Source organism: Heterodontus francisci, chromosome 32 (assembly GCF_036365525.1).
Source record: "Heterodontus francisci isolate sHetFra1 chromosome 32, sHetFra1.hap1, whole genome shotgun sequence".
NCBI classification, from domain to species: Eukaryota; Metazoa; Chordata; class Chondrichthyes; order Heterodontiformes; family Heterodontidae; genus Heterodontus; species Heterodontus francisci.
The window spans coordinates 49,207,564-49,451,691 of NC_090402.1; the positions used below are offsets into that span (position 1 = coordinate 49,207,564).

The 244,128-nt window shown below is 45.8% G+C and overlaps 2 protein-coding genes and 1 long non-coding RNA gene across 5 annotated transcripts; 1 reads left to right on the forward strand and 2 right to left on the reverse strand.

The window, feature by feature from the left end:
- Nucleotides 1–10,837: 10,837 nt before the first annotated feature.
- On the reverse strand, nt 10,838–23,618 carry LOC137347797 (tubulin beta chain-like). Its single transcript, XM_068012777.1, has 4 exons — nt 23,473–23,618; nt 14,702–14,810; nt 14,507–14,617; nt 10,838–12,984 (listed from the first exon to the last, which is right to left on the reverse strand). Exons 1-4 carry the CDS (start codon nt 23,527–23,529, stop codon nt 11,930–11,932), a joined length of 1,332 nt encoding a protein of 443 aa, XP_067868878.1. The 5' UTR covers nt 23,530–23,618; the 3' UTR covers nt 10,838–11,929.
- Nucleotides 23,619–82,414: 58,796 nt separating this feature from the next.
- On the forward strand, nt 82,415–181,621 carry LOC137347800 (uncharacterized). Its single transcript, XR_010969022.1, has 3 exons — nt 82,415–82,455; nt 136,496–136,662; nt 181,345–181,621. It is a non-coding gene; the product is annotated as an uncharacterized lncRNA (long non-coding RNA).
- glipr2 (GLI pathogenesis-related 2) lies at nt 148,487–243,123 on the reverse strand. Of its 3 annotated transcripts, XM_068012779.1 has the most exons (15): nt 243,078–243,123; nt 242,468–242,692; nt 208,334–208,411; nt 206,354–206,572; nt 193,626–193,703; nt 191,131–191,379; nt 183,671–183,889; nt 179,490–179,567; nt 176,886–177,125; nt 172,827–173,045; nt 165,667–165,744; nt 163,697–163,945; nt 155,604–155,822; nt 153,385–153,462; nt 148,487–150,367 (listed from the first exon to the last, which is right to left on the reverse strand). In XM_068012779.1, the coding sequence occupies exons 3-15, from the start codon at nt 208,359–208,361 to the stop codon at nt 150,204–150,206; spliced, it is 2,118 nt and encodes a 705-aa protein (XP_067868880.1). In that variant the 5' UTR covers nt 208,362–208,411; nt 242,468–242,692; nt 243,078–243,123; the 3' UTR covers nt 148,487–150,203. The 3 variants fall into 3 exon arrangements, with proteins under 3 accessions (XP_067868880.1, XP_067868881.1, XP_067868879.1); XM_068012780.1 differs by lacking the exons at nt 242,468–242,692; nt 243,078–243,123 and adding an exon at nt 219,838–219,859; XM_068012778.1 differs by lacking the exons at nt 242,468–242,692; nt 243,078–243,123 and adding an exon at nt 219,012–219,127.
- Nucleotides 243,124–244,128: the final 1,005 nt, after the last annotated feature.

Here is a 244,128-nt window from a genome sequence, read left to right on the forward strand (position 1 = left end):
TAGAGGGTCAACGTCCATGATAGAGACTTAAGACAGGAAGGAAATAATTGCTGTTAAACCACTCCTTCTTCTAAGACGCTGCTTAAAACTTACCTCTTTGACCAAGCTTTTGATCACCTGACCTAATACCTCCATATGGGCTCGGTGTTAAATTTGTTTGATTACACATCTGTGAAGTGTCTCGTGACATTTTATTCCTTAAAGGCGCTACATAAATCCAAGTTCTTCTTTATACTTTGCCATATTAATTAGGAAGCAAAGGTTATGAATGAAAGGATATTCTTGTATGAAGAAATCATTGGTGTGTTGTTCCACAGGCATATGTTTCAGAACCATGCTCTTACTATAAAAAAATTACTGAGAACACTGAAAAGTGGGTGCGTGTGGGGAAGATACAGGAATTTGTGGCTAAGACTGTGAAAGACCAGAAGAGGAGGGCATAGGCAGATGTGGGAAAAATATCCCTTTATTTTACTTTCGCTTGGACAAGACAACCAATGCGATGAGACAGGGATAACAGCCAAAGAATAGTCAATCAGAATTTATGAAAGTATAATTAACTGTATTTTCCCAAAACTGTCAGACTGTAGGTGACGTTCTCCCGTCTGTTCCTCTTCTGGTCTTCAGTAGCAACTAGAGTACCTCAGAGAAGCTTTGGGAATTTTTATACAGTTCTAATCGCATATTCTGGTAGTTCAGTCTTTGGTCTCATGCATTCCTTTTTTTGGTCTTGGGTTCATTAGTTGCTTCCTCATTTGTTGCTAATTACTAGTTTTCTTGTAATGACGAAGCCCCTTCCCCAGTCTACATTTTCAGTCAGACCCAGCAGTCTGGTTAATCACATTATTCATGATTTCTCCTACTATATTTACTAAATACCCAAGGACCCTCTGTATGGTGAGGTAGCCGGGGCCAGATAACCAGTGGGGCGCCCAGAGCTCCGCTTCAAGGATGCTTGCAAGCGTGACATGAAGGCCCTAAATGTCGACTATCGCACTTGGGAGTCACTATCTGGCAAAAGAGGGAAATGGCACCACATCCTGTTGCTACAGCAGCTTGGCAACAGGCGCCAACGTCAAAAACAACAACTCACTGCGTCACTTGGCAGCTTCATGTGCAACACTTGTGGCAGAAACTGCCTCTCAAGGATTGGCCTTCACAGCCATCAATAAAGGTGCACCAAGAGAAGACATCCCACTTAAATGGATTGTTTGCTGCGTGTCCATCATCTTTCATAGACGGAAGGAAGACAACCAACCTCCTACTACATTTGGTAAAAGTAATTAACTCTAACCATTCATGCCACAATTAATACAAGCAATAGCCCATTCACAGTTATATCAGTAGACCATTACAACATTTTTGGCCATATCCTGGACCACAATAGATGACGTCTAAAGCATGCTGATGATTTGGAGCTTAAATTGTTCTCTAGTAACACAATTACGATCAGAGTTTAACAATACAATCAATATGCAAACAGCCTAGTCATTCTGAATCTATCTTTTTTGTCCCGTGTCTGAATGCCTGAACCATACCTTCCTTCCAACTCAATCATTTTCAACTGTTCTAATTTCCATTTAATTGAAGGAAACTCTTTCCCCCTTCGTTAGATATTCCATCAACAAAACCTGTACTTCTCTGTACAGCCTTACTGACCATATCTTTATAATGCGCAGTAGTATTTTTAACCAACATACTTTTTAAAAAGTCACAATTTCTTTTAACTATACAAATCTATGTTACTAAGAGGATCTAAACATCAAACTCATTGGCATGCCCTAACATCGTGCACTTTCCAGGTTGTCCCCCAGGTTCTTCCTGCTTGCCTAATGGATAAGGTATCTGAATGCAGATCAGATGATTACAAGTCCAAGTCCTGCCACAGTCACCATTTTGTGGGAAAAGTATCCCTTTATTTTACTTTAGTTCAGACAAGACAACCAGTGTGGTGAGACAGGGTTCACAGCCAAAGTATAGTCAATCAATCAGAATATATTATGGTATACTTAACAATAGGCAAAAAGCAATGACTGTCCATGGGTACTTGCTTTCCTGAAACTGTGGGATTGTAGGCGACATTCTCCCCTCTGTTCCTCTTCTGGTCTGAAGTAGCAACTAGAGTATCTCGGACAAGCTCCAGGGATTTTTATATAGATCTAATCACTTATTCTGGTGGTTTAGTCTCTGGTCTCATGCATTCCATTTTTGGTCTTAGGTTCATTAGTTGTTTTCTCATTTGTTACTAATTACTAGTTTTCTTGTTCTCCAATCTACATTTTCAATGTAATACAATCAATAGTCCATTCACAGTTACATCAGTAGACGATTACAACATTTGTGGCCATATCCTGGACTACAATAGATGAAGTTTAAGGAATGCAGATGATTTGGAGCTTAAATTGTTCTTTGGTACACAATTACAATCAGAGTTTTAGCAATACTATCAAAAAGACACAAACAGCCTTGTCATTCATAATCGACCTTTTTCTTGTCCCCATTGTTAGTCTGTGTCTGAATGCCTGAACCATACCTTCCTTCCAACTCGATCATTTTAAATTGTTCTAATTTCCATTTAGTCATTCTGAATTGTTCTAACTTCTTTCTCTTTGTCTTTATAAATGTCTAGTTTCAGACATATTAATCCTAATTATCACGTGACATTTGTGTCTAACCTAATTAATGCAGCTTTCCACAGGTAGCTCTTTACTTACTAAAAGAACCCATACCCCATAAAGTACAGTACCTAAAATTCATAGTACAAGGAAAATTATATAAGAACCCATATTTCTTACAGTCCCCAGCTTGAGGATGAAAATGTTCTGACATTTGATTCCTCATTATAATCTGTTTCTTAACAACTGTTGCTGCAATTCTAAATTCCCAAGACTAATAGCCCTCTCTGATGTACATTGCGTAATACATTGCATAGGTAACAAATCATGGTTAATCAATTAATAGTCAAGACCACTTGAGTGGGCAATACCATCATTGATAATATTTGGTACCATGGATGCTGCTCCACATTATAAGCTGTTTCTCACCAATGAGCTTCTCCTGACTGTTGTAATACCTTCTCTCTATTTTTGTTATCTTGTTGCGTTTGTATTAAGTGGACTTGAGAAGTAGATGTTCTGGCTATGATAACATTAAGGTTTGGGGCAGAGGTGGTATAGGGTGTCTGAATTGTGTGACAGCTTAAGGGCTTAATTCTGCACAGTGAGGTCTGCTCTTAATTCTGTAACATTATGACCTTTATCACCTCACTCAATAACATTCAAACCACTGATCATGGATGGACTTAAAAGATTCTCCAGCTCTCCCTTTACTCACATCCATCTTGTTGATAATTTTTGCTAAATATTATATTCCTAGCCCTTCAACTGTTACTCTGAACTTTAATTTTACTCCCTCTGACCATTACCAATGTGTTTAATTTTATCATCATTGTTTTAAAGTCTGTTTCTCTATGGAGTATGTGTCAATGGCTTAATAATTTTAAAACGTTGTTTTACTCTACTGGCCACACAAACCATTTCCTGTTGTCAAGTAGCTGAGCATGTCTGAGAGCTGTTCTTCAGTGCAAGATCGCCATGTATTTCCACGTTAGTTACTTCACACGTTCTTGACTCTCGGGTGATGTTACCAAAAGACCAAAAGGAAGTTTGGGGGGTGGGGGGGGGGGGGGGAGGTGGTGTCTGTCTCGAAATCCTTGTTTATCTCCCCCTGCGTGGTCCTGATGTCTCAGGTAGTGGCCAGAATCTACATTTTCAGTCGGGCCCAGCAGTCTGGTTAATCACATTATTCATGATTTCTCCTACTCCATTTGATAAAAGTAATTAACTTTAACTCTCACCATTCATGCCATAATTAATACAATCAATAGCCCATTCACAGTTACATCAGTGGATCATTACAACAACCGTGACCATATCCTGGTCTACAATAGACGATGTCTAAGGCATGCTGATGATTTGGAGCTTAAATTGTTCTTTAGTAACACAATTACAATCAGAGTTTAGCAATACAATCAAAAATATGCCAACAGCCTCGTCATTCCAAATCGATCTTTTCCTGCCCCCAGTTTTAGTCTGTGTCTGAATGCCTGAACCATACCTTCCAACTCAATCATTTTAAACTGTTCTAATTTCCACTTAATCATTTTGAATTGTTCTAACTTCTTACTCTTTGTCTATATCAATGTCTAGTTTCATACAACATAATATCCCTAATCATCGCGTGACATCCTTTATTTGTGCCTAACCTAATCAATGCAGCTTTCCACATACCAGCAGTTAATGCTTTGCTTACTAAAAGAACCCACACCACATATATAAAGAAGAATACCTAAAATTCATAGTAAAAGGAAAATTATGTAAAAGCCCATATTTCTTATATAGTGTTACGACCAGGTGAGAAAGGGGTCTAGGGTTCCCTCTCAGCCTTCACCTGGTCTTACCGTAACGGGGTTTTGTTTCAAACACACCGTTTTTTTAGCTCCCTTTTAATGAATCCTTGTTCACTAACTTCCAATTATAAGGCAAAGTAACTACCCAAACGGGTTTTCTTAGGTTTAAAGAAAAAAGGTTGAACTTTATTAAACATAAACTCTAATTCGGTTAACGCCTACGGATAGGCGTAATTAATCTGCCTCATTACTGGCAGGTGGGGGCCTGCATGACACCTCCACACTCAGTGGAATGAAATGTAATTTGAGAAAAGCACATTTTATTAAAAGGGGTCGAGAGAGAAAATGTAAGATACAGAAAAAAGCATGCATCTCTCTCTCTCACAGTCATTCACATTCATTCATAAATCCTAAGACTTATTGCAGCCTGCCTTTTCTTGATAGCAGTGGTGCTTTAAACTGCCATTTTTCTGGCATCCCAATAAACATGTGGTTCTTCGGGGAGGTTTTCTTCAGTTTGCCCATTTCCATGACTGCCTAGGATGTCTTTGAGATGGTTAGGTTTAATTAGCCCCGAGTTGGAATTTTTTTTTCCAGGAGAGTCAGTAGCGGGTGGGTCTATCCTGAACTCTCTTTGCTGAGTCATGCAAAGGCTTTTGACATCAGGGGATGGGTGATTCTCTTTTTTCTCAGATGGTGGGGGAGGATTCTTTGCTACTGTCCCCTTTGTCCTCCAGGACACCCCTGCCTGCAGGTATTTGTGCAGACTCTACTGCACTCCCCTGTGGCACTTCAATTAGGTGAGGCATCACCCTCACGGTTTCTCTGCCCCCTAGGGTTTTTTCTTTGTCTCTGCAGGTTCCTGTAAATGCTGTTAGCAACTCTGGTGGGGTGTCTCTAGTGTCTGCATTTACATAGGAGGATGTGGGGTCTAACTTTTCAAATTTTTCGAGGTTTTCAAGCGGTATTCCTCCCGGACTTCCTTTAACCTGCCCTCTCGGTCACTTTTTCCCTTTCCCACCTTGTGCCAGCTTTGTGCCTGCCTGTCACCATTTGTTCTCAGCGGGGATCCCTTACAGTTCACCAACCCTTTGCTGGAGGGTCCTCCTAACACCGGTACCAGACTTAGTGGTACAGGTTTCACTGTAGGGTGGGGTTTCCCCTCAACCTGGCACATGTGGCAACTCCTGCAGTACTCCACCACACCTTTGTGGAGTTTTGGCCAGTCAAACTGCTGTCTTATGTGGGCTTTGGTCTTTCGTATACCGGCATCTACAGCCACTGTAGTCTCGTGGGCCCTTCTTAATATTTCTCTGGTACCTCTGCAGCACCACTAATTGGTGAACTACTGTCCACTCCTTGCTCTCAGCTCTGTGAGGAGAACTCCATTTCCTCATCAGTATCTCATTCTTTAAATAGTAACAATCAGGGATTCCCTCTGCTTCACTTTCAGATTGGGCAGCCTGTGTTAACTCTCGCCACACTGGTTCGGCTCGCTAGGGAAAATTTATTTAATTCACTCCCTTCTAACTTCCCAAAGAAAGTCTCAGACAGACACATCTCATGGTTATTTGCTTGCAGTGCCAATGCAGTCTCCTCTGGGAGAGCTGGTTTGATCATGGCCTGATTGATTACACATACAGGGAAACTGCAGGGGACTGTCTCCTGCCACTGCCCTGTCTCTCTGACCTCCTGCGGTCTTTCTTTCACTACTGGGGGGGGGGGGGGGGGCTACCAACATCACCCCCGCCAGATCAGTACCAAGGAGGTCAACCCCGTCCACAGGCAAACTAGGGACAATCCCTAAGGTCACCGGTCCCGAAACTAAGTCACACTCCAGGTGCACCTGGTGTATGGGTACAGGCATTCACTGCCCTCCAATACCATTCGGGTGTTCACTGCACTCTCCAGGGGAAAGGCCTTTTCCCAGTAAAAGGGATCTAGTGGCCCCTGTGTCCCTGAGAATTACTATGGGCTTGCTTGCCCCACTTGAGGGGTATGGGGTTACTTTTCCTTCAAACGCAAAACCCCGATAACCTTCAGGAATCCTATTAAATTTTCCTGCACTAGCAGTAGTAAGCTTCCTGTGTCTCACTCTTACTGCAGTTAAAGCCACAGCTTGTTTTGCTGTGCTTGCCATCAGGGTCATTTCTTCACTGAACGCGTGTGCCCTGATCAACCTGCCAGGTTTTCCCTTTAGTTTCCAGCACTCAGCTTTTAGATGACCTGCCTTATTACAATGGAGGCACACAGGTCTCTGGGTCTCACTCCACAGCACCTTGCTTTTTGGATTTTTCTCCTGCTTTTCTTTCTCTCCCAACACAGCGGCACAGTGGTTAGCACCGCAGCCTCACAGCTCCAGCAACCCAGGTTCAATTCTGGGTTCTCCCTGTGTCTGCGTGGGTTTCCTCCCACGTGCCAAAAGACTTGCAGGTTGATAGGTTAATTGGCCATTATAAAAATTGCCCCTAGTATAGGTAGGTGGTAGGGAAATATAGGGACAGGTGGGGATGTGGTAGGAATATGGAATTAGCGTAGGATTAGTATAAATGGGTGGTTGATGGTCGGCACAGACTCGGTGGGCCGAAGGGCCTGTTTCAGTGCTGTATCACTAAACTAAACTAAACACTGCTTGGGCTCCTATCACCTTCCCACCCTTTGTCCTTTATGGATTTGTAGGGGTGATTAGGAAAGGGTTTCCCCTGGGAAACCACTTCTAGATTAAAGCAAACTCATCAGCCAGAACTGCTGCTTGCCGGGCTCTCTGAACCTGCTGCTCCTCTATATGGGTCTTAATGGAGTGGGAGAGTTTTTAAATTCCCCTAACTGAATTACTTCTCCAAGATTCTCATAGCTGAGCTGTACTTTAAGAGCCCTCAGCCACTGGTCAAAAGCCAGTCGCTTCCTTCTTTCAAACTCCAGATAAGTTTGATTAGCTTGTTTCTTGAGGGTTCTAAACTTCTGGTGATCGGCTTCAGGTACTAATTCATATATCCCGAGGATAGCATTTTTGGTCAGTTCATAATTTGATGAACCCTCATCTGGCAACAGGGAATAATAAACCTCATGGGCTTTTCCAGTTAGCTTGCTTTATAATAAGCGGCCAGGTCTCAACTGGCCATTTTAGCTACCTTGCCAGTTTCTCAAAAGAGACAAAAAAATGCTTCCCCATCTTCATTTAATTTTGGGATTAGTTGAGATACTTTTAACAATTTTGTACCCAGCCCTGAATTATGCTCCTCCATATTGGCTATGCTTTCACTGGGGTTACTCTGTCACCCCCTAGTTAACTCAAGCCGCTTTAGTTCTCTCTCTTCATTTTCCTTCTGGAAGGCTCTTTCTTTCCTCTGTTCCAATTGTACCTTTGCTAGCAATACCCTGTCAGAGTCTGCTTCTAACCCTGTTTCTGCTTCTTCAGATTCAAGGGAAAAATGGTTGGCCACTAGCCTTATGAGGTCAGACTTCCTAGTCTTGCCAAGTAGTGATCCCACACCGCTCAGCCATTTTCCTCAACTCCTCCATAGATAGTGCTTTTAGCTTATCCCAAATTACTTCAACCTGGCTTGGGAGCTACTAGCTTCAGTTGGAGATATGTTAGTATTCAATCTCTCAACCACAAGAAAACCTATGTTGAAATCTTTTTGATTGGGAACAATTTGGCTCCCCACTTCCAATTTCTCTCGTTTGTCTGTGGGTAAAATCCAGGACACTAGCACCCAAATTTCTGTTACGACCAGGTGAGAAAGGGGTCTAGGGCTCCCTCTCAGCCTTCGCCTAGTCTTACTGTGTGTTTTGTTTTAAACTTTTTTTTTAAGCTCCCCTTAGTGAATCCTTGTTCACTAACTTCCAATTATAACGCAAAGAAACTAGCCAAACCAGTTTTCTTAGGTTTAAAGAAAAAAGGTTGAACTTTATTAAAATTAAACTCTAATTTGGTTAACACCTACGCGACACTCACGCTAGCACGCATACGGAGATACACATATGCAGATAGAGACAGAAATAAAGTGGAAATGTTTGAGGCAATATCTAAAGATAGTTTTTGTTACTGTTCTTCAAACTCGAAGTAAGGTCCTTGATTATAGGTAGGTCTTGCTTTTAATTGGGGCCCAGCATTATTCTTAAACCTTGTTCAATGTAGGAGACTTTTCTCTCTTGAAGTTCATGTATCCTCAGTGGATCTAGAGGCTGGTGAGAAAGAGATGGGAGCAGACAGGGGAGGTCATCTCAGTCCAGGAGCAAACAGTCTTTGAATTCAAAAACTCCTGGACCAATTAGTCATGTGACCAGCTGGTTTAACCAGTGTTGGCTTTTGTGGACTGTATCATCTTAACAGTCTCTGGAATGCTGTTCCTTACACCTTCAATGTCTGGTGATCAAAATCCATTGTGGGTTGAATGTCAGGGAATGGTCCTTTTGTCTCCACAAGCACTGACTTGGTATATAAATATTTTTCAGCTAAGTGTCAGGCAGTCCTTGTAACAGGCTTTCTCTTCCTCCCCACAAGTTTAAAATCAATGTTCATTTGACAAAATTAACATGCTTCATTCTTGCAATGGCTATCAGGATGGCTATATCAGTTCAGTTTAGATAGTGTAAAGTTAGAGGAATGAGAAAATGCAGTACATGTTAATTGGTAAGATTTTGAAAAGTTAAGAACTTCTGACAAGCTGAGAAAATTACAAGGGATACAACAGAGGTCAAATTATGACACCTTCTGATGAAAATGAACAGTGCCAGATTGTTTTGGCTGGTTAGATAAATGATAGTGAAGGAACAAATTCCAAAATAAGTTATTGTTCCATTTGTGATGTCCCTATGCAAGCTACAATTTCCTTTGAACAGTTTAATCTCCTTCATTTATCCAGCACCATAATTATCTCTTAAAACAAATTGGATTTATAAAGCACCTTTAACATAGTAAGATATCCCAAGGTGCTTCACAGGAGTGTAATATTTCACAGCCACATATGGAGATATTAGGAGAAATGACCAAAAGCTTGGTCAGTGTTAACTTTTCAGTGGTGTCTTCGAACCGATTGAGGGGTTTAGGGAGAGAATTCCAGAGCTTAGTGCTGCTGAAAACAATGGTGGAATGATTAAAAATCAGGGTTATGCAAGACCAGAATTGGAGTGCAGAGATCCTAGAGTTGTAGGACTGGAGATTAAAGAGATTGGGAAGGGGACAAGGTCATGTAGGGATTTGAAAATTTTGAAGTCAAGTCAGCCAGTATAGGGGTCATGGGAGGCAGTCAGGAGAGCAAGCACTGCAATAGTCAAGTTGAAAGATAGTCTTGGATTAGGGTTTCAGCAATAGGTGAGGTGGGGCAGAAACAGGTGATGCTACAGAGGTAAGTCTTGACAATGGAAGGCACAGATTGGAAGCTCAGCAAATAGCATGTATTGGTTGCTAACTGTTTGGCTCAGCCTCAAGACAGTGGCTAGGGAAACAGAGGAGTCAGTGGCTCAAGAACACTACGGCAGGGGTTGAGGACAATAGCTTTGTTCTTCCCAATGCCTAGTTGGAAGAAATGTCCACTCTAATGCTGGATATTGGACAAGCATGACAAATCAGAGTCAAGGGGCAAGTGAGGTGGAGCTAGGTCATTAATGTATATGAAAACCTGAACATCTCCAAGCAATTCATATTTAACAAATTAAAGAGCATTCAGTACAAGTTGGGCAAAAGTGGTAGCCATTTTGTATAGCCTGATCCCACAAATAGTGGCAGGACTAACTATCCAATTTTGGTATTGTTTGAACTTGGGACTTCACGTTTCCAACTATGGAAAGTATATTTAGTTGGCCTGCTAGGAAAAGTAAATGGGACCAATTTAATATCACATCTAAAGTACTATGGCATCTTGAACAATGGTTCCTTCAGTACTGAAACTATGGCAGCAAACCAGCAGGGTTTACTTTGACAGGATTGTCACCAGTTGACTTCATTACTATTCAATGACCTGGTGCTGCATTGTGAACACAAAACATTCATGTCTCCCATTTAGGTAGTGCTGCTTTATGTAATGCATATCCCAACCAGCACTTAGATACTTGAACAATTAACTAGTGTCAACAGCTTACACCTTACTCTTAACAGATGAGGGGTATTTTGGACCAGATGAATGACCTCAGTCCAGAATTTGTCCACACTTCCTGTTCAAGTTCTGGAATGTTTCATGGTGAACAGTTATCTTTGTGATTGAAACCTAGAACTGCAATAAAATACTGTGAATGGACAATGAAATGGTGGGATAAAGATGTTGCCAGACAACCAAGTGTATTTCAGAATTAGAAAAACTACCCACAGCACAAGCATCATCAGACCAGCATCTTGAAGCTTGTCTATGGAGTGACAAATTCCTCATTTGTACTTGCATGTTAAAGTTGTCTAAAGATTAGGAACAATGAAACCATGAGTAACAACCATTCCAAGATAAATTGTGCTGTGCTAATTTAATGGTCAAACATGATTTATTTTACATGAGTAATCTCTCCATACAAAGGGTTCAGAACATTAGCAGTCAAACAGCCTGAAATTTGGATAGTGACAATGTTGAAGTTGCCAAACATGATTTATGCATTCTGCCTGGAGTGCTGTCAGCCAAGTCTGAAAGCTACTGCCTACCTTTGCAGAAATGTGGAATGAATTTGCTTTACAATAGGACTGCCACTTTGGAAAATGTAGATGGGCCAGAGGCTAGGATCACAGCTGGAGTTTGATGCTTCTGTGTATTAATAGAAAATATTAAATAAATTTCACTGAAAAATATCTTCTGCCCAATTTAAAGGATGGACTTTTGATAGTCCAGTCAAATATGACTGGACAACAGTAAAGTGGCAACCTTACTGAAGAGACTAGCAACCTGTTCAGGTCAATGGAAATCTTTTCCATCAATACAGTGGCACTGATTCATAATCAAAAAGCAACATTTTACAAGTTTTCACTTCCACAATGATTAAGATCCTGGATTTCTGGCCAGATGTTAAAAATGATACCCTCCCTTAGAGAAAAGCAACGTTGTTGGTAAAAATATTTGACTGTAAAAAAAAATGTATTTATGAAAAGGCAGTCTTCTGGTGACAGGTGCATGTCTCTACTTACATGTAGCAGGATCAAGTTGGTTGGGTTGACAGCCAATCAGCATCCTAATGGCAACAGATTCCACTACAATGCTATGGAGTTCTGTATCAAACCTCAAACTGGCCAAAATTAAAAATTTGCCCAAAGACAGGTCCAATATGGCAGGCCTGACAGCAATTTCCTCACTGGGAAAGAAGTCTCATCAGGAATACTGAGAAAAATTACAATTTCTATTGCCAGGGAGATTAATAGAACTCAAGTATTAAATGTATAGTGATTCCAATTATACAAGTCAATGCCACAAATATCAGGTTACAACTGAAATTTTATACAGCTTGAGATAGAAATGCAGAACACATGGACAGTGTAAAGTATAAGAAAAGGACATTAGACAAGTCTCAGCAAAATGAAATTCTTAGCTCTGACCACAATACTGCTTAAGCAACCTCTTCATCCTCCTCAAATTCACCCTCTTCCTCAGCTGTAGCATCCTGATATTGCTGGTACTCAGATACCAGGTCATTCATGTTGCTCTCAGCCTCAGTGAACTCCATCTCATCCATGCCCTCACCAGTGTACCAATGCAAGAAGGCTTTCCTCCGGAACATAGCAGTAAACTGCTCAGAGATGCGCTTAAACAGCTCCTGAATGGCTGTGCTGTTGCCAATGAAGGTGGCAGACATCTTGAGGCCTCTAGGTGGGATGTCACAGACAGCAGTCTTGACATTATTGGGGATCCATTCAACAAAATAGCTGCTGTTTTTATTCTGTACATTCAACATCTGTTCATCCACCTCTTTCATGGACATACGGCCCCGGAAAATGGCAGCAACGGTCAGGTAGCGGCCGTGGCGAGGGTCACAGGCAGCCATCATGTTCTTGGCATCAAACATCTGTTGTGTGAGCTCAGGTACTGTGAGGGCACGGTAATGCTGGCTACCGCGGCTGGTCAGAGGAGCAAAGCCTGGGATGAAGAAGTGCAGACGGGGAAAGGGGACCATGTTCACTGCTAGTTTACGCAAGTCAGCATTAAGCTGACCAGGGAAACGCAGACAGGTTGTTACACCACTCATGGTGGCTGACACAAGGTGGTTCAGGTCACCATAAGTGGGAGTGGTGAGTTTGAGGGTTCGGAAACAGATGTCATACAGAGCCTCATTATCAATACAGAAGGTCTCATCAGTATTCTCCACAAGCTGATGGACAGATAGAGTTGCATTATAAGGCTCTACTACAGTGTCTGACACTTTTGGTGAAGGCACAACGCTGAACGTATTCATGATTCTGTCAGGGTATTCTTCACGGATTTTGCTAATAAGGAGCGTGCCCATGCCAGAGCCAGTACCACCACCCAGTGAATGAGTGAGCTGGAATCCCTGGAGGCAATCACACCCCTCAGCCTCCTTCCGCACCACATCCAAAACAGAGTCAACCAATTCAGCTCCTTCTGTGTAGTGACCTTTGGCCCAGTTGTTGCCAGCACCACTTTGCCCTAGAACAAAAATGCCAAGTTTTTACTATAACATACAATAATTAGGTTAGTTTTAAACACTAGATAGTATAGTTACTAGCATACAATGAGCTATTTGTATAATGGAGGATATACCTTTTATTCATAAGGGGATGACAACTTACAGGGAACCAAATTTTCTACAGGTCACTACACTTCAAAAATAATTTGTTGGTTGTAAAGTGCTCTGGGACAGTGAAAGGAACTGTATAACTAAAAGCCCTTCTGAAGGCCAACCAACCTAGAGTTCAGCCTTGAAGTGGTTAAGCCACTGCAATGTTGGTTTCGTTAAACTTTGAGCAAACTGTTTTGGTGAGCATCAAGAGAACAGCTGAGGTCTATAACCTGTAGCATAGCTGGCTCTTTATGCTGATGTCCAGTATGACACATCTGGGAGGCTAATGGGTTCCTGGAAAACATTCCAGAAGGTGCTCAGGCTGCAACACGAGCAAGTTGTGGCGAAAGGGAGATCATCCAGTGGAGTAGGAAGAGATTGGAGCAACACAAGGATCTGTCAAAGCACTGAACAAAAAGCACTGATGTGGTTAACCATAAGCAAAGCTATAGTACTGTGCAGCAAGTGGCAAAGGGAGAAATGAAGCACAACACTGGTAATGTGGAATTTCATAGATTCATTTGAGACTTTTTTTTTTTAAAAAAGTGCACCACACATTGATTCTCAGGTGCTAAGGGTAGGACACCCACCTTGAGGGTGCAGAGGAGATTTACAAGAACAGTTCCAAGGATGGAGTTTTAGCTACAAGGTGAAGTTGAAGCTGGGGTTAATCTCCTTGGAGGAAAGGAGGTCAAGGGAGATCTGATAGCTGTGCAAAGTTGATGGGTTTAAGACAAAAGATAAGGTGTTCCATTAGCCGGCAGTACAAGGATTAGGGAACACATTAAATTTTTGTGCAATACAGGGGAATGAAGGGAAAGAATTAGTTTATTTTTTTAAAAAAGTGAGTAATGACCTGGAACTCACTGCCTGCAAGGTAGAAGCAGCAATAATGATTTCAAAAGGAAATTGGATGGGAACTTGAGTGACATAAGCTTGCATGTCTACAGGTAGAGAGCAGGGGAATGGAACACTACAGAAAGCCAGCACACAGACTTGGGCCAAATGGCACCTCTGTCATAAAGACAGACAATAGCAGATCTAAGAGTAAAGAGAACAGCCAAGTAAAGATTTCTATTTAAATCAATGACAAAAGGAATAAAATGAAGCATGTGAACTGAGGCAAGTGGGGTAATATCCCTGGGTTCAACAGGACAATATCCATTTGTATGCAAGGGTTAAACATCAACAATTCAATACAAGTTACACTAGGTTTATGGTATGGAAGGTATAAAACTGCAAGTCAACTTCTCTAGATGAAGTGACCCACATTTGCTCATGCAACCAGAGAGCACTCAAATAAAGCATTTTAGCACACAACCTCCTAGTTGAGAGCAGTAGCTCTACAAAGCAACCAACCAGTCCCAGATATTGTCAAGTTCCACTTACCAAACACAAAGTTATCTGGCCTGAAGATCTGCCCAAAAGGTCCAGAACGAACAGAGTCCATAGTACCAGGCTCCAGGTCCACAAGGACAGCACGAGGCACATATTTGCCACCTGTTTGGAAGTTTGTAGAAGGTTAAACTACTGTGAAAAGTAACTACAATCTAAAGTGTATGTTTAAAGGCATTGGATTAATACCTGAAGCTTCATTGTAATAGACATTAATCCTCTCCAACTGCAGGTCAGTGTCTCCATGGTAGGTTCCAGTGGGATCAATGCCATGTTCATCACTGATAACTTCCCAAAACTGAAGGAGGAAGATCACAATGAAATATCAAGCTCACAGGTTTAGGACTGCGAAATACTCATTTCAGGCTGAATTAGCTACTTTCAGCATAATTCACTATGAATTACAGAACCTCTCGTTACTAGGATGTGTTTCAGCTCCATCCACTGCTAGAAAAGGGCAACTCAAGTTCACCTACCAGTAGGTAAAAGGTTGTAGCTACTTGAAGCAAAAGACAAATCACATTAAAAGTAGTCCTGTTTACTGTCAGTACCCAATACAAGCTGGTTTTGGGAGAAAAACTTCATTGAACCAATTCAGATGCATTTTTAAAATTTAGATGAAATTGACCTTCCCCCAAATAGCTTAACTAAATTATTCAAGGACTGGCTGAGCTAGAGACCAAAGAATACTCAGCCAGACAGCAAAGCAAGCAGAAATACCAAAGGGTCACTGACCCGAAACATTAACTCTGCTTCTCTTTCCACAGATGCTGCCAGACCTGCTGAGTGATTCCAGCATTTCTTGTTTTTGTTGAAGCAGAAATACAGTTCCTTATGTTCAGAAAGGTGATTGTGAATGCTAAACAAGGCCACAATTGAGTTGACCCAGCATTCTGTCCACTCCACTTCAGGGCAGCACAGTGGCGCAGTGGTTAGCACCGCAGCCTCACAGCTCCAGCAACCCGGGTTCAATTCTGGGTACTGCCTGTGTGGAGTTTGCAAGTTCTCCCTGTGTTTGCGTGGGTTTCCTCCGGGTGCTCCGGTTTCCTCCCACATGCCAAAGACTTGCAGGTTGATAGGTAAAAATTGGCCATTAGCAATTGCCCCTAGTGTAGGTAGGTGGTAGGGAAATATAGGGACAGGTGGGGATGTGGTAGGAATATGGGATTAGTGTAGCATTAGTATAAATGGGTGGTTGATGGTCGGCACAGACTCAGTGGGCCAAAGGGCCTGTTTCAGTGCTGTATAACTAAACACTATACTCCTGTGATGAAGTAGGCTGCTGACACTGTCTAATCTGTCCCAAACAAAAGAGTGGCTGGAAAAATGAAACCCTTTCTAGGTGTGGGGAAGGGACGAGAGAAAAAACTGCAAGGGGGAAAGAATCAAGGGGATACAGGTAGTTAAAACAGCCAGTCACCAAAAAAGTGGTGACATCATTTAGGGGAAGAGATGGTGGCAATGTCACTGGACTAATAATCCAGAGTCCCAGGATAATGCCCTGGGGTGATTGGGTCAAATCCCACCATGGCAGCTGGTGGAATTTAAACTCCATTAAAATTCTGGGATTAAAAGCTAGTCTCAGTAATGGTGCCACAAAATAATCAGTTGTCATAAAAACTAATCTGGTGCACTAATGTCTTTTAGTGAAGAAAATCTGCCATTCTTACCTGGTTTGCCCTACAATGCCACTCAACAGCAACATCAAGCGTCAGTCATATACAGTACAGGAGACAACCATTGAATTGACTTAACATCCTAAAGGGCCTCAGATGTCATAGGATTTTAAACATTTAGCTCAGCTGAGGGGCTACCAAAAGCAGGGGTCCATTGAATTCTGGACAGTGGGGCTTCATGAAGCAAAGAGGAGTAGGTGCATAAGGACAGTCAGGAACAGAGTTCTGTTGAGAATAAAGGGGTGATGACATGAAGTTGCCTAGCAAGCCACTCAGTTGTCAAGGCAATAAATCTTGGCCTAGCCAGTTTCAGATCAAAAGGACATGAGTATTATCTTTTGCTCACTAAAGTTATCTGGAAGTACAAAAACCTGTGTATGTGCTTTATAAACTATGAAAAGGCATTTGACATAGTCTGAAAATAATAGTGCTTAAACAAACTAGAAATTGACAAATGACAAAAGGATAATTCAGAATCTACATTGGAAGCAATCAGCAGTGATTAGACTTGGCTTGTCAGACATTTTCCTAAATCTAAACAGGTGTCAGGGCTATTTGATGTCCCCAAAACTGTTCAACTTATACACTGAAACTATCTTCAAATACATAGAACATCTACCAGATTGCAATATCAGTGGGTTGAAAATCAACTTGGAGATATGTAGATGACACTGCAATGATTGAGTCAGAAGAGGCCCTACAGGAAATTGTGAACAAACTGAATGTGAAGAGTGTGGAATATGGAAGAGATCCAAGACAATGGTGATAAGCAGGAACCTAACTCCAGGAGTGAAAACTGAAGTAACTGGACAAATTCTGGAACAAGATGAACAGGTTTACATACCTTGGGCAGGTTATCACAGATGGGGAATCTGAGATCCAAAGGAGAATGGAGATAGCCAAGACCAACTTGTTCAGAATGAAGGACTGGTTAATGAAGAATGACATGCTACATTGTCATCTATATTACATGCTTTAGACATAGGACAAAAAGAAACTATTGACAATCTGAATGCATTTGAGATGTGGACACATTGGAGGATGTTGCACATCTTAGACAAAGACTAATGAGGAAGTACTGGAAATGGCTGGAGAAAAGAGGAAGTTAGTGCTCAAAGATATAATACTTCAATCACATTAGAACAGAAGGTAGATACAGAATTCTTGGAAGATCAATGGAAAATGGAGGAAATAAGAAAATGGATGACAATGGACTGGATGCAGTTGCCCAGGACAGAAATGGAGATCCATGACAGTCAACCTTCTGGTAAGAGGACACCAAACAAACTAGTGATGTCCACATCCCATGAAAAGGATAAAAGTACAAACTTCTCCAACCTGGGGAGAAATTCCAGGCAGCAATTTCAATTTTGTTGCTTTAAAAGAGTAAACAAAGAATTCTACTTTCTGGCATACTTAACTGCTATTAATACACAAGGCAAAATCTTTGCAAGGGGATGACAGACTAATCTTTAATTACCTGAATCAGCACAAACCACAGCAAAAAACCCTCAGCACTTGGGTAATGCTCTGGTGCGCCAGCTAGCTAGAATTTGAATATCAACAACTGGAAGACATATTAGTAATTACCACCTTTCACTAGACTGAAAGTATTTCTATCTGTCCTACTCAATTTAATTTCAGTAACATGCAAAAATCAACATTTCCATTAAGACTATACAAGATCACCTCATACTTCCACTCATTTTATCTTGCCATCATCATGGACAAGGCCACCTCTGTATCCCTCAATACCCAAATCCCTCTAGCCCCCTTTCAACTTCAGTTTTCATGTCCACCCTCCAGAATTCTGTTGCTTGTATCCTATCCCACATCAAATTCTGCCAAATCATTCCTGTCCATAGACACATATTGGCTCTTGGTCCCCAACACCTCCCAATTTACATCTGTGCATGAATTTCAAGTTATCATGCCTTTACTTCCCACACCAAAATTCTGATCCTGACTGGCCTTGTGCACCCACTCCTCCCTTTGCTTCACAATTAAAGTCCCACTATCCAGAATTCAATGGACCCCCTGCTTGTGATAGAGTGATGTGTTTTATCAGCTTTATTGATTGCCAAATGTGGCAACCAATACAGAGCAACTTCAAGTGGCATCAAGGACTCATAGGTCCCTCAGTCATATTTAGCCACTGCAGCACCATGGCATATGCTGTATTGCCCTGTCATGCAATAAGTTTCATGTTCTACCCAACACTGACTCCTCCTGTCATTACTGTTGCCTTTAATTCCACAGCCCTCATTTGTCATCTGCAAATTTGGCTACTCTGTAGAGGTTTAGAATCCAAGTCATTAATGCAAGTTAAAAACTACAGTTGTCTCAGAATCCTGGAGCAGTCAACTTTGTACCTCATGGAGATAAAACCTTCATGCTTAGAGGAATGTAATGCACAATTCTATCCATCATATCTTGCCCCACTTCAAGGTCTACCTTGCATTCCTCCAGATATGTGTTTAAACATATTCACAGCAATTAACCACTAGTTAACAGTCTGCTAGTCATCATGGCACCCAAACTATTCACTCCAATTCTCTCCTCCACCCAAAAACTTGCAGGTTTATACAAAAGTGCTCTTCTTCATAAAAGATGAAGTGGAAGAATACTCAACTAGGCTAAATAGGTAGGCAATACATACAGGGCACCTGCATCACATGCTTCAGTCAACGTACACAATCTAGCATCTTCCTGAACAAAATTATCTAGGAAGTTTAGATGTAGTAATTATGCATCAAAAGATGGATAATTTCATTTCCTCATTTCTTTTGTAAGGGCGGCACAGTGGTTAGCACCGCAGCCTCACAGCTCCAGGGACCCGGGTTCGATTCCGGGTACTGCCTGTGTGGAGTTTGCAAGTTCTCCCAGTGTCTGTGGGTTTTCTCCGGGTGCTCCAGTTTCCTCCCACAAGCCAAAAGACTTGCAGGTTGATAGGTAAATTGGCCATTATATAAATTGTCACTAGTATAGTTAGGTGGTAGGGAAATATAGGGACAGGTGGGGATGTTTGGTAGGAATGTGGGATTAGTGTAGGATTAGTATAAATGGGTGGTTGATGTTCAGCACAGACTCGGTGGGCCGAAGGGCCTGTTTCAGTGCTGTATCTCTAATCTAATCGAGACATGCCCATAAGGAGATTGATATTCCATCATCCTCCATTAGTCATTTAGACAGCAATAATGAGAGACTCAAAAACCCTTTCTAGGTTGCAGACTTCCTCTTCGCATTGAGTCACTGCCAAGGAAATGTTTGAATGCATATAACTCCATCCCTTTTAAAATTCTATTTCATTGAATGCTGCCACGTGACAAATCCTATAGATGTTAAATCTTGCATTCAGAAATGACCAAAGGAGCAGTCAAATGATAATCTCACCATTACCCTAAGAGATAAAAGATCCACTACAACCTGGGAAGCTAGAGTCAAAAAGGTGTTAGGATTTCTATGCTAGGAAGAAAAGCTTCACTAATCACTAGTCATGTCGATACCTTTCTCCCTAGTTCCTTCCACCCTTGCCCCCCCCATCAAATTGGTCAGCAAGATGTAGAGGACTGCTACCCGACCACATGTCAGGGTCAGGTCCATCTTCCTGGCTCAGGTCAGGCTGGACACAGTAAGTGCTCTGCTGGCAAGTATTTTATAAACTTATTTTATAATACTTCAGCTGGGACTCCAGGACCAAACAGTCTACGCAGTGAGTGAGTGGCACCATGTGATCACACATGTGCTGTAGTTTAGTGGAGCTTCCCAGTCTGAAGCAAAGTAAAGGGATGGTCGGGTCAGGCCAAGTAGTGGCAGGGTCAGGGCAAAATCAAAAGGGACTTGGGCTGGGTGGGGCTCAGGCCCACTGTGGTTCGGTTGTTTTTTTTCCCCCCGACCTAAAGCAGGCCTCTAGTAAGATGATGCATTCTCAACTGAAGTCAAGGCCAACTCAGTCCTCATGCTATAGACAGTACTGTTTATCAGACCTGGGTGTTCTGCTCATTGGCTGTAACCAACATAGCAAGGCAGTATTCCACATCAGCAACATGCAAATCTGAACAGGAGATGCATCAGCTCATTGATATCCAAGTGATGAAACTCCTAGAAAAAGAATTTCTCAAAGCAGTTAACTGCAGTCACTATGTTCATCAGTATATGATTTAGTGAACTGAAATTTATAATGCAATTTAAAATGGAACTAGAGAATGCAAACATTAATAGGCCATTTCTTCCATCTCACCATAAGCCATCAGGAACTCTCCATCCTTCTTACAATTGATTTTTCTGACAACCCTACATGTTTGAATTATTGAACTAGTACTTGGAGAAGGGCTATGTCCTACTGCACAGCTTAGTCCAAGTTGAACCTGTCAGGTATTTTCAAGCAAGGAAGAAACTACAATTCTGTACACAAAGCACAATACCACATACCTCAAGACCTCTAACTCAAAGTTTGAGGGTGAGCCAAGTGGCAAAGGCAGATATACATCGCAGGGAATTAACATGGACATCATGGCCAGAAGAGTTGCAACTTTTTATATACCACCTGTCACAGAATTAACAGATCAAGGCACTTCACAGGAGCATTATAAAACATATGACACCAAGTCATATGGGGCAGCAGTGGTTAGCACCACAGCCTCACAGCTCCAGCGACCCACCTGTGTGGAGTTTGCAAGTTCTCCCAGTAACTGCGTGAGTTTTCGCCAGGTGCTCCAGTTTCCTCCCGCAGCCAAAGACTTGCAGGTTGATAGGTAAATTGCCCCTAGTATATGTAGGCGGTAGGGGAATATAGGGAAGGTGGGGATGCGGTAGGAATATGGGATTAGTCTAGGATTAGTATAAATGGGTGGTTGATGGTCGGCACAGACTCTGGACCGAAGGGCCTGTTTCAGTGCTGTACCTCTAAAATAAAAAATAAATAAAGTCACAAGAGGAGATATTGGGTCAGATGTCCAAAAGCTTAAATCAAAGTAGTAGGTTTTAAGGAGCATCTTTTAAAGGAGGAAAGCAAAGTGGAGAAGTGTAGGGGGCATTCAGAGCTTGGGGCAGAGACAGCTGAAGGCACAGCCACCAATGGCATAGCAATTAAAATCAGGGATGCACAACAGGCCAGAATTACAGAAGCACAAATATCTTGGAGGGTTGAAGATTACAGAGAGAGGTGAGGCCATACATCAATTTGAAAACAAGGATGAGGATTTTCAAATCAAGACATTGCTTGACCATGAGCACAGGGGTGATAGGGGAACAGAACATGGTGCAAGTTAGACACAACTTGCATAGTTTGCTGACCATATTGAGAGAGAATAGAATGAGAAACCAGCCAGGAGTGTTGGAATAGTCAAGCCTAGGGGTAATGAAGGCATAAATGAGGGTTTCAATAGTAGATGAGTTGAGACAGGGCAAAGTTATGGAGGTGGAAATGGGCAGTCTTAATTGATTACACAAACAAAGCTCATCTTGGGGTCAAATGTGATGAATTAGCAAAGAGAATGGTTTACAGCAGGAACCAAACACAATGGCATCAGTCTTCCCAATGTTCAACTCGAAGAAATTTCTGCACATCCAGTATTGCATATTAGATCAGCCTGGTAACAGTAAAGATACCCAACCCATTCCCAGATTATCTGGTCGTGATCATATTGCAGACTATGGGAGCTCGTTGTGCACAAATTGGCTGCCATATTTCCTCACACTACTACATTGACTACACTTCAAAAAGTGGCTGTTTAAAAACTTGATATCCTAAGGTAATGAAAGAAACTATAAATTAAAGTCTCTTGGCAAACCCCTAGTGAAGAGATATCAAATCTTGCACAGAATCAGAAAAAAAACATTTCATGTATTTGTTGGGTGAAGTTCATTTGTGGAGTAGCATTTAAAAATGCAGAACTAGTTGGATTTGAATAGTAATACCAATGAATGCAATTCAAAGTCAATGAAATCAGGAAGATAAATTTAAAGTTAGTCTAGTCCTTATTCAAAAGGATGACAAAATGTCTGGCTGCTGTCAGAAACAGGATTTGTTTCCAATCTCAGCCAGTTCATGGCACATAATTGGGTCATTTTAGATTGCAAACACCATGTCACTGGCAAATCTAGCTGAGACCAGCGACAAAAAAATTCACTAGCCTCAGCTAAAAATTTAGTTTGCCCTGTACAGAACCGATTAAAGCAGGTAACAATCTTGAGAGCCATCAATCATTTGGTGGGCAGGGAAGAACACATGCGCTAGCTCTTTTCAGAAAATGGAGGCACCTCCTACAAAATGGGAGCCCGACCACTAGATGAAAGAAAGCAATGTGATCTGCATCCTCCAACAACAAGCACCTTCAGCTAAGAAGGTATCTGTAAAAGGGGTGGATCTAGCATCCCGATTAAACCCCAACTCCCTACTTATAGCACTTTACAAAGAATCCTATCTTACATTACCAATTTCATTTATAAAAATGGGAACTAAAAACTCATTTTCTCAGATTAGAGCCACATCCTTTTAAACTTAACTTTTGATCAAATTCTGCCTTTATCAAGCACCCTCCTCAATTAGCTCTTCCTTATTCCCAATTTAATTAAACTTTCAAAAAAGGCAAGCCCTATCCTTGATCAACTTTATTAATAAATCCATCTTCATTGAAAAGCCTCTGTCGCAATAATAAAGGGAGGCGCCCTATCCTTTGTAATCCCCACACCATTGGTAAAACTCTATTTAAACATATTCCACGGAAAAAAAAACTTCTCATTTTATAATTACATTGGGAAAAGACCCATCTTTATTCCGCTTTAATTTAATAAAGCGCTCTACAAGGAGAGAAGCCCCAATCGCCTTGCTCGGATTTAATTACCTCCCAAAAAATCTTTTCCTTCTTAATCAAAGCGGTTGATAAACGTCAGCATCATTAAATGAGTCGCATGCGCATTAATAAACTACAGAAACGATGCTCTTTATAATCCTCAACGCAAGTGATAAAAATATTCTCATTAATAATTCCTCAAAGTGAAAATCTAACCGCTCTTTATTCAGCCCCCCCCTCCCGCCCGCCCCTAGAAAAGGCGCCACGCCGCACTCTCCCGCTCAGACTCCATTGCCGGGCCACCGGGGCTGAATCCCTGCAGAGGCCGGACCCGCCCATCCCCCCCCCGTTCATACGCAGCATAATCAGGGAGTGGCGCTGCGGACAGCCATGCTGAAAAATGCGGCGGTTCCCACACCCAGCTAGGCCGCAGCTCGCCTCAGCGGCTGAACGAGCCTCGCTCGCCAGGCTCGGCGCTAACCCTACACACCTTGGCCCCGATCTGATTGCCACACTGGCCGGCTTGAAGGTGCACGATCTCCCTCATTCTGGCTGCTCGAATTTCCAAACTCCTCCTCCACTTTCAACAACAACAACACAAAAGAACAGACGCTCAAACTGCGCTCCTGCTCGCCGCACCGTGCCTTATATATGGCCGGTGTCAGCCCGCCCTCGCCGGCCGGGTCCTGCCTCCGATTGGTCGTCTGGGCTGTCCATCAAGCTGCCGCTCCCTTTGCACACGGCCCGCGCCGCCAGTCAGCACTGCTTCATCCGCATTAGCTGCACAGGGCTGGTTGGTTTAGAAGGCAGCAGCAACCAGTCATGGCCGCATTACGCCATTTAGGGTGGATCAGCCTTTGCAGCATTTGCAAAGTGTAGCAGACAATAAACGGATTGCAGTAACCGCACAGATCTGTCTCTTTTTTAAACAAAGACTTGCATTTACATATTTGCTTTATATTCTCATCTTGTTGTTGATGGACAAATACATATTAGTCATGATTCTCTCAGATATAATCCAACGACTGCAGCAGATCCATCTTTTTTCGTGCACTATTTCCCCTGTAAATACCTTGTCAAAGAATTAACGTGGGAGTAGGCCGGTGTGAAGCGTAGACTTGGAGGGCCGAATGGCCCGTTTTCTGTGCTTAAAATTCTTTGTAATTCTGGTTTCTATAAGCAGTCTGTGCTTCTGACAAACTCAACCTGCAGCTACACACGATGGACTGAATGGCCGCTTTCTGTGCTGCATGATTCTGCAGGTTGGATTTTATCTGGCCTGAAGAGGTGGGAGTGGAGGCATGGGGGCTGAAAAATCGGGTAGGATTTTCCAAAATATACTTTATTCATAAAAATCTGTTAAAATTACATTCCCAAACAGTTTAAAACAGCAAAAAGTCAAAAAATACAAACAGTGCAAAGGTGATCAGTTTCCTTCTATACAATCATGAGTTGCCTCACAACCCTTCCATTTTATTGTCATGCCATATACATTTTTACATTTACAGCACACAGAATTTCTCCGATACAGTTCGAGGGGTTTCCCATGGATCCAGCCCCTCAGTTCAGCTTGGTGGGGGGACCTTACACTGTGGTCTTTCCCCATTGAGCCTTTGCTGCGGCTGCCCCAAGCTTTAGTGCGTCCCTCAGCACGTAGTCCTGGACCTTGGAATGTGCCAGTCTGCAACATTCGGTGGTGGACAACTCTTTGCGCTGGAAGACCAGCAGGTTTCGGGCAGACCAAAGGGCATCTTTTACCGAATTGATCGTCCTCCAGCAGCAGTTGATGTTTGTCTCGGTGTGCGTCCCTGAGAACAGCCCGTAGAGCACAGACTCCTGTGTTACAGAGCTGCTTGGGATGAACATCGACAAAAACCACTGCATCTCTTTCCACACCTGCTTTGCAAACACATTCCAGGAGGAGGTGGGCAACCGTCTCTTCCCCACCACAGCCACCGCGGGGGCATTGTGCGGAGGGGGCGAGACTTCGGGCGTGCATGAAGGATCTGACGGGGAGGGCCCTTCTCACCACCAGCCAAGCTACATCTTGGTGCTTGTTTGAAAGTTCTGGTGATGAGGCATTCTGCCAAATGACTTTGGCGGTCTGCTCGGGGAACCATCCGACAGGATCCACCATCTCCTTTTCCCGTAGGGCCTTGAGGACATTCCGTGCAGACCACTGCCTGATGGACCGGTGGTCAAAGGTGTTTTCCCGCAGAAACTGCTCCACGAAGGATAGGTGGTACGGCACGGTTCAACTGCATGGAGCGTTCCGCGGCAATGTGACCAGGCCCATCCTTCGCAACACCGGGGACAGATAGAACCTCAGCACGTACTGACACGGAGTTTAGATCCCCAGATGAAGCGGAAAATGGCTCGGGTGACCGCCACAGCGCAGGAGTGGGGTATGGGCCAGACCTGTGCCACGTACAGCAACAACGTGAGCGCCTCGCACCTGATGACCAGGTTCTTACCCACAATGGAGAGAGATCGCTGCCCCCACATGCTCAACTTTTGCTGTACCTTGGCTACTTGCTCCTCCCAGGTTTTGGTGCACGCCCCGGCCCTTCCGAACCATATCCCCAGCACCTTCAGGTAGTCTGACCTGACGGTGAAGGGGACAAAGGATCGGTCAGCCCAGTTCCCAAAGAACATGGCCTCGCTCTTGCCGTGGTTAACTTTGGCTCTCGAGGCCAGTTCGAACTGGTCGCAGATGCTCATCAGTCTGCGCACAGACAGCGAATCTGAACAGAAGACGGCGACGTCATCCATGTACAGGGAGGCTTTAACCTGAGTGCCTCCGCTGCCTGGGATTGTCACCCCTCTTATGCTCGCATCCTTCCTAATGGACTCAGCAAAGGGTTCAATACAGCAAACAAACAAGACCGGGGAGAGAGGACAGCCCTGTCTGACTCCAGATTGGATCGGGAAACATTCCGATTCCCACCCATTGATTGAGACTGCGCTACTGATGTTTGTGTAGAGCAGTTTGATCCAATTGCAGATTCCCTCCCCAAACCCCATTTTGGAAAGCACGTCCATCATGTAGGTGTGCGATATCCTGTCAAAAGCCTTTTCCTGGTCCAGGCTGATGAGGCAGGTGTCCACCCTCCTGTCCCGCACGTAGGCGATCGTATCCCTGAGTAGCGCGAGACTATCAGAGATCTTCCTGCCGGGTACAGTACAGGTCTGATCGGGGTGGATCACCAACTCCAGAGCAGGCTTGACTCGACTGGCTATGACTTTGGACAGAATCTTGCAGTCAACATTAAGCAGTGAGATGGGCCGCCAATTTCTGATTTCTGCCCTCTCCCCCTTCCGCTTGTAAATGAGGGTGATAATGCCTTTCGGGATGCTCTCTCGGAAACAACTCGTGACACGATTACGGATTTTGTCAGTGGCGGGAAAGCTCCAAGGCAGTGTTGCCACCACAATGCAGTGGGACTGGTGAACAGCTAGTTAGAATGTATTTGCGTTGAACTGAAGCTAATTTTATGGGGGTTTTCCAATTTAATCAATGGCACACAGGGATCACATGCTTTCAGAGCTTCGGCTGTTTATAGTTGGCAGCACTGAGGTGAAGCTTAATTGTCGCCGCGGGAAGGCAGCCATGGTGAACAGAGGATAGAAGAGGGGGCAAGTAGGCCATTGTCGGCCTGCGGTGCTGGGCTGTCTGCACGGGTGGGTGCAGTCCCGGCTTCTGGGCTCTCTGCAAGGGTGGGCGCTGAAGGGAACTAGCGTGTCTTCAGAGAGGAGTAGCAATGGGAAGGTTCCAACGCAAGATCATCTCTCCAAGGACAGCACATGGGAGGGGTAAAATTTAGATGGCATGGGTCTCATACATCCCATCTTTGTGGACCCCTGTGGCGCGCAGCAAAGGCTCAAAGGAAGAGAGGACCAGGATCCGGCTAGTCCAACCTGTGAAGCTCCAGTAGGAGAGTGACAGCAGCCAGCCACGCAAAAAAGGGCTTATCTGCAGCAGAGAGTGTACAGGATTTGCCTCAGCTACCTCCAAATATTCAAGCATCAGTGCTAGTGAAGACCATGGCTCTCTATGGAGGTGGTGACCGACTGATGTGCCATGCTGCAGGATGTCCCATGGATTTCAGTGGACACCAAATACCTGTGGCCTAGAAGTTCACCGTGGCACTCAACATCTATGTGTCTGGCTGTTTCCAGGGACCAATCATGAAATGGCAGAGAGGACCATCAGCTTCGGAGTCATTGTTGGATTCCCCCACGGTGCAAGATGTCATCGACTGCACGTACTGTGGCCAGCAGAGTTTGCAAGTTCTCCCTGTGACCGCGTGGGTTTTCGTCGGGTGCTCCGGTTTCCTCCCACAGCCAAAGACTTGCAGGTTGATAGGTAAATTGGCCATTATAAATTGCCCCTAGTATAGGTAGGTGGTAGAGGGATATAGGGAAGGTGGGGATGTGGTAGGAATGTGGGATTAGTGTAGGATTAGTATAAATGGGGTGGTTGATGGTTGGCACAGACTCAGTGGACCGAAGGGCCTGTTTCAGTGCTGTATCTCTAAATAAATAAATAAAATAAAATAAATAAAAGAAGGGCTTTCATTCCATCAACATACAACTGGTGTGCGACCACCGGAAGCGCATCCTGCAGGTGTGTGCCCGCTTCCCAGGAAGCAGCCACGATGCCTACAATCTTCGACAGTCCCAGGTGTCACAGCTTTTCAGGCCCCCCACCAGGGATGGATTCTCGGCGGCATGGGCTACCCATTGAAGACAGGACTATTGATACCTGTGAGGAACCCTCGCAGTGTAGCAAAGGAGAGTTACAACACCTGCCAGGGGTCCACCCTAGTGACCATCGAGCAAGCCATTGGGCTGCTGAAAATGAGATTCGGATACCTTGACCAATCCAGTGAGCCCTTTAGTATGCCCCAGTGAGGGTCTCGTGTATTATGGTGATCTGTTGTGCTCTGCACAATCTGGAGAGGCCTTGCATGAAGAGGATATGATTGATCGCCAGTCCTCATCCGATGAGGAGGCTAATGAGCAGGCAGACTGGATCTTGCTTCCCTTGCACTGGAGGCCAGGGCCATTGAGAGACGCACAAGGGAGACATGACACAATTGCATACACTCCCACTTCCTGCCACCATGATAGCCTCTCAAAGTGAACTCAATAAAGACTCATCTCACTGTATTCCACCTGTCGCCTTCTTTCTATCTCACTCCACTGCCTAGCGCCCAGCTTCACCATGTTTTTTTTAATTTCCAAAATATACTTTATTCATAAAAATCTGCAAAAATTACATTGCCAAACAGTTTCAAACAGCACCAAAAAATACAAACATTGCAAGGGAGATCAGTTTCCTTCTATACTATCATGAGTTTCTTCACAACCCTTCCATTTCACTATTGTCATGCCAATTACAGTTTTACATTTACAGCAAAAGAAAATATCAACGATACAGTTCAAGGGGTTTCCCATGGATCCAGCCCCTCAGTTCAGCTTGGTGGGGGGACCTTACACTGTGCTCTGACACATCTGAGACTTGACCAAATGTGGCCTATGCCTACACTGGCAGCCCATTAAGGGAGCAAGAGTGAAGGTTGCATTTCACAGTCAAGGTAATCAGGCAGAGTCAACATGGATTTGTGAAAGGGAAATCATGTTTAACCAATTTATTGAGTTCTTTGAGGGAGTTACATGTGCTGTGGATAAAGGGGAATTGGTGGATGTATTGTGCTTAGATTTCCAGAAGGCATTGATAAGGTGCCACATCAAAAGTTATTGCAGAAAATAAAAGCTCATGGTGTAGGGGGTAACATATTGGCATGGATAGAAGATTGGCTAGCTGACAGGTAACAGACAGTAGGCATAAATGGGTCATTTTCTGGTTGGCAAGACGTAACGAATGGTGTGCCACAAGGATCTGTGCTGGGGCCTCAACCTTTTACAATTTATGTAAATGACTTAGATGAAGGGACCGAAGGTATCATTGCTAAATTTGCTGATGACACAAAGATAGGTAAGAAAGTAACTTGTGAAGAGGACATAAGGGGATTACAAAGGGATTATAGATATGTTAAGTGAGTGGGCAAAGACCTGGCAAATGGAGTATAATGTGGGAAAGTGTGAAATTGTCCACTTTGGCAGGAAGAATAAAAAAGAAGCATATTATCTAAATGGTGAGTGATTGCAGAGCTTTGAGATGCAGAGGGATCTGGGTGTCCTAGAGCATGAATCACAAAAAGTTAGTATGCAGGTACAGCACATAATTAGGAAAACTTATAGAATGTTATCGTTTATTGCAAGCAGAATTGAATACAAAAGTAGGGAGGTTATGCTTCAGCTATACATTGGTGAGACCACATCTGGAGTACTGTGTACAGTATTGGTCTCCTTATTTAAGGAAGGATGTAAATGTGTTGGAGGCAGTACAGAGAAGGTTTATGAGACTAATACCTGGAATAGGCGGGTTGTCTTATGAGGAAAGATTGGACAGGCTAGGCTTGTATCAGCTGGAATTTAGAAGAGTGAGAGGCAACTTGACTGAAACATATAAGATCCTGAGGGGTCTTGACAGGATGAATGTGGAAAGGATGTTTCCCCTTGTGGAAGAATCTCAAACAAGGGTCACTGTTTAAAAATAAGGGGTCGCCCATTTAAGACTGAGATGAGGAGAAATTTTTTCTCTTAGAGGATTGTGAGTCTTTGGAATTCTCTTTCTCAAAAGGCGGTGGAAGCAGAGTCTTTGAATATTTTTAAGGCAGAGGTAGATAGATTCTTGATAAGCAAGGGGGTGGAAGATTATCAGGGGTAGGTGGAAATGTGGAGTAATCAGTTTGGCCATGAACTTATTGAATGGCAGAGCAGGCATGAAGGGCCGAGTGGCCTACTCCTGCTCCTAATTCGTATGTTTATGTGTAATTCAGAATAGAAAGCACGAGCCATTTAAAGCAATGAATCCAGCCTCCATTTATTATCACAATTGTAGGAACCAATATAAAGGAAACAATTAATACACCCATGAAGCTCCAAGTACATCTTGGTGCTCTTCTTTCTATGTTTTCTTGTGCTTCTACACCGTGTGACCCCCTCCGCTGGTAGATGAGGTGAAGGCAGGCTGCTGATTGGGCTGTCCGTTTTCCTGAGATGACTTTGGCAGATATCCTCTGGCTGCCTGAGGCCTGGAAGGCCCTGGATGGCTTAGGGCTTCCTGCACAGGTGCAGGAGCCTCCTCAGTCATCGCAGCTACTGGAGCTGGGCTCACTGGCAGAGGGGCTGAGGAGCCGGTGTCCACACTCAGAGCGCCCTGAGGGGAGCCCCCAGATGTGGAGGTTAGCCTCTTTTCCTCCCTTTCAAGGCTCACTTGAACTTCCCTGCTGACCATAAAAAGACGAGGACCTGAAGAAGATTCCAGGCGCCTCATCCTGCTTTCACCGTGTCATTGCTGTGGTGAGCTCATGACCAAGGTAATGGTGTGCAGGTCTGTGTGCATCTGTGGGATCTGGCTCTCCATGAAGATTGTCAGCCTCTTGATGAAGGAAGCCATGCGTTCATATGCCTGAAACATGGCAGCACTCGTGGTTTGGATGGACTCCTCCATCGTCTGCTCATGGGCGTGCACTGCCTCTGGCAGCTCCGCCAGATGTTCCCTTACCTCTCTCTGCAACTCCAGCATGTTCTGACGACACCAGAGGCTCGTTATCAGTCTGGGGCTCAGCATGGGCCAGACCACCGACAGTCCTCTGACACAGGCTCACCACTCTCTGGGTGAAGTAATTTCTCCTCATCTCAGGCCTGAAAGGTTTACCACGTATCCTTAGATTATGACCCCTGGTTCTGGACTCCCACACCATCGGAAACATCCTTCCTGCATCTACCCTGTCAAGTCCTGCTAGAATTTTATAGGTTTCTATCAGATTCCCCCCTCACTCTTCTGAACTCCTGCGAATATAATCCTAACCGACTCAATCTCTCCTCATACGTCTGTCCCGACATCCCAGGAATCAGTCTGGTAAACCTTCGCTGCACTCCCTCTATAGCAAGAACATTCTTCCTCAGAGAAGGAGACCAAAACCAGGTGTGGCCTCACCAAGGCCCTGTATAACAGCAGCAAGACATCCCTGCTCCTGTACTCGAATCCTCTCGCTATGAAGGCCAGTATATCATTTGCCTTTTTTACCGCCTGTTGCACCTGCATGCTTACCTTCAGTGACTGGTGTACGAGAACACCCAGGTCTCGTTGCATATTCCCCTCTCTCAGTTTATAGCTGTTCAGATAATAATCTGCCTTCCTGTTTTTTCTACCAAAGTGGATAACCTCACATTTATCCACATTATACTGCATCTGCCATGCATTTGCCCACTCACTTAACTTGTCCAAATCACCCTGAAGCCTCTCTGCCTCCTCTTCACAACTCACCCTCCCACCCAGTTTTGTGTCATCTGCAAATCTGGAGATATTACATATAGTTCCCTCATCTAAATCATTACTATATATTGTGAATAGCTGGGGTCCTAGCACCGATCCCTGCAGTACCCCACTAGTCACTGCCTGCCATTCGGAAAAAGACTCGTTTATTCCTACTCTTTGTTTCCTGTCTGCCAACCAATTTTCTATCCATCGCAATACACTACCTCCAATCCCATGCGCTTTAATTTTACATGCTAATCTCTTATGTGGGACTTTGTGGAAAGCCTTCTTAAACTCCAAATAAACCACATCCACTGGTTGTGCCTCATCAACTCTACTAGTTACATCCTCAAAGAATTCGAGTAGATTTGTCAGGCATGATTTCCCTTTCGTAAATCCATGCTGACTGTCCGATTCTACCACTGTTCTCCAAGTCCTCTGCTATAAAATCTTTTAATGTGGACTCTAGAATTTTCCACACGACCGATGTCAGGCTGACTGGTCGATAATTCCCTGTTTTCTCTCTACCTCCCTTTTTAAATAGTGGGGTTACATTAGCTACCCTCCAATCTATAGGAACTGTTCCAGAGTCTATAGAATCTTGGAAGATGACATCCACTATTTCGAGGGCCACTTCCTTAAGTACTGTGGGATGTAGATTTTCAGGTCCACTTCTGGTGCCACCGCTGGGACATGCTACGGGCTGACAAAATTCAGCCCTATGATCCTGTCTGTTTCTCACAGGGTTAAAATTGCCCCTCAATGCGATAGCATGGTGCATGTCTGACAATTGACACTGATGATGGTAAATGACTTATTGGGAAAGCAATTTCTCAACAAAAGAAGATGATAGATGACAAAATCCATCGCCGCCTTCAATGTGTCAGCTGTGCCTTTGGCTGACTGAGGAAGAGAGTATTCGAGGACCAGGACCTCAAACCTGGGACTAAGGTCATGGTGTACCGGGCAGCAATGACCCCGCACTCCTATGTGCTTCAGAGATTAAGACAATCTGCAACAGGCACCTCAAGGCACTGGAGAAATGCCACCAATACTGTCTCCATAAAATCCTTCACATTCGTTGGCAGGATAGGCAGTCTAATGTCAGCATCCTCTCCCAAGCCAATAATCCCAACATTGAGGTGCTAATCACCCAAAACCAGCTTTGCTAGGTAGGCCTAGCCACTCACTTGCCTGACATCAAGCTCCCGAAGCAAGTGCTCTACTCTGAGCTTCGCCGTGGCAAAAGACTCTCAGGATATCAGACAAAACACTTTAGGGACATTCTCAAAGCATCCCTGAAGAAATCCAACATACCCACCGATTCATGGGAGTCCCTGTCCCTCGACTGCTCTCACTGGAAAAGTTGCATTCAAGAAGGTACTGAGCATCTCGTGATATTTCGACAGGAGCACGTGGAAGCTAAATCCAGGCAGTGGAAGGAGAGCACAGTCTCCCAAGTGTCTTGCCTATTCAACTTGTTACAGCCACGTGGTGAGATTTGGGTGGTGCCCACTGTTCAACTCCCACCTGACCACAGCAAGTGTGTTTGGTTATTAGGTGTCATGCAGGCCCCCACCTGCCAAGCATGAGGCATATTAATTTTGCCACATGATCCTTAAATTTCAAACTGTTGTTGAAGTGAAGAAAGGTCTTGCTCTAAAAAAAATTGCCAGATCTTGGCTGGAAAGACATTTGCATATTAACAGACAGTGTTTGGAAGGACAAAGCAGCCATTCCCTGACACATTCAACCCACAATGGACTTTTGATCACCAGATGTTGAAGGTGGGGGAGCTCGTATTCCAGGTTGACTGCTAAGATGACCGAATACACAAACGGGCATGGCCAAACCAGATAGTCACATGACTAACCTGCTGGGCAACCTGAGTTTTTTGAATTTGTACAAACAGTTTTGGGCAGAAAGTCTGTTTGCTCCTGGACTGTGAAGATCTCTCCTGGCTAGCTTGCCACAGCCTCTCCTGTCTGCCTGCTCCCATCTCTTTCTCACGGAATTCCAAATCCACTGAAGACACATGAACCCCAAGAGAGAAAAGTCTCTTACAGTGAACAAGGTTTAAGAAGAATACTGGACCCAAAGAAAAGCAAGATATACCTACAATCAAGGCCTCTACAGTGAGCTCGAAGAACCATCACAAAAACTCTTCAGATATTGCCTCAAAGTTTTGCACTTTATTTTTCTTCTGCTCTTTTCTGTTTCTATTTGCATGTGTGTCTCGCATATGCATGCTAGCATGGGTGTGTCGTATATCCGTAGGCGTCAATCAAATTAGAGTTTAAGTTCAAGTTTAATAAATTTCAATTTTTCTTCTGTAAACCTAAGAAAGCCTGTTTGTACTGGTTTCTTTGCCTTATATTTGGAAAGCCATGAACAAGGATTCACCAAGGGGGAACTAAAAACAGTGTGTTTAAAATTAAACCCTGTTACGGTAAGACCAGGTGAAGGCTGAGAGGGAACCCTAGACACCTTTCTCACCTGGTCGTAACATTAGGGTTTAACCCCTTTGTTTTTTTATTTGTCAAATAACAGAAAACTACAGTTTTTTTGTAGTTTTAAAACAGAAAATCAATTAATTATTGATCACTATGCCTTATCCCAAAATTATCACAACTGCATCCACCCATTCATTCGAGCACACACACACACTCAAGAAGAGACAGATAGAGAGGAAAAGGGGTAAGTGGGTTTATAAGTGGGGGGCATGGTAAACCTGTTGAAGTCCCTTGGAAGTCAAGTTCTCATTGGTTGCAGGGCTGAGGTGTTTGTAGATTTCTCTCTTGGTTGAAAACTCAGTTGAAGACAGTGGATCACTTCTACCTCACTGTTGTATAAAGCGTAGATATAGAATTCTACAGCAGGGCGTGTCCCTACTGGTTTTCTGGAAAACAAGCTTCTTGGATGCTACTTTCTGGGTGTCTCACTTTCTTTCTGTCTCTCTAGGCTGCCTTTTAAGGTAGAGATGTGTTACATCTCACCTCCTGGTACGAGACACTTTGGTGTCTCCACCATGGTGATCGCACAATTGCCCAGGATATTTCACACCTTCTTTGCTTCAGAAGAACCCATTCAATTCATAAGGGTCCCTTGATGGGTTCAGGATGAGAGTAATCTGGTTATGATGTTTCCACTTCACACCTTCTTTGTTTCAGAAGAAACCATTCAATTCTGGAATATTTTAGGATGGATGTAGGATGGGTACAATTGACTCTACTCAGCTTTGAGATTTTCCTTTGTCACTGTCAGATAGTTTGAATATACAAATGCCAAGTCCTTTTCCTTTGGTGGCCATTTTGGAGCACATTGCTCCCTTTTTAAAAGAAAGGTCCATTTTATAAAAGACAAAGTCAGTTTTTGTAGCTTCTCAGTTTTTGTCCATAATTTTTCATTGTCGCACTTATTGTAAGTTGTAAACTCTTCAAACAACTCCTGCCCCACATATGGTAGAGTCTGTTGTTCATGCATTGGACTCGTTAGCCATGTTAGAACACACTGAACCAAAGTGGAAACAAATCATCCTCAGTTCTGAGGGACTGCCTAAGAAGAAGAAGATTGGGAGAGCAGTAATATATCAATTCAGATCTCAGGCAACAGTTACACTCTAGAGAATTTTACACAGACTAAACTTGGCTTTATTTAGAAATGATTCACAGAAGCTGAAACACAGGCAAAAATAAACCCAACAGCACAATAGGCAATTCACAATGGATAACTGCAATGATAGTCATAGAGAGATACAGCACCGAAACAGGCCCTTCAGCCCAACAGGTCCACACCAACCATCAACCGTCCTTTTATACTAATCCTACATGAATCCCATTTTTCCCTCTCACATCCCCACCTTCCCTCAATTCTCCTACCACCTACCTACACTAGGGGCAATTTTATTTTTTTACAATGGCCAATTTACCTATCAACCTGCAAGTCTTTGGCATGTGGGAGGAAACTAGAGCACCCGGAGGAAACCCACGCAGTCACAGGGAGAACTTGTAAACTCCACACAGGCAGTTCCCAGAACTGAACCTGGTTCGCTGGAGCTGTGAGGCTGTGGTGCTAACCACTGCGCCACTGTGCCGCCCAATTTAAAAAAATCTGTTCTTCCAGCTCCTATTGGCAAACTGTTAAAAAAATTATCTGCTTGTAAATACATACTTACTTTCCATATATATAACAGCAACATCAATTTATTATCTATATAAGCACCTTTAACATCATAAAATGGTCCAAGGCGATTTATAGGAGCATTATCAAACAATATTTTGCACCAAGCTACATATTAGGATCGGTGACCAAAACCTTGGTCAAAAAGGTAGGTTTTAAGGAGCGTCTTAAATGAGGAAAGAGAGGTGAAGAGGTTTAGGGAGGCAATTCAAGCACTTAGAACCTTGGCCACCATGGCTGCCAAAGGTGGAGCGAAGAAAATTGGGTATGTGCAAGAAGCCAGAATTGGAAGAATACAGAGATCTTGGAGGGTTCTTGGGCTGGACAAAGTCACAGAGGTAGGGATGGGCGAGGCCATGGAGGGTTTTGAAAGCAAAGATGAGAATTTTAAAATAGAGGCATTGCTGGACTGGGAGTCAATGTAGGTAAGAGAGCAAATGAGTTGGGACACAGACAGCAGAGTTTTGGATAACAGCAACAATGTACAGAAAGCTGCTAAACAGGAGAGGATTTTTGGATTTAGTGATATTTTTCTCTCTGAAGTTCAAACAAGTTCTTTGCCAAGGTCAAGCAATCAAAATGCTAATCATCATTCACAACTTAATATACAAACTCTTGTAATGGTTGTATTTTATTTCCTGCTATTTTCCACTTCTCCAGTAATCTGATTGGCAAGTGAGAACAACCAGAGACTACATTTCTGACTGCCAAATGTTGCTTATATTAATTCTGGTGCCCCTTTCAGGGAGAACTTTTATTCGTTTAAGAAGCAGAGAGGGGATGAGGAGAGTTTTTTTATGCAACGAGTTGTTATGATCTAGAATGCACTGCCGGAAAGGGTGGAGGAAGTAGATTCAATACTTCAATAATTTCAATAGGAAATTGGATAAATACTGAGGGGGAAATCATTGCAGGGCCATGGGGAAAGAGCAGGGAGTGTGACTAATTGAATAAAAGAGCTGGCACAGGCACAATGAGACCAATGGCATCCTTCTATGCTGTATCATTCGATGGCGGAGACATGAGGATTTACAATGGAAAATAGGGAAATGGCAGAGAAACAAAATAATGACTTCGTGTCTGTCTTCACAGAGGAAGATATAGAAAATCTCCCAGAAATACTAGGGAACCAAGGGACTTGTGGAAATGAGGAACTAAAAGAAATTAGTGTTAATAAAGAAGTAGTACTCGAAAAAGTAACTGGATTGAAGGCTGATAAATCTCCTGGACCAGATGAGCTACATCCCAAAGTGTTGAATGAGGTTGCTATACAGATAGTGGTTGTATTGATGGTTACCTTTCAAAATTCTATAGATTCTGGCAAGGTTCCTGAAGACTGGAAAGTGGCAAATGTAACCCTACTATTTAAGAAGGAATGGAGAGAGAAAATAGAGAACTACGGACCTGTTAGTTTGACGTTAGTAGTAGGGAAGATGTTAGAATCTATTATAAAGGATGCGATAAATAGACACTAAGAAAACAATGATATGATTGGGCAGAATCAACACGGATTTATGAAAAGGAAATCATATTTGACAAACCTGTTGGAGTTTTTTGAGGATGTTACTTGTAGCATAGATAAAAGAGAATCAGTGGATGTGGTATATTTGGATTTTCAGAAGGCTTTTGATAAGGTCCCACACAGGAGGTTAATAAACAAAATTAGAGCACATGGGATTGGGGGTAATATACTGGTATGGATTGAGAATTGGTTAACAGACAGAAAACAGAGAGTAGGAATAAATAACCTCATGAAGGCAGGCTGTTACTAGTGGGGTACCTCAAGGACCAGTGCTGGGGCCACAGCTGTTCACAATCTATATAAATGATTTGGATTTGGGGACCAAATGTAATATTTCCAAATCTGCTGATGACACAAAACTAGGTGGGAACGTAAGTTGTGAGGAGAATACAATGAGGCTTCAAGGGGACTTGGACAGGCTAAGTGAGTGGGCAAGAACATGGCAGATGGAATATAATGTGAATAAGTGTGAAGTGATCCACTTTGATAGAAAAAGACAGAAAGACAGTGTATTTCTTAAAGGATGAGAGGTTGAGAAGTGTTGATGTCCAAACGGTGAGAGGTTGAGAAGTGTTGATGTCCAAAGGGTGAGAGGTTGAGAAGTGTTGATGTCCAAAGGGTATGAGGTTGAGAAGTGTTGATGTCCAAAGGGTATGAGGTTGAGAAGTGTTGATGTCCAAAGGGTATGAGATTGAGAAGTGTTGATGTCCAAAGGGTGAGAGGTTGAGAAGTGTTGATGTCCAAATGGTGAGAGGTTGAGAAGTGTTGATGTCCAAAGGGTGAGAGGTTGAAAAGTGTTGATGTCCAAATGGTGAGAGGTTGAGAAGTGTTGATGTCCAAAGGGACCTGGGTGTCCTTATTCATGAGTCTTTAAAAGCTAGCATGCAGGTGCAGCAAGCAATTGAGAAGGCAAATGTTATGTTGGCCTTCATAGTAAGATGATATGAGTACAGGAATAAAAATGTCTTGCTGCAATTGTATAGAGCCTTGGTGAGACTGCAGCTGGAGCATTGTGTACAGTTTTGGTCTCCTCATCTAAGGAAGGATATACTTACCATAGAGGGAGTGCAACGGAGGTTCACCAGACTAATCCCTTGGATGGTGGTATTGTCTTATGAGGAGAGATTGCAGAATCTGGACTTGTATTCTCTAGAGTTTCGAAGAATGAGAGGTGATCTCATTGAAACTTACAAAATTCTTCCAGGGCATGACAGGGTGGATGTAGATGGGATGATTCCTGTGGCTGGTGAGACTAGAACCAGGGGACATAGTCTCAGAATAAGGGGTAGGCCATTTAAGACTGAGATGAGGAGGAATTTCTTCACTCAGAGGGTGGTGAATCTTTGGAATTTCCACCCCAGAGAGTCGTGCAAGCTCAATCATTAATCGATAGATATCTGGATACTAATGGCATCAAAGATATGGGGATAGTGGGGAAGTGACATTGAGGTAGATGATCAGCCATGATCTAATTGAATGGCGGAACAGGCTCAACATGCTGAATGACCTACTCCTGCTCCTATGTTCCAATGATTCTGTCCATTTCACGCAGTGTTAAAATCGCCCTTCGAGTATCACGTTTCATGCAGGATTGTGGATCTGTTTTTTACATGGAAAGGATCCAGAAATGACTTCTGTTCAGAGATTCTGTTTTCAAACAAAGTGAACAGGCTGCAGCCACTGAGATAGAGGGATGGTTAGTACCGAGGTTGGGGTGGGGGATGGGGGAGGTTGGGGAGATGTTGGTCAACTTGTTAACGAACCAACTATCCTGGTGTTTTCCACAGCAACCAGGGACAATGGTCTCAAATTTATTCCTGGAAGAAAGTCGGAAGATCCCAGCCATTTAAATCTTTATAAACCATTGATGAGGCGATTGATGAGGCTCCCACAAAAGGCAGGTTGGGGCCTAATTAACATTCAAACGTTGTGGTCTGATGACATCATTGGCTCTGTGACTTAGACTTGAGGGGAATTTCCACACTGTCAGCTGCAAGGCCACAGCTCCAAGGCAAGAGGCAAGTACTGAAGCTCAGCTCCTTTTAGAACTCCTTGTGAGCCAAGAGGAGTAGGAGTATTCCCCCCAGACCTCAGGAGGCAGCCTTTGGCGTCCCCAGCCCCTATTATTTGATACGTGTCCCTGCTGATCGTGCCTTCCCTCCCTACTGACTTCAGCAACCGTCCCCATGGGGAGTTAGTTTTTAACTGCAAAGTGATAGATTCTGCCCAAAACTATTCAAATGAGGCCTTGCTGTTAACATCGGCAGAACCTCCACGTTTCCAATAATATAAACAGAAAATGCTTGAAATACTCACTGGTCTGGCAGCATCTGTGGACCGAGGAAGAGAGTTAATGGGAGAAATTTTATGCTCTCCCCTGCAGCGGATTTGGAGGCGGGGAGAGCATAAAACATGGTGGGATGGTACGGGGGAGTTGGAGGTTTGCTTCCACCATCCTGCCTCCACTGTAATTTAGACCAGGGTGGGAAGGCCTGTTAACAGCCTTGCCACTCTTCCACGAATGGAGGCCCTCAACTGGTTAATTAACCCCCAATTAAGGGCCTCTTCCTGCTGCAGCCGCAATTACCTGTGTGGCGGCGGCCCCGTCACTGCATGGAATGCACGGCATGAAAAGCCGCACAGGCTGCTTCCTGGCTCCAGGGTTGGGTGGGGGGTGGGGCCCTCGTTCAAAGGTACTTAGTGTCTGAATAAGGGACCGGGCATTGGGAAGGGGGGCGCCCGTTGTCACCACCACCCCACGAGACTTCTCCCACCCTGACCTAACTGAGGCCTGGTTCCAGCAATGCTGCTTGGCCTCTAGTACGGTCACCTCCAACAGCAGCCACCACCTCTGGGGTGGCGCTGCAGCTGCCGGCCTCGATTGCTGTGGATTCCAAGCTATGACATCTTCTGCCTGCAGGATTTCCCCAGCAGTGGATATTTCGACGTGATGTTCAAGAATGTTGCGGGATGCATCAAGTTCCTGAAGGTGTTCAAGGAGAAAGGGAACCGGGCGCCACTGTCAATCCTCAAAGCGGAGCCACTCTTCACGCTTCCGTCACAACGGGACCGGGTGGTGACGATTCACCTCTACAACCCCCATGTTCTGGTGGTGGATGTACTCACCTTTCTCGCCAGGTATGCCGAGGTGGCCGGCAGCAGGACTGATGTCAAGGACCCATTTGGGATTTGGACCAGCAAGCGACAGGTCAAGGTGACCTTGAAGGTCGATGCCAATGGAGCCATCATCCACGCTCCCTCCAGCTTCGCTATCGGGGGAAGTCGAAGCTTCTTGGTCTACACTGGGCAGCCCAGAGTTTGTCACACCTGTGGCAAATCTGGTCACATGGCAGCTAACTGCAGCACGGTTGTCTGCAAGAACTGCAAGAAGGAAGACCATCAGACCAAGGACTGCAAGCAGAGTAAGTGTTGCAACTTGTGCGGTGAGACAGGCCACCTCTACGAAAGCTGCCCCAGACGCTGCCCCAGTTATGGTCAGGGGGCAAGATCCAAGAAAAGGCCGGGAGAAGGATCGACAAAGGAGTCTGGTGCTGGAAAGGAGACAAGCAACCTTCTCCGCAGCGAGGAAAGTCTACCTGAGAAGGAGAAGAAAGGGCAGGCAGCTGAAACCAGCAACCCAGCACCTACCTTGCGCCCGGAAACCCCTCCTCCACAGACAGAATCAATGGAGGAGGAGGCAGCAGATGGACAAACAGGTCAGTGGCAAGTGGTACAAAGGAAAACCACAAAGAAAAAACCTCCAAAAGCGGAACAGGCCACCACCCAAACCGGTGGCAAGAGGAGGCTACTGTCTGAGACAGACTACAGCAGCTCCTCTTTACTGGACGAGGAAGTGCCAGAACGACGCCCAATCCAAAATGGGGTTTGGGAAGGGAATCTGCAATTGGATCAAACTGCTCTACATAAACATCAGTAGCGCAGTCTCAATCAATGGGTGGGAATTAGAAAGTTTCCCGATCCAATCTGGAGTAAGACAGGGCTGTCTTCTCTCCCCTGTCTTGTTTGTTTGCTGTATTGAACCCTTTGCTGAGTCTATTAGGAAGGATGCGGGCATAAGAGGGGTGACAATTCCAGGCAGTGGAGGCACTCAGGTTAAAACCTCCCTGTACATGGATGACGTCGCCGTCTTCTGCTCGGATCCGTTGTCTGTGCGCAGACTGATGAGCATCTGCGACCAGTTCCGAACTGGCTTCGGGAGCCAAAGTTAACCACGGCAAGAGCGAGGCCATGTTCTTTGGGAACTGGGCTAACCGATCCTTTGTCCCCTTCACCGTCAGGTCAGACTACCTGAAGGTGCTGGGGATATGGTTCGGAAGGGCCGGGGCATGCACCAAAACCTGGAAGGAGTGAGTAGCCAGGGTACAACACAAGCTGAGCATGTGGGAGCAGTGATCTCTCTCCATTATGGGTAAGAACCTGGTCATCAGGTGCGAGGCGCTCACATTGTTGCTATACATGGCGCAGGTCTGGCCCATACTCCACTCCTGCACGGTGGCGGTCACCCGAGCCATTTTCCACTTCATCTGGGGATCCAGGTCCAGAGGGACATGATGTTCAAACCTCTGGATAAGGGCGGGAAAAATGTACCCAACATCGCCCTCATCCTGATGACTACCTTCGTGTGCGGCTGCATCAAGCTGTGTGTAGACCTCCAGTACGCAAACTCCAAGTGTCACTATGTGCTGAGGTTCTATCTGTCCCTGGTGTTGTGAAGGATGGGCCTGGTCACATTGCCGCGGAACGCTCCATCCAGTTGGACTGTGCCGTACCACCTATCCTTTGTGGAGCAGTTTCTGCGGAAAAACACCTTTGACCACCAATCCATTAGGCAGTGGTCTGCACGGACTGTCTTCAAGGCCCTATGGGAAAAGGAGATGGTGGATTCTGTCGGATGGTTCCCCGAGCAGACCGTCAAAGTCATTTGGCAGAATGTCTCATCACCAGAACTTTCAAACAAGCGCCAAGATGTAGCTTGGCTGGTGGTGAGAAGAGCCCTCCCGGTCAGATCCTTCCTGCACACCCGAAGTCTCACCTCCTCTCTGCACAATGCCCTCAAGGTGGCTGTGGTGGGGAAGAGACAGTTGCTCATCTCCTTCTGGAATATGTCTTTGCAAAGCAGGTGTGGAAAGAGATGCAGTGGTTTTTGTCGAGGTTCATCCCAAGCAGCTATGTAACACAGCAGTCTGTGCTCTACGGGATGTTCCCAGGGACGCACACTGAGACAAACATCAACTGCTGCTGGAGGACTATCAATTCGGTGAAAGACGCCCTTTGGCCTGCCTGAAACTTGCTGGTCTTCCAGCGCAAAGAGTTGTCCACCACCGAATGTTGCAGATTGGCACATGCCAAGGTCCAGGACTACGTGCTGAGGGATGCACTAAAGCTTGGGGCAGCCACAGCAAAGGCTCAATGGGGAAAGACCACAGTGTAAGGTCCCCCCACCAAGCTGAACTGAGGGGCTGGATCCATGGAAAACCCCTCGAACTGTATCCGGAAAATATTTGTTTGCTGTAAAATGTATATGGCATGAAAAATGAAATGGAAGGGTGGTGAGGCAACTCACTGCTGTATTGAAGGAAACTGATCTCCTTTGCACTGTTTGTATTTTTTGACTTGGTGCTGTTTGGAACTGTTTTGTAACGTATTTTTTTTACAGATTTTTATGAATAAAGTATATTTTGGAAATTAAAAAAAAGTTTCCGGCCTCTGATTGGCTGGCAGCTCTTCAAGGGTAGGACTTCTGGCGAGGGGGTCCTAAATCCTATGGAAGTCCTACCGCTGTCCACTTAAGTGCCTAATTGGTACTAAATTCCACGGGCCTTTTGGAGAAGAGGCGACGCGGGGAACTCAGAATTGGTTTCCCCTGACATCAAGACCCCCGCTGCCAGCATAAAATTCCTGCAATGTTTCAGGTCTGTGACATTTCATGAGAACTGGGAAAAGTTAAAAATGTAATATGATTTAAATAAGTGAAATGGGAGAGGGTGGGAAGAAGAACAAAAGGGAAGGTCTGTGATAGGGCGAAGAACAGCAGAGATTAAATGACAAACCGTTTCATGGTGTGAGACCAAAGGGAGTGGTAATGGGACAAGTAAAGAAACAAAAGATGTGTCTAGAGGAGATGTGAATGGCAAGATCCTGAATAGCTGCTGTCTGAATTCAAAGTAAAGGAAATAAGAGAGAAACGAAAGAGAAAACCAAACCAGCAAAGCAAAACAAAACAAAATGGTGGTAGAGGTTATGCTCTAAAATTGTTGAACTCAATGCTGACTTCAGAAGGCTGTAAAGTGCCCAGTCGAAGTATGAGGTGCTGTTCCTCGAGCTTATGTTGTGCTTCATTAGAACACTGTAGCAGGCCAAGGATGGAAAGTCAGAGAGGGAGCAAGGCAGAGAATTAAAATGACAGGCTACTGGAAGCTCAGGTTCATGCTTGCAGACTGAATGCAGGTGTTAAGCAAAGCCAAATAATCTGTTATCTTCCTTCTAACCACCAGCAGGCAATCCACCTGAGATAACATTCTCGGGTACTCAACAAAGGTTGTCTACTGAGGAATACTCTTGGGAAGGAGGTTGTCGATTTGGTTGATGGGCTGACTGGCAAACCCCTCAATGGGGAACATCTTGAAGGTAATGCCTTCCATCTTATAGAATCATAGCATGGTTACAGCTCTGTAGGTGGCCATTCGGCCCAATATGTTCATGCCAGATGCAGGGATACGGGGACAGGAAAGGGCAGACGAGACTCATTACATTGAATTTACAGCACAGAAACAGGCCACTTGGCCAACTGTACTATGCTTCTGTTTATGCTCCACATGAGCCTCTCTCTTCTTACCTCTCTTCACCTAACCTTATCAACATTTACCTTATATACATATCATTTTAAAGACCTCTATTTGGTCACCTCTCAGCCTTCTCTTTCCTAGAGAAAAGAGCCTCAGCCCGTTCGATCTTTTATGATTGTTGCACCCTCTCAGTTCTGGTATTAGCCATTGCAAATTTTAGTCTAGTTTTAAACAGGAGACTGCAAAGGGCAGAGGTCATAGTCTTGGATTTGAAACTAAAACGTAGCAGGTCAGTTTTTGCAGTTAGAAGTTGACTAGAAAGAAAGGTAATGCCCCAAACAAGTAAATCGGCCTGCAAAAAGCACCACAGAGCGCTTGGTTTATTATTTCTATTCTTGAATATTGCTAAAAATAGAGACATGTTGTCAAAGCTTTTCATCTTGCATGCATCAGGACAATCTGCGAGAATAACCAATGTAAGGGAAAACAACAACTTATACTGCATGAAGAGAGAGTGCTGATTGGTTGGCAAGTGAACTCTGATTGGTAGAGGCATTGCCATGGAGAATGCACCAGTTTATGGTGACTGACAGTTAACTGCCAAGCTTTGTATGAAATTTAAACCAGGCAGCTTGACTCTGATTGGTCAAGGCATTGTCCTGAGGAATGAACCAGCGAATGGCTGTCACTTATTTTGTTCATATTCTTTCTGCCTGCAAAGAACAGGGCCCTGTGTGTTAATATATGTAGCTTCCAGTACACACAAATGTGCCACACTGCGAGCCCTACTGACAATCTTAAATTGGTTGTCAGCGTAATTCTTAGTACACTATGGATTATTTAGCAAATGTTGCCCAGTCACGGAATCACATCTAATGTTGGACACTGTGTTTTGAGTTTTGCAAGCACAGGCTGACTGAGTGCAGCCCATACCTTGCCCGTTGCGAACAGCAGAAGGGACATGTTGTTTGATACAATCTGCCAGTCTTACGACCTCTATACCTAGCACCACACTGGCATTGAAATTCAAATATCACATTACTCGTTTGTGTGATAGGCAGGACATCTTTTTGGCTTGACAGCAGCATCCTGTTAGTGGCGAAAACCACACGTGTTGCTACTGCATAGTAGCAGCGTGAAACAGCTAGCTTTACCTGTTGCTCAAATTTTTGGGATACGTTACCCTTTCAGGGTGATTTGAGGTAGACTGGGGACCTTTCAGGGCCAATAAAGACGGCCTTAGGCACATTCATAAGTTTGCGCAATATACAGCGAGAAATGATCTGATTAGGGTAGCCATTGTCATGCAGGCTGTCTTTGATTCGCCCTATTTCAGCATCAAACTTGCATGGTGAGAAAATGGCTCGGACCCTATTTATGAGGTTGCCGATAAGGCCAATCTTATATTGCATGGAACTGTAAGAATCCCAATGCGTGTATTGACCAGTGAAGGTAGGTTTGCGGTAGACCGTAGTACCCCTTAACAGATTTCCCAACTAATACGTCAAGGAAAGGGAGCTCATTTGACTGCTCCATTTCAAAGGCGGATTTGAGTGCAGGATGGAGCCCATTAAGACGTGTAAGGAAATTATTGGACAACATTTGCTAAATAATCCACAGTGTGCTAAGAATTACGCTGACAACCAATTTCAGATTGTCAGTCGGGCTCGTAGTGTGGCGCATTTGCGCATATCTGAAGCTACATATATTAACATACAGGGCCCTGTTCTTTGCAGACAGAAAAAATATGTTCAAACATTGCGCCCGTTTCAGCTGAACAAAGTAAGTGACAGCCATTCGCTGGTTCATTCCTCAGGACAATGCCTTGACCAATCAGAGTCAAGCTGCCTGGTTTAAATTTCAAACAAAGCTTGGCAGTTAATTGTCAGTCACCATAAACTGGTGCATTCTGCATGGCAATGCCTCTGCCAATCAGAGTTCACTTGCCAACCAATTAGCACTCTCTCTTCATGCAGTATAAGTTGTTGTGTTCCCTTACATTGGTTATTCTTGTGATTGTCCTGATGAGTGCATGACGAAAAGTTTCGACAACTTGTCCCTATTTTCAGCAATACTCAAGTTTGTACTACTTTATGTGGCCTTGTCTCACCCATGTGTTCTCAGTCCACCTATTGAAAGATTTAACAGGCATATGTAGCAGACACAATATCCAGTGCAAATCACAAGTGGGTCCTTTTATTACATCCATGGGTTACACTATTATATAATTTGATTTTGGGCAGCTGGGCATACTCCTGAGCATAAGATACTCAGACCACTGTTGTATGATCGATTTAAGAGTGATGCCCCTTTAAGAACTCAGTGTGCTAATGAGCTAAGTAACAGAATGTGGTCATGTGACTAGAAGCCATAGTCATTCTGCAACTGGACACAAAACTAAGGTTTTGTATAGCGTTTGCTCTATTATATATACTAGTTTAGCTGTTAATAAATCTAGAGATCTTCGAGGTACTGGAATCCATGTACCTCATTGTGTTACTTAAGATAATATAAAGAAACTCATGACAACCACATACAAGGGCCTGTTTCAGTGCTGTATCTCTAAACTAAACTAAAGGTAAAGGAGTGATTAGTACTACTGTATCTGAGAAATATCTAAGACAGACACAAAATCTGTAACACAGAAGCAGGGAATGAGAGATGGTGACAGAAGTACAGACAATGACAAGGATAGAAAGAAAAAGATCTGGATGCTTTAGTGCATCATTCTCTAGAGCTTCATGAACAATGCATGAAGCTACAGCTAAGCAAATGCGGTTCTAGGTTGAATTTACAGAACAATTCACTTTAAATACTTGAAGGGGAAACATTTGCTGGGCTATGGGGAAAGAGCAGGGGAATATGACTAATTGAATATTTCTTTAAAAAGACCTGGCACAGACATGATGGGTCGAACGGCCTCCTTCTGTGTTCCACATTCTATGATTCTATGAAAACAAGGGTTACCATTTTGGTTACCTTGTACAAAACCTTAGTTAGGCCTCGGTTAGAATATTTTGTTCATTTTGATCCCCTCACATGGTAGGTGATATTGAGGCTTTAGAAAGGGCGCAGAGGGCCATAAGATTAATTTTTTTTAATTCCTTTCTGGGATGTGGGAGTCGCTGGCTAGGCCAGCATTTATTGCCCATCCCTAATTGCCCTTGAGAAGGTGGTGGTGACCTGCCATCTTGAACCGCTGCAGTCCTTGGGGTGTAGGCACACCAACAGTGCTGTTAGGAAGGGAGTTCCAGGATTTTGACTCAGTGACAGTGAAGGAACAGCGATATAGTTACAAGTCAGGATGGTGTGTGGCTTGGAGGGGAACTTACAGATGGTGGTGTTCCCATGCATCTGCAATTCCCAGTTCAAAACACCTTAGTTTCCCAAAGAGGCTCCAAGAACTAGGTCTACACACTTTACAGAAGTGTAGACTCAGGGCTGATCTGATCGAGACTTATAAAATAATGAAGGAAGTAGATTGTGTTTATGTGGACCATTTATTTCAGCTCAGTAAGTTAATGAGCATCAGGGGTCGCATTTACAAGTTAGATAAGAACTAGGTTGAATATGAGGAGATTTTATTTTGCTCAGAGAATAATTGACCTGTGAAAAAGGCTATTAGCTCCTGTAGTAAATGCTTCAAGAGAGAGCTGGACTTGTTTCTGGCTGGGGTGGAGATCACCTTGTATAAGAGTTAGATACCTTATAGTAAAAATCACAGTCTATGTGATCTCTTGGTCTAGTTTTGATCACATAATGGGGTCGGAGAGGAATTTTCCAGATTTTTTTCCCCCTATAATTGACCTTGTCTTTTTTATCTGTTTTTTCACCTTTCCTGGGAGATTAATTGATTTGGGCAGATGGAAAGTGCCTGTATTATCAAAACTATATGGACAAAGTAGATCCACTGTGGATCTTTTATTGCCCATTATTTTTCATACTTTGTAGAAAGCAAAGACGGAATGACTGGACAAAGATAGAGAATAGACAGAGGGACAGGCACAGAGGAATGATTTTAACTCTGTGTAAGTGGTGAGGAGTGGGTTAAAATCGTGTCTCAAGAGTGAGAGGGTGGAGGACATGCCAACCTTTGCAGATGCTGAGCCTTGGGGCTCATCCACAAAGAGGACACTTTGGAAGCAGCAATGGGATATGTGTGTGGTTGTGTCAGCATTTCCAGAGACAATGAGCACCCTTGGAGAGAGATTGGAGGAGTCAGTCTCCTACCATGAGTGCCATGATGTCTCAGGCATTTGTTCTGAGTGGCCACCTGCATGGAGAAACAGACGTGGCAGGAAACTGAGCATATGCTGGCCCAGACCAATGGCCTGCACACTCTGCCTGCCACTTTACACAGACTGGAGGAAAGCCTCGCCTTGGCCTTTCAATGCCTCACTGAAGTACAGCAAAGTGCTCTTCAGCTCTCGGCTAGCAGGGAAGTGCAACTAGGCCGTGAGGGGAAAGATGTAGAAAGAGCACATGAAAGTGGAGACTCTTCTCAAGGTGCTCCCACTTCTCATTCCTTGCATCCCCTCTCCGCCCTCAGACAGAGTCCCTCATGCTGGCTCCTGCCCCAATGACCGAGTCTGCCCATGAACAGGTAAGGTAGGGCAGTCTTTGTCATGGCCCTCATGGGCTCTAAAACCCAGAGGACGTCCACCACAGGCATCTCAGCTCTCAGAACCTAGCTCTGTTGAAGCCACAGAAGTAAAGTTTTGGAGTACTAGAAAGCAGAAGGGGACCTTTTAGTTGTACAAGGCTTGGATGTTTATAACAATGTCAATACGTTTTGTGCATGGAAATTTAAATTAACCAAGAACTTAATTTGAACTTTCCATTGTTCTGCCATTGGAGCATCTTGAATTCCTAATGGACATTAGCCTTCAGGAGAGTGGTATGATAGAGAGGAGGATGAACAAAGGACGTGAATGTGTTGGAAGGATTTATGACTGCAGGAATTTGTGTTGGGGGGTGGGGTGGCGGTGTGGGTAGAGGGTTTAACATTGAAGTGCCACGTGGCTTCACCTTAGTAGCCGAGGTATAGAATATAACAGCAGGGAGCTTTTGCTGGAACTGTTAAGCCACAACTTGAGTACTGTGTGCAGTTCTGGTAACCTCATTACAAAAAGGATGTAATTGCAATAGAGAGGGTTTTTTTTATTTGTTCATGGGTGTCACTGGCTAGGACAGCATATATTGCCCATCCATAATTTCCCTTGAGAAGGTGGTGGTGAGCCACTTTCTTGAACCACTGCATTCCATGTCGCGTAGGTGCACCCACAGTGGTGTTAGGAAGGAAGTTCCAGGATTTTGACCCAGCGACAGTGAAGGAACGGCGATATAGTTCCAAGTCAGGTTGGCATGTGGCTTGGAGGGAAACTTACAGCTGGTGGTGTTCCCATGCATCTGTTGCCCTGTCCTTCTAGGTGGTAGAGGTTGCAGGTTTGGAAGCTGCTGTCAAAGGAGTGGAGCCTTGGTGAGTTGCTGCAGTCCATCTTGTATATGATACACATGCTGCTAATGTGCGCCAGTGGTGGAGGGAGTGAATGTTTGAGGTGGTGGATGGGGTGCTGATTAGGCGGGCTGCTTTGTCCTGGATGGTGTTGAGCTTCTTGAGTGTTGTTGGAGCTGCACCCATCCAGGCAAGTGGAGAGTATTCCATCACACTCCTGACTTGTGCCTTGTAGATGGTGGACAGGCTTTGGGGAGTCAGGAGGTGACTTACTCGCCACAGGATTCCTAGCCTCTGACCTGCTCTTGTAGCTATGGTATTTATATGGCTACTCCAGTTCAGTTTCTGGTCACTGGTAACCCCCAGGTATTGATAGTGGGGGATTCAGCGATGGTAATGCCATTGAATATCAAGGGGGGATGGTTAGATTCTCTCTTGCTTGAGATAGTCTTTGCCTGACATTTGTGTTGCGCAAACGTTACTTGCCACTTTCAGCCCAAGCCTGGATAATGTCCAGGTCTTGCTGCAATTCTACACAGACTGCTTCTGTATCTGAGGAGTCGCGAATGATACTGAATATTGTGCAATCATCAGTGAACATCCATTTCTGACCTTATGATTGAAGGAAGGTCATTGATGAAGCAGCTTAGGATGGTTGGGCCTAGGACACTACCCTGAGGTACTCCTGCAGTGATGTCCTGGAGCTGAGATGATTGACTTCCAACAACCTCAATCATCTTCCTTTGTGCTAGGTATGACTCCAACCAGCGGAGAGTTTTCCCCTGATTCCCGTTGACTCCAATTTTGCTAGGGCTCCTTGATGCCATACTTGATCAAATGCTAGCTTGATGTCAAGGGCAGTCACTCTCACCTCACCTCTTGAGTTCAGCACTTTTGTCCATGTTTGAACCAAGGTTGTAATGAGGTCAGGAGCTGAGTGGCCCTGGCGGAACCCAAACTGAGTGTCACTGAGCAGGTTATTGCTAAGCAAGTGGTGCTTGATAGCACTGTCGACGACACCTTTCATCACTTTACTGATGATCGAGAGTAGACTGATGGGGCGGTAATTGGCTGGGTTGGACTTGTCCTGCTTTTTGTATGTCCAGGACATACCTGGACAATTTTTCCCTTTGCTGGGTGGATGCCAGTGTTGTAGCTGTACTGGAACAGCTTGGTCAAGGGCACGGCAAGTTCTGGAGCACAGGTCTTCAGTACTATTGCCAGAATGTTGTCAGGGCCCATAGCCTTTACAGTGCCTTCAGTCGTTTCTTGATATCAGGTGAAGTGAATCAAATTGGCTGCAGGTTGACATCTTTGATGCTGGGGACTTCAGGAGGAGGCCAAGATGGATCATCAACTCGGCACTTCCGACTGAAGATTGTTGAAAATGCTTCAGCCTTATCTTTCGCACTGATGTGCTGGGCCCCCCCATCATTGAGGATGGGGATATTTGTGGAGCCACCTCCTCCAGTTAGTTGTTCAATTGTCCACCACCATCCACGACTGGATGTGGCAGGACTGCAGAGCTTAGATCTGATCCATTAATTGTGGGATCGCTTAGCTCTGTCTATCGTGTGCTGCTTCTGCTGTTTGACATGCAAGTAGTCCTGTGTTTGTTTTGAGGTATGCCTGGTGCAGCTCCTGGCATGCCCTCCTGCGCTATTCATTGAACCAGGGCTGATCCCCTGGCTTGATGGTAATGGTAGAATGGGGGATATGGCAGGCTATGAGGTTACAGATAGTGATTGAGTACAATTCTGCTGCTGCTGATGGCGTATAGCGCCTCATGGATGCTCAGTTTTATGTTGCTAGAACTGTTTGAAATCTATCCCATTTAGAAACATAGAAAAATAAGAGCAGGAGTAGGCCATTCGGCCCTTTGAGCCTGCTCCGCCATTCAATATGATCATGGCTGATCATCCAAACTCAGTAACCTGTTCCCACTTTCTCCCCGTATCCCTTGATCCCATTAGCCCTAAGAGCTATATCTAACTCTTTCCTGAATATATTTAATGATTTGGCCTCAACTGCTTTCTGTGGTAGAGAATTCCACAGGTTCACCACTCTCTGGGTGAAGAAATCTCTCCTCATCTCAGTCCTAAATGGCTTACCCCTTATCCTTAGACTGTGACCCCTGGTCCTGGATTCCCCCGCCATCGGGAACATCCTTCCTGCATCTAGTCTGTCGAGTCCTGTTAGAATTTTGTAGGTTTCTATGAGATCCCCTCTCATTCTTCTAAACTCGAGCGAATACAAGCCTAATTGACCCAATCTCTCTTCATAGGATAGTCCTGCCATCCCAGGAATCAGTCTGGTGAACCTTCGCTGCACTCCCTCCATAGCAAGAACATCCTTCCTCAGATAAGGAGACCAAAACTGCAGATGTGGTCTCACCAAGGCCTTGTATAATTGCAGCAAGACATCCTTGCTCCTGTACTCGAATCCTCTCGCTGTGAAGGCCAACATACCATTTGCCTTCTTAACTGCCTGCTGCATCTGCATGCTCACTTTCAGCGACCGGTGCACAAGGCCACCCAGGTCTCGCTACACCTCCCCCTTTCTCAATCGATTGCCTTTCAGATAATAATCTGCCTTTCTGGTTTTGCCACCAAAGTGGATAACCTCACATTTATCCACATTATACTGCATCTGCCCACTCACTCAACCTGTCCAAATCACACAAGAGCTTCTCTGCATCCTCCTCACAGCTCACACTCCCACCCAGCTTTAGCACGGTGGTAGTGCCACACAACACGATGGAGGGTATCCTCAATGTGAAGACGGGACTTCATCTCCAAAAGGACTGTGCGGTGGTCACTTCTACCAATACTGTCATGGACAGATGCATCTGTGACAGGTAGATTGCTGATGACAAGGTCAAGTATATTTTTCCTCTTGTTGGTTCCCTCACCATCTGCCGTAGATCCAGTCTAGCAGTTATGTCCTTCAGGACTCGGCCAGCTCGATCAGTAATGGTGCTACCGCGCTACTCCCAGACATTGAAGTCCCCCACCCAGAGTACATTTTGCACCCTTGCCACCCTCAGTGCTTCCTCCAACTGGTGTTCAACATGGAGGAGTACTGATTCATCAGCTGAGGGAGGGCGGTAGGTGGTAATCAGCAGGAGGTTTCCTTGCCCATGGGGTCCAGAATCAATGTTAAGGACTCCCAGGACAACTCACTCCCAACTGTACATCATGTATGCTGCCACTCTGCTGAGTCTGTCCTGCTGGTGGGACAGGACATACCTGGGGATGCTGATGGTGGTGTCCCGGACATTGTCTGTAAGGTATGATTTCGTAAGTATGACTTTGTCAGGCTGCTGCTTGACTAGTCTGTGGGACAGCTCTCCCAACTTTGGCACCAACCCCCAGATGTTAGTAAGGAGGACTTTGCAGGGTCGATTGGGCTGGGTTTGCCGTTGTCACTTCCAGTGCCTAGGTCGATGCCGGGTGGTCTGTCCGCTTTCATTCCTTATTGACTTTGTAGCTGTTTGGTACAACAGAGCGGCATACTAGGCCATTTCAGAGGGCATTTATGAGTCAACCACATTGCTGTGGGTCTAGAGTCACATTTAGGCCAGACCAGGTCAGGACGACAGATTTCCTTCCCTAAAGGATTAGTGAACCAGATGGGTTTTTACGACAATGGTTTCATGGCCATCAGGCACAGTGGCGCAGTGGTTAGCACCGCAGCCTCACAGCTCCAGGGACCCGGGTTCGATTCCGGGTACTGCCTGTGTGGAGTTTGCAAGTTCTCCTTGTGTCTGCGTGGGTTTTCTCCGGGTGCTCCGGTTTCCTCCCACAAGCCAAAAGACTTGCAGGTTGATAGGTAAATTGACCATTATAAATTGTCACTAGTATAGGTAGGTGGTAGGGAAATATAGGGACAGGTGGGGATGTTTGGTAGGAACATGGGATTAGTGTAGGATTAGGATAAATGGGTGGTTGATGTTCGGCACAGACTCGGTGGGCCGAAGGGCCTGTTTCAGTGCTGTATCTCTAATCTAATCTAAATCTAAATTAGACTAGTTTTCAATTCCAGATTTATTAATTGAATTCAAATTCCACCTTCTGCATTGGTGGGATTCAGACCCATGTCCCCAGAGCAGTACCCTGGGCCTCTGGGTTACTAATCCAGTGATAATACCACTACACCACTGCCTCCCCTCAGATGGATACAGAAGAGATTTACGAGGATGTTGCCAGGACTGGAAAAATGCAACAGTGAGGAAAGATTGGATAGGCTGGGCTGTTCTCGTTGGAACATAGGAGGCTGAGGGGAGATTTGATTGAGATGTACAAAATTGTGACGGGCTTGGATAGAGTGGATGGGAAGGGCCTATTTACCTTAGCAGAGAGGAGAGTGACTAGGGGGCATCGATTTAAAGTGATTGGTAGAATCTCTAATCTAATCTAATCTAATTAGAGGTGACATGAGCAAATATTTTTTCACCCAGAGGGTGGTAGGGGGTCTGGAACTCACTACCTGAAAGGGTAGCAGAAGCAGAAACCCTCAACTCATTTAAAAGGTGTCTGGATATGCACCTCAAGTGCCATAACCTGCAGGGCTACGGACCAAATTCTGGAAAGTGGGATTAGGCAGGGTGGCTCATTTTTCAGCCGGCACAGACACAACAGGCCAAGTGGCCTCTTTTTTATGCTGTAAACTTTCTATGATTCTATTCTATGATTCTCAAGGTTATCTGCAGTGAGCCTGTATGAACCTGCCACAGGCTTCTTTGGCAGCCAGGTGAGTGGCTTCAGGCACCTTAGTCACCTCTGACTCCTCCTCCTCCTCTTCTTCCCCCTCCTCCTCGGAGCTGCCGAGCAGTCACCTTCCTCCTCTTGCAGCTCCATTCCTCTCTTAAGTGCCATGTTGTGCAAGGCACAGCAGATCACTACCATTCTGGAGACCTTCGCTGGTGTATATTGAAGGGCATCCCCAGATTTGTTCAGGCACCTGAATCGCAACTTCACCAACCCAATGGCTTGCTTAGTGATCGCCCTTGTGGTCATGTGGCTCTTGTTGCACCTTTTTTCTGCATCAGTGGTGGGGGTCCTCACAGGTGTCATGAACCAGGTCCTCAGAGGGTAGCCCTCGTCTTCAAGGAGCCAACGGCTCACACTGTGTGGAGATGTGACTGTCACAGAATGGAGGAATCATGGCAGATTCCAGGATATCTTGCACAGATATGCATGATAACCTTCTGGGAGTTACATACCAGCTGAACATTGATGGAGTGAAATCTCTTCTGATTGATAAATACCCCAGGATAATCTGAAGGCACCTAAATTGCCACATGTGTGCAATTAATGACTCCCTGTACCTGTGAAAATCCAGCCACTGCAGCAAATGTGGGAGCCCTCTGTATTTGACTGGTCTCATCAGGATCAAAGTTGACCTAAGTGTCGGGCTTGGCAAACAGGGCATTGGTCACCTGGAAGATACACTTGTGAGCAGCAGATTGTCCAATTTTTCTGATGTCACCAGCAGATCCCTGGAAGGAGCCAGAGGTGAAGAAATGTGGGACCTTGTCGACCACGGGCAATGTGTGCCCACCTGGCCCACTTGGAAGGAGATCTTGTTCCAGGAGGCTGCAGATTTCAGCAAATGACCTGCCATGAAGGTCTGAGCCTCCTGAGGCACTGTTGGTCCATCATGTTGAAGAATCTGATCCTCTGCCTGTATGCACTGTGCTGGTTGTATACCCTCCTTCAAGCTGGAGCTCTATGCCCATCCCCTCTGTCCTGTGGAGCAGCGTGGCTGTGGAGATGGCAGCTGCTGTTGCTGCTACTGCTGTTGCTGCTGTCGCCATTGGTATTGTTGTTGCTTCCTCTACTGCTGGTGCTGTTAGTTTGAATGCTGTTGATTCTGCTGCTGGTGTTAGTGCCGTCCTCTTATTCCACATCAGAGGTCCATGGTATAGCTGCATAAGCTCCTCCCATGCTGCAGTGAAGGCTGACAGCAGGGAAGTGAAGATCAAAATGGACAAACTCCAAAGTAGGTGAAATGACTTCCAAAAAGTTGGAAATTACCTGTAAAGCAATGAAAGCACATTCTCAAGATAAGTCTTTCACATAGGAAGGGCAGCAGCTGTTTCACTTAAAGCCTGTCAGTTTCATTGATCAATGAATCACCCCTGTGCTCTCGCCTTGTTAACCCTGGCAAGTTCCACACAGCTTGGGAAACCCGTGCACTGGCTGTTAAAGTCAGAATGTTGGGGTGGAGGGCAAATGGTTGGTCATTTAAATATTTAAATGACTGACCCAACATCTCCACTGGGGTTTCTCGCTCACCTGAGAACAGTCCTCAGTTAGAGCCAGAAGTGAGTGGGATTATGTTTCCAAAAGACTGGTATTTTGAAGGGATTTAACCCCCCTGCCCGCTCCTGAACCCGCCCCCTGCTACCCCTCCGGCAGTTAAAATTCTGCCGAGAGAGAGGGAGACAGAGACAGAGGCAGAGAATGATAGGGACAGAAAACGACAGGGACAGAGAACAAAAATTACTGCAGCAGGCATAAAAAGAAATGGAAAAAAGCTGAAAAATAGTTAAGTTGAGGCGATGCGTGTGGGGATAAGCTGAACATTTCCATATAAACAGGGAATGAAAGTGAATAAATGAGAAGCAGGGGCTTTGCCATGCGAGCAAGATGATCCTTGGCTCTGGCATTGCAGAACTAGCCGGACCCTCAAGCTGATGTATTGTATGCCTGTTGTGAGGGTGGGCTCTGCCAATTAATCCCACGGAAGGCCTAGTAATGATGGCACTACACGAGCCACTCAGAGGTCATGGGGAGTCAAATTGGACTCTGTGGTGCCTGTTTTTCTTCAGGGCCCAAAATGGCCACTCAGAGGTCATGGGGAGTCAAATTGGACTCTGTGGTGCCTGTTTTTCTTCAGGGCCCAAAATGGTGGAAAGGAAAAGTGCAGTGCTCATATGCATAAGCAAATAAGGAATCTAATACCTGCTTCAGGTCACTTCTGCAACATTGGTTTGCCCTGCTGGCATAGCTGTCTCAGGAAAAACCAACCCTAAACATTGCATGAGTCAAACAAAGGTACGTACTTACCATCACCATCCAGATCACCATCGCTCCTGGTCCCCAGCTCCTTGAGTTCTGACATCTGGCCTCAGCCCCAACCGTCTCCCTGCCCCCTGTAAACCCCTTGGCCCTTACCTCCAGGCCTTTGACCCTCGATTCTTGTTCCCCACACACTGATATCTTCTCTGAGGCTCTGATTCTCTCTCCTGAACCCCAGGGTCTCACTGACCCCCATTGCAGCCTGTGAGGCCCACCCGATTCCCCCCACCCCCGACCTCCATGATTTCACTCGACCACTTACCTGATGCGACTTCCTCCCACAACGCCATTTACATAATAATAATATCCAAGGAAACAATATCCAAGGCTCCTTGGACCTCACCATTTGTGTGCGGGGTACTCATGCTGGCTTGGGTTGGGGTGCAGGGAGGTCCTGAATTTAACTCCATTGAGTTCAGTTCCTTCCATGGCAAGTTGTAAATTCAGTTCAATAAACCAGATATTTTATGTGCTCGCAGCAGGAAATATGCTGTTTTGTTCTAAAAACTTGTTTACGAATGCCCTTCAGGGCCACCCCTACTCAGACTGGCCTACACTTGATTCTAATCCAACTTTACATGGTTGACTTTTAGGGGTAGAAATCCATCTCTGGCAGTGGTGCAGAATGAACATTATTGGATTGGCCGCCCGTTCTTCACAGCCACTGACCTTTAATCCCATTGACTGCAATGGAGCTGAATGTCAAGCATTGTGTACAACGGGCAGCTGATCCAATACTGACCGCCATTTTGTGCCACCGCCTGAGATGAATTTCCACCCCTTTGGGTAACTAGGGATGGAAAGTAAATCCTTGTCTGCAAATATTGTCCACGTCCCGAGAGCAATCATAAAACAAAACCGAGAAAACTCCAGCTGAAAACACTGGCTCTTTTAAAGCAAGATTTATTAACTTTCTTTGCTGGCATTGATAAACTGCAGAATGTAGCCACAAGTCTTACTACAAACCTGAGCTGTGATTTACCACTATTACTGTTTTAAGTAAGTATTGGAAACACACAAGTAAGGCGATAGCTAGCATGAAGAATGTGGAAAAGCTGTATCCAATATGTGTTCAAACATGGTCCAGCCTGCTGATGGTTTGTCATTCTGATTCCAGTTTGGGCTTGAATGACTAAAGGCTGATTCTGAACCTTAAGTACTCAATATCTGATTTTGATTTTAAGGGGCACCACAAAATATATTTTATCCAAAATATTACATAGAATTTACAGGTCATTCGACCCAACTGATCCATGCCAGTGTTTATGTTCCATACGAGCATCCTCCCATCCTACTTCTTCTCACCCTATCAGCATATCCTTCTATCCCTTTCTCCTCATGTACTGTATTTTTAATTTCCTTCTCTCTGGCTCTGAGTTGCCTGGTACTCTAGTTGTGTCTTATGGTTTATCAGTTTCCACTAATCCAGTTGCCTTCATCTATCCAGGCTGCCTTCTGCTTTAATGCATCTGATCTCTTCAGTGGTCTAAGGAAGCTTTATCCCTCATTTATATATTCATATATCAGATGAATATTTTAATCCTGCTTGCTCCTTTGAAAAAGAACTTTCATTTGTTCAAGGGCAAATGGGGATGGGCAACAAATGTTACCAGGGGAGATGAGGAGAATTTTCTTTTGATGCAACGCGTTGTTATGATCTGGAATGAACTGCCTGAAAGGATGTTGGAAGCAGATTCAATAGAAACTTTCAAAAGAGAATAGGATAAATATTTGAAAGGAAAAATTTTATAGGGAAAAGGAGAAAGAGCTGGGGAGTAGAACTATTTGGATAGCTCTTTCAAAGAGCTGGCACAGGCATGATGGGCCGAATGGTCTCCTTCTGCATTGTAAAATTCTATGATTTAAAATGTCATTCAGATTCAGCTTCAGGTAATCGGGATTTTGAGAATCTAATTCCAAAAGGGAATTTGAATGCTTCCACTAATTTGACTTCAAAAACTGATGGTGCCACCAGCTTCACCAACAAAGTGTGTGTGGGACATCCTGAGGTCATGAAAGGCACTAAATAAATGCAAATCTTTCATTCTTTCCTTTACTGTTGATATGCCTTGGCTTCAGCCACTTAATTTCTTTTTAAGAAAGTAAGCAGACAAATTTTAATGACAATACTAAAGAAAATTACAGTGGTATAATGTCTTTCTGCACATCAGCTAGCCATTTCAACACACAATCACAGTGAGACACATTTGAGTCTGATGTTGCATGATGAGGAAGTTCACATAAACAATTCCTTATTCTAATTTGTAGGTCTGGGAGTAATTTAATAGAGTCCCCTCTTGTCAACATCTGAAAAAGACAGCAGCTGCTATTTATATTAAGCTCATTAACCTAACAAACCAATGCAACTTACAAGGAGAAAGGCAACTCCACTCCATTGAATAGAAAAAAAGACTTCAAAAAAATTTAGTTTGAGAAATATACTTCTGGTGATTTTGTTCTACTTCAAACATAAAACAACCAAAACATTACCATTTGTGGCAGTGAATAGACCCCAGTATAAAACAGTCAGAATAACAAGAGGGTTGTGCCCAGGTCACCAATGCTGCACTCAACACAGATCAATCCATTAGGGACCTCCTTCCACACACACATGCTACCTTGTAGCTCAGATCATTGCACGCAACTGGAATGATTAGCATTCAGAGATAGAAGGACTGATTTTAACCCCGCCCACTCAGCACAGGACATCCTGCCTCGAACTGCTTCACCCCCATGCTGTTATTATTGGTCACCTAATATGTCCATCCTTGTGGAGCAACCTTTCCATAGCAGTTGTGAGCTAATAGACTCTTTGGGGGTAACCACTAAAAAGGGGTAGGCTGAGATTGGGTGGGGTGTTAAAATTTTAAAAAATCTCAAACCTGCCTCCAACATGCCCACATTCGGTTTTAATGGAGGCAGGATGGAGGGGTGGGAAACTAACCTGCTCCCAAGAGGCGGATTGGCCACTTAAATATTATAATGAGGCTTCATGTCTCATATTTAACCTATTTTAGTTTCAATCCTGGCCGTCAAATTACTCAGGCCTAGGGAAACCTGGCAGAGAAAGGGAGGTGAGGTCTGCTTCCTGGAAGAGGTGAGTGCCTTTACAGCACTGCTTGAGAGCCAAGCGGAGCAGGACTGCTTATTCCCAGCCCACTAAACGCCTGTTTCCCTGCAATTGGACCACACAACCCCACGTGATTGGACATCAGACACCCCAAGATCTGAAGGACTCTCTGGCCCATGCTCCCACTAGCCCAGCTGCAGGCTGTCGACCTCCTCCTGGGGCTGTGCACTCCTCGGGTATGTTCCCTGTCTGACAGGGAGCCAAGCCTGTCAATCAAAGAACAAAAGAACAAAGAACAGTACAGCATAGGAACAGGCCATTCGGCCCTCCAAGCCTGCGCCGATCTTGATGCCTGCCTAGACTAACACCTTCTGCACTTCCGGGGTCTGTATCCCTCTATTCCCATCCTATTCATGTATTTGTCAAGATGCCTCTTAAACGTCTCTATGGTACCTGCTTCCACCACCTCCCCCGGCAACAAGTTCCAGGCACTCATCACCCTCTGTGTAAAGAACTTGCCTCGCACATCCCCTCTAAACTTTGCCCCTCTCACCTTAAATCTATGTCCCCTAGTAACTGGGAAACCACCCTGGGAAAAAGCTTCTGACTATCCACTCTGTCCATGCCACTCATAACTTTGTAAACCTCTATCATGTCGCCCCTCCACCTCCGTCGTTCCAGTGAAAACAATCCGAGTTTATCCAACCTCTCCTCATAGTTAATGCCCTCCAGACCAGGCAACATCCTGGTAAACCTCTTCTGTACCCTCTCCAAAGCCTCCACGTCCTTCTGGTAGTGTGGCAACCAGAATTACACGCAATATTCTAAGTGTGGCCTAACTAAAGTTTTGTACAGCTGCAGCATGACTTGCCTATTTTTATACTCTTATGCCCTGACCGATGAAGGGAAGCATGCAGTTTGCCTTCTTGACTACCTTATCCACCTGCGTTGCCACTTTCAGTGACCTGTGGACCTGTACGCCCAGAACTCTCTGCCCGTCAATACTCCTAAGGGTTCTGCCATTTACTGTATACTTCCCACCTGCATTAGACCTTCCAAAATGCATTACCTCACATTTGTCCGAATTAAACTCCATCTGCCATTTCTCCGCCCAAGTCTCCAACCGATCTATATCCTGCTTTATCCTCTGACAATCCTCATCACTATCCGCAACTCCACCAACCTTTGTGTCATCTGCAAACTTTCTAATCAGACCAGCTACATTTTCCTCCAAATCATTTATATATACTACAAACAGCAAAGGTCCCAGCACTGATCCCTGCGGAACACCACTAGTCACATCCCTCCATTCAGAAAAGCACCCTTCCACTGCTACCCTCTGTCTTCTATGACCGAGCCAGTTCTATATCCATCTTGCCAGCTCCCCTCTGATCCCATGTGACTTCACCTTTTGTATCAGTCTGCCATCAGGCTGGCTTCAGGGCAGGGAACCTGTTTGAAAGAAGACTTCATAGTGAGTGGCCTAAATAAAACTCCTCCCTTACCCCACTCACAAAACCAGTCAAGATTGGGGCCGTTATTACCCAATTGGATGATTCCTAATTGTCTCTCCTTATTTCCCATTTTCAATATTTTTCTAAGTATTAAGCGAAAATGAAAAAAAATACTTGTTTGTCCCATTGTTGCAAGCAGCAGTGTCCAGGAAATGGCCCCTTAAGAGTTGGAGGGTTGGTAGCCCTAAGGAAACTGGACAGGCAGGCAATTCGAGCAGCCCATAGAATTTACCCTGCCATCTTACCATGGTTTGTGATTTTAATCTGTTCTTCTGAGCAGGTGACTGTGGGACACCTATCTGAAGGCAGCGGGGTCCTTCTTTAAATAGGCAGATCAGACTCTGATGGCAGAATCACAGGCCGACTGCCATTTTAACCCAGGGCCTGCATGGAGGAGTTGTTGTGGCTACCCTTCCAGGCAACCTGGAGCCAGGGCTGGAGGGACCCAGAAATCTAAGTGGATTTTATTACTGTTTGGTTTTCTAGTGACAGGATGTCTCAGTGTTAGCACTCCTGGCTCTGAGTCAGAGGGTTGTGGGTTGAAGTCCTACTTCAAAGACGTGAGTACAAAATCTAGCCTGAGACTCCAGTGCAGTAAAATGACGGAAATTGGTCGCCACGTAGACGAGGCCCTGGAATGCAGGTAAGTGTGCGGGGCCTCGCCGAGGATAATCGGCGAGGCAGGGGGGAGTCGCTCAAGAGAGGGAGGGGAGGTGTTTCAGTGAGGATGGCTTGTGTTAAGGGGGAAACCCTCCATTGGGCACAGGGTGCCTGATCAGTTACACCACCACCCCCCCCACCCCACCCCCCAACAGCCCCCAAGGAGGTCACCAGGTTTTACTGGGCAGCCTTCTAAGCTACTGAACCGCCCACCTGCCACTGGTAACATTGAAGCGGCGGGTGGGAGGAGGGCCTTAAGTGGCAATTACTTGGCCACTTAAGGGCCTTGATTAGCCTGGGGCTGATGGGCTGCTTGTCATCTCCGCCACCGCTTGTAAAATTGCAGTGAGGACGGGAAGGTGACGGGAACAGCAACCCCGCCCCCCCCATCCCACCTTCCACTCAATATTCCCCCCCCCCCCCCCGCTGCTGCAGGGGGTGTAAAATTCCAGCCTTTGTTTCCAATTTTCATCCTTCTCTCACCTTCACATGGTTCATCTCCAACTCTTCCCTTTGCTTCCTTGACTTCTTTGTCTCCAGTTCTGGGGATAAATTATTAACCAATATTCATTATAAGTCCATGGACTCCCACAGTACCTGGACTACACTTCCTCACACCCTGCTTCCTGCAGTTTCTCCATCTCCATCGCATCTGTTCGGATGATGCAACCTTCCATACTAGCACTTCTGATATGTTTTCCTTTTTCCTTAGCCGAGGAATCCCCACCACTGTGGTTCACAACCATCTATGACATGCACTTCTGCTCTCACCCCTTCCCCTCCCTACCAATGATAAGGTTCCCCTTGTCCTCACTTTCCACCCCACCAGCTTCCGTATTCAACGGATCACCCGCCACCATTTCTGCCACCTCCAGCATGATACCACCACCAAACACATCTTCCCTTCCCCTCCCCTTTCAGCATTCTGAAAGGACCGTTCCCTCCATGACATCCTGGTCCACTCCTCAGCCATCCCACCCCCTCCCCCAGTACCTCCCCCCTCTCCTATGGCACCTTTCCATGCAAGCATAGGAGATGCAACACCTGCCCTTTTACCTCCTCCCTTCTCACTGTCCCTGCAATTGGACCACCACCACCCTACGTGGCCCCAAACACTCCTTCCAAGTGAAACAGCGATTTACTTGTACTTCTTTCAATTTAGTATATTGTATTCACTACTCACAATGTGGTCTCTACATTGGGAGACTAAACACAGACTGGGTGATCGCTTTGTGAAACACCTCTGTTCATTCTTCAAGCGCGACCCTGAGCTTCCTGTCGCTTGTCATTTCAATTCTCCACCTTGCTCCCACTCTGACTTTTCTGTTCTTGGCCTGGTATAGTGTTCCAATGAGGCTCAACATAAGCTCAAGGACCAGCACGTCATCTTTCGACTGGGCATTTTACAGCCTTCTAGAGTCAACATTGAGTTCAATAATTTTAGATCATAACCTTTGTCCCCATTTTCTTCTTTTCTCGTGTTTTTTTTTTGCTGGTTCGTTTTTATTCCCCTCTCTTGTTTATTTCTTAATCCCTTTACTTTGTGTTCGGAAAGCTGCTATCCTGTCATTTACACCTCATCCAGGCACATCTTTTGTTTCTTTACTTGTCCCTTTACCACTCCCTTTGGCTTGGTACCATGCAAACTTTTTTCATTTAATCTCTCCTGCCCTCCACCCTATCACAGTCCTTCCCTTTTGTTCTTCCTCCTTCCCCACATTTCACTTGCTCAAAACCTATTACATTTCTAACTTTTGTTCTGATGAAAGGTCACAGACCTGAAACGTTAACTCTGTTTTTCTCTCCACAGATGCTGCCAGACCTGCTGAGTATTTCCAGCATTTTCTGTTTTTGTTTCAGATTTCCAGCATCCCCAGTATTTTTCTTTTGTGTTGTTGTAGGGCAGACAGGACTTCAGTTTAACATCTCATGCTAAAGGCAGCACTTCTGACAGTGCAGCATTCTCTCGGTACTGCACTAACTGCCAACTTAGATTATGTGTTTTTGTCTCTGGAGTGGAACTTGAACCCATGACCTTCTGACTCAGAGATAAGAGTGTTACCAACTGAGCTACCGTAGACGAACTTTGGAATTGATTATACTGAATGAGCAACAAAAATCTGCATAATTCTTGTAACCCAATGTTTGGCTTTAGTCCAGAGTGTTATCCCTCTGTGTGTTTTGATGGGTATTGAGTGTGGTGGAGTGCATACAGGGGAGACGGTGGCGTAGTGGTAATGTCACTGAACTAGTAACGCAGAGGCCCAGTCTAATGACCTGGGGACATGTGTTCAAATCCCATTCAATTAATTAATATAAATCTGGAATTGAAAGCTAGTCTCAGTAATGGTGCCATGAAACTATCATTGATTGTTGTAAAAACCCATCTGGTTCACTAATGTCCTTTCGGGAAGGAAATCTACCGTCCTTACCTGGTCTGGCCTACATGTGACTCCAGACCCAAAGCAATGTGGTTGACTCTTAACTGCCTTCTGAAATGGCCTAGCAAGCCACTCAGTTGTCAAGGGCAATTAGGGATGGGTAACAAATGCTGTCCTTGCCAGTGACGCTCACGTTCTATGAAAGAATAAAAAAAATCACTCTTAGTTAACATAAGAGTAAGTTACTCTCAGATAGTGATTTGTAATGTAGGGTACTTCTGGGTTTATGGTACCAGGTACCTCACAGAAGAAAAATTTTAGCTATAACAATCCACAGGAACAAGGTGCATAGGGTCAAGTGTCAGTTCTTCGTGTAATGTGAATCTCATGGGCAGTGCGCTGGTTCTTTCCTCGTCATTGACAGCAAGGCAGACATTACATCTTGCAGAACCTTGAGGCAGACAGTCTGGCTGTCACACTCCCTGTTACCATAGAGCCCCACTGCTCAACGGACTTTGCAGCACCAGACTGGAGCACTGCTGCTAGCTTTGTTGCATAGCAACAGTGCGATTTACTCTGCTGACTACGAGAAAGAAAGAATTTACATTTATACAGTGTCTTTCACAACCTCAGGACAGCTTAAAACACTTACAGCCAATTAATTACTTTTTTGAAACGTAGTCACTGTTGTAATGTAGGAAATGCGGCAGCCAATTTGTGCACAGCAAGATCCCACAAACAGCAACTTCATAATCATCATATAATCTGTTTTTCTAGTGGTGTTGGTTGAGGGATAAACATTTCTAGATCACTGGGGAGAACTTCTCTGTTATACTTTGAAGTAGTGTAGTGGGATCTTTTACATCCACCTGAGAGAGCAGACAAGTTCTCGGTTTAACTTCTCATCCAAAAACTGCACCTCTAATTGAGCAGTGCTCCCTCAGTTCCACACAGGGGATGCAGGTGTGGCTGGTTGGATTTAGGTCCAGTGTTAAAACCTGCTGCTGCAATGACAGTAGACGGCACTACCTGTGGTTGTTCAATACCTAGTAACTCGGGTACCTGCAGCAAACACCAACAACTGTGGGCGAGCCCCTGGAAGAGTGGAGCAGGATTCTTGATGGAGCAAATGTTGTCAAAGGTGGATAGAATAATCTTTGAATTAGCCAGTGGTGCATACGAGCAGCAAATGCGACCCTGCTGCAGCACAGAACAAGTCGATGCAAGAGCGACTGTGGACACCAGCACTCTAAAGAGGTATGGAGGACAGTCACTGGAATGCTGATGATAGACAGCCAATGGTGATGTGTCTGTGAGCTTTAGACTTTTTTTGTATTAACTGGCTCGGTAAAACACCTTTGACCACCGGTCCATCAGGCAGTGGTCTGCACGGAATGTCCTCAAGGCCCTACGGGAAAACGAGATGGGGGATCCTGTCGGATGGTTCCCCGAGCAGACCGCCAAAGTCATTTGGCGGAATGCCTCATCAACAGAACTTTCAAACAAGCACCAAGACGTAGCTTGGCTGGTGGTGAGAAGGGCCCTCCCCGTCAGATCCTTCATGCACGCCCGAAGTCTCGCCCCCTCCGCGCAATGCCCCTGCGGTGGCTGTGGTGGGGAAGAGACGGTTGCCCACCTCCTCCTGGAATGTGTCTTTGCAAAGCAGGTGTGGAAAGAGATGCAGTGGTTTTTGTCGAGGTTCATCCCAAGCAGCTCTGTAATGCAGGAGTCTGTGCTCTATGGGCTGTTCCCAGGGACGCACACCAAGACAAACATCAACTGCTGCTGGAGGACTATCAATTCGGTGAAAGACGCCCTTTGGTCTGCCCGAAACTTGCTGGTCTTCCAGCACAAAGAGTTGTCCACGATGGAATGTTGCAGACTGGCACATTCCAAGGTCCAGGACTACATGCTGAGGAACGCACTAAAGCTTGGGGCAGCCGCAGCAAAGGCTCAATGGGAAAAGACCACAGTGTAAGGTCCCCCCACCAAGCTGAACTGAGGGGAGGATCCATGGGAAACCCCTCGAACTGTATCGGAGAAATTCTGTGTGCTGTAAATGTAAAAATGTATATGGCATGACAATAAAATGGAAGAGTAGTGAGGCAACTCATGATTGTATAGAAGGAAACTGATCACCTTTGCACTGTTTGTATTTTTTGACTTGATGCTGTTTTAAACTGTTTGGGAATGTAATTTTTACAGATTTTTATGAATAAAGTATATTTTGGAAATAAAAAAAAACTGGCTCGGTAACGTCTTCGCAGTCCGACATACTAAGGATCAGCAAATCCTTTTATGCTGGGCTGGATGATGTGAAGCCCACAGACAGCAGAGCCTCCCAGTCCTTCCTGTCATCTATCACAGATGTCTTAGATGACAGCATGAGGGAAAGACTGGACAAACCGCTAACTCTGGACGAGCTGACAAAGGCCGTCAAGTTCTTCGAGACGAGTAAAACTCCCGGAAGCGACGGCTTACCGGTTGAGTTGTATTCGGCCCTGTGGGAATGGGTTGGCCCGGACCTGCTGGAAGGATACGAGAGTATGCTGCTGGCCGGTAGCATGTCAGAATCCATGAGGAAAGGCATCAACACCCTCATCTACAAGCGGAAGGGGGAAGAGGGTAGAAATCAGAAATTGGCGGCCCATCTCACTGCTTAATGCTGACTACAAGATTCTGTCAAAAGTCATAGCCAGTCGAGTCAAGTCTGCTCTGGAGTTGGTGATTCACCCTGACCAGACCTGTACTATACCCGGCAGGAAGATCTCTGATAGTCTCACGCTATTCAGGGATACGATCACCGATGTACGGGACAGGAGGGTGGACACCTACCTCATCAGCCTGGACCAGGAGAAGGCTTTTGACAGGATATCGTACACCTACATGATGGACATGCTTTCCAAAATGGGGTTTTGGGAGGGAATCTGCAATTGGATCAAACTGCTCTACACAAACATCAGTAGCGCAGTCTCAATCAATGGGTGGGAATCAGAAAGTTTCCCGATCCAATCTGGAGTCAGACAGGGCTGTCCTCTCTCCCCTGTCTTGTTTGTTTGCTGTATTGAACCCTTTGCTGAGTCTATTAGGAAGGATGCGAGCATAAGAGGGGTGACAATCCCAGGCAGTGGAGGCACTCAGGTTAAAACCTCCCTGTACATGGATGATGTCGCCGTCTTCTGCTCGGACCTGCTGTCTGTGCGCAGACTGATGAGCATCTGCGACCAGTTCGAACTGGCCTCGGGAGCCAAAGTTAACCACGGCAAGAGCGAGGCCATGTTCTTTGGGAACTGGGCTGGCCGATCCTTTGTCCCCTTCACTGTCAGGTCAGATTACCTGAAGGTGCTGGGGATATGGTTCGGAAGGGCCGGGATGTGCACCAAAACCTGGAAGAAGCGAGTAGCCAGGGTACAACACAAGCTAAGCATGTGGGAGCAGCGATCTCTCTCCATTATAGGTAAGAACCTGGTCATCAGGTGCGAGGCACTCACGTTGTTGCTGTACGTGGCGCAGGTCTGGCCCATACCCCACTCCTGCGCTGTGGCGGTCACCCGAGCCATTTTCTGCTTCATCTGGGGATCCAAAATGGACTGGGTCCGGAGGGACACAATGTTCAAACCTCTGGATAAGGGCGGGAAAAATGTACCCAACATCGCCCTCATCCTGATGATCACCTTGGTGTCCGGCTGCATCAAGCTGTGTGTAGACCTCCAGTACGCAAACTCCAAGTGTCACTACGTGCTGAGGTTCTACCTGTCCCTGGTGTTGCGAAGAATGGGCCTGGTCACATTGCCGCGGAACGCTCCACCCAGTTGGACTGTGCCGTACCACCTATCCTTCGTGGAAAAGTTCCTGTGGAAAAACACCTTTGACCACCAATCCATCAGGCAGTGGTCTGCACAGAATGTCCTCAAGGTCCTATGAGAAAAGGAGATGGTGGATTCTGTCGGATGGTTCCCCGAGCAGACTGCCAAAGTCATTTGGCGGAATGCCTCGTCACCTGAACTTTCAAACAAGCACCAATATGTAGCTTGGCTGGTGGTGAGAAGAGCCCTCCCCGTCAGATCCTTCCTGCACGCCCGAAGTCTCACCCCCTCCGCACAATGCCCTCGAGGTGGCTGTGGTGGGGAAGAGACGGTTGCCCACCTCCTCTGGAATGTGTCTTTGCAAAACAGGTGTGGAAAGAGATGCAGTGGTTTTTGTCGAGGTTGATCCCAAGTAGCTCTGTAACACAGGGATCTGTGCTCTATGGGCTGTTCCCAGGGACGCACACCGAGATAAACATCAACTGCTGCTGGAGGACTATCAATTCGGTGAAAGACGCCGTTTGGTCTGCTTGAAACTTGCTGGTCTTCCAGTGCAAAGAGTTGTCCACGATGGAATGTTGCAGACTGGCACATTCCAAGGTCCAGGACTACGTGCTGAGGGATGCACTAAAGCTTGGGGCAACCGCAGCAAAGGCTCAATGGGGAAAGACCACTGTGTAAGGTCCCCCCACCAAGCTGAACTGAGGGGCTGGATCCATGGAAAACCCCTCGAACTGTATCCGGAAAATCTTTGTTTGCTGTAAAATAAAATGGAAGGATGGTGAGGCAACTCACTCCTGTATTGAAGGAAACTGATCTCCTTTGCATTGTTTGTATTTTTTGACTTGGTGCTGTTTGGAACTGTTTTGTAATGTATTTTTTACAGATTTTTATGAATAAAATATATTTGGAAATAAAAAAAGTATTAACTGAACACAAACAAAATGGCCTGTTCTATAGGATTTTCAGAAACCCATTTTGTGATCAATGAATCTTGTGGTCTCCCTTTAATGTTTCAATGACTCAGCATTTTGTGGGATGCAGAGAAATCTCCAGCCTTTCCAGCCAAATGTAAAAACCCGTGAGATTTAGTTGTATAAACTGGATCCAAGGTGTGATGTCCTACCCAATAACATCTGCTCAATCCAGCGAACCTGTATCTTACACTGGAATTTCTCCTCGACTCCTGCTAAGTCTGCATTACTGTAGGAGCATCTCTCACTGGCACATAGGCCCATTTGGATTAGAAACTCAGTGCAGTCACACTGCCTCGGATGTGAATGATCTGCCGTGGTCTCAGGGTGACTCAGGATACAAGCTCATATGAGGCACAATTAGTTTCTCCTACCAATTAGCAACAGATTCTTCAGTTAGTAGTTGTACTACTGGAGCAAGCAAGAGGGTAGAACTGGCTGCAGCAGCATTTTACATTTAACCACAGAAAGACAGACTTCTATTTACATAGAATTTACAGCACAGAAGCAGGCCATTTGTCTCATCTGGTCTATGCCAGTGCATATGCTCCACGTGTGCATCTTCCCAGTCACTTAATTTCACCCTATCAGCATATCCTTCTATTCCTTTCTCCTTCATGTGTTTATCTAGCTTCCCCTTAAATGCAGCCAGGCTATCCTTGTGGTAGTGAGTTCTGCATTCTAAGCACTTTATGGGTAAAGAAGTTTCTCTTGAATTTCCTACAGGATTTATTAGTGACTCTCCTATATTTATGGCCATTTCACAACCTCAGGACATCCCTACATACTCTACAACCAATAAATTACTTTTGAAGTGTAGACACTGTTGCATGAAACACAGCAGCTAATTTATATGCAGCAAGGTCCTACAACAGCAATATGAGAATGACCAGGTAATTTGTTTTGGTGATGTTGGTTGAGGAATAATTATTGACCAGCAAGAATTCCCTTGTCGTTCTTCAAAATAGTGCCATAGGATCTTTTATGAGAGAGCAGATTGGCCCTCGGTTTATTCTCTCATATGAAAGATGGCACCTCAAACAGTGCAGTGCTGCCTCAACAATATCCTAAAATTATGTCACAGAATCACAGAATAATACAGTGCAGAAGAGGCCCGTCGGCCCATTGAGTCTGCACCGATGCATTAAAACACCTGACCTGTCTACCTAATCCCATTTACCAGCACTTGGCCCATAGCCTTGAATGTTATGGCGTGCCAAGTGCTCATCCAGGTACTTTTTAAAGGATGTGAGGCAACCCGCCTCTACCACCCTCCCAGGCAGGGCATTCCAGACTGTCACCACCCTCTGGGTAAAAAAGTTCTTCCTCAAATCCCCCTTAAACCTCCTGCCCCTCACCTTAAACTTGTGACCCCTCGTAACTGACCCTTCAACTAAGGGGAACAGCTGCTCCCTATCCACCCTGTCCATGCCCCTCATAATCTTGTACACCTCGATCAGGTCACCCCTCAGTCTTCTCTGCTCCAGCGAAAACAACCCAAGCCTATCCAACCTCTCTTCATAGCTTAAATGTTCCATCCCAGGCAACATCCTGGTGAATCGCCTCTGCACCACCTCCAATGCAATCACATCCTTCCTATAATGTGGCGACCAGAATTGCACACAGTACTCCAGCCTTACCAAAGTTCTGTACAACTCCAACATGACCTCCCTGCTTTTGTAATCTAGGCCTTGACTGATAAAGGCAAGTGTCAGATATGCCTTTTTCACCACCCTATTAACCTGCCCTTCTGCCTTCAGAGATCTATGGACAAACACGCCAAGGTCCCTCTGTTCCTCGGAACTTCCCAGTGTCAGGCCATTCACTGAATACTTCCGTGTCACGTTACTCCTTCCAAAGTGTATCACCTCACACTTTTCAGAGTTAAATTCCATCTGCCACTTTTCTGCCCATTTGTCCATCCCGTCTATATCTTCCTGTAACCTAAGATACTCCACCTTACTGTTAACCACTCGGCCAATCTTTGCGTCGCCCGCGAACTTACTGATCCTACCCCCCACGTAGTCATCTATGTCGTTTATATAAATGACGAACAATAGGGGACCCAGCACAGATCCCTGTGGTACACCACTGGACACTGGCTTCCAGTCACTAAAACAGCCGTCTGTCATCACTCTCTGTTTCCTACAGCTAAGCCAATTTTGAATCCACCTTATCAAGTTACCTTCTATCCCATGTGCATTTGCTTTCTTGATAAGTCTCCCATGTGGGACCTTGTCAAAGGCTTTGCTGAAATCCATGTAAACTACATCAACTGTACTACCCTCATCTACACACCTGGTCACATGTCAAAAAATTCAATCAAATTTGTTAGGCATGACCTCCCTCTGACAAAGCCATGCTGACTATTCCAAATCAAATTTTGCCTCTCCAAGTGGAGATAGATTCTCTCCTTCAGAATTCTCTCCAATAGTTTCCCTACCACTGACGTGAGACTCACTGGTCTGTAGTTCCCTGGCTTATCTCTACAACCTTTCTTAAATAGTGGGGCCACATTAGCTGTTCTCCAGTCCTCTGGCACTTCCCCCATGGCCAGAGAGGAATTAAAAATTAGGGTCAGAGCCCCTGCAATCTCCACCCTCGCCTCCCACAGCATCCTGGGACACAAATCGTCCGGACCTGGAGATTTGTCCACTTTTAAGCCTTCCAAAACCTCCAATACCTTGTCACCCCCTATGACAATTTGCTGAAGAACCTCACAGTCTCTCTCTCTAAGTTCCATATCTACATCCTCATTCTCTTGGGTGAAGACAGATGTGAAGTATTCGTTCAGCACCCTACCAATATCCTCTGGCTCCACCCACAAATTTCCCCCTTGGTCCCTAATGGGTCCTACTCTTTCCCTGGTTATCCTCTTCCCATTAATATACTTATAGAATATCTTGGGATTTTCCCTACTTTTACCAGCCAGAGCTTTCTCATATCCCCTCTTTGCTCTCCTAATTGCTTTCTTAAGCTCCATCCTACACTTTCTGTACTCCACTAATGCTTCCATTGATTTGCTCGTCTTGTATTTGCTAAAAGCCTCTCTTTTCCTTCTCATCGTACCCTGAATGTTTCTGGTCATCCATGGTTCTCTGGGCTTGTTGCTCCTACCTGTTACCCTAGAGGGAACATGTTGGGCCTGTACCCTCCCCATTTCCTTTTTGAATGCCCCCCACTGCTCTTCTGTAGATTTCCTGACAAGTAGCTCTTTCCAGTTTACCTTGGCCAGATCCTACCTTATTTTACTAAAATTCACTTTCCCCCAATCCAAAACCATTTTTTGCAACTTGTCTATTTCTTTCTCTATAACAAGCTTAAATTGTACCATATTGTGGTCGCTATCACCGAAATGCTCCCCCACCAACACATCAACCACCTGTCCGGCTTCATTCCCCAGAATTAGGTCCAGCACTGCACCCTCCCTTGTTGGATCCTCTACATATTGAGTTAAAAAGTTCTCCTGTATACATTTTAAGAACTCCACTCCATCTAAGCCCTTAACACGATGACAATCCCAATTAATGTTGGGAAAGTTGAAATCACCTAATATAATTACCCTATTATTTTTACACACCTCTGCAAATCGCGCACATATTTGCTCCTCAATTTGCCGCTGACTATCTGGGGGTCTATAATAAACACCTAGTAATGTGGCTGTCCCTTTCTTATTCCTAAATTCTACCCATAAAGCTTCATTTGATGCCCCCTCCAAGATATCATCTCTCCTTACTGCTGTAACTGACTCCTTAACTAATATTGCAATGCCCCCTCCTCTTTTAGCCTAGATTATGTGCTGAAGTCTCTGGAGTGGGACTTGAACTCAGAACGTCTTGACTCAGAGAATTACCAACTGAGCCATGACTAATACCAACTATTTGGGAACCTTGTCTGTTCTCCTCATATTTAATTTTGGAAAAGGAATATACAAATACCATTTTAACCTGGCAGCTTTGAAATTATCTGAAGTAAAAGCCCCAATTTCCCTCTGTCACAAGAAAAAAGCTCTCCCCTTATTGCATTGCTACAAAAGGATATTTCAGGCCTTAGGTTAAATATTGGCTGCAATAGCTGATCTTAACTGAAGTGGTGGCAGGAGAGTTGTGGGTAACCCTGGGTTAGGGAGCATCAAAATTGGTCAAGGTTCTTGCTCCTGATTGCTACTCGTGAGCCCTTCTGGAAAGGGCTTCTGCTCAGACATTGAGCATGATCAGGATCAAGCCTGGCGGTGATGATATCCATGATTGAATAGGCTGTCATCTCAGATCACACATAAAGAATTGGCATTTGGAAAGATACTAGAGAACTTTGAGCAGCTATGGAATGTTATCCCACATGAACCTTTTTTTGAGAAGGAATGAAGGAAGTTTGATGGGGAAGGGGAAAGGAGAACATTTCCAATCAAGCAGCCATTTATTGACTGTGTAAAGTTACCAAGGAATGTAGAATCGTAGAATTATTGACCCTGATGTTTATGCGGGGCTGTGGGCAGAGTGTTCATGGGAGGCTGAAGAATCTGGTGAGGCTGGACACCTACAGGACCTCCCAAATTTAACAGCAGGAACTCATCAATATTTTTCTTCTGTTAACTGCCAGCTGATGACCAAATTGACAGGTTGGCCGGCTGCTGGCTGGGCAAACCAGCAGCAGGAAGGCACATTGGGGGGTCCCTTGGGAACGGTTTCTGGCAACTGGGGGTGGGAATAGATCAGCGTTTGGAGAGAGGCCATCAAGGCTCAGGGTCTTGGGGGTGGGGGGGAATGCAAGGAGAGGTCGGCCGCAATTGGGAAAGCTGGGAAGAGAGAGACAAAAGACTTCCTTGAGGCTCTGGGGGGAAGAACTCCTGCTCCATTGGCCCACAAGGATTGCTGTAAAGTCACTCATCTTCTTGAGCTAGATGCTCCTACCTCCCTTTCACTGCTAGGTTTCCTGAGCCCTTGAAAACCCACACAGCAACTATTAAATTTAAATCAGTCTCCCAATTGCACTGTTGGAATGCAATTTATATATGTAATGAAGTGCCTGCCTCTCCACTATGGGACTATTGGACATGGATATCCACTGGGGTAAAAATGGCAACAAATGCATATACAGATGGTTGGGTTCAATTTTAACCCCCCACCACCCCTCTCAACAACCCTCTCCCACCTGTTTTGGGGGATTAGTATCAAGGCTGAAGAATCATGGAATCATACAGCACAGAAGGAGGCCATTCGGCCCATTGTACCTGTGCCAGTTGTCTGAAAGCTATCCAATTAGTCCCATTCCCTTGCTCTTTCCTCACAACCCTTCAAATTTTTCCTTTTCAAGCATATATCCAATTCTCTTTGAAAGTTACTATTGAATCTGTTTCCACCACCCTTTCACGCAGTACATTCCAGATCATAACAACTTTCTGCATAGAAAATACATTCTCATCTCTCCTTTGGTTCTTTTGCCAATTATCTTAAATCGATGTCCTGGGTTGTTGAGCCTCCTGCCAGTGGAAACAGTTTCTCCCTATGGACTCTCTAAAAATCTGTAATAATTTTGCATACCTCTATTATATCTCCCATTTTCCTTGTCTACTCTGAGAACAACCCGAGCAAGATTACATTTTACAACTGCGGCTCCTGCTTTGTCCAGATTCATGAATGGGCAACACCTTTCCAGCAACTGCCTTTCTTGTTATGTCATGTCAGGGAGCGTTTGCTTTTTCCATCAGGCCGGTCTGTGCACACGTGTTTAGGGCAAAATCGTGTATCCACTGAAGGTAGCAACCCAGCCGCAGCACACTGGATGTGTCAGAGTTCAGACATGTGGAATAGATCCCAGAGACTGATTTAATGCCTAACTTACAGCAATATCTCAAACCGACCACATTTGAGTCTGAAGGAGAGACTAAACTCCACAGCACTCATAGTCGGCTAGGTAAACAACGGCTGGATTTTAACCATGAATTATCTTGACAAGCGCATGCTGCAGCTGTTAGATATTTCACAATCTGAATGAATCGTTTGGTTATCCACTCGAGCAATCCAAGCAGAAATTCAGACTTGATGCAACTTGGGTTCATTTCCAACTATACATTTTAATTCCAAATGGAAATTAGCTCTGTCAGAGACATTGTTCCCATGGCAACACACCTGGAGATGCAAACAGGAGTTGCGATCAGCAGGGATTTTATTGACAAAACAACTAAAATCCCATATAGGTGATGGATACCAGCACTAGTTTAAACTCTCCCTGATCAGGCTAAACAGTCAGAGACTTTGTTGTCTGCCTCTGACTTGGCATGATGCCCATTAGACTTCCAGGATTGGATGAGCAGAACTTTCCACCAATTACACACTGGAAAGACTGAAGCTATTGTCTTCCTCCCCTCTTCCCCCCGCCATCCTCGCCACAACGGTACGTTTCCTAATCACAGATTCTATCCCTTTTCCCTGGCCACTGTGTCAGGCTGAACCAGGTCATTCACAACCTTAGCATTCTATTTGACCCCGAGATGAACTTCCAGCCCCATATCCACTGCATCACCAAGACCATCGACTTCCACCTCTGCAACATCGCCCGCCTCTGCCCTTTCTTCAGCTCATCTGCTGCTGAAACCCTCTTTCACGCATTTGTTACCTCCAGACTCAACTATTTCAATGCTTTAATACCTGCCCATTTACCACCTCTCTCCTCACTATCCAAGGCCCCAAACACTCCTTTCAGGTGAAGCAGCAATTTACTTGTACTTCTTTCAATTTAGTATACTGTATTCGCTGCTCACAATGTGGTGTCCTCTACACTGGGGAGACCAAACGCAGATTGGCTGACCGCTTTGTGGAACACCTCTGTTCAGTCTGTAAGCATGACCCCGAGCTTCCGGTTGCTGGCCATTTCAACACCACCCCACCACCCCTTCCCCCTGCTCTCATGCTCACATCTCTGTCCTGGGATTGCTACAGTGTTCCAACGAACATCAATGCAAGCTCGAGGAACAGCATCTCATTTACCGATTAGGCACACTACAGCCTGCTGGACTGAGCATTAAGTTCAATAATTTCAGAGCATGACGGGTCCCCCTTTTTATGCTTAGTTATTTTTTCTTTTCTTCTTTTTCCTTTTTTATTTGGTTATTTTATTTTATGTTTTTGAGTTTGTTTAGTTTGTTTCCACTGTGCTTACCCGCTGTTTTGGTTTTTTAATGTGTTTTTTTATGTTTGTGCTTGGAGTGCTCTGTGCTTTACAGTCATTCACACCCTCTCTGTACTAACTCTTTGTCTTTCAGCACACTATTAACATACCATTTGCCTTTGTTCCATGACCTTCTGGTCCGTTATTCTCTGTGACCCTGTCCTATCAACACCTTCAGCTTTGTTATCTCTTGCCCCAAACCCGCTTTACTTGCTTAAAATCTTTTATATTTCCAATATTTGTCAGTTATGAAGAAGGGTCTCTGACCTGAAACGTTAACTTTGCTTCTCTCTGCACAGATGCTGCCAGACCTGCTGAGTATTTCCAGCATTTCTTGTTTTTATTCCAATGCTTTCCTGGCCGGCCTCCCATTTTCCTTAAAATCTGCTGCCATATCCCAGCTCACACTAAGTCATTCACCATCATCCCTGTGCTTACTGACCTATATTGGCTCTCAGTCTGGCAGCACTTCAAATTTAAAACTCTCATCCTTGTGTTCAAATCCTTCCATGGCTTCACCGGTCTCTATGTGTGGGCTTGAGCATTAGCGATTTTATGGTACTGAAACTGAAAGGAACTCAGTGTTTTGGGGAAAACACCTGATCTTGGGGTTGTTGTAAGGTCAGATAGGCTTTGTAGCCACAGTGAGCAGCAGTAAGGTCGAACCCTACAGAAGTCTTTTTATTAAAAGCCAGTTAAATCTTTGTTAAAGCTAAATCTGTGACTTCAAGTGTGATTCTTCAGCATGAGCTGTGACACTCCGGATCTCTGTAACCTCCTCCAGTCCTTCAACTCTCAAAGAACACTGCGTTCGTCCAACCCCAATTTTCATCTCTCCACCACTGGCAACCGTACCTTCAGCCATGTAGACCCTCTGCTCTGGAATTCCTCCTTATACCTCTCTGCCTCTCTACCTCTCTCCTCATTTAAGATGCTCCTTAAAACCTACTTCTTTTACCTGTCTTAATCCCTTCCCATATAGCTCAGTGTTAAATTTTGTTTGATAAGGCTCCTGTGAAGCGTATTGGGACATTTAACTATGTTAAAGGCACTATATAAATACAAGTTGTTGATATTTATTGTTGGTTTAGCTGACTGGAGGGATTCACAACTGTCATTGCTTGGTGACTTTGTAACGTAGTGGGAACATCATCCATTGTGTAACTTTTCCATGTTATTTTTAAACAATTGGCCTCAATCCTGTACCACCTTACTTTAATTACAGATTCCTTAAACTTGTGCAGCTGATTCAGTCTGTTTCATCTCAGCAATATCATGCAGTTATTGTGAAAAATGCCTCAATTTGCTTGCTTTGAATGTTCAAAGGTTTGGGATTTGAGCTCATTATCTAATGTACACTTCAGGTACATTAAATCGAGGTCTCAACTCTATGCACAGGTAGAGATAAAGGATTGCATTGCATTATTCAAAGAGGAGCAGAGGAGTTCTTATCCTTTAGTCAATCAACATCACCAAAAACAGATTAACTGGCTATTCATTTATTTGCATTGCTGTGACCTGGTTGTGCAGTTTGCCTGCCGCTCTTGTCAACATAGCAACACTTCAAAAATAATTAATTGACTGAGGAACATACTGGGGTGTCCTGAGGAGGTGCTGGATCAACAGAAGTTCTGTTTGTCTTTCATTATCACAGAATCAAACAGTCCAGGATGAGGCTACTCAGCCCATTGTGCCTGTGCCGGCTCTTTGACAAAGCCATCTGATTAGTCTCACTCCCCCGTTCTTACCCATGAACATTTTTGTCCCTTCAAGTATTTATTTCCATTTTGAAAGTTCCTATTGATTCTGCTTCCATACAGGGAATTCCAATCATGACAACTCACTGAATGAAATAATTTTTGCTCATCTCCTCCTCTGGTTCTTTTGACAGTTACTTTAAATTTGTGCTTTCTGAGTCATAGAGTCATGCAGCACAGAAACAGGCCCTTCGGCCCATCGTGTCTGTGCTGGCCATCAAGCACCTACCTATTCTAATCCCGTTTTCCAGCACTTGGCCCGTAGCCATGTATACTATGGCGTTTCAATTGCTCATCTAAATACTTCTTAAATGTTGTGAGGGTTCCTGCCTCTACCACCTCTTCAGGCAGTGTGTTCCAGATTCCAACCACCCTCTGGGCGAAATTGTTTTTCCTCAAATCCCCTCTATACCTCCCGCCCCTTACCTTAAATCTATGCTCCCTGCTTATTGACCCCTCCGCTAAGGGAAAAAGTTTCTTCCTATCTAATCTACCAATGCCCCTCATAATTTTGTATACCTCTCTGCCTTCTCTGTTCTAAGGAAAACAACCTAGCCTTTTCAGTCTCTCTTCATAGTTGAAATGCTCCAGCCCAGGCAGCATCCTGGTGAATCTCCTCTGCACCCTCTCCAGTGCAATCACATCCTTCCTATAGTGTGGTGCCCAGAACTGTACACAGTACTCCAGCTGTGGCCTAACTAGCGTTTTATACAGCTTCATCATATTCTATGCCTCGGCTAATAAAGACAATTACCCCATATGCCTTCCTAACCACCTTATCTACCTGTGCTGCTGCCTTCAGTGATCTATGGACAAGTACACCAAGGTCCCTCTGACCTTCTGTACTTCCTAGAGTCCTACCATCCATTGTATATTCCCTTGCCTTGTTCGTCCTCCCAAAATGCATCACCTCACACTTCTCAGGATTAAATTCCATTTGCCAGTGCGACACCCGCCTTACCAGCCCATCTATATCATCCTGTAATCTAAGGCTTTCCTCCTCACTATTTACGACATCACCAATGTTCGTGTCATCTGCAAACTTACTGATCATACCTCCTATATTCACGTCTAAATCATCAATGTACACTCTTCCTTTGGCCTCCTTATCTCGAGAGACAATAGTTAAGCGACTGGAGGGGGTCAGTGGTGTGTGGAGCAGCGCCTGGAGTGGCTATAAAGGCCAATTCTAGAGTGACAGGCTCTTCCACAGGTGCTGCAGAAAAATTTGTTTGTCGGGGCTGTTACGCAGTTGGCTCTCCCCTTGCGCTTCTGTCTTTTTTCCTGCCAACAGCTAAGTCTCTTTGACTCGCCACACTTTAGCCCTGCCTTTATGGCTGCCCACCAGTTCTGGCGATCGCTGGCAACTGACTCCCACGACTTGTGATCAATGTCACAGGACTTCATGTCGCGTTTGCAGACGTCTTTAAAGCGGAGACATGGACGGCCGGTGGGTCTGTACACTACAAACAGCAAAAGTCCCAGCACAGATTCCTGCGGTACGCCACTGGTCACAGTCTTCCACACACAGAAACCACCCTCGTCCCAAGTGGCCTCCTGCCACGTAGCCAGGTTTGGATCCAATTTGCCAAATTGTCCTGGATCCCATGGGCTCTTACCTTCTTAACCAATCTCCCATGCGGGATCTTATCAAGAGCCTTATTGAAGTCCATGTAGACTACATCAACTGCTTTACCCTCATCTACACATCTAGTCACCTTCTCGAAAAATTCAATCAAGTTAGTTAGACATGATCACCCCCTGACAAAGCCATGCTGACTATCCCTAATTAATCCTGTCCCTCAGAATTTTTTCCAATAGTTTCCCAACCATTGATGTTAGACTCACCGGCCTGCAATTGCCTGGTTTATCCTTGCTACTCTCCTTGAATAATGGTACCACATTCGCTGACATCCAGTCCTCTGGTACCTCTCCTGTGGCCAGAGAGGATTTGAAAATTTGTGTCAGAGCCCCTGCTATCTCCTCCCTTGCCTCACATAACAGCCTAGGATACGTCTCATCTGGGTTTGGGGATTTATCCACTTTTAAGCCCGCTAAAACAGCCAATACTTCCTCCCTTTCAATACTAGTATGTTCAAGTATATCACAATCCCCCTCCTTGATCTCTACACCTACATCGTCCTTCTCCATAGTGAACACAGTTGAAAAGTAATCATTTAAAACCTCACCTATATCCTCCGGCTCCACACACAGATTGCCACTTTGGTCCCTAATGGGCCCTACTCTTTCCCTGGTTATCCTCTTGCCCTTAATATACTTATAAAATGCCTTAGGATTTTCCTTTATCTTGCCCGTCAGTGTTTTTTCATGTCCCCTCTTCGCTCTCATAATTACTTTTTTAAGTACCCCCCTACACTTTCTATACTCCTCTAAGGCTTCCGCTGTTTTTAGCGCTCTGAATCTGCCATAAGCCTCATTTATTTTCCTGATCCAGTCCTCTATATCCCTTGACATCCAGGGTTCCCTGGACTTGTTGGTCCTACCCTTCACCTTAAAGGGGTAAATGGTGGCACTATTTCCTCTTTGAATGACTCCCACTTGCCTGATGTAGACTTTCCTACAAGTAGCTGCTCCCAATCCACTTTGGCCAGATCCTGTTTTATCATACTGAAATCGGCCTTCCCCCTATTCAGTACCTTTATTTCTGGTCCGTCTTTGTCCTTTTCCATAACTACCTTAAATGTTACAGAATTATGGTCACTATCCCCGAAATGCACCCCCACTGACACTTCTACCACTTGTCCAACTTCATTCCCCGGGATTAAGTCCAGTACTGCCCCTTCTCTTGTAGGACTTTCTACGTACTGGCTCAAAAAAGCTCTCATCTGTGCATTTTAAGAATTCTGCTTCCTTTAAGCCTTTTCACGAGGACTATCCCAGTTAATATTAGGGAAGTTGAAATCCCCTTCAATTATTACCCTATTATTTTTATACCTCTCTGGGATTTGTGTACATATCTGCTCCTCTATCTCTCCCTGACTGTTTGGAGGCCTGTAGTTCATTCCCAGCCAAGTGATTGCCCCCTTTTTGTTTTTAATTTCTACCCATATGGCCTCATTTGAAGAACCTTCAAATATATCATCCCTCCTTACTGCAGTAATTGACTCCTTGATCAACAGTGCAATACCACCTCCTCTTTTATCCCCTCCCCTTTCACGCCTGAAGATTCTATACCCTGGAATATTGAGCTGTCAGTCCTGTCCCTCCCTCAACCATGTCTCTGTGATAGCAATAATTTCATAATCCCATGTGCTAATCAATGCCCTCAATTCATCTGCCTTACTAGTAAGACTCCTTGCATTAAAATAGATGCAATCCAACCTTGCATTTTTCAGTTGCGCCTTAACAGGTCTATATTTGCTCTGCCTTCCAGACTGACTCTGTTTCTCTTCTATATTTGACTGTGCATCACCCCCTACTGTACCTCCACTCTGTATCCCACCCCCCTGCCAAATTAGTTTCAACACCCCCCCCCCCCACAACAGCACTAGCAAACCTCCCAGCAAGGATGTTGGTCTCGTTCCGGTTCAGGTGCAACCCGTCCAACTTGTACAGGTCCCACCTTTGCCAGAAACAGTCCCAGTGATCCAGGAAACTAAAGCCTTCCCTCCTGCACCATCTCCTCAGCCACGCATTCATCTGCTCTATCCTCCTGTTCCTATGTTCACTAGCACGTGGCACCAGGAGTAATCCAGAGATTACAACCTTTGAGGTCCTGCTTTTTAATCTGCTACCTAGACCCCTAAATTCTTGTTGCAGGACCTCATCCCTCTTTCTACCTATGTCGTTGGTACCAATGTGTACCACAACCTCTGACTGTTCACCCTCCCTCTTCAGAATGTCCTGCAGTCGTTCCGTGACATCCTTGACCCTCGCACCAGGGAGGCAATATACCATTCTGGAGTCGTGTTTGCGGTCACCGAAATGCCTACCTGTACCCCTTATGATAGAATCCCCTATCACTATAGCTCTCCCACTCCTTTTCCTCCCCTCTTGTGCCACTGAGCCTCCCGTGGTGCCGCAGACTTGGCACTTGCTGAATTCCCCTGAGAAGCTATCTGCCCAACAGTATCCAAAGTGAAAAAGCTTGTTAGAAAGTGAGATGGACCCAGGGGACTCCTGCACTACCTTCCTAGTTCTTCTACTCTGCCTGGTGGTCACACATTCCCTTTCAGTCTGAGCAGTCTTTACCTGCAGTGTGACCACCTCCCTGCACGTGCTATCCACGATGTTCTCAGACTCGCGGATGCTCCATAATTTCTCCAGCCGCCGCTCCAGATCCGAAACGCGAATTTCAAGTAGCTGCAGCTGGAGACACTTCCTGCACATGTGTTTGCCCTGGACACTGGAAGTGTCCCTGATTTCCCACATTGCACAGGAGGAACACTCCACATTGTTGAGCTGCCTTGCCATGACTTATTCTTAATTTATCCCTTTGAATTACCCAACAATTAGATTATTTACACAAGGGACCTTGATTCCCTAAAAAAAACTACCTACTATATTAAAAAAAACTGCAACCTTTCCCTTTACTTTAGTTACTTTCCCAGCTATTTAGAGATATTCCCTAACAGCAGTGACTCACCAACCAATCACCTTGCAGCTTTCCTGTGAAGTCACTGTTGGCTTTTTTTTCACGACTCCGGCGTGCTTGAAGAGGTCCGACTGCTGTCTACTCCTGAAGGTAATTGAAGGCCCCGAGCCTCATGCTGAATTTATCTGCTCCCGGTTGTCGGCGTTTCCACACAGGTCTGACTGCTCTCTGCTCACTGACCCACCTGCCAGTGGAAAGATTTTCTCTTTATTTACTGTATCAAAACCCCTCATGATTTTGAACACCTCTATTAAATCTCCCCTTAACCTTCTCAGGTTCTCAGTTCCACACATTGTGGACAGGATTAATAAAGGAGGTGGGAAAATGAAATCCACCATCCCTTGTGATATCCGTTATTGCTCACTGTTGACATCCAACACAAGTATCTGTTGGCTACCATACGAAACAAAACAATGTTATAGCGTTTATTTCATTTTGTAAAATAAAGTTCAACATCTTTGACCTTGATGTTCCATTGTGCAGTATTAATGCATGAGCAGTTAACGTGTTCATGGGCCATTTCTTCATTGACAGAGACATTAACCCATTGCAAATTTTTGTAGTGGTTTGATACAACCGAATGGCTTGCTAGGGCACTTCAGAGAGCAATTAAGAATCAAGCCATGTGAGTCTAGGACTGGAGTCAGGTATAGGCTCAGAGTGGGTAAGGATGGCAGGTTTCTTTCCCTAAGGGACATAATTGATTTTTTTTCATGACAATCTGACAGCTTCATGGTAATTTTTACTCATTCACAAAAAAAAACGCTGTGGTGGAATTTGGACTTTCTACTGGGCCCTACAGGGAAAGGAATTTTATACACCATACACTGGGGTGATTCTTGACTGTTGGCCACCTGTTTCTCACCCGGATAATGCTGGCTAGCAGTTCAAAATTGGGAGTTACTTGGTCTCCTCATTGATGCCCAAGGACCACCTGATGTAGTTTTCAGGGGGACCCAAAAGTGAATGAAAAACCCACCTGCCTGAAGCAGGCTCTTTAAATAGGCAGGCTGGGGTGAATGGGGTCCTACACTGGTTGTAGGATTCTGCTTGCACCACGCACACTCTGCCTATTCATACCAGGCATTGAGTGGCCTGAGCAGCGGTCCTCAGAGTGACCGCTGGAGACTGTCTGGAAAACGGTTGAGACAATTTCACATTTCAGAGACCAGGAGAAGAAGGAGTGCTACTCAAAAAACCTATGGCCCACTGCCAACTCTTCTGAAGTTGACCCCCTTTCTTTCTCGATCTACCAGGAGCCAGCCTATTTCCTGCTCTCCCACAACTGGCGGGCTGTAGCAGGCCACTCACTTGGCAGTTAAACGAATGGTCAGAGCCTCCCAATAAAGTGGGAAATAAATGGTGTGTGCCTAATGGCTCAAAGTGTAAATGCATTATGCGGTGTGATACTGAGCCATACACTTTGGAAAGCCTCAGGTTCGGTCCCTGGTTTATGCTGAGGTGGTTTATTTCTGGTAAAGTGGTAAAGGGGTGCGAAGATTGGCTTTGACATCTCTGGGCTAGGAACAAGGAAAAAAAGTCAAGGTTCTAAAATCTGTTTGCTGATGGGAGAAGAGCCCAATCCTGGATGCACAAATTGCACTGAGAAAGACTTGCATTTATTAGTTTTTTTTTTAGAGATACAGCACTGAAACAGGCCCTTCGACCCACCGAGTCTGTGCCGACCATCAACCACCCGTTTATACTAATCCTATACTAATTCCATATTCCTACCACATCCCTACCACCTACCTATACTAGGGGCAATTTCTAATGGCCAATTTACCAATCAACCTGCAAGTCTTTGGCATGTGGGAGGAAACCGGAGCACCCGGAGGAAACCCACGCAGACACAGGGAGAACTTGCAAACTCCACACAGGCAGTACCCAGAATTGAACCTGGGTCGCTGGAGCTGTGAGGCTGCGGTGCTAACCACTGCGCCACTGTGCCGCCTAATATAGTATCTTTCACAACCTCAATACATCCCAAAGTGCTTTACAACCAATAATTTTGCATGCAGCAAGGTCTCACAAATAGCAATGTGAAAATGAACAGGTGTTGCTTGAGGAATAAATATTGGTGTGTGGCATGGACTGGGGAGTTGTACAGTCACATGGTACAGACGGGCAGCAGGGTGGATGGATGATACCGACAGATGGCACGGGTGCTCCACCAACATAGTGTCCATATTGGACGGCAGTTGACGATCAGCCTCACTCTGTCCTCTTGAGGCCCCTGAGTTTTAAAATTTCCACATGCATTCAGATCTGCTTTTTGCTTTTTAACTTTATCTTGTTCCAAGCTCATTGAGTACCTCGCAGTTGATGAAGGGGATAAAGAACAAGTCTCCAGGTCTGGGTGCTCATAACTCTGACATTATTAATGTAATGACAACTGCTCCAAATTTAGAAAACAGAGCAGCCAAATCAGAGAATGGAAAACAACTCAGAACTCTCTTCCATCTCCAGAAACTGCACTTTGGGGTCAAAGTGCGGGGAAAATGTTTCCAATTTCTATCAGAGCCCAGAAATCTCGAAGGTATGTGAACATGCAGCATGCAATGAGAAAATGCCAATCAGGTCTCTCCACTGTCATTGATTTGTCACACCTATTTCATCCCCTGAGGTCACGTTATACCTGAAACCTTCTTGATCCCCAAAGACCATTAGCTAAAGGTCTGGAATATTCATCCGCATTATTCAACCCAGTCCTTTTGCTGCCTTCTACAGTCAAGCCTGGCTTTAGTGGGGACTGCAATTCCCAACACATGATGACATCCCAGAATTTCAGACACCAATCTCCTTTCGCTCCAGTTGTGAGTAGTGCTCAAGAGTACTCTTACCTCCAATGGCTGCAAAGCACTTTGGTCATCCTGAGGTTGTGAAAGGCGCTATATAAATGTAAGTCTTCCTTATTTTCCTTTCTTCCTTCCTTCCACAGCTGTGTTGAGGATGCAATAAAACTTAGGAGAAAAACGCAGGCACAATAACACACAGTCTTTAAGATGAATTATAGTGTATTTATTTTCATACTTTAAGCACTAAACATAAAAGATATATCAATCCTCTCCAAAGAGCTCTTTGTAATTCGTATTTAGATTCACCAGAAATCAAGGGCAGGATTTTCCTTCCAGGGGTGAGAAATGGATGTCGGGACTGTTTCTGGGTCCCGATTCTAGGGGGAAGCAGTCATAGCTCCTGATTTTCTCAGGGGTGGAGGAATTGGCAAGAGGGTGGGTTGGGTGGCCAAGTAGCGGCCACAGGAACGGGAACAGGGGCAGGACTGAAAGGGAGTGGGCCCAATTTAAACACACCCAGCAGCCATAACTGTGGGTGCTGTTTCATTATATTACCTGCTGGTGGAAAGATGTCTCAGGAGAGGCAGAGGCCTGGAACCCGGGGCAGAGCAGCCCCTCGCTTCACGAATGCGAACGTAGTGCTTCTCGAGGCAGTGAAGGAGTGGAGGAAGATTCTCTTGCCGGAGGGGGCAGAAGAAGGCCACCCTCCCAAACCAAGTCTGGATGGAGGCCACCAACAGAGTGTGGTGCACAGAAACTGGGTCCAGTGTAGGAAGAAGTTCAATGACCATTATCGCTCTGGCAAGGTGAATGCAATGCTGAACCCTCTGGACAGACCTTGGGTATTCACCCTCCAGCAGACACTCCACCTGAGGAGCCTGAGGATGCCTGAGGATGCCTGAGGATGCCTGCCTCTCCTGAACATGGGTGGAGTGTATGCCCAGGGCCCTCAGAATGGTTCAGAGACACAGTGCTGTTGAGAAATTGCCAGCACTGAAACATGCAGCTCTAATGAATAGGAGTAGTTGGCATTGGCCATAGAGGCCAGCGGTGCCTTATCTCTCTCTCTCTCGCTTTTGTCCTTACAGGAGAAATGGGCACATAACGCCCAAGAGCGGGCCCAGACGGGAGGAAGAGTTCAATACCTGAAAGCTGTCACCACAATGGAGGAGGTAGCCATGGCCATAGTCGCTGACCGTAAGAAAGTCAGGCAAGACAAGATGGGCATCTGTGGTTGAAATGGTGATTCGACAGTGCAATGCATTCATTAGGTTATGCATTGCACTCCACCCAATCCGACAGTATAAAGTCATAGCGTCATAGAGTTACACAGCACAGAAACAGGCCCTTCAGCCCATCGTGTCCATGCCGGCCAACAATCACCTATCTATTCTAATCCCATTTTCCAGCACTTGGCCCATAGCTTTGGGTGCTATGGCGTTTCAAGTGCTCATCTAAATACTTCTTAGATGTTGTGAGGGTTCCTGCCTCTACCACCCCTTCAGGCAATGTGTTCCAGATTCCAATCACTGGGTGAAAAACATTTTCCTCAAATCCCCTCTAAACCTCCTGGCTCTTACCTTAAATCTATGCCCCCTGGTTATTGACACCTCCGCAAAGGGAAAAAGTTTCTTCCTATCTACCCTATCTATGCCCCTCATAATTTTGTATACCTCAATCAAGTCCCCTCTCAGCCTTCCCTGCTCTAAGGAAAACAAGCCTAGCCTATCCAGTCTCTCTTCATAGCTGAAATGCTCCAGCCTAGGCAACATCCTGGTGAATCTCCTCTGCACCCTCTCCAGTGCAATCACGTCCTTCCTATAGTGTGGCGACCAGAACTGTACACAGTACTCCAGCTGTGGCCTCACCAGTGTTTTATACAGCTCCATCATAACCATCCTGCTCTTATATTCTATGCCTTGGCTAATAAAGGCAAGTATCCCATGTGCCTTCCTAACCACCTTATCTACCTGTGCTGCTGCCTTCAGTGATCTATGGACAAGTACACCAAGGTCCCTCTGACCCTCTGTACCTCCTAGGCTCCTACCATCCATTGTATATTCCCTTGCCTTGTTAGTCCTCCCAAAATGCATCACCTCACACTTCTCAGGATTAAGTTCCATTTGCCACTGCTCTGCCCATCTTACCAGCCCATCAATATCATCCTGTAATCTAAGGCTTTCCTCCTCATATTTATGACACCAACAATTTTCGTGTCATTTGCAAACTTACTGAACATAACTCCTATATTCACGTCTAAATCATTAATGTACACTACAAACAGCAAGGGTCCCAGCACCGATCCCTGCGGTACACCACTGGTCACAGGCTTCCAATCACATATACAGCCCTCGACCATCACTCTCTACCTCCTGCCACTAAGCCAATTTTGGATCTAATTTGCCAAATTGCCCTGGATCCCATGGGCTCTTATCTTTTTGACCAATCTCCCATGCGGTATCTTATCAAGAGCCTTACTGAAGTCCATGTAGACTACATCAACTGCTTTACCCTCATCTTCACACCTAGTCACCTCCTCGAAAAAGTCAATCAAATTTGTTAGACATGATCTCCCCCTGACAAAGCCATGCTGACTATCCTTGATTAATCCCTGCCTCTCCAAGTGGAGATTAATTCTGTCCCTCAGAATTTTTTCCAATAGTTTCCCTACCACTGATGTTGGACTCACTGGCCTGCAATTACCTGATTTATCCCTACTCCCCTTCTTGAATAATGGTACCACGTTCACTGTCCTCCAGTCCTCTGACACCTCTCTTGTGGCTAGAGAGGATTGGAAAATTTGTGTCAGAGTCCCTGCAATGTCCTCCCTTGCTTCACATAGCAGCCTGGGATACATCTCATCTGGGCCTGGGGGTTATCCACTTTTAAGCCCACTAAAACCGCTAATACTTCTAATTCCAATGCTAATTTGTTCAAGTATATCACAATCCCCCTCCCTGATATCTACACCCACATCATCCTACATCGTCCTTCTCCATAGTGAACACAGATGAAAAGTAATCATCTAAAACCTCACCTACGTCCTCCGGCTCCACACACAGATTGCTACTTTGGTCCCTAATGGGCCCTACACTTTCCCTGGTTATCCTCTTGTCCTTAATATACTTATAAAACGCCTTAGAATTTTATTTTATCTTGCCTGCCAGTGTTTTTTCATGCCCCCTCTTCGCTCTTCTAATTACTTTTTTAAATTCCCCCTACACTTTCTATACTCCTCTTGGGCCTCTGCTGTTTTCAGCCCTCTGAATCTGCCATAAGCCTCTTTTTATTTCCTTATCCAGTCCTCTTTATCCCTTGACATCCAGGGTTCCCTGGACTGGTAGATCCTACCCTTCACCTTAACAGGAACATGGCCCTGAACTCTCACTATTTCCTTTTTGAATGACTCCCACTGATGTGATGTAGACTTTCCTACAAGTAGCTGCTCCCAGTCCACTTTGGCCAGATCCTATTTTATCATATTGAAATCGGCCTTCCCCCTATTCAGTACCTTCATTTCCAGTCCATCTTTGTCCTTTTCCATAACTGCCTTAAATCTTACAGAATTATGGTCACTATCCCCGAAATGCACCCCCACTGACACTTCTACCACTTGTCTGGCTTCATTCCCTAGGATTAGGTCCAGTACCGCCCCTTCTCTTGTAGGACTATCTATGTACTGGCTCAAAAAAGCTCTCCTGTATACACTTTAAGAATTCCGCCCCCTTTAAGCCTTTTCCACTAAGAATATCCCAGATAATATTGGGGAAGTTGAAATCCCCTTCTATTATTACCCTATTATTTTTACACCTCTCTGGGATTTGCCTACATATCTGCTCTTCTATCTCTCCCCGACTGTTTGGAGGCCTGTAGTACACTCCCAGTAAAGTGATTGTCCCCTTTTTGTTTTTAAGTTCTACCCATATGGCCTCATTTGAGGAACCTTCTAAGATGTTCTCTCTCCTTACTGCAGTAATTGACTCCTTGATCAATAGTGCAATGCCACCTCCTCTTTTACAACCCCCACGATCCCCCAGTCACGCCTGAAGATTCTATACCCTGGAATATTGAGCTGCCAATCCTGCCCTTCCCTCAACCATGTCTCTGTGATAACAATAATATCATATTCCCATGTGTTAAACAATGCCCTCAATTCATCTGCCTTACTTGTAAGTCTCCTTTCATTAAAATAGATGCAATCCAGTCTTGCATTATTCGCTTTTGCCTTAACGGGTCTAAATTTGCTCTGCCTTCTAGACTGACTTAGTTTCTCTTCTATATTTGGCTGTGCATCACCCTCTACTGTACCTCCAATCTGTATCTCATCCCCCTGCCAAATTAGTTTAAACCGCCCCCCCCAACAGCACTAGCAAACCTCCCTGCAAGTGTACTCTCCACTCATGACATGCTCATCACCCAGTGCCACCCTATCTAATGGTACACGAGGGCCCAGCAAGGTGACTGTATCTGCTCTGGTGGAGAGTGCATTTGTAAGATGTGACGGTGCTTGAACTGAACTCTGCTCCACCTGCGCTTGTCCACGTGATGGTGAGGGAGTCGGTCTTATTGCCTCAACGTCTGCACCTGTAGGACACACAAGAAGATAACATGAGAGCAAACCTTGGAGAGCAGAAGCCTCCGCATGTGCTGAGGCTTCCTATTGCAACTCAGTCCACGGCCTACTGCTGCCCTGGTGTTATTGTAGATGCAGCCTCTGTCACTGGGCCCTGCTGCATAGATGGTCCGTCAGTCAGAAGGGCCAAGGAGGCCAATGATGATGATGGTGCCCAGTGAGGGCTGGCATCCTCATCCTCCTTGGTGACTGCCTCAGCTGGCACTCCTGATGGATGGAAGGGACCACAAGCTGGGGGGTGCAACTGGCATCCCCTCCAGACATTCCTGCGCCATCAGTGCCACTGACCGATCAAGGCTACATAGTGTGCCTGTGAACATCAGTGCGCAGTTCCTGCATGCGCTCGGTGTGTTGTCGCATATGGCTCTCCATGAGGTTGGCCACTAACACAAAGCCCTGAGCCATTAAGGAGCATATAAGCTGGATGGACTCCTCCATTCTCAGCCCATGACCCCGCACTACCTCAGGAAACTCTGACATGTGGAAGTTCATCTGTTGCTGCTGGTCTCGGTAGAGCCTCCTTTCCAGTGACTCCAAAGGCCCTACATCTGTGCCCAGCTGAGCAGGGCTGTGTCTGTCTGTCCCTGAGCGGGACTCACCACAGCTGCCTGGTGGCACCTCCTCCTGCACACTCATGACTGAGGGACCATCTGTGCAGCAGGGCCCAGTGACGGAGATCGCACCTGCAATAACACTAGGGCGGCAACATCTGGAGCTGCCCCTATTCGGACCTCCACAACGAGGACAACCGCCAGGTGCATGTCCTCCGCAAGCTGAGACAAGTGAGCAGGCTGCCTCCACCTCCTCCAAGACCACAAGGAGAGCACTGCTTAGAAGTGGCTGAGAGTGTTGGCCAGAGCACTGAATGGGTCAATGGGGTGTCTCTCACTTTTAATTGTGCACTTTTTGTCGTTTGGAGCACCATGTAAATATTGATACCTGAGGCCAGACATGGAGCCTCCTTTTACTAATGGCAGTGCAGGAGAAGAGGGATGAAATGGTGAAGGGGAGCAAGGCTCCATGAAGGGTGACAGTGAAATCTCTGGGCAGATGTGCGTTCTTCATTGGCGATAAGAGTTGATCTCTTCCAGGCTGCGTCCTTAATGGAAATGTTCTCACAGGCAGCTCAAAGTGAGTTGCATACCATGCCATTCCTCCTGGGTTACAACTGAAAGGAGCCTGAATCAGATGATCTTTGATGTTAATGGCATCCTGACGAGACCCTCGAGCCCTGCGCCGGCCCTGGCCACCTCCCTGTGCAGCTGGGGCACCTGTGTGCTCTGCATCCTCCTCCTTCCTCCCCCTCTTCTTCCAATGAGCTGTGTTGACCTAGCGCTTCACTGTCTTCAAGGCCCACACCTCTCTAAAGGGCCATGTTAAGGACAGCGCAGCAGACCTCCACCATGCACGAGACACTTGCAGGAGTGTACTGCAGGGTGCCATCTGGTCCAGGCACCAGAACTGCATCTTCAGAAGCTCGATGGCCTGTTCAGTGGTTGTCCTAGTGAACAGATGGCTGGGGTTGTAGTGCCTCTGTGCTGCCATCGCAGGGTCATGTAAAGGGGTGAGTAGCTATCTCTTCAAGGGATATCCCTTGTCCCCTAGAATCCATCCATGTAGTATTGGGGGTGGAATGAAGAGATGCTTCAGCCAGCACCAGGAACAATGACAGGAAACCAAGATGTGGGCTGGTGCTGGTATTTTCATCCCTCCTCCCACCGCCTCCGTTCCTGCCCCTGGTAGACTTCAAACTTCAGTCCCAAGACTTTTTTTTATCATCATTCCATCATTTATTACTGTCTCTGTCTTGTATGTACCCTAGGAGTTGTTCGTACTTGAGCAAGATTTATATAGAATTACATCAAATCTACAGCACAGAAGCAGGCCATTCGGCCCAACTGATATATGCTGTTTATATTCCACTTGAGCCGCCTCTCATTCTAATGATCTCTTCCCACCCTTCCTCTCATATCCCTCTATTTCCTTGCCCCTCAAGTATGCATTAGGCTTCCTCATAAATCAGTCAATGTTAGCTACTTCAACAACTCCATGTGGCAATGGATTGCATGTCAGAAATTTAATGGGGCTGACTTCCTTCTCCCCTGCACCTGGACACATAGATCGCCAGATACAGACATTAATATTGATCAGTGTGTCCTGGGTGCAAGTCTCACCCCTTGGCAAGGCCCAACACCTGGAGCTGGAGCAAAAGAGTCAGCTTGCAGAATTGGTGATGGCTGTCAGCTGCTGGGCCTTCAAACTTATGCAGCCACTTCTTGATGGTGCTGAAAAAGGAGAAACTTGTATTGTACCTGGGTCTGGCAGTTGGTATCCAGTCCCAAGTCAGATCTTGCAATCTGAGTGGGACAGGGCACAAAGCCGAAGGCCTACTTCCTCTAGACACATCTCAAAATGTGCCCCTGCCTAGAGGTATGAAAACAAGCTGAGAGGTGACCTTTACCGCTCTCAGCTCATTTAACTGTCACATGAATGCTTGAGCCTGCTCTAGCTGAAAGAAAACATGTGACTTGCTTGTTGACTGTTCAGTACCTTTGCTGTTACGAGCTCAGAGGACACCAATCTGGTGTGTACCGAGTCTTTAATGAAACTGGCTGTAATGGCTGCCTGCAGTGAGTGCGTCATGGTAGAGGCCACATGACTATGACCAGGCAGAGTAGAAGAACTAGGCAGGTAGTGCAGGAGTCCCCTGGGTCCATCTCCCACTCTAACAGATTTTCCACTTTGGATACTGTTGAGGGAGATAGCTTCTCAGGGGAATGCAGCAAGAGCGGTCTGCGGCACCACGCGTGGCTCAGTTTCACAAGAGAGAAGGAAAAAGAGTGGGAGAGCTATAGTGATAGGGGATTCTATCGTAAGGGGTACAGATAGGCATTTCTGTGGCTGCAAATGTGACTCCAGGATGGTATGTTGCCTCCCTGGTACTCGGTTCAAGGATGTCACGGAGCGGCTGCAGGACAGTCTGAAGGGGGAGGGTGAACAGTCAGAGGTTGTGGTTCACATTGGTACCAACAACATAGGTAGAAAGAGGGATGAGGTCCTGCAACAAGAATTTAGGGATCTGGGTAGCAGATTAAAAAGCAGGACCTCATAGGTTGTAATCTCTGGATTACTCCCGGTGCCACATGCTAGTGAGTATAGGAATAGGAGGATAGAGCAGATGAATGCGTGGCTGAAGAGATGGTGCAGGAGGGAGGGCTTTAGTTTCCTGGATCACTGGGACTGTTTCTTGCGAAGGTGGGACCTGTACAAGTCAAACGGGTTGCACCTGAACTGGAAGGGGACCAATATCCTTGCAGGGAGGTTTGCTGGTGCTGTTGGGGGTGGGTGTTTAAACTAATCTCGTAGGGGAATGGGATACAGAGTGGAGGTACAGTAGGGGGTGATGCACAGCCAAATATAGAAGAGAAATTAAGTCAGTCTGGAAGGCAGAGCAAATATAGACCTGTTAAGACACAAGCAAATAATGCAAGGCTGGATTGCATCTATTTTAACACAAAGAGTCTTACAAGTCAGGCAGATGAATTGAGGGCATTGATTAACACATGGGAATATGATATTATTGCTATCACAGCGACAGTGTTGAGGGAAGGGCAGGACTGGCAGCTCAATATTCCAGGGTATAGAATCTTCAGGCGTGACGGGGGTGGGTGGGGGGTGTAAAAGCAGAGGTGGCATTGCACTATTGATCAAGGAGTCAATTGCTGTAATAAGGTGGGATGATATCTTAGAAGGTTGCTCAAATGAGGCCAGATAGGTAGAACTTAAAAATAAAAAGGGGGTCAATCACTTTACTGGGAGTGTACTACAGGCCTCCAAACAGTCAGGGAGAGATAAAGGAGCAGATATGTAGGCAAATCCCAGAGAGGTGTAAAAATAATAGGATAATAATAGAAGGGGATTTCAACTTCTCCAATATTAACTGGGATAGTCCTAGTGGAAAAGGCTTAAAGGGGGTGGAATTCTTAAAGTGCATACAGGAGAGCTTTTTGAGCCAGCATGTAGAAAGTTCTACAAGAGAAGGGGTGGTACTGGACCTAATCCTTGGGAATGAAGCCGAACAAGTGGTAGAAGTGTCAGTGGGGGAGCATTTCGAGGATAGTGACCATAACTCTGTAAGATTTAAGGTCGTTATAGAAAAGGACAAAGACGGACCGGAAATAAAGGTACTGAATTGGAGAAAGGCTGATTTCAATTTGATTAAACAGGATCTGGCCAAAGTGGACTGGGAGCAGCTACTTGTAGGAAAGTCTAAATCAGACCAGTGGGAGTCATTCAAAAAGGAAATAGTGAGAGTTCAGAGCCAACATGTTCCCATAAAGGTGAAGGGTAGGACCAACAAGTCCAAGGAACCCTGGATGTCAAGGGATATAGAGGATTGGATAAGGAAAAAAAAGGAGGCTTATGACAGATTCAGAGGGCTGAAAACAGCGGAAGCCCTAGAGGAGTATAGAAAGTGTAGGGGGGTACTTAAAAAAGTAATTAGGAGAGCGAAGAGGGGTCATGAAAAAACACGGGCGGGCAGGATAAAAGAAAATCCCAAGGCATTTTATAAGTATATTAAGGGCAAGAGGATAACCAGGGAAAGAGTAGGGCCCATTAGGGACCAAAGTGGCAATCGGTGTGTGGAGCCGGAGGACGTAGGTGAGGTTTTGATTGATTACTGTTCATCTGTGTTCACTATGGAGAAGGACGATGTAGGTGTAGTTATCAGGGAGGGGTTTGTAATATACATGAATGAATTAGCATTGAAAGGGAGGAGGTATTAGCGGTTTTAGTGGGCTTAAAAATGGATAAATCCCCAGGCCCAGGTGAAATGTATCCCAGGCTGCTGTGTGAGGCAAGGGAGGACATTGCAGGGGCTCTGACACAAATTTTCAAATCCTCTCTGGCCACAGGAGAGGTGCCAGAGCACTGGAGGACAGCAAATGTGGTATCGTTATTCAAGCAGGGTAGTAAGGATAAACCAGGTAATTACAGGCCAGTGAAACTAACATCAATGGTAGGGAAACTATTGGAAAACATTCTGAGGGACAGGATTAATCACTACTAGGAGAGGCAGGGATTAATCAAGGATAGTCAGCATGGCTGTGTCAGGGGGAGATCATGTCTAACAAATTTTTCGAGGAGGTAACTAGGTGTGTAGATGAGGATAAAGCAGTTGTTGTAGTCTACATGGACTTCAGTAAGGCTTTTGATAAGGTCCTGCATGGGCGATTGGTTAAGAAGGTAAGAGCCGATGGGTTCCAGGGCAATTTGGCAAATTGGATCCAAAATTGGCTTAGTGGCAGGAGGTAGAGAGTGATGGTCGAGGGCTGTATATGTGATTGGAAGTGTGTCCAGTGGTGTACTGCAGGGTTCGGTGCTGAGACCCTTGCTGTTTGGAGTGTACATTAATTATTTAAACGTGAATATAGGAGGTATGATCAGTAAGTTCGCAGATGACACAAAAATTGTTGGTGTCATAAATAGTGAGGAAGAAAGCCCTAGATTACAGGAAAATATAGATGGGCTGTTAAGAAAGGCAGAGCAGTGGCAGATGGCATTTAATCCTGAGAAGTGTGAGGTGATGCATTTTGGGAGGACTAACACGGCAAGGGAATATATAATGGTTGGTAGGACCCTAGGAAGTACAGAGGGTCAGAGGGACCTTGGTGTCCTAGTTCATAGATCACTGAAGGCAGCAGCACAGGTAGATAAGGTGGTTAGGAAGGCATATGAGATACTTGCCTTTATTAGCCGAGGCATAGAATATATGAGCAGGTAGGTTATGATGGAGCCATAAAAAACGCTACTTAGGTCACAGCTGGAGTACTGTGTACAGTTCTGGGCACCACACTATAGGAAGGATGTGATTGCACTGGAGAGGGTGCAGAGGAGATTCACCAGGATGTTGCCTGGGCTGGAGCATTTCAGCTATCAAGAGAGACTGAATAGGCTAGGGTTGTTTTGTTTTCCTTAGAGCAGAGAAGGCTGATGGGGGACCTGATTGAGGTATACAAAATTATGAGGGGCATAGATAGGAAGAAACTTTTCCCTTAGCGGAGGGTTAGTTTAGAGATACTGCACTGAAACAGGCCCTTCGGCCCACCACTGTGCCGACCATCCATCTATACTAATCCCACACTAATTCCATATTTCTACCACATATCCCCACCTGTCCCTATATTCCCCTACCACCTACCTATACTAGGGGCAATTGCTAACGGCCAATTTACCTATCAACCAGCAAGTCTTTGGCTTGTGGGAGGAAACCGGAGCACCCGGAGGAAACCCACGCAGACACAGGGAGAACTTGCAAACTCCACACAGGCAGTACCCGGAATTGAACCCGGGTCGCTGGAGCTGTGAGGCTGCGGTGCTAACCACTGCGCCACTGTGCCACCCCTGTCAATAACCAGGTGTCAATAACCAGGGGCATAGATTTAAGGTAAGGGGCAGGAGGTTTGGAGGGGATTTGAGGAAAAATTTTTTCACCCAGAGGGTGGTTGGAATCTGGAACACACTGCCTGAAGAAGTGGTAGAGGCAGGAACCCTCACAACATTTAAGAAGTATTTAGATGAGCTCTTGAAATGCCATAGCATACAAAGCTATGGGCCAAGTGCTGGAAAATGGGATTAGATTAGATAGGTGCTTGATGGCTGGCATGGACGTGATGGGTCGAAGGCCCTGTTTCTGTGGTATATAACTCTATGACTCTAAGCCAGGAGGCACAATGGTAGTGTTACATTTCTATCCCAAACAACCCGCTTTTCATACAAAAATACATTGACTTGCATTATCATTGACACTGTGAGTTTCCCAAGTTACCCAATATGCACACTACTGTCCTCATGCATTAGCAGTGATCATTCTTGTCAGTCTCGCATATGCTTTGCGCACATAGTCATTAAATCGTGCTTGTTTCTTAATGGTGCACATCCGCATTGTTGTTGGTTGTTCATCTGGTTGATCTTCCTTTTCTGGCGAGTGTCGTTCCCTTGTCACCTGCTGCCGCAGTAAATGTTGTTGTTCCATTTCCGTTGAAGGGTTGCTGTGGACCTCTGGGGCTGATGGTTGTTCTGTGGTCTGTGCAGTTGGTGAGTTCTTATCTTCCTGATTGGCCGCCTGCTGTGAAGGAACAGCTTCTCCAGTAGTGCATGTGTGCTTGCAGTTGTGATGGTATCTCTGGTCCTTCACTTCCACTGCATATGATCGAGGTGACAACTGCTCTTTGCAGGTCCCAAGTTGCCACTTGGGCTGACTCTTGTTGAGCGCGTTGAAGGTTTGTACCCTGACTGGCTCTCCAATGCTCAATTCTGGCAATGGTTCGACAGTTTTGTCAAAATGAAATTTGGCTTTCTGCCATTTCACCTTGATTTTGTCTGCCCGCTCTATGGAATCAGAGCACTCCTTCCCCACAGCCTCCACCTTGCGCGTCTGAGCAGACGACTGCCTGATCTTCCTCTTCCTCACCGCCTGTATGACTGGCGTCACCTTGCGACTGGCAAAGGTGTTCTCGTTCCAGCTCCGTCGCCTGCTCCTGTAGGCCATCTCCCGAGTTTTCTGTTTTACATGTTGAGGGTTAACATTCCAAGCTTTTAGACTTACTTTGGCTGAGATGAGTGGCCTTTGCTTGCCGTCTATGATTTGGAAATCCAGATCTTTGTCTTTGTCATTGCAATAAACTCTCAGAGTAACTTGTCCTCTTGGCACTAGTATGGTGCCATCATATAGCCTCAACCCTACTTTTGAGGGCTTCATTTTTGTTGAACCACTTTGCACAGGTCTGTGAAGTTCATGATGTTGCATGATGCACCAGTGTCTATCTGGCACTTTATGTTGACTTGATATTCTCTTTCTGCAGTCATCATCCCAATAGTCACAAATCATTTATCACCGAACGACCTGTCTGAAGCAACCCGTTGTATGTTATATAGTGCTTCGTCAGAATCTTTGCTGATATCTCTCCAGTGGCCATCTGTACCTGCTTATATAAAAGCAAAATACTGCGGATGCTGGAAATCTGAAACGAAAACAAGAAATGCTGGATTCACTCAGCAGGTCTGGCAGCATCTGTGGAAAGAGAAGCAGAGTTAACGAACTGAGTTCCGAAGAAGGGTCACTGACCCGAAACGTTAACTCTGCTTCTCTTTCCACAGATGCTGCCAGACCTGCTGAGTGAATCCAGCATTTCTTGTTTTTGTATCTGTACCTGCTTGTTGTGCTTCCTTCTAGCCAAGCACTTGCATGCAAAATGATTCAGCTTCTTGCAGTGAGAACACTGCTCTCCCCTCGCTGGTCATGCCTTCTTCTCCTGTGTATGTGTCCTCCGCAGTATTTGCATCCTGCCCTTTGTCTGTGCTCTTTCTGCCCTTTCAGCCTGGAATGTCTATCAGCATAATTCAAGACTGGTCTGTTCTGCCATGAATATGCTGTAGCTGCTGATTTACAACATCAGCGCTTCTGCACATGTTGATTGCTTTCCTGAGAGTCAATTTCTCCTCTCAGTAGATGCGTGCTCACTGCGGGATCTCTTATGCCTAATATGCTCCTGCCTTTAATTAGATCATCTTTTAGTTGTGCAAATTTACAGGATTCTATGAGTTGTGTTAATGCACTCACATATTGATCAATTGACTGTTTTTCACCTTGAGCCCTAATATTTAACACATACCGTTCATAAATTACATTCACTTCAGGTTCAAAGTCTGCCTTCAAGACTTTCAAAATTTCTGTTGTCCATTTTTTCTGTTCTTCAGAGAGATTTAGGGTGGAATACACTTTGTAACAGTCTCTCCCCAACAGTGAAGAAATGTAGCTACTTGCAGCTGCTCTGGTTTGTTAATTGAATCTGTCACAATTTGATAATTTTGCCATTGCGAGTGGATGTTCTGTTTCATATCACCTTTCATTTCGACCGGCGCAGGCAGAGGAAAATTTTCAGCCATTGTCTTACCCTGTGCTATCAGCTGTTTCTTTGTTCCTTTTCTGTGGTTTTTAGCAGCTTTTAGCACCTCTGACCATTCCTGTTGACTTTGTTCCGTAGCTGTGCTTCTAAACAGCTCTTCAACACACACCTCAGCTCCACTTCTGACACCGTATTATGAGCTCACAGGACACCAGTCTGGTGTGTACTGAGTCTTTAATGAAACTGACTCTAAGGGCTGCCTGCAGTGAATGCTTCATGGTAAAGGCCACTTGACTACCGTACAGTATTGCATTTCTATCCCAAACATTTATCAAGTTATCAGGGTCAAATTTGTCAGATATCTTTATCACACCTGCACCCTGTTGTTACGTGACACGGTAAAACAAGCATCCGAGGAAGGAAGTGCCTTTCAGAATGCAGGCACATGGGCTAATGCTTACTATCCCTCATAACCATTCTTAATCCTGTCTGACATGGGGCAATTGAGGAAGCGCAATCTATGGGGATGGGGGAGGAAAGTATATCTTCTCTCCCTGACAGGAAGTGGTGAGTGAGTGGGCACATGGAGGGCCCAGAACAGTTCTGAGGTGTTTCTAATAAAATATTTGTAAATAAATTAAACTGTTTCCACTGGAAGGAGGTTTAGTAACAATAGGGCACAAAATTAAGATAATTGGAAAAAGAATCAGAAGAGAGATCTGTATATTATATATTGTGCTAAACTATTATAATGACTGGTTTGGCTGCTGCTGGAATATGGTATCCAAGAAGATGTCAAGGCCTTAGAGCAGGAACAAAGGAGATTGACTAGAAGGAATGAAAGACTTCAGTTATATGGAGAGTTGGGGTTGTTCTCCTTAGAGCAGAGAAGGTAAGGGGAGATTTGATAGAGGTGTTCAAAATCATTTGTTATACTCCAGAAAGCTTGTTGTTGAAGGATTATGCTGGAGCCAATCTTTACTCTGTTTTGCATTTATTTTACAAAGTAAAAAGATTACAACTCCTCATCCAAAACCTTTATCTAGTTTCAGTAAGTGTCTCCTTATATATCCTCAAATAAAACCTTAATTAACACCCTTCACCTGAATATGATTAAACACAATTAACATCGTTAGTCATGTTGATAGAATAAATAAAGAGAAACTGTTTCTACTGGCAGGAGGTTTGGTAACCAGAGGACACAGATTTAGGGTAATTGATAAAAGAACCAGAGGGGGAGATAAGGAGAATTTTTTTTATGCAGTGAGTTGTTCTGATCTGGAATACACTCCCTGAAAATGTGGTGGAAGCAGATTCAGTAGTAACTTTCAGAACTGAATTGGATAAATATTTGAAAAGGAAATAATTGCAGGGCTATGAGGAAAGAGCAGGGGAGTGGAAATAATTGGACAACTCATTCAAAGAGCTGGCACAGGCATGATGGGCCCAATGACTTCCTTCTGTGCTATATCATTCTATGAATGACAGCGGCACAGTGGCGCAGTGGTTAGCACCGCAGCCTCACAGCTCCAGGGACCCGGGTTCGATTCCGGGTACTGCCTGTGTGGAGTTTGCAAGTTCTCCCTGTGTCTGCGTGGGTTTCCTCTGGGTGCTCCGGTTTCCTCCCACAAGCCAAAAGACTTGCAGGTTGATAGGTAAATTGGCCATTATAAATTGTCACTAGTATAGGTAGGTGGTAGGGAAATATAGGGACAGGTGGGGATGTTTGATAGGAATATGGGATTAGTGTAGGATTAGTATAAATGGGTGGTTGATGTTCGGCACAGACTCGGTGGGCCGAAGGGCCTGTTTCAGTGCTGTATCTCTAACCTAATCTAAAAGAAATGCAACTAATTTGATCCCTGTGTCAGAAGCACTATACAGTAAAGGAAAGGCTAACGCCTGAAATCTACTCTCGACTCTTTCACTCCAAAAGCCATCAGTTGTTCTTAATGTACGTTAACTATTGATGAAGAACTTCATAATGAATCTGTCACACTTACAGCGCTGCGGTAACTCCTAACCCATCGGAAACCCTGGCAGAGAGGACTGCACATGTCATCTTTTACTGTGAGGAAGTCAGTGCGCAGTCGACAACCACACAATCTTGATGGGTTGGCAATCTTTATCCATTGGCATAGCAAACCATGACAACTGGAGAGTATCAGTCCCACTGCAGCCTTCACCTGCCTTCATAGCCATTGATGCACACATGCCTAATCCATCTGTCTGTTCTGCTGTGGACTTGAAATGTGTGTTGTTACTGAGGTTCGCCCCTCTAGAACTGCCCAGATCAGCGTAGCAGGCTCATCACATGCAGGTTTTCAGTGGGACAGTCTTGGCGGAAAGACAAGCTGTGAACAGAGCCACAACCAGTCCATCTCCCTGGGATGCGTGGACCAATACCAGGGGAAAAATACTACTCAGCAAAGCCCCTGAGCCCAACAGTGACCTTGCTAGAAACAGATGCCTAAATTTTCCAATTGGGCACAGGCCTGACCTGAAATGGTGAGGACAATGATTAGGGAACCATCTACATAATGACATATCATTCCCATGGCCAACCTCAATGCTTTAGGTGGGCAGTAGAAACATCTCTGATTGGGAGCTCAGGCACTCCTTTCACAAAAGCACTTGCGTTGACCTCCCCCCACACAGCCTAACCTTCATTTGGAAGGGCCACATCCTTCTATGTATTCAGCCCACACATGGCTCACCTGGGATGTAAACTGCCTATTTTCATTGCTCCATCACTGGCGGTTGTACCTTCAGCTGTCCAGGTCCTAAACTCTAGAATTCCCTTTCTCAACCTCTCTGCCTCCCTCTCTTCTTTTTAGATGCTTCTTAAAACATAACTCTTTGACTAAGCATTTTGTCACTTGTCCTTGGGTGACGTAGTGTCAATATTTGTCTGACAATGCTCCTGTGAAGCACTTCAGAACATTACTACTACGTTAAAGCCTCTCTATAAATGCAAGTTGTTATTTTTGTATTCATTTGTCTCTGCCTAAGGGGGTCAAAGAGGAATTTTCCAGATTCCTTTTTTTTCTTATGAAGTTGACTTTGGGTTTTTTAATCTTGTTTTTTGGCTTCTCCCAGGAGATTCTATGCTGCTGGTGGGTGATGTCGGAGGGGGCTGTTGTGATTTATGGTGCTTCAGGCATCACGACTGTGTAAGGCAGGCTCAGTGGAGCAGCAAGTCTTTTCCTGTCTATCGTTTTCCTATGCCATTGCTCCCATTCAGAGCTGATTACTGAAATCTGGCAAACAAAGGGAATTCTCACTTTTTGCAATTTTTTATCCTGGAGAATACAGTCCATACTAGTTCAGAGAAGGCCTTCCATAAACTTACTAACCCCCAATGAGGGGGAGGGAGGCCACAGGAGGTGTTGGAGACAGGGAAGGAGAAGGAGAGCATGTGGCAGCTGAAGGTTCTTCATGATTGCGAGCTTGTGAGTCTTTTGCACACTGCATCAATGAGCCATATCGTGAAATGCTTGTCATTCCTGCTGAAAGTGCGATGTTGGCACACTTTAGGAATTCATTGCCGGCTGGAAGGTCAAGCTGTGTTGTCTCTCAGCTGAACAATCTGTGGGCCTGAAACACGTGTTTCAAAGAATGATGCTGACAGTACTTGGTGGCCATATCAGGAGGCTACGGATGGGAACACTGGTGGTGGGGCCCAACAGTAGCATACACAATCAACAACATAGACTGCAATGGAAAAGAAAATTGGTCGGGGTGTATAACAGGAAGTGTCTAACAGGTGAGGGGATATAATGGGTGGGGTGTATAACAGGTAGGTGTGTAACAAGCAGGTGTATATCAGGCAAGGAGTATAACAGGCAGGATGTAAAATGGGTGGGTATATAACGGGCAGCCGATCCACTTCTTCCCATGTTCCATTCCTGTTGAAAGTTAAAATCAGCTCCATAGACTCTGGTAAAGAAATACCTCTTATAGTTTGTGTTGTGGATAACTGCAATATTGAGGAAAAATGTAACAGTGTAAATGCTAATGTTACACCGATGCGATGTTAAATCAAGGTCCCATCTGCCCTGTCAGATGGATGTAAAAGATCCCATGGTACTATTTTGAAGAAGAGCAGGGTAGTTTTCTAGTTATCCTGGTGCGCTGGCCAATATTTACCCCTCTATCAAAATCACTAAATACAGAAATAAAAACAGAAAATGCTGGAAATACTCAGTGGGTCTGGCAACATCTGTGGAGAAAGAAAGAGTTAACATTTCAGGTCAATGGTGTTTTAATTTCAGATTTCCAGCATCTGCAGTATTTTGCTTTTGTATGACTAAATACAGATTACCTGGTCATTGTCACATTGCTGGTTGCAGGACCTTTCTGTACGCAAATATGGACCTCCAAAAGGCATTTGATACAGTGCCGCACAACAGACTTGTGAGCAAAATAAACGGGACAGCAGCAACATGGATACAAAATTGGCTGAGTGGCAGGGAAAAGAGAATAGTGGTTAATGGATGTTCTTTGGGCTGAAGGAGTGTTTGGTGTGGAGTTCCCTGGGGTCAGTGTTGAGACCCTTGCTCTTCCTAATATATATAATGACCTAGACCTTGGTGTACAGGGTACAATTTTGTGAACTGTGAGGAGGATAGTGTAGAACTTCAAAAGAACATAGACAAGTTGGTGGAATGGGCGGAAAAGCGGCAGATGAAGTTCAATGCAAAGAAATGTGGTCATTTATTTTGGTAGGAAGAACATAGAGAAACAATATAATAAAGGGTACAACTCTAAAGTGGGTGCAGGAGCAGAGCTCCTGGGGGTATATGTGCATAAGTCATTTGAAGGTGGCAGGACAGGTTGAGAGAGTGGTTAATAAAGCATATAGTATCCTGGGCTTTATTAGTAGGGGCATAGAGTACAAGAGCAAGGAGGTTATGTTAAATGTATACGACACTAGTTTGGCCTCAGCTAGAATAATGCGCCCAGTTCTGGGCGCTGCGCTTTAGGAAAGATGTGAAAGCATTGGAGAGAGCATAGAAAAGATTCATGAGAATGATTCCAGGGATGAGGAACTTCAGGTATGAAGACAGATTGGAGAAGTTGGACTGTTTTTCTTGAAAAAGAGAGGGCTGAGAGGAGATTTGAAAGAGGTATTCAAAATCCTGAGGGGTCTAGACAGAATGGTTAGGGAAAAACTCTTCCGACTTGTGAAAGGATCAAGAACGAGAAAGCACAGATTTAAAGTGATTGGCAAAAGAAGCAAAAGCGACTTAAGGAAAAACTTCTCCACGCAGCAAGTGGTTAGGATCTGGAATGCACTGCCTGAGAGTGTGGTGGAGGCAGGTTCAATCGACATATTCAAAAGAGAATTAGACTGTTATCTGAAAAAGAAGAATGTGCAGGGTTACAGGAAGAAGGTAGGGGATGGCATTAGGTGAATTGCTCATTCGGAGAGCTGGTGCAGATATGATGAGTCGAATGGCCTCCTCCTGCGCTGTGAAATAGGCTGCCGTGTTTCCCGCATTACAACAGTGACTACACTTCAACAGCACTTTATTCTGAGATAAACACAGAAAACGCTGGAACTATTCAGTAGATCTGGCAGCATCTGTGGAGAGAGAAACAGGGCCGAATTTTATGTTTAAGATGCTGGTCCTGCCATTAGGAGCAGAACTGGGCATGAGCCACATCAGTGGTAGGAAGGGCGGCCACACACGATTCAGTGGTAGCTGGCCAATTAAACTCAGAGCCATGACACCCGACTAATTGTGTGATTGGTGTTGGACCCAGGGGCAGGGAGTGTGGCGTCAAGTGATGCCTCGGCAGGCGTTGCTGCCATTTTTAAGGGGCTGCTAGCCCTGCATTAAACACTGCACCATGAAGACCTGGGAGAGGAGGAAGTGATTGAAGAAACAGAAGAGATGGCTGAGAGGAGAACCTCGGCAGTCCCACGCTTCTCTGATGCTTCCCTCCAGGTGCTTTTGCAGGCTGCAAGAGAGATGAGGACATTTTCTTCCTGAGGGACAGGAAGAGGAGACCTGGGAGCCAAACCAAGCAGGCCTGGTTCCAGATCGCAGAGGAGGTCAGCAACTGTGGGGTCACGCCATGGATATGGATTCGGTGCTACAAGCAGCTCAACAACCTCATCCGGGCTGTGAAAGTGAGTATCTTTTAATACCTTCATCTTCTTGGGCCTTGCATCTGGCAGACTAGGATGGTGCATCTGGAGGTGAAGGATCAACACCCCAGATGTGGGCAAAGGGTCAGGGAATGCAGGATGACTGACAGCAGCATGGTGAGATGACCCTGAAAGGAGGTCCTGTCATAGCACAATCTCGCGAGATCCCTGGGAAGGGAACACATGCAGGAGGCATTTGAGTGGCCCCATCAGTAGCAGCTGGACTGCCAGCAACCTATGTATTGGGATTGACTTCGATGGGGGGACCAACAGCTTCCTTCCCTCTGTCTGCAGGAGAAGATAGCACATAATCGAAGAGAGCGGGCCCAGACCATAAGTGGGCTGCCCATTCCCCATGTCTTGACCCTGATGGAGGAGGAGGCTATGGAGCTGGCTGGATTGCGAGATGGCTGGAGAACCACAGATGGAGAGGCAGGGGCACATTCCCATGAAAGAGAGTAAGGTCGCGATAGGGCATATGGCTGCATCTGCACAAGGAGCCAAGCTGCTCATCAGGCATCTGGTTCCCACAGGACTCTGCATCTAAGGAGTGTGTGGTATGGCGGGAGGGGAAAACCTTGGCCCTTACATGTCTCTGTTCTCTCATACAGGTCAAGTAGTGCCAAATCAGACAATGTCCGAGACTGCAGGGGAGCCTGCCACCTCTGAAGGGGAGGCAGAAGCCTCAAGGTCATCGGTGCCTCATACTCCTGCACCCTCCATCAGCACAGATACTTGCACCATATGCTTGAGTTTAGATCTGGGCACACAACCTGGTGAGCACAGCACACACACATGCCCAAGCAGCTGACAGAGGCTGTGACAGCCCAGGCCTCTAACCTTTGGAGGACTGTGGAAGGTCAACCAATGCTGAGCCCCAGGCTCATGACATACCTCTGGTGTCAGCAGCATCATGGGAAATGCTGCAGCTGCAGTGAGAGGTCTGGCAACATCTGACAGAGATGCTAGAGGCTATGCGCATCCAGGTGCAGAGGATGGAGAAGTGCATTCAGGCCTTGAGCTCGGCATTGTCTCTGACAATGCCCGAGTGGCATCCTCATTTGAGAAATTGGCAGATCTAGTGGCGAGCCACATCCTGCAGAGCACTCAGTGGGCTGAATTTTATGGGTCATAGGCGGGAGGACCAATAGAATCACAGGTGGCGGAGGGCTCATCGCCGCCTCTTCACCAAGCGATGTTCCCGGGGGCGGGATAGGCCAGTGACGGCCTTCCCTCCCAGAGGCCAATTAAGACCCTTAAGTGGCCTATTAACGGCCATTTAAGGGCCGCTTCCAACCACTGGGATCTAAGCATTGATGGCGGGGTGGGGGGTGCCTCCGCCACGCGGGGAGGGCACCTTGTAAAACGAGGTGTGCTCCCTGTGGGCTTGGAGGGAGATCCTTCCTCCGTGGACAATCTGTGGCCCATGGAGGACCCCCGCTGGCAAAATGAGCACCTCCATGTATCCCACCTGCCCTTGACCTTCACGCCCAACCCCCCCCACCCCATCCCTCGCCGGGACCTTCCGGACTGGCCCAGATGACCCCGCCTCACTTACCTGAGGTCTGGAATTCCAGCGCTGGGCTTGGGACCAAGGCCTCTGTCGTACCTGCTGCCGAAACTGCTGATCTGCCGGCTCTCTCATTGGCCAGCAGCTCTTGGAGGCGGGACCCGAGAGGATTGCGCCGAGTGTGAAAAGGCTAAGGCGGGGTTCACCCCGCCTTTTGGGCCCTACGCCAGCTGCCCGCTGCCTGCACAAGATCCCAGCCAGTGTCTGCAGGACATTTGTACAGACCTGCATACCTCATCTTGACCATGGGCTCAAGGCAGCAGTAGCAAGGCGAGAGGGGGTCAAGGGACCTGGAATCACTACCCAGGTCCTCTTCACTCTCAGGTCAGGAGGGAGGCAGAAGACTTGCTTGAGTGGTGGGTAAAGGCCAGAAGCCTGACCCAAACCATACGGGACCCAACAACATGGGTCTGGTTCGGGTTGGGTCGCACTTCTGGGTCTGGTATTTGGGCTCGGGTCGGGTCGGGCCGGCTCAGACACGTTTCATCACAACCTCAGGTAACTGGCTGCACTGTTAATTTACTTTTTGTGTTTGAAAGGTGATTTTGTTATAGTTATTTTAAGCTTGTGCAGATAAGCAACAAAGTGAAAAACGGAAGGTAGGTTAACTGATGGTCGGGTAGGGCCGGGCTTGGGGTCGGATGTGGTTCTGTCGGGCTCGGGTCAGGTTTCATTTGCAGATCCGAGCCGGCCTTTAGTGGGGAGTGACTGCTTCCTGCAGCAGGGGGCTCCTCTTAGTTCAGCCAGCTGCTCCTCTGCCCGTGTAGCCAGTACTTCCATCATCCCTGCTGACAGAGGGTGGTACTGCTTCTTTGCAGGAGGCCCTCAGCATGCTGGGCCCATCCAGGCCTAAGGCATCCAGAGGACAACCACCAAGGTCATCCCTAACCAAGGTGCAGCAAGATCACCAGCCTGCCTCCACCTCAGCTGACTGCACAGGTAGAGCACCTTGGAGGACTTCACGTAAGTGAATAAAGAAGTGCACATACAATTACGGTTGAGTGTGTCTTTCAAGGTCTATTGTAAAAGTAAATAAATCATCTCTGTTTCTCCCTCTCTTTCTTCTGTCAAGCCTTTGATCCTTCGCTGCAACCCAGCCTCTGTGAAGAGGCTGGAGGCGATATAACATACTGCGACAGGTCAACTTTGGAGCCTGGCCAGCTCTGCATTGAGCGAATGTTCAATAAGCCAGCGCATCCTTAAGAAAGGAAGGTGACAACATGGCCGCATAAAAGGTCAAGCTACAACTGGCAGTAAGGGATCAAAGGAAACAAGAATGTATAAGGGCATCGCAAGCCTCCCTTGCATGTATCTCATGGCCACTCTCCTGTTATCCCTGGGGTCCTTCACTTAGCCTGGCTTGCCATCTTCCCCCTCCATATCCTCACCATCTAAGGAGGCAGTCCACTTCTCACTTTTCTCATTGCTCATCGGCTCTCTCTTCTCTAGTGCCAGGTTGTGCAGTGCACAGCAGACCATGATGGTCTGAAGGGCTCTACCAGACCGATCTAGGCACCTGAATCTCATCTTCAGCAGACCAACGGCCTGCTCAATTGTAGCTCGTGTTGTTCTGTGGCAGGCGTTGTACCTCTCCTCTGCATCTGTATGTGAGCTCCTCATCGGCGTGAGTAGCCAAGTCCTTAGTGGGTAGCCCTTCCCTCCAAGGATCTATCCCTGAAGGTTGGAGGGAGGCCGAAAAAGCTCTTGCACCTGGGACTGCCTCAAAATGTAGGCATTGTGACAACCTCCTGGGAAGCGTGTCGAGATCTGCAGAATCCGTTTACAGTGATTGCAGGCCAGTTGTACATTGAGGGAGTGAAAGCCCTTCCTGTTCATGAAAGCCGTTGGCTGGTGTTTGGTGTACCAAAGCCTTGATGGCCACATGCAAGCAGTCGATGACACCCTGCACCTGGGGAATCCAGCGATGACACCGTGCTCAATGGCCCTCTCAGCCCGAAAGTTGGGATTCGTGCAGAAGTACACATAGTCGTCGGCCCTCCTGAAAAGGGCATTGTTGCCCTCCTTGATACACCGATTGGACGCTGACTGTGAGATGCCACACATGTCCCTAGTGGATCCCTGAAATGATCCAGAGGTGTACAAGTTCAGTGCCATGGTGACCTCCAGGGTCACTGGCATCAGATTTCCACCAAGTCCCTTAGGTCACAGCTTGTCCTGCATCATGGTACAAAGGTCTGTGAAAGCCTCCCTGGAGAGGCGGAGTCTTCGTTGGCACTGCCTCTTGGACATCTGCAGGTAGTTGAGCCTCAATCTGAAGACCCTCTCTGGAGGTTACCTCCTTCTGCGTGGGGCAGCTCCCTTTCTCTCCCCTCTGTGCCCTTCTCCACCATCTGGAGGTTGCTGCTGACCCTCCTGTGTGCTCACAGGTTGTGGCGGTGTCGTTGCAGCTGCCTGGCCCTCCCTCCCATTCTGCTGCACCTAGTCTTCAACTGTGTCCCTAAAGCCTGAATGAATGAGGCCCATGATAGTTGGCCTCTCCCTGAATGCAATAGTCCTTCCCCGCAAGCGGCAACCTCCACCCCCCAGCTTTGCCCATTGCTCTCACTTGCAATGGTCCGCACCACCCCCCCCCCACCCCCACAGATCAAACAATCTTCCTCTCACTCCTTACGCAAAGCACAATGCTGTCCCTTCTTAACCTTGCCAGGCCCTTGATGGTTGCCATCCCGATGGCCTTCCCTAGCAGGTAGCCATGCTCTCTCGCCTCCAAGAGCATCTGAAGCCCTGTGAAACCCATGTGCCATTTGAAAAATCCAATCCAGACCATTACATTGCTTTCAATTGGCCTCTAAAGTATCTTTATTAACTGCCCACTGCATCGCCATCAGACCGCCACCTCCATGCTTGCTGCCATCGACAAAATTGGGATGGGATGTCATGAGGTCGGACTTCCTGTCCAATGTGTCTCATCCCGATTTTATGTCGCACCCCCCCCCACTCCCGCTCCCCCCCATCCCCCCCATGCTCCATTCCTATCCATTTGGTTTCCTTAAAATTCAGTCCACAGTGTTAACGTTTCAGGTTGTTGGTCTTTCATCAGAGTTGGAAGATGTTTCAGATCTGTGACCTTTCATCAGACCGTTCTGATGTAAGGTCACAGACCTGAAAGTTAACTCTGTTTCTCTCTCCACAGATGCTGCCAGACCTGCTGAGTATTTCCAGCACTTTCTGTTTTTAATTTCAGATTTCCAGCATCCACAGTATTTTGCTTTTATTATAAAGGAAATGATGGTGCTAGGCAATACAGGGAAAATAATAGGACAAATAAAAAAAACAGATGATGTGTCTAGAGGAGGTGTTAATGGGAAAGTGCCGAATAATACCAACAGCTGCCACCAAAAACAAAAAAGAAATCAGAGCTTTAGGGCGTCCTGAGGTCTTTCTTTGTTTACTTATTGACTTTCGTTCTAAATGCCTCAAAGATTTTTCAGACAATTAAGTGCAGTGACTATTTTTATACATGTAAATGTGGCAGCTATTCTGCAGTAGTGTCCCACAAAGAAACCATGAGATGTATGATTAGATAACCTGTTTGAGGTGTCAGTTGCAGGAAACATGTTGCCAGGACAACAGGAATAGTGCCAGAGATCATTAACATTCTACTGAACTTGATTTGATTATGGTTAGTATGACAGGGACATACAATATACTGTGGGTTATCATCTCAGGAGAGATTTCCTCCACATGTGTACCCAAGTCATAAACTTGTTCTTTGTAAATGTTGAGTGAGGTCTGCAAGAGAGGAGATGTACTGGGATGATATCGATAGGAGAGGTGTAGCACTGGGTGAGAACTATAGGAGAGGAGGAGCACAGAGTGAGATATATTGGAGAGGTGTAGCACTGGGTGAGATCCATAGGAGAGGAAGATCACAGAATGAAATCTACAAGAACACAGGAACTGAAATGGACCATTCTGTCCCTTGAGCTTGTTCCGCCATTGTTTTAGATCATGGGTGATCTTTACCTCAACTCCATTTACCCATCTTTGATCCATATTCCTTGATACCTTTACATAATAACAATCAATTGCCTTCAGTTTTGAACTCTGCAGGAGAGGAGCTGCACTGGATGGGCCCTGCAGCAGGGGAGCCGCTGTTGTTGATAGGAATGGTAGATAGGGTAGGTCACCCACCGTCCCACTTCAGTCTGTATCTGCAACCTTGTCCTGTAAGCAAATGGATATGGCTGTAGAGGTATCTGGGAGAAGCTGAGTGCCACTAAAATGCATACTCCAAGAACTGCCTGATGTAAGCATGTGGACATGTTGTGTATGAGTGTCATGTGTTAGCAGTGTGCTTGTTGTTTGCTGCTTGCCACATGTCATGGACCAACACATTGCCATGACAGCAATGTAGAATACTATGATAAAGCACAATTTGATAAAACACATCAACAACAACTTATGTTGATATAAAGCCCCTGGAAAGGACAGCATTACCCCTGAAATAATCAAGAGTGCCAAGCCTGCTATACTCTCAGCACTACATGAACTGCTATGCCTGTGCTGGGACGAGGGAACAGTACCCCAGGACATGCGCGATGCCAATATCATCACCCTCTATAAAAACAAAGGTGACCGCGGTGACTGCAACAACTACCGTGGAATCTCCCTGCTCAGCATAGTGGGGAAAGTCTTTGCTCAAGTCGCTCTGAACAGGCTCCAGAAGCTGGCCGAGCGCGTCTACCCTGAGGCACAGTGTGGCTTTCGTGCAGAGAGATCGACTATTGACATGCTGTTCTCCCTTCGTCAGATACAGGAGAAATGCCGTGAACAACAGATGCCCCTCTACATTGCTTTCATTGATCTCACCAAAGCCTTTGACCTCGTCAGCAGACGTGGTCTCTTCAGACTACTAGAAAAGACCGGATGTCCACCAAAGCTACTAAGTATCATCACCTCATTCCATGACAATATGAAAGGCACAATTCAACATGGTGGCTCCTCATCAGAGCCCTTTCCTATCCTGAGTGGTGTGAAACAGGGCTGTGTTCTCGCACCCACACTTTTTGGGATTTTCTTCTCCCTGCTGCTTTCACATGCGTTCAAATCCTCTGAAGAAGGAATTTTCCTCCACACAAGATCAGGGGGCAGGTTGTTCAACCTTGCCCGTCTAAGAGCGAAGTCCAAAGTACGGAAAGTCCTCATCAGAGAACTCCTCTTTGCTGACGATGCTGCTTTAACATCTCACACTGAAGAATGCCTGCAGAGTCTCATCGACAGGTTTGCGTCTGCCTGCAATGAATTTGGCCTAACCATCAGCCTCAAGAAAACGAACATCATGGGGCAGGATGTCAGAAATGCTCCATCCATCAATATTGGCGACCACGCTCTGGAAGTGGTTCAAGAGTTCACCTACCTAGGCTCAACTATCACCAGTAACCTGTCTCTAGATGCAGAAATCAACAAGCGCATGGGTAAGGCTTCCACTGCTATGTTCAGACTGGCCAAGAGAGTGTGGGAAAATGGCGCACTGACACGGAACACAAAAGTCCGAGTGTATCAGGCCTGTGTCCTCAGTACCTTGCTCTACGGCAGCGAGGCCTGACAACGTATGCCAGCCAAGAGCGACGTCTCAATTCATTCCATCTTCGCTGCCTTCGGAGAATACTTGGCATCAGGTGGCAGGACTATATCTCCAACACAGAAGTCCTTGAAGCGGCCAACATCCCCAGCTTATACACACTACTGAGTCAGCGGCGCTTGAGATGGCTTGGCCATGTGAGCCGCATGGAAGATGGCAGGATCCCCAAAGACACATTGTACAGCGAGCTCGCCACTGGTATCAGACCCACCGGCCGTCCATGTCTCCGTTATAAAGACGTCTGCAAACGCGACATGAAATCGTGTGACATTGATCACAAGTCGTGGGAGTCAGTTGCCAGCATTCGCCAGAGCTGGCGGGCAGCCATAAAGACAGGGCTAAATTGTGGCGAGTCGAAGAGACTTAGTAGTTGGCAGGAAAAAAGACAGAGGCGCAAGGGGAGAGCCAACTGTGCAACAGCCCCAACAAACAAATTTCTCTGCAGCACCTGTGGAAGAGCCTGTCACTCCAGAATTGGCCTTTATAGCCACTCCAGGCGCTGCTTCACAAACCACTGACCACCTCCAGGCGCGTATCCATTGTCTCTCGAGATAAGGAGGCCCAAAGAAGAAAGTGCCTTTAATGTAATAAAACGTTCCAAGGTGCTTTATAAAACAAAGTATGACCCTGAGCCACAAAAGGAGATATTAGGTCATATGACCAAAAGCTTGGTCAAAGAGGTAGGTTTTAAGGAATATCTTAAAGGAGGAAAACAAAGTAGAAAGGCAGAGCGGTGTAGGGAGGGTATTCCAGAGCTTGGAGCCTAGGCATCTGAAGGCATGGCCACCAATAGTGGAGCGATTAAAATCAGGGATGCACAAGAGGCCACAATTAGAAGAGCGCAGATATGTTGGAGAGTTGTGGGACTGGAGGAGATTACACAGATAGGGAGGGGTGAGGCCATGGAGGGGTTTGAAAACAAGAATGAGAATTTTAAAATCAAGATGTTGCTTGACCAGGAGCCAATGTAGGTCAGTGAGCACAGGGGTGATAGGAGAACAGGACGTGGTGCCAGTTAAGACATGGGCAGCAGATGTTTGGATGACCTCAAGTTTACGGAGAGTAGAATGTGGGAGACCAGCCAGGAGTGTGTTGGAATAGTCAAGTCTTGAGATAACGAAGGCATGAATGAGGGTTTCACCAGTAGATGAGCTGAGTCAGGAGGTGGAAATAGGCAGTCTTAGTGATGGCACATATATGAGGTCGGAAGCTCAACTCGGGGTCAAATGTGACACCAAGGTTGCGAACAGACTAGCTTTATCTCAAACTGTTGCCAGGGAGAGGAATGGAGTCGATAGCTAGGGAACGGAGTTTGGAGTGGGGTCTGAAAACAATGGCTTTCAGTCTTGCCAATATTTAATTGGAAGAAATTTCTACTCATCCAGTCCTGGATGTTGGATAACCAGTCTGATAATTTAGCAACCGTAGAGGAGTCAAGAGAAGTGGTTGAGGTAGAGCTGAGTGTCGTCAGCATACATGTGAAAACTAACGTCATGCTTTTGGATTATGTCGCAGCATATAGATGAGAAATAGGAGGGGGCCAAGGATAGATCCTTGGGAGACACCAGAAGTAACGATGCGGGAGCAGGAAGAGAAGCCATTGCAGGTGAATCTCGGGCCACAATTAGATAGATAAGAATGGAGCCAGGTGAGAGCAGTCCCACCCATTGGACAGTGGAGAGGTGTTGGAGGAGATCATAAGCATGCATTGTACCTTAGAAAGTTTGTGATCAATTACCAGAGTGCTTTGCTTTTACCCTTTATGATGCTGCCCCAAACATTAACCTGCAGGATCTTAAGATGCCTTATGGGGCATATTGTAAAATTAAGCAATGAGTCAGTAAAACATACTTTGGCAACTAGGCTCAGTGCACAAGTGAAGCAGCATTGACTCTTTGCAGCACCTCCATGCAGACTCTCAGGCACTGCCTTTCACTATAGAGTGGCCACCAACTCCTAAGACAGGACATCCACTCTCCTTGAGACCCCATTCAGCAGCAACCCCCAATTCTGCCTTGTTGAATGAAGTCGCTCCAGCACTAGCATTTGCTGCAGCTATTTGTTCCCCTCTTCAGCAGCAGTCCAGCTTTAAGTTCAATCAGCAGTCCTTTAAGAGCTGCTGGCATTGACAGTCCAACCATGAGCCCAGAACTTTCAAAAGGGAATTGGATCTCTGTGTAAAACTGAAAAATTGCAGGGATATGGGGAGCGGGCTGGGTAATGGGACTAATTGGATAGCCAGTACAGGCATGCGCACCCAGTGAGAACGATTGGGGAATCCATCCACACTGTCATTGCAGCCATGACTCTGTCATGTGCGCACATGGCATCCTCCATTGAGAGAGAGTAGCAACTCTCTTGGAGAGCCACATCGAGGATACCAGCCAGTGGATGCTGGAGATGCATGCAGACCTGCATACCATCTCCTCCTCCATGAGCTCTGTGGAGCAATGGCTGGGCAAGTGGGGGGATGAGATGCCTGGAGTCATCGCCAGATTCTCAAAATCCTCAGGTGAGCAGGAGGACAATTGTGCTCTGAAAGGGAAGAGGAGCAGCTGTCAGCGGCATCTGGGGGCTCCTCTCAGGGAGCTCCACGTGTGGGCAGGGGGCCCTCTGACGGTGCCACCAAAGCACCAGGAAGCTGCGATGACCGAGGGGGCTACTGCACCCATATGTCTGGGCCCTCAAGGCCTCAGGCAACCAGAGCATGGCTGCCACGGCCATCAAAACCCATGGAGCAGAAAGGACAGCAGCCTGCCTCCACCTCAGCTGACAGCACAGGGGAAGCACCACGTAGGAGCACCCAAAAGCATGTAAAAGAACATCCACCTAGCTGCACTTAGGTTTCATGGGGTTAGATTATGTCACCTGGCTGTTTATTTGTCTGTAATTAATCATGATATGCTGCACCACAAAAAGATTTCTTCAGTTATTTAACAGATGGGTGGCTATCTCGAAGGGTGAGATGGGAAGGACCACACTGTATGAGGTCAATCCACTTCCCATGCTGTGGTCTCGTGATGACAGGTCCAGGGATATGGTAAGAGCATTCAGAAAAGGGCAATAGGGCTATAGAAGGTGGAAGATTTATTTTATTTAATGGGTTTGTAAGGAAGGCTCAAGGGAAACATGTTTGTATTAGTGAGTCGCAAGCCTCCCTTGCATGTATCTCATTGCGCCTTGCCTGTGGTCCCTTGGGGTCATCATATTGTGCCTGGTCACCGTCCTCCTCCATATGCTCAGTCTCAGAGGAGGCATTGCGCTCCAGGATGTCCTCATTGTTCAAAGCTTCTGTCCTCTGCAGCGGCAGATTGTGCAGCACACCACCACAACAATGTGCGAGACCATTGATGGGACATATCGAAGGGCTCTACCAGATTTATCAAGGCATCTGAACTGCATCTTCAGAAGCCCAATGGCCTGCTCGATGGTCGCTCACGTTGTCCCGTAGCAGATGTTGTACCTGTCCTCTGCATCTGTGCTTGAGTTTCGCACAGGTGTCAGAAGCTATTCATTCTGTTGTGTAACCCTTATCATCTAGTATCCATCCAATAAGGTGCACAGGTGGCCTGAAAAGGTAGGGCACCTGCGACTGCCTCAGCATAAAGGTGTTGTGACAGCTTCCTGTGTACCTTGCACAGACCTGAAGGATCTGTTTGCGGTGGTCACAGACCAGTTGTACATTGAGCAAGTGGAAGCCCTTCCCATTGATTAAGGCTGATGTCTGGTCTGTGGGAACCTTGATTGCCACATGTGTACAGTCAATGACACCTAGCCCCTGGGAGAATCCAACGATGGCTTCGAGCTCTTAGACCTCTCAGCCTGACTGCCCGGATTGGTGCGGAACTGCATGTATTGGCTGACTCTCTTGAAGATGGCATTGGTGATCAATAGGCAACAGGTTTAGATAGAGGATCTGGATCGGCGTAAGCTTGGAGGGCCGAAGGGCCTGTTCCTGTGCCGTAATTTTCTTTGTTCTCTTTGTTCTTTGATGCAGCGATGAGCTGCAAATTGGAAGATTCCACAGATATCTCCAGAAGATCCCTGGAATGATCCTGAGGCATAGAAATTTAGCACCACGGTGACCTTCAATGAGACAGGCAATGGGTATCCACACTTCCCATTGGGTTCAGCTGCTCCTCTAGCATGGTGCACAGCTCTGTGACCGCCTTTCTGGAGAGGCACAGTCTTTGACACCGGTGCTCCAACATTTGCAGAAAGCAGAGCCTGATGGTAGACCCTCTCTGGTAGGTGCAGTCTTCTGCACACAAGAGGCGCCCTCTCCGTCTGTGCCCCCTTCCGGACTCATTATCCTGGTGCCCCTCTGGAGGCTGCTTCCCCACTCCTGGTGCCTGCAGCTTTCTCTCTCTCCGATGCTTCTTCTCACTGGAGGCCTCCAGGTCTGACTGAATGAGACCCATTGCAAATTGATGCAATTACTTTTCAGGGCCTCCCACTACCCCTTACTCTGTACACACAAGTGCCAAGTCAGAGAGGACATTCAACCAGAGTGCCTCCAGATTGCTACTGCCGCAGTCTGCTCAGTTTCACCCTCCCTACCAAGCCACGCTAACTCTGCAATGGCTGCATAATTCAGCCAAGACTGACCTGCTGCTGAGCTTCTGCCTCCTTTTAGCTGGTGAGACTCTGAAGCTCTGTTGTTCTCCTGCATCCCTTCCAAAATGCAAAACCGCTGTTAAAATCATAATTTATTGCCAGTTTTACAGGCTTAATTAATTTCCCACCGCCTTCAAGCACAGCCTCCTCCCGCCAGCCTGGCTGCCTCTGGGAATATTCCTTGGCAGCATAAACTTGTTGGGCATTCCTCCCAATGCTTTATGCCACCATTTGCCCACCGTTCCTGCATCCCAGCCTATCTCAACGGGTTGGCAAAATCCCAGCCTATGATTCTATAATTTTATTGCACCCAAAAGTGGTGTGCGCTGTGTGCTGTGCATTTACTTACACGAGCTGACTTCACATTATGGTCTAGGAGCAAAGATTCTATAAAGGGACTGTGTTATCTTTCCTTAAAGGCCTCGGGTTCAAGTCCGAGTCCAGACACCTGAGCACACAATCCAGTCTGACACTCCAGTGAAACTTCTTTCAGCTTGCTCTTAAATATATGAGCACAGGTGAGTCCCCAATTAATACTCACCATCTGAATACAATTAACATCCAATTGCTATACAACTAACACGGTGCAGTACTGAGGGAGTGCTGTACAGTTGGAGGTACCATCTTTTAGATGTGACATTAGACTGAGGTCCTGTCTGCTATCTCGGTTAGGTGTAAAAGCTCCCAAGGGCAATACTTATCCCTCAGTCAACTGCACGAGAAACAGTTTATCTGGTCATTTATCTCAATTGATGTTTGTGGAATCTTACTGTGTGAAAAATTGCATGCGTGTTTCCTACATTACAACAGTGACTATACTTCAAAGTACTTAATTGGCTTTAAAGCACTTTGGGACAGCCTGAGGTCATGAAAGGTACCATATAAATGCAAATTTTTCTTTGTAGACTTGTTGAAGAAATGAGTGCAGTGACCAGAAATACTTTAGTTAATTTATTTTTTAACCAGATTCACAACTAAAGAAGCCATACCTAAGAATAGCTCACATAATTCAAAAAGCTTTTTAAAATAGTATTTATGAATTGTGAAGTTACAGACCACTGTCAGAGCTGCTATCTTGTGGATGAAACATTGAACCAAGGCCCTGTCAACTCTCGCAGGTAAATGTAAAAGATTCCTTGGCATGATTTCAAATAACCGCAGGAAATTTCTCCCAGTGTTTACCTTTGATGTGTAGTCACAGACCAAGAGGGTTTTTATGTTTACTGTCTTTGTTTATCAACACAGCAGAGGTGCCACAGAAAGTCAGCCTTGATTTAGAAACAGCATGTGCCCTGAATCTACTAGAGTTTTTTTGTGGTTGTAACTGAGGTAGAGTACGAGGGCATTGCAACAGATATAATTTAACTTCAGTAACGCAAGGCCCAGCTTTCAGCTCATCATAGTTATTTCAGACATAGCTGATATATTAATGAGGGTAGCTTATTATACATTACTAGGATTAGATGAAGTAGGGTGGGAGGAGGCTTGTGTGGAATTTAAACACTGGCATAGACCAGTTATGCCAAGTGGCCTTTTTCTTTGCTGTAAGTGTTGAGTAATTCTATGCAATATGTAATTTCCTGTCAGGTGTTTTGTTACAGTCGCGTAGGCAACGTTTTTAAAGCTCTCTTATTTTGATGCTGAAGAGCAATACTGAAGTAGAAACTGGTTGGGGGGGGTGGGTGCAATCTTCAACACATGCTCTGAAAATGGGTAAGAAATGGGCAGGGCCTCTGCTACACCCACCTGTAGCTGATGAAGTGTCTTGCTTCTATACTAGGGATGAGTTATCAGCTTGCAATTGCCAGATCAGTCAATAGGGTGGGAAATCCTATGGTGCTGCCATAATTTAAAGATGGGCTGCACCACTTCGCCTTCGATTAATGCTGCCTTACGGAACCGCTGCTACCTTAATGAAAATGCATTCTCACCCTGTGGGCTTCCTGGCACAGCTGGCATTAATTTCCCATTCCTAGTTGGCCTGAATATAACTGCTTGCTAGGCCCCTTCAGAGGGCAGTTAAGAGTCAACCACATTGATGTCACATATGTCTGGATAGAGTAGATAGGGAAAAGCTGTTCCCACTGGTGAAAGGATCAAGAACAAGAGGGCACAGAATTGAGGTAATTGACAAAAAAAGCAATGGTGACATGAAGAAAACTTTTTTCAGGCAGCGAGTGGTTAGGATCTGGAATGCACTGCCAGAGAGTGTGGTGGAAGCAGGTTCAATCGAAGCATTCAAAAGGGAATTAGATAGTTATCTGAAAAGGAAGAATATGTGTTATGGGGAGAAGGCGAGGAATGGCACTTAATGAATTGTTCACGTGGAGAGCCAGTGCAGACACGATGGGCTGAATGGTCTCCTTCTTTGTTGTAACAATTCTGTGATATCAGCCAGATAAGGATGGCAGGTTTCCCTCCCTATTGAACATTAGTGATCCAGTGGGTTTTATGACATGCAAACAGCTTCATAGCCGCTTTTACTGACACCACCTTTTTAAAACTAATTCTCATACTGCTCTGGTGGGATTTTAACTCATGGGGTAGAACCTTTGATTGCCTGAAGAGGCAGAACTGGAGATGTGTGGGCCCACAATTTCCTGCTACTGGCTGGCGTGCCAGTCTTCCGCCATGGTCCTGTCTCCGAGCCATTTTAATTCAGGGAACATTGTGGTGGGTGGGGGAGGGGGTGGGTTGGTGGTAACATCTAAAGTGGGTAGTCCATTAGGCCAATTAAAGGGCCTATTAAGGCCATCTGCAAATGTGGACTGGAATTTTACAGTCCATTTGTGGGCCTCCCATTGAGGTTGAAACTCAGCCAAGAGATGGGAGCTGCCTCCCAGCAGCAGACTGGGGGGGGGGGGGGGGGGGGGGGGGGGGGGGGGGGGGGGGGGGGGGGGGGGAACGGGGGAACATGTGCTCCATCTTGATAGGAGACTACCCAACCCCAGGACCTGCCATATCCATATGGTTACAGCTGCAGCCGCTGGCCCCCTCAGAGGGTGCCTCCATCTTGAGGTTCCCTCTCGCTCTTATCTACATTGGCAATCCTCCATTCACGAAGCTCACAGCTAGGAATACAAAAAGAAAGCATTAAATAACTCCAGTGTGAAGAGCTTTCATTCACTCTGATGGTGGGGCTGCCAGTCTCTCAGTGCTGGAGGGCCTCCTATTGGCCTGCTCATTAAAAATCACATTAGGGGTCAGGCACTGCATGACGCAGAATCAGGACTCGCTAAATGCACCCAATATTGGGGTCCTGACCTGGAACGAAAATTCATTCTCTGTTCTCTAACTGGATTTGTAATCTGGATTACAATTCTTGTAAACACCACTGAACCAGTAGCCTGTAAAATGACTACAGCTAGAGCTTGCAATTTCTCTGATAATCATGTGGAACCTCTGGTGGAGGAGGTGATGAGTCAGGCTCTCGGGGCTTATAGACATAAGAACATAAGTACTAGGAGCAGGAGTAGGCAATTCAGCCCCCCGAGCCTGCTCCGCCATTCAATACGATCATGGCTGATCTCATCTCCGCCTCAACTCCACTTTCTTGCCCGTTCTCCATAACCCTTCAACCCATTACTAATTAAAAATCTGTCTATCTCCTCCTGAAATTTACTCAATGTCTCAGCATCCACCGCACTCTGGGGTAGTGAATTCCACAGACTCACAACCCTTTGAGAGAAGTAATTCCTCCTCATCTCTGTTTTAAATCTGCTACCCCTTATCCTAAAACTATGACCTCTCGTTCCAGATAGCCCCACAAGAGGAAACATCCTTTCTATGTCTACTTTGTCAATCCCTTTAATAATCTTATATACGTCAATTAGATCTCCTCTCATTCTTCTAAACTCTAGAGAGTAAAGGCCTAAGCTGCTCAATCTCTCTTCATAAGACAAACCCCTCATCTCTGGAATCAATCTAGTGAACCTCCTCTGAACTGCCTCCAGTGCAACTACAACCCTCCTCAAGTAAGGGGACCAAAACTGCACACAATACTCCAGGTGCGGTCTCAATAATGCCTTGTACAGTTGCACCAACACAACACTCTATTTCTTTAGCAATAAATGCCAAAATTCCTTTTGCCTTCCTTATTACCTGCTGTACCTGCATACTAGTTTTCAGCGAATCATGCACGAGGACACCCAGATTCCTCTGCACTGAAGCACTCTGAAGTTTCTCTCCATTTAGATAATAATTTGCCTTTTGTTTCTTCCGACCAAAATGGATAACCTCACACTTATCCACGTTAAAATCCATCTGCCAAATTTTGGCCCATTCACCTAACCTATCCATATCCATTTGTAAATTTCTTATTTCTTTATTGCAACTTACCATCCCATCTATTTTAGTGTCATCTGCAAATTTGGCCATAGTACCTTCCATCCCTGCATCCAAGTCATTAATATAGATTGTAAATAGTTCGGGCCCGAGGACTGAACCCTGTGGCACCCCACTAGTTACATCTTGCCAGTCAGAAAAAGACACATTTATCCTGACACGCTGTTTTCTGTTGGTTAACCAATCCTCTATCCAAGCTAATAAATTGCCCCTAAGCCCATGTGATCTTACAAGGGTGAAAGTTAGTTTTTGAATATGTTTATATTCAACATCAATAACACTTTTTTCAATGGAATTCTTGGAGCTGAATTTTGTCAGCCTGTTGTGGGTCCCGGCAGTGGCACCGTAAGTGGGTGGCATCACTGCATGTCATGTGTGCAGCTGGCCAACCGTGATCATGTGGCAGCTGGCCAATTAACATAACCGAGATGTGGGACTTGTCCTGTTGCAGGATGGGGGCGGGCTAGGAGGCACTGATGGCAATGTCAAATGACCAGAACGTAGGTAGTAAAATGCTGCCAGTGTTGTGTGATTACCTTTAAAAGTGATATCCCCTTTAAGATCTTAGTATGCTAATGAGCTAACTGCCAGGATGTAGTCATGTGACTACAAGTCAGCCTCACTTTGTAACTGTAACACCAAGAGACAAGTTCTGTTAATAGTTAGCTCTTTAAAGTATATATTAGTTAGCTGTTTAATAAACCTGTTTGACATCTTCAACAACCTGGACCCCACCATGTCCCCCCAGTCTGCTGCTGGGAGGCAGCTCCCATCTTTTGGCTGGGTTTCGACCTCAATGGGAGGCCCTCATACTGACTGTAAAATTCCAGTCCACATTTGCAGATGGCCTGAATAGGCCCTTTAATTGGCCAAATGGGCTACCCACTTCTTGTGGGTGGATAGATGTTACCACCAACCCACCCCCTCCCTCCACCCAGCACAATGTTCCCTGAATGAAAATGGCCTGGAGGCAGTACCATGGCGGAAGACTAGCACCCCAGCCAGTAGCAGAAAATTGTGGGCCCACACACCTCCGGTTCTGCCCCTTCAGGCAATCAAATGTTCTACCCCATGAGCTCAAATCCCACCAGGGCAGTTTGAGAATTAGAATTCAGTTTTAAAAAGGTGGTGTCAGTAAAAGTGGCAATGAATCTGTTTGATTTTAGATTTAGATTTAGATTTAGAGATACAGCACTGAAACAGGCCCTTCGGCCCACCGAGTCTGTGCCGACCATTAACCACCCATTTATACTAATCCTACACTAATCCCATATTTCTACCACATCCTCACCTGTCCCTATATTCCCCTACCACCTACCTATACTAGTGGCAATTTATAATGGCCAATTCACCTATCAACCTGCAAGTCTTTTGGCTGTGGGAGGAAACCGGAGCACCCGGAGAAAACCCATGCAGACACAGGGAGAACTTGCAAACTCCACACAGGCAGGACCCAGAATTGAACCCGGGTCGCTGGAGCTGTGAGGCTGTGGTGCTAACCACTGTGCCACTGACATAAAACCCACTGGCTCACTAATGCTCCATAAGGAAGGAAAGCTGCCATCCTTATCTGGATGATATCAAGAATTGATAACAAGAACCTGGAGGGAGCGAGTAGCCAGGGTATACCATAAGCTGAGCATGTGGAAGCAGTGATCTCTCTCTATTATGGGTAAGAACCTGGTCATCAGCTGTGAGGTGCTCACGTTGTTGCTGTACATGGTGCAGGTCTGGCCCATACCCCACTCCTGTGCCGTGGCGGTCACCCAAGCCATTTTCTGCTTCATCTGGGGATCCAAAATGGATGGGTCTGGAGGGACACTATGTTCAAACCTCTGGATGAGGGCGGGAAAAATGTACCCAACGTTGCCCTCATCCTGATGATCACCTTGGTGTGCTGTTGCATCAAGCAGTGCGTAGACCTCCAGTACGCAAACGCCAAGTGTCACTACGTGCTGAGGTTCTATCTGTCCCCGGTGTTGCGAAGGATGGGCTTGGTCACATTGCTGTGGAACGCTCCATCCAGTTAGACCGTGCCCTACCACCTATCCTTCGTGGAAAAGTTTCTGCGGAAAAACACCTTTGACCACCAATCCATCAGGCAGTGGTCTGCACGGAATGTCCTCAAGGCCCTATGGGAAATGGAGATGGTGGATTCTGTCGGATGGTTCCCCGAGCAGACTGCCAAGGTCATTTGGCGGAATGCCTCATCACCAGAAATTTCAAACAAGCACCAAGATGTAGCTTGGCTGGTGGTGAGAAGAGCCCTCCCGGTCAGATCCTTCCTGCACACCCGAAGTCTCACCTCCTCTCTGCACAATGCCCTCAAGGTGGCTGTGGTGGGGAAGAGACAGTTGCCCACTTCCTTCTGGAATGTGTCTTTGCAAAGCAGGTGTGGAAAGAGATGCAGTGGTTTTTGTCGAGGTTCATCCCAAGCAGCTCTGTAACACAGGAGTCTGTGCTGTACGGGATGTTCCCAGGGACGCACACCGAGATAAACATCAACTGCTACTGGAGGACTATCAATTCGGTGAAAGACACTCTTTGGGCTGTCCGAAACTTGCTGGTCTTCCAGCGCAAAGAGTTGTCCACGACTGAGTGTTGCAGACTGGCATATTTCAACGTCCAGGACTACGTGCTGAGGGACGCACTAAAGCTTGGGACAGCCGCGGCAAAAGCTCAATGGGGAAAGACCACTGTGTAAGGTCCCCCCACCAAGGTGAACTGAGGGGCTGAATCCATGGAAAACCCCTTGGGCTGTATACACCAAATATGCTGCAAAATGGACATGGCATGTAAAATGAAATGGAAGGGTGGTGAGGCAACTTACTCCTGTATTGAAAGAAACTGATCTCCTTTGCATTCTTTGTATTGTCGACTTGGTGCTGTTTGGAACTGTTTTGTAATGTATTTTTTACAGATTTTTATGAATAAAGTATATTTTGGAAAAAAAAATCAAGAATTGTTACAACAAAGAAGGAGACCATTCAGCCCATCATTTCTGCACTGGCTCTCCACGTGAACAATTCATTAAGTGCCATTCCTCGCCTTCTCCCCAGAACACATATTCTTCCTTTTCAGATAACTATCTAATTCCCTTTTGAATGCTTCGATTGAACCTGCTTCCACCACACTCTCTGGCAGTGCATTCCAGATCCTAACCACTCGCTGCCTGAAAAAGGTTTTCTTCATGTCACCATTGCTTCTTTTGTCAATTACATCAATTCTGTGCCCTCTTGTTCTTGATCCTTTCACCAGTGGGAACAGCTTTTCCCTATCTACTCTATCCAGACATATGTGACATCAATGTGGTTGACTCTTAACTGCCCTCTGAAGGGGCCTAGCAAGCAGTTATATTCAGGCCAACTAGGAATGGGCAAAAATGGCAGTCGTGCCAGGAAGCCCACAGGGTGAGAATGCATTTTCATTAAGGTAGCAGCGGTTCCGTAAGGCAGCATTAATCGAAGGCGAAGTGGTGCAGCCCATCTTTAAATTATGGCAGCACCATAAGATTTCCCACCCTATTGACTGATCTGGCAATTGCAAGCTAATAACTCATCCCTAGTATAGAAGCAAGACACTTCACCAGCTACGGGTGGGTGTAGCAGAGGCCCTGCCCATTTCTTACCCATTTTCAGGGCACATGTTGAAGATTAATACACCACCCCCCCCCCCCCCCCCCCCACCCCAACCAGTTTCTGCTTCAATATTGCTCTTCAGCATCAGGCAACATAAAAACCTTCTCATTACATGGTGGCAGCTGTGGTGAGAAGACAGAATCCAAGATTGAAGAGCACAGGAAAATATCTTTAAAAACGACAGCTAAAAGAGAGAAAGCTAAAAGGAACACTGGTCCAAACAGTATAAAGAAGAAAAAAAAACTCACCTGCAGCTGTCGAAGACAGAGCTGAAAGACAGGCTATAAATCAATCACTGTGATCAGGTGAGTCAGTGTTCTGTGAGTACAGGAACCCCATTTAAAAAAAACCTTTGAGGTGCTTGCAAAGTTGATTTTTTTTAAAAAAAAGGCTCAGTAATAGACAAAAAAAACAGGGAAAACCCAATCCCTATCTCAGGCTGATCGATTGTTTTCAAAGGCTCCCCCTGGCTGATCAGGTTGGCGCCATTACAGGAGGCTTCCGACAGCAAAAAGTGCAGGAATCCTCCATTCACGCAGCTCGCAGCTCGGGATACAAAAAGAAACAGTTAAATCACTCCAGCGTGAAGATCTTTCCTTCACTTTGCCTGCATTTAAAAAAACCTCATAAAGCCACTCAAGTGTGCAAAATTGTCTATTGAACAGCAGCATAAACAAACTCTAGCAGAGAGAAAAATAGCACTTGAAATGTATTTTGCACAACTGTATAAACAGACAGAATAAAGGCTGGAAGCTAGATAAACAGACAAGCACTGATAAATGCCGGCTGCTGTCAATCAAAGTAGCCATTCCACCGAACAGCGAATTTTTAAAAAAAGGAAAAGCAATACAGAGTCACAGAACCAGGTCTTAAAGCAAATTTTTAAAGCAAAGGAATAGCAGGAAAATGGATACCAATCTTCTCGACATGAACTGGAAAGCCTTGGATATCCTTTCTGAGTTCGAACTGTTCCAACAGAGAATGCAATTATACTTTACAGACCAAATAATTACAGAACCAGAAAAACAAGCTGTAAAAATAATGATAGCGGTTGGAAATGAGGGATTGCACATAATCAATGCTGCTGGATTATCTGAACAGGATCAGAAAGATCCCACAAAGATATGGAAAGTGCTGGCAGATCAACTCTGATTGAGAGGGAATTTCAGAATTCATCACCTGGAATTGATGGCCTACTGGCAACAGCCACAGGAAATCAATAGGCCAGTTCATCAGTAGTTGCTGTAGAAAGGGCAATGAATGTGACTTCAAAGAAGCTGAGCTGTCAAACTGAATAATGGAGCTGCTGATTGTATCAACACTCATTGAAGCATTTCAGAAAGATCTCTTGGGGGAAAAAGAAGGATAGAAAGATTACAGCATCGATGCACTGCTGGAAGAGGGCAGGAAATATGAAACCATTGTAGCTGGACAACAGTACCTGCAAGCACAAGGTGCAACCAACAATATCGGCGCCATAATCCGGTCGAAAAGAGTAAGCAAGCTGTGTGGTAAATGTGGTTGGTCGCACTAACAGCGAAGCTGTCCTGCATATCGTGACCTGTGCAAGGCGTGCAGCGCAAAAGGACACTGGGCGCGCCTATGCAGGAATTCTGTCTCCAAAGACACAGGCAGAAGTCACGGTCGGATGCAAATGAACAGACAACAGGGCAACAGCAGCAAGGAAAGCGACAGAGAACTGCGTAAATGCAAGCTGATACATGAGGTCCACAACGAAGTGGACCTGAGACAAGACTCAGAGAAAAGTAGTTCTCAGACAGAAGATGAACAGGCATTCTACATTTTGAGCCTGACCCATCGTGTTGATAAAGTCAAACAAATGGAAGCTTTCACCACTATTAATATCATACGCCCAAAGAAAGCTGGCAAACATACTCGCAGGATCATGATTGACACTGGAGCTAGTGCAAATATCCTACCATTCCGAATCCTCAAAGATATGTACCGGAGTCGTTGGAAGTCTATGATACAACTGACCGCTGCCAAGTTATCTGCATACAACAGGTCACCCATTCCTTGCAGTGGCACATTAACAATGCAATGCAGATACGGCAAGTCCTAGTAGACACAAGCGGACCAGCAGTGGCAGGGCTACCTGTGTAAGGACCTCAACATCATAACTATCCATGAGGTCACCAAGATACCCATTACAGCAGAAGAGACTAATGGTCTAAGCATTGACTCGGTCCATGACCTACAACAAATGTACCTGGACATGTTCGACGCCATAGGAAATTTCAAAGGCGATGCCATACTGTACCTTGGACAGGATGCAATTCCGTCAGTCGACACCTCCCAGAAAGTGCAGCGTACACATTCAAGAAAAATTTAAGTGCGAGTTAGGTGACATGGAACGCAGTGGCATCATTCACTGTGTGCATCATTACATGCGTACTCAAGAAGGCTGGAGCAATCAGGGTATGTCTAGATCTGAGGTATCTAAACCTCTCCCTAAAAAGATGCCCCACAAGATTCCACATTAGAGGAATTGAACCCCAAGCTCACAGGAGCCAAATTCTTCTCCAAGTTGGATGCCAATCATGGATATTGATCGGTACACCCAGCTAAGGAATCTCAAGAAGTCACCACATTCAGAACACCATTTGGAAGATATTGCTCCCAGAGTCTACCCTTCGGCTTATCTGTCAGTCAAGATCTGTTTCAGCAACATATGTACAGAATTATAGAAAATGGCTGTACATGCATTGCCGATGACATTGCGGTAATGGGAAAAACCAAAGAAGAACATGATCAAAATCTCCATTCCCTGATGGCAGTAGCTTGTCGCAAAGTGCTCATTTTTAACAGCAAGAAGTGCCAGGCGAATGTAAGTCAGGTCAATTTCTTTGGCTCCTTCTATTCCGGTTGCGGAATCCGTCCTGATACAGGCAAAATCGAAAATGCCTACGTCACGACAAGAAGGACCTACAGAGATGTCTTGGATTTCTCAATTTTCTGGCACCATACATTCCAAATTTTTGCTGAGAGAGTTCTTAAAACAGATGCACCATTTCTATGGCAGGAGGACAATCAGCATATGTTTGAGTCTTTCAAACAAGCATTGTCAGCAAAAACCTGTACCCTGCAATACTATGACCCAAGGAAAAAGACCATCCTGGAAGTCGACACCTCACAGAAAGGGTTAGGAGTGTGCATCCTGCAGGATGGCAAACCAATTGCATTCGGGTCCAAATGTTTATCCTCAGCACAGTCAAAGCACTTTTCCTAAAGTGTAGGACAATGAAATAAGATCTTCATGTTGCCATGCTCCACCTCAGACCTACACCTATGGAAATGGGCGTACTGTCACCAGCAGAGATCATGTTTGGCGGACAAATGCGGACAACTCTGCCAAGCCATCATCTGTCCAAATTCTCCGAGGTGTAGGAGACACTGCTTGAAAAACAGGGGAAAATGAAGATGGTGCATGACCAACACATGCAGGGGCAAACCTACCCAAGCTACATGTAGGACAAAAGGCCAGGGTCATACATCCCACAATGAAAACATGGCTGCCTGCAGAGATGTCCGGAGTGTGCGGTGAGCCTAGGTCCTATGAGATTACAACATCGAGGGGAGTGGTGTTGAGAAGGAACTGAAGCCAACTGAGAGAGGTGAGCAGTACTCCAATTGCGCATGGTGGAATCGAGGGAGCACGATCCGATGGTGGGGGTGTGACAGATCAACAGGATGGCAACCAACACATTGACAATATGCCTGCAAACCCAGGACAGCCAAGAGTGAAATTCATATTCCCAGAAGGTTATACCATAACCAGATCTGGAACAGTTGTCAAATCACTGCAACGCTAAATGGACTCCGAAGCCTCTACATTTGTAAATTTCACAATCTCTATCTATATGTAAATAATTTTGATATCTAATTTTTTTTACCTTTTAACATCCAAGAGTTATCTTTGGAAAGAAAGGGGATGTTGTGTGATTACCTTTAAGAGCGATATCCCTTTAAGATCTTAGTATGCAAATGAGCTGTGCCAGGATGTAGTCATGTGACTATAAGCCATCCTCACTCTAGATGTAGCACCAAGAGGCAGGTTCTGCTAATAATTAGCTCTATACTGTACATAATAGTCAGCTGTTTAATAAAATTGAGATCTTCAATAACCTGGATTCCACACATCTCATTTATGTTGCATCAGCCAACATAAAAAGCTTCTCATTACAGCCAGCCCTGCTTATACTGCTGCCTTTCACTGATGCAGTGAACCAGGAGTGCTGCTGGATCCTTCTGCTACTGCAGTAACTCGTGGACCCCCTCCACTACTGATGCTGCTGCTGTAACTCCTGGAACCCCAACTATCACTTCCGTGACTCCTGCATCTCCCTGCACCAGGACTGCGGACAGAGCGGGAGCCAACTGGGACTGTGTCTGAGGCAAGACACTGGGTGGCACCACGGTCTAGCGATGCCTCCCTGGTCCTTTTTCCAAGGGATGACAAGAAAAGATCCTCCCGCCTGACCAAGCAAGCTGGGATAGAGATCACAGAGGAGGTCAGCAGTGTGGGGTCACCCCCCTGGAACTAGGTCCAGTGTCACAAGAGGATCAATGACCTCCTTTGCTCCACCAAGGTGAGTCCTCCATACCTAACTCCTCTTCGGCTTGCATGTGGCTACATGAGAGGGAACGCTACATGGGGAGGGAGTGACTACAAAGGCGGTGGCAAGGGGTTAAGTCATTATCACATCTTGGCAGATGCATGGCTGCATCTCAGTGACAGGCTGCCTTCTTTCAGAGCTCACCTCCATTACGTCCCCTGAGAACGGAAGTGGGGAGGAGCCATTTGGGAGACTTCATCAGGGGACGAGCAGCTGCTACTAGCATAAGTGTTCTGTTGCTCTTCGTGCAGCATCTAATTTTGTCTCTCTTTCCACTTGCAGGAGAAACAGGCCCACAACACCAGGGAAAAATCGAGACTGGTGGAGGAATAGTCAATAAGCGAGGAGGAGGCACTGGAGCTAGCGGGGACTCAGGGCAGCTGCTGAATAATGGACGGTGAGACTGGACTGTCTGCACTAGAGAGTAAGGATTTTCTTCTTTCGACATCTACCACACTTCTGGTGATCCACATCACATATGATTGGCATGACAAGATTTGCACAGCCTAACCCGCAGATGTTTGTGTTCTCTCATGTCCACAGGAGGCTGCAGCTGAAGGCGGACATCCGTCAGCCTCTCAGGAGGAGCAGCAGTCAGATGATGCACAGTCACATGACTCTCCTGCACTTTCCATCAGCGCAGATACTTTCACCTTAGTGGGTTTGCACTCTGCCTCTGAATCAGGGTCACAAGCTGGTGAGAGCACTGCACACGTGCCCAAGCAGCTGGCTGAGGCTGTGACAGGCAAGGCCACTGACAGTCGGAGGACTGTGTGCGGCCAGGCCCATGCTGATTCCCAGGCTGATGACAGCTTCTGGTGTAGACAGCACAGGGTATGCTGGAGTTGCAGAGAGAGGTAAGGCAACATCTGGCGGAGATGGCCATGGGCGGACGATGGAAGAGTCCATCCACGCCATGAGTGCTGCCATGTCTCAGGCATGTGAGCATGTGGATTCCTCCATTGAGAGGTTGGTAACACTCAGGGAGAGCCAGATCCCACAAATGCACACAGACCTGCACACCATCGCCTTGTCCATGAGCTCAATGCAGCAGTGGCAAGGCGAGATATGGACAAGGTGCCTGGAGTTTTCTCCAGCTCCTTGTCCTTCTATGGTGAGCAGGGAGGTTCAAGGGAGCCTTGAAAGGGCGGAGTAGAGGGTGAGCTTCACACTTGGATATTCCCCTCAGGGTGCTCTAAGTGTGGACACTGTGAGCCCAGGTCCAGCAGCCGCGACCCCTGAGGAGAGACCTGCACTTGTGCAGGAAACCCTCAGGCAGCCTGGGCCTCCAGACCTCAGGAAGCCAGAGGATGACTACTGAAGTCATCCCAGGCCAAGGGGCAGCCTGATCAGCAGCCTGCCTCCAGCCCAGCTGCTATCGCAGGGGTCACATCTTGTAGAAACACTCGTAAAAATATTAAGAAAACTACTGAGACAACACTTGGGTTTTCATGGGTGTTTGACATTTGTCATTTGAATTGTGTTATAAAGTTCTACTGTTTTTGCCGTTCACATTCATTGTTGAAAACTGCTTATTCTTTCATGTCTTAATTGTGAGATGCCGCCTTCACACTTGCTTCTTAATTGTGCTGCCAATGTAGGCACAATGCTCCTTTGGTAGACATCTCAAATGTGCCAGAGCGCGTGGTTAAGCCGGGTGCCAGGCACGGAACCCAAATAGAAAGGAGGTGACAGACTGAACCCATTGAGGTGAATCTTTATTGAGTTCACTTTGAGAGACCATCATGGTGGCTGTAAGTGGGTAAATATGAGATTGAGCGACGGGTCAAGGAGGCAAGAGATAATGTGCCTGGCCTCCGGTGCAAGGGTTCAACATCCACAGAATCATAGAATTATAGAAAGTTTATGGCACAGAAAGAGGCCACTTGGCCCATCGTGTCTGTGCTGCCTGAGAAACAAGCTACCCAGCCTAATCCCACCTTCCAGCATTTGGTCTGTAGCCCTGCAGGTTACTGCACTTTAGGTACATATCCGGACCCCTTTTAAATTGGTTGAGGGTTTCTGCCTCTGCTACCCTTTCAGGCAATGAGTTCCAGACCCTCACCACCCTAGCTGATGATTAGGCCTCCCAAGCACTGTCCTTGCAGGGATGAACTTGCCTTGGCACCTTTGCCTTTGCTACTACCCTCGCCTGATGTGTTAATGGTCCTCAGTGTCTACTCTTTCCCCATCTCCTCTAATATTTCTACCAATTACTTTAAATCTATGCCCCCTGGTCACTGACCTCTCTGTTAAGGTAAATAGGCTCTTCACATCCACTCTATCTAGGCCCCTCACAATTTTGTGCTTTTCAATCAAATCTCTCCTCAGCCTTCTCTGTTCCAATGAGCACAACCTCAGCCTATCCAATCTTTCCTCAAAGCTGCATTTTTCCAGTCCTGGCAACATCCTCATAAATCTCCAGTGCTGCCTGCTCAGCAACCTCCTCCACATCCTCTTTGTTGGCAGAGGAGTGGCAATCAATCGTCTTTTGTGTCGACCATGATTCTCGAGACCTTCATTGGGGTATACTGCAGGGCTCTACCAGATCAATTGAGGCAGCCAAATCTCAGCTTCAGCAGCCAAATGGACTGCTCGATGGTCGCTTGGGTGGACCCCGGCAGGTGTTGTAACTCTCCTCTGCTGCAATGCGAGAGTTTCTCACAGGCATTAGTAGCCCTTATCCCAGAGAATCCATCCCTGGAGGTGAGCAGGGTCCTGAAAAGCTTTGGCACCTGGGACTGTTGAAGTATGTAGGCATCGTGGCTGTTTCCCAGGAAGCCGATGGCCCTCTCCTTCTCAAGGTCAGGGTCGGTCCAGTACACCACATAGTTGCCAGCCCTCTTGAATAAGGCATTGTTCACCTCCTTGTTGCAGCAGTGGGCTGCTACCTGGGAGGCCCCACACATGTCCCTGGTGGATCCCTGGAAAGATCCAGATGCGTATAGGTTGAGTGCCATGGTGATCTTCAGGACCACTGGTATAGGGTGACCACCGAATCCCATAGGTCATAATTTGTCATCCAGCATAGCGCATAAGTTGGTGACAGCCTCCCTGGAGAGGCGCATTCTTCGCTGACACTGCCCCTCGGACATTTGGAGGCAGCTAATTTGAGTCTGGTACACTCTCTGGTGCCGGTGGGCCCTTTTTGGCATGGCTGGCTGCTGTCGCTCTCGACATGGAGCTTCACAGGCAGGCGCACTGCGTTGGAGGCAATGCATCACACCACGGTGTCCCATGAAGAAAGGGTGCATGAGACCCAGGCCAACCGATTAGTAGGCCTCCCGAGCATTTTCCTTGCAGAGATGAACATGCCTTGGCACCTTTGCTTTTCTACTCCCCTCGCCTTATGAATTTATGGCCCTTAGTGTCCACCCTTGCTTAGAGCCAGTCCAGCACCCAGTAGTATGGCCACACGACTCTCTAACCCAGTAGTACGGTCACTCAACACTGCCACCCAAGGCGAAGCCCTGATTTAGGAAGGATGCCTTGCAGAATGTGCAGTGAAGAAATACCAGAAAAGATTTCTGTTATGTGCAAAGTTCAGTTTAGTTTAGTTTAGAGATACAGCACTGAAACAGGCCCTTCGGCCCACCGAGTCTGTGCCGACCATCAACCACCCATTTATACTAATCCTACACTAATCCCATATTCCTACCACATCAAAGGGTGGAGAAACTGGGGTTGTTCTCCTTGCTGCAGAGAAGATTAAGATGAGATTTGATAGAGGTGTTCAAAGTCATGACGGGTTTTGATACAGTAAATAAGGAGAAACTGTTTCCATTGGCAGGCAGGTCGGTAACCGGAATAAGATTTAAGGTGATTGTAAAAAGAACCAGAAGGAAGATGAGAACTTTTTTTTTACTCTGCAAGTTAAGATTACTTGGAATGCACTGTCTGAAAAGGTGGTGGATGCAGATTTAGGAGTAAATTTCAGAAGGGAATTGGATAATTATATGAAGGAAAAAAATCTGCAGGGCCATGGGGGATAAAGTGCAATTAATTGGATAGTTCTTTCAAAGAGCCAGCACAGTGACGATGGGCTGAATGGCATCCTCCTGTGCTGTATGATGCTATGCTTATGTTCTATGATTCACAAATGGTGTGGAAGGGGCACATTTAATAATGTAAAAAATTCAATACTACACTGGGCACTATATTTATTCCAAAGCTTTACTGAGGCTTCAGCAACCTCACTTCTGCCTAGTGCTCTGTTCCCACACAAACGTCTACCCATGCAGAGAATGACAGGAGCTGGCACTTACTATGGAGCTAACTCAGAGCAATACCACATCTGTAACACCTAGCCGTCCCAATCAAGTGACTGCAGGTGTGTAAGATAGCCTAGGCTGCCACTACATCAGTTCACTTCGCGCCTGTGGTTGCAGCTACTACCCAGCCCAAGTAAGTTCTGGACCACTTTGTTCTCGAGTGACAGGCACTGATACCAGCCACCCATTGCAGAAATGTGGTTAATAGTGGAAGACAAAAAAGTGTTAAATTAGGAGTGTCGGTTGTATTGACTGGGCATGTATTCCTTTGAATATTGAAGATTAAGGAATGATCTAGTTGAGGTATTTAAGATGATGCGCCGTAAGTGACTCTATGATTTGATAGGGCAGAGAAAAAGCATTTCCTCTGTTGGGGAGTCCAGGACAAGGGATATAACTTTACAATTAGAGATATTCAGGGGTGATGTCAGGAAGCACTTCTTCACCCAAAGGGTAGAGCAAATATGGAACTCTCTCCCAAAATTTCAGAATTGATATTGATAGATATTTGTAAGGGTTATGGAATCAAGGCAGGTTAATAGAGTTGAGGTACAGATCAGGCTTGATCTAATTGAATAGTGGAACAGGATCAATGGGCTAAATGGCCGTCTCCTGTTCCTAAGTTCCTGCACACAGCATGGTGTCAAATGGAGAAAATCTGAGAGAGAAGCACGCTGAATATACTTACTCCACTTATTGGTAGGATAAATAAAATTTGGGTTAACTGCTTTTTATTTGGGATGGGGAAGAATAGGAAGCTGTGGAGCGATATTGCTGTATTCCATTTTTAGGTTAGCTCAGCGCCATCTTGTGGAGTTCAGATACTAAAGGTAAACCAGGTTCATTTTCCTTTATATAGCATTTGTGGAATAAAAAAAAAACCAGCGCCTTTCATGACCACCAGACATCTTGAAGTGCTTTACAGCCAATGAAGTACTTTTGAAGTCTAGTCACTGTTGTAATGTAGGAAATGTGGCAGCCAGTATGTGCACATCAAACTCCCACAAATAGCAATGTGACAATGACCAAATGATTTTTTTTGTGTGATGTTGATTGAGGGAAAATATTGGCTAGGACGCTGGGGAGAACTCTCCTGCTTTTCTTCGAAATATTGCCATGGAATCTTTAACATCCACCCAAGCAGGTAGATGGGGCCTCGGTTTACTGGCTCATCTGAAAGACGGCACTTCCAACAGTGTAGTACACCCTTGGTACTGCACTGTAGTGTCAGCATAGATTTTTGTGCTCAAGTCCTGGAGTGGAACTTAAACCTAGAACCTTGTGACTGATAGACTAGAGTGCTACCAACAGAGCCACACTGAGACTCTAATGCTTAGTTCCCAGGTCCTAGCATGAGAAAATGAGGATGGACACTTGCTGCATGAGATCTTTGCCTCTGCTATATTACCCTGAGTATTTCCAGGGCTTTCCCAAATGGACAAACCAGGGGCTGCATCCACAATAGGTGTAGGCCCAGTGTTGAGAGGGAAATGAGACAAGGAGAGCATTCCTGGCACTCCGACCTCTCTTTCCACCACATATGGCCATGAAGTGCACATACACATGTACCCCCCAAAAAAACTGGCAGAGGGGCTCTTGCCCCAGAACACCCCTCAAATCAGAGAATCTGAGGAAAGCCTGGGGGAATCTGAAGAGAACAGCTGCAGCAGGTAAGGGAATTCTTTTCTCTCCAGTTTCTTCTGGCATTTATGCCTTAGGACCCAAAGAGCCTGTTGGGAAATAAATGGGTCAGGACAGTAATATTGGGTGCAAAGAGGCCTTGACACACACTGAGCATTTCAGGTGCACTGTGCATGCTTATCACCTGGATCATGGGTCAAGAGTAAAAAGAAACGTAGGAGCTGGCATTTATATAGCACACAATCCTCAAGACATCCCAAAGCGCTTTATAAAGTACCCTTGAAGTGTGGTCACTGCAGTAATTTAGAATACCTAGCAGCCAATTGTGCATAGTGAGATCCCACAATTATAGTAATGTGGTGATGACCAATGATCTGTTTTAAAAGAAAGAACAAAGATAATTACAGCACAGGAACAGGCCCTTCGGCCCTCCAAGCCTGCGCCGATCCAGATCCTCTCTCTAAACATGTCGCCTATTTTCTAAGCTTCTGTATCTCTTTTCTTCCTGCCCATTCATGTATCTGTCTAGATACATCTTAAAAGACTCCATCGTGCCCGCATCTACCACCTCCGCTGGCAATGCGTTCCAGGTGCCCACCACCCTCTGCGTAAAGAACTTTCCATGCATATCCCCCCTAAACTTTTCCCCTTTCACTTTGAACTCGTGTCCTCTAGTAATTGAAACCCCCACTCTGGGAAAAAGCTTCTTGCTATCCACCCTGTCTATACCTCTCATGATTTTGTACACCTCAATCAGGTCCCCCCTCAACCTCCGTCTTTCTAATGAAAATAATCCTAATCTACTCAACCTCTCTTCATAGCTAGCGCCCTCCATACCAGGCAACATCCTGGTGAACCTCCTCTGCACCCTTTCCAACATCACTGATGTTGGTTCAGGGATAATATTGACCCAGGACACTGGAGAGCACCCCTGCTCTTCTTCAAAATAGTGCCATGGGATCATTTGCATCCACCTGAGAGGACAGATGGAGCCTTGGTTTAATGTCTCATTCAAAAGACGGCACTTCTGGTAGCGTAGCACTCTCAGTACTACATTAGAGTGTCAGCCTAGATTTTGTGCTTGTGTCTCTGGAGTGGAACTCAAACCCATAATCTATTGATCCAAGGCGAGAGTGCTATCCAATGAGCCACAGCTGAGAAAAAAAAACCTGGTGTTGCCATTACTCGATGGTGTTGGAGACCTGAAGGCAGTCTCATTGATGTGTACAGAGATCTTCAAAATGTATTTGATAAAGTGCACAGTGGAAAAGGTTAGAAGGCTGATATCCCTCCACCTCTGGCTATTACAGGCATTTCTGTGAAATGGAATTGATGTGAAAATGCCTCCTGCTTCCTCTTCTAGTTCTCTGCCCGGTCAGGCCTAAATGCTGGAGCATCTGATGAACGTGGGCCTCAGAGGTGGAGGCCAACCCCCTTCAGATCAGAAGACCAACAGCTTCCTCATACCTTCCAGCAGGTGAGTGTTTTTCTTTCAGGGTTATCAAGGGGAATCCGCAGAAATGGAATACAGTTGTCAATGCCCGGAGGTTTTATCGCATGACCTCCTGCCTCCTGCTCCGCCCTCACATTCCTGCCAATAGTCGTCCAACATGTCCATCCTCATGGTGCACCACCTTCCCATAACAGTTCACCACTGTCAATCAACAGCCTTTATTCCCATGCCCAATATTTTCATAATTAATAACCAAAAGTGTTCAAAGAAAATTTTAAAAACACAGCCATTTTTATTGTCTCTATGATTGTTCTCCTGGGTTACTCACAACAGTGTCCTGGAGATTAGAGCGAATCAGTAACGTCACTACTGGCAGAGTAGGCTGCTTAGACAGCACCTTCACAAATATCTCCATCCTCAATGATGGGGGAGCCCAGCATGTCAGTGTAAAAGACAAGTGTGCTATTTCCTTATTCCCCACTATAAATTCTCCTGTCTCTGCCTGTAGTGGGCGCACATTTGTCTTTGCTAATCTTTTCCTTTTTGGATACCTATAGAAGCTTTTACAGTCCATTTTTGTGTTTCTCGCTAGTTTACTGTCATATTCTATTTTCTCTTTCTTTATCTGTTGTGCCTCAAAGGAATGTAATATTTGTTGGGGATTTTTTGATTTGTTCCTGGGATGTGGGCATTGCTGGCTTGGCCATCATTTATTGCCCATCCATAATTGCCCTTGAGAAGGTGGTGGTGAGCTGCCTTCTTGAACCTCTGCAGTCCTTGGGGTGTAGGTACACCAACACTGCTGTTAAGAAGGGATTTCCAGGATTTTGACCCAGCGACAGTGAAGGAACGACGATATAGTTCCAAGTCAGGATAGTGTGTGGCTTGGAGGGGAACTTGCAGGTGGTGATGTTCCCATGCATCTACTGCCTTTGTCCCTCCAAGTGGTAGAGTTTGTGGTTTTGGAAGGTGCTGTCGAAGGAGCCTTGGCGGGTTGCTGCAGTGCATCTTCTATATGGTACACACTGCTGCCACTGTGCGTCGGTGGTGAAGGGAATGAATGTTGAAGATGGTGGATGGGGTGCCAATCAAGTGGGCTGCTTTGTCCTGGATGGTGTCGAGCTTCTTAAGTGTTGTTGGAGCTGCACCCATCCAGGCAAATGGAGAATATTCCATCACACTCCTGACTTGTACCTTGGAGCACAGGCATTGGGGAGTCAGGAGGTGAGTTACTCGCCGCAGACGTCACAGCTTCTGACCCACTCTTGTAGCCACGGTATTTATGTGGTTGGTCCAGTTAAGTTTCTGGTCAATGGTAACCCCCAGGATGTTGATGGTGGAGGATTCAGCAATGGTAATGCCATTGAACATCAAGGGGAGATGGTTAGATTCTGTCTTGTTTGAGATGGTCATTGCCTGGCACTTGTGTGGCGTGAATGTTACTTGCCACTTATCAGCCCAAGCCTGGATGTTGTCCAGGTCTTGCTGCATCTGGACACAGACTGCTTCAGTATCTGAGGAGTCATGAATGATACTGAACATTGTGCAATCATCAGCGAACATCCCCACTTCTGACCTTATGATGGAGGGAAGATCATTGATGAAGCAGCTGAAGATGGTTGGGCCTAGGACACTACCCTGAGGAACTCCTGCAGTGATGTGCTGGGACTGAGATGATTGACCTCTAACAACCACAACCATCTTCCTTTGTGCTAAGTATGACTCCAACCAGCGGAGAGTTTTCCCCCTGATTCCTATTGACTTTAGTTTTGCTCGGGCTCCTTGAAGCCATACTCGGTCAAATGCTGCTTTGATGTCAAGGGCAGTCACTCTCTCCTCATCTCTGAAGTTCAGCTCTTTTTGTCCATGTTTGGACCAAGGCTGCAATGAGGTCAGGAGCTGAGTGGCCCTGGTGGAACCCAAACTGAGCGTCAGTGAGCAGGTTATTGCTGAGCTAGTGCCGCTTGATAGCACTGTCGACGACCCCTTCCATCACTTTACTGATGATTAAGAGTAGACTGATAGGGCAGTAATTGGCCGGGTTGGATTTGTCCTGCTTTTTGCACACCGGCCATACTTGGGACAATTTTCCACATTGCCAGGTAGATGCCAGTGTTGTAGTTGTACTGGAACAGCTCATCTCAGGGCGTGGCTAGTTCTGGAGCACAAGTTTTCAGTACTAATGCCAGAATGTTGTCAGAGCCTATAATCTTTGCTGTATCCAGTACCTTCAGCTGTTTCTTGATATTACGTGGAGTGAATCAGATTGGCTGAAGACTGGCATCTGTGATGCTGGGGACCTCAGCAGGAGTCTGAGATGGATCATCAACTTGGCACTTCTGACTGAAGATGGCTGCAAATGCTTCAGCCTTGTCTTGTGCTGGGCTCCCTCATCATTAAGGATGTGGATATTTGTGGAGCCTCCTCCTCCAGTTAGTTGTTTAATTGTCCGCCACCATTCACGACTAGATGTGGCAGAGCTTGGAACTGATACGTTGGTTGTAAACCACGTATTAATTCTTTAAATGCCAGACATTGCCTGTCTACCGTCACACCTTTTAATATAGTTTCCCAATATACCACAACCAATTTGCCCCTCATACCTTTGTAGTTTCCTTTGTTTAGATTTAAGACCCTAGTTTCGGATTGAACTACATTACTTTCAAGCTTAATGTAAAATTCTGTCATATTATGGTCACATTTCCCTAGAGGATCCTTTACAGTGAGATTATTAATTAGCCCTTTCTCATTACATAATACTAGATCTAAAATAGCCCATTCTCTAGTTGGTTCCTCAACATACTGTTCTAGAAAAGCATCTCGTATACATTCTAGGAATTTGTCCTCCACAACATTAGTGCTAATTAGGTTTACCCAGTCTGTATGTAAATTGAATCCCCTATGATTACTGTAGTAGCCTTGTTACATGCACGTCTAATTTTCTGATTTATACCGTACCCTATATTACCACTACTATTTTGGCCTATAAACAACTCCTATCAATATTTTCCCCTTCCTGTTTCTTACTCCATCCAAACTGATTCTACATTTTGATCTTCTGATCTATGATCCTCTCTCACTAATGTGCCGATCTCATCCTTTATTAACAATGCTACCCCACCTCCTTTTCCTTTTGCCTATCCTTCCGAAATGTTAAATACCCACGGACATTTAGTTCCCAGCCTTGGTCTCCCTGCAGCCACGTTTCCGTAATGGCAGTTGGATCATACCTAGTACTTCCATTTGTGCCGTCAGTTCATCTGCCTGTTGTGAATGCTGTGTGCATTCAGATAGAGTGCCTTTAATTCTGTCTTCTTCTTATGTTCGCGACTTATAGCCTTATCTGCTGGCGCACTCTTATGTTTATACTCTCTATCCCTTCCTGCCACACTCAGATTATCAATTCCCAATAACCTTGCTCTCTTGCCTTGTCCTCTCTCTGTAATTTATCACATCTTCCCTCACTTAATCCCTCGCCCCCACTATTTAGTTTAAAGCCCTTTCTACTGTCCTAGTTATATGACTCACCAGAACACTGGTCCCAGCATGGTTCAGGTGAAGACCATCCCAATGGTACAGCTCCCACTTTCCCCAGTACTGGTGCCAGTGCTCCATGAATTGAAACCCTTAACTCTCACACAAATCTTTGAGCCATGCATTTAACGCTCTAATTTTATTTACCCTACTCCAATTTTCTTCTGACTCAGGTGGTAATCCAGAGATTATTACCTTTTGAGGTTCTGCTTGTTTAATTTAGCCCTTAGCTGCTCATGCTCTCTATGCAGAATCTCTTTCCTAGTCCTATCTATGCCGTTAGTACCCACATGGACCACAACAACTGGATCCTCCCCCTCCCACTGCACCTTCCTCTCCAGCCCTAAGCAGATGCCCTGAACCCTGGCATCTGGCAGGCAAAGCCTTCTAGACTTTTGCTCTCAGCTGCAGAGAACTGTGTCTATCCCCTGCCTATACTATCTCCTACTACCACTACATTCCTATTTACTCCCCCTGCTTGAATGGCTTCCTGTACCATGGTGCCATGGTCAGTTTGCTCATCCGCCCTGCAGCCCTTGCCCTCATCCATATAGGCTGAAAGAGCCTCAAAACTGTTGGACAGTTGCAAGGGCTGAGGCTCCTCCACTTCTACTTTCTCGATCCCCTTACCTCTCACTCGCAGTCACCCCCAGCCCCCCCACCCCCATTCCTGACCATTGGCCAAATCAGAAGATGCTATCCTATGGGTTGTGACTGCAAGGTGTCCAGGTAGCTTTCCCCCTCCCTGATGCATTGCAGTGTCTGTAGCTCAGCCTCCAGCTCGTCTACTCTGAGCTGAAGCTCCTTGAGCCGTATACACTTATTGCAGACATCGTTGCCATGGATCACATTGGTCTCCATGAGCTCCCACATACTGTAGCTGCAACACATCACCTGCCCTGCCATCCTTATTGTATTTTAATTAACTAATTAATTTTGTCTCTCCTCACCGGCACTTACTGTATTAATTTAAACCTGGGTAATACAATAAACCTTAAATGTAAAACAAAACAGTAGACTCACCAGCTTCTTACTTCAAAAAAGCAAAAAGGAAAAAAAGAAAATATAAAGCAAAAAAGCAAATAAGAGAAGCAAAGAGAGAGCATGAGAAGAGACTGGCAGCCAGCATTAAAGGAAATCCCAAAGTTTTCTATCAGCATATAATTGGTAAAAGGGTGGTAAAAGGAGGAGTGGGGCGATTAGAGACCAGAAAGGGGATTTACACATGGAGGCAGAGGGCATAGCTGAGGTCTTAAATGAATATATTGTGTCTGTCTTTACCAATGAAGAAGATGCAACGCAGACAACGTTGAAAGACACTAGTGGTGTTTAAAATTGAATAAGAGGAAGTATTAGATAGGCTGTCTGCACTTAAAGTGGATAAAGCATCAGGGCTGGAATTGATGCATCCAAGGATAATGAGGAAAGTGAGGGTCGAAATCGCAGAGACAGCTAATGTAACCCCACTATTTAAAAAGGGAGGTAGAGAGAAAGCAGGGAATTATAGACCAGTCAGCCTGACGTCGGTAGTGGGGTAAATTCTAGAGTCCATGATCAAAGAGTTTATAGCCGAGCACTTGGAGAACAGTGGTAGAATCGGACAGAGTCAGCATGGATTTACGAAAGGGAAATCATGCTTGACAAATCTACTAGAATTCTTCGAGGATGTAACTAGTAGCGTTAGAGGGGGAGCCAGTGGATGTGGTTTATTTAGACTTGAAGAAGGCTTTCGACAAAGTCCCACATAAGAGATTAGCATGTAGAGTTAAAGGGCATGGGATTGGGGATAGTGTATTGCAATGGATAGAAAATTGGTTGGCGGACAGGAAACAAAGAGTAGGGATAAATGAGTCTTTTCCCCAATGGCAGGCAGTGACTAGTGGGGTACCACAGTGTTCGGTGCTAGTACCCCAGCTATTCACAATATATATTAATGATTTAGATGAGGGAAAAAAATGTAATATCTCCAAATTTGCAGATGACACAAAACTGGGTGCGAGGGTGTGTTGTGAGGAGGATGCAGAGAGGCCTCAGGGTGATTTGGACAAGTTGAGTGAGTGGGCTAATGCATGACAGATGCAGTATAATGTGGATAAATTTGAGGTTATTCACTTTGGTAGCAAAAACAGGAAGGCAGATTATTATCTGAACGGCTATAAACTGAGAGAGGTGAATATGCAATGAGACCTGGGTGTTCTCGTACACCAGTCGCTAAAGATAAGCATGCAGGTGCAACAGGTGGTAAAAAGGGCAAATGGTATGTTGGCCTTCATAGTGAGAGGATTCGAGTACAGGAGCAGGGATGTCTTGCTGCAATTATACAGGGCCTTGGTGAGACCACACCTGGAATATTGTGTGCAGTTTTGGTTTCCTTATCTGAGGAAGAATGTTCTTGCTATAGAGGGAGTGCAGCAAACGTTTACCAGACTGATTCCTGGGATGGTGGGACTGATGTATGAGGAGAGATTGAGTCGGGTAGGATTATATTTGCTGGAGTTCAGAAGAGTGAGGGGGGGATCTCATAGAAACCTATAAAATTCTAACAGGACCTGAAAGGATAGATGCAGGAAGGATGTTCCCGATGGTGGGGGAGTCCAGAACCAGGGGTCATAGTCTAAGGATACGGGGTAAACCTTTCAGGCCTAAGATGAGGAGAAATTTCTTCACCCAGAGAGTGGTGAGCCTGTGGAATTTGCTACCACAGAAAACAATTGAGGCCAAAACATTGTATGTTTTAAAGAAGGAGTTAGATATAGCTCTTGGGTCTAAAGGGATCAAAGGGTATGGGGCGAAAGCAGGAACAGGTTACTGAGTTGGATGATCAGCCATGATCATAATGAATGGCGGAGCAGGTTCGAAGGGCCGAATGGCCTACTCCTTCTCCTATTTTCTATGGTTCAATGAGGCACTGTCCATAATTTTTCAGTCTTCCTTGGACTCAGGGGTGGTGCCAGAGGACTGGAGAATTGAAAACGTTACACCCTTGTTCAAATAATGGTGTAAAGATAAGCCCAGAAACTACAGGCCAGTCAGTTTAACTTTGGTGAACAAAGAACAAAGAACAGTACAGCACAGGAACAGGCCATTCGGCCCTCCAAGCCTGCGCCGATCTTGATGCCTGCCTAAACTACCTTCTGCACTTCCGGGGCCCATTTCCCTCTATTTCCTTCCTATTCATGGATTTGTCAAGATGTCTCTTAAACGTCACTATCGTATCTGCTTCCACCACCTCCCCGGCAGCAAGTTCCAGGCACTCACCACCCTCTGTGTAAAAAACTTGCCTCGCACATCCCCTCTAAACTTTGCCCCTCGCACCTTAAACCTATGTCCCCTAGTAACTGACTCTTCCACCCTGGGAAAAAGCTTCTGACTATCCACTCTGTCCATGCCACTCATAGCTTTGTAAACCTCTATCATGTCGCCCCTCCACCTCCGTCGTTCCAGTGAAACAATCCATGTTTTTCCAACCTCTCCTCATAGCTAATGCCCTCCAGACCAGGCAATATCCTGGTAAACCTCCTCTGTACCCTCTCCAAAGCCTCCACGTCCTTCTGGTAGTGTGGCGACTAGAATTGCACGCAATATTCTAAGTGTGGCCTAACTAAGGTTCTGTACAGCTGCAACATGACTTGCCAATTTTTATACTCGATGTCCCGACCGATGAAGGCAAGCATGCCGTATGCCTACTTGACTACCTTATCCACCTGCGTTGCCACTTTCAGTGACCTGTGGACCTGTATGCCCAGATCTCTCTGCCTGTCAATACTCCTAAGGGTTCTGCCATTTACTGTATACTTCCAACCTGCATTCGACCTTCCAAAATGCATTACCTCACATTTGTCTGGATTAAACTCCATCTGTCATTTCTCTGCCCAAGTCTCCAACCGATCTGTATCCTGCTGGATCCTCTGACAATCCTCATCATTATCCGCAACTGCACCAACCTTTGTGTCGTCTGCAAACTTACTAATCAGACCAGCTACATTTTCCTCCAAATCATTTATATATACTACAAAGAGCAAAGGTCCCAGCACTGATCCCTGCGGAACACCACTAGTCACATCCCTCCATTCAGAAAAACACCCATCCACTGATACCCTCTGTCTTCTATGACCGAGCCAGTTCTGTATCCATCTTGCCAGCTCACCTCTGATCCCGTGTGACTTCACCTTTTGTACCAGTCTGCCATGCGGGACCTTGTCAAAGGCTTTACTAAAGTCCATATAGATAACATCCACTGCCCTTCCTTCATCAATCATCTTCGTCACTTCCTCAAAAAACTCAATCAAATTAGTAAGACACAACCTCCCATTCACAAAACCATGCTGTCTCTCGCTAATAAGTTTGTTTGCTTCCAAATGGGAGTAAATCCTGTCCCGAAGAATCCTCTCTAATAATTTCCCTACCACTGACGTCAGGCTCACCGGCCTATAATTTCCTGGATTATCCATGTTACCCTTCTTAAACAAAGGAACAACATTGGCTATTCTCCAGTCCTCTGGGACTTCACATGTAGCCAATGAGGATGCAAAGATTTCTTTCAAGGCCCCAGCAATTTCTTCCCTTGCCTCCCTCAGTATTCTAGGGTAGATCCCATCGGGCCCTGGGGACTTATCTACCTTAATGCTTTGCAAGACACCCAACACCTCCTCCTTTTTGATAATGAGATGACTGAGACTATCTGCACTCCCTTCCCTAGGCTCATCATCCACCAAGTCCTTCTCTTTGGTGAATACTGATGCAAAGTACTCATTTAGTACCATTGGTGGTGGGAAAACTTCTAGAAAAAATAATTCGGGACAAAATCAATAGTCACATGGACAAATGCGAGTTAATTAAGGAAAGCCAGCATGGATTTCTGAAGGGAAAATCATGTTTAACTAACTTGCTGGAGTTTTTTGAGGAGGTAATAGATTGATGAGGGCAATGCTGTCTCTATGGTGTACATAAGACTTCCAAAAGGTATTTGATACAGTGCTACACAACAGACTTGTGAGCAAATTTGTAGTTCATTGGAATAAAGGGATGGTAGCAATATGGATAAGAAATTTGCTGAGTGACAGGAAACAAAGTAGTGGCTAATGAATGTTTTTCGGGCTGCAGGAAGGTTTGTAGTGGATTTCCTCAGGGATCAGTGTTGGGACCGTTGCTTTTCCTGATATATATTAATGACCTGGACCTTGGTGTACAGGCATTATTTCAAAGTTTGCAGATGATAGGAAACTTGGAAACATTGTGAGCTGTGAGTAGGATAGTATAGAACTTCAAAAGGACATAGACAAGTTGGTGGAATGGGCAGACAGGTGGCAGATGAAGTTCAATGCAGAGAAATGTGAGGTGATTCATTTTGGTAGGAAGAACATGGAGAGATAGTATAAAATAAAGAGCACAATTCTAAAGGGGGTGCAGGAGCAGAGGGACCTGGGTGCATATGTGCATAAGTCAATGAAGGTGCCAGGATAGGTTGAGAGAGCAGTTAATAAAGCATACAGTGCCCTGGGCTTTATTAATAGAGGCATAGAGTACAAGAGCAAGGAGGTTATGTTGAACTTGTATAAGACACTAGTTCAGCCTCAGCTGGAGTATTGTGTCCAATTGTGGGCGCCGCACTTGAGGAAAGATGTGAGGGCAATGGAGAGAATACAAAAGAGATTAATGAGAATGGTTCCAGGGATGAGGAATTTCAGTTATGAAGATAGATTGCAGAAGTTAGGACTGTTTTCCTTGAAGAGAAGGCTGAGAGGTGATTTGATAAGAGGTTATTCAAAAGGGGTCTGAACAGAGTAGATAGAGAGAAACTGTTCCCACTTGTGAAAGGATCGAGAACGAGAGGGCACAGATTTAAAGTATTTGGTAAGAGAAGCATAAGTGACATGAGGAAAAACTTTTTCACGCAGCGAGTGGTTAAGGTCTGGAATGTGCTGCCTGAGAAAGTGGTGGAGGCAGGTTCAATTGAAGCATTCAAAAGGGAATTAGACAGTTATATGAAAAGGAAGAATGTGCAGGGTTATGGGTAAAAGACAGGGGAATGGAACTGAGGGAATTGCTCTTTCAGAGAGCCAGTATGGACACGATGGGCCGAATGGCCTCCTTCTGCGCTGTAACAATTCAGTGATTCTTCTGCTTGTGCTTCTTAATTAATTAATTCTAAGGTAGCTAACTTAAAATTTTTTAACTTTTATTTTGTGTTTTTCTAATTTCCAGCTATGCACCCTAACAGCAGTCACTCACCAACCAATCACCTTCTAGCTTTCCTTTGATGTCACTGTTTGATTCCTTTTTCAAACTCAGTCAGTGTGCACCGACTCCTGAAGCTGCCTTGCAGGTCTGCTTCCTCTCCACTCCCTGAGAGTAGGTGCAGGCCCCCAGCGTCACTCTGTATTTATCCTGCTCCAATCTTTAGTTGCCCCCTCATAGGTCCAGTTCCTCTCAGCTCCCTATAGGTAGGTAGACTTGAACCACTGGCTTGGATTGATAAATGGCAAGTAAGGTTCGTGCCACACAAGCTCGACACCATCCAGGACAAAGCAGCCTGCTTGATTGGCACCCCATCCACCACCTTAAACATTCACTCCTTCCACCACTGGCGCACAGTGGCAGCAGTGTGTGCTATATGCAAGATGCACTGCAGTAACTCACCATGCCTCCTTCGACAGCAGCCCGTGACCTCTACCACCTAGAAGGACAAGGGCAGCAGACATGCGGGAACACCATCATCTGCAAGTTCCCTTCCTAGCCATACACCATCCTGACTTGAAAATATATCACCGTTCATTCACTGTTATTGGATCAAAATCCTGGAACTCTCTTCCTAACAGCACTTTTGGAGTACCCGCACCAGGTGGACTGCAGCGGTTCAAGAAGGCAGCTCACCACCACCTTCTCGAGGGCAATTAGGGATGGGCAACAAATTCCGGACTTGCCAGTGACCCTCACATCCATAAAAAAAATCAAGTGCCCAGTAATGACCATCCCCAACAAGAGAAGATCTAATCATCTCCACTTGACGTTTAATGGAATTTTTACTGCTGAATCCCCCACGATCAACATCTTGGGTTTACCATTGACCAGAAATTTAACTGGACCAGCCATACAAATACTATGGCTAAGAGAGCAGGTCAGAGGCTGGGAATTCTGCAGTGAGTTACTCACCTCCTGACTCCCCAAAGCCTGTCCACCATCTACAAGGCACAAGTCAAGAGTGGGACAGCACTGTCTCGTTAGACATGTTTTTTTTATCTTAAATTTCTGATGTTTGGAACAAGAGTGTGATGGAATAATCTCCACTTGCCCAGATGAGTGCAGCTCCAACAACACTCAAGAAGTTCTACACCATCCAGGACAAAGCAGCCCACTTGATCAGCACCCTTTCTACCATCTTAAACATTCACTCCTTCTACCACTGGTGCACAATGGCAAACAGTATGTACCATCTACAAAATGTGATGCAGCAACTCACCAAGCTTCCTTTGACAGCACCTCAAAACCCATGACCTCTACCACCTTGAATGACAAGGGCAGCAGACACATAGGAACAACACCACCTGCAATTTCCCCTCCAGGCCACACACCATCCTGACTTGGAACTATATCACCTTCCCTTCACTGTTGCTGGCTCAAAAACCTGGAACTCCCTCCCTAACAGCACTGTGGAATTATCTACACCATATGGCCTGCAGTAGTTCAGGAAGACAGCTTACCACCCCTTCTCAAGGGCAATTAGGGATGGGCAACAAATGCTGCCCTTGCCAGTGACGGTCCCATCCCATGAACAAATAAAAAAGGAATGTAGTCTGGGACATACACACAGATGCAGACTGTGAGATGCATGCACAGTGACACACGTGCACACTTACAAAAATTAAGATAGGCACTGGCACAGTACAGAGACGAAGAGAATGGCACTTTCAGAGATCTGAAGCTAGCTATTACTGTTGGCAATATGCTCAACATGTTTATATTGTAGATAGAGTCATAGAGAGATACAGCATCGAAACAGGCCTTTCGGCCCAACGAGCGGTTAAAATAAGAGGCAGGAATACGAATGCATTCATATTAACTGCTAACGTCAGTTGCAGTGAATTGTCGGTTATGCAGACTGAAAGATGGCCTTGCCACATTCAGTGAGATTGTGAGCTCCTACCCTCATGTGTTGGGATTGTGATGTGATGTGGTTGGAAAGCTGCTCACACTGAACCCAGATAAGTTACAGCTTGTGATTGAAATTCTCACAGCTAGAGTCCGACCGCAGTAAAGAATTTGGAGAGGGGGCTCAATAGGAAATGGAACTCAATAGGAAATGGAGAGGAATAAATTAATGCAGATGCCAACAGACCACCTTTAATAATTTTTTAAATTTAAGAATATCCCCACAGAGTACAATGGTTACATCAGAATTATGGAAGAGGCATAACATTAACGCAATCCATCCTGGGCACCGTTCACCCAAAGTTATGACTTCTACATTCAATGGATGTTTCAACAGAGCCCAATGGTTCAAGTGGAAATCAGCAGATCAGACAGGTTCAGAATCAGTCAGTCACAGTCAATGTTTTCATCACTAAGCTTACTCATGTCAGATAAGGCTCATGGTAAGGTTAGATTTGACGATTAGGATAGTAGAGGATGTAGTTGGGAGGGTTTCATCTGGGGTTAGAGTTGGTACCCTGCAGGGTTGTCCTGGAACCTCCAGTCATTAAAGTTTTACTTCCTGGACACTGCTGCCAGCAACACCAGAATAAAAATCATAGAGGCACTAAAATAAAATAATGACCATTTCCATCTTCGAACACATTAGTTAAAAAATGTTGGAGATGAGGGTAGGGAAAGGATGGCTATTTGACTGGGCGGCATGGTTGGAGGTCAGAAGTCATGTGATGAGATCTCCAGGAATATGGACAACCAGAGTTGGCAATCATTACCTAGGGATGACAAAACAGCTTCCATCGTCCGATGTGCTTCACTGGCAGAAATGGGCATTGAGTGCCAATGCAGTGTGCAGCCGACAGGCAATGTACAGAGGTACTGAGGACAAACTGTCACTTGCTCAGCCTCATTGACTGAACTACTGATGCCCCACAAGTGGATGATTGTTTCCAGATCAGTAATGTCATGAGACGTTCTTATTGCAAACCCGGCAGCTTTACTTCAAAACACTGTTGCTATGGTCCAAAAGGGGGCCTGTGTGCCTCAGCATTCAATCGGTGTTATTTATTGATTGCTCATTGTGGGGAAAAGGAAAGCCTGACTGCATCAGAATGTATTTACAATCAGTGCATGGAGGGAAATGGAAAGTGAGAGTAAGAACAGAGGCTAACAGGAGGTGAAGCAAGTCAGCAAGCAAGTTAATGTGCCTAATCTCCCTCGATCACCCCAGCTTGTATAAAAGGATACACATTGTCAGGATAAGTCCAAAGCATTTCTTTGCCCATTACTCCGATAGAATTGCTTTTTTAATAAAGTCTGATGCATAATAACCTTTTGATTACTGGACATCCAGTCCACAGTTACAGTGACCAGAATTACAGGAACACACAAACTGTTTCATTAAATTATACTTCAAGCATATTCCAACAACAAACTGCATTTATATAGTGCTTTTGGCATAGTAAAACATCCCAAGACGCTTCGCAGGAGTGATGTCAATCATAATTTGACACCGAATCACATAAGGCGATATTAAGACAGGTGTCCCAAAGCTTGGTCAAAGCAATAGGTTTAAAGGAGAGTTTTAAGGAAGGATTGCGAGGTGGAGAGGTTTAGGGAGGGAATTAGACCTAGACAGCTAAAGGCACAGATGCCAATGATGGAGTGAAGGGAATTAGGGATGTGCAATCTTCTGGTTGTTGGTAGTACCTGCATGGTTTGCAACCTTGTTAAAAATCTTTCATAGTTAAATCCACCCAAAGCCTGGAAAGAAATCATATTTAAAATTCTAATTAAATCCCAAATGAAATTACTCCCGTGCGGTTTCAGTGCTGTGTACAGTACAGCAGGGTCTGGCAAGTGACTCTATTCCTCTTCCTCCTTGGTCAATTTTTACTGGGAGGTAACACATTGTCCTTGAAGTAGCCGGGATTGGTGATATTTCCCGGTGGATTGTAGACTGCCACCACCATGAATGTGCCCTTTCCATCTGTCGCACAGCCAGCGCCTACCTCTTTTGTTGTCTTCCACACCACCTGGGTGAAGTGCCCTAGAATCAGTACAAAAAGAAAAAAAACTTGCATTTCTATAGTGCCGTTCAGAACCTCAGGATGTCCTAAAGCACTTTACAGCTAATTAAGTACTTTTTGAGGTGTAGTCATTGTTGTGTTGTAGGAAATATGGTAGCCAATTTGCGCACAGCAAGCTCCCACAAACAGCAATATGATAATGACGGGCGGCACAGTAGCGCAGTGGTTAGCACCGCAGCCTCACAGCTCCAGCGACCCAGGTTCGATTCTGGATACTGCCTGTGCAGAGTTTGCAAGTTCTCCCTGTGACCGTGCGGGTTTCTGCCGCGTGCTCCAGTTTCCTCCCACAGTCAAAGACTTGCAGGTTGATAGGTAAATTGGCCATTGTAAATTGCCCCTAGTGTAGGTAGGTGCTAGGAGAATTGAGGGAAGGTGGGGATGTGGTAGGGAATATGGGATTAATGTAGGATTAGGGTAAATGGGTGGTTGTTGGTCGGCACAGACTCGGTGGGCCGAAGGGTCTGTTTCAGTACTGTATCTCTATGACCAAAAAACCTGTTCTGGTGATGCCAGTTGAGAGATAAATATTGGCTAGGACACTGCGGAGAACTACCCTGTTCTTCTTTGAACAGTTCCGGGGATCTTTTACTCATTTGAAAGACATCACCTCCAACAGTGCAGCACTCCTTCCATAAGGCACTGGGAATGTCAGCCTAGATTTTGTGCTTCTGCAGCTGACATCTATACAGGTATACTTGGTGGAAAGGGCATCTGTGTGGACATTATGTAAAGGAGAATATTGGGCTTGTTTATGTTGCCCTTAGGTAGAATATCCGACCAACACTCACCATCAAAGTAATGGGCACTTGGGTGAGGCACAGAAAGTGCATCGTGTATGCAGAACCCTAGCCCAGCAAAAGTCAAGATTGCTCCCTTTTACAGCGGTATTCCAGGAGGGGAACTTTGTTCACATGTATTCAATTAAGTGACTGAAAACATCATACCCTATATTGTCCCCTGACAATATCCCCAATATGGGTTCATTCAAATGCAAATTAGATACATTTGTTTCAGAAAATAATAGTTGGGAATACAGTTTGAGTTGTTTGAGACATGATGTGGTTAATGTAGCATGCTCGGAAGGAACAGATTTGGGCCTATGGTTCCCAAAACACTCTCCATTGCGATTTTCCTTGCATCATGTCTGAATTTGTTGTAGTAGTCCAATTCATAGAATGATAGAAAAGAAGGTCATTCAGCTTATTGTGCCTGTAACAAATCTTTGAAAGAGCTATAAGTATCACTCCCCAACCTCTTTCCCCATAGCCCTGCATTTTCTTTCCCCTTCCCCTTCAAGACAGGCTTAGGTAAAGTCAACAAGGAAAAACTGTTCCCATTAACTGATGGTACAAAGACTAGGGACATATATTGAAGGTTTTGGGTAAGGGGGTATGTGAGGAAAAACTTCTTACGCAGCGATGTTTATTTTAGCTACTCTCCTTGTTTTTATATAGTGGTAAAAGCTCTTGTAATCTGTTTTTATATTCCTGGCTAGTTTACCCTCATATTCTGTTTTTCCCTTTTTATCAACCTTTTGGTCACCCTTTGCTGGTTTCTAAAACACTCCCAATCCTCAGCCTCTTTTTAATCTAGTACTATACTTAACTTCTCTGGTAAGCCACGGATGGATCTTTCTTGCTGAGTTTTTGTTTTTTAATGGAATGTATTTTTGTTGAACATTTTGAATAGTTCCTTTAATTGTTTCCCAATCCTTATTTATCAACATACCTTTTAGTCTATTTACCCAATCAACCTTAGCGAGCTCTCCTCTCATACCTATGTAATTGGCTTTGTTTAAACTTAAGATTTTAGTTTGGGACTGGAGTATGTCACTTTCAAACTTAATATACAATTCAATTGTATAATGATCACTTTTCCCCAGAGGATTTTTTACTATGAGATTACTAGTTAAACTGGCCTCATTGCACAATTCTAGACCTAAAATAGCTTTATCCTTAGTTGGTCCCAATTCCAGAGATTTTCCATGCTAACTCCAGTCAGAGCCCTTCTCCTGAGTGTGACCACTAATCTGCATGGGAGCAGACCTAGGGGCAGCACCGAGGTCTGTGCCATGGCTTGCTCAATATAATCACCCAGTAGATTGCAGCCCAAGGGCTCTATAGCAGCAGTCTCAGCACTTGCAGGAGATAGTCCAATTGGGCTTAAGACCTGTGGCAGTGGTGGACTGTGGTTCTGATGTCTCTGGAATTTCCACTGGCTGCACAGTAGACTGCGGTGCCCATGTCTCTGGAGTTGCCACTGGGTCCATGTTGGTCTTCAGTGCAGAGAAGACTTTATACACAATTCTACAGATAGGATTCATCGATTGTTCAAGAAAATGGGGAAGGAACCTGGAGCGGTTCACTGGGAGTGAGCCTGGGCCCTGCCAATGGTCCGGGACAGGAAGATCACGGTCCACTGTTATGATGGGTGCAGTGCCTTGCAGAAGCTTTGGTTCTGTTGGGTACCAAGAAGAACATTAGCCTTTATGTTTCTGAGTCTTTATCTGGTGCCTTGTGTATCTTACTGAATATATTTGCTTACCTGTTCCTCTGGCTCTCCAGCTGTCTTTCCCTCAAATAACTGCAACTCTCTCATATGACTGTGCCTCTCTTTTAAAATTTGTTTATGGGATGTGGGTGTTGCTGGCAAGGCCAGCATATATTAACCATCCCTAATTACCCTTGAGAAGGTGATGGTGAGTTGTCTTCTTGAACCACTTCAGTCACCCACAGTGTTGTTAGATAGGGAGTCCCAGGATTTTGACCCAGCAATAATGAAGGAACGGTATATTTTCAAATCAGATGTTATGTGACTTGGAGGGGAACTTGGGGGTAGTGGTATTTTATCTGTCTCTCTAATGTACCTCTCTCACATAACTCTGCTTCTCTCTCTTTTTCACTCTCTGCCTCTGACTTTCTTTGTGTGTGCTGTACTCTCATACTCTAGTGTGGTCCATTGAAACTCTTTCTCTCACCTGTCCCGCTGTTAAAACCTGGAGCATTGAAGTTGTATTTCTTGATTTCATTGTACCAGGCTTCACTCACTTCGGTCCCTAAAATAAAACATTAAGATGTTCATGACAGGGTTTCATAGGATAGATGTAGAGAAGATGTTTGTGGGAAAATCAAAATCAAAACTAAAGACCATAAATGTAAGATAGTCACTAATAAATCCATTAAGAACTTCAGGAGAAACTTCTTTAACCAGAGAGTAAATTCACTAACACAAAAAGTAGTTGAGGTGAATAGCATGGATGTTTTTAAGGGGAAGCTAGATAAACACATGAGGGAGAAAGTAATAGAATATTATGTTTATAGGGTTGCTTGAAGCGGAGTGGAGGATGTTTGTGTGCAGCAAAAACACTGGCATAGACCAGTTAGGCAAAATGGCCTGTTTTGATTCTGTAAATACTATGCAGTTCTATGCTCTTTCTCCTTCTTCCTACTTCACACTACATTGATATCATGACTGAGCGCACCATCTGCTACTCTAACACGTTTGTTCCCAAGATTTCAAAACTGTGAAACTCCTCAACTCCCTTGACCTTTTCATCCTCCTACCAACCTGCAGGCTTTTTAAACAGAAGCTTGGTGCCAGTTCCTAATTTACTTGTATTTGTCCTTCTCGGTGAGAAGTTTGTCCTGAGCGTTTGTCAGAAAATCAGATTTACACTACACACAGTTTTCCAGCCATTCATTTTAAACTGTTGAGAAATTGTGATCAGTGCGCCCCAGAAATTCTATTGAATTTGAAATCAAACAAAGCCACTTTAAGGGAAACAGATAGGGAGAAGGCAGGAGAGAGGAACAGGAGGAGACTAATTACTTAAGGATGAGAAGGGCCTTGTGACCTTGGGAAATAAGTCGAAGGTGGGGAGAGTAGATGGGGGTTGAAGGCAAGGTTAGTTAAAATCCCATTCACCCACCACATCGGTGCTTGCTGATCTATTGATTTGGCAGTGCCTTGATTTTAAAATACTCATATTTTTACCCAAGTCCATCTAAGGCCTTGCCCCTTCCTATCTCTGCAACCTCACCCTGCCACCTTCTGAGATATCTGTGCTCCTCCAATTCTGGTCTCTTGACGATCCATCACTTCATCATTGGCAGCCGTGCTTTTAAATGCCTAGGCCCCCAGCTCTAGAATTCCCTTTCCAAACCGCTTGACCTCTTTACTCCTAGGGTGCTCCTTAAAACCTACCTCTTTGACTAAGCTTTTGGTCATCTGCCCTAATATCTCTTATGGCTCAATGTCATTTTTTTTTACAACACTCTTCTGAAGTGCCTTGGGACGTTTTACTATGTTAAAGGTGCTATATAAATGCAAGTTGTTGTTGTGACAGCAGAACAAAGAGGAGGGAAGGGTATATGGGTTGGGGAGTAGTTGAAAGAGAAGAGGTAGGGTTAGTGATGTGGATGAAGGGACGGTAAGGAGGGGAAGTGGAAGACACAGGGAATGTTCTATGAGTGAGGAGTTGGGGAGGGGGTGGTTGAGGGCCACACCTTCCCTGCAATCTGCACCTCAAATGCAACCTACAGCAGTTGGTGGCTGCTTTCCTGCCGCACCATGCACTACCTCCCACCAGAAAGACATATGTACCAATTCAACCTTTTAATAAAAAATGTACTATTCATTCAAATATATAAAATAGTTTGTGTCTTCCAGCTCAAGGGTAATTTCAAATCAAGAGAAATCACCTTTCATGACCACAAGATGTTCCAATGTGGTTTACAGTCATTGATGAATGTCAAAGGTCACTGCCAATCAAATGGTCAGTTGGCATCCATATTGGTTATGCAAATAGTAACTAGCAGGTACCACTTTGACAGCCCATTTTGTCATCTTCCAGTGGGGGTGGGGATGGGTGGTGGCAGAAGTTAATATTAGAAATGTATAGGAAGCTTCCATTTTTCACTTTCTACACTGGAAGAGGCCAAGTACAACCAGAAAGGTCAGAGTATTGGAGCAGTGTCATTTACACACTCTCCCTCACTGCTCAAATTCACTGCTTAGTTCAATTTGTTATTATTCACTCAAATGCCATTATCACAGTGCTAGCTCTCATAGTTCACTCAGCCCCCTGTAAATCTGGAAGGTCACTCTGAACCTTCAGTTCCTTGGCCATGAGAGGTCATTTAGAAGCCTTAGATCTCTGGCTGTGTAGAAGATCATGCAGAACTATTAGCTCTATACCTGTTGGTAGCTTTGCGTCACTGCTCCATTTGTACCAGAGATTCTCTCCATACTTGGTATCACTGTGTTGGAGCTTTTTGATATCAATGAGATGCTCTGCCCATTTCTGTGCTTGCATGGAGAGTTCGGAGTTCACCCGCAGTGGCTGTGACTGATGTAGGGCTCGTAAGCTGTTGTGTTCTTGAAGCAGTTCAGCAACAAAAGCCTTTTTGTCCTTGTCTGCAAAACACCAGATGTCGATTGATATCTTTTACAGGGGATTACTGAGACTACTATGTGAGATATCCTTCATATTGCTATGCCATGGATCGGCAGGTTATACCACCAAGAATGCTACTGAAACTTAAATGTGACATTTACATATGTAGAATTACATAGCATTTACAGCAAAGAAATAGGTAATTCAGTTCTACTGGTCTATGCTGGTTTATATGCTCCTCAGGAGCCACCTCCCACCTTACTTCATCCTTCTTATCCTTTCTATCCTTTCTCCCTCATGTACATATCTAGTTTCCCCTTAAAGGTATCTATGCGATTTGCCTCAGTCACTCCTTGTGGTAGTGAATTCCACATACTTCCCAATCTTTAGGTATAGAAGCTTCTCCTGAAGTTATCAAACAAAGAACCACAAGTTTCACCATCAAACTGAGTCACCCAGCTACCTGTGTCCCTGTAATGAGCAGGATCAGTAGGATTTTGTCTGACTTGTTGCTCAGCCATATAACAGTGAGGCAGTGGATGTGTAGAAGGCAAAGGGCAAAAACACAAAAATATCTTTCACCTGAGAAAGGGTATGAAGTAAAAATGTCGACAAGTATTTGTGAACTGTGTGTGTGTGTGTGTGTGTAGGTATGGGCTAAATTTTAATAGACGGTGGCGAGCTTCCAGAATGTTGCAGTGCACGTGCGAGACGTGCAGGGCGGAGGGCAGCTCATTAACATGGAAGGGACGGACTGCCTGCCCCTGATGACGTACTGGGGGCGGGCACTCCATCCCCGGCAATGGTGTCTGGCGCCACCATGCAGGCGTAGTGCCATTTTTAAAGGGCTTCAAGCCCTTACCGGCAATCTGAATATTTAAATAGAATGGAGGGAACATTTAAAGTTTTAGCTTTAATAAAAGGTCGAAGCCCCTCTCCCACCCCCCAATGACCATTTATTGTCTTTTCCACACACAATTCTTTTTTCCCATCCCCAACTTTCCCCCCAAACTTACCTTTTCTCTTCACCCCTTTCCCACCATCCCCTCAGCCAATAGAAGGAGTTTTCCCCGCTCCCCCACTTGCCCTGAAAAAAATCACTCCTACCCCCTTCCCACCAGTGTTATGCCTTGGATCTCTGGATGGAGATCTGAAAGCAAGGGACTTCCAGCAACCGGCCAGAATATTGGCGTGGGACAAATGCCGTGAAAAGATAAGTAATCATGCAGTGATTATACTTTATTTAAATATGTTAATGATTTTTTTTGCGAGTGGCGGGGGTGCCGTCCAGAAGCCTCATCGCTGCTGGTAAAATGGGGCGGAGGCTTGACGCCGTCAAGGCCCATGGTGGGCCTCTCCCGGAAGGATTTTATGGCCCCCGCCCCCCCACGACCCCCAGCCCTGTGTGTCTGTGTCTGATCAGGGACAGGGAAGATTTGTAAGTGTGTCAGTATATGTCTCCGGGTGGGGAGGAGAGTGAATTCTCTGCTGTGATCACAAATTGGGTGAGATTGTGGCATAGAATGAGGGAAAGTTCGAAGGTGAAGCCTATTGCCATCTCAGTATACTGACTTTTCTTTCTCCTGCCCATGACCAACTGACAGTCCATCCTTTCCCAGGGTATGCCATTGACAGCTGGGGAGATGGGTCCCGGGTCTGCAGCAAATTTCCCCTCCCATCCACTCCATGGTTCCTGTGGACAGTGAGGGTAGGCCCATGACATAAAAGCCCCTAGGGCCCTCAGGGGAGGAAGAGCACCCACTCACCTGCCAAGTTGGGCCCAGCATTTACCCACTGAAGGCCTCATCCCACTGGAATTGTGTCCCAAAGGGTGTGCATCTTTATATGAGCAGCAGTTTGGGAATGTGTAATGTTACGACTGAGGTGGGAGTAATGCACTGTTAATTCAGTCCCAATACTCCACAGGTTGCAGCTTATTATTAAAGTTTTCCCACCTACTGAAAATTAGCCAAATTAAAATACTTTAGTAACCCCCAGAATAAAACAGACCAAACCAGGTATCTTCAGACAACAACAAATTAACTATTTATTGATAAACTAAATCTTAAACATTATTAAGATAAATTTATGTCTAAAGACTTTATAACTTCTTATTTTCTCTTATTCCTAATGCACACACATATGCATTCAAAAACTAACAATGGTTAACCGGTTTTTAAAAATAGCATTTCTTAGGAATAAAATAAGTAGCTGGGTTGTAAGTCCTGGTGAGTTATGTTCATGTTCCTGGTTGGTGAGGCGTCCCAGATTAGAACAATCAGATGCCACTCTAAGTCTCCAGGTGAATTTGACGGTCTATAATGGATCGGCGTTCCAAGCACTTCGGTTGCAGCAGGCGTCACACAGTTCTTTTAACAAGGAGTATAGCCACAAGTCTATTTGGATTCTAAAATTGGTAGTTTTTCAGTGGAAACTTTACTGAGAATTCCAGCAAACACAAACAAATGACAAAGAGTCCCTCTTTAAGACAAATGTTCTTTTTTCAGTGTTTTTTTACCTCTCTTTACACAGCCTGTAACTCAATGTAGTTTTTCTGCTAAGAGAAATAGACAGCTTCTTCCTTCAGAGCATGCTTTGCTGGACTCTAGTTCAGACCAGTTGAAGCCAGTCTTTAACCACAGATAAAAGTTACAGTACACCATGTGACATTCTCTCTCTCCTGCTGTGGCCTAGGAAACAGGTGCAGCTGCTGGTACACTGTGCTCAGTCTTAAAGGCACACTGTTTTAAACAGAGGAGAAAAAAGCAGTTCCGTGACCGTAAGGCTGTGTTGTTTTGTGGGGCTTGAATATGAGTCTGGGTGAGTCTGTGTGGGTTGTCAGGCTTTTATGAGTTACAACAAGAAGGCCTACTAATGTGTTAATATGAGTGTGTGTTGATATGACTAAAATATGAGTGTACAAAAGTGCATATACTGATTGTGGATAGTGATGTCCAGGGTCCCCACGCATGCATCAAGTTGTGTGGAAGTCTGCAGCTAATTGCAATCAAAGCAACAACAACATCACTGAGACATGGGGCAGGATTTACCATGTGGTGTCAGGACCCCGACATCGGTACCAACCCTGCTCCAAGGGGGAAGCAATCGGGGGTCGCAGTTTTCAGAGTGGTTGGCCCTAATTGGCTGGTTTGGTGGCCAGTTAGTGGCAGCAGGTGCAGGAAAGAAGCAGGAGGCTGAAAGCGTGGGTCCGATTTAAAGCCATTATTGCAGCAGCCATCTTGCAACGCAATGTCAGGGAGAAGTGAGGCGGAGGAGAGGCAGAGAACAGGCACGTGGCACGGCTGCCACAAGGTTTAGTGATGTCACCCTTGGGGTAATAATGGAGGCAGTGCGAGAAAGGCAAGGTGTCTTGTTCCTGGAAAGTGACAAGAGAAGGCTACCCACAGCCAAACCAAACAGGCCTGGCTGGAGGTGGCAGAGCATTTGAGCAGCCGCTGTGTCGTGAGGAGGACCTGGGTGTAGTGCCGCAAGAGGTTTAATGATCTTCTTCGCTCTGGCAAGGTGGGTGCAGCATGAGACCCAGATGACAGGCCTCCAGGTCTGCAGCCACCAGCAGACACACCAGCTGAGTAGTCTGTGGGAGCATAGTGCTCCTGAACATGGGATAACTGGGTAATCACTGACCTGTGAGCAAGGCTCAAATTCCTATTGCTCCTAAGCAGCACTGATAAATGCAGCATCTCATTGAAATTAACTGTTGGAATTGGTGAGAGAGGCCAGCATTACCTTATCTCTGTCTCTGCTAGGGAGAGTGCACAGGAGGAGGAGTCCCCAGCTCCCTATTCTGACTGCAATGGAGGAGATGACACTTGATGTCGTGAGGGTAGAATCACATGAGGAAGTGGGCCAATAGAGAGATGGGAATGCCTTTAGGTCAGGGTGACAAGATATTGAATTCTGTAGATGAAGGGCATTCCTCCCTGTGCGACAGCATGCCAAAACTTCAGCTGCATCGGAAAGCCTTAGCTCTACAGAGGCATCTGCTGTCAGAGGTGAGTTCTTATGATGATCTTATGTCTCCTCCAGGGCCAGTCATGGAGGGGGTGCATGCCAGTGCCGCAGCAACATCACCGAGGTCCTCAGGTGACATGGAGGCCACAGACCCAGCACCGTCACATTATTCAAGCGCACCCTCCACCAGGGCATATACGCTCACATCAGTGGGTCCGCATGCACAGTTAGAAAGGGTGGCATTGGGAGAACAACACGCCATGAGTGAGCAGGAGGAGGTGAGAGAGGCAGAGGTAGCTGTGGGCAGTCCCCCTCGGAGGATGTAGGACAGAAACAGCCACGTGCAGCTGGGCGCAGATGCACAGTCACGGGAGTCACAAACAAGGTGGCTCTACTTTGACCAGAAGTGTGAGATGTGTGCCCACGTGCTGCAGTTTTATGGGGCAGTGCAGAATCATGTGCTGAGAATGAAGGAGCCCATTCAGCTCATGTGCACCACCATGGCTTAGGGTTTTGAGCTCCTCCATTGAGAGAGTGGCCAACTTCATGAAAGCCATATGTGTCAGCACTCTGGGTGGATGCAGGAACAGTGCACTGATATGCACAGAATGCATGCATTGCTCTGTAGTATTGACTGGTCAGTGGCGCTGATGGCACAAAGGTGCATGGTGTGGATGCCAGTTGTGGCCCAGCTGGTGGTCCCCTCTTGTGATCCAGAATGCCATCAAAGGGCTGAGGCATTCACCAATGAGGATGAGGGTGCCACCTCTCATAAAGGACCATCATCATCGTGGCTGCCTTGGCCCCTCTGACTGAGGGATCATCTATGCAGCAGGGCCCTGTGATTGAGGTTGCCCATGCATTGACGATGGTGCAGCAGCCTTGAGAGATGCCCCCACTGGCACCTCCACGACGAAAACAGGCACCTCAGCTGCAAGCAGAAAGTATGGACCGACTGCCTCCACTTCATTCGAGGCCACAAGGGGAGCACGTGGCTGAGAACAAAGTCGATCATTACACTGAGTGGTTCATCTGGGTGCCTTTCATTTGTGTTTGTGTGAATTGTTATGTTTTAACTACATTGGAGATGCTGAGTCATGATCCCAGACATGTGAGCTTCTATTTTTTAATGGCAAAACTGGAAAGAGGGAAGAAAAGGTGCAGGAAAGCAATGGTCTTTGAATGGGCGCACTGTGATGACTGGAGATATATGTACCATGCATAGTGCCAAAGCACGCAGTCCTGCTGGATGAGTAGTGCTAAGGCGAAGGTGCCTGGATCTGATGTGCCCTGGCGTCCATGCCACCCTCATGAGTACTTTGACTCCTGAGACGGCCCTGGCCACCTCCCTGCACAGCATGGGCACAGTTCTGTTCTGCATCTTCCTCCTGCTCTTCCTCTTCCGCCTCCTCCTTTGATGAGCTGTGATCTAACGTTTCACTGTCTTCAAGGTCCACACCTCTCTGGAGGGCCATGTTATGGAGAGGGCAGACCGCCACAATGAGCAAGACCCATACAGGAGTGTACTGCAGTTCACCACCCAACTGACTGAGGCACTGGAATTGCATCTTCAGAAGTCTGATGGCCTGCTCAACGGTGTTCCTTGTGAGCAGATGGCTTTGGTTGTATTGCCTCTGTGCTTCCGTCTGGGGGGTCACATAAAGGTGTGAGTAGCTTTCTCTTCAAGGGGTATCCCTTGTTCCCTAGAAGCCATCCATGGAATTTCAGTGGTGACATGAAGAGCAGCGACACCCTGGTCTGCTGGAGGATGAAGGTGTCATGGCAGCTACCAGGATAGCGAGCACACACATGCAGAAAGTGCGTGGTCGCATACCAGCTGAATGTTTAGGTAGTGGAAACTGCTCCTGTTGATAAATTTCCCTCACTGCTTACTGGGTGCCTTGATGACCATATGGGTGTAATTGATGATGCGCTGCACCTGCTGGAATCCAGTGATGGAGGCGAATCTCACTGCTGTTTGTGCCTGTGAGGTTCCATCTGTTTAAAATTGTATGTACTCCTCTGCTTTCACAAATAGGGCATCCGTGACTTGCAAGATATAATGGTGTGCTGCCTCTTGAGAGACGCCACCAAGATTCACTGCTGATCCTTTGAATTAGCCAGAGGCGAAGAAGTTCAAGGCCACAGTTACTTTAACGGCTACTGGGAAGGCATGGTGAGCAGTATTGCAAGGTTGAGGTCTTCCTTAATGAGGGCACAAATCTCATATACCATCTGCCTAGATAGGTGCAGTCTCCTGCGGCACTGATTCTCTGACATGTCTCGGTAGATTCTTCTTCAGTGGTACACCCGATGCTGAGGGTATGGTCTTCATTGCCTCCAGCTCCTTGTTCCTATTCTCTACCCTCCTCATGCTCAGGGCTCTGTATCTGCCCCTGAGGATGTTGATCCTCATCGTTACTCATCTCTATCTCAGAGTACCTTAATCCCATGTCCAGCTGTTGCCTTTCTTACAGTCATAATAATTACTGTACGCCGCTTTTATGTCCGTACGATCCCTGGAGGATCATGACCCCTTCAACTGACCACGCGTGCACAAATCACTTGCTTTGCTAACTCTGCTCACCTAATGGCAACTGCGTGCCAATGGATGAGTGCCCCTCTCAGTCATGCACTTTTTATGATCCCATCTCATTGAATGGCGCTGCATTGCCGCCACCTTCTACTTGGCCGGTTCCAGATCTAGCCTGGAATCCATGCCTTTCCACAAACATTGCAGACCAGCCCTTAATCAGCCGACAAGCTTGTTATCCATTCCTCAGAATCAGGCGGATTGCTGGGTCCCACCTTCCCCACCCCCCCAGCAAATTGGCCGACCATCGGAATGGTATAGAAAAACAGGCATGATGGTGATGCTGGTAAATTACATGCCCGCCCGCCTCCGATCTCACCCTCATTTGGCCACCAAAATCCTGCCCCTCGTGTCGGGACGATCAAACTCACACTCCAGTTCACCACCAGTAAAATTGCAATCTGTTGAATATTCATTGGCTCTGATTTTAACTGCACCCAGCTATGGGAAACCTGGCTAGTGGGTGGGGTGGGGGAGCAGTTAAAATAACGCAAATCAGTTATGCCCTCCGATCCTGCATTTTCACACCATGTCCCCATTATAATCAGCTCTTTTGAGCAGGCAAGCAGGACATCGGCAAGGAGGTAGCAGAGTCCTACTTTAAATGTGAAGATTGGGTCCGATGATGTCATCAGGACCCGATCAGCAATTTGAACTAGAGGTCTGAGTGGGATGGGGGACTGTGCCAGCTCCCACATCAGGTAAAACCTGCTGGGAGCCGAATTCTGGGCCAGGGAGGCCCAGCAAGTAAATTTTAAATGTATTTATCGGGTTTTATTGTGGACCTCCTCTGCACCCTGGTAACCACCACACCACCACCCACCCAACACAATTGGCCAGACTTACACCCCCTCCCCCCCACGAACTGCCAGTGACCTTACCCATGGGTCTCTGGCTGCAGCCTCCTGCTGCAAATTACTGCTCCTGCCCTCTGGCCTGGCTGTCGATTTGTCCAGCTGTTGAGCCTCAGTCTGCAGTTGATTGTATAAGTGAGGCCCTGCCATTTGGCAGGGTCTCCATGTTGTTGCACTTGTTGGGTTTTCCCTGTGCTCCTCCACACCCTCTCTGCCTCCCCGTTAATATCGGGGCCATTGTTTCTCTCACTCTATTTCTGTCAGTTGAGAGTGGAAGTTTCTGTAGTAGCCTCATTCTGTGGACTGCTCTGAAGGACCATGTAAACCAAGTTCCTCTGGACTTTGTTCAAGCGTTCAGGAGCTACCCAAATTCATAGTTGGGTTGGCTGGGTTGGGTTGCTGTCTCATATCAACCATTGTTTCCAGTTTTCTGACAGGAAATGCAAGAGTTTTTTTAAGAGAACAAAACCCATACCTGGCACTGATGTCACCCTGCTTGTTCCTGGTGTGCCAGGTGTCTTGCTGCTCTCTCCTTGTGCCAGCCCACCCTCAACCTCCTTCACCTTGCTGCCAACGGGCAAGACGTTTTCAGCAAAGTAACCTGGGTTGGTGATGTTACCGGCCGGGTTAAACTGAGTCACCACGACGGTGAGACCTTTGCCATCAGATGCCAGGCCAACCCCGATCTCCTTAGACTGTCTCCAAACCAACTGTGTGAAATGACCTGCAGGGCAACAACAATCAGGTGATTCACAAAGAGTGCAGACAGTGCGGCCCATATGTACAATCCATAGCTTCTACTGTCTAATCCAGTTCTCTACTGGACAGACACCCACTTTCCATTCATCATAAACTTGGCCTCGTCCAAATCTCTGCTGCCCATGTCCTAACTTGCAAAAGTCCCGTTCACTCATCAGCCCTGTGTTCACTGACCTACATTGGCTCCTGGTCTGGCAAAGCTTGATTTTGAAATTTTCATCCTTGTTTTCAAATTCCTCCATTGCCTTGCCCCTTCCTATCTTTATAACCTCCCCCAGCTCTATAACCCTCTGAGACCTCTGCGCTCCTCCAGTTCTGGCCTATACAATAACTCCTAATATTCTGTATGTCCAACAGCACGTAGAAATACTTAGACCTATAGAGATGCTCAACACATCTATTGGAAACATCCCAAGGTGATCACACACAATGAATTGCCATGAAATGCAGTGCATGTTATTATATATTTTGTACATCAGAGGATCACACAATGTTGAGTTCTTTTGGTTCTGGTACGATTGTTTGAGGAAATTAATGTTTCTCAGGCTACTAGGAGAACTCACTGCTCTTCATCAAATACTGTCATGGGATCTTTAACGTCCATATGAGCCATTAGAACAGGCAGCTGGCACTCAGTTTAATGTGTTATCCATGGCGCCACCAATAACATATCATCCCCCTCAATGTGGCTTTGGGGATTGTGTTCTCAAGCCTTGAAGTGCGGCAATTCCAATGGCCTTGATATTTGCGGGGAGGATGTGGGTGAGGTCAAAATCGGCTGAGGACCCTGGCAAGGCGTGAGACATGGAAACACAGCTGTTAAGGCAACTTGCATCTTGTAGGTCTGCCTCTCGTCTGGTAGCCAGCCAAATGGGCAGGTTTGCCCATGATTGGGAGGGTTGGGGGCAGGGGAAGCCTGTGATTGGGAGGGCTCGTGCTGGTGGAGAGACCTCTGATCAGGAGGGCTGGGGGATGGGGTGGCATGGGGAAGGCCCGCAATTGGGAGGACTGGGGCAAGCACTGCTGCTCTTCCTGGTCCTCAAGGACTGCTGAAACAGGCACTTACCTTATGGAGCTGCCTGTAACATTCAAAATGCTTAGGTCACACTCAAGGAAAGGTGGTAGTGCAGGGAGAAAGGGAATTGATCCAGGCTTTTCTCATTGTTGCTGCCAATGCATTTTGATTTTTACCATTGGAGAGTATAGTTTTCTCCTACTGCTCTGCCATGGCTATTGGGAAAGATTGAATAGGTTGGGAATTTTTTACTTTAGAGAAGAGAACACTTAGAAATGACCTGATCGAAGGCTTTAAGATTATGAATGAGTTGGACAAAGTAGTTGTGAAGAGAATGTTTCAACTTATAGGAGAATCCAAAACTAGGAACCATAAATACATGAATCCAATAAGGAAATAAGGAAAAATTCTTTGTTCAGTCAGTGGTTCGAATGCAGAATTCACTCACACAGGGAGTGGTTGAGGCAAATAGCCTAGATGCTTTTAAAAGAAAAATAGTTGAGTACATGTGAGAAAAAGGAATAGAAACATGTGCTGAACAGCTGAGGTGAGGTAGATGGAATGGAAGGAAGCTTGTGTGGAGTATAAACAAAAGTACAGACTAGTTGTGCTGTATATTCTATATAATTCTATGTAATCATTATGTATAACTGGGTCGTTCAAAAACTTACCACAACCTTTCTGAAATCCAGGAGAGGAGAAGTCATAATTTTTAATTTCATTGTACCAGGAATCAACAGCTTCCTTTCCTATAAACATTGAAACATTGATAGTGATAAAACACATTACAGTGTAAATAGAGCAGAGTCTGGGACAGGAAGAATGCCCTCGGTTATCACTGCAAATAAACTACTTACAATGAACTTTTGTTATAAACTCCTGTTATAATAAACAAGTTAAAAGTGAATTCCTGTTATACTAAACTCTTGTCAGAATACACTCGAGTTACAATAAACTGCTATCAGAATAAAATACTGCTACAATAAACTCGTTAGAATAAACAACTGTTATAAAAGAACTCCAATTATAAGTACATTTCTGTTATAATAAATTGTATTATAATTAAACTCTTCCCATGATAAACCCATTACAATAAACAGCCTTTCAGCTTCTGATATAGCGAACTTTTGTTACAATGAACTCCAGATATAATTAAATCCTGAAACTTAAGTTCCTATTATAATAAATTTATGCTATAGTTCAAATCTAATTTACAATTTCTTGGGAAGAATATTGATCTGGTGAAATATCTCAATCATTTTGTAGACTTGATTCAACTTTTGCTTCAATCAGTAGATTCTCTGCGCTCAGAGTCCCGGAAGACTCTCAAATGACTAACACAATGGCAGCCCTGAGACGACCCATTCAACCAGCCACTGAAAGAAAAGGGTTAAAGGGAAATCAGCAAAGAAAGGGTTAAGGACAAGCAGGAAGGAGGTAATTCAGTGTCCTCACCTTGTAACACAGGGCATTTTCAAGAGCAGTTAGGTGTTTTCCAGAGTCGAGTTCACATGATATGGTCAAAAGACATGGATCCACATGAACCAATGGTCAAGCTGATGCAAGGAGAGTGTCATGGAACTGTGGTTGCTTTAAATGTAGGGATATCAACAACAATAACTTGCATTTATATACCACCTTTGATGTAATAAAACATCCCAAAGAGTATCACAGGTGTGTTATCAGACAACAGTTTGACACCAAGCCACATAAGGATATATTACGACAGGTGATTTTGAGGAGAGTCTTAAGGGAGCAGTGAGAGATAGAGATGTTTAAGGAATGAATTTCAGAGTTTAGGGCCTAGGCAGCTGAAGGCATGGCCATTAATGGTGGAGTGATAGAAATCGGGGATGCATAAGAGAGCAGAATTGATGAGCGCTGATATCTGAGATGGTTGTAGGGCTGGAGAGGTTACAGTGATAGGGAGGGGTGAAGCCATATAGGGACTTGAGGATGAGGATGGAAGTTTTAAATTGGAGGCGTCTCTAGAGAAGAAACCAATGTAGGTTAACGAGTACAGGGATGATAGGTGGAGGGTGCGAGTTGGGAAAGGGCAGCAGAGTTTTGGATGACTTGAGGTTATGGAGGGTGGAAGATGGGAGGCCGGCCAGGAGAGCATTGGGTAGAAAGTCTGTTCATTTACAGGAGAACTACAGTCAACTGATCACCAGATTGAAAAGTTAAAATGTTAGAGCTGATGTCTCGGATCTGCTATCTGTGCTCACCAGAGAGCAAAACCAGAATGATAACACTCAAACTGAGGCTCAAAGGTTTGCATCGGAGGGTAAAGACTGATGTGGACTATGGGAAGATATTCTGTGGGGAAGGGAAGCTTTTGGTCTTCAATAGAATTGGTTTGGAACTCAGAGGCTGGCGGTGGGAATGTATTCACTAACTCTTGAGTGTAGCTTGTTTGGGGCAAGAAACCAGGGCACAGCTCTGATCAATACTAACAGTACATACAGGAATTGTAATGCAGTGATCCAAAAGCAACAAGATTATAGGGCTTCAAAATGCTTTTATGTAAGTGCCAGAAGTATTTGAAATGAGATGTTGGAACTTCTATTTCTTCAAAAGACCTCCAAAACCTGTGACCTCCACCACCTAGAGGGTCAAGGGCAGCGGGCGCATGGGAACACCACCTTTTCCAAGTTCTCCTCCAAGTCACACACCATCCTGACTTGGAAATCTGTTGCCGTTCTTCATTGCCACTGAGTCACAATCCTGGAACCCCTTACTTAACAGCACTGTGGGGTACCTTCACCACACCGCAACAGTTCAAGATGAAAGGCCACCACCATCTTCTCAAGGGCAACTAGGGTTGTGCAATAAATACAAGCCTAGCCAGCAACTCCCACATCCCGAACATGAATTTAAAAAAAGTTATGGAGAGCTGAGATTATATATCAGATTTTATATATATGTATTTTGAAGACACGGTTAGATACAAACAATGCTAAAATGCTGCTCAGTGTCTGGGGGAGCAGATACTGAGCCGTGTTTGAGCAGCAGGCCTCCGCTGTTCGGCATGTGATTATTCACCTTCCTAGTCTGATGCATACCCGTACTGCCAAAGTGTGGGAGTGGAAAATATATCCTATTGTGTGTCACTTTGGACCACTTACCACCAGAGATAGTGACAAATTATACTCTACTGTACAGGATACGGTGGTGTAGTGGCTATGTCACTGGACTAGTAATCCAGAGAGTATGCGCATATGCAAGCATCATCAGCATACTGCAGCGCAATGACAGAGGTGGAGTGGCCTTAGTTTTGGACTGGAGGTGACGTAGGTTAAATAGTTTGCCACTTGTCCTGTAGAATAGATCTACTCTGGCAGGGAGCTTCAAGGAGATGAGGTGAGAAAGATGGAAAAGAGCATTGGTGCAATGACACAGCCTTGCTTGAACCCAGTTTGCTGTTGGATTCGGTCAGTGTCAGATCCGTTGGCAAGAATTACAACTTGCATGTCATCGTGCAGCAGGCAGAGAATGGTGACAAATTTCTCCGGGCAGCCAAATTTGAGGAGGATTATAATCCTTCCCGGTTGATAGAGTTGAAGGCAGCCATGTATAAAGGTTGCTGCTGCTCCCTACATTTTACTTGGAGTTGTCTTGCTGTGCAGATCATGTCCACTGTGACTCTTTATTTATTTATTTATTGATACAGCACTGAAACAGGCCCTTCGGCCCACCGAGTCTGTGCTGCCCATCAACCACCCATTAATACAATTACCTTCTCACATACCCACCTTCCCTCAATTCCCTACCACCTCCCTATACTAGGGGCAATTTATAATGGCCAATTTACCTATCAACCTGCAAGTCTTTGGCTGTGGGAGGAAACCGGAGCACCCGGTGAAACCCACGCGGTCACAGGGAGAACTTGCAAACTCCGCACAGGCAGTACCCAGAATCGAACCCGGGTCGCTGGAGCTGTGAGGCTGCAGTGGACAGAATCTGCATTGTGAATCCGGTAGGACCTCTTCAGCCACGGGGAGGAGGCGGTTGAGAAGGACTCTTGCAATGACCTTCCCTGTGGCGGACAGCAGGGATACCCCTCTATAGTTACCACAGTTGGCGTTTTCGCCTTTTTTGAAGATGGCCACAATTACGGTGTCTCGGAGATCCCCTAACATGTTCTCCTGCTTCCAGATGAGGGAGATGAGACCATGTATTTGTGTCTCATACTCAGAGGCTGAGCTTCAAACCCTCGTCGATGCATCCATGGAAGCATATGAAAGAAGGGGCCTTAAGCTAAACATCTGGAAGCCAAAGGTCCTTTCCCAGCCTGCTCCCATAGCCCAACACTACTCCCCCAACTATCAAGATCCACGGCGAACCACTGGATAATTTATTTTATTTTATTTATTTATTTAGAGATACAGCACTGAAACAGGCCCTTCGGCCCACTGAGTCTGTGCCGACCAACAATCACCCATTTATACTAATCCTATATTAACCCCATATTCTCTACCACATCCCCACCATTCTCCTACCAACTACATACACTAGGGGCAATTTACAATGGCCAATTTACCTATCAACCTGCAAGTCTTTGGCTGTGGGAGGAAACCGGAGCACCCGGCGGAAACCCACGCAGACACAGGGAGAACTTGCAAACTCCGCACAGGCAGTACCCAGAACTGAACCCGGGTCCCTGGAGCTGTGAGGCAGCGGTGCTAACCACTGCGCCGCTGTGCCGCCCACTGATCCCTTCCCATACCTTGGGAACCTCCTCTTAGCAAGGGCAGACATCGATGATGAAACGCAGCATCGCCTCCAGTGTGCCAGCGCAGCCTTCGGTCATCTGAGGAAAAGAGTGTTTGATGACAAAGACCTCAAACCTGGCACCAAGCTCGTGGTCTACAGGGCCGCAGTGTTACCTGCCCTTCTCTATGTGTCGGAAACATGGACAGTACAGCAGACATCTCAAAGCCCTGGAGAGATATCACCAGTGGTGCCTCCACAAGATCCTGAACATTCAGTGGCAGGACAGACACTCCAATATCAATGTCCTCTCTCAGGCCAACATCCCCAGTATTGAGACAATGGTCATGGCTAGTCAGTTACGCTGGGTGGGCCATATGGCTGCATGCCTGACACAAGTCTCCCAAAACAAGCTTTCAACTCTGAGCTCCTTCATGGCAAAAGGCTACCAGGAGGGCAGAGGAAATGCTACAAGGATGTCCTTAAAGCCTCCCTGAAAAAATGTGACATCTCCACTGATTCGTGGAAATCTCTTGCCTTGGAATGCCCAAAATGGAGAAGAAGCATCCGCGACGGTGCCAGCCAGTTCGAACAATGTCGACATGCCCAGGCAGCAACCAAATGCAAACAGCAGAAGGAACGTTTGGAAATCCAAGCACTCCATCCACTTTCCACACCAAACACCATCTGCCCCACCTGTAGCAGAGTGTGCGGATCCAGAATTGGACTATTCAGTCACCTAAGGACCCACAACCCTGGAGTGGAAAAAAGTCGTCCTCATTCCCGAGGGACTGCCTAAGAGTCCGGAGACCTTGACTAGTAATCCTGCAAACCTGATATTAAATTCTATCATGGCAGTTTGAGAATTTGAATTCAGTTAACAAAAAGGTCTGGAAATAACATGATAGAGAAAGAAATAGAAGGATATGCTGATAGGGTAAGATGAAGAGGGGTGGGAGGAAGCTCGTGTGGTGCAGACCAATTGGACTGAGTGGCTTGTTTCTGTGCTGTAAATTCACTAATATTCTTTAGGGAAGGAAACCTGCTTTCCTTACCAAGTTCTAAAACTCTGTAAGATGGTTATTTACTGTCTATTGATTTTAGTACAACATTGGCAGGAATTTCCTGGGATAGCTCCCACTAAAGGGAGCCTCACAGCTCCAGCGACCCAGGTTCAATTCTGGGTATTGCCTGTGTGGAGTTTGCAAGTTCTCCCTGTGTCTGCGTGGGTTTTCTCCGGGTGCTCCGGTTTCCTCCCACAAGCCAAAGACTTGCAGGTTGATAGGTAGATTGGCCATTAGCAATTACCCCTAGTATAGGTAGGTGGTAGGGAAATATAGGGACAGGTGGGGATGTGGTAGGAATATGGGATTAGTGTAGGATTAGTATAAATGGGTGGTTGATGGTCGGCACAGACTCGGTGGGCCGAAGGGCCTGTTTCAGTGCTGTATCTCTAAACTAAACTAAACTAAAGGCCTGCTCGGGTCTGGAAAAAAAAACCCGACCCGAACACGACAGAAGCACATTGGAACCGAGCCCGACCCAAGTCCTTCCATTTTTTCCTGCGCCCGACCCGACCCGAGCCTGACCCGACCATAGTGTACTCACAGTACCTACCACTTTTGGATGGATGGAACGGAAGGAAGCTGCAGCATGAGCGCGATGATGTCATAGAGACGCTCACTCACTCACTGCGCAGACTCAGAATCTGTGGAGTTCTGATGCATGTTGCCCTCTTTGACGTCCCGGACTCCCAGCTCAGGCGTGCTTTTCAAATTTTGACACTTACTTACTCAACTTCCCTTTTCCTCCCAGCAGAGCAAAAGGTAGTACTGTGTGTGTCTGACCTGGACCCGGCCTGACCCGACCAGAGCCCGAAAGCCGGACCCGGAAGAGCGACCCGACCTGAACCCAATACATGTCATCGGGTCTTGTCAGGTTCGGGTTGGGTAGCAGGCCTTTAGCTCCCACTCCCCATGTGTCACTTTGCTGTAAATATGGTGGAGTGAAAGCCACTCCCAGGAATTCCAAGGCCACAGAATGAACTCATTAGTTAATTTTGTGTTAAATGTCTTGTAATCAGAGGAATTACACTGAGAATAACCACAGATAAGGATCGTCAGATGACCTATATGCAGCATAGAAGTGTAGTATAGTGGAGATTCACTGGATTTACTTGGGGAGGGCTGAAACTTTGTCAAATTAAACGGGTTGTATAGAGGCTAGGATCGAGCATTTTACACACAGGAGGCTGGATTTTAAGAGCCTGTTGCCGATCTCGTGGAGGGGGCAGGCTGCTCATCCCCGCCAATGGCATCAGTTGCCTGTACAGAGGTGCCATTTTTAAAGGGCAGCCAGCCCTGCCACCTAATTTAATTTTTTAAGCACATACCCCCCAAAATTAAATAAATACATTTCTTATGCCCCTTTCCCACCTCCCCCCTCCAATAATGATTGCATTAACTATTTCCCCTTTCCCCTCCAAAGACACTTACCTTTTACATCTGACCTTCCCCCCACAAACTGCACAAAGTTTGAAGTCCAACCTTTCCGACCATCCCCTACGCCCATTATGTGTATTTGACCCCATCCCCCACTCCTGCACTGAAAATCTTACCTTCTCCCCCCTCCCCACCAGTGTCATGTTGCCTTTCCCCGGATGGGGAATTGAAGGCATGAGAGGGCCAGCCGCTATGCTGAAGATTGCAGCAGGTCCTCAAGATTGGAGGTAAGACTATGTAAATTTATTAATTTTATTCATTTGGATATTTTAATTGAGGTCTTGTCACCCAGTGGCATGGGGGCTGCCACGGAGCCCTCGCAGGCACCGGAGGATCAGGCCTGGCCCTCCTGACGTCGAGGACCATGGCAGCCTTCATCTGGACCCATCTTCAGCCACCACTGCCCCCCCCACCCCACCCCCACCACGGATCATGACATCGAGGGCTTGGTAAAATCCAATGCAGGATGTGGAAGGAGCAGGCTTGTTGGGCTGCGGTCACCTTCTGATATCCAAACCCAGTGCATACTCTCTGACTGATGTTAATCATGAAACTGTGTGTGTGTGTGTATGTGCATGCGTGCGTGTGTGTGTGTGTTAGGCAGTGATGTGACATACCTGTGACCTGCAGACTTCCAGGGCCTTGTTGACACCAGATATTCTCCCCATATGGTGTGTCGCTGTGCTTCAATGTTCTGGAACTTGCCAGATGTTCCGCCCACTTCTCAGCCTGCTTACTGATTACCAGGTTCAGGGTTAATGGCCTCGCTCCATGCTTTGTCCGATAGTCATTCACAGATTTCAGCAATTGTGTGGCAAAATTTTTAGAACCTTCACCTGAAAGAAAGAGATCTCAGTGACGTACCGTGACTGGGAACATCAGGGCCCATATGGTGAGAGAGCTCATCCTGAGGCAGCACAATGTCTCTATCTCTGGGTAGTATGACTGTAACTATCTTTTCTGATCGTGCAGTAACTATGTGAGTGTGGTAATGGAGCCTGTGGAAGAGAAACAAGAACATGGTGGACATATGCAGCAGGTGCAAAGAGAAAAAGACGGGTACATGTTTTCAAAAGTTAATCAGAACCTTTTGGAGGGTCAAAGAGATAAAAAGGAAGAGGGGAAGGAATAGAGGCAACAGAAATTCCAACCATTAAGCGGATTGACCTGAATCACCTGCAAATGGAAAAGGAGGTAGGGTAGCCCTGATAGTAAAGGATGACATAAGGACAGTCATGAGAAAGGATCCTGGCTCAGAAGATCAGAAAGTAGAATCAGCATGGGTGGAGATTAGGAATAACAAGGGGAAGAAAGTGCTGGTGGGAGTAGTTTATGGATCCAGCTGACAATAGTTATACTGTTCGACAGAAGATTAAGCAAGAAATTATTTGAATTTGTAACAAAGGCAATGTAATAATTGTGTTGGACTTGAATCATATTATAGACTGGACCAATTAAATTGGCAAAGGTGGTCTGGAAGATGAGTTTGTAGAAAGCTTTCATGACAATTTACTGCAACAATACGTTCTGATAACAACTAGGAATAAAGCTATTTTAGATCTAGTATTGTGCAAGGAGGCAGGTTTAATTATAATCACATAGTAAAACATCCACTGGGGAAAAGTGATCAGAATGCAATTGAATTCCATGTTAAGTTGACATACTCCAGTCCCAAACATGAATCTTAAACTTAAACAAAGCCAATTACTTAGGTATGAGGGGAGAGCTGGCTAAGTTTGATTGGGTAAATAGACTAAAAGTTATGGTGGCAAATAAACAGTGGGAAACATTTAATGAAACAATTTAAAATATTCAACAAAAGTACATTCCATTACAAAACAAAAACTCAAAAAGAAAGATCCATCCATTGCTTACTAGGGAAGTTAAGGATAGTATTACATATGAACATACGAATTAGGAGCAGGAGTAGGCCACTCGGCCCCTTGAGCCTGCTCCGCCATTCAACAAGATCATAGCTGATCTGATTGTAACCTCAATTCCACATTCCCACCTACCCCCGATAACCTTTCACCCCCCTGCTTATCAAGAATCTATCTACCTCTGCCTTAAAGATATTCAAAGACTCTGTTACCATGCCTTTTGAGGATGAGTTCCAAAAACTCACAACCCTCTGAGAGAAATAACTTCTCCTCATCTCTATCCTAAATGGGCGACCCTTTATTTTTAATGTGACCCCCTGGTTCTAGATTCTCCCACAAGAGGAAACATCCTTTCCACATACACTCTGTCAAGACCCCTCAGGATCTTGTGTGTTTCAATCAAGTTGCTTCTTACTCTTCTAAACTCCAGCAGATACAAGCCTAGCCTGTCCAACCTTTCCTCATAAGATAACCATTCCTGGTATTAGTCTAGTAAACCTTCTCTGAACTGCTTCAAATGCATTTCCATCCTTCCTTAAATAAATACTGTACACAGTACTTCAGATGTGGTCTCACCAATGCCCTGTATAGCTGAAGCATAACCTCCCTACTTTTGTATTCAATTCCCCTCGCAATAAACGATAACATTCTATGAGCTTTCCTAATTACTTGCAGTACCTGCACACTAACCTTTTGTGATTCATGCAGTAGGACACCCAGATCTCTCTGCATCTCAGAGCTCTGCAATCTCTCACCATTTAGATAATATACTTCTTTTTTATTCTTCCTGCCAAAATGGACAATTTCACATTTTCCCACATTATACTCCATTTGCCAGATCTTTGCCCACTCACTTAAACTATCCATATCCCTTTGTAGCCTCCTTATGTCCTCTTCCCAACATACTTTCCTACCTCCTGGGTTGCTCGCAGGAGTAACCTAGAGATTAGTCTTCAATTCCTGGAGACTCCAGGAAACTCCTGGAGTGTTGGCAACCCTACATTGGCACTTAGTCAAACAGAAAAACTGTAGGTAAAATGGGGAAATACATGGGAAATACCAGGTCTGAAATGAAAAGTAGTGCTAGGTTGTGATGTGATATTTTTTCTCAGTACTGTGTGATACTGTGTGTAATCTGTGCTTGCTTATGCAGGCGCAGGGGCTAGTCTGTAGTTTGACATGAGGACAAGTTAGGGACAAAATCCTTAACATTTGTGTGAGATGTAGAATACTCCCACAAGCCTCACTCTGTGACATGAATCCAACTGCTTGGAAGATGGAGGAAGTGATGGTCACTACTTCTGTGATGAGTGCAGCTTCCTAGTGTCACACTTCCTGCTCCATATCTCCTATCCTGCCCTGACTGAATCCCAGTGCAATGGAAAGGCAATGGGCTCCCCCCCCCTCAGCCCCATCTCCCTTTCAATTCTATGAACCCCCCTGCCTCCTAGTCTGTCTCCGGGGGGCCCAATAAATTCAGCCGTATGTCTGTATGGCGTGTGTCTGTGGGTGTGTGTTTATGTGGGTGTGTCTGTAGGAGTACATGTGTGTGGCTGTGTGTTTATATCTGTGTTTGCGTGTGTTTGCGGGTGTGTGTTCATGTAGGTGTGTCTGAAGGTGTGTGTTTATGTGGCTGTTTCTGTGGGTGTGAGTGAATATGAGTGTGGGGCCATAATTTTACGCCATTCCAGCGAGCCGGATGGTGGGGGTGGCGTAAAATTGAACGGGAGGCCCCAGGAGGCCTTCCCGACCCACTCCCGCCTCTTCCCCACTTTATGTGGACGGGTGGGGGTGGGGAGGGGGGTGAGAAACGGGTCGCCTGCCCCAGGCCAATCAAGGCCCTTAAGTGGCCACTTAACAGCCATTTAAGGGCCTTCGCCCACCTCCACGGGGATTTTACCCATGGCAAGTGGGTGTCCGGGAGACGTGAAAGGCTGTCCAAGAAAGCTGGTGGCCTCTCAATGCCCGATTGAGGGCTGCCCCCACTTTCCCAACCACCCCCAGGACACGAGACCCCCCCCCCCCCCCACCACCGCCTCCCCCCAAACGACCACCCTTGCCTCACCGGGGCATGACCGATTTCCCCGGCGAGGCAAACCAAACTTACCTGCACTCCTGGCTCCATGCCCTCTGCTGGGCTGCGGGTGAAAGTCCTGCCTCGGACCAATTAAAGCCTGGGACACGTAAAATGCAGGATGGATCCCTGGGCTGGGCGGAAGTTGGTTCGCCACCGACTTTTACGTGTGTTTATGTGCGTGTGTCTGTGGGAATGCGTGTGTGTTTTTGCGGGTGTGTATGTGATAGTGGGTGTAGGAGTGTCTGTGCGTATGTGGGTGGGGGTGTGCACGTGTGAGTGCATGGGTTTGGGAGGGGTTACACATTACTGTGGAAATCTGGACCAAACTATCAGTGGGACAGGGATTTGTTGGCAGTAAATTAAGCCCATGCTCCACCCCTTAATACTTGAGTAAAGTATTACATTATTAAAAATTTACTTCACTGCTTTCAAACTCTCTCTCAAATATTCACTCTTTCTGCTGATTTTTGACTGTTTTACTGTCAATTCAGAATAAAAAAGGTCTGCAGAACCCTCAGTCTGTGTATAGCTCTGAAGGACTGAGTCAATTTTTAGCTGGAGGAAGTTGCGACTCCTCCAAGACTGGATGCCTATACTGTGTTCAGAGTGCTCAGGAGTGACCTGAACATACCCTTGGGTCACTATCCCATATCAACCATTGTTTCCAGTTTCCTGACAGGAGCAAGAATTGTTTTTTTTTTAGAGAATAAAATGTGTACCTGCTACTGGTGCCACCCTGCTTGTTCCAGGTGTCTTGCCACTCTCACCTTGTGCCGACCCACCCTCGCCTTCCTTCACCTTGCTGCCAATGGGCAAGACATTTTTAGCAAAGTAGCCTGCATTGGTGATGTTACCGGCCGGGTCGAACTGAGCCACCACAATAGTGAGACCTTTGCCATCAGATGCCAGGCCAACTCCAATCTCCTTGGACTCTCTCCAAACCAACTGTGTGAAATGACCTGCAGAGCAACAACAGTTGGGTGATTTACAAAGAACACTGGACAGAGTGGCCACGCGTATAATCCGCAGCTTCTACTGTATGTCTAGCATAATGCAAGAGACAATCCTTCCGTGCAGCTCTTATCCAAAACCTATTCCAGAACTTTGGAAAATGAAGTTACTCATTCCCAGCATGAATATGGTAGAAACTTGCTTTTAATATAGAACATCGTCCAAATGCACTTCACAGAGGCATAATAAAAAGGCACCAAACCAATAAAGAAAATATTAGAGGGGATTACCAAAAGCTTGGTTAAAGAGGTGGGTTTTAATGAAGAGAGGCAAGTGGAAAGGCTGAGTGGTTTCAGGGAAGTTAATTTCAAAACATGTGACCTAAGCAGCTGAAGACATGGAGTGACAGGTGGGAGAGATGCTCAGAAGGCCAGGGTCAGAAAGAGTGGATGTTTAGGAAAGAGGAATGCTGAAAGAAGATATAGAGATGGTGGAGAGGTGATGGGGGAAGCGCGAGGCTATGATAGGATTTGACAAGGATGAGAATTTTAAATTTGGATGTGTTGAGAAGACTGCGAGCTATCAGAGGCAGCTCATCAGGTAAAGCAAGTGAGACACTGCCTCATCTGGAATTGTGTGTGTGGGCTTTGCTGTTGGCAGCAGCTCGAGACCCAGATGTGATAAGAGGGAGCGTTGGAGGTTTACAACGTGCATATCAAGTAAACAAGTTCAAGAAAAATAGTTGGCTTTGCAAAGTGATTGTTGGCTCCCTCTTCACTCACCCCTGCTGCCCCTCTCAATCTTTCCTTTGACCTCGCTTTCTTTTTATAATGAAAGATAGCCATGGACAAGAAAATGAAATGCATTGCGGGTATGTGAGTGGCCTGCAGCCATGGTAACATGCCTCACTTGCCCAGAACATCACTACCAATGGGAATCATTGCAGATCAGTGAGGTCATGAGTGATGGGCGAGCAGGTCTTGTTGCAGGATAGGATATAGATGTCAGAGTTTTGGATGACCCCAAATTTACAAAGGATGGAAGGTGAGAGGGCATGAGGCAACTGGAGTAGTCGAGTCTGAAGATGACAAAAGCATGGATAAGAATTTCAGCAGTAGATGGACTGAGGCATGGTATAAAGGTGAGCTTGCAGTGTTGGACATAGACAATCTTTGTGGTGGAGAGATTATTGGGTAGGAAGCTTAGCTTGGGGTCAAATAAGATGGTGAGGCTGCAAATGGTTTGGTTCAGCATCAGTATATGGCCAAGGCGAGTGATGGTCAGTGGCAAGAGGTCCAAAGAAAATGGATTTGTTTTTCCCAGTGTTTAGCTAGGGGAATTTGCAGCATATCCAGGACTGGATATCAGACAAGCAATCTAACAGCACAAACGCAATGGAGTTCGGAGAGATGAAGAAGTAGAGCTGGATATCGTCAGCACACATGTGAAAGTTGGCCCCATGTCTGTCGGTAGTATCGCCAAGCGGTAACATAAATGAGAAAAAGGAGGGTGGGCTAAGGATTGATCCTTGGAGAATTCTTTAGCTAACGTTGCGGGGACAGGAATTAAAGCCATTGTTGGAGATGCTCTGACTACGATTGGATAAGTGAGATTTGAGCCATGTGAGGAGAGTGTCATTGTGCTGGACAATGGAAGAGAGACGTTGGGGGAGGATAGTGTGGTCGATTGTGTCAAGAGCTGCAGAGAGGCTGAGGAGGATGACCAGGGAAAATGTATCACAGTCAGCACTCAGAAACATTTAACCACTTGTACAACCTAAGGACATTCGTGTATAATGACAATAAATGGACAAGCCAGAGCATGACGTCAACAGAGGGAGTCATCAGCCAAAACAAGTCAGCAAACCAACTACCTTACTAACAGATAATAATGTTCTCTTAATAAAAGTTTCCCCACCCAGTCCCATCCAAATTGCATCGCAATTCCATCCCATTTCCATCTAATAAACTGGTGGATCAATGCATGTTGAGTGATGGCTTTACTACAGTGGCTCTTCCAAATCTCTGCAAACACTGGGATTCTTCACATTATTCTTGAAGCTCCATCTCCCTTATTGAGTCGAGTCCCATTACTTCAGTGATTGGAGCCCGCATTCAGTCTATCTTTTCAAGTTTGCGATCATTACTTACACTGATAGCATCATACGTGTAACTGGGTTCAGCCATTGGCAGAGGCAGCTGGCATTCAGTTTAATGTCTCATTCAAAAGACGGCACCAACAATACACCTTCCCCTTGAAATGTGGTAAATACAATGACCCAGTCCATCTTTTAAATCTTGATGCAATCTGTTCTATTCATTGTCCCAGAAGTGACTGATCATGACATACAACTAGAACTATCAGAAACTTACCACAATTCTTTTGAAATCTGGGAGCAGAGAAGTCATAATTTTTAATTTCATTATACCAGGAATCAACAGCTTCCTCTCCTGTAAACATTGAGAGAATGATTCAATTAAATCCTTTGCCAGGTTAATCGAGCAGAGACTGACTGAGAAAGCAATGCCCTTAGATATCACTGCATGCAACCTTGTTTTAGAGACACCTGTCACAATTAAACTCCAGTTATCATAAACCTTTGTTATAATAACACACTGTTACCCTAAATCCTTTATAATAAAACATGTTATGAAAAATTGCTGTTGTAATAAACAATCGCTATAAATTCATTTTAATGAATTCCTGTTATAATAAATGTCTATTATAATAAACCCAATTTTGACCAACCCATTCCAATAAAACCACGGTAAAAACTTGATTGATAAATTTCTATTATAAACTCCTGTAATAATAAAAATCCTGTTATAATTTAACTCTTGTTAAAGTTAACCAGTGTGACAATACAGCTCTGTTACAACGAATTCTTGTTACAATGAACACCTGCTATACTAAATACTACATTATAAAACTCCAGCTATATTTGACACTGATATAATTGGGTATATTAGAGAGCATTTCAAATTGAATAATCTGTGAGGCTGCAGTATAAACAGAGAAACTAAGTCTTTGCTCCAAGGATTTAGATTCATCACTTTCAGTCACATTTGGAACAACACTATCCAGAAAAGAGAAGTCTGAGAGGTGACATAATAGATATCTTTTTAATTACGAAAGGTTTTGATAGGGTGGACACAGAGAAGATGTTTGCACTTGTGGGGAGTCCAAAACTAAGGGTTATAATGTTACGATCCTATAAGGGACTGTTATGTTTAAAAAGAGAAAGTCGAATTTCCAGTTATTGCTGAAAGAATTACGCCACAAGATTTCACGTTTTAAACAAAAAACTTAACTGTACAAGAGTTGAACAAAGCAAAACACTACTAACTTAACTTTACAATTTGGAAACACTTATATTTTAAACTTAAAATCTTAACAGAACATGAAGTCGAATACTTCAAACTCTAAATCTCAACAGAACACTTCTTTTTGACTGTTATTTTTACCTCAAGAATTCCCCTATATGTTACAGGATCTTGGCAGTTTGTTCACTTATGGGACCAATCCACAGTGTACCACAGCTGTTAGAGATTCACTTTGATTCCTTAGTTTCTCAGCAATCTTTCAAGGTATGGTAGCTCCCGAATATGGACTTCCCAGCTTGAACATGGGCCTGCCTCAAAACAAAAACACCCCTGGTTCCTGATGGCCTTTTTGCTCCTGAGCCCAACTGCTTTCAAAGCCAACAGCTTTTCAAAAGCCAACTGCTTGACTGAAACCAACAGCTTTCCAAAGCTAACTTACTGACCCAATAGGCATCTCACTAGTGTTACGACCAAGTGGGAAAGGTGTCTAGGGGTCTTTTACTGTCTTCACCTGGTCTCATTGTAACAGGGTTTAATTTTAAACACCCTGTGTTTTGTGCTCCCCCTTTGGTGAATCCTTGTTCACCAGTTTCCAATTATAAGGCAAAGATATGAGCCTCAACAGGCTTTCTTAGCTTTAAAGAAGAAAAGTGAAATTTATTAAAACTTAAGCTAAAGCTCTAATTTGGTTAATAACTATGAATACACAAGGCACCCACGTTAGCATGCATATGCGATATGCACATGCAAATGGAGAAAAGAGAAGAAAAATAAAATGGAGATGTTTGAGGCAATATCAGAAGAATTCCTTGTTTACTGTGCTTCGAGCTCACTGTAGTCCTTTTGTAGGCAGTCTTGTTTTTCGTTGGGGCTGAGTATTCATCTTAAACCTTTTTCACTGTAGGAGACTTTTCTCTCTTGGGGTTCATGTGTCTTCAGTAGTTTCCGAAGCTGAGAGGTGAAAGCAAGATGAGAGAAGACAGTCCAGGAGAAAACAGCCTTCTGAGTTCAAAATCCCTATTGGAAGTTCAAATTCAAAAAAACTCCAACAGTCAACCAGTCATGTGACCAAACTGGTCCGACCACGTCAGTTTGTGTATTTGGCCATCTTAGCAGTTAACCTGGAATGCTAGCCTTTCCACCTTCAACATCTGGTAATCAAATGTCCATTGTGGATTAAATTGGAGCAGGGAATAGCTCCTTTGTCTTTTGAAGTACTTGTCTGTCTCTCTCCAGCCAAAGTCTCCAATTGTTTTTTTAAAGCAAGTTCTTTCTTCACCAACAATAGTTTAAAATCAATGTCCATGTGGCAAAATTAATTTTACTCATTCTTAGCAGGTGGGGGGCTTGCCTGACACGACCAACATCTATCTCCATAGCATAGTGGTACATGTGCGATGTCTCAGTTAGCAATTTAAGTTAATTACCTTTCCAACTCACAAAACATCTCCTGGATTTCTGATAGCCACATGAATAATTGATATTGCTAACAATGACCGAGCAATTTCTTCTAAACTTTCTGGTTCCGACTACCCAACTAAATGAGACCACCTACGGTTTTATGGCTCTCACCTCTTTAATTCTGTTGCTATAGATGTTTGAACTTTAAATCTTGGGTTGTCTGCAACCTTTTGAAATTCTTACAACTGCATATTTAATTTCCCAAAACTAAAAGTGACTTCTAAAATATTAATACAAACCATGAACCAGGTGATTGTAACAATAAATTTAAGATACCAATTAATTCAGGAAAATTTACTTTACCCAAATTGTGGTTAGAATGTGAAACTCGCTACCACATGGAATGATTGAGGTGTTTAGCATAGACGCATTTAAGGAGAAGATGAGGGAGAAAGGAATAGAAGGATATGCTGATAGGGTGAATGAAATAGGTGAGAGGAGGCCCATGTGGAGCATAAACACCAGCATAGATCATTTGGGTGGAATGGCCTGTTTCTGTACTATGCATGCTCTATAATTCAATGTAAGATTCAATGCTTCTTGCTGTGAGATGTGGATTTCACCAGAAGGCACAATTTAGTTTTTATTTATTTGGAAAGATATATGATGGTTGCATTTAAAAATGTGGGGAATTCATTATGTAGAAATGAAAGTAGTCTGTATCCAAGAGTGACCCAGACTGATGCATTGTATCAAAGGGGAAGAGGAGAGCAATAGGGAAAGAAGAATGAGGGATTCAGTGCCCAGGGGCCAGCTTCCCATCCTCACCCACTGCCATCCTGGTTGGCCTCAGACATGAGTAAAATTTTGTAAGACGCTAAAAGAAAATATACCACTCAAGAAAACAGAGACTTGAGCACATAATCTAGGCTGACACTCCAGTACTGAGGAAGTGCTGCGCTGTCGCAGGTGCCACCTTTCAGATGAGGTGTCATATTGAGGTCCCTTCTGCCCCCTCAAGTGGAAGTAAAAAAATACCATGGCACGATTTTGACAAAGAGCATGGGATTTCTTGGTGTCTTGTCCAATATTTATCCCTTAATCACATCACTAAAACAGATTTTCTGGCATTATCACTTTGTTGTTTGTGGGACCTTGCTGTGTGCAAATTGGCTGCTGTATTTCCAAGACCCTGCAGTAGCGCTTCTGATGCAGAGGTGAGAGTGCTACCAACTGAGCCAAGGCTGACACTGTTCATCCTTGTCTGCAATCAGGTTAGGATGATATTCTGGAATTTCACTGGACTTACTTTGGGGAGGGTGGAAACTTTGTTGAATTAAGTGGGTTGTATGGCGCCCAAGGTACAGCAAATGCACCAAGGCTCTTTAGACGGCACCTTCCAAACCCACGACCTCTAGCACCTCGAAGGACAAAAGCAGCAGATGCATGGGAACACCCCACCTGCAAGTTCCCGTCCAAGTCACACACCATCCTGACTTGGAACTATATCGTAGTTCCTTCACTGTCGCTGGGTCAAAATCCTGGAGCTCCCTTCCTAACAGCACTGTGAGTATACCTACCCCACATGGACTGCAGCGGTTCAAGAAGGCACCACCTTCTCGAGGGCAATTAGGAATGGGCAATAAATGCTGGCATAGCCAGTGATGCCCACATCCCATGAATGAATAAAAAAAAATTGCACATGGGCTGTGGAAGGAACAGGCTCGATGGCTGACGTCACCTTCCGATATCCAATTCCAGTGTATGCTTTCCAATTGATGTTAACCATGAAACAGTGTGTGAGTGTATCAGGCAGTGATGTGACATACCTGTGACCTGCAGACTGCCAGGGCCTTGCTGACACCAGATATTCTCCCCATATGATGTGTCGCTGTGCTGCAATGTTTTGGAATTTAACAGATGCTTCGCCCACTTCTCAGCCTTCTCACTGATTACTGGGTTCAGGGTTAATGGCTTTGCTCCATGCTTTGCCCGATATTCATTCACAGATTTCAGCAACTGTGCCGCAAAACCTCCAGAATCTTCACCTGAAAGAAAGAGATCTCAGTGATGTACCATGAACAGGAACTGCAGGACACGTTCAGTGAGAGAGCTCATCCATGCATAATGGGTGGAATTTTATGCTGTCCCCCCTGGCGGGTTTGGAGGTGGGAATAGCATAAAATCGGGTGAGATGGTGGCATGAGAGGACCCCACCACCATCCCGCCTCTGCCGAAATTTAGTTCGGGGCAGTAAGGCCTGTGAATGGCCTTTCCGCCCCACCGCCAATTGAGGCCCTTAACCGGATAACTAACCCCCAATTAAGGGCATCTTCCCACTGCAGACACAATTACCCGTGTGGCAGGCGGCCCTGTTGCCACAGGGGAAGCACAGCACAGGAAACTGTGTGGGCTACTTCCTGGCTACAGGGGGCATAGTGGGGGGTGGGGGTGCCCCTCATTCAAAGGCACTTAGTGCCTGAACGAGGGACCTGGAAGTGGGGGTCCGCTGAGGGCCACTCCCTCTTCCCATGCTGCCAACCCCCTCTCCTCCCCTACCCCACAACCCCCACACATGAGACCCTCTCCCACCCTGAACTACCTTGAGCCTGGTTCCAGCACTGCTGCTCAGTGTCTGGTGGCCACAGCTGCCAGCCTTTGATTGGCTGACAGCTCTGTAAGGCCGGGACTTCTGGCAGCGGTGTCCTAAATCATACGGAAGACCCACCACTGTCCAGTTAAGTGCTAGATTGGGACTAAATTCGGGCCTTCCATACAAGAGCCTACGCGGGATTTCGGCATCAGTTTGCCCCGACATCGAATGTCCTGCCGCCAGTACAAAATTCCACCCAATGTCTCTCTCTCTCCAGGGAAAGTGTCTGTATTCTGAGGCTCCACTGTGTGGCAGTGCCCTGAAGTTACAGTCTATTTGATGTGTGTTTATAGGCCTCCCATCTTCCATCCTTTGTAAACTTGAGCTCATGCAAAACTCTGCTGCCCATATTCTAACTTGTACCAAGCTCCATTCACCCCTACACTAACTTACATTGGCCCCTGGTCTGGCAAAGCCTTGATTTTAAAATTTTCATCCTTGTCTTAAAATCCCTCCATAGTCTCGCCTCTCCCTATTCTTCTTTATTTATTCATTCATAAGTGTAGGTGCCGCTGGCAAGGATAACATTTCCTAATTGCCCTTGAGAAGGTGGTGGTGAGTTGCCTCCATGAACCACTGCAGCCTGTGTGTTATTAGTTTTTTCTAACACAATCACTATGCTACTGTACTGTAACTCTGTAATCTCCTTCAGCCATTACAACTCACCAAGATCCCTGCACTCCTCCAATTCTGACCTCTTGTACATCCCGATTTTAATTGCTCCACTAGTGGCAGCCATGCCTTCACCTGTCTAGACCTTAAGCTCTGGAATTCCCTTCCCTTAACCTCTCTGCCTGTCTACCTCTTCCTCCTTCTTTACGATACCTTAAAACCTACCTCAATGTCAAATTTTATTGGATAACGCTGCTGTGAAGTGTCTTGGGATGTTTTACTACATTAAAAACATCATATAAATGTTGTTGTTTACATGTGTCCCTGTGTTGCACAGGACCCGATATTTACAGCAGGTAGGGTTGGATCAAATAATGCGGAGGGGAAAACTGGAAATCCCGGTGTTGCAGAGATCCTGAAGATCCTAATGGCTGGAGCTCATTATCATTTTTTTGTTACCTATCCGACAGCTGGTCAGATTGACAGGCTGAGGACAGTCCCTGGCAAGTGGAAAAGATCGGGGCTTGCTTTGGGTGGAGCATGGGGATGGGACAGGATCCAGCAATCAGGAGTGAAGGAAAGATTGGAGTTTTGGGGCTCGGGGAGGTGGGGGAGGTGGGGGTTTTGGTCACCAATGACGGCAGCAAGAGGGGCCACATTCGTCCATGGGAAGGGAGAATGTTTGCTTGAGGTGACGGAGGAAACTCTCCTGCTCCTTTTGGCCCACAAGGAATGCTTTAACAAGTACTGACCTTCTGGTGCTGGCAGATCCCAACTTCAATTCACTGCTGGGTTTCCCAAGCCCTGGGAAACATAACCTGCTCATTTACAGTGTAGGAGCGTGATTTAAATATTGTAACAAAGTGTCACACTTCCCTAAGTGGGACAAATGGGATATTTGTGCAGCACCAACCCTAAAAATGGTGATAGTCGGGTTGGGGATGCATTCCTGATTTTTTATTTTGAAACCACACCCCAACCCGCACCCGCCCATCGTGGGAGTTAGTATCGACCACAGTGTTTGCACGGCCCGTACAGTGAGGAGAACCAGCACAGCACCACAATAAACAGCAATTTGACCTCACTCTGCACAACCATGTGATTACACATCTGCAAGGCCATTTGAGTGCACCACGGGATGGTCATGTGACTGCATCCCACATGGCCAAGTTACCATCCCCTATATGTCCACATGACTGCCCCCTGCATGGCCATGTGACAACACGCTTGGGGGCCATGTGAGCATAATCCGCCTGGCCATGAGACTCCACCCTGTGGGGCCATATACCCCCTGCACGGCCAGTGATTGCACCCTGCACAGCCATATGATCACATCCCTACATAGCCATGTGTCCACGCCCTTCAGGACCATTTAACCGCACTGGTTGATCATACAGTAATGCAGTTGGGCTTGAACCACCACCATCCCGCCCGATTAAATGCCCTCCCCACCACCAAACTCGCCACGGGGGAGAGCATAAAATCCAGCCTGGCATGTAGTGGTAACGTCACTGGACTAGTACTCCAGCGACCCAGGCTAATATGAGTATTGTGTACAGTTTTGGCCTCCTCATCCAAGGAAGGATATACTTGTCATTGAGGGAGTGCAACGGAGGTTCACCAGACTAATCCCTGGGATGGTGGGATTGTCTTATGAGGAGAGATTGAGGAAACTGGGTCTATTCTTTAGAGTTTTGAAGAGTGAGAGGTGATCTCATTGAAACTTACAAAATTCTTACAAGGCGTGACAGGGTGGATGTAAATAGGATGTTTTTCCTGGCTGGTGAGTCTAGAACCAGGGGACATAGTCTCAGAATAAGGGGAAGGCCATTTAAGACTGAGATGAGGAGGAATTTCTTCACTCAGAGGGTGGTGAATCTTTAATTCTCTACCCCAGAGGGCTGTGGAAGCTCAATCATTGAGCATGTTCAAGTCAGAAGTCGATAGATATCTGGATACTAATGACATCAAGGGATAGGGGAACAGCGCGGGAAAGTGTCATCAAGGTAGATGACCAACCATGATCTAATTGAATGGTGGAGCAGACACGATGGGCTGAATGGCCTAGTCCTGTTCCTATGTTCCTACTCTGAGGATACGGGTTCAAATCCCACCACAGCAGCTGTGGAATGGCCTAGGCTGAATGGCCTAGTCCTGTTCCTATGTTCCTACTCTGAGGATACGGGTTCAAATCCCACCACAGCAGCTGTGGAATTTGAATTCAGTTGTTTATTAAAAAAATCTGGAATTGAAAGCTAATCTTAGTAATGGTGACCATGAAACTACCATCGGTTGTATTAAAAACCCATCTGGTTTACTAATGTCCTTTTGGGGAAGAACATCTGCTGTCCTTATCTAGTCTGGGCTACAGGTGACTCCAGACCCTCAGCAATGTGGTTGATTCTTAACTGCCCTCTGAAATGACCTAGCAAGCCATTCGGTTGTACAAAAACCACTATACAAAATGTGAAAAGGAATAAAACCAAATGGAACACCTGGCATTGACCCAGCCCTGCAAAGTCCTTCTTACTAATATCTGGGAGCTTGTGCCTAAATTGGAAGAGCTGTCCCGCAGACAAGTCAAGCAACAGCCTGACATAGTCATATTCACAGAAACACACCTTACATCCAATGTCCCAAACACCACCATCACCATTCCTGGGTATGTCCTGTCCCACTGGCAGGACAGACTCACCAGAGGTGGTGGCACAGTGGTATACAGTATGGAGGGTGTTGTCCTGGGAGGCCTCAACGTTGACGCCAGACCCCATGAAGTTTCATGGCAACAGTTCAAACGTGGGCAAGAAAACCTCCTGCTGATTACCACCTACAGCCCTCCCTCAACTGATAAGTCAGTATTCCTCCATGTTGAACATCACTTGGAAGAAGCACTGAGGGTGGCCAAGGCACAGAATGTACTCGGGCTGGGGGACCTCAATGTCCATCAGTGGCTCAGTAGCACCATGACTGTCTGAGCTGGCCGAGTCCTGAAGGACATATCTGCCAGACTGGGCCTGTGGTAGGTGGCGAGGGAACCAACAAGAGGGAAAAACCTATTAGACCTTGTCCTCACCAATCTACCTGTTGCAGTTACATGTGTCCATGACAGTATTGATAGGAGTGACCACCGCAGTCTTTGTAAAAATAAAGTTCCATCTTTGCCCTGAGGATATTATCTGTCATGTTGTGTGGTACTACCATAGCGCTAAATGGGATAGATTCAGAAGAGAGCTGGAAACTCAAAACTGGGCATTCATGAGGTGCTGTGGAGCATCGGCAGTAGCAGAATTATTTTTAACTACAATCTGTAACCTCATGGCCCATCATATACCTCACTCTACCAAGCCATCAAGCCGGGGGATCAACTCTGGTCAATAAAGAGTTCAGGAGAGCATGCCATGAGCAGCACCAGGCGTACCTAAAAATGAGGTGTCAAACTGGTGAAGCTATACACAGAACTACTTGCATACCAGACAGTGGAAGCAGCATGCAATAGACAGAGCTAAGCGATCCCACAACCAAAAGATCAGATCAAAGCTCTGCAGTCCTGCCACATCCAGTCGTGAATGGTAGTGGACAATTAAACAACTGAGCGGAGGAGGAGGAGGCTCCACAAATATCCCCATTCTCAATGATGGAGGAGCCCAGTACACCAGTGCAAAAGAAAAGGCTGAAGAATTTGCGACCATCTTCAGCCAGAAGTGGATGATCCATCTCAGCCACCTCCTGAGGTCCCCAGCATCACAAATGCCAGTCTTCAGCCAATTTGATTCACACCACATGATATCAATAAACGGCTGAAGGCACTGATTACTGCAAAGGCTATGGGTCCTGACAACATTCCAGCTGTAGTATTGAAGACTTATGCTCCAGAACCAGTCACACAACTCGCCAAGCTGTTCCAGTACAGCTACAACACTGGCATCTACTTGACAATGCGGAAAATTGTCCACAAAAAGCAGGACACGTCCAATCTGGCCAATTACCGCCCCATCGGTCTACTCTCGATCATGAGCAAAGTGATGGAAGGTGTCGTCGACAGTGCTATCAAGCACCACTTAAAAAGCAAAAACCTGCTCACTGTTGCTTAGTTTGGATTCTGTCAGGGCCACCCGACTTCTGACCTCATTACAGCCACGGTCCAAACATGGACAAAAGAGCTGAACTCAAGAGGTGAGGTGAGGGTGATTGCCCTTGACATCAAGGCAACATTTAACCGAGTGTGGCATCAAGGAGCCGTGGCCAGATTGAAGTCAATGAGCATCAGGGGGAACCTCTCCACTGGTTGGAGTCAAACCTAGCACCAAGGAAGATGGTTATGATTGTTGGAGGCCAATTCGTCTCAGCCCCAGGACATTGCTGCAGGGGTTCCTCAGGGGAGTGTCCTCGGCCCAGCCATCTTCAGCTGCTTCATCAATGACCTTCCCTTCATCATAAGGTCAGAAGTAGGGATGTTCGCTGATGATTGTACGATGTTCAGTACCATTCACAAATCCTCAGATACTGAAGAGTCCATGTCCATACGCAACAAAACCTGGACAACATTCAGGTTTGGACTCATAGGTGGCAAGTGCCTTTCACACCACACAAGTGCCAGACAATGACGATCTCCAACAAGAGAGAATTTAACCATCTCCCCTTGACATTCAACGACTTTACCATCGCTGAATTCCCCACTATCAACATCCTAGGGGATACCATTGACCAGAAACTGAACTGGTGCTGCCACATAAATGGTGTAGCTACAAGAGCAGGTCATAGGCTGGGAATTCTGTGGCGAGTAACTCACCTCCTGACTCCCCAAAGCCTGTCCACCATCTACAAGGCGCAAGTCAGGAGTGTGATGGGATAATCTCCACTTGCCTGGCTGAGTGCAGCTCCAACAACACTCAGGGAGCTCAACACCATCCAGGACAAAGCAGCTCACTTGACTGGCACCCCATCCACAACCTTAAACATTCACTCCATCCACCATCGACGCACATGGAAGCAGTGTGTACCATCTACAAGATGCACTGCAGCAACTCACCACACCTCCTTCGACACCACCTTGCAAACCTGCGACGTCTACCACCTAGAAGGACAAGGGAAACAGACGCGTGGGAACACCACCATCGGCAAGGTCCTCTCCAAGTCACATACTATCCTGACGGGGAAATATATCACTGTTCCTTCACTGTTGCTGGATCAAAATCCTGGAACTCGCTCCCTGACAGCACAGTGGCTGCACCTGCACCACATGGACTGCAGCGGTTCAAGAAGTCAGCTCACCACCACCTTCTCAAGGGCAATTAGGGATGGGCCTTGCCAGTGATGCCCACATCCCATGAAATGAATGAACAAAAAATGTGGCCTCTGGAGCAAGGCACCCACTCTAGATACAACCTTTGTGGTTAGGGTTGCCAACTGTGGTTGGACTTATTCTTGGGCGTTTCATCACATGTTCTACAACCGCTCTGCCCCCATGCTCCCACCATTGGTTGTCCGCCATGTCAATCCTTGTGGAACGACACTGTTCCACACCAATTAGAGATCAAACAGACTCTCCTCTAGCTGACTGGATGATTTCTGACAGTCTCTCAAAGATCCTTTTTTCCCCTATTTTAAATATTTCTATAAAGATTAAATATTACGTTTTTTTCCAGTATTGCTCACAGTAGGGTCTGGGAGATGAATCTTTATTTCCTGGAGACTCCAGGGCAATCCTGGACGTTGTCAACCCTGCTTGTGCTGTGAGCATCTGCCAGTGGGATATTAATCCTCCCACTAGTCAAACCCCACAAACTTCGGCGATGCTATCAGAGGAAGTGTTGAGTGGGATTCCCTGTGTAGATTTTCAGCCCTGGTGTATCTTCTGGTACTGGTTTATATAAGTATTTGTGGATGTGGTAATTTGGTAGCCATGGTTGTTCTGAGACACTCAGGGCAACCTACCTTCTGTTTAGATATGGTTCCATCGGGTCAATTTTCCTTAAAGATTATTTCGGAAGTGCGAGTGTTTTTTTTAGAGAACAAAACCCCTACCTGGCACTGGTGCCACCCTGCTTGTTCCTGGTGTTCCAAATGTCGTTGTGCTCCCTCCATGTGCCGACACACCCTCACCTTCCTTCACCTTGCTGCCAACAGGCAGGACATTTTTAGCAAAGTAGCCTGGGTTGGTGATGTTACCGGCTGGGTTGAACTGAGCCACCACGACGGTGAGACCTTTGCCATCAGATGCCAGGCCAACTCCAATCTCCTTGGACTCTCTCCAAATCAACTGTGTGAAATGACCTGCAGAGCAACAACAATCAGGTGATTCACAAAGAATGCAGGACAGTGCAGCCCATACATATGATCTACAGATTCTACCATTCAATATCGTCCATGTGTTGTATCCTCCACAGAACTCAGTGACTTTGTCAGCTCCAGGCTTTATTGGCAGAATCTTTTTGGTGAAGCACCAGGACCATTTTTGGGTTGGGAATCCGAATATAAGAATAATGAGCCTTCCGGTTGCTCTTTCCAGAAGGCGACTAATTAAGAGCCTGCCTGCATGCTCCCTGCCCAATTAGGGAGGTTGGGCGTGATGACACAGCTATTTTGTCAGAAAGGAATTCTGCTTAAAGGTACCACGGCATGTTGCAGAGAAGCTCACCAGCAGTTGGATTTTTTAAGCTGCAGCACCCACAGGAATGGTGAGGAGACCTGGGAAGGCTGCCCCCACACCAGTCTGTCACTCCTACCTGGAGATCTAGCTGAGGGAGCTGAGGGGCTGCAGCGAGGTGAGCTCTCCCAAGAACAGTAGGAAAAGGACAACCACTGCAACAAAGCAGGCATGGATAGAAGTGGCCAAGGAAGTGATCGGCAAGAGTGTGTCCCCTCTAGCCTGGAGACCATGTACCAAGAAGATCTAGAACCACAGGAGTGCATGAGAGATGAGTAACAAAACACCTTCAGGTGCCAAGTCCCACAATCTAATTTGCCCAGCATTCTCTTGCACGGCATGCCTCAGGCCAACACAACTTGCAGCTCCAATCATCCTCTCCCCGCAGGCACCTCACATCCTCACCTGAGCAGCCAACACTAAATTGCACCCTCAGCCTATTGCCCCCTCGCACCCATGCCTCATAGTCATTCTTCACAAATGGTCATCTTCACTCCTCTGCGCACAAGCTCTTACGTCCATTCACAGATCGCTGCTTTCTTTCTTTGTAGGAGAAGAAAGCACACAGCTTGGTGAGAGACAGCGAGGTGTGGTTGAGGGAGGTGATGGGGTGGGCCTCCAGTGACATGCATCTTGTCTGTCACTGGGAAGGCAGTCTAGCACCATGAGAATGCTGTGACCGGACGTGAGAGCCTGAGCCTCCTAAGGCACTCATGCTTGCACATTGGCATAGCTGGTTCTCTGCCTCTAGATCCAATGTTGGGGGTCTCGCCTCCATCCAGTTCTATCTCGGTGCCATCCCCTCTTCCTGTGAAGGGGCATGCGGCTGAGGAGAAGGCAGCTGGTGCTGCTGCTGGAGCTGTTCCTTCTGCAGCTTGAGCATGTTGCAGTGGTAAGCCCCTCGCCCTAGACTCTCAGCAGAGATGGACAGTGGAGCTGCATAAGCTGCTCCTGTACTGTTCTGAAGGCTGGCAGCAGGGAAGTGCAACTGAAGGTGGGTGAGGTGCTGGACAGGTGAGGTGCCTTCCAAGCAGCTGGCAATCACATGTCACGCAGTGATAGCACTCTATGACAGAAGGAATGCTTTTCACAGCAACCTCTCACTTGGCCATGTCCGCAGCTTCTCAGTGTAATTGATTAGAGCCTTCCCAGCATGTCAGTTATACTGAGGAAGTCCCTCTCGCTGTGCTCGCGTCTTCTCCTAACTGCCGGTTTGGAGACACAATGTGGGAAAGAGGAAATCCATGCGCAAAACCCCTCCTAATTGCCTGTTTAACCACTTTAATTGCCTTACCACTGTAGCCGCAGGGGTTGCTGACTTCATTCCCAACACGCCTCGGCAAAGACGAAGGAGGAGGGAACACGTTGGGATACTGGGCCAATGGCATTTTTTGTAATTTTCCCAGCCCCCTGCCTCAAAACCCACCTCCACTGGCCTGCAAAAATTCCCTCCCCTATATACTGGTCAGTTATTATCTCTGTCCCAATGACCAGTCAGAAATATCACCCAACCTGCAGCAATTTTAAAAAGTTCTTGTATACATGAAGAGCATGAAGTTTAATTACTGACATTAACAGAGGGCATCATTAGTCGAAACACAAGGAGGGAATCAATTACATCACTTTGGGTAATGAAACATACTTATAAAACAGACCCTTCATCCCATTCCCCACCCCACCTCCACCCCCATCGCCATCCCCACCCACATCTCACTGTGCCCCTTGCTCTCGGGTTTCTCTTGTCCCTCTTTTGCTGAGGATTAGTCCATGGTTGCAGCAGTTAGACTAGGATCATCCTTTCAGTCTTGCTGTTGTTTCTCCCATCGTTGGTCCCAGAACTGATTATAAATTGGGTTCATAAAAAGAAAATTACCACAATTCTTCTGAAATCCAGGAGAGGAGAAATCATAACGTTTAATTTCATTGTACCAGTTATCAACGACTTCCTGCCCTGTGAATATTGAAATATTGACAGTCACAGAAATGCAATTAGTTTTTACAAAATTAAATTTAACTAAAGGCCATTACCATGCAGCATCTGTGTGTAGAGGAGTTCCCCTCAGATATAACAACAGTCAATCCTGTTATAGTTAATGGGAACTAACAGAGACTGAGCACGAGAAAACAATAAGTGAAGGTACATGCCTAGAGGTAGATCACAGACATTCAATCACTCCCCCCCCCCTCCCTTATTCATTCACCTATTAGTATTCTTGGCCTCAGTATCTCTGCTGACCTCTGGTGAAACTCCCTCCACCTTCTTTGCAGCTAAAACTTAATTTCCCATCTCTTGCCAAATATTTCTGCCATGTCAACAAGTGCCAACTCTCCTTAAAGGCCGAGGGATTCATCACCTACCCTGTCCCCTGCCCGGGTGCATTTAAATAACGGTGAGAGGTCTTGGGAGATTGGCCCATTTCCCTTCCTTTCCGACCATGGACCACCAACTGAGAGCTGGCCCAATACGAAGGCGGTGGGAGAGGGTCTATTGTGGGAGGATAGCAGAAGAAACCCGTGGAAGGAAGGAGAGCATTTAAGTGTGGACCCCGTCAGCCACTTTAACTACTAGCTTTGTTGCATAAAGGTTCATTTGGAGTCAGTTCACCCTTTATGGTGCATGCAGCATCTCCAGGAGGGCTGCACCACAACCTTTTACCTGCCTCCAGCAATGACAGACTCACTCTGCAGAGTGGAGATTTTGCTGGAGCCCACCCTATATGTGTAATCAACTCTCACCTAGAAAAATAAGTCCGGGCCATAATACAGGTTGAACTCGCATCTTAACCCACTTCCTTCAGCAACACTAACTTGAAGGAAGGCCTAGGCTTGTGTTGGTCCTGATACTTGATGACTGCTCACCTGCATCAAACTCTGGGACAGGATACTGGATATCCTGCCTGGTAAGATAATTCCCTGTCACCTCCATCTTTTCTCTATCACAAATCTTGTTGTGGGTCTGTATTACTACTGTAATGGTCATTGCTCATCGGATTACATCTCTGCTGACAAACTTCCCCTAAGGATCCCCTCCCTTAGCCCTGTACTCTCATCTTTCTCTAGTTTATCTCCTATCTTCCCTCATGCCCTCTCTGAACTTGTGTTGTCCATGGGACCATCTCCTGTTTCCTAGACTGTATTCCTACCAAACTGCTGATCACCCAATTTCTCTTCCTGGCCCCCACGTTAGCTCTAAGCTTCCCTCTCCTCAGGTACTGTGCCCCTTCCCTTCAAATCTGCCATTATCACCCTTCTTCTCAAACAAACTCACCCTTATTCCTTTGTCCCTTGCAAAGTAATGCCCTATCTCCAACCTCCCTTTCCTCTCCAAAGTCCTTGTTCATGTTGCTTCCCCAATCTTTCTTGCTAATCCATGTTTCAATCACTCAATCAGGTTTCTGCCCCTACCACAATACTGTAACAGTCCTTACCAAAGTTACAATCACATCCTATGTGACTGTGACCATGGTAGAGGTTGCGGTTTTGGAAGGTGCTGTTGAAGGAACCTTGGCGAGTTGCTGCAGTGCATCCTGTAGATGGTACACACTGCAACCACTGTACACTGGTCATAGAGGGAGTCAATGATTAAGCTGACAGATTGTGTGCCAATCAAGTGGGCTGCTTTATCTGTGATGGTACTCTGCTTCTTGAGTGTTGTTGGAGTTGCATTCATCCAGGCAAGTGGGGAGTATTCCTACACATTCCTGATGGTGGACAGGCTTTGGGGACTCAGGAGTTGAGTTACTCGCCACATAATTCCCGGCCTCTGACCTGCTGCTATTGCCACAGTATTTATGTGGCTAGTCCATTTAAGTCTCTGGTCAATGGTAACCCCCAGAATATTGATGGTGCCAGATTCAGTGATGGTAATGCCATTGAGTGTAAAGAGGAGATGTTTGGATTCTGTCTGGTTGGAGAGCGTCATTGCCTGGCACTTATGTGGCATGAATGTTACTTGCCACTTACCGATCCAAGCCTGAATATTGTCCAGGATTTTCTGCATGTGGCATGGACTGCTTCATTATCTGAGGAGTTGTGAATAGAATGGAACATTGTGCAATCATCAGTGAACATCTCACCTTATGATGGAGGGAAGGTCATTGATAAAGCAGTTGAAAATGGTTGGGCCTGGAACACTGCCCTGAGGAAATCCTGCATCCGAAATGATTGGCCTCCAACAACCATCTTCCTTGTGCTAGGTATGACTCCAACCAATGGAGAGTTTTCTCCTTGATTCCCATTGACTTCAATTTTGCTAGGGCTCCATAGTGCCACTTTCGGTCAAATGTTGCCTTGATGTCAAAGGCAGTCACTCTCACGTTTACATGCTGCGTCTCTACGATGTCATCTGATAACAGTGTCAGATTCCACAGGTATGCTGCTGATAGCTCTACCTCACCTGCACCTTTCTCAACCCCTCCACTGTCTTTAAATTGCCTGACTGCTTGTCTGACGTCCAATACTGGTTGAGCGGAAATTTCCTCCAACTTAATATTGTGAAGACTGAAGCCATTGTCTTCGGTCCCCGCAACAAACTCAGTTCCCTAGCCACCGGCTCCATCCCTCTCCCAGACAACTGTCTCAGGCTGAACCAGATTATTCACAACCTGACCACGAGATGAGCTACCTACCACATATTCATGCCATCACTAAGACCTCTTATTTCCACCTCCGTAACATCGCCCAACTCCACCCCCCCCCCCCATGCCTCAGCGATTCGCTGCTGAAATCCTTATCCATGCCTTTGTTACCTCTAGACTTGACTATTCCAATTCTCTCCTGGCCAGCCTCCGATCTTCCAACCTCCATAAACTTAACGGTAGCCAAAACTCTGCTGTCTGTCTGCTAACTTGGACCAAGTCCCATTTGCCCATCACCCTGTGCACACTGACTTACACTGGCATCCAATCCAACAAAGACTTGATTTTAAAATTCTCATCCCTATTTTCAAACATCTCCATGGATTCCTCCCTCACTATCTTTGTTATCTCCTCCAGCCCTACAACCTTCCAAGATCTCTGTGCTCCTCCAGTTCTGGCCTTTTGTGCATCCCCAATTTCCATCGCTCCCGCAGAGGCCATGCCTTCAGCTACCTAGGCCCTAAGCTCTGGAATTTGTCCCTAAACTTCCTCCACCTCAGTTTCTCTCCTACTTTCAGATGCTGCTTCAAACCTCCATTTTTGTCCAAGCTTCTGGTTATCTACCCTGATATCTCTGTAGGAGGCTCAGTGTCAAATTTTGTTTGATAACACTCTTGTGAAGCACCTTGGGAAGTTTTACTATGTTAAAGGTGTTATGCAAATACAAGTTGTTGTTGCTGCTGTGCCTGTCAGTCCTACATGTTCTTCTGCCTCCCTACACTCAATGTATTCAAATCAAGATGCAGTTTCTACTGTAATTCATTTGTAATTTAACACTAGCTCAGTCGGAATCTGGAGCTGTGGATTTGAGTCTCACTCCAGAGACTTGAACACAAAATCTAGGCTGACACTTCAGTGCTAGTACTGAGGGAATGCTGTCTTTTTGATGAGATGTTAAACTGAGGCCCCGTCTATCAGACATTAAAGATGTTGTGGCGGGGGTGGGGGGGGGGGAGGGGGGGGGGGTTCCCTCATCCAACATCACTGAAACAACAGATTATCTGCTTTATGTAAATTGGCTGCTGTGATTCTAAGATTTCAACAGTGACTACACTTCGAAAGAGTACTTCATTGGCTGTAAAGCATATTGGGATGTCCTGAGGTTATGGAAGTCACTATATAAGTGCAAGAATAGCAACAGAAAATACTGGGAATACTGACGAAACTGACAGATCTGATGAAACGTCATCAACCTGAAACATTAACTCTCATTCTGTCTCCACAGATGTAGCCAGACCTGCTGAGAATTTCCAGCAGTTTCTGTTTTTGTTTCAGATTTCCAGCATCCGCAGTATTGTACTTTTGTATATACATGCAAGAGTTTCTTGGGGGTGATTTACACATTGGACAAGTGCGAAGAGCTGGTGGTAGTTTTTGGCTGCCCTTTAAACCCACTCCCATTATACACCCTGCCCGTTATACACCCACCTGTTACACACCTACCCATTCTACACCCACCGATTATACATCCTGCCTGTTATAAACCCACCGTTATACACCCCACCCATTATACACCCTGCCCGTTATACACCCACCTGTAATATACCCTGACCATTATACACCCCGCCGTTATACACTTATACACCCGCCTGTTATACACCCACCCAATCTTCACCCCGCCTGTTATACACCCAATCATTATACACCTACCCATTCTATACTCCGCCCATTATACACCCTGTACATTATACACACCGCCCATTATACACCGTGTGTTATACACCCACCCTTTCTACACCCGTCCATTATATACCCCACCCATTATACGCCTACCCATTATACAACCACCGTTATACACCCCATCCATTATACACCCACCTGTTATACACCTGTCTGTTATAAACCAGCCTGTTATACATCTACCCATTCTACATCTGTCTGTTATGCACCAGCCCGTTATACACCCACCCATTATATAGCCCACCCATTATACACCTGTCCATTATAAACCCCTTTATTTATACACCTCGCCCATTACATACCTGCCCATTATACGTCTCAACTGTTTTATTCCTGCCCGTTATCCACCCACCCATCGTACATCCCTCCCATTATACACATCACCCGTTATACACCAGCTTGTTATAGATCACCCTCGTTATACATCCCATCCATTAAATACCCGCATGTTATACATTCACCCATTATACATACGCCCATTATACAGCTCACCAGCTTATACACCCCCCCCCCCCGTTATATATCTTGCCTATTATACATCCTGCCCATTCTACACTCTGCCTCTTATACACCTGCCTGTTATACACACTGACCATTCTACAACTCACTCATTATACACCTTGCCGATTATACACACAGCCCGTTCTGCACCTGCCTGTTATACACCCCACCCATTATACACCCTTCCATTATACACCTTGCCCGTTGTATACCTGCCTGTTAAATACCCTGCCTGTTAAACACCCTGCCCATTATACACCCCTTCCATTATACAGCCTGCTCGTTATTCACCCGCCTGTTAGACACTAAACACAATTTCTTTTTCACTGATCTGCTGCTATCCATTTTCTGCACCTCCTGTAAGTAAAAATTATCCCCACTGACCTTAGAAGCTTAAAAATTAAATGCATCTTATAATAAGGACACAAAAATACTTCTCAATTAACCACACTTAGTCAAAAGTTTACCAGTTATTTTCTTATAAATCCCACTGGTGACTTTTCTCTGCACAGGTCAGTCCTTTGCTCCACTGCTCATTGGTGGCACTGTTTAGATGGACATTCCTAACATCTATTTGCCACAAGTATAAAAATGGAGGGAGTGGGCTGACTTCAGTGAGTTTAAAGGAATCTGGCCCATTTAGACTGGAATCAATAATTTGTAAGCTGAACTGTAATTGAATAACTGGAGGACTTCACAGAGGAGATGATTTGGGCACAAAATAGACACATTCCCATGAGGGGTAAATGAAGGGCATCCAAAGCTAGAGCTTCTTGGATTATTAAACAAATAGAGAATAAATGTGACAGAAAAAGGAGGCATATAACAAATGTAAGGTTCATAATACAGTAGAGAACCAAGCTGAATATAGAAAGTGTCAAGGAAATCTAAAAGAGAGAATGAATGTCAAAGAGACAGTTTTTTAAATAATAAATAAACTCTGTTCTCAGTTCCGATGAAAGGTCACAGACCTGAAACATTAACTCTGTTTCTCTCTCCACAGATGCTGCCAGACCTACTGTCTGTTTCCAGCATTTTCTGTTTTATTTCAAATTTCCAGCAGCTGCAGTATTTTGCTTTTATATAAGAGAGGTTTTTTATTCGTTCATGGGATGTGAGTGTTGCTGGCAAGGCCAGCATTTATTGCTGATCCCTAATTGCCCTTCAAAAGATGGTGGTGAGCCACCTTCTTGAACCTCTGCAGTCCATGTGGTGTAGGTACACTCACAGTATCATTAGGGAGGTAGTTCCAGGATTTTGTCCAAGCGACAGTGGAGGAACAGCAATATAGTTCCAAGTCAGGATGGTGTGTGAAGGGGAACTTGCAGGTGGTGGTATTCTGATGTGTCTGCTGCCCTTGTTCTTCCAGTGGTAGAGGTCACAGGTTTGGAAGGTGCTGTCAAAGGAGTGGAGCTTTGGTGAGTTGCTGCATTGCATCTTGTAGATGGTACATGCTGCTGCCACTGTGCAGTGGTGATGGATGGAGTGAATGTTTAAAGTGGTGGATGAGGTACCAATCAAGCGGGCTGCTTTGTCCTGGATGGTGTTAAGCTTCTTGAGTGTTGTTGGAGCTGCATTCATCCAGGCAACTGGAGAGTATTCCATCACACTCCTGACATGTGCCTTGTAGATGATGGACAGCTTTGGTAAGTCAGGAGGTAAGAGACCTGCTCTTGTAGCCTCAGTATTTATATGGCTAGTCTAGTTAAGTTTCTAGTCAAAGGTAACCCCCAAGATGTTGATGGTGGAGGGTTCAGTGATGATAATGCCATTGAATGTCAAGGGGAGATGTTTATATTCTCTCTTGTTGGAGATTATCATTGCCTGGCACTTGTGTGGCGTGATTGTTACTTGCCACTTATCAGCCCAAGCCTAAATGTTGTGCAGATCTTGCTGTATGTGGGCACAGACTGCTTCAGCATCTGAGGAGTTGCAAATGGTACTGAATGCTGTGAACTCATCAGTGAACATCCCCACTTCTGACCTTATGATGGAGTTGGGCCTAGGACATGACCCTGAGAAACTCCTCCAGCAATGTCCTAGGGCTGAGATGATTGGCCTTCAACAACTACAACCATCTTCCTTTGTGCTGGATATGACTCCAACCAGTGGAGACTTTTCCCCCGATTCCCATTGATTTCAATTTTGCTAGGGCTCCTTGATGCCACACTCGGTCAAATACTGCCTTGATGTCAAGCGCAGTCACTCTCACCTGACCTCTGGAATTCAGCTCTTATGTCCATGTTTGGACCAAGGCTGTAACGAGGTTTGGAGCCGAGTAGCCCTGGCGGAACCCAAACTGAGTATTGACTAGCAGGTTATTGCTGAGTAAGTGCTGCTTGATAGCATTGCCGATTATACCTTCCATCACTTTGCTGATGAACGAGAGTAGACTGATTAGGCAGTAACTGGCTGGATTGGATTTGTCCTGCTTTTTGTGGACAGGATATACCTGGGCAATTTTCCATTTTGTTGGGTAAATGCCAGTGTTGTAGCTGTACTGGAACAGTTTGGCTAAGGGCGCAGCTTGTTCTGGAGCACAAGTCTTCAGTACTACAGCTGGACTGTTTTCAGGGCCCATAGCCTTTGCTGTATGCAGTATCTTCAGCCACTTCTTGATATCACATGGAGTGAATTGAATTGGCTGAAGACTAGCATTTGTGATGTTGGAGATGACAGGAGGAGGCTGAGATGGATCATCCACTCGGTACTTCCAGCTGACGATTGTTGCAAATGGTTCAGCCTTTTCTTTTGCACTGACGTGCTGGGCTCCACGATCATTGAGGATGGGAATGTTTTTGGAGCCTCCTCTTCCAGTTAGTTGTTTAATTGTCCATCACCATTCACAACTGGATGTGGCAGGACTGCAGAGCTTTGATCTGATCAGTTGATTGTGGGAACGCTTAGCTCTGTCTACATGCTGCTTCCGCTATTTAGCATGCATGTAGTCCTGTGTTTAGCTTCACCAGTCTGGCATTTCATTTTCAGGTGTGCCTAATGCTGCTTCTGGTATGCTGTCCTGCACTCCTCATTGAATTGGGGTTGGTCCCCCGGCTTGATGATAATGTTAGAGTGGGGGAATATGCTAGGCCATGTGGTTACAGATTATGGTTGAATACATTTCTGCTGCTATTGATGGCCCACAGCACCTCATGGATGCCCAGTTTTGACTGCTAGATCGGTTTTAAATCTATCCCATTTAACACTGTGGTAGTGCCACACGACACAATGGAGGGTACCCTCAATGTGAATATGAAAATGTGAGTATGAGAATAGATTAGTGGTTAACATAAAAGGACACCCAAAAGTCTTTTTTAAACACATAAATAGTGAAATAGTAGTCAAAGGAAGGGTGGGGCTGATTAAGGAGCAAAAATGAGATCTTCTTGTGGAGGCAGAGGGCATGGCTAATGTACTAAAAGAGTACTTGGTATTTGTCTTCACCAGAGGGGAGCATGCTGCCAATGAAGCAGTAAAGGGGAGGTAACAACAATATTGGACTGGTTGAAAATGGATAAAGAGAAGGTACTTAAAAGGTTGGCAGTCCTCAATGTAGAAAAGTCACCCAGTACGGATGGGATACTTCCTAGTTATTGAGGGAAGTAATGGTGGAATTTGTGGAGGCTCTGTTCGTAGGAGACGTGTTGGAAAATTAAATATTGTAATGAGGCTGCGTGCCTCATATTTAACCGCCATTTTAAATTTAACCCTGGCTGGCAGAGATTTACAGGCCTTGGGAAACCCAATGGCGAAAGGGAGGCGAGGTCTGCTGGATTCAGGAGGTAAGTGCCTTTCCACTTACCTTTGGAAACAGCTGACCTGCTACACCCATGCCCCATGACCCTTCTGATTTCCTTGAGGCCCCATGACTCTTCTGATCTCCTCCACGATGCATACGATCTCCCCTCCAGACGCTTCCGATCTCACCTGACCTCGGCCTCTGATCTGCCTCTGGCCTCGACTCTTCCAATCTCCCCAACCCTGGCTTTCAATCTGCCTCTGGTCTCCGATATCTGTCCCGGCCCTTCTAATCTCCCCCAATCTGAGCCTCTGATCTCCACTCCTGACCCTTCCGATCTCCCCTGGCTCCGGCCTCCGATCTGCCTCGGGCATTCAATCTCCGCCCTGATCCTTTTGATCTCACCTGCCTCCCAATGTTGTCCGGCTTCGTACCCCAATCAGTCCACTGCTCCAGCCTCCCTGATCTTCCCCAGCTCCGGACTCTGATGTTCCTCCCCACTTTGGGTTCCACTCCCCACTGTGCCCCGATCTTCCCCAGCTCCTTGCCGCACCTCGGCTCTAGCCTAATGCTGCAAGCCTATTCACCCGACAGTCAGCCAGCCTCTCAATCTGTCTGGCTGCAGCTAGGAAACAGAGTAAAATTCAATTAAATTCAGCAAGACTAGCGGGAAACCTGTGCTTCCCGACTGCAAAATAGTGCCCCCACTTCCTCCCAGCCTCCAAGTTCATATCCAGCCTAATGGCACTCATTGACATTTAGAAAAGTATGGGCTAATAAATGAAAGTCAGTATGGATTTGTTAAAGACAAACTATGTTTGACTAACTTGATTGAATTTTTTGATGAAGTAACGGAGCTAGTCGATGAGGTTAGTCCAGTTGGTGTTGTGTATATGGACTTTCTAAAGGTGTTTGACAGAGTACCACATAACAGACTTGTTAGCAAAATTAAAGCCCATGGGATTAAAGGGACAGTGGCAGTGTGGATAGGAAATTGGCTGAGGGACAGAAAGCAGAGAGCAGTGGTGAATGGTTGTTTTTCACACTGGAGGGAAGTATACAGTGGTTTCCCCCAGGGCTCAATATTAGGACCCACAGCCTTTTTTGATATGTATTAATGACCTGGACTTGGCTGTACAGGGCATAATTTCCAAGTTTGCAGATGATACAAAGCTTGGAAATGTAATAAACAATAAGGTGGATAGCAACAGACTTCAGGAGGACATAGACAGACTGGTGAAATGGGTAGATGCAATTTAGTGTAGAAAAGTGTGAAGTGATACATGTTGGTAGGAAGAATGAGGAGAGGCAATATGAACTAAATGGTATAATTTTAAAGGTGGTGCAGGTACCGAGAGACCTGTGGGTGTATGTACACAAACCTTCGAAGGGGGCAGGACAAGTTGAGAAGGCTGTTCAAATAGCCAATGGGATCCTTGATTTTTTTAAAATAGAGGAATAGAGTACAAAAGCAAAGAAGTTATGCTAAATCTTTATAAAGCACTGGTTAGAACTCAGCTGGAGTGTTCTGTTCATTTCTGGGCATTGTACTTTGGGAAGAATATCAAAACGTTGGAGATTTACTAGAGTGGTACCAGGGATGAGGAACTGCGTTTATTTGGAGAGACTGGAGAAGCTGGGGTTGTTCTCCTTAGAACGGAGAAGGTTCCGAGGAAATTTGATAGAGGTGTTCAAAATCATGATGGTTTTGATGGAGTAAATAAGGAGAAGCTTTTTCCAATGGCAGAAGGGTCGGTAGCCCGAGGTTGCAGATTTAAGCTGATGGTAAAAGAATTAGAATTGACATGAGGAAAGATTTTTTTAAGCAGCAAGTTGTTATAATCTGGAATGCACCACCTGAAAGGGCGGTGGAAGCAGATTCAATTGTAACATTAAAACAGAATTAGATAAATACTTGAAGGGAAAAAAATTTACAGAGCTACAGGGAAAGAACAGGGTAATGGGATTAATTGATAGCTTTACCAAAGAGCTGCCAAAGACCAAATGGCTTCCTTCTGATTCTGTGATGGGAAGTTTTGATTTTCATGCTTGGCGAGATCAGCTTGCTCCTCCATTACTGAAATAAAACTAAGTCAGGAGTTTGCATAGCCCAACTTCATTCATTCTAACAGCAGAGATTCCATACACAGAGAGAATGATAGAATGATACAGCACATCAGGACACCATTTGGCCCATCATGTCTATGCTAGCCATTTGAAAGAGCTACCAAATGGTCCCGCCCTTGCCCCATAGCCCTGCAATTCGTTTCCTTTTTAAGTCAATATCCAATCTCCTTTTGAAAGTTATTATTGAATCTGCTTCAACTGCCCTATCAGGCAGTTACATGCAAATACATACATACATACATACATCAGTATTCCTGTTTTCTTTTGAAATCTTCAATGATGGGATAGGTAACTGAAGTCAGTGCGCACAAACTCCTGACTTTATTTACTTTTCTACCAATGGAGAGTGATGTGATTTTTGCAAGCCATGACAAAATGGCAGCCTGCAAAATCACATGGAAACATTGACTGTAAACTAAAGTCAAACCTGCTCTGCAACTGTAACATATTGCAATGTGGAATGTGGTGAGAATGTGGAACTTGCTACCACAAGGAGTGGTTGAAGCGAATAGCACGGATGCTTTTAAGGGGAAGCTAGATAAACACGCGAGGAAGAAAAGAGTAGAAAGATTTGCTAACAGGGTTAGATGAAGTATGATGGGAAGAGGCTCGTTTGGAGCATAAATGCTGGCATGGACCTTTTGGGCCAAATGGCCTGTTTCTGTGCAGTACATTCTATGTAATTCTATGTTTATCAGACAATAGATGAGTGTTGGGGGGGCGGATTTTGGGGATGGTGTCCCGCGCTCGATCTACCTTGGAGTTTTCCAAGTCTCCAGACCATCTGCTTGAAACAGGTATTAGACCCCTTGAGTATTACTATTTAGAGGTCTGATGTATGTTTTAGGAGCAAATTTGCTATAATGTGGGAGCAGCCTGTGCTGCCCATATTCTGCTCAGTTTTTCTGGGTCTATTGAGGCCAATGAGAAAAGACAAGTATGTTTTTTTCTAACTTACATTAGAGTGGAGTCCAGAACAAGGGACATAACTTCAAAATCAGAGTGAAGCTGTTCAGGGTGATGTCAGGAAGCACTTCTCACAAAAGATAGTGGAAACCTAAAACTCTCTTCCCCAAAATATTGTTGAGGCTGGAGATCAATTGAAATTTTCAAATCTGAGATTGATAGATTTTTTTTAGGCAAGGGTATTAAAGGTTATGGAAATCAAGGTGGATAAATGGAATTGAGGTACAGACTAACCAGGATCTAATTAAATGGCTGAATAGGCTGAAGGGGCTGAATGACCTACTCTTATTCCTATGGAGCCAGGAGGAGCAGGAGTGCTGATTTGAGCCCTACAATAGTTGCTGGCCTGCTCTCACCCTCTTTTGCTGGTCGTTTCCCATCTGCTCCATGCTCACTGCTTAGTTTGCACTGGTGTGCAGCACCAGCCCATTATGCGCTTTTTCTCTTAGAGCATTGATTACATTGGATAGTTTCTGGGTAATCCAGTGTCGACCAGCACCTTCAATGAGTATGAACCTGAATATGTGGTTAGAAATTGGACTGAGGGTTATAAGGACAGGTACTGGTAATAATGCTCAGACACTGTGTGAAACATAATAATTCATGAGCAAAATACTGTGAATGCTGGAAATCTGAAATTAAAACAGAAAATGCTGGAAATACTTAGCAGGTCCCGGCAAAGAAACAGAGTCAACGTTTTGGGTTTGAAACATTAATTCTGTTTCTGTCTTTACAGATGCTGCCAGACCTGCTGAGTATTTCCAGCATTTTCTGTTTTTATTATGATAGTTCATGAGTCCAATGGCACAATGTAATGTCTTGCAGAAGGGCTGTGGAAGGAACAGGCTCAATGGGCTGGGGTCACCTTCTGATATCCAAACCCAGTGTATACTCTCCTGCTGATGTTAGTGATGAAACTGTGTGTGTGTGTTAGGCAGTGATGTGACGTACCTGTGACCTGCAGACTGCCAGGGCCTTGCTGACACCAGATATTCTCCCCATACGATGTGTCACTGTGCTGCAGTGTTCTGGAGCTTACCAGATGCTTTGCCCATTTCTCAGCCTTCTCACTGATTACCGGGTTCAGGGTTAACGGCCCCGCTCCATGCTTTGTCCGATAGTCATTCACAGATTTCAGCAACTGCACAGCAAAACTTCCAGAACCTTTACCTGAAAGAAAGAGATCTCAGTGGTGTATCTCTAGAAGCCTCAGTCTGTGGACTGCTCTGAAGGACAGGGTAAACTAGGCTCCCTTGAACTCTGTTCATTGTGCTCAGGAGCTACCCAAAGAAATATTCCCTCTAAGCTGTGCAGCTTCAACCCGAAGGTTTCCGTGCAGGATGCGCACAAATTGGCACCTTTAAGTAACTGCACGTGTGGCTGTGCAAAAATATTTAAAGGGCCTTAAACAAATTGCTTGCGCACTCCAAAAAAAATTAAAGGCTTCATTGACCCGAACTCATACTTAGGCCAGTTGAGTTGGGTTGCTGTCCCATTGCAACCATTGCTGACTCTGGGGGTTTGTTTTTAACCCAGAACAAGCTGTGGGTGGAGGGGGTCGAGTGTGAAATGCCGGGGCCTCATTTCTATGCTGCCAGGTCACTGCCCATCTGGAACAGGTGTGAAGGAGCAGAGATGCTGCTGGCAGGCAAAGAGGATCAGGTGGCTCTTGGCCACCTGTTGACTTCCAAGTAATTGGTGGGTTTTTCAGGAGGGCCTCTCAGAGGGAAGTAGGTGGAGTCTGGGGAACCTGCTCCTCCTGGTGCCACCAAGAAAAAGTTTCAAACTTACTTTACCAGAAATGGCCTCTTCTATCTTCTGCTTCGTGGAAAAGCCCCTGCAGACACCCCACTCAGGCCCTGAGTAAAACTGCATTGGGGTCCTACTGATGTAAAATGACCCAATTTACAGAATTTATGAGGGTTCGGCCTATTTTAAGTGGATATTTTATTTTATTTTTATTTTATTTAGAGATACAGCACTGAAACAGGCCCTTCGGCCCACCGAGTCTGTGCCGACCATCAACCACTCACTTATACTAATCCTACACTAATTCCATATTCCTACCACATCCCCACCTGTCCCTATATTTCCCTACCACCTACCTATACTAGGGGCAATTGCTAATGGCCAATTTACCTATCAACCTGCAAGTCTTTGGCGGTGGGAGGAAACCGGAGCACCCGGAGGAAACCCACGCAGACGCAGGGAGAACTTGCAAACTCCACACAGGCAGTACCCAGAATTGAACCCAGGTCGCTGGAGCTGTGAGGCTGCGGTGCTAACCACTGCGCCACTGTGCCGCCCCATCTCATATCTCATCTGCCTGCAAAACAATCGATGTTAAAACAGGAAACAGTCAGGATGTGAGCCGGTGAGTAACCTGCTTGTATTTGACTTCCTATCTATCTGGTTTCTAATGGGTGGGGCAGTTAAACTCCACTCATTGTTTTCATATCTCTGACAGAAAGCAATAATTATTTTAGACTATCAGGTCCGTTCTGGTGCCACCCAGCTTGTTCCTGGTGTGCCAGGTGACTTGATGTGCTCTCATTGTGCTGACCCACCAATACACTCCTTCACTGCACTTCAGGAGGATATATTGGTCTTGAAGGAGGCGCAGCACAGATTCACCAGGGGCAGAAAGGCTTAAATTATGAGTACAGGTTGCACAAATATTCCCTTGAGTTTAGAAGATTACGGGGTGATCTTTAAAATGATTAAAGGAGTTGGGAGGGTAAATGGAGAGAAACTATTTCCTTTGGTGGTAGAGTCCAGAACAAGGGGGCATGACAGCTTGGCCATTCATGGATGATGTCAAAAAGTACTCCTTCACACAAAGAGTAGTGGAAATCTAAGAAAGAATTCAGGCAGAATATTTTTAGCAAAGTAGGTTGGTGATGTTACTGGCTGGGTTATTCGGAACCACACCTGTGAGTCCTTTGCCATCAGATGCCATGCTGACCCTGATCTCCTTGGAGTTTCTTCAAACCGGCTGTGCAAAATGACCTGCAGGGCAAGAACAGTCAAATTTACAAAGGGTACAGGGCACAAGTGATGATGAGACTCCCCGTAACACCACTATGTGGGCTCTATCGGTCAACCAATTATATATCTGTTGCAAAATATTTTCACTGCTTCCCGCTTTCTTTGTTTTCAATAATAGCCTTTCCAGAGTAATTGTATCACAGGCTTTACTGAAATCCAAGCACACAATACTAAACGATGCGGGGGGCTGCGGGGCAGTGTAGTTAATACTGAAGAAGTCTGCAATAAAATATAAATTTGCAGAATGGGAATGTAATTGGCAAATAAATGTCAATGTAGGTAAATAAGAGGTGGTGGATTTTGGTAGGATGAATAAGGAGGCCACATTCTTCTTGCAACAGTCTAAATAGGGTAGAGGAACAGATGGATTTAGGAGTACAAATATACAAATCATTAAAAGTCCGACAAGAGAAGGGGCAGTACTGGACCTAATCCTTGGGAATGAAGCTGGACAAGTGGTAGAAGTGTCAGTGGGGGAGCATTTCGGGGATAGTGACCATAACTCTGTAAGATTTAAAGTAGTTATAGAAAAGGACAAAGATGGAGCCAAATAAAGGTACTGAATTGGGGGAAAGCAGATTTCAATGTGATAAAACAGGATCTGGCCAAAGTGGACTGGGAGCAGCTACTGGTAGGAAAGTCGACATCAGATCAGTGGGAGTCATTCAAAAAGGAAATAGTGAGAGTTCAGGGCGAACATGTTCCCATAGAGGTGAAGAGTAAGACCAACAAGTCCAGGGAACCCTGGATGTCAAGGGATATAGAGGATTGGATAAGGAAACGAAAGGAGGCTTATGGCAGATTCAGAGGGCTGAAAACAGTGGAGGCCCTAGAGGAGTATATAAAGTGCAGGGGTCTACTTAAATTAATTAGGAGAGCAAAGAGGGGACATGAAAAAAGACTGGTGGGTAAGTAAAGGAAAATCCCAAGGCCTTTTATAAGTATATTAAGGGGAAGAGGATAACCAGGGAAAGAGTCGGGCCCATTACAGACCAAAGTGGCAATCTGTATGTGGAACCGGAGGATATATGTCAGGTTTTAAATTACTTTTCATCTGTGTTCACTATGGAGAAGGATGATGTGGGTGTAGAGATCAGGGAGGGGGATTGTGATATACTTGAATAAATTAGCATTGAAAGGGAGGAGGTATAGCGGTTTTAGCGAGCTTAAAAGTGGATAAATCCCCAGGCCCAGATGAGATGTATACCAGGCTGCTATATGAGGCAAGGGAGGAGATAGCAGGGGCTCTGACACAAATTTTCAAATCCTCTCTGGCCACAGGAGAGCTACCAGAGGACTGGAGGACAGCGAACGTGTACCATTACTCAAGAAGGGTAGCAGAGATTAACCAGGTAATTGCAGGCCGGTGAGTCTAACATCAGTAGTTGGGAAACTATTGGAAAAAAATTCTGACAGGATTAATCTCCACTTGGAGAGGCAGGGATTAATCAGGGATAGTCAGCATGGCTTTGTCAGGGGGAGATCACGTCTAACAAACTTTGATTGAATTTTTTGAGGCGGTGACTAGATGTGTAGATGAGGGTAAAGCAGTTGATGTAGTCTGCATGGACTTCAGTAACGCTTTTGATAAGGTCCCACATGGGAGATTGGTTAAGAAGGTAAGAGCCCATGGGATCCAGGGCAATTTGGCAAATTGGATCCAAAATTGGCTTAGTGGCAGGAGACAGAGGGAAACGGTCGAGGGTTGTTTTTGTGAGTGGAAGCCCCTGTGACCGGTGGTGTACCACAGGGATCGGTGCTGGGACCCTTGCAATTTGTAATGTACATTAATGATTTAGACGTGAATGTAGGAGGTATGATCAGTAAGTTCGCAGATGACACGAAAAATGGTGGTGTCGTAAATAGAGAGGAGGAAAGCCTTAGATTACAGGATGATTATAGATGGGCTGGTATGATGGGCAGAGCAGTGGCAAATGGAATTTAATCCTGAGAAGTGTGAGGTGATGAAATTTGGGAGGACTAACAAGGTAAGGGAATATACAATGGGTGGTAGGACCCTAGGAAGTACAGAAGGTCCCTAGGAAGTACAGAAGGTCAGAGGGACCTTGTTGTACTTGTCCATAGATCACTGAAGGCAGCGGCACAGGTAGATAAGGTGGTTAAGAAGGCATATGGGATACTTGACTTTATTCACTGAGGCATAGAATATAAGAGCAGGGAGGTTATGATGGAGCTGTATAAAACGCTAGTTAGGCCACAGCTGGAGTACTGTGTACAGTTCTGGGCACCACACTATAGGAAGGACGTGATTGCACTGGAGAGGGTGCAAAGGAGATTCACCAGGATGTTGCCTGGACTGGAGCATTTCAGCTATGAAGAGAGACTGGATAGGCTAGGGTTGTTTTCCTTAGAGCAGAGAAGGCTGACGGGGGACCTGACTGAGGTATACAAAATTATGAGGGGCATAGATAGGGTAGATAGGAAGAAACTTTTTCCGTTAACAGAGGTGTCAATAATCAGTGGGCATAGATTTAAGGTAAGGGGCAGGAGGTTTAGAGTAGATTTGAGGAAAAATCTTTTCACTCAGAGGGTAGTTGGAATCTGGAACACACTGCCTGAAGGGGTGGTAGAGGCAGGAATCCTCACAACATTTAAGAAGTATTTAGATGAGCACTTGAAACGCCGTAGCATACAAGGATATGGGCCAGGTGCTGGAAAATGGGATTAGAATAGATAGGTGCTTGATGACCCGCACGAACACAATGGGCCAAAGGGCCTGTTTCTGTGCTGTATAACTCTATGACTCTAAAAGTAGCGACATTAAAAAGCAAACAAAGCACTCGAGTTCATTTGTAAAGGAATACAATTGAAAAGCAGAGAGATTATGTTAAATAGTATAAAACCTTTCTTTCCAATGCACCATATTACAAAAAGGATATAGAGGTACTGGAAAAAGTGCAAAAAAATTTATATGGATGATACCAAAGCTGAAAGATTATTTCAATCATTGAAGGCTGAACAGACAGGGGCTCTTTTCTCTGCCAAAGCAGAGTATGAGCGGTGACCTAATAGAGATCTTTAAAATTATGAAAGGGTTTGATAGGGTAGACACAGAGAAGATGTTTCCATTTGTGCGGGAGTCCAAAATAAGGATTCATAAATATATTGCTCACAAATAAATCCAATAAGGAATTCAAGAGAAACTTCTTTACTCAAAGAATGGTTAGAATGTGAAACTTGCTACCACAAGGACTGGTTGCGCTGAATAGCATAGATGCTTTTAAGGGGAAGCTGGTTAACACGTAAGGGAGAAAGGAATAGAAAGGATGAGATGAAGTAAGGTGGGAGGAAGTTTGTGTAGAGCATAAACACTGGCATGGACCAGAATGGCCTGTTTCTGTGCTGCAAATACTAGATAGCTCTATGTAACGCCATCCACTGTCTTACCCTTACCCAGCTTCTTTTCACACCTTCAAAGTAAACCAGCAAGTTAAATTGGCAGGACACTCCTTTTATGAATGCGTATTTTTATCCAGATGCCCCAGGATTTTATCTTTAATATTTGCTGGGTATAAAACTGAAACAATACATTTATTTAGCACTTTAACAAGTTGTATAGCATGAATTGTCCTGTCTTCACCTGATCCCACTTTCAGTGGCCTCACTCCATTCCTCGTTTTTCCTTTTTGTCTTAATATGACTAGAATCTTTTTATGATTATCCTTCACTTCTCTTGCCATATTCAATTTGATTTCTTTCTTTACCATTCTGATGCCTTTCTATACTTCTGGCATTCCTTTTGGTGTTGAATCTGTTTTAATTTTATGCCATTTTCCTTTGTCGCTTAATTGCCTCCTTTTTTCGCCCTTCTTTATGAGTTTCTTGGTTGTACTGTTTAATCAGGGCATTAATCTTGGTACTTAATGCCTCACCCACCTTTGTCTTGGAGAGTGATTGAGAGTACTTGTAACTAGTTGAAGATGTTGACTCATTTACAAAATAATTCATTAAACATTATTCCATTAACTCTATAAATCCTTCCTGTCTCATATGTAGAGACATTATTGTCCCAGTCATATTAAGGTAAAATCTCCAACTACTATATTCCGTCCCTTATCAGTCATCTTTTTTTTTTACCTCATCGCACAGTTCCAGATCAAGGCTTACACGCTGGCCTCGCGGACTATAGCAAACCCCCAGTAGTAGTTTACCTCTCTTATCATTTCTTAATTCTATGCAATGCGATTCTGTGTCTGCCCTTTCCTTTTTTGCATCCTCTCTCACTTGTGCCTCAATACAGAAGTTTATATATACTGCCACGCCACCTCTTTTACTCCTGACATGGTCTCTTCTAAACAATTTCTATCCTTCCAAATACATGGGATTTCTGTAGGGTTAGTATAAATGGATGGTTGTTGGTCGGCACAGACTTGGTGGGCCGAAGGGTCTGTTTCAGTGCTGTATCTCTAAATAAATAAATAAATATCCCATTGATTGGAATCATTCCACCATGTTTCTATTACGCTAATGATGTCCAATAGCAAGACCTTCCAGATCACACATTTTATTTGCCAGGCTTAATACACACTGCAGCACCCCCAACACTGTGAGGGCTTATCTTGTGCAGTAACCTTTATGTGGCACTTTATTGAATGCCTTTTGGAAATCCAAATACACGAAATCTACTGATTCCCCGTTATCCATCCTGCTTCTTACATCTTCAAAGAACGCTAATAAATTTGTCAAACATAATTTCTCTTTCATAATACCATGTTGACTCTACCTGAATGTATTATAATTTTCTAAATGTCCTGTTACTACTTCCTTGATAATGGATTCTAGCATTTTCCCAATGACAGATGTTAGGCTAACTGGCCTATAGTTTCCTGCTTTCTGTCACCTCCCACCCCCACCCTTTCTTGTATAGAGGTGTTACATTTGCGGTTTTCCAGTCTGCTGGGACCTTTCCAGAATCTAAGGAATTTTGGAATATTACAACCAATGCACCAACTATCTCTGCAGCCACTTCTTTTAAGACCTGAGGGTGCAGGCCATCAGGTCCAGCGACTTATTAGCCTTTAGTCCTATTAGTTTTCCAAGTACTTTTTCTCTAGTGATAGTGATTGTTTAAAGTTCCTCCCTCCCTTTTACCTCCTGACTTTCTGCTATTCTTGGGATGCTTTTTGTGACTTCTACTGTGAAGATCCAAAATACTTGACATTTCATTGTTTCCTATTATTAATTCCCAGGCTCATCCTCTAAGGAACCAACACTTACTTTAGCTACTCTGTTCCTTTTCATATACTTGAAGAAGCTTTTACAGTTTTAAAAAAATATTTGTTGCCAGTTTACTTGCATACACTAATTTCTCCCTCTTCATTTTTTTTTAGCCGTTCTTTGCTGGTTTCTAAAATGTTCCCAATCTTCTGGCCTACCATTAATCTTTGCAGCATTGTATGCCTTTTTTTTCAATTTGATGCCATCCTTAACTTCTTTCATTGGCCACAGATAGTGTATCCTTCTCATAGAGTCTTTCTCAATGGAATTGTCTCTGCCTTCAGTCACCCCAGCACAGATTTATTGAGCTGGAATGTGAGTAATGACACTCGAAACAGAAGGAAGTGGGAGGAATTTCTGGATAGTTTTATCCAGAACACAGTCACACCCCAGAGCAAAGCACAAGTTCAGGAAAGGGAGGGTGTGACTGTCAGGGAGCTGGGTAGCAGGGTCTTAGAGATTGAGAACAACTGGCTAATTGTGAGGACAAGGATAAAGACTGTGAGGAGGACAGCCACAATGAACACCAATTCAGACAAGTGCCTCAGAAGGCTATCCTAGTGGGTGGGGGTGGGGAGAGGGGAAGAGCATTATAGAAATGTGTTAGTGATAGGGGATTCTATAATTAGGGAGTTTGCTAGTACTAACCACATTCACAATGTTGGCGGAATACAGAATTTAGTCTGTGTTGCTGACACAACCGGAGCAGAAACAGTAGATAATAAAAACAAGAAATGCTGGAAATACTCAGCAGGTCTGGCAGCATCTGTGGAGAGAGAAGCAGAGTTAACGTTTCAGATCAGTGACCCTTCATCAGAATCAGAGTTCTGATGAAGGGTCACTGACCTGAAACGTTAACTCTGCTTCTCTCTCCACAGATGCTGCCAGACCTGCTGAGTATTTCCAGCATTTCTTGTTTTTATTTCAGATTTCCAGCATCTGCAGTATTTTGCTTTCATTACAGAAGCAATATATAGTGTCTTCTGCAGCCACAAACGAGAGTCCCAAAGGGCATGTTGCCTACCTGGTACCAGGGTAATTTGAGTCGGCTGGACAGGATCTTTGAAAGGGAGGGGGAGAATCCAGTTGTTGAGGTGTATGTCGGAATATATGACATAGGTAGGAACAGATGGAGGTCCTACTATAGGGAGGATGTGCGGGATTGTGGGAGGGCGGGGCGAGGGGGGATTGGTATCAGGAACTAGGAGATAAATTAAGAAGCAGGACCTTGAGGGTAATATTCTCTGGATTATTGCTGAAGCCACGTGAAAATTGTCATAGAGATAGACAAATCAGGAGAATTAACACATGGCTAAAGGACTGGTGTGGAAAAGAGGGGCTCCTTTTCATGGGACACTGGCATCAGTACTGGGACAGGTAGGAGCTGTACCAAAGGGATGGCCTTCACCTAAACTGAAATAGGACCAGTGTACTAGTGCAAAGGGTAAATAAGGAGGTAGGGTGCCAATATGTTCTTTATGAGTGGTGCCCAGAACTGTATACAGTATTCTGGATGTGGTCTAACCACGGCTTTGTATAGCTGTAGCAAAACTTCCTCCCCTTTATACTAAAGCACTCTAGATATAAGATGATCTGTATACACAGACCCCTGAATCTCTTTGGGTCTTCACTGTTCCTAGTTTTTCACGATTGAAATACTACTCAGATTTATCATTTTTTGTTCCAAAATGTGCAATTTCACACTCACTTACACTGAAATCTGTCTGCCACAGTTTTGTCCAGTCACTTAATCTATCAATGTCTCTTGTACTACAACAACAACTTATATTTATATAGCATCTTTAACATAACCAAACGTCTCAAGGCACTTCCGAAGAAGGGTCACTGACCCGAAACGTTAACTCTGCTTCTCTTTCCACAGATGCTGCCAGACCTGCTGAGTGATTCCAGCATTTCTTGTTTTTGTCTCAAGGCACTTCACAGGAGCGTTATAAAACAAAGTATGACACTGAGACACAAAGGAAGATATTAGGTTAGATGACCAAAAGCTTGGTTTAAGAGGTAGGTTTTATGGAATGCATTAAAGGAGGAAAGCAAGATGGAGAGGCGGAGAGGTGCAGGGAGGGTATTCCAGAGCTTGGGCCTAGGCAACTGAAGGCGCAGCCACCAATGGTGGAGCGATTAAAATCAGGGATGCGCAAGAGGCCAGAATTAGAGGAGCGTAGATATCTTGGAGGGTTGTGGGGCTGGAGACGATTACAGAGATAGGGAGGGGCAAGACCATGGAGGGGTTTGAAAACAATGATGAGAATTTCAAGATCAATGTATTGCTTGACTGATAGCCAATATAGGTCAGCAAATACAGGGGTGGTGAGGGAACGGGACCTGGTGCGAGTTATGACACGGGCAGCAGAGTTTTAGATGACCTCAAGTTTAAGGTGAGTAGAATGTGGGAGACAAGCCAGGGGTGCATTGGAATCAGTATAGAGGTAACAAAGACATGAATGAGGGTTTCATCAGCAGATGAGCTGAGACAGGGAAGAAGCTGGGCAATGCTACAGTGGTGGTGTTACGGTTACCAGGTTCATGTTTTGTATTAATTTTCTAGAGGTAATTTTTAATTTGGGAATTTAATTTTTTTACTGCAAGACAAATGAAAACACCTGATTTGCGAAGCTGGCAAACAAACCTAGGGTGGCCCATGTTCATGCAGTAAGGTCATATTGGGAAGTGTAAAGACCCTACACAATAGGAACCCCTCGTCTTGATGAAGACGGTGTGTCTGCAGCTACCTCAGGGGTTTAAATTATTCATATGATTTCCCAGAACAAAGAGAAGATTTAAAGTTCAAAAATCTCTCCCTGACTGCTTACAGAGACAGTGTTAGAGAGGCGAGAGCCATAAGACCACAGGTGGCCTCGTTTAGTTGGGCAGTTGGAACCAGAAAGTTTAAAGGAAATTGCTGTGTCATTGTTAGCAATATCAATTATTCATGTGGGTATCAAGAATCAAAGAGAAGATTTGAGTTGAAAATAATTAGTTTAAATTGCTATCTGGGCCATCCTATGCGTACCACATAGCTTTGGCGATAGATGATACAGGGGGCGCCTGTTGGTTTTTTGATCTGTGTGCTTGTCAGTGAATTGGCTTCAGACAAGGAGTTGGCTTTTGAAAGCAGCTGGACTCAGGGGCAAAGAGGCCATCAAACCAGGGTTGTTTCCGTTTTTAGGCAAGCCCATGCTCAACCTGGGAAGTCTAGATTCAGGAGGTGATCTCATACCTCAGAAAACAGCTGAGAAATTAAGGAACCAAAGTGAATCCCTAACAGCTCTGGTACACTTTGGATTTGTCCCAGGAAAAGTGAACAAACCATCAAGATCCTGTAAAGTATAGGGGAATTCTAGGGGTGGAAGTAAAAGTAAAATGGAAGTGTTCTGTAAGATTTTAAGTTTAAAATATAAATGTCTCAAGTTGTAGTGTTAAGTTAGTTTTACTTTGTTTAACTCTTGTACAGTAAAATTTTGTTTAAAACATGAAATCTTGTGGTGTAATTCTATCAGTAATAACTGGGAATTTGACTTTCTTTTTAAAAAGTTAACAGTCCCTAATGGGATCGTAACAGTGGAAATAGATGATCTTAGTGAGGGCACGAAAATAAGGTTGGAGGCTCATCTCAAGGTCAAATGTGACACCAAGTTTGCAAACAGAATAGTTTAATCTCAGATTGTTGCCAGAGAGAGGGATTGAGCCAGTAGCCAGGAAATGGAGTTGGATGCAGGGACCGAAAACAATGGCTTCAGTCTTCCCAATATTTAATTTGAGGAAATTTCTGCTCATCTAGTACTGAATGTCAGATAAGCAGTCTGATAATTAAGCAACAGTGGACGAGAGGAGAGAAGTGGTGGTAATTTTATGCTTCTGTCTACACTACTTACTATACCACAGATTTTTGTGTCATCAGAAAACTTAGATACATGGCTGTCTATTTTGTTATCTTAGTCTGTAATAAATATAGTGAATAGTTGAGAACCCAACAGAGATTCCTGCGAGACACCGCTAGTCACTTCCTTCCAATTCGGCTATGTACCCTTTATCCCGAATCTCTGTCTTCTACCACCTAACCAATCTTCTAACTCGGTCAGTAATATGCCTTCAATTCCATGAGCTTTAACTCTTTTAAGTCTCTTATGTGGAACCTGATCGCATGCCTTCTGGAAGTCTGTATAGATGACATCCAACACTACTTTAGTTACTTCCTCAAAAAATTGAATTAGGTTTGTTAGAGATGACCTACCCTTTATAATTCAGTTGTTCTCTTTAATCAGTCCATGGCTGCAGAGACTGGGGATGGCAAGGATTGCGGGTGAATGGGCAGCAAGGCTGCTTACAATGTGATGGGTGTGGGAAGGCCTGTGAGTGCAATCCTCATGGCAGCAAGAGTTGGGGGTGTTGGAGGTCATGCCAAAGCTTGCAGGAGTTTTAACAGCATGGTATGTTACAGTGAAAGCAATTATGGCAAGCCCTGCAGCTGGAAAAGGCAGAAAGGCTCAGGGCTGAGGTGCCAGCAACATCCCTGCGAGTAGAACATACAAAATTGATGATCAGAAAAGACCATCTGGTGCAATAAAGCCCACCCCACACCCATGATAGCTGCAGCATCACGACCAGACACCCTCATCTGCCCACACCACAGCCTTGTAATCCCTTGGGAAAAAGGCAAGAAAACAGAAACAAACCACGAGCCAATGAGGGGGAAAAAATCTGGAAAATACCTGTCCGACCCCCTCAGCAGGTCACATGCAGCAAATGTTATTGGTAAAGACATTTACTTTCTATATGATCTCTGTTCCAGTCAGGAACCTGCACAGCTCCCTCTTGAAGGTCTGCAAAGAGTCAGCACCTACCACACCAGCTGGCAATGTACTCTAGAGGCTCACAATTCTCTGGGAAAAGAAGAACCTCCTATAACTAGTCTATTTCTACTCTTACATAGTTTAAACTCCTGTCCCCAGGTTCTCCCCAATCAGTTAATTTGAAATAATTTGTCACCTGGCATGTAATACATCCCTTTCATTGCATTAGATCTCTGTCAAGTTTCCTCTAAGTCTACACTGGTGTAATCAGACTCTGCTCCTTAAGCCTATCTGAGTAACAAAACTACGGATTAGTCGCATAGCTCTCCTCTGAAACCTTTACCACGCGTGGGCGAAGTACTCCAGAGGTGGTCTAGCCAACAACCTGTGTCATAACAGCATGAAATCCTTTGATTTGTACTGAATGGTTCTGTTAATACAGTCCAATACCCAAACAGGCAGATTGACTTAAAATTTCAAAAAGACAGAATGAAGTACATTCGGCTTACCCGTGCTAACACAGAACTCATCAAAGATCACAGAACTGCTCCGACCTGATTAACTGGAGCACACTCACAAGGTACCTCTTACTAATCCTCAGATTTGCAACGCGGAAATGAAACGGGGAAAAAAACAGTTGAAGAGGAGGATCTATAAAAAGATCGGTTGAGGCAATAACTCTGACAACATGACAGAATTTCTCAACCCACCTTAACCACTGAAAATTAAAGTGGTTGGCTGAAGACCAGCTGCAGTGGCTGTTTGTTTAGCCAATCAAACAGCAATAGTCTGAAGAAGATATAGCTGTGTTACTGGTACAATCACTGTAAGCAGTGCCAAGCAGGATGCAGTACCACAGGATGCTAGCAACAGAACACAGGCAGCCCCATCGAGCTGGGTTGTTGTGACTCCCCAGTGCCTTCAGCCTCATAACATGCAAATACAGATTAATGTATGATCCCACAGGTTTATGGGCCTACTGTCCTACGGGCCTATGGGATTACGTGTCTACTGGCCTATTGGGTCTACAGGCCATGGCCAAATAGTGAGCCTCCGATAAAACTCAGCATAACACAGAAATACCGCATCCAATTGCTCGCTCGGCTTCATTAAAGCATTGTAATTAAGGTGCCAGCCTTGCTTCATTGCATAACTATCCCATCTGAGACAGACGGTTGTGTTCAAGTCGTACCCCAGAGACTTGAGCACAAAAATATGGGCTGATACTCTGGTGCAATGCTGCAATTACACTTTGTTCCCTTTCCTGTTAATGCTGCTGCAAAGACGAGTTGAGTCATGCAAGAGAAAAGTTTCAGAGGCTTCAAATTAACTTACCAAATTCTTCTGAAATCTAGAAGAGATGTCATTGCTTTTGATTTCAGTGAAACAGGAAGCAGCAACTGCTTGTCCTGTCAGCCATGAAATATTGAGTCACCAAAAGATAATTTTGACTTTCACAGAACATAATTTCAGCAAAACACATGACTGTTTAAATCGAGCAGACCTGAAAGAAAAGTAGCTATCCAAAAAAAACCCTGCATTTACATAGCACCTTTCAAAAGCTCAGGACATCCCGAGCGCTTTACTGGCAATGAAGTACTTCTAAAGTGAAGTTACTGTTGGAATGTCGGAAATGCAGCAGCTAATTTGCACATTGCAAGCTCCCACAAACAGCAATGTGATAATGACCTGATAATCTGTTTCTGTGATATTGTTTGAGGGGTAAATATTGGCCAGGACACCAGAGGGATCTGCCCTAACCTTTTTTGAAATAGTGTCATGGGATCTTTTATGTCCATCTGTGAAGGCAAATGGGGCTTCAGTTTAAGTCCTCATCTGAAAGACGGCACCTCTGACAGTACAGTACTCCCTCAGTACTGCACTGGAGTGTCAGTCTGGATATTTGTGCTCAAGGCTCTGGAGTGGGGCTTAAACCCATGACCTTCTAGCTCAGAAATGAGAGTGCTATCAACTGAGCCGCAACTCACACTAAACTAGTTCTAATAAACAACAGTTAGAATGAAAAGCCTGTTAAAATTAAACTCCTGTTGTGATAAATTCTGGTTTATAATAAACCCACACTGCTAAAATAAACTCCTATTGTAACAAAACCCTGTAACAATTAAACTCCTGTTATAACAAAACCCTGTTATAATGAAAATAAAAATCAACATAAACTCCTGTTCTATTAAGCAGCTGTTACAATTAAACTCCTGATATAATGAAATCATGATATAATAAAACATAATGATAAACCCTGTTGTATTCAATAGTAGTCTGCCAAAAGATGCTTCACCTCCCGAAGGACGTGGATGAGCTTTCCGGACGTCGATGGTGGGCACTGAGGAAATGGCTTATTACCTGCACCTGCTTTCCCCCCCCCCTCCCTCCCCTTTCCCCCCCCCCTTTCCCCCCTTCCACCCCCCGTCCCCTTCCCTGCTCCACCCTCTCAGCTCACTCCCTCACAACCCCGTCCCAGCCCGCCCCCCCTCGCACCATCTTCCCCTCGCATCCCCTTCCCCTGCACCCCCCCCAACCCCTTACAGCCCCCTTCCCAGCTCTCCCTCGCAACCCCTCCCTCTACCCCTCCCCCTCGCATCCCCTCCTCCCACCGGCACCATCCTACACCTGTGTAGGGGCCCCAACAACCCCACTGCCTTGTGTGCGTCTCGGGAGAGACCAAGGCTAAGGGAGTAAACCCTCACAGATAATCCGGAGCGGAACCCCGTAGGCCGTCATGTGTCACCTTTGGCATGTTTCCGGCAGTTCCTGCAGCCATACTGGTGCCAAACGTCGTGCCCTGCACTCCTTTGGACCCCACCAGAAAGGCCGAGAGGGGGGTTTTGATGACTGGGCAACTCCCAACCTCCATAAATTTGCCCAGGCATGCGCCATGGAGAGGTCACTCCATAGTTGCCTCACAGCGACTGACACAACACGGAAGGCAGCAGTTACGGGTTATAAGTTCAGATAAATTGGCGTAGAAACTGGGCGCCACGGGTTGCCTTTGTCGGTGGGAGAGGTCATTGCACCTCACTGGACAGCTACCACCCGCCTCAAACCGGGCAGACCCTGGTCAATAAGGTTCTGTCCTGCCACAGTCTACCTGCTTCAATTGGTGCTTGGAGCTCAGGGTCATTGCCCGAAAGGTGGACTGATACACCGCACCAAACAACATGAAAAAAGGAAAGAAGGTACCAGCCCTTCGCTTTGCAAGCTGGAACGTCAGAACTATGTGTCCTGGCCTGTCGGAAGACCTTACACAAATCAACGATTCTCGGAAGACCACCATCATTAATAACGAGCTCAGTAGACTCAATGTAGACATTGCAGCACTTCAGGAGACTCGCCTCCCCGCGAGTGGATCTCCAGCAGAGCAAGACTACACCTTCTTCTGGCAGGGCAGGGATCCTGAAGAACCAAGACAGCATGGAGTGGGCTTCGCCATCAGAAACTCCTTGCTCAGCATGATAGAGCCTCCCTCAAATAGCTCGGAACGCATACTGTCCATCCGACTGCTCACCACCTCTGGTCCAGTACACCTACTCAGCATCTATGCTCCAACACTCTGCTCCCCACATGAAGCTAAAGACCAGTTCTACGAGCAACTCCATAACATCATTAGCAGCATCCCCAACACCGAACACCTATTCCTGCTGGGGGACTTTAATGCCAGGGTTGGGGCCGACCATGACTCATGGCGCTATGGCGTTGGAAGGATGAATGAGAACGGGCAGAGACTGCTTGAGTTGTGTACCTATCATAACCTCTGCATCACCAACTCGTTCTTTCACACTAAACCCTGTCACCAGGTTTCACGGAGGCACCCAAGATCGCGTCGTTGGCACCAGCTAGACCTCATTGTCACAAGGCGAGCCGCCTTAAACAGTGTTCAAATCACACGCAGCTTCCACAGTGCGGACTGCGACACCGACCACTCCCTGGTGTGCAGCAAGGTTAGACTCAGACCAAAGAAGTTGCATCATTCCAAGCAGAAGGGCCACCCACGCATCAACACGAGCAGAATTTCTCACCCACAGCTGTTACAAAAATTTCTAAATTCACTTGTAACAGCCCTTCAAAACACTCCCACAGGGGATGCTGAGACCAAGTGGGCCCACATCAGAGACGCCATCTATGAGTCAGCTTTGACCACCTACGGCAAAAGTGCGAAGAGAAATGCAGACTGGTTTCAATCTCATAATGAAGAGCTGGAACCTGTCATAGCCGCTAAGCGCATTGCACTGTTGAACTACAAGAAAGCCCCCAGCGATTTAACATCCGCAGCACTTAAAGCAGCCAGAAGCACTGCACAAAGAACAGCCAGGCGCTGCGCAAACGACTACTGGCAACACCTATGCAGTCATATTCAGCTGGCCTCAGACACCGGAAACATCAGAGGAATGTATGATGGCATGAAGAGAGCTCTTGGGCCAACCATCAAGAAGATCGCCCCCCTCAAATCTAAATCAGGGGACATAATCACTGACCAACACAAACAAATGGACCGCTGGGTTAAGCACTACCAAGAACTGTACTCCAGGCAGAATGCTGTCACTGAGACTGCCCTCAATGCAGCCCAGCCTCTACCAGTCATGGATGAGCTGGACATACAGCCAACCAAATCGGAACTCAGTGATGCCATTGATTCTCTAGCCAGCGGAAAAGCCCCTGAGAAGGACAGCATTACCCCTGAAATAATCAAGAGTGCCAAGCCTGCTATACTCTCAGCACTACATGAACTGCTATGCCTGTGCTGGGACGAGGGAGCAGTACCTCAGGACATGCGCGATGCCAATATCATCACCCTCTATAAAAACAAAGGTGACCGCGGTGACTGCAACAACTACCGTGGAATCTCCCTGCTCAGTGGGGAAAGTCTTTGCTCGAGTCGCTCTGAACAGGCTCCAGAAGCTGGCCGAGCGCGTCTACCCTGAGGCACAGTGTGGCTTTCGTGCAGAGAGATCGACCGTTGACATGCTGTTCTCCCTTCGTCAGATACAGGAGAAATGCCGTGAACAACAGATGCCCCTCTACATTGCTTTCATTGATCTCACCAAAGCCTTTGACCTCGTCAGCACACGTGGTCTCTTCAGACTACTAGAAAAGATCGGATGCCCATCAAAGCTACTAAGTATCATCACCTCATTCCATGACAATATGAAAGGCACAATTCAACATGGTGGCTCCTCATCAGAGCCCTTTCCTATCCTGAGTGGCGTGAAACGGCTGTGTTCTCGCACCCACACTTTTTGGGATTTTCTTCTCCCTGCTGCTTTCACATGCGTTCAAGTCCTCTGAAGAAGGAATTTTCCTCCACACAAGATCAGGGGGCAGGTTGTTCAACCTTGCCCGTCTAAGAGCGAAGTCCAAAGTACGGAAAGTCCTCATCAGGGAACTCCTCTTTGCTGACAATGCTGCTTTAACATCTCACACTGAAGAGTGCCTGCAGAGTCTCATCGACAGGTTTGCGGCTGCCTGCAATGAATTTGGCCTAACCATCAGCCTCAAGAAAATGAACATCATGGGGCAGGATGTCAGTAATGCTCCATCCATCAATATTGGCGACCACGCTCTGGAAGTGGTTCAAGAGTTCACCTACCTAGGCTGAACTATCACCAGTAACCTGTCTCTAGATGCAGAAATCAACAAGCGCATGGGTAAGGCTTCCACTGCTATGTCCAGACTGGCCAAGAGAGTGTGGGAAAATGGCGCACTGACACGGAACACAAAAGTCCGAGTGTATCAGGCCTGTGTCCTCAGTACCTTGCTCTATGGCAGCGAGGCCTGGACAACGTATGCCAGCCAAGAGCGACGTCTCAATTCATTCCATCTTCGCTGCCTCCGGAGAATACTTGGCATCAGGTGGCAGGACCGTATCTCCAACACAGAAATCCTCGAGGCGGCCAACATCCCCAGCTTGTACACGCTACTGAGTCAGCGGCGCTTGAGATGGCTTGGCCATGTGAGCCGCATGGAAGATGGCAGGATCCCCAAAGACACATTGTACAGCGAGCTCGCCACTGGTATCAGACCCACCAGCCGTCCACGTCTCCGCTTTAAAGACGTCTGCAAACGCGACATGAAATCCTGTGACATTGATCACAAGTCGTGGGAGTCAGTTGCCAGCGTTCGCCAGAGCTGGCGGGCAGCCATAAAGACAGGGCTAAAATGTGGCGAGTCGAAGAGACTTAGTAGTTGGCAGGAAAAAAGACAGAGGCGCAAGGGGAGAGCCAACTGTGCAACAGTCCCAACAAACAAATTTCTCTGCAGCACCTGTGGAAGAGCCTGTCACTCTAGAATTGGCCTTTATAGCCACTCCAGGCGCTGCTTCACAAACCACTGACCACCTCCAGGCGCGTATCCATTGTCTCTCGAGATAAGGAGGCCCAAACGAAAGAAGAAAAGAAGAATTCAATAGTATTTTAACATGCTACTTTTATAATACAATGCCATTTTATTATAAATTGCTCTCATAGTTAACACTGTTACACAAACTTCACATATAGCGAAACTCCAAGAGAAGTGCAGTACTAACATTGAGAAATGCTCAAGTCATATTTTCATGCCCCTTGTCCCCAGGAACATCCAGTTTGTTAGGTCTCTGCCCCTAATGTTGTGCAGGGCTTCAGGTAACTCCTGAAATTTCCTTTTGAAAGTTACTATTGAATCTGCTCCTTCTGCCCATTCAGACAGTGTATTCCAGAATAACCTGTGTGCTCTGATGAAAGATCATCGACCTGAATTGTGAACTCTGGGCTGAATTTTGCAGTGAGGGTGAAGGTCACAGTGACGGCTCTGAAAACAGCTGCCATTTCCCTTTGCTTGTTCAGCAGCCGGCCACATCTGATCATGTGGTGCACAGCCAGTGAAGGAACGCAAGGTGTGGGGGCGGTCTAATCCAGAGCCCAAGGCAGGAAGTCAGTTGCCGAAGTCGGTGTCAACTGATGCCACAACAGCTGCTGCTGACATATTTAAGAGGCTGCCAGCTCTGCATTCACTGCTGACTGAACAAGGGACTGCGTCCCTTGACTGCAGCCTTGAACAATCCTGATATTGCTCCTTCCCTTGACTGCAGCCTTGAACCATCCTGATATTGCTCCTTCCGTTAATTGTAACTTGACCCATCCTGATATTGCTCCTTTATTGTAACTTGACCCATCCTGATATTGCTCCTTCCCTTGATTGTAGCCTTGACCCATCCTGGTATTGCTCCTTCCCTTGACTGCAGCCTTGACCCATCCTGATATTGCTCCTTCCCTTGATTGCAGCCTTGACCCATCCTGATATTGCTCCTTCCCTTGATTGTAGCCTTGACCCATCCTGATATTGCTCCTTCCCTTGACTGCAGCCTTGACCCATCCTGATATTGCTCCTTCCCTTGACTGCAGCCTTGAACCATCCTGATATTGCTCCTTCCCTTGACTGCAGCCTTGACCCATCCTGATATTGCTCCTTCTGTTAATTATAACTTGACCCATCCTGATATTGCTCCTTCCCTTGATTGTAACTTGAACCATCCTGATATTGCTCCTTCCCTTGATTGTAACTTGACCCATCCTGATATTGCTCCTTCCCTTGATTGTAGCCTTGAACCATCCTGATATTGCTCCTTCCCTTGATTGTAACTTGAACCATCCTGATATTGCTCCTTCCTTTGATTGTAGCCTTGACCCATCCTGATATTGCTCCTTCCCTTGATTGTAGCCTTGAACCATCCTGATATTGCTCCTTCCCTTGATTGTAGACTTGAACCATCCTGATATTGCTCCTTCCCTTGATTATAGCCTTGAACCATTCTGATATTGCTCCTTCCCTTGATAGTAGCCTTGACCCATCCTGATATTGCTCCTTCTCTTGATTGTAACTTGACCCATCCTATATTGCTCCTTCCCTTGATTGTAGCCTTGACCCATCCTGATATTGCATCTTCACTTGATTGTAACTGGACCCATCCTGTATTGCTCCTTCCCTTGATTGTAACTGGATCCATCCTGATATTGCTCCTTCCCTTGATCGTAATTTGACCCATCCTGATATTGCTCCTTCCCTTGATTGTAGCCTTGACCCATCCTGATATTGCTCCTTCCCTTGATTATTGCCTTGACCCACCCTGATATTGCTCCTTCCCCTGAATGTAGCATTGACCCAACCTGATATTGCTCCTTCCCTTGATTGAGCCTTGACCCATCCTGATATTACTCCTTCCCTTGATTGTAGCCTTGAACCATCCTGATATTGCTCCTTCCCTTGATTGTAACTTGATCCATCCTATATTGCTCCATCCCTTGATTGTAACTTGACGCATCCTGATATTGTTCCTTCCCTTGATTGTAGCCTTGACCCATCCTGATATTGCTCCTTCCCTTGATTGTGGCCTTGACCCATCCTGATATTGCTCCTTCCCCTGAATGTAGCCTTGACCCAACCTGATATTGCTCCTTCCCTTGATTGAGCCTTGACCCATCCTGATATTACTCCTTCCCTTGATTGTAGCCTTGATCCATCCTGATATTGCTCCTTCCCTTGATTGTAACTTGATCCATCCTATATTGCTCCATCCCTTGATTGTAACTTGACGCATCCTGATATTGCTCCTTCCCTTGAATGTAGCCTAGACCCAACCTGATATTGCTCCTTCCCTTGATTGAGCCTTGACCCATCCTGATGTTGCTCCTTCCCTTGATTGTAGCCTTGAACCATCCTATATTGCTCCTTCCCTTCATTGTAGCCTTGACCCATCCTGTTATTGCTCCTTCCCTTGATTGTAGCCTTGACCCATCCTGATATTGCTCCTTCCCTTGATTGTAGCCTTGACCCATCCTGATATTACTCCTTCCCTTAATTGTAGCCTTGACCCATCCTGATATTGCTCCTTCCGTTAATTGTAACTTCAACCATCCTGATATTGCTCCTTCCCTTGATTGTAGCCTTGACCCATCCTGATATTGCTCCTTCCGTTAATTGTAACTTGACCCATCCTGATATTGCTCCTTCCGTTAATTGTAACTTGACCCATCCTGATATTGCTCCTTCCCTTGATTGTAGCCTTGACCCATCCTGATATTGCTCCTTCCGTTAATTGTAACTTGACCCATCCTGATATTGCTCCTTCCCTTGATTGTAGCCTTGACCCATCCTGATATTGCTTCTTCCTTTGATTGTAGCCTTGACCCATCTTGATTATGCTCGTTCCCTTGATTGTAACTTGACGCATCCTGATATTGCTCCTTCCCTTGATAGTAGCATTGAACCATCCTGATATTGCTCCTTCCCTTGATTGTAACTGGATCCATGCTGACATTGCTCCTTCCCTTGATTGTAACTTGACCCATTCTGATATTGCTCCTTCCCTTGATTGTAGCCTTGAACCATCCTGATATTGCTCCTTCCCTTGATTGTAGCCTTGAACCATCCTGATATTGCTCCTTCCCTTGATTGTAACTTGACCCATCCTGTATTGCTCCTTCCCTTGATTGTAACTGGATCCATCCTGACATTGCTCCTTCCCTTGATTGTAGCCTTGAACCATCCTGATATTGCTCCTTCCCTTGATTGTAGCCTTGAACCATCCTATATTGCTCCTTCCTTTGATTGTAGCCTTGAACCATCCTGATATTGCTCCTTCCCTTGATTGTAGCCTTGAACCATCCTATATTGCTCCTTCCCTTGATTGGAGCCTTGAACCATCCTATATTGCTCCTTCCCTTGATTGTAGCCTTGACCCATCCTGATATTGCTCCTTCCCTTGATTGTGGCCTTGAACCATCCGATATTGCTCCTTCCCTTGATTGTAGCCTTGAACCATCCTGATATTGCTCCTTCCCTTGAATGTAGCCTTGACCCATCCTGATATTGCTCCTTCCCTTGATGGTAACTTGACCCATCCTGCTATTGCTCCTTCCCTTGATTGTAGCCTTGAACCATCCTATATTGCTCCTTCCCTTGATTGTTGCCTTGAACCATCCTATATTGCTCCTTCCCTTGATTGTAGCCTTGACCCATCCTGATATTGCTCCTTCCCTTGATTGTAGCCTTGAACCATCCGATATTGCTCCTTCCCTTGATTGTAGCCTTGACCCATCCTGATATTGCTCCTTCCCGTGACTGCAGCCTTGACCCATCCTGATATTGCTCCTTCCGTTAATTGTAACTTAACCCATCCTGATATTGCTCCTTCCCTTGATTGTAGCCTTGAAGCGATCCTATATTGCTCCTTCCCTTGATTGTAGCCTTGAACCATCCTGATATTGCTCCTTCCCTTGTTTGTAGCCTTGAACCATCCTGATATTGCTCCTTCCCTTGATTGTCACCTTGACCCAACCTGATATTTCTCCTTCCCTTGATGGGAACTTGACCTAAACTGATATTGCTCCTTCCCTTGATTGTAGCCTTGAACCATCCTGATATTGCTCCTTCCCTTGTTTGTAGCCTTGAGCCATCCTGATATTATCCCTTCCCTTGATTGTAGCCTTGACCCATCCTGATATTGCTCCTTCCCTTGATAGTAGCATTGAACCATCCTGATATTTGTCCTTCCCTTGATTGTAACTGGATCCATGCTGACATTGCTCCTTCCCTTGATTGTAACTTGACCCATTCTGATATTGCTCCTTCCCTTGATTGTAGCCTTGAACCATCCTGATATTGCTCCTTCCCTTGATTGTAGCCTTGAACCATCCTGATATTGCTCCTTCCCTTGATTGTAACTTGACCCATCCTGTATTGCTCCTTCCCTTGATTGTAACTGGATCCATCCTGACATTGCTCCTTCCCTTGATTGTAGCCTTGAACCATCCTGATATTGCTCCTTCCCTTGATTGTAGCCTTGAACCATCCTATATTGCTCCTTCCTTTGATTGTAGCCTTGAACCATCCTGATATTGCTCCTTCCCTTGATTGTAGCCTTGAACCATCCTATATTGCTCCTTCCCTTGATTGGAGCCTTGAACCATCCTATATTGCTCCTTCCCTTGATTGTAGCCTTGACCCATCCTGATATTGCTCCTTCCCTTGATTGTGGCCTTGAACCATCCTATATTGCTCCTTCCCTTGATTGTTGCCTTGAACCATCCTATATTGCTCCTTCCCTTGATTGTAGCCTTGAACCATCCTGATATTGCTCCTTCCCTTGAATGTAGCCTTGACCCATCCTGATATTGCTCCTTCCCTTGATGGTAACTTGACCCATCCTGCTATTGCTCCTTCCCTTGATTGTAGCCTTGAACCATCCTATATTGCTCCTTCCCTTGATTGTTGCCTTGAACCATCCTATATTGCTCCTTCCCTTGATTGTAGCCTTGACCCATCCTGATATTGCTCCTTCCCTTGATTGTAGCCTTGAACCATCCGATATTGCTCCTTCCCTTGATTGTAGCCTTGACCCATCCTGATATTGCTCCTTCCCGTGACTGCAGCCTTGACCCATCCTGATATTGCTCCTTCCGTTAATTGTAACTTAACCCATCCTGATATTGCTCCTTCCCTTGATTGTAGCCTTGAAGCGATCCTATATTGCTCCCTCCCTTGATTGTAGCCTTGAACCATCCTGATATTGCTCCTTCCCTTGTTTGTAGCCTTGAACCATCCTGATATTGCTCCTTCCCTTGATTGTCACCTTGACCCAACCTGATATTTCTCCTTCCCTTGATGGGAACTTGACCTAAACTGATATTGCTCCTTCCCTTGATTGTAGCCTTGAACCATCCTGATATTGCTCCTTCCCTTGTTTGTAGCCTTGAGCCATCCTGATATTATCCCTTCCCTTGATTGTAGCCTTGACCCATCCTGATATTGCTCCGTCCCTTGATTGTAGCCTTGACCCATCCTGATATTGCTCCTTCCCCTGAATGTAGCCTTGACCCATCCTGATATTGCTCCTTCCGTTAATTGTAACTTGACACATCCTGATATTGCTCCTTCCCTTGATTGTAGCCTTGACCCATCCTGATATTGCTCCTTCCCTTGATTGTAGCCTTGACCCATCCTGATATTGCTCCTTCCGTTAATTGTCACTTGAACCATCCTGATATTGCTCCTTCCCGTGACTGCAGCCTTGAACCATCCTGATATTGCTCCTTCCCTTGATTGTAGCCTTGACCCATCCTGATATTACTCCTTCCCGAAATTGTAGCCTTGACCCATCCTGATATTGCTCCTTCCCTTGATTGTAACTTTACCCATCCTGATATTGCTCCTTCCTTTGATTGTAGCCTTGACCCATCTTGATTATGCTCCTTCCCTTGATTGTAACCTGACGCATCCTGATATTGCTCCTTCCCCTGAATGTAGCCTTGACCCATCCTGATATTGCTCCTACCCTTGATAGTAGCCTTGAACCATCCTGATATTGCTCCTTCCCTTGATTGGAACTTGACCCATCCTATATTGCTCCTTCCCTTGATTGTAGCCTTCACCCATCCTGATATTGCTCCTTCCCGTGACTGCAGCCTTGAACCATCCTGATATTGCTCCTTCCGTTAATTGTAACTTGACCCATCCTGATATTGCTCCGTCTCTTGATTGTAGCCTTGACCCATCCTGATATTGCTCCTTCCGTTAATTGTAACTTGAACCATCCTGATATTGCTCCTTCCCGTGACTGCAGCCTTGAACCATCTTGATATTGCCTCTTCCCTTGATTGCAGCCTTGACCCATCCTGATATTGCTCCTACCCTTGATTGTAACCTTGACCCATCCTGTTATTGCTCCTTCCCTTGATTGGAGCCTTGACCCATCCTGTTATTGCTCCTTCCCTTGATTGTAGCCTTGACCCATCCTGATATTGCTCCTTCCCTTGATAGTAGCCTTGAACCATCCTGATATTGCTCCTACCCTTGATAGTAGCCTTGAACCATCCTGATATTGCTCCTTCCCTTGATTGGAACTTGATCCATCCTATATTGCTCCTTCCCTTGATTGTAGCCTTGACCCATCCTATATTGCTCCTTCCCTTGATTGTAGCATTGACCCATCCTGATATTCTTCCTTCCCTTGATTGTAGCCTTGACCCATCCTGATATTAATCCTTCCCTTAATTGTAGCCTTCACCCATCCTGATATTGCTCCTTCCGTTAATTGTAACTTGAACCATCCTGATATTGCTCCTTCCCGTGACTGCAGCCTTGAACCATCCTGATATTGCTCCTTCCGTTAATTGTAACTTGACCCATCCTGATATTGCTCCTACTCTTGATTGTAGCCTTGACCCATCCTGATATTGCTCCTTCCGTTAATTGTAACTTGAACCATCCTGATATTGCTCCTTCCCGTGACTGCAGCCTTGAACCATCCTGATATTGCTCCTTCCGTTAATTGTAACTTGACCCATCCTGATATTGCTCCTACCCATGATTGTAACCTTGACCCATCCTGTTATTGCTCCTTCCCTTGATTGTAGCCTTGACCCATCCTGTTATTGCTCCTTCCCTTGATTGTAGCCTTGACCCATCCTGATATTGCTCCTTCCTTTGATAGTAGCCTTGAACCATCCTGATATTGCTCCTTCCCTTGATTGTAACTTGACCCATCCTGATATTGCTCCTTCCCGTGACTGCAGCCTTGACCCATCCTGATATTGCTCCTTCCGTTAATTGTAACTTGACCCATCCTGATATTACTCCTTCCCTTGATTGTAACTTGACCCATCATGATATTGCTCCTTCCCTTGATTGTAGCCTTGAACCATCCTATATTGCTCCTTCCCTTGATTGTAGCCTTGAACCATCCTGATATTGCTCCTTCCTGTGACTGCAGCCTTGACCCATCATGATATTGCTCCTTCCCTTGATTGTAGCCTTGAACCATCCTGATATTGCTCCTTCCTGTGACTGCAGCCTTGACCCATCATGATATTGCTCCTTCCCTTGATTGTAGCCTTGAACCATCCTATATTGCTCCTTCCCTTGATTGTAGCCTTGAACCATCCTATATTGCTCCTTCCCTTGATTGTGGCCTTGAACCATCCTATATTGCTCCTTCCCTTGATTGTTGCCTTGAACCATCCTATATTGCTCCTTCCCTTGATTGTAGCCTTGACCCATCATGATATTGCTCCTTCCCGTGACTGCAGCCTTGACCCATCCTGATATTGCTCCTTCCCTTGATTGTTGCCTTGACCCATCCTGATATTGCTCCTTCCCCTGAATGTAGCCTTGACACAACCTGATATTGCTCCTTCCCTTGATTGAGCCTTGACCCATCCTGATATTGCTCCTTCCCTTGATTGTAACTTGACCCATCCTATATTGCTCCTTCCCTTGATTGTAACTTGACGCATCCTGATGTTGCTCCTTCCCTTGATTGCAGCCTTGAACCATCCTATATTGCTCCTTCCCTTCATTGTAGCCTTGACCCATCCTGTTATTGCTCCTTCCCTTGATTGTAGCCTTGACCCATCCTGATATTGCTCCTTCCCTTGATTGTAGCCTTGACCCATCCTGATATTACTCCTTCCCTTAATTGTAGCCTTGACCCATCCTGATATTGCTCCTTCCGTTAATTGTCACTTGATCCATCCTATATTGCTCCTTCCCTTGATTGTAGCCTTGAACCATCCTATATTGCTCCTTCCCTTGATTGTAGCCTTGAACCATCCTGATATTGCTCCTTCCCTTGATTGTCGCCTTGACCCATCCTGATATTGCTCCTTCCCTTGATTGTAACTTGACCCATCCTGATATTGCTCCTTCCCTTGATTGTAGCCTTGACCCATCCTGATATTGCTCCTTCCCTTGATTGTAGCCTTGACCCATCCTGATATTACTCCTTCCCTTGATTGTAGCCTTGAACCATCCTGATATTGCTCCTTCCCTTGATTGTAACTTGACCCATCCTATATTGCTCCTTCCCTTGATTGTAACTTGACCCATCCTATCTTGCTCCTTCCCTTGATTGTAACTTTACACATCCTGATATTGCTCCTTCCCTTGATTGTAACTTGACAGCTGGTGTAGAGGGGAGGGTTTCAGATATCTGGACCATTGGGATCTCTTCACGGACAGATGGGACCTGTACAAGGAGGACGGTTTGCATCTAAACTGGAGGGGCACAAATATCCTGGCTGCGAGGTTTGCTAGCATCACTCGTGAGGGTTTAAACTTGTGTGGCAGGGCGTTGGGAACCAGAGCAGTAGGACAGCCAGTGAAATAAATGAAGGGGAACTAGTAAATAAGGCCAGTAAGACTAAGAAGAAGAGCAGGCAGGGAGATATTGCAGAGAACAGCGGGACTGGTGATCTGAAGTGCATCTGTTTCAATGCAAGAAGTATAACAGGTAAGGCAGATGAACTTAGAGCTTGGATTAGTACTTGGAACTATGATGTTGTTGCTATTACAGAGACTTGGTTGGTGGAAGGACAGGATTGGCAGCTAAATATTCCAGGATTTTGAAGCTTCAGGTGGGATAGAGGGGGATGTAAAAGGGGTGGGGGAGTTGCATTACTGGTTAAGGAGAATATCACAGCTGTACTGCGGGAGGACACCTCGGAGGGGTCATGCAGCGAGGCAATATGGGTGGAGCTCAGGAATAGGAAGGGTGCAGTCACGATGTTGGGGGTTTACTACAGGCCTCCCAACAGCCAGCGGGAGTTAGAGGTGCAGATATGTAGACAGATTTTGGAAAGATGTAAAGGTAACAGGGTTGTAGTGGTGGGTGATTTTAACTTCCCCTATATTGACTGGGACTCACTTAGTGCTAGGGGCTTGGATGAGGCAAAATTTGTAAGGAGCATCCAGGAGGGCTTCTTGAAACAATACGTAGATAGGCCAACTAGGGATGGGGCCGTACTGGACCTGGTATTGGGGAATGAGCCTGGCCAGGTGGTCGAAGTTTCAGTAGGGGAGCATTTCGGGAACAGTGACCATAATTCCATAAGTTTTAAGGTACTTGTGGATAAGGATAAGAGTAGTCCTCGGGTGAAGGTGCTAAATTGGGGGAAGGCTAATTATAACAATATTAGGCAGGAACTGAAGAATTTAGATTGGGGGCGGCTGTTTGAGGGTAAATCAACATCTGACATGTGGGAGTCTTTCAAACGTCAGGTGATTAGCATCCAGGACCAGCATGTTCCTGTGAGGAAGAAGGATAAGTTTGGCAAGTTTCGGGAACCTTGGATAACGCGGGATATTGTGAGCCTCGTCAAAAAGAAAAAGGAAGCATTCGTAAGGGCTGGAAGGCTAGGAACAGATGAATCCCTTGCGGAATATAAAGACAGTCGGAAGGAACTTAAGCAAGGAGTCAGGAGGGCTAAAAGGGGTTATGAGAAGTCATTGGCAAACAGGATTAAGGAAAATCCCAAGGCTTTTTATACGTATATAAAGAGCAAGAGGGTAACCAGGGAAAGGGTTAGCCCACTCAAGGACAGAGAAGGGAATCTATGTGTGGAGCCAGAGGAAATGGGCGAGGTACTAAATGAGTACTTTGCATCAGTATTCACCAAGGAGAAGGACTTGGTGGATGATGAGCCTAGGGAAGGGAGTGTAGATAGTCTTAGTCATCTCATTATCAAAAAGGAGGTGGTGTTGGGTGTCTTGCAAAGCATTAAGGTAGATATGTCCCCAGGGCCTGATGGGATCTACCCCAGAATACTAAGGGAGGCAAGGGAAGAAATTGCTGGGGCCTTGACAGAAATCTTTGCATCCTCATTGGCTACAGGTGAGGTCCCAGAGGACTGGAGAATAGCCAATGTTGTTCCTTTGTTTAAGAAGGGTAGCAAGGTTAATCCAGGAAATTATAGGCCGGTGAGCCTTATGTCAGTGGTAGGGAAATTATTAGAGAGGATTCTTCGGGACAGGATTTACTCCCATTTGGAAACAAATGAACTTATTAGCGAGAGGCAGCATGGTTTTGTGAAGGGGAGGTCATGTCTCACTAATTTGATTGAGTTTTTTGAGGAAGTGACAAAGATGATTGATGAAGGAAGGGCAGTGGATGTTATCTATATGGACTTCAGTAAAGCCTTTGACAAGGTCCCTCATGGCAGACTGATACAAAAGGTGAAGTCACATGGGATCAGAGGGAAGCTGGCAAGATGGATACAGAACTTGCTCGGTCATAGAAGACAGAGGGTAGCAGTGGAAGGGTGCTTTTCTGAATGGAGAGATGTGACTAGTGGTGTTCCGCAGGGATCAGTGCTGGGACCTTTGCTGTTTGTAGTATATATAAATGATTTGGAGGAAAATGTAGCTGGTCTGATTAGTAAGTTTGCGGACGACACAAAGGTTGGTGGAGTTGCGGACAGAGATGAGGATTCTCAGAGGATACAGCAGGATATGGATCGGTTGGAGACTTGGGCGGAGAAATGGCAGATGGAGTTTAATCCAGACAAATGTGAGGTAATGCATTTTGGAAGGTCTAATGCAGGTGGGAAGTATACAGTAAATGGCAGAACCCTTAGGAGTATTGACAGGCAGAGAGGTCTGGGCGTACAGATCCACAGGTCACTGAAAGTGGCAACGCAGGTGGATAAGGTAGTCAAGAAGGCATACGGCATGCTTGCCTTCATCGGTCGGGGCATAGAGTATAAAAATAGGCAAGTCATGCCGCAGCTGTACAGAACTTTAGTTAGGCCACACTTAGAATATTGCGTGCAATTCTGGTCGCCACACTACCAGAAGGACGTGGAGGCTTTGGAGAGGGTACAGAAGAGGTTTACCAGGATGTTGCCTGGTCTGGAGGGCATTAGCTATGAGGAGAGGTTGGATAAACTCGGATTGTTTTCACTGGAACGACGGCGGTGGAGGGGCGACATGATAGAGGTTTACAAAGTAATGAGCGGCATGGACAGAGTGGATAGTCAGAAGCTTTTTCCCAGGGTGGAAGAGTCAGTTACTGGGGGACATAGGTTTAAGGTGAGAGGGGCAAAGTTTAGAGGGGATGTGCGAGGCAAGTTCTTTACACAGAGGATGGTGAGTGCCTGGAACTTGTTGCCGGGGGAGGTGGTGGAAGCAGGTACGATAGCGACGTTTAAGAGGCATCTTGACAAATACATGAACAGGATGAGAATAGAGGGATACGGACACCGGAAGTGCAGAAGGTGTTAGTTTAGGCAGGCATCAAGATCGGCGCAGGCTTGGAGGGCCGAATGGCCTGTTCCTGTGCTGTACTGTTCTTTGTTCTTTGTTCTTGTTTTTGTTGACCCATCCTGATATTGCTCCTTCCCTTGATTGTAGCCTTGAACCATCCTGATATTGCTCCTTCCCTTAATTGTAACTTGACCCATCCTATATTGCTGCTTCCCTTGATTGTCACTTGAACCATCCTGATATTGTTCCTTCGCTTGATTGTAGCCTTGAACCATCCTGATATTGCTCCTTCCCTTAATTGTAACTTGACCCATCCTATATTGCTGCTTCCCTTGATTGTAACTTGAACCATCCTGATATTGCTCCTTCCCTTGATTATAGTCTTGACCCATCCTGATATTGCTGCTTCCCTTGATTGTTACTTGAACCATCCTGATATTGCTCCTTCCCTTGATTGCAGCCTTGACCCATCCTGATATTGCTCCTTCCCTTGATTGTAACTTGAACCATCCTGATATTTCTCCTTCCCTTGATTGCAGCCTTGACCCATCCTGATATTGCTCCTTCCCTTGATTGTAACTTGACCCATCCTGATATTGCTCCTTCCCTTGATAGTAGCATTGAACCATCCTGATATTGCTCCTTCCCTTGATTGCAGCCTTGACCTATCCTGATATTGCTCCTTCTCTTGATTGTAACTTGAACCATCCTGATATTGCTCCTTCCCTTGATTATAGTCTTGACCCATCCTGATATTGCTGCTTCCCTTGATTGTTACTTGAACCATCCTGATATTGCTCCTTCCCTTGATTGCAGCCTTGACCCATCCTGATATTGCTCCTTCCCTTGATTGCAGCCTTGACCCATCCTGATATTGCTCCTTCCCTTGATTGTAACTTGAACCATCCTGATATTGCTCCTTCCCTTGATTGCAGCCTTGACCCATCCTGATATTGCTCCTTTCCTTGATTGTAACTTGACCCATCCTGATATTGCTCCTTCCCTTGATTGTAACTGGACCCATCCTGATATTGCTCCTTCCCTTGACTGCAGCCTTGAACCATCCTGCTACTGCTGCTGCCTCACTGCAGCTTTCAACCAACCAAGGAGCTGACTGAAAGGCTACAGCAAAAATGGCAAAAGGAAGACACTGGATGGCTAAACAGTTCAGGAATGCATCCCTGCAGGTTCTCCTCCATGCTGCAAGGGCAAGACGGAAAGACCTCTTCGCAAGGGACGAGAGGAGGAGAGGGCCCTGGCTGACCAAACAAGCCTGGACGGAGATCGCAGAGGAGGTCAGCAGCTGTGGGGTTATTCCCCGAACCTGGATCCATTGCCACAGCACGTCGATGACCTCATTCGATCTGCCAATTTGAGTACTCCATACCTCTATTCCTTTGGGGCTTGCATGTGGCAATGCGAGAAGGTGTGCTTGGTGGAGAGGGAGTGACCACACAATTGGTGACAAGGGGATCAGGCAGCAGCGTATCCTGTGAGAGGCATAACTGCACCTCAATGAGAGGCACCTATCTGTCTTCCCTGACCCTCCACAAGGTCCCTTGAGTGTGGCTGTATGCAGGTTGCACCTGTGTGCCCCCATCATGGACTGCTGTGCTACCAGCAGAATAGGTGGTGTGCTTGTCTCTGTGGAGAAACTGACAGTCTTCCTTCTTGTGACTGCAAGGAGAAGACAGCACACCACAACAGAGAGAGGGCTAGCGGAGGGGTGCCATACCTCCACATCCTCACCCCATGGCGAAGGAGGCCTTGGAGTTGGCAGGGCACTAGAGCAGCCATGCAATTGCTTATGGCGAAATAGGTGCCAACCCAAGAGGGTGAGAGAACGAGTGCAGTTGCACAAAAGCTTACTGCTCATGTGACAACCGCTGGACAGATGAAGTTCCACAATAAGCACAGTTGGGATAGGCAATGGGAAGCCCTTAACCATTAATTGTTTCTGTTCTCTCATGCAGGTTGGGGTCAAGGTCAGGCAGGCGAAGCTCGAGAAACCGGGGCCCAGCCAGCCGCCTCTGAGGAGGAGGGATCCTCAGAGAGTGCAACGTCACATCATTCCCCTGTTCCTTCCAACAACGGAGATACTCTCACAGTGGGTATGCGTCTTCGATTAGATTCAGGATGGTGAGCACATCACAGATGCGCCTGAGCAGCTGACAGAGGCTGTGACAGCCAAGGCCACTGACAGTCGGAGGGTTGTGGGAGGCCAGGCCCATGCTGATGATGTGCCTTTGAAGTTGCCTGCAACATGGCAATTTCTGCAGCTAAAGCAAGAGGCGAAGGAACATCTGGTAGAGCTGCCAGAGGCTATGCGCACCCATGCACGGATGATGGAGGAGTCCAACCAGGCCATGATTGCTGCCATGTCTCTGGTGTGTGTGCACATGACTTCCTCCATGGAGAGCCTAGCGACCCTCTTGGAGACTCTGTGCACAGACCTGCATGCCATTGCCTTGTCCATGAGCTCAATTGAGCAGTGGCAAGACTGGAGGGGATGAGGCACCTGGATTCCCCATCAGGTCCTCGTCCTTCTTAGGTAAGCAGGGAGATACAAGTGTGCCTTGCAAGGGAGGAGGAGCCTTCTGCTTCTGGAGCCTCCTCTCAGGGTGCTTCTGGTTGGACAGCAGCTCCTCAGCCTCTCTGTAGTGACACTATTGCCTCAAGTAGCGGGGACGATAGAGGAGGGTACTGCACTTCAGGCAGCCAGAGGCTGTGAAGGTCATCCCAAGCAATGGGGCAGCACCTGCGTCCACCTCAGCTTCAAGCGCAGTAGGAGCACCTCATAGGAACATTCATAAGAGAGTTAAGAAGTGTACCTAGCTGCACTTGGGGTTCACAGATGATTACAATATGTAGACGTTTAAGGCTTATTTCTGTTGTGTGGCTCAATAAATCTTTCATTCACTGTTGCTGCTTCTCATTCTAATTCTTGCTGCCCTGTGAGATCTCATCTACAGTCTTGCTCCCTCAATGGGTTTGAAGAAATGGACGAAGGCTTGTCTATTCAGCTCCTCAGCTTTGGCATTGTGCACTGTGCACCTGGGCGCTGGGCTATGAAGTGCAAAATGAAGGGGGTGACAGCAGGACTGATTAAAGGTAAGGCTTTATTGGGATCTTTCTGAGAGGGCAAAATGGTCACAGGAAATGGCTCTGTATTAAGACATTCTGACCCTCCCTTGCACATACCTCATTGCATCCTTGCCTGTGGTCCAAGGGCACCCTCAACTTGCATCACTTGGTCAACTGGCTCCTCCACATCCTCATCATTGGAGGAGGCATCATGATCCACGAGATCCTTATTATTCAATGCCTCCCCCTCTGCAGTGCTAGGTTGTGCAATGCACAGCAGACCACCATGATATGCAAGATGGATCATACTGACGGCTTGACTGGATTGGTCTAAGCATCTGAATTGCATCTTCAGAAGCCGAATGACCTGCTTTATTGTGGCAGGTGTTATACCTCTCATCTGCATCCATGTGTGGGTTCCTCAGGCTGAGCCGTCATGTCTTTAGTGGGTAACCTTTGCCTTCAAGTATCGACAATGAAGGAGGTGCCAGAAAATCTGCAGCACCTGGAACTTCTGAAGTATGTAGCTGTTGTGGCTGCTTCCCGGGAACTGTGCACACCTGAAGGATCCTCATTTGGTGGTCACAGATCAGTTGGACATTGATGGAATTCAAACCTGTTGATGAAGACCACTGGCTGGTCCGTGGGAGGTTTGATGGCTACATGAGTGCAGTGGATGAAACCTTGTAGTGGGGGAATCCAGTGATGGCCCCAAAGCCAATGTATCTCTTGGCCTGACTTTCTGGATTGGTGTGGTAGCGCACATAGTCACCGGCCCTCTTGAACGTGGCATTGGCCACCTCCTTGATGTGCTGCAGACTGGAAGATCCGACACATGTCCTCAGTGCTGTCACTTTTCACGGGCCCCCAAAACCTGGGTGGATGAGGCTCATGGCAGGTGGCCTCTTTCTCATTACTAGGACTTCTATCCAGAGAGTACCCGTCCCAGCAAACCTGTATCTGGTCCTTTCCTCAGATCAAGTGCCGCTGCCCCTATGTGACCCTGGCAACATGTCCCCACAGTCCTGGTACCTTCTCCCCCTCTTCTGCTGATGTCTGGCAGTTCTCTCACTAAATTACTCTTACTGTTTGACCAAGCTTTGGTCAGTTGTCCTAATGCCTCCCTATGTGGCTTAGTGCCATACCTTGTCTGTTTATGGCTCCTGTGAAGCGCCTTGGTACGGTTTACAAGATTAAAGGTGCTATATAAATGTATGCTGTTGTTGAGTGTGTGGGTAGTAGGTGTGTGAAATTTCCAGCAGTTATGTACCTCACCTCTGAGAACACATAATTCATATGCTTCAACAAAATGATCACATTTGTTGGAATGTGCAGATGTTACCAAAGCACAACAGTACATACAACTATGAACATATAATGCCTATAACATTCAGAAGGAGGATATTATGGTCTTAATAAGTCAAAGACTGATTGTAATGAGCCATATCTTCAGACAGAGAGAGAAGAGAGAGAGAGAGAAAAAGTGATAGCAAGGAGCGAGCACAGACAAAAACCAAGCAGAAAGAGTCAATGGTACATCAGAAAGGGACAACATGGGATTGACATGGGAGGGACAGAGCAATTCAAGTTACCAAGCCTACAGGATTGCCCTGGACTGTGCAGGAATTAAAGGTTACCCTGGACACTGCTGCAAGTAAACACGGGAGAAAAATCATTGTGACGTTAACTTTGAAATATATATCTTTTTCAACTTTTTTAGCATTTTTGTTTATTGTGATAGAGGAAAGTGGCTGTTTGACGGGGTGAGGCAGTTGGAGGTCAGATATTACAGGATGAAACATGTGGCCAATCAGATCTGGCCAATCCTTTGAGCAATGCAAGTCTCACTTTGGGCTCTGGCGCTTCCCATTCCAGGAGGCATTTCAGAAAAACAAATACAGAAAATTCTGGAAACTCTCAGCATCTGTGCAGGGAATGGATCAGTTAGCATTTTAGGTGTAGACCTTTCAGCTGAAGCTGAAAGTGCTAACTTGTCTGTTCTCTCTCCGCAGATACTTCTTTTGCTTTTAGTTTATCATTTACCAACTTACCCTTTTGCTCACAAGTTTCCGAGGCCTCTAACCACACCTCCACTTCTTTGCACGATAAGAATCAATGGTGCAAAGATTCTTGCTGTCAGATTGCATGACCAGATATCAGCTCTATAGATTTGTTTCCATAAAAACGGACACGCAAGTGGGCAGGGCCTGCACTGCTCACTGCTGGTAATGTTGTCCCAGATAACACGTCACGTTCGTGCTGCCTGCTGATTACCACCATTCAGGAAGCAACCAGCGCTACCAGTTGGTGATTCACCAGGCACAAGTGCGTAGGACCTGGGAAAGGGGGATAGGATGCTACAGGTGCCAGCTCTGCAGAGGGTGAGATCACAGACTAGCTCTGCTGCACAGGTGCTGGCTTTGGGCGCCCAGCCTACTGAAAAGAAGGCTGATGGGTGTATACCAGGAAATGCCAGGCGCACTGGGGAGGGTTGGGCTCTGAGAAGGCATGAGGGGTGATGGGAGAGAACCTAGAGAGAGATGTAGGTTCAGGGATTAGGGAGGGGGCTTGTGGGCAAGGGAGAAAGGGGGGAAACAGGAGAGGCAGTTGAATATTTGATCAACCTTAGTGACAAGTAATTGGGGAAGAACAGGATTGTACATAACTATGATGCCTTCTCTGTTCAAATAGTCTGCTAATATGCATTGTCTAACCTCACACTTGAAGAATCACCACATGGATACAGTAATGGAAATCCATGACTTTGGAACAGTACTCCAAAGAAACAGAGAGAAAGTGGTCAGTTAATCAACAGACAAGCTTTCTGACTGATGTGTCAGGCAGTGATGTGACATACCTGTGACTGACAGACTGCCAGGACCAGGGCCTTGCTGACACCAGATATTCTCCCCATACAGTGAGTCGCTGCGTTGCAATGTCCTGGAGTATACTGGATGATCCACCCACTTCTTAGCCTTCTCACTGATTATTGGGTTCAGGGTTAATGGTTTTGCTCCATGCTTCGTCTGAGATCCAGTTAGAAATTTCAGCAACTGCACAGCAAAACTGCCAGAACCTTCACCTGAAAGAAAGAGATCTCAGTGATGTACCATGACTGGGAACAGGAGGGCCCGTACAGTGAGGGAGCTCATTCTGAGGCAGTGCAATGTCTCTCTCTCTCTCTGGGGAATGTGGGCATGTCTGGCGTCCCATCAGTACAGCGCAGACCTTCAGTCGTCTAACCTCTGAAATTCCCTCCCCAAACGTCTCCACCTCTTTAACTCTCTTTCCTTCTATAAGACACTCCTTAAAACCTACCACTTTGAACAAGCTTTTTGTCACCTCTCCTAATATCTCCTAATGTGGCTCAGTGTCATATTTTGTTTGTTAATGGTCCTGTAAAGCAGCTTGGGACGTATTCCTATGTTAAAGGTACTATTTAAATACAAGTTGTTGTTGTCCCTCACCTTCTATCAGCTTAGCATCACATTTACCAAGTCCTGTGAATGTTCCCGCACCCAAGGGTCCAGTCCAATTAAGATATTGCACACTGACACTCAGTGATAGGGACATGAAGCAACTGCATAAGTCACATGTTCAGTTATCTACTGACTAGCAGTTGCTGCTAATTGACTGTCTTGTGACAACACTTTCCTTCTGCTGCTGATCTTTGAAGTGCATGTTGCCATGACAGGTTTTCACGTTGCACGAGCCTTTACAAAATATTCGCAGATCTTCCCTGACATGCTGGGGGTCCATTCCTCAAATCTTCATTTCAGGTTATTTCCCAAATGTTTTTAGGAATCTATTTTTCAGATGAGTTGTTAAACCAAGTCCCCTCTCAGGTGCACATAAAAGATCCTTCGGCCACTATTTCAAAGAAGAGCAGGGAATTCAACCCTAGTTGTCCTGGCCAATATTTATGCCTCAACCAACATGACATAAAATAAAACTGACTATCTGGTCATTCATTTCATAACTGTTTGTGAGTGCTTGCTGTTTGGAAATTAGCTGCCACATTTCCCTAAGTTACAACAGTGACTACTCTTCAAAATACTTCATTGGCGCTAAAGCACTTTCCCTGAAATAGTGCCACGCAATCTTTTACATCCACCTGAGTGGGCTGACTACATTAAATACACTGTATAAATGCAAGTTGTTGTTGTTGTTCCAATGCTCTCCTGGCTGGCCTCCCACCTTGAGCTCATCCAAAACTCTGTTACCAATGTCCTAACTTGCATCAACACCCATCGCCCATCCCACGTTCACCTGTCATCCCGACGCTCACCCACCTACATTGGCTCCTAGTTAAACAATGCCTTGACTTTAAAATTCTCATCCTTGTTTTCAAATCCCTCCATCACCTTGCCCCTCCCTATCTCTGGAATCTCCTTCAGCCCCATAATCCTCCGAATTACCTGCTTTCCTCTAATTCAGGCCTCTTGAACATCCCTGATTTGAATCGTTTGACCATGGGTGGATGTGCCTACAGCTGCAAGGCCCTAAGCACTGAAATTC

What these genes read in the sequence shown, in the direction of transcription:
- glipr2 (XM_068012779.1), bottom strand. Translation starts at nt 208,361, where the DNA reads ATGGCATCTGATGGCAAAGGACTCACAG. An exon ending in TGGCAGTCTGCAGGTCACAG is followed by an intron (nt 193,704 to 206,353) that starts GTACGTCACATC and finishes CAATATTCACAG; the next exon opens with GGCAGGAAGTCGTTGATAAC. An exon ending in CAGGGTGGCACCAGTGCCAG is followed by an intron (nt 183,890 to 191,130) that starts GTAGGGGTTTTG and finishes TCTTTCTTTCAG; the next exon opens with GTGAAGATTCTGGAGGTTTT.
- LOC137347797 (XM_068012777.1), bottom strand. Translation starts at nt 23,529, where the DNA reads ATGAGGGAGATCGTGCACCTTCAAGCCGGCCAGTGTGGCAATCAGATC. An exon ending in GCAATCAGATCGGGGCCAAG is followed by an intron (nt 14,811 to 23,472) that starts GTGTGTAGGGTT and finishes TTCCTCCTTCAG; the next exon opens with TTTTGGGAAGTTATCAGTGA. An exon ending in CTATTACAATGAAGCTTCAG is followed by an intron (nt 14,618 to 14,701) that starts GTATTAATCCAA and finishes ACTTCCAAACAG; the next exon opens with GTGGCAAATATGTGCCTCGT.